The 225,815-nt window shown below is 41.0% G+C and overlaps 2 protein-coding genes and 2 long non-coding RNA genes across 6 annotated transcripts; 3 read left to right on the forward strand and 1 right to left on the reverse strand.

The window, feature by feature from the left end:
* The first annotated feature begins 27,183 nt into the window (after positions 1–27,183).
* Positions 27,184–131,128, forward strand: PREP (prolyl endopeptidase). The gene is made up of 15 exons (XM_048079192.2): positions 27,184–27,400; positions 28,476–28,550; positions 35,361–35,494; positions 37,173–37,303; positions 40,083–40,292; positions 41,462–41,583; positions 50,672–50,777; positions 76,398–76,589; positions 87,204–87,401; positions 93,240–93,343; positions 113,466–113,602; positions 119,488–119,582; positions 121,936–122,067; positions 126,797–126,953; positions 129,272–131,128. Exons 1-15 carry the CDS (start codon positions 27,206–27,208, stop codon positions 129,564–129,566), a joined length of 2,283 nt encoding a protein of 760 aa, XP_047935149.2. The 5' UTR covers positions 27,184–27,205; the 3' UTR covers positions 129,567–131,128.
* Positions 50,788–76,371, forward strand: LOC136790468 (uncharacterized). The gene is made up of 3 exons (XR_010830433.1): positions 50,788–61,977; positions 63,356–63,521; positions 65,223–76,371. It is a non-coding gene; the product is annotated as an uncharacterized lncRNA (long non-coding RNA).
* LOC106032620 (uncharacterized) lies at positions 101,035–104,342 on the reverse strand. Its single transcript, XR_001204954.3, has 3 exons — positions 104,242–104,342; positions 103,229–103,323; positions 101,035–101,192 (listed from the first exon to the last, which is right to left on the reverse strand). It is a non-coding gene; the product is annotated as an uncharacterized lncRNA (long non-coding RNA).
* Positions 131,129–157,062: 25,934 nt separating the features above from the next.
* On the forward strand, positions 157,063–212,133 carry BVES (blood vessel epicardial substance). 3 transcript variants are annotated; one of them, XM_066994471.1, is made up of 11 exons: positions 157,063–157,318; positions 165,957–166,310; positions 166,538–166,701; positions 187,337–187,570; positions 189,647–189,771; positions 196,626–196,813; positions 197,755–197,863; positions 199,841–200,008; positions 204,003–204,144; positions 209,233–209,336; positions 211,818–212,133. In XM_066994471.1, exons 3-10 carry the CDS (start codon positions 166,611–166,613, stop codon positions 209,298–209,300), a joined length of 1,125 nt encoding a protein of 374 aa, XP_066850572.1. In that variant the 5' UTR covers positions 157,063–157,318; positions 165,957–166,310; positions 166,538–166,610; the 3' UTR covers positions 209,301–209,336; positions 211,818–212,133. The 3 variants fall into 3 exon arrangements, with proteins under 3 accessions (XP_066850572.1, XP_066850573.1, XP_066850574.1); XM_066994472.1 differs by lacking the exons at positions 209,233–209,336; positions 211,818–212,133 and adding an exon at positions 207,514–208,978 and having other exon boundaries at positions 157,065–157,318; XM_066994473.1 differs by lacking the exons at positions 157,063–157,318; positions 165,957–166,310; positions 166,538–166,701; positions 209,233–209,336 and having other exon boundaries at positions 187,339–187,570.
* The last annotated feature ends 13,682 nt before the right edge of the window (positions 212,134–225,815 follow it).

Below are 225,815 nucleotides of genomic sequence, written 5' to 3' on the forward strand. Positions count from 1 at the left end.
TGAGGCTGCAAGGGTGGGGTGAGGCAGAGAGAGGTCCTGGATGAAAAATGGGGCAGAGGAGACAAACAAAAACAGAGAGACAATGAAAACAGGAGCGGAGGGAAGAAAACAGTTAAAAACAAATGAAGCATGGCCTATCGTTATCCTCTGTAGGGCACCTTGCTCTATGGGATTGATTGTGCTTGAAAGCCAAACGCAATTGTATTTATGTTTGTAAAACTCAGGGCCTTAGGGCAAGTTAGGGGGTAGGAGAGGGGAAGAAAAGAGGGGAAAGAACATGGAATAATGGGCTTTCCACACCTCAACAGATCTTTTTTTAGTGTATGTAAACAAACTAGAGATGGGGTAAGGAAAATGAAAACATAAAAATGGGGAGAGTCATGATTTATTGAGTTGGGAGCTTGGTTTTGGGGATGGGATTTAATTAGGAGGAGATTAGTTACACAGCAAGGCAGGGAAGGGAGAGGAATTACAGGAGGAGCTCTGGTGGCAAGGGAAAGAAGGGGAGCAGAAAAGGAGGGAAAGGAAAATTAGGGAGAGCATCAGCTGAAAGGAGCTGTGGCGAGTCTCCTGCAAACTGCGCTCTCGTGTACAAGTGTTGTCTGGCTGGGGGGCATCATAAGGGACTCTCCTGAATGATCCTAGCTCCCAGTGGCTCTCCTTCCCCCTCCACCGGGACCCAGGCTCTCCACCCTCGTCACCCCCATCCCACTCCCACTGCCCAGGCACGGTGGGAGGCTCTCCTGTGCTGCGGGTGCCCCGGGGACAGCGCGGCTCCGCACCACCCTCCTAGCCAGCCTGCCTTTCAAGAGTACACCGAGTTCTTGGCTATGAAAGAAGGGCCTGGAGGTGTTGTGTGTGCTGCGGGACACGTGCATCGTGCTCGATCACTTTTCCGCAGAAGGAGTGCCATCAGCAGCTGAGCGGGTGGTGTGAGGTAACGAAACACTGAAAGAGCGTACACTTTTTTGGCGCGCGGAGAGCACTGCTCTTGCATCACTGACAGCGTTTGGCTCTGCTGAGAAGGGAGGATCAGGCACCTCGCTGCTCTGTAGCCTCGCCTGCAGCTTGCACTTTTCCTCGGCATGTTACCGCCCTGACTGACATCGAGTCATCACCACCTTCCCTCGCCTCGCAGGAGGGGCAGGTTACTCCTTTTGTGCTCTCCTTACCAGATAGTCTGAGGCTTTCTGGTGGGATGCTAATGAGAACTGACAGCAAATGGGTGCAGGAACAGAACAAATGTTAATGGGATAATATCCTACTTTCGTTATCTCCGCCTGCCTTCTATATTCACTTACCTTCAGAGATAATTCCTGGCATTTAATTTAATGAGCTTTTGTGTAGGCTTGCTAGCAGAATGCTTTCGATTGTATTTTTGAAGCAGAAAAGCACGCTTATCAGGCAGGATTTTTCAGTCTCTTGCAGCTGCAATTAAAATGTTCACAGAAAAAAAAAAAAAAGAATAAGTATGCGGTAAGTTGTTGATGACATGCTTGTGGTCTGCATTGTTCTCTGGATCCAAAAAAACCCACCACTCTCACCTCACAAGATAAAACCTGACAGACAGGAGGATCTGCACAGGATGCCTTCCGCAACTTCTCCAGAGCAGAGGTCTGGAGGATTTATATATTTTTTTATTTATTTAGTGTTTTGAATGATAGTTGTTAAAATACATTCACTTACCAGAAACTTTTGGGAAGGCAGACAAAAATGACACTGCAGAGAAACTCTCCCTTTTCTTTGTTTTGCTTGATTAATGGGTATTGGCATGATATATCTGTTGGGCTTTCCATTTCTGACATTGCTGTTTCTTCAACAAAGGAAGAGCAGCTTTTTTTTTTTTTTTCTGTTAATCACTAACCTTTAAGTAGACGTCTGAGAGCCTGGCTAATGTGTATCACTGAAAATGAAACAACAACTGTTGTACAGATATATAATTCGATAGAAAAATTCATGAGCCAGCATTGAGGCAGATGGACTTAGCAGCGTCTCTTCATTATTGTTATGGTAGCCTGAAACCTGGCATTGCCATTCAGTGTGCAGCACAGACACCCAGTGTGACACAGTCCCTGCTGAAAAACCTTTGCATTTGAAATGTGTCATTCAAAGGATGAGGAGAAAGGAAGCAATGCTAGCACAGGCGGGAAGCTGAGACATCCAAGGATACTGTGTGGGTCTGTGTCAGCACAAAAGCCAGGACAAGCCCTCTGAGTTCCCGATCAGTGCAGCTGGCTTAAGGTTGCATCTCCTTTTTTTTCATTAATTACTGTCCTGTTAATGATTTAGGCATATGACAATACTAAATACCGTGACATCTTCAAGGTAGACCTGAGAAGGTCTATCTGATGATGCTTCCTCCAGCCCATGACACCTCCTGGAGCTATTTTTTGACCAAAGGCATTGCCTCAGACAGCCGAGGGACACAAAAGTTGTCGCTGCTCTGCTCCTCAAGCGAGCAGACGTCACTTAGTGCTGCCCTCTCTGCCCACTTCCTATTTCTCATAGAAATCACCAAGCATCATATCTAACCTCTCAGGATGTGTCTGTGGCATCATTCCAGGCAAGTAAACAACACTGGACAGTTTGGGAATACCAGACCAGGAAGGGTTTAGAAGCACCATCGTGGGCTGTCTCCTTCATTGTGTTAGCAACTGAACCACCCAGTGCTTGTTTCCTCCAAATAGCAGCCCTGTAATTGTTTCCTCTTGTCTAGTTCATTTTTAGAACTGCTTTAATTTTGCCTATTGTTGACCCTGCTAGTTTAGTCTATAAAGCTTTACAAACACATGGAAAAAAATAACAGCACCTAACTTCCTGCCTTCCGTAGCCTCAAGAGTAACTCTCAGGCTAATGCACATAAGGAACTGTGAAAGATATATTTTAAGCTGTGATACCACCAAAGCGGCAATTTAGGTTAGTCTGGCCAGGATTTAAGATATGAAAGGGCAGCTCATCCTGTATGTTGCTCACTCACATTGCGTGCACTGTGGGACAGCAAGTCTGGGCTTACGAGCTGTAGAGTGAGATGCTGCCCAAGAACCGGATTGTTAAAGCATTTTATCACAGATGTCTTTGGTTTTATTTCAGAGGTCTGGTTTTCCCCAAGACAAAAACTCCAGGCTTTTGGTAAAATTTAGGATTTTTGGTAAAATTCTTAGGAGGTTATATTACTTAATATTTGGATCTAAGCTCTCCGATAATTTTCCTTAATATGTATTCTTATCTGCCTGTTTGGGAAGAGTGTAGCATCTCCACCCCAAACCATTTCAAAAGAATTTCATCTTATTTCCCAACAAGCTTCACCTTAGTCTATTTTAACAGTCTACTAGCTACTGTTAGTTTTAACAGTGTACTAACTTAATGTTGCTTTCTAGTAGCTGGCCTGTGCTGGAAGAAAAGCTCATTTTTTTCCAAGAGGATAACAGAGCTTTTCCTTCACTTGAACTGGCAGCAATTTCTGTCTTTGACTCCTATAGACTTTGGACAGTGTCCTGGTTACTGAAGATCTGATAGTCTCTCTCTAAAGTGCTGTGGCCATACATGTCCACACCTGGACTCATCCATACCTGGACTACTCCATACCCAGACTCCCCTCCAGTGACATCCCAATGACCTTCAGCACTTGATGGCATGTGTTGTTCACTGCAGAGCAAGGATGAACTGAAGCAGCTGGCTCACACCAACGCTAAGCATCTATTGCTTAAGCAGAGCAGCGTTGTGACCAAGGTCCCCAAAGGAATTTTGCTCTTGTGATAACCTGCACCACATGGCTCCTCCTGGCTGTGGAGGGGGACTTCACAGTGCTGGGTGAGGTACCTACACCCCCAGGTGGCTGAATGGAGAGAGGTGAGCACACAAGAAGGAATTCACAGCACCAAGCACTCAGCATGACAGGACTTCTGAATCAGCCTAAGGAACTGTTGAAGAAAGAGGCATCAGGAATACTTTTCTCTTGCTTGGATTTGGTGGCCCTTGTGAAAGTGGGCTTCAGAGCCTCAAATGCTTTTCTGTACTCAGGCTAGCAATATTATGCTCTGTGTTTCCTTAAACCTGGATGAAGAAGAAAGTGCCTGTGCTCACCCTGGGCATGATGCCGTAGCCCCCTCGTCCAGGAAGCAGGAAATCTGGCTTGTCTCCTCAGCCTCAGAGGGCTTGACTCCACAATTCCCACATGCCAGAAAAGCCCTGTAACTACAAGGAGACTGATTCTTCTGGGAGAGATAAACCTCCACCCTTCCTGCTGGAGATGAGTCAGGGTGAGTTACACACAGGGCAAGCCAAAGGTCCAGAAGGAGAGTAAATAAGAAAGCACCTGATGTCGTGCTCTCTTGAGGAGGGCATGCAGCAAGGGAGATGGGGAATTCCCCTCTGCCAGAGGGACCTGCAGCAGGGAGCCTCGGGTAGTGGCAGCTCACCGAGAGCCTTCTGCATTCACAGAACCGACTCCAAGGCTGAAGCGTTTCGGTTGCAAATACTGTAGTGGATTTTGTTTTCTTTTTCCAAGTAAAATCTGTTTTCAGTTAGCTTTACATAAAAAGCCTGGAATAAGCTGTGTATTTTGGGGGTTATTATACTTAAAGTAGCAACCATATAATGTACAGACAGAAAGAGAGAGATGATATATGATATATTTATATACTCAGCCCTTTTGTTGACAAAGCAATTTTATCATCAAGAAGAACTGTCATGACTCGTAACCTTAATGACTTTCCCTTGTATACAGTAGAGTGACAAGAAATACATACAAAACCTTGCCTTTGGTTTTCTATACATATTTCTCTTTTTATCTCTTCATGTTTTGTTTCTTTCCTGAAACCAGAAAGCAAGCTGAAGTCTTCAGTTCTTTTCAATAGCATTTTCCTAATTCCAGTTTCATTTCACAGAGTCACAGACTGGGTGAGGTTGGAAAGGACCTCTGAAGATCACCTAGTCCAACCACCCTGCCAGGCAGGATCACCCAGAGCACATTGCGCAGAATGGCATCCAGGCAGGTTTTGAATATCTCCAGAGAAGGAGATATTCCAGAGACTTCACAAGGTCTCTGGGCAACCTGTGCCAGTGCTCTATCACCCTCACAGTAAAGTGTCCCCTCATATTCAGCTGGAACCCCCTGTGCTTCAGTTTGTGCCCGTTGCCTCTCATCGTCTCGCTGGGCACAACTGAAAAGAGACCGGCTCAATCCTCTCGACACCCTCCCCTCAGGTATTTCTACACATTGATGATATCTTCCCTCAGTCTTCTCTTTTCCAGGCTAAACAGGCCCAGCTCTCTCAGCCTGTCCTCATACGACAGGTGCTCCAGTCCCCTAATCGTCTTAGTAACCCTCCTCTGGACTCGCTCCAGTAGCTCCATGTCCCTCTTGTACTGGGGAGCCCAGAGCTGGACACAGTTTCTATTTTTATATTTAAAAAGTAACATGATAAATGGCTATGAATGCATAAAAAGAGTCTAGGTCAACTTAAGGTGTTCTCTGTGAGCAAAGGCATGGATGCAGTTGAGGGACCCGTGTCTCTCCCACCTAATGCACCTCCTGCCAGAAGCACGGTTCAGTTGCAGTGGGAAGGATGCCTAGCACTAGCTGGCAATAGGAACAGAGAAAAAATTGTGTCACAGCTTCAGTTAGGAAATGCAGCAAGATTCATTCATACCTATATATGCTAGCTAGCACTCTTTGGTTTGCTGCAGCTACAAGCTCTACAGTATTTTCAAAACACAGTTCCAAAAATATCCTTTTAGAAGACAAAAGGACACTTCTTCATGTGTGCCAGTGGTATCATTGCCAAGCTCTGATTCAACAGTAATGTATGCACATTTCTGAGAACTGGAGACTTATTTATTTCTATTTCAGGGTGCTGCATTAATTTATCATAAAGTATGAATCATATGACACCAGCATTTACTTGAAGTGCAAGACTAAGTCTAATAGTTCCCAAATGCATTCAGTTTTCTTCTTGTCTTTGTTCAGTGTTTATCTCACAAAAATACTTCTTAATACTACTGTATACTTCTTCCAAGTATTTATACATGAATGAAACATTGCACACAATATACTAATGAATTCTGAGTCAACTCTGAACACAGATTTTGCTGTTGTCAACAAAGCACTAGCAACAATAGCGGAGCATCAAAACAATGAAATAAAAATCTGGAAGCTTTCAAGTATTTTGAAACCAAGTTTGTGAGGCCTCATATTAAAATCAGGACATACGGTTTCTCTGCTCACCAGGCATGCTTTTACCTTCATTGTAACAACACGGCTCTTAAGAAAAAGAGGCCTCTCGAGCTCTTCAGAAAGAGAACTGATAGTAGGTGGAAATTTCAGCCCTTTGAAAAGCTGTAAGCCTGAACTGGACTGCAGTTCTTTAGGCGCTCCTCAGAGTCCAGTGCTTTGTCTATTACCCTGAGTAATGTGAGTGATACACTATGTAGAGTGGAGTGACAGAGTTTGCTAATATTCCCATTTGTAGAAAGCAAGAGGAAACCTAATCCTAAAAGAATCCTGACAGTGCTGGCTGCCAGACATTTTAATTTTCAAGGAAGGGAGAGCTACTGGGTGTTAACTTGCACATGCCTGCATGCTGCTGCTTGGAGAGTAATGCACGAGAGAAAATCCATTTATCAAGACTCTGGTTGCATGTTAGTTTGCCCTAAAAGTAAATACATGACAGCTTCTGCCTGCTCTCTGTGCAAGCTTCTGCGATTACAGTACTGTTTACCCATCTGCACATGGCTCAGCATGTTCCACGGCCTTTGCTATGATATTAAAGCTGGTGCCGTGTCACTTGAACGCCCTTCAGTGCATTAAATGACACAATGAAATGAAGCAGAAAGACTGATGTGACATTTCTCAGTAGGAAGTGTTTATCTCTGTTCCATCAGTGTTTAATTGCCTTGCAAACCACTCAGGACTCTACAAACATTACGTGAAGAGATCTTTAGCAGACAAGTAACACTTTACACCAAGTGTCTTTAAGTACATTTGTTCGTAGTGTAAATGTTCAATAAATAACAAAACTTACGTATGCACACTGAATAGTAGCAATTCTATTTAACTTTGAGTTCCCCTATCTATACAATCAAAGGAAATTTCCGCTTAGCATTCTAAAAATATTTATGGTGTTACACAGTGAAATCTCTGCTTGTCCCTATTAATTTGTCTTACGCAACTCCATCCTGTGCTTTGCAGTCTTACAGCTTGATCATCAGAAGTTGGTAATTGCTATGAATGCATTGAGCTGCATGGTTAGTGTCTATCATATGCTGTTTGTTTTCTCAACCATTCCCCAAGAGGAGAGGCGTGCAGTGAAAATGCTTTGGGTTTGGTACAAAGTTCTGGCCTTTTTTAAAATTCTTTTTTGCCTTCCATTTGTTTTTTCAATATACACATTACTATGTAGGAATCTAAGACTATCCCACAGACTGGGATACTGAGAACAGGCCTAAAAGGATGCCGAGCACATGTATTCCACATGTCTCCATGTACCACAAGCCATATATTTCTGGCATGCCACAGAAAAAAGATTTGTGAAGATTCTTGCGGAACTGTGTAGTGCCACAAGAAGGGAGCAAGTGAAATCAAGATCGATGACATTGTCCTCTGTATATTTGCCATTTGTCTTGCTCACATGATCATGGAAAATGATTTATTTTCCCTGTTGTAGAGAAGTCCCCACTGCCTCCAAAACACCCATTGGCCTTGGCAACATGGTGTGAGGGAGAAGTGTACCTGATCTCAAATCTGGTGATTGCTTTATGTACTAAAGTTGGAGCCCCAGCACATCCTGCAAGACATCCTTGGCCTTACTGTGGTCAGTGTTTATTGCTGCAGGGGGAAGCAAGAAGAAATGATTTTGAGAACAAAGTGAACTAGGAGCAAAGTTTAAATCAAGGAAGACAGAAAAAATCTTTGGTCTCTGCAGGTGGCCAGCAGAAATATGAAATCTTACATTAATATGACATAACTCATCAACAAAAGAGATCACATCTACTTTCAGTAATGATCAAGAGGTCCAAAAATGAAGCAGCCAAATACTGATGTCTTAAACATTAATCTGTATTCTGGGTTTGTTTTATCTTTTCCTATAATCCCATCCATAAAGTTATCTTTAAAATACTTTTGGATTCTTTCCCCCACAATTCAGTAGAAAGGCCATTTCAGAACCCACTGTCTCAAAGGTTGGAAAATGTTTTCCTAATTCCTGTTCTAAACACAAGTGATTACTGTAGGGCAGGCCAGGTCCAAGAAATGGGCCCCCATGTGCTGGGCCCTTGGAAATGAGGTTGATGGAATTTATGGTAACCCTCAAATTCCCCAGGAGTTCATTCTTGAGTCTGACTATTTGTCTTCTGCAAAGATTGTTATCCTTATTACACACAGCTTTACTACAGCAGAAGAAAGTTTTTGCTGAGGAGCATGAGGAGCTCTTGGGTTATGCACATAATGCTTTGCAGAAGCTGGAAAAGAAAAAGATTTCAGTACCTTCAGATAATCTATGTACAGTAGTGTCCTACACCTTTTGCAGTTTCTTCTGTGCTGAAGGCCTGTGAACATCATGTTGCTGTAGCCTAGCTAAAGGACATAAATAAGCAACGACGCATCTTCATGTACTAGGGTGAGATGGAAATTCTTCACTAGCTACAGATGACAGAAAAGCAGCTGCATTGTCATTTAGGATGAACAGGACTTCAACAATATTTCTATATCACAGGTTGAATTAAAGACAAGAAAACTATTCACTTTGGCCACAGGACCATCAAATTACTTTCCACTGCCCACTCACACAATTTCTGTCATGGCTTTATTTCAGATCTGTGAATCTTTGCTCATAATTTGATCTGTCCAATAAAAGGGTTATTCTGGCAGTAACAGTGCAGTAAAAGAAAGACAGAAGAGATGTAAAGACTAGGACTCTCTCCAGGGAGATGGTGGTTTCATTCATTGATCTGAAACCCTACCAGTTCTCTCAGTGGAGACAACAATGTCATGGTCATCATTTTAAAATACCAAACACGGGGTCTGGAAATGCAGGCATATCCTTATAAGCACACCTACTCATTGGAACTAGGAAATAATCCTTAATATTAAAGAATGTTTTTTTTTCCTGATCTAAAATATTAGTTTCAAGTAGATGAGCCTGTAAATTGCATATAACTCCTCCATATTTACAAATGGGGGGTTTATCTAATGGTATTCATCTACGGTATGGTCAGATGTCTTCAGTGCTAAGAAGCAAACTATGCATTTGATAAGGGCAAGGGATACTCATTCTCTGAGAGAGAGATCGGCAATTTCCTTTCAGAGGTCCCACAGTGGAACTTTCCTTCACAAGTCAGGAAGGACTGTAAGTCCTGTAAGTCTTGAGCTAGATTTGTCTTGGGTGCTAGGAGCTTCAAATGTAAGTTAAAGAACAAGCTGTGCAAATGAAGTGCTGATTGATAGGTACCATGCTGTTTGAGAAGGCGACTTGCATAGGTATGGTATTTTTTACAAAGGCATAAAATATGTTCAGACTCCTCCCTAAATGCTCTGTCCTGAAGTAGACTGCAGATGCTCAGAGTTGAAGAAGATACTTGAATAAGATTTGGTATCTTCTGTAGAGTAGATATAAGGATACTCCTAAAGTGTAACATAACTCCGGCGTAGATTTTTGAGAGTTTATTGTGATTCATCTGTCTGTACAAGCCAACGTGTCTTTTTGGATCTGTAAACAGCGTTGTGGTAAAGTGCATGACAGTTTTTAAAAGCAATCTATGTCAGTCCTGCAAATATTTTCCAGTTATGCTACTACAAATACTTTCCTTTTGAATTGTCTCTACTGTCTTCTTTATTTAAAATAATCGTAACTAAATTTCCCTCGACTACCTGATTAAATATTTTCAGCAGGAACTGAGGAACAGTTAATGACAAAATCTGCAGAATTATGTGCACTGCTCATCACATTTCTGTTACATTAATAATTTTACCTGTTTTACTTGCTTTCTTTCATGTGAACTATTCTTTGGGTAGGCTTATGTTTTGGATGCGACAGATTTTTCCCTCTGTTCGCACTGCATTGCAGGAAAATGATTTAGCAAAGCATGGGAGGAAAGAGGTGAGCAGGACACCTCAAACTGTTCTGGATGGAGATGTGAGGGTGCACACAACACCTTCCCCTGCTGCGTGCACAGCCGAAACAAGGAACCCAACGCTCAGCCCTGGCCAGAGCTCCAGCACTGGGGACAGTGCCCTGGTTTTGGAAGGGAATTTGAACTCAGCTTTATGTGCTAAAAGCGTGGAGCAAATTGCTTTTCTACCTTAGAATTTAGTTCCAGGTTAGTGAAGACTCTCCATATGGTACATATTTTCTAGTACCTTCTACACCACTTAGCAGTATGTTAGAGCAGTAATGTGTGAGCTCCTGTTCTATCAGCTGTGTGGGTCCTTCTGAAATAATGTGCACTGCAAACATAAACAGTTACTTTTTATTACTTAAAACACCCCTTTCAACTTTCATTGTCACCAAGACAAAATGGCTTCAAACAAAAAGTCCCTCTAAAACAAACAAACAAATGAAGGGTCACGAATCCTCAAAAATAACAATGCTGCAGGTCTATTTTGGTAATGCTCTTGGCAGAGCAATATGGAAGCTTCTCTTAAATGAACTGCTTCCAAGTTTCAAGGGAACTGGTCATAAATAGATTGTTCAGGAAATTCACAAAGTTTGGGTATGATAATGAGAAAGTAGTTGATTAAAGTTCAAATGTGCTGTCTGACTAGGTAACTTGCCCCCCAGACAGGACACCGGTGTTCCTCTTTTTTTAACCCTTTGTTTGTTTGTTTGTTTTTTTTTTGTTTTTCTAAATTAAATCTCCATCCTTTTCTTAAAGAAGGGTTTTATCTCTGGAGCCAGAGATAGCCTTTGAGCCAGGCGAGGAGAGGACACGCCACAATAAAGGACATAGAGGTCTTTGTGATGGCAACAGGAAAAGCTCAAGAAGGAAAAGAGAGTGGTGCTGAAGGACGTGTGCCAGAGAGGGACCGGGGAGCAGTGGAGGGAGGGGATGCAGGGGCCAGGCAGGGAAGAAGCTGAAGAAGCCCTGGAAGCCCCTGTTATTTCAAGAGATGGCACAGATAGGCAGAGAGCAGGCTGCAGAGCGCGGCCGCTGACCTTTGGGGAGCTTCATGTTACAGCAGCCCTCGGCGGCAGCCCCGACAGAGCTGGTCCATCCCCAGCGGTACCCCGAGACACCCCACACTGCACCGCAGCCACTCGTCCGTCTGCCACGGGCGGTGCTCGCTTTCCACAATTTCTTATTTTTAACCCCCGTGAACCTCCCCACTGCTCAGGCAGGCTGCCTTCATTCGGCACACAGCTGGGAAAAGTTTGACATCGCAGGATTTCGGGAGGAAAGGAGATTTTGATTTCTCCACCAAAACACGCGGTTTATCTTTAATCCCTGTGAAAGAAATCCAAGAGGAACTCTGAAGCACTTCCAACTTTCCTCTTTTTGAGGGGAAAATACACATAAGAGTGATTCCATCATCAGGAAATAATTTTTAAAGAAACAGAAGTTATGTAGGAAGACTTTCTTTTCCTTTTCAAAACATTTGTTTCTACTGAAGAAAATAATCCTACAGACTTAATATTATTCTCTTTGCAAGAATAGGCAAAAGTAGACACTTCTCTGTCATTTCTCTGTTTAAAAATTTACCTAAGTAAAAAAGATTGACTTTCTTCTGGCCATCTCTCCCTCTACATGTATCTGTAAAAATTTTCAGATTAGTCATAGAAAGAAAATGGCACATTCAGACTTGTGTTATTAATAGTAAAAAAAATGTACATTAGCCAGGATGTTTCCTTCCAAAGTATCCTAAAACATTTTAGATAAATACTCTAAGGGGTTCCATGATATATTACTGACATTCAGTCATTCGTCTGCTGAAACTCAGCACCTTGTCAGCAGCAACACTACCTGGTTATTTAAGACAGGAAGTGAAATATATTTCACTTAATTGCAGGAACGATACGTGTGGCTAGAGTAATACTTTGATTTGGTATTTGGTCACGTCACACATTTAATAGCAGTGTTATTGTGACAAGTGCCATGCAATTCTCCGCAACCCAAGTGGTCAACATCATTTTTTCTGAATGACGGCATCCTCAAGAGCCAAGTACTGCCCGAAACATCACCTGGGACTCAGAAGGGCTACGCTAACCTGCCAAAGTGTTTCAAACACCATTCTCTACACAACATGTTTCCTGGATGTTTTTTGCTCAAAGCAGGGTCCTTCTTAAAAGTAGTAGTTTTGAGAGCTGAAGAAGAGCTAGCATATAGGGCGTGGAAGCTTCCTTTAGGGAATTAAGATATGCTGCTCACTCTTAGTTTGCTATTCTGCACTATGGATGCTGACAAAACAAAAAGAATATAGAAAAACAGGGCAAGTTCTGCAAGATTTCAGCACAATCTTTGCTGCAATGAGGATAGATCCTCAAAGCAACTTTCACTGAAATCCATTCTGTTTTCCAGAAAAATTTCACAGAGTTTTCTTCCTTTAAAAGTGAGATAAGTAGCAAGGTAAGTCATGCAAGGGGAATCATTCAAACTTGTACACAACTGATCATTTCCACTGAATACTCCCACACGCACTGCAGAAGGTACCACATCAAGAAGGTTCAGCACAACTTCTTGTGTCCTAACAAAAAAAGGATGTTGTGTTTGTTGTTTGCAAGTTTTCTGTATCTTTTGGCCATCCCCTAGTCCTGGAACTGTTTTCTGAGTTATTTGAAGAAGCACGGCCTCTTAGTTACCTCCCCCAGCCTGTTTTGTGAGAGTAAGACAAGTTAATTGTGCCTGACGATATGGATGGCCCTTTCAAGTCATGTAAAATGATACTGCTTTGCTTATCGCAGGTAGATAACCATTAATATTACGTGTGCCATCTATGGGAAGAGAAAGGGTCTTGTTTGTTTTGAATGTTTTCAAAGGTAGGAAACAAAGGGTTCTGTGGGGACACCAGCGGGCTGCAGACAGTGCAGCCATACAAACTGAAATTAGAAGACAGGAATCTGTAGTAAAAATGGGTGAAAGACAGAAACCTGGCCGTTTCGTTACAAAAAGGCTAAGCTATTTCATTGAGGGGTGCAGCGATACAGAAATAGAATAGCATTGTATTTAGCTCAGGTAGAGCTCCAGGCCAGAGCTCCCTCAATGGTCAGTCACTAATTTTACTGAATAAAATCCTCAGGTTTGACTCATTTTTGACTTGGTACACCCATAATAAAATTCCTTAACATAACTGGTATCTCTCAGAATCTGCACCAGAATCATTTTGTCCAAGTAAGAGCCAAAGAAATGAGGGTGTAGAGATGGAGCCTTTGCGTCATTGTAATATTAGTAATTAAAATTTATTTATTTATTTATTTATTATAACATACAACACCTATTGCACCCTGAGGAATCACACCTTTTAAGTCAGTGGAAAATGTCTCGTCAGTTCTAACTGGCTTTGGCTCAAGCTCAAGAAGGTTTTCAAAAGACATCCCCAGTGTCTGAGGGCTTCAAACAGTCCCACTTTCAGAAATGGCATCCAACAATTTCTGGTGCTATTTTAAAATCCTATAATGTGCGCCGCATCATAATAACATGTAACATGATAACAAATATCAAATTTAGATTTCTTCTGACAGATTTTGAGCTATCTGTAGAGAAAGAATGTGAAGTATAGAATTGCTGGGCAGGCAAGGAGCTGATTGAGGGGAGGGATCTCTCAACAGAGCTCAGTGGGACCACGGTCCTTCAGAGAAGAATGAAGATCCCAGATCCCTGGTGCCGAGGTCGTTTGGAATAATTATGGGTTCACTTGCTAAGAGTCAGATTGTCTCTTTGACCTCTAAACTTTCTGATCTTTAGGAACCTCCTCAAAACAGGCAAAAATCAAACAAGAACTCTGCCTTTCCGAGCGAGTCCTCAGGAAAACAAAAAGACATGATTTCTTTGAAATTATTCAAAACGGTTTCTTTTTTGAAGCCTTTCAAAAAGGCAGCTGTTGCCTTTGTTGAGTGAAAAGGTAACATATCTCTTATATCTTGCAGAGAAGAACTGCATTTTAAGATTGCTCTAAAGCAAAATTACCTTTGAATCATTTTGCTTTAAAAAATATATATATATATTCTTTTTCATCAATAATAGAAAAATCTCCACTTCATGGTGCCTGGAATACTTCTGTAGTATTATAACAAAGAGACATAAAAAATGATGAAGGTGGAAACATGTTTCATTAATGTTTCAAATGAAAAAGTAAAATTAAGCTCTTGATAATGAATAGCATGTGCATAGCTGATTTGCAGAAGGTTGCAAAAAAACTATCCAAAAGAATTTTCAGAGCAATAGAATTCAGTATTGATCCTGCAGTGTTGTGTTTGAGTAATAGCCTGTTTTAATGGCTACATGACTTTAGTTCACTTGCAGAGTAAGACTTCAAAAAAAAAGTTTAAAAAAGCTTTAAAAACAGGAAGCTTTCAACTTGAAAGAAAATTATACCATTATATGCATATATTTTTTGTGTGTTTTGCAGAACAAATGGTTCTTCTGATTTTCTTTGGACATACCTGATACTGCCATAAAAGTTCTCTTTAAAACATTGCATGAAAACTTCTTTCTTTTCAAAAAAAAAAAATCTTACTGTTATAAGAATTTCTCCAACAGCACACATTCTTCTGCTAATAAAAAAATAAAACAAAAAAATATTAAATTAGCAACTACAGAGAAATTAACAGTTTCCCCACTACCCTGAAAAAATACCTCTTAAAAATGAGAAGTGCCCAAAGCATCATGAAATCCCCTTGTGCCCTTGCTTCTGCTATTGATTTTATGTAGAGGGCATGTAAGACTTCAAAGATACTCGTGCATCTAGACCCCCTGAGATCATGACACTTCTTAGGCACTTAAACGCCCTGTGATATTTAAGCTTTACACTGCAACGTTAGGTTGCAGTGGGCAATTCTTAGGCAGAAAGACATGCTCTTCCAAATTCCTTTTCAATACTATTAGGAATACTTGCTCACTTTAGTTTTCAAAAGTAAAAATCCCATTCAATACAGTTTTCATGTAAGGTTTCATTTTATCTACATGAAAATCCACAGATATTTTGCTGAATCCTCTAGGAAAGGCCCTATTTACTTACTATAACCTACACGCAAAATAATTTGCTAGAAACCACCATGAGCATAAATTTTAGAGCGCTCATAAAACATTATGCACGGGACAAGTGAGGCCATATTACACAGAAAAATGGACTCTGTCCATGGAGTTATCAGTTAGGTTAGTGGTTAATATGTAATCTTCAATCTACAAGCCCTGAAAAATGAACTCTCCGCACTCCATATCACCTCAAAAAATGTGTGGGTATAGTCACTTTCCATGATCTCATAACTTTATCACTGATTTTGTTAACTTCACAGTATTAAGCTGAACAAAAACTCTACTTCCATCTATTTTTCTGCCACACAGAAACTTTTCATGCTAAAAAGCTACTTCAGTAGTTCTCCTGCTAAATGCAGTTTTATTATAGCATTTTTACTTATATAAAACACTGAAACTATTATAATTTTTTTATATTGTATGATCTAAAAATGTAACATAGAAATTTATGAGTATCTGGAAGATGTATTTTACTTAGGTCATTCAAGAGTCTAATATACCATCTCATAAAAATCCTTATGTTTTTTTAAAAAATTGATAAAACAAGGTGCCACTACTTTTAAAACGTGATAGTGTTTTTGTCAATAACTTTTTTAAAAGCTATACTTTACTTTGCTAGCCAAATGTGATTTAAATACAGAAATTCTTGTATGGCATTCTCTTCTCACAAACCATGGGATAGATACATGTAGTGCAGAATTATGCAGACACCTTTATAACTATGTTGTCTGCTGCTACTGCACGCTAAAAGTAGAAGTCTCAGAGAAATACCATTTGTGTTAGGTAGGAATGGATTTGGCTACACTATTTTCCTTTAGTATGATCCATACCCAGAGGAAATTGTTACTCAAATAGAAATGGGAGCACATACTTCAAGCTTCAGGGGGACATTGTGTTCCCTAATAAACCCTAAATAAAGACCTTTTCCCTAAATAAAGACCCAACAAAACCTGCCTAAGAAGCTAAGGAAGTGACTGAACTTTTATTGAACCTCAAAGTTTTGGCTTATCTCTTGGGCAATGGCTGGGCTGGTTCTTATTTATATCCCTATTTAAAACAAGCAGATTAATTCTTGGGTTTGCTTTCAAATTCAGTCACACATGGAATGTCTTAATTGTTTGTTAAAGGAACAGCAGGTTGTGGTCAGGGTCAAATGCCCTTGTGCTCAACAGATTTTAACTTTGCATAGTACTAACTCTTGAGACTATGATAAGCAAGCAAAGCAAACCCAGAGGAAGATCTTCATGCTGTGTATGAGGGAAGCGCTGAGTGTGCAGGTATGCAAGGGCAGGGAAAAGGGAGGAGGGAGCCTGAGCCCATGGAGTGGGCATTTTTTACCATACTAGGTGGTGTGGTATGTACTGGTACGTGGGCTGTCAGTGCATGCACTTGTGTGAATATGGGATTCTGTAAGATTAGCAGCAAGATATTGCAAGATGCAGAGTTGACCTGAATCTTGACAGAAGGGTTTAGGGCTGGAAACCTGGTTCCGCGTTCACTCCTGCTAGAAGCTCATCACCTGCTTTGTGGTGGAGCTGCAGGCTGGACCACAGACCTGCTGAATGTCCTCCTGCAGTGCCATTCCAGAATTGCCTGTTTCCCTCGAATGGGTGGGCTCCTCTCTGGGGAAGGATCATGAGATTTGCAAAAACCAGTGACTGAGGAACTGACGCAGGTATTGCAGAATGGCTGTTCTCACCCAAAGTAGATTTGACCCAGGTGTGGAAAACCACAGCCAATTGTTTCTGTTCACGTATGGTGGGGATGTCCTTCAGATGTACATGAGGAAAGGCGAGGGCCTGGTGGAGTGACAGAGCCATGAGGCACCGCAGGAGAGCTGCCCATAGGCATGAGCCCAGTGGTTGGACCAGCGCAGCTGGGAGAGCCATGGGCTGGCTGCCTGGGTGCTAAGGCAGAGCCCCAGGGTGCTGGGGGATGAAGGCTCCCCTCACCACTTCCTCACTGGCCTTCCAAACCCGATCCTGGCTGTGCAGGAATGGATTATGAGTGGGCCTGGAGCTGTTGGATGGCATTGGGGAAGATGTACAGAATTCCCTTTTCACATGACCTAGGAAGCGTCAGACACAGGTGCAGCACTCCCTGTGATCACTGAGTCCCTCTCCCAGCTGGCAAGCAAATGCTCCCAAAAAGGAGAAGTTAGCAGGAGTAAATAAAGGAGCTCAACCTCCCCCCACCACAGTGGGCTGAGGGAAGTGGATGGCTCAGCAGGGAAACTGCCTGCTCCAGCCTGGTGCCTGGCCCAGTGTCTCACTTGCGCATCAGGCAGCCTCCAGGGAAGAGAAAAAGGTTATTTTAACTCAGTCAGGTGTGGTTTCAGCTCTGTACTCTTCTGCAAGGAGAAGTGGGGGGGCTGTCCGGTGTTTGGGACTTAAGGACTGCTTCTGTTTGTTTTCTCATGGAGAAGATGGATTGCCAACTTTTCCACTCCTTGGAATGAAGGGGCTGGCTTCGTTTATTTTCAGCACCCTCCAGGAAATGAGGCTGTTACATTTATTATCCTGAAGCTGGAAGGCCAGATCAGTTTCTTAAGTAGGTGTAGGGGCACAGTTACTAAATTTACTATGCTTTTTCCAAAGGCTGAGCCTTGGAGCAAGTCTGCTATTCCCACTAATTACCTGGTGCCTCCACGTGTCTTTGGCCAAACCTGCCGCCTCAGATTGTGACCTGCCAGCATGAGAAAGCCCTTACAAAGGCAGCAACCTTCAGTTATTTCTGGTAAGAAAGGAAATCCTATGAGCTGTGTAGAAATGTGCCAATTGCCATGTGCCTGTGGCTGGGTCTGTATGATACCGGGCACAGTGGTGTATCAGTCTGGGGCAGTGAGGGCCAGCTTACAGCAATGTGCCAGTCTCCTGCAAGACAAAAAGAAAATCCAGGTAGCATTACACAAGAGAAAGGTACATTTCTTTCTCCGATCTCTTTAGTGCTTACAAGATTTAGATAACATGCTTATCATGAAGCAAATGGAGATATTTTGCAAGTTTTACTTGGTGTGGTAACCACTATTACCCTTTATACCTTTGTAAATACCCTGACGTCCGCAAGAGTAAGGGCATAAATAAAGCTAACAAACACAGCCGAGCTCCAAATACCTCCTGGCTTTTCACATACATACCTAATTAAATGATGAGGATGAACTTTTGTGAGGGTCTACTAAAATACAGTTATTTTAGTAAATATCTAAACAAAATAGTCACATTGCCAGAAAAAATTACCATCATATTTTTGATTACTGAAGTACGTTTTGGTAGGAGGGAATGAATAATATTAAAAGATTTAATTAGCGAATTCAGAGAGAGGCTATTTACAGCACTAACATCAATGACGTTACATCTAACATTATTAGGGATCAAAAAAAGCCTACTACAACACTAACATCTAACATAATTAGAGATCAAAGAAATTCTACTAGGCAAACAAGACCCTTCTTGCAGTAGAAGATGTGGTCTCCCAGTCCTTAGTTCTTGCATTACTCTCCTTTCAGTTACTTTCCCAAGTACTTTTATTTCATCTAGAACACTCAACCATTGGTAATTAAACAATTTTTGTAAGGAACCAAATGACCTGCAGCAGTCGACTGTTCTGCAATGACTGCTGAATATTGACTTCAGGGTACCACAGGGTACCTATGGAAGTGCAATGGGAAGCAGGACATGTCACTGTTGTTTAGCACATAAACTAGTTTTTTTTTTCCCAAGATGCATAAAGGGTCCTTCTGGGTAATTTCAGCAGAGCTTTGGAATAGTAGGTCTGCCCTATAACCAAAGGTTATACATTCACCTTGTCCTGTGTCTTTTGATGACTCAGGCATGTGCAGGATTTAGAATAGGACTCCTGCCAGAATTTGATGAATTATATGAACTAGATGTTTGTGAGGATTTTTTTTTGTGCAATTTTCTTCCGTCAAAATGTGTCATACATATTTCTTCAATTTCCTTGACTTGCTCTATGTTTTCTGGCAGTACTTGGGAACCTGTTCCAGTCAGTAAAGGGGATGCCTCCTCCGCCTAGAGTGAAGGCAAAAGAAGAACATCTAATAAAAATGTTCAGAGAAGGAATTTATTTTCACAAACTTGGTCTCAGTTTCTTATTCCTCTCACTTTCTGTCAGAATTCCAAGCCCTATAAACATAAAAAATTAAAAAGATATGAAGGCTTGAAAAATCATGAAAATTTCCAAGTGAAAAGAAAGAAAAGTTATACTTATTTGAATATCTACTGAGTCTTTGGAAGTCCTGTTCCTTTGAAATCACTGCACACTTTACCATGAGTAGGAAATAAAATATATTCAAGGCATTTGTTTTCAATAATGTTGTTTTAACCTGAGAAACTTAAAATTCATCTCCTAAAGTGACCATTTTCTCAGTAAACAACAAAGGGTTTCTGTACCAGCTCTGCACTAGATCAGAATCTATGTATTAAAAAGTTTTGGTGGTAGGATTTAAAATCACATAGTTATTAAAAGCTTTTATTATCAATAAATCTCACACTAAAATAGGTGAATAATGTGTCCTCCTTCTGTTGAGGGCACCTCCTCTCTGGGTAAGCTCATCTGTAAACACAAGCCCGACCGCTCATGCTGGTGACTCAAATCCACTCTTATGCTCCCTTCTGTCCAAGCCCAGATCTCAGCCTGCTTCTCTCTGAATGTCTAGCCATCGGCTCAAGCTTAGTATGGCTAACCAGAGCTCTTAATCTTTCTTTTAAGCTTTCTTTGCTGCTGCTTTTTGCAGTCGCTGTGGCTAACGTCACCGTCCCGTCTGCTGCTTAGTCCTTGAATTTGTCAGCACCCTTAGACTAGATCTTTATCTGCCTCAGCTTCTCATATCAAGGCTCCGTGTAAATCTTGATACGTAAGACTTCAAAGCTATGACCTCCCTCATACTTCCACACAGCTAAAATTATCAGTCCGTGTTTCATGCTTTTGCATGTCTGTTCCCACAAGACGGTCCTCCCTAGTTTTGACAGAGTGCTTTCCCACTCTTTCCTCTTTACTCACAATTGTAAACAGATTTCCTCTCTCCTTGCTTCATCATACCATCTTCCCCATTACCAAGCACAACATAATTTTCCTCCGTGCAGATTCCAGCCCTACTGTCATCTCTGATAACCCAGAGATGTGCCAGCAGTCATCACACCTTTTACACCATTACTTTTTCTACACTCTCCTTCCAGTCTGGGAGGAGCAATCTGTGAAAAAAAAAAAATACACAGTGCACGGTGAAGCCCTGGTCCATGTCTGAATTGCATAGACACTGCAATACGAGAAATACAGAGATTTCACATGCAGCTATACAAATGTTGGAATGTGTTCTTCAGATACAGAACTAGGTTTAATTCATACTCCTTTAAAAGAGGTGATACTAAAATCACCTCTAAATGTAAAAAGAATAAAAATAAAATTGGATCCTTAACAAATATAAGTAGTTAGTGTCTACCAAAATGTAGTGCCTTTCTTAGAAGGCACTTCTGGAACTAAAATTACATCTTTCTTTTAATTTTTGTCTCCATTATTGAGTTGTAGTTACAGTATTTTAAATCAATTGTTATATGGGGTGGCCAGAGCACTACAGTAAGTGATAACCTAGTACGTTGTCCAATGTCGTTTGCATTTCCAGTTCAGTGGTCACTAAATTGCAGACAGTCTTATTTCCTTCTTTTTCCCACATATTGAGAGGTTCTTCTCAAAGGCATGTTCAAGTCTTGTTTGGAATCACATTTCTGGTGCTCTAAATTTTATTTTTTCTTCAGGGATCTATAGTTTCTATAGCATTATAACCCAAACCAAATGTTTTCTGAGGCACAACGGAAAGCTCTTTTTCTAAGGTATTTGAACACATGTATTCAAAATGTATTAAGCATGGATAGATGATGAGTTCAGAAGAAGATATTTCTAAATGTGAGTCTTTTAGAAGGAGCTAAAACTCTTTTTTCTTCCAAGAAAAATATATCAGCTTTCCTATGTTTAGTGTATTTCAAATTCTGTCAACAAGTCATAAGCTGTTAACAGGAAGCTGCCTTCTGTTTTGCTTGCTGCCAAGATTAGGGGTGACATTCCTACCCTCTTGAAATTAATGACAAAACTTCCTTTAGACTTCAGTGGGGAGAACGTTTCATCCAGAGCAAGAAAATGATACTTTCTCATATTTTCAGAACTGGAAGGAATAAAAAGCCTCCTTCCAATTCATATTTATATCTCTCTCTCTATTTTTTTCAGATACTGCCATGTAACAATTATTTATACTGTCTTTCTTAACAATATGGAAGTTATCTGAGTTGGCTTTAAGACCTGAAAACAGGAATTAGCTTATAATTTTTTTTACAGCATAAAACACCAAAAATAAAAGACAGAAAGACAAAAAAAAAAAAAGTACCTTTTATTAATATGGATTTGCTATCTTCCCACACAAAAGAATGAATATAATTTCATTAGACAGAAAATGATGCTTATAAAGGTAGAGTTCATTTTGCAGAATTGTGTTTGGTGGGAGGAAGGGAGGGAGGGAGGGAGGGAGGAAAGGTTGATCGGTGAAATCTGTGGGGTGAAAAAAGTAGGTAGAAAAACTTCTGTTGACTGTGTGGAGCTTTATGTCACAGTCTTTCTCGTCTGTTAAATGGTGTGTAGCAACAAAAGGTCAAACCCTTCTAACTTTTCTGAAAAAGCCTTCTTCAGAAGAACAGCAAAACACATGAACCTTGGAGTCCCAGCTGAATTGTAAAAGATTAGGATGCACTTCCAGAAATGCTGAAGGAAGTATATACAATCTAAGTGTCAGGAATACACCATGATCTGGTGGATAAGTAGATAGTTACCTAACCTTACAAACTCTGGAGGACTCCCTGATGACTATAAAAAGACCCAGAGACACCAAATTCAGTAAAAGTCGAATATTCAGTATCTACTCAGGGATACAAGAGTAGATTTTCCTATGTTGTCTCTGATGTTTGGTAAATCCTTCTTTTAATGGCCAATTGTTATCAGATAACAATTGGGGAATAAAAACAAAGGGCCAATTAAGAAAAATTTGGTCATTGACCTCTTTTAGGATTAGAATTTTGTTCATTCTTCACTTCACAAGGAAGGTCACTGTGGAAGGAAAAGGTAAGCCTAAAACACTAACTCTTACCTGTCTGAAAAGATTCCTGCAGTTTAAGAAAATATATTTTAATTGAAGGTAGTTATTCTAAGATGATATTTATGTTGATACTCATACGCCAGTTTAGATATGATTTATCACACTATAATCGTGATAGATTTGCCCGAGACACTTTGAAATAGCTTCTCTGTAATTGCTATTCCACACTAACTCCCCATGTGAATATCCCTACATTACTTAACTGACTTCATAGCACCAGAGCGTAAGCATACCAGCCCAGAACACCAGGGTAAAGTAGAGTACGATTCTGTAGCATGCCACTGACTTTAATGCATCCATCCTGTCCCTTAGTGTGCAGAGCAGTAAACGACAATGAAATAGTGCTTTGCTTGACTGCACTTTCAAATGTTGACCAGTCCTACATCATGTAGTAGTTTCTGTAACTTAGATAGTAAAAACATATTCTGTGTTACGTAAGGTACTTTATAAATGAGCTCAAAAAATAAGGAAACCTTCAATTAACCGTAAATGATACTGAATTTTCATATTTAAAGTGTACAGTAGGGGAACAATATTTAGAAATCAATGATTCACTGGAAATCAACAGGACTTAGTCCCTTGAATCAGTGCTTTCAAAATAGAAAACCAGCAGGGCCGACGCTTTTAGAATCACATTCCTCTGAAACTTGAATTATTTGTACACCTCAGCACCTTCCTCTTAATGAAAGACTGAGGTTCTGCTGACACCTGTTGATAAATGTATGAACAGCAGAACTGGTGCCTTACAATTAAGTAAATGACATCTTAAAAACTAAGAAAACGAGAGCAAAGATACAAGCCTGGCTTTTTGCTATAGCAAAAAAATTTCAAGTCATTGTCAAGTCATAGTGGTAGAGTGAGGTTGGGGAAAAGAATGAAAAGGAAAGGTGAAAAGAAAATTTGCCTTTTTTTTTTTTTTAAAAAAAAGATCTTTCCTGACAAGGATAATGAGGTCACTTCCTACTGAGTCAATACACAACTTGCAGTGAGTCATTGTGGATCTGCTGACTAAGGTGAAAGAAATTTACTAATGACTGGATGATCAGCAGAAGTGTCATTAATATCAGCAGAGACGAGAATGTGTTTCTCAAATGATCAAATTCATGCTAACATGGGAGTGTGATAAGATGATAAAGACTACTGAGAGATTTTCAAACTTTTTTTTTTTTTAAAGAACAGGAAGAGAATTTTTGCTTACTCAGCAGCGTATCCTCAAAACTCAGCAAATATCATATCTGAATTCTGCTTGGTTTTTTTAGGCCCAAGAAAAGGTAAAATTTTACTAAAATTTTTACCTGCTGCTGCAACACTAAACAATTAAACTATACTTTGGAGTTATGATACAATCCCAACATTAATCCCTTTTAACTTTGTGTTAAACAAACATACGGAAAAAGGGAGAAGATTGCTACATCTTTTGTAATAAGTACCTCTGTTAACAGAGTGCACACTGCACTCCCTTTCATTTGTACAGGGAGTACAAGCTCACTGGTGAGAAAAACATGTCTGGGACAGTGTCTTAGACACTGTGTAACCTGTAATAACTGCTTTTCTGATAAGAAAAGTTCAGACAGTGTAGATTTTCTCCTTCAGCTATTGTTCACATGCAATCTCTTCCCCCACCCCCCACACCCCAAGAAACAAAAGAGAAATCTACATTAAAGAAAAAATTCACTCTCTGCCTGTCCCTGGTGCTCACCTTTGAAAGAAAATTACTGCTTGTAAAATACAGGCCCAACGATCTTATCTCGGACAACCATGTACTTGGGTTTCTTTGTACATTCCCGCCTTCTCTGTATCCAGGATGAATTGGAAGGTATTATAATGGATAATTACTGTGATTACTGGATGCTCGCCAGCCCATGCAGTAATTACTGTGCACTGGTTTGAGAGGGTTGCTCAAGTCTGAAAAATATGGGCACTCCTCTGGGTCAGCTGTACGGTGTCATGCAGTCAGCCTGCCCTCTCCTGGCAGGTCAGATTTCTTCATGTGCCTAAGGTACATTTGTCCAAAACTTCAGTACGTGTCTGCTGGGCTACTATTACTGCATGATGCTGATCTACAGATACGTTGTGGGAATGTCTGGGCTGCTTGGATGTATGGCTGCTCAGTCAGAGCTACCTGCAAGTCTGACCAAGCTGCTAAACATCCAGAAATCCCGGACATTTCCTGTGAAATACATTCATTCTGGACAACATTTTAAGGCTGAAAAAGAAGACATTTTCTGCAAGAAAACTGAAATCGGAAAATATGAATCAGATGCTAGGCCTTTGCTAGGTACGAAGTGAATTTTCAGTTGAGACAACTCAAAATTCTCAGCTACTCAAAAATTTTGAGCCTACACAAAACTCTCTTGGCTGAACAGCTGGGCCTGGAGGGCAGTGGTCAGTGGTGCAAAGTCTAGCTGGAGGCCAGTAACAACCAGGGGTCAGTACTGGTTCAAGCCCTCTTTAACATCTTTATTAATGATCTGGATGATGGGGTAGAGTACACCCTCAGTAAATTTGTGGGTGACACGAAACTGAGGGGAATGGCTGACTCACCAGAGGCTATGCAACCACCCAGAGGGACCCTGGCAGGCTGGAGAAATGGGCTGACAGGAACCTCATGGAGTTCAGCAAGGAGAAGTGCTGCATGTGGAGAGGAACAACCCTGGGCACCAGGACATGCTGGGGACCAGCCAGCTGGAAAGCAGCTCGGCAGCTCTTGGTGGACACCAAGCTGAACAAGAGCCAGCGGTGTGCCCTTGCTGCTAGGAAAGCTAATGGTATCCTTGGCTGCGTTAGGCAAATTATCACCAGCAGGTCAATAGGCGTGGTCCTTCTGCTCTACTCAGCATTGGTGAGGCTGCATCTGGATCACTGTGCCCAGTTCTGGGCCCCCAGTGCAAGAGAGACCTGGACATACCAGAGAGAGTCCAAGAGGGCCACAAACATGATCAAAGGACTGGAATACCTTTCCTATGGGGAAAGCCTGAGAGAGCTGGGACTGTCCAGCTTGGAGAAGAGAAAGTTCAGGGAGATCTCATCAATGTGTATCAATGTATACAAATGCCTGAAAGGAGGCTGCAAAGAGGACAGAACCAAGCTCCTTTCAGTTGTGCCCAGTGCCAGGACCAGAGGCAAAGCGAATGAACTGAAACACAAGAGATTCCATGTGAACACCAGCACTTCTTTACTGTGTGGGTGATCAAGCACAGGCACAGGTTGCCCAGAGAGGTTGTGAAGTCTCCCTCCTTGGAGATCTTCAAAAACATCTGGACATGGTCCTGGTCAAGCAGTTCTGGGTGTCCCTGCTTGAGCAAGGCCAGATAGCCTCTGGAGGTCCCTTCCAACCTAAACTGTCCTGTGATTCTGATACACAATACACATACAGGATATTTGTGTAGCACACAGGCAAGCTTTATAGAAGTATTGAGCTAATTCTCTATACGATAGCAATTCATGTGCATATATATTCTGCCTGGGAAGCTCAGCCTTTTCCTTTCAGTATTTATCTGAGCAAGTCACTCAGAAAACTAGCAAATTTTGGCAGCATTGGGATCATCAAGGCATTGCCATTAACCACCTTGCTGGCTGCATGTCATGAGTGGTAGAACAAAAGGTGTAGTTGGCAGCTATGCTACAGCCTTACACAAGAAGAAGATTAATAGAGCAACAAGGTAAAAAGGAAAAATGACCAAAAGAGAAGGGATGAGATACAAGAAGCCATACAGGTGTTGTTTAGGATGTAAATGAAGCTGAGGAACATAGTTATGTCAATTAGTGACAGTGATCATTATTGCGTTGCCTTATTTCATCGAATGTACACAATCCTCCCCCAAAGTATGCCCAATTAGAGATGGCAACTCTTTTCATTAAGAGAAACCAATCAAGACACATTTCTGAGCCAGTAACTATCAATGTTTGATTCAATTTCTGGGATATTTTATGTCATTGTCATTCCAAACTGTGTCTTTACTGGGGACTGTGAACACTCCTTGGGCTGCTCTAGCCTGTAGACACCACTACGTGTAAACATAATTGTCTCCAACTTCACATCACATACCACATGTACACACGAGTTTACCTTGGGGAAGTTCAGTTAAACCCTCCCCACAGTAACAGAGTGATTTTGTGAGGGCTATGAGAGGAAACTTCGAAGCAACAGCAGTTTGGAAGGAAAGCAGCTTAGCCATGCTGCTGGACAAGTAACCAAGAGCCCGTCTGCTGCATGTTTCCACTATTTTTATGACATGAGAGTCCAGTGGGTTGCTTACTTCAAAGGAAAAGGGTTTATAAGCTGTACAATACGAGAAGCCCTATTGTAAAATAAACACCTGGCTGAGGAGCCCCAAAGTCATCCATCCAAAACACCTTCACTGGGTGAGCTTCCACCCAGGCCAGCCGTGCAGGTCAGAGCCTGCCTCTGTGCAGGACCAGAGCTGGGACACCAGAGGGACTGGGACAAACACCAGCTGGCCAGGCTGGTGTGCTGGAGCCATGGGTCTCACAGGGACTCGGTGGCCAGCTAGGACTTTGCTTTTTGAGTGAAACCTCATCTCCGGCAGCTTCCAGGCAGTGTGAGAGAGCAGAGCCTGAGCCTCTCCCCACAGACAGCATCAAGGCGCGCGAGCTGAGGAAAAAAACATCCAAAACCCAAGCATCAAAACGCAATTTTATTTCATTTTTTAACCAAAGCGTTCACTCTGAGGAAGCCGAAAGCCATCGGCGGGGTGCCGAAGCGGGAAGAGCCCCCGCAGAGGGGCAGAGGCTGCGCCAGGGGCGGCGGCTCCCAGCAGGGGGCGCCGAGCTCCCGTGCCCGCCGCCGGCCTCCCCCGGCGGGGGCGGGCCCCGGCCCCATGGCGGCGGCGCGGGGCGGGTCCTATGGCGGCCGCGCTCCGCCTGGGCCGCGCCGCACGCCTGCTGCCGGCCGCTGCCGCCCCGGCCTCCGCCTCAGCCCTGCGGCCGCCTCCGCGCCTCGGTTCCTCCTCCTCGTCGTCCTCCTCTCCCCGCCGCCGCCCGCCGCCCGTCGCCATGCAGGCCTTCCAGTACCCCGAGGTGTACCGCGACGAGACCGCCGTGAGTACGCGGCCTCCCGGCGCCTCGCTGGGCCGCGGGGAGCCGCCCCGGGCGCGGGTGGCGGCCGCTTGGCCGAGGGCAGGGGCAGAGCCGGGGGGCTCCCGGCCGGCGCTCAGCCTCCTGCCGCTCGTGTCGGGCCGGCGGGGCCGAGCCCAGCGCTTCCCGAACCGCCTGGGTGTCCCCGGGAAAGCCAGGCCTCCCCCGGGGGGAGCGGGGCTGCGGCAGAGCCAGGGATCTGTTTTCGGAGGTGAAGTAGACCTCTCTCCGCGTGTCGCGGCCATGACTTGGTGCGCACCGGGGTTACCGTGTCGTCTTGGCTAAAATTGTGCCAGTTTTCGTCTGCTTCCACAAAGCGCCGTGCCTCAGGCACCGGTCCAGGAATTATTTACAGAGCTAACCTCACTTTTAAACCAAAATGTTTGCCGAGATGAGCCAGCAGTGGAAAAGCTTCAGTGTTTCCTGTAGTAGTTGAGCGAAAGGCAGAACTGTGCAACTCCTAACGGCAGGTATCTTGTTTTGTTTTATTTTTTGTACACTGGAGAAAGCAAGCGGATAAAAGACTCAACCTGTATGGTAAAACGTGGTTTTACTTCCATGTGGATGTGCGCACTTTGCTCGAATATTTGCAAGGAACATTAGCAGGAGGAGGCAGTTAATCACCTAAAAACCAGAGACATAACCAGAAATTACATTTTAGGTGGATCCCATAATCAGGTTTTGTGATTGCACTTGAGCATCTGGATTTGGAAGAGGGGTTGTGTTTGTTTGTTTGTTTTTTAAGTCATTCTTCTCATCTAGCTTGTGGAAGGAATTGATGTTTGTGTTCTACATTTCTCTGGTGCCCTGTATTTTTTCTGAGGATAAATCTGCTACCTCATTTCTTCCACCAAAAATGATAAAATTAGCAACTCACCTGACAGCAAGGTGCTGCTTTTCTCATCTTTTGCTTCTTAGCCCTATGTACTTGTGTGAATTTCCAAATACACTTCATTTTGATGCAGCTTGTTCCTCTGATTAGTCGAGTTTGTTTGTATGCATATCTCTTTTTATAAAGCATTGTCTCTTATAAATTCAGGTGTTGGATTACCATGGACATAAAATCAGCGACCCATACTGCTGGCTTGAAGATCCCGACAGCGAGCAGACAAAGGTAACCTTTGTTTGTTCAGGAATGTCCATTTCAACTTAGATCTTTCTTACAGGCTATGTACATGGGTATTCCGTAGTTTTTTAAAACTTCCCATTGTGAATGTAGGTGTAATGTAGTACACCTGATACTTAAAGGTGCCAACAGAGTAGTGCTGTTATTTTGCACCTTTGTGTTATGGTGGGGGAAAGACTGAGACACTTGGTGTAACTTAGGTCAGTGACACAGTTTGGAAAACAGGCCCTACTTGACTTGCACCCATTTTTCTTAGGCAATTCAAATGTTCAAGGTTATATTGGCATATTGAAGAGAAATGCTCTGCTTTTAGAGCACTATACCTCCGTTGTAAGTATGTTTAAAATTGCCATACTGAAACAGGTAAGAAAGGGTAGAAAGAAAACTTTTCCTTTGCCTTTCCTTCTTGGTACAGTGACAAGTGTGTGATTTCCCCCTTAGAATGGCTGATAACTTTGTGACAGCTGTAGTTCCAGAGCTGCAGCTCTGGGTTCTATATGCTGTGCTTGTCTGTGTGAGAAAGAAGATAGAGGGCAGGTTCTTTGTTTAAAAAAAAAATCTTGCAAAGTATCTTTCCATTCACGAGATTCCTTCCAGGTTTTCTCGTATATACGCTTACATGATAACATTTTGATGAGCTAGAGGATGGCTGAATATAATTTACTGTAACAGTTAAGAGTAAAATAAAATGTACACAGATTTAGAAGTAAGAAATAGGAGGCTGTCAGGATTTATAAATATTCACCTGCATTAAAAAGGTTTTGTATTTTTGTGAAAAACTAGGATTTTAGTGAAAAACTCAGCTGTGGACATTAACAAGGGAAATTAGATTGGTAGTAAGTTTGGAGTATTTTCATCTTTTGATTCTGGTATCCTTAAGAAATGGTACACATAGGATAGTTTTATGTGAAATTCAGGGGGATGTATTTGTTGGGAGTTACGGTTCTGTCTTTCTCTTATAGCAACCATATAAATACCCATTCAGGTGGTTTCAGAATCCTGCGGAAGAGAGGGTAGGATTGAGAAAAAGACAGTACATGACTTCTTGAGTCCCCATGTTCAATGCTTTTCCCACATATTGTGAACAGATTGGGGAAGAAAAGTTAAAGGAGGGTGAATCTCCTCCAGAGGCTGTAGCTTATAGCAGACAAAATAAGGAATGGGGAATTGCAACATCTTTGTAAAAAATGGAGCTGCCCAGACACAAGGTGTCATTTTGGTGGAATGAAAATGCTGTTAAATCTTACTTGCCTGTATTCCAGAAAACATACGCCTTGGCAGAATTTTGCAGTGCTGCAATAGCATGATGCAAACAGTGGAGAGAGTTCCTGTTTGTATTCGGGTAGGTCATCTTTTTCCTATGTTCCAGGAGTTAGTGAGCAACAGGGAATTTTGCTTTCCTACTTCTTTCACAGAAGAGGTCAGAAAAAAGTCTTGAAGTGCTAAGCCTTTCATCTGCTTTATCGCTTGCTTTCTCGTGCTGTGCAGCAGAGGTTGCTGACAACCACTCTTTCTTGCTAGCCCTTCTCAGTAGTTTTATCTCCATGTTCTTGAGATTATTCTACAGGACTCGTGAAGAGTAGCCGTTCTGTACCCACCAGATCAAATAATAACCAGACACTGGTATAGGAGCGGGCTTCAGAGAGAATTCGGAGCATACTCTGTAGACTTTTCAAGACTTCAGGTCACTGATCTTGAGACCTGTGTCCTTCCCTACTCCTCTTCCAAGTCCCGCTCTTTCTTTTTGTGCTCCTTAGTATCTGACGCTTCCATCTGTTTTGGGGAGAAGTCAAATGTCTGGTGTCCACCCCCTCCAATAGGCTACCTTTTAATTTGCTACATATTAAACACAGAACTAGAAGAATTCCTGTGGCATTCATGCTTATCTGCAGTGAAAAAGCTCCTATTCAGCTCCTGTTTACAACACGCTTGATTTGTGTATGTATAACAGGGAAAATTCTGGTTTATGCTAAAAGTGAAGGGTGAACTTCAGTTATGTGGTTAGGAATATTTCCTCACACAAAAATAGTGTTTAGTGTGTGCTGTTGAATAGCTGGACAAATATGTTTAGAATTCTACTTTTGAACTCTAGACATTGCAGAAATAGTCATGTCAGGCATTGGTGTGGTCATAGAAAATAAAAGGGTAGGCTCGCTTTTTTTCTGTGTTGACAGGTGTCAGTGAAACATCACTTAAAAGAAATTATTGAAAATCTGTAAAAAGACATCTATACAAGACATTTTTGAAATCTGCAGGTACGTAACCAGGACTGTTTCTCATCAGGTGAGCAGTTCTAGAGCTGATGAAGCCAGTAATCAAGTCACATCCTCAGTCTCTTGAGAAGCTGTTGTTCAAGAAATGCACACTTCCATGTCCATGATCTGTGTGCTTACTGTAGTACTATTTTTATTGTGTGTGCGTGGTGCATGTAGTTATGCACAGTTATAGTAAATAGAAACGGAAGCACCAATCCGAGGAGGAAATTCCTATCTTACTTTGGAGAAAAGAGGGCAGATGGTGGGTTCCTGCTCTACTGTTCATTGACCTTTAAGACAAACTGAGGAAACTTCCCTGGCTCAGTTGCAGTGTTCTGCTACTCTGGTAAAACACTTCTGGTGATGACATAGGCCACAACTGCAAAACCACAATTTGCTAGTGTCTTGGGTTTGGCTTGGTTGGACTTTCCAGCTTCTTGGCTTGTTTTACACTTCGTGGGATATAAGCTCTATTTTAGTGTAGGAAAGTCTTTTGCTGCTGTAGGTCAGTCATATACAGCATCGTACCTCCCTGAAACAGCTGTGTAGACAGGAACGTGTAGCTTGTTTCAGACATGAGGTGTGGACAAGGGATGAAAAAGCAGGGATCGTGTAGCAGACAGTTGACCTGTGGTATTATGAACAGGTGTGTGTTTGGACTGAGACTAGAACTGAAACTCAATGGATTTGTAGTTGTAAGAGAACAGACCTTTATTTACTTTTTTGATAGTTATGCAATTGCATTTTGAATTTTGCTTTAATAAATCCTGAGGTGATGCTAAAAGTAAATGCTAAGGGGCAAGCCACCAGAAATCTGCGTAGTTTTATTTTCATAGAATCATTAAGGTCAGAAAAGACCTCCAAGATGATCTGGTCCAACCATGCCCCTACCACCAATGTCACCCACTAAACCATGTCCCTAAGCACCACATCCAACCTTTCCTTAAACACCCCCAGGGACAGTGACTCCACCACCTCCCTGGACAACCTGTTCCAATGCATAACCACTCATTCTAAGAAGAAATGTCTCCTAATTTCCAACATGAACCTCCACTGGCGCAGCTTGAGGCCCTTCCCTCTTGTCCTAGTTTTGTAATGTTTGATACAATGTATGTGCCCTCTTGTATTCAGAAGTGCACTGAAAAGATACATATGGAGACTTTGGAGGTAACTATTAAACTGTAAATTCTTTACAGATTAATGATAAAGACTGGTAATGTTTTAAATACAATTTCTATCCTAAGAACTCTCCTTGTAAAGTATACTGTGAGTGCCTTTGGCAATTTTCTTCTTGGGTAGATACCATTATTTTGTTGAGAGAATAGCATGGTAGCATGTGGAAAGCTGATGCTTTGTAACAAAGCATGGTTAAAAAAATTGTCACTTGTTGTTCAGATAAAATTTAAAATTTTTAAAAATAACAATTGACGTGCTGAAGTGATAGACGTTCTACTTAAAGCTGAAGTGTTTGGCTCTGCTCCTACTGCCGCACTTTAGAAATTGTCCTTTCAAAGTTATGTTATTTTCTGAGGCGTGCGTAAGCATACGCCTTACACTGACCCTCATTCTGTTCTTCTAGTAGTAAATTCAGTGCTGGGTCAAGGCTGATGATAGTTTATCAGATGTGGATTTCAACAGGTAAAATCTTTTCTCTGGAGGTTCATGAAGGTGTATGGACAGCTGTTGTTAGTCCTATACTGTGGGTGGCATCTGTTTAACTCAGCACGGTTGATACTGAGTTGGTACTTCAAATATATAGTGACTGTTGAATATGAGTGCAACCTCGTGATCAAATGTGTAAGAACATATCCCAAGTTGCACAGGATCTCTTTCAAAAACCTGTAATTCCTACCTCATTTTTTAGGTAGCAATGATATTCCAATTTATAGTCTGGTCATCTTTGGTGCAAAGATGAATCTAAGTGGAAGTGGGGAAAAATGTCTGAAACTGCTGTAAAAGCAAGGTTACTAGTAATTCAGTTGAGTGCAACAGTTGATTTGCAAGCATGTTCTTGTGCAATGAACACTTGCAAGGAAAAGTTTCTCTCCTCCTTGAATACCAGTGATGAAAGCAAATGTGGTGAAAGGGTGGCCATAGTTAAAAGTGAGTAACCCACGGTCCCATTATACCCCCGTGGCAATGCTGCCGTTTTGGTCACGTTATTGATCTAGGAAACAAAGATGTGTGCTGATTTCTGTCCACTAAATACAAGTGTAAAGTGCTTTTGCCTGTCTAATGGATAGTTTTATACATCTTTGTAAAAAGACAGGTTTGCTCTGAGGGTGTCACGGCACTTAGAGTAGGTAGTGTGATATGTGCTGTCTGGATTTTCATGTCTGTGCTCTTTGAAATTCATGTGCTTCCATTTAGAGAAAACGGATTCGGATACATGTAATTCTTGGGTAGATTTGGTTAAGTTATTTTGTTGTCTGATGGAGGTGAGGAACAGTGTTAGAGTGGTACAAGGTGGAGGCTGCACCTGTTCTGAGCAGAGCAATGTTTTGACGTACCACTGGGATGTGCTGTGCTGCCGTGCTGGATGCTAAAGCTGCCTATGCCAATGCCATCCTCAAAGGGAAATCAGACGTAAAAAATCAGCTTTTCCTTAGCAATGTATACTCCTCTTTCCTTCTTCTTTCTCAGGAGATAATTTCCTGACTCTGTCCTCACCAATGCATGGAGTCTAACTCGAGTAAAGGTCCAGAAGTCATAACCGTTAGCCCTCTGTACCTTTCCCTTTTCAGTGTTGTGCTGGTCATTTTTATTTTTTTTTGTCATCCTTGAGCGGTGACTTGCATGTAACCAGCCCACGTGTTCTTAAACTAATGTATTTCAGCACTTTGCCAAGTGTTCTTAGAGCATTACTAATTCTGCACTTGTGTTTAAAGCTTATCGCTTTCTGTATGCTTTGTTGGACATGAACAAATACCTCTCAAGTGGAGAGTGACCATAATTAATGCACTTTCTCCCTTACCTTGTAGCCTGACAAGTCTCTGAAAACAAAGCTTGGCATGCATTGCAGCTGTTGGCCATGTACTGCTGTGGCAGCAAGGTGAATGAGAGAGGGAGTCTGGCATTCTCCTTCCTTCGTGGAGTCACTTTTCACTGTGTGAAATGTCTGTAAAATGCCACTGAAATAATTTTATGTTCTCTTCTTTCCGCTTTTTTACCTGAAGAACTGATAAATGGGTAAACATTGACGGCAGTTGGTAAATGTGTGTCGGGTGCTCTGTAGAGCAGGTGGCATTTCTGAAGAGTTGTGAAATGCAGGTTATAGAAAGTGGTTTGTAGCCCACCGGCTCCTGTAGTTCATACCCTGCTGTGAAATGCAGCTCAGGCATTACCATGCACTGATCTGCTTGCTGCGTGACAGAATCGGGACAGGTAGAAACAACGACCTCATTCAAAGGAACTAGGGAAGAAACCCTCGTAAGCAAGAGGTGGGGTCTGGGATTTCAGGCTGGAGTCCTTGCTACATTGCGGTGACAGAGGGTGGCTTCTGCGTGGTGCTGCAAAATGCCATCATTGCAAAGCCTGGCTGTGACTTAGGGCTCGTGTGCTGTGCCCTGTCCTTTCTACTCCATCTTAACAGAAAAGCCTGTGTGTCTGCTTCTTAACAGCTGTGGTTCACACCCTGTCACCTTGAGATGCTTAGGTATTAATTTTATGTTAATGCACTGTGCTGTAAGTAGGGATGGTGAAACACCTACATAGCACCAGTATTTCCATCTCTGTCATGGGAGTGGTAGCCTCTAACAAGCAGCTGGAGTGGTAATGGGTTTGGCCGCTGTAGTTACATGTTTGCATCTTTGAGGTAGTGTTTTAAAGAAAACAGACCCCTTGAAGTTAGCTTCTTGGACGTTACATATTCTTGTCTTTTGTAACTAAGAACAGATCTGTGGATGGGGTGGGAAAAAAATGCCTCATCTGTACTTGTAAAGGACGGTACTTTGGCCCTTCCAAGAAATACTGGCTGGGACTAATCCTAACTGTTTTGTTAATAGGATGACCAGATGGTGCACATGACATTTTGTATCATTTTCCAGCACTTCACAGTTCCTGAAATGATAGTCATAGATAAGGGCAAAAGGATTCGTTACCAATTTTCTAATTGATCTGCTCTACAGTATTGGAGTATTGTATATTTGTGATGAAGTAAGAGGTGACTTTTCCTAGGTGTTTTCTGTAACTTAGCTTTATCTATACCATTTAGATAAATACGGGGAGAGTTTTTTAAAAAAAAAAAAAAGGCTTTGGTGCCTTCTTTTTAAAGGGGAGTGGCAGGAATCTAGCTTGTCTTTGTCCTGACCACTGCTTACCCTAATGTGTGCAATAGATTATTCAAGATATAAAATCAATCTAGTTAGAACATTGCAGCCTTTAATAATGCAGACAAGTATGTGAGGCTGTTCAGGTGTGACTCTACACACCCTATGTGGGGGAAAGATGTTGGCAATGCATTGCATCAAAAAAAGTGTTTCCTGTGGGAAAAGTAAATTTCTGCTTGAACTCATGTATTCTGGGGGGGATTTTTTTCTTACAGGCATTTGTGGAGGCTCAGAACAAGCTCACGGTACCCTTTCTTGAGCAGTGTCCCGTCAGAGGACTATTCAAAGAACGAATGACTGAACTCTACGATTATCCTAAGTACAGTTGCCACTTCAAGAAAGGAAAGAGGTATGTGAGGAATGTCTTTGTAGATGATGATGAATATGGAGCAAGTCAAAAGCAACTACAAGATAAATTGGAAATCATATTTGCATTTATTCCTTTATTGTTGGGACCTAGGAAAAATGTGTTCAAGCCAGTATTAATATGTTGCATGATGCAGAGCATAAGATGCTTGATTGTCTCTAGTTCCCAGTCATATTATCGTCTGTGCTTTTGTCATCTTTTTGTAACAGGAATAATGAGTTTATCAAAACTACATTGTAGAACAAGTAAAAGTAAAACTCTGAGGAGTTCCTTTCCAGCTCCCTCAGGTAGAGGCACTTCATCCTAGAAAAAGCACAAGTCTGTCAGGTGCATGTTGTTCTAAGTATTTTCTAAAACATGTTGGTCCTACTTTGAGCAGCTGGTCGGACTTTTATTTAGTCGCAACCAGTGAAAAGCACTAGGAATTCCTTTTTTCAAAACAGCTCCTAAAATCTTAAATTGAATATACACCAATTTTCTGCTGAAGAACAGTCGCTAAAGGACAGTGTCTGAAGAGATGTTCTGTAGAATCTGCAAAAAGGAAGAGTGTTCTGCTGTCACGGTCGTATTGTTTGACCTTTGCTTCTCAGCTTATTGCTTAGCATTGCAGAGATAAAATTGACTAGAAAATGCATGGTCAAATGGAAGATGACATATTTTTCTTTTGTTGCTTTGAATATTTCTGTTTTCTTGCTCACTGAACATACGTTTAGTGTTTGAACATGTTCAATGTGCAGATTGTTAGCTAGGCCTTTGCAAGTGTAGTTCCCCATTCTGGGTTTACCAGGTTCCCATGCCTGTGTCCAAGTACTAGACATTCTTAGGGAAGGGGTAAACTTATGTTCAGGCTTGAACATTACGCCGTAGCTTTCCCTGCTCCCCTGGGTGAAGCTGCTATTTGGTTTAAGTCGCAGGTTTGTGTGGTAGAACTCGGACAAGTCCTTTGAAGGAAGGAAACTGTAGTACCTATGAATTACATAAAATACAGTTAATAATTTTTGTCTTCTCTAGTGTCTTCTAATATGAACAGTATCTCTCACTGAAGAGAACTATGTAACTCTGTTCCTACAGCTGTTTCAAAATGCACACGGTGTTATGGACCTTGGGAAATACAGATGAAACAATTTCAGTTCTGTTTCATTTGAACATTTGTCTACCGCCCAGTGCAGCTTGAAAGCAGATAAGTGAATGACAAAGCATAGATCATAGGAGGTGGGAACCTTTGCCAACACTTGTAACAGAAACGCTAAGACTGCCAGAGCTTTTTAGCAGACAGTTACTTGAAATTTATAGAATGTTTTGCTTTGTTTGAAATGCACTGTAGTAAATGCAGTTTTTATTGCTAAAAGATATTCTGTGTGCATTCTACAGTCTCCTTTGTATAATCTTTACATCTTGTTGAGCTGAGATTCCTCTGATCTTCACAGAAATTAGTGTCTGGGCCTCCTCTGTGCCAGGGGTGGAGCAAGGCACCTACAGAGGATGATTGACTCCCTGATTGCCAAAAGGAAGCCATGGTTCTTGCTCTACTGCAAAGCTTGTTTTTCTATATATTTTTATCTGCCTTTTATTTCTTGACAATCTTACACAAATTTGTCTTGCTAGCCTAATTGAAGATCTGAGTTCTTCATACTGATTTTACCCTCTTTTGTTCTTTTAGGTATTTTCACTTTTACAATACTGGACTACAGAATCAGCGTGTTTTATATGTACAAGACTCCTTGGATGCTGATGCCAAAGTTTTTCTTGATCCAAATAAGCTTTCTGATGATGGCACTGTGGCTTTACGAGGTTGGTGAAACAGCAGTTCCTGCTGAACAAATCCGGATTTTATCTTTCCGGCAGAAGTTGGAAATGGTTTACAGCTCTTCATGTGTAGAAGTATGGCTAGAGTAGTGTGTTTGCATGAAAGCAGTCACAGTAGCCATATGTGGATTTGTATAGCCTTTCAGAAGAACACTTCTCACTTCTAAATCTACATTTTTTTCACAAAATACTGCAAAAATGAACAAAGTTTTTTTTTTTTTTGCTCACAATTCTGGAATGTATTTCACTGAAATATGAACTGATTTTGATGCTGTCCATAGCTAAGAAAGAAAAGCTGATGCATTTGTATCAGCTAATTCTCTTAACATTTTAAAGCCAGCAAGTTGATGTAAGATGCTTTGAAGGAGCACAGCATTAACTTGTGTGGGAATCACGAAATGACTTGTGTTCACTAGGGTATTAACTCATGTTATCTGTCCATTTTCCCACTTGCCATTGGCTTTTTTAAGTTCAAGAGCCTTGCTTCTACAAAGTCGTTGAACTCGGTACAAGATCAATTAATAAAAACTATGCAGAGGACAGAATTAGGGGATGCTTCTTTAAGAATGATACAGTTGAAAAGAATCAATATGGTTTTCTTAAGTCCTGCCTTAAAATGTGAATATTACAGCTCATGTACGTATAATTGTGCCGTATTTCTAAATGCATTTGGAAAGAGACGTATATTTGAAAGAGACTGCTTTTTAGAGGGAAATAACCACAGAACAAGAGGTGAAAGCCCTGGCATTGATAAATAATTGACTTAAAGACAAGGACAGGAATAACTGACCAGCTCTCAAAATGGAAATCTCCAGTGGAGTTCTGTCAGGGACCGTGCTAGGACTTAAACTGTTTGGTATGTTCATATATATAGAGGAAAGAGTGAACAGAGAGCTGGCAGAGTTCGCTAATATAAAATTAGCCCAGGTAAAGGCTGAAGAATGACTGAAGAATGAAGAGCTGCAGGAAGACCTTAGTGATAGTAAGTGAGCAATAAATTAGCAATTAAAAGTCCACGTAGATAAACTAAGTGATGCACAGGGGACAAAGAATCCTGACGTCATTTGGAAAGGATGGATGGGATTGTGTGCTGACCATGACTATTTCGGAAGAATTCTTATGTTGTAATCACTAGATAGTTCTATGAAAATGTCACCGTAGTTCTCCGTAGTGGCCAAAAAAACCCACAGAAAATGTCAGAAGTGATTAAGAAGGAAATGGAGAACAGAACAGAAAATGCCATAATATTAGTAACCCAGGGGTTATACAGTAGCATTTGAATATTCAATACAGTTCTGGGCCCCTCAGCTCAAAAGGGGCTCTGAAATCTAGTTCAGAGGAGGGCAATAGGAACAATCACAGGTGTGGAGCAATGATCAGGAACAGCTGAATGTGCCCAGACCCATCAGTTTGGGGAAGAGAGAACTTAGTAGGGTATGGTAGCAGTCTACAAAATCCTGTACAACACGAAGAAGCATGGAGAAGGTGAAAAGGGTGTCATTATTCATCATTTTTTCTATTACAAGAATGAGGGGATATGAAGTGAAGGCAGTGGGAGTCAAGACCGACTGACTCAAGAAGGTGGTTGTTCATGCTGGAAGTAGCAGATTTAGACAGCAACGTTGGATGTCGTTGATGCAGACAGCTTACTGTGAGTTTAAAGGGAAGCTGGAGAAGTTCAAGGAGGAGATGATGATAATTAACAGCCTACTTCATGGAAAAGAAGTCTTTTAAGCTAAAAATGGGCAGAGCCTGGAAGAACACTTATGGGAAATATTATATGTGCTTGCCTTCTTGCTCTTGCAGGCACTTCCTTGTAGTTACTTCTAAAGACAGCTAGACAGAATCTTGTTATAAATCAGAACAGCCATTCTTATGTTCTTGGAGGGGAGAACATGTTAGGGTGCTACAGTGGTGTCTCCCAAATGTAAAATTTCTGCAATTTTCTGTTTGTTCGTTTTTTCCGGTTGTAACTTGCAGGTGTTGATAGGTCTGCAATAATTCAGCCTCTTCACTTGAGTTGATTTGCAGAAGTGAATTTGATCCTTGGCAACTATGATGGAAACTTTTCTGAATTTTTTTCAGAATCATTTTTTCTTCACACTTCAGAGAGAACTACATATATCTCAGATCTTACCTGAGAATAGCAGCAATGAACCCATTTGCTTGCTGGTGGGGAATTTTTCCAGTTACTCCAGTTTTCGTGGTTTTGCAGTGTTTAGTTCTCAGTTATTCCAATGTTGAAGTGGTAGCTGCTTTATATCAGGTTGTATTGTTTGCATTTCAATTCATGTTGACTTTGGTGCTGTTACTGTCTTACAGACCACAAAATGAGATTCTGCCTATGTGCATTTTCAGTCTCCACCCCTTACCCCAACCTCAGGGAAGCAGAAGAGTTATTACTCAAATTATCTATCAGATGTCAGACATAAGTGATGTTACTGAACCTATTTTCTGTGTGTGTGTGTCTAAACATGGATCTATGAATTATATGAGAAGTCCCCAGGGACAGGAAAAGTGCTGCACATCCCAAATGATAACATACATAGCTACTTCCTCTGTCTTTTAGCAAATACATCTCTCCTCTCAGTGTTGAGTAAACACAGTTCTTTTACCTGCTTTCACAGTTTCTCTCTCCTTTTGTTGGGATTTGACTATCGTGTAGTAAGTAGTAAAAAGCTGTGTGGCAAAATAAACGCTGTATTGAAAATACTGATTCGTTGTACTGGTTCTTACCGCATCTTGTTTGGTTCCACTTTCCTAGGCTACGCGTTCAGTGAAGACGGCGAATACTTCGCATACGGCCTCAGTTCCAGTGGTTCTGACTGGGTTACTATCAAGTTTATGAAGGTGGAAGGTCCTGAGGAACTTCCAGATACGCTGGAGAGAGTTAAATTCAGTTGCATGGCGTGGACCCATGATGGAAAAGGAATGTTCTATAACTGCTATCCAAAACAAGATGGGAAGAGTGATGGTAAGTATGGCTGCACTAATTGTATGCTATGAGGAAACAAAAGGACCTTTTCAGTAAACTCGTGCAACAAATAGTTAGCTATACTACTTCATACAATTAGATATCAGATTGTCTTGTATGACCAAAACCTATATTTAATTAGTGTCCCTTCCTTTCATAAGGACACTCTTGTCTGCCAGGCCCTGTCTTTCTTTTGAAAGTTTGCTGGTCCTTTTCTTTTTCTCTGCACTGATTTTTCTTTGCTTTCATACAGGGTGTTGTTGGCTGGAATATGATGTCTCGTGACAGTTTATTTAGTTTACTTAGTTTACTGCCCCTTATGCATTTTTATGGACATAGGTGAAGTTGACTAGGTGAAGAACAAACTGGGGCATAAGGTTTTTATTCTATCAGGTTAATTCGTCTGCATTTCACTGCCCAGTTTAAGCTAGCAAAACTTGAGGAGTAGCACAAGAAAGGAATTTAGCAGCTGTTACTGTAAGGCAGTACTACTGAAAAGTTTCTTCTGGAGCTATGTTCTTTATTAAACCTTAGAGAGAGCACCTAAATTTTGTCTGTATTTATATTTGCAGCCTATAACTTTGCCAAACTTGCAGGTTAAGTACACACCATGTGTTTTCTTTACTTTTAAGCATGTTTGTAGTTCAGAAGCTGAAGTGTTGCATTGGAAAATGCTGCAAGAACAATATTAAAAGGAAGAGACAAATAGTACTTCCTGCAGCTCTTTAGAATGCTTTTTATTTTCAGCAGATGGAAATAAGAAAGTTTCTAGGATTAGTAGTAGATCTCCCCTTAATTGCTCAAGGTGAGTTGGGAGCAAACACATCATTGAATGAGGTGGCAGAGACTGTTGTTTTTCTTTGCTTGTTTAGTATTTCTAGAAAGTAAAGCTTGAAATGATGAATCCTGACATTTGATGAAAGTATCTGCAATAAAAGGAAAGGGTAACTTCAAACCGTGTGGCAGACCTGTTCAGTCTTATTTTATTGTATATAACATTGCTTGTTTGAAGGGGAGTGGTTTGTAGACTTGACTTGTTCCTAGTTCTTTCTGCTGAATGGTTCCCTTTTTTTTAAATGTAGAGGGTTATTGAAGGTCCTGAGGGTTTTATTTGGGTGTTGTTGGATTTCTTTGACAAATAATTGGTTTAAATATCTACATTTCACTAGGCACTGAGACCTCCACTAATCTGCACCAAAAGCTGCATTATCATGTATTAGGAACTAACCAGTCAGAAGATATCCTATGTGCTGAATTCCCTGATGAACCAAAATGGATGGGTGGAGCTGAGGTATGGTAAACACTGTGAAACTTATCATTAAGTCTGGCTTTTCAGGTTCTAACAGCTGGTAGCAGCTGCAGAGTGGAAAACGGTTTGTTAAAAGAAAGCTTTTTATTAGTGTTGCAGAGCTGAGCATTGAACTGAGAATTATTGACTAAGAATTGCTGAAAGTAAGACTGGTTTGCTTTAAATCAGTCCTCAAGTCTGTAATGACACCATCATGTACTTTTTTTCAATAATTCTTTGAGGATATTCAGTCTGATGTAAATTCCAGGATACACAAGGATCATTTGATAGAAAATCTGTCACTTTTCTGTTTCTCAGTGTCAGCGTCAAGCCCCAGCCTTCATTTCTTGCACAAAAAGCTTATTCCAATAAGCACCATGTCTGGATATTCCCTGCCACATATTTATTTTGCTTTTGTTTTCTTGGTGTCTTTCCTGAAAACAAGTACGTCTCTTCTGCTTGAAGAGTAGAGACATATAGATTAAACTTTCTGTTAATACCATGTGCACTGCTGGAGAGTTTTAATTTTCCCCTTCAACAAACTTTATCAGCACAAATATGCTGTGGACAGTGTTACTGGAGATGGAAAGAGTGACTGCTGAAAATGCCGCCTTAAGTTTATTTTATTGAGCTACATCTACATTGTTCAAAGTCCCAGTTACCCATAGTTGTAGGTAGCCATGCTCTTTTCTTCCTTACTTGAATGCTTCAAAAGACCGTAAGTTTTGTCATTGGTGTGTTTTATTGTTTGTATTAGAATTACACAGTCACTTAAGCACTGTTGAAGTGCTGTTGGAACATAGAGATCATTCTGTTAATCAGGGAACTTACGTTTTTACCAGTGGATAACATCCTGTTGCAATTCTTTGTACTTTTCTGGCTACCATGCTTAATCTGTAGGTTTTGCTTCTATGGAAGGTCTCGTTTGGTCTAACACTTTTGACAGAATATGGAAGGCACGTACTCAGTTCCAGGAACTACTTTTCCCTAAGAGTACCTCCTTTTAAAGATTTGATCATCAATTTATCCTCGCCATTCAATATATCAACATGTGAAAATGTTGGGGGGATCTTTTCTGTGGGCTGCCAGCAAACAAAGCTTCTCTCAAAGAATTTGAGCTCTGAGATTCAAAATGAGATGGCGAATGTGCATGTGACAGGTTCTTCACCAAGTGATCACATTGAACTTTATCTATACAAATCAATTTTTTTCACAGAACCTACAGATAAACAGAACCTTTTTACATAATGTCATCTGTTCATGAAGTCTGTCATCATGTTCATTACCATCTGACCTGAATATCAGTATAAATGTGCAAATGGGGCTTTGAAACTTTTTTACTGTTCTAAAGTTAGTCTGTTTTGTTGAGTTAAACTAGCAATAGGATGGAATTTGGAAATCATTATCCTTATTTTTCCCTAGTTCCATAAATAAATGGGTTTCTTTCTGTTGGTGACAGATGTCTTGTAGTGATGTATCCACTGATTCACACAAGTGATGCATCAAGTGATTATTATTGCTTTGCAGTGTCGTGAGCAAAACTACACATGTTGTTGTGATGCAAATCCCTTTTCCTTGGGGGAGTGGTATTGCAGTCTTGATTCATTAGCATATACTGCTTATTAAGGTAGTGAAAGTTTGCAGGCTCAGATATAATTTCCGTGTAATTTAATGCTATCTTCTGTATTCGGTGTAGAGGTACTCTTCTTACAGGTGAGGTCTTGTTTAGCAAAACCATCTTGGAGATAACAGCGCAGTAACAGAGCCTTTTCTCACCTGAGTTGAACAAACAGTGTTGGAGCATTTCAAGATCAGAAATACGGAACTGAATATTAGGAGGACCATGGAAGAGAACTCATAGCACAGTGCTTGTAGTGGGTAGCAAAAGGTTTTCCAGGCCAGGCTGTGGAGAAGTAGCCATCCTGCATCTTCTGACTCTTCTGTTGTGAGCAAAAAGCTTAAGGCAAGCTTAAACATAAAAAGTTTATTTTTCTATGATACCAAATGCTTGAGTAATATTTTAGATAAATGAGAATATACACCCCACAGACATTTGAGCATTTAATATACGTGATAGGAAGAGTGTACTGGTAGTAGTAGTTCTTGCTGTAGAATATGAGCGTAATAGAATCTATTGCAGGTGCTAGTTCTGAAATCACTGGGATTGAAACATCCCCCTGAATATTGGGAAAAGGGGGAAGGTGGTGAATAGAGAACACGCATCACTATTGTGCATTCTTATTTAATAAATGAATGTAGCTGCTTATAACTTCTCTTAATCTGTAGGAGGCGTAATCTTCTGGAGATACTGATATTTAAGAAGAAATGCTATTTTAAGGTGTGGTAAAGCAGAGATCCGCCTCAGTAAATAACCATGAGCTTGTCTTACTTATCTAAGCGATGGTACTATATCAAACAGCTGATTTTCTAGGGTTGTGCTGTGAGCACTAGCTGTTAAATGTGGCTCTGTCTTCCTGATATTAATGAAAGATGGTTTTTTAATGGTCAGGAGAAAACAAATATTCTGCAATTAAAGTATACCACTGTGATTGCAAAATGTGGTTTCATCTTTGTGGAATAGGTCAAAAAATCTCCTTTTCATACCATTCAAACAAGTTTTCTGGTCAATTTTTTTAAAGCGTGTCCTTGAGAAAGTGGAAGACCACAAAATAATAGGGAAAAATTAAAGTAGCTTTAGTAAAAATCAAATGATACAGCTTATTGGTGCTACCCTAAATGTAAATGTTATTACCTGGTACTACATATGCTGCCAGAGATTTTAGAATGCAGCTTTGCACAGCTCAGCATTTTGTGAAAGTCTGCTTACTTGCATTCCTGTCAGATTAAAATAAAAACATTTGTTTATTACAGGGTCTTGCTGGCCAAATAGGCAGAGACAGTTGGATTTTCTTCTGTTTTACATAAGCTCCAGGGAAGACAGTTGGATTATGGTGTGGGTGGTTTAAGTATCAACTCACTCAACCTTTCTTTATAGCAGGGATAGAACTTGAAGTTTTGTACTCAGGTTTTGAGCAGAAATTGCAGGTATTGCAACCATAAGGTAGAAGGAGAAAAATACCTTACTTGCTAGCAAAAAGTACCTGGCAAGGAGATCCTTCAGAGACTGCAAAAGTTCTAATGTTGCCATTGTACTAGGAAAAATAAGTAATCTTGGGTGCACTGTAGGGAGTTGGTGTGGCGTATGCTTCAATGGAGAGAAGAAGCTAGGTGACTGATTAGGACAGAAGAGGGTCGAGTAAAACTTTGTGAGCTTACTGTATTTGCAGGGCAACATGCAAGAACCTTCAGCTTCTTAACTTGTTACTCATTCAGCACCCGCGCAAAGTATGCTTGATTTTTAAACAAAGTCTGTGGTGCTGAAAATGGTGTTGGGATAGAAAGACAGATGCATTTCCATCTCCTCACTCGAATGGATTGCCTTTGAGAAAAATCTGTTTATTGCTAGTCGTACTTTATATCTAGGTCAGTTTTGAAGATGCGATCAAATCTTTTCATTAATTGAGAAGACATTTAACTTTTCTGGTACAGATTTTAGGATGGTGGAGGAGTTGGGAAGAAGCAGGGGTGGAGCTCGAGTAACATCCCAGTAGATGGCAGTCTGGTATGAAGATTTTCAAAACCTTTGCAATGTCATCGGTACTCTGAAAGTAGAGGAGCTTCCCAGGCTTCTATCTCTGTGGCGTGTTCTTGTTTCTTCTCCAGACTCATATATCATAACTGTCTTTCACAGCCAGACTGTTATTCTCAAAGTTAAACAGTAAATTATATAAGAGCCTTTCACAGTTGGTGGTGTTAAAAGTCGCTGCTGTAGAGGCAGGAATGTAAACAGGAGTGAAAGGAGAGGGCTGGGGAACCCTCCTGTCCTAATTCTGCCAGCAGTAAAACAAGTACAGTTTGTTGTCTGACACACACTGTGTGCAATCCATAACCTGATGAAAATATATATTTTTTTTAAGGTTCAGAGCTGTCAGTTTACATCAGTGGTGCCCAGCCAGGGAGGTGAACTTGCAAATGAAATTCTCATGTGTGCTAGGGCATGTTTTCACTGCAAGAATGTGAAAGTGCAGCATCCACAGGGGAAGAATGAACAGGAAGGGGTCAAAACATTGTCAGTTTGCTCAAGTGAAACAGCCAGGCAAACTTTCTGGCTGCAAACAGGGATGGTAATCTCTTACAGAGCCAAGTTCCTGATGCTATGGGGCTTTCATTGCACTCAAAAGCAAGTTAATGACCACAGAAAAAATCAGATTCAATGTTAGTCTGTTACCTCAGAAGACTACTAATCTTACTCTGTACTAGATTTAAGAAGGAGAATGTCTGTAAATACCCATGTGCCTGTTGCTGTGTTCCCTTTGGAACGAGGCTGTCTTGTGTAGGAAATAGAAGGAAAAAGGAAATTGAGTTAATGCTCAAAGCAATTTTTCTAGGCTGGGGAATGGATGGGGAGAGCACATCGACATGTTTATATATAATAAGGCCATGTGCTGCCTAGAGTATATCCAGCTAGTTCCTTGGTGTAGAAAGTGGGATTCTCTTAGACCTGATCTTGAAATCAACCATTGCTGTGATCACCCACTATCATTTCTTCTGAAATGTAGTTGATTAAACCAGTGTGATACAAATAGAAAACAAAACAAGCATTAGCAGCCTTCTCAGGGGGCTTGGATTGTGCAGACAGTCAGAAGAGGCTGCTTGGTAAAAGGAAGTTCTCCCAGTTCTCATCTCAAAAAATGATACAGCATAAAATGTGATAGGAGCTATGTGTTTTGGAACCACTGAAAAGAAAACTGTTCTGAAATTGTATGTTCCTTTAATTAAAAACAAACGAGCTGTCCTGGTTTCAGTTGGGATAGAGTTAATTTTCTTCCTAGTAGCTGCTACGGTGCTGTGTTTTGGATTTAGGATGAGAATAACGCTGATACCAGAGGGATGTTTCAGTCACTGCAGAGCAGTGCTCGCACAGAGCCAAGGCCTCTCCTGCTCCTGGTGCTGCCCGGCCAGCGAGGGGCTGGGGGTGCCCCAGGGGCCAGGAGGGGACACAGCCAGGACAGCTGGCCCAGGCTGCCCAAAGGGATGTCCCACACCCTGTGGTGCCGTGCTCAGCGACAGCAGCTGGGGTTCAGCCACTGATCGGGGATGGGATGGGCATCGGTCAGCAGGTGGTAAGCAATTCCATCGTGCATCACTTGTTTTGTATATTATTTTTTTTATTAAGTTCCCTTCCTTTTCTGAGATGAACTGTCTTTATCTTAACCTGTGATTATTTTATTCTCTTCCCCATCCCAATTTTCCACCTTGATAATAAAAAGGGCAAAAGTGGTAAAAACTTATAATTGATTAGCTTAAAATGGCCTTAATATAATAATATGCATTTGAAGGGATTGTATTCGTGAACTAAAAATAGAAGGCTCTTCCCTACCCTAAATCTTGCAGTGGTGACTACCCAGGTAGTACTCAAAACTAGCATTAATATTCACTGGGGTTGCTGTCAAGCCACTTTATTTGGAAGCAAAGCACTTTAATGTCTCTCCTATTGACTTTTTAGTTGAGCAGCAATACATAAAGCCAGGAAGTCTGAAAACCTTACAGCCTTCTGTTCGTTCTTGTTTATTTGTTTAATTATGTATGGCTTTCTGGTCTGAAATGTGTTGCTGTTAGACAAAATAGAATCACAGAATATCCAAGTTGGAAGGGACCCACAAAGATCATCGAGTCCAGTTCCTGGATCCCCAAACAACCAGCCCCCCTTCCCCAAAAGGCTTTGAAAAGCATTGAGCAGACTCAGGAGCTCAGCTCCAGTTGAAAGGCTACAGGACTACTTCTGGCGTATTTTGCCAGGACCTAAGTGTCACCTTAAGATGTTTATTTGCTTTATGACCTCCTTACCTTTTATCAGCAGGTGTTGTCTGAAATGATAGAAATTATGAGTGAGAGAAATGTGAACTGAGTGTTGTGAATCTCTCAGAGAAATTCTTGAGATATGTTTCTCTTTCAGCTTGGATGTGGGAAGACGGAAGAACTTGCTTCTGATTCAAACTGTCAATTCTGACATTACAGCTGTCTCTCTTATGTTGAACCATGAATGTATTTTAAGATTTGAGTGAAATGCTGGTATGGGATTTCAATTCGTAAGTTTGTGGGCCAAGAGCAAGGATTGCAGTTGACCTCATGATGATGTATCTGTGTAAGGATAACCAAATGATAGTTGGGAAATCCTATTTCCTTTGTCACTTTGAAAGCAAGACTCTTGTCTGTTTACAGTATAGAGAAGTCAGGGGCATTCAGGCCGTGATTACACATTCATCAGTACTACCATCTGAGCTGCCTTCAAAGCAATCTCTGCCCCTATTACTCATGTTTCCAGTTGCTCGGTGCGCTGTTAGCTCAGCCATTTGAGCAGCTGCACAGTGAACTGACGGAGATACTACTCTGGCAGAGGGGCTTTCCCTTTCATTCTTTTTTTCCTTTTTTTCTGGATTTTCCTTTTTTCCTTCCCCCTGGGTTTTTCTTTCTTTGCAAGGGGCAGTGAGGACTGTTTTTGGACATGGTATTTTAACAGCTGTATCAGTTCCCTAGTCTAGTTTGCTACCCAAATGGTAGATGCCTGCACTGGTGTGACTAGGGAAATGAACTTGTATGTATACAAGCAACCGTAGCAGAAAGAAGAGCTAGAGGTGGAGACTGCATAAGCTGGTACTGCTGCCCAAATTTGCTCATCAAGCTGTAATTTTGGAATGCCAGTGTCTAAATTTGTGCTATAATACTGAACACTTGAGCATGCTGCAGTCAACAGTGTCTCGTCCTGTTTCTGTCACATTCCTTTGGATTACAGAACTCACTGATGTAAGAACAGCTTCAGTGATAGGGACAGACCCAATTGGCATCCCACCAGCAATATGCTTTGGGAATTCCTGCCTCAAATTAAACATAAACTGCTATCAACTCTTCACTTGTCCAGCTGGGAATGTGGAAGGAAAAACTCATTAGATGTGCTCAAATTTGCCGTCGTCAGAGGTTCTGAATTGCCCTCGCTACAACAACATCAGAAATATTTGCAAATAAGTTTTCTTTCATGGGTAAAGTGAGCAATCTTCTGTTAACTCACAGCATCAAAGAACAGATTTGTGTGGGTTCTGGCTATGACTGAAAGACTTTTGTTCATCATAATGTTGAGCTAAACTGAAATTTATATTTGTGTACGGCACTTGCTTTTTCTTAGCACGTTTTATGACTTAGTGAGGAAAAGAAAGAAACTTGGTGCTTTTACAAGTATGAACAGTTGTTTAAGCAGCATATTGCAGTAACTAGTTTAATTAAAACTGTTAATTTTTGTCTAAAAACACTAAAGATGCTTCTCTCAAAAGAGGTCACCTGATCTTGGTTTTCATTTCTGGATATAATCCATCTTGGAAAGGAGGAGGCAAAATGTCTAAATTTTGCAGACTGCCCCGCTGAACCTGTCGTAGCTGTTTTTCTTGGTCCAGTAGGATTCTTAGGTGTTCAGTTCTGTTAATCTTGTAAACTTTCAGACGTGTGGACATCTTTAGTGGTGTAATACATTGTTGAAAATACATTGTTGAAAAATGCTTGTCAGAAAGATAACTTGGAAACACTCATTTGTTGGGTTTTGTTTTGTTGGTGTTTTTTTTCTAGTCAGCTTTGTTATACTGAGATTTGATGCTGTATTTTAAGTTCCTTTGTGTCCTTCAAAACCATGGATGTGTTTGAGGAGCAGTATAGTTACAGGCTAATTCTTCTGAAATTTGTTTTGCATAACTAAGTCTACAAATACAATGCACAACTAAAGTTAGGAATGTTAACCCAAGTAAGTCTAAGAAGTTATTGCAATCTATGAGTAAAAATTTTTGAAGATGCTTAGGGCCAAATGGAAAGCTTCCAGAATTTGGACTCATAGTTTGTGACTAAAGATTTGATTTTTCCATTACACGCTGTTATGTAAGAATGTGGACAGGAACCAACATTCTACGTCAGCTGTTAATAACACAGCTAAACCTGGTAATTTTGGAATGCACTCAAAACAACCCTGCAAGGAGAGGGAAACTTTAAATTGATGACTTCCTGTTACTTCCTGCCTTCCATTCATGAACTCGCACTTTCAAAAGATTTGCAAGGAAGCAGCGTATGTTTGCAAAGCTTGAGTAGGAAGAAGGCTTCATTGATGAGTTTATGTACCAACAGACTCCATTTTGGAAGTTTTGTCATGTGTATGTGTTTCTCCAAAGGCAAAAACCAGAAGCTTCATCTGAAAATTCATGATGTGTTTGTAGTTTGATATTACTGGAACAGCATTGAATTTCTATGTAAACTTAATGAAAAGGACAAAAATTAAAATTTTGTAAGCATTGTTTAATTTGCCACAGTAAGTGCATATATGCTTAAAATTAGCATCTTGGATTACTTCTAGGACGTTGTGTACTGCTTTGTGACGCAAAACACACCTAACTAATTGTCACTTGAAAAACTGAGGGGACAAATTCTGCTGTGAATGAAGTGACTGTCATTCAGACAGTCGCTGAGAGACAAAGCTGCTAGCCTCTATGCACGTCCAAGGAAGGCAGAGACTTTAACAGGTACCTTGGAAGCTCATTGTAATGAGGCAAACTAAAAATCCAAAGCTATCCTCTACCCACCTGGTTAAATCCTTCTGTTCTGTGTGGCACTATGAATAATAGTATTAAGTTAGGGGAGTGTACAGCTTTTTCTAGTAAAAATAAATTGATATAGCAAGAATATTTGTTTCACACATAGACTCCTTTTGTTCAAATACTTTTAATAATAAACTTTTTTTTTTAATTAAAGCTGGGAATAAACAGATAAAGCTGTTTGATTTTGATCTCCTGAAATGTCAGCAGATTATACTGATGTTGTTGGTTGATATAAATGGTGAATGAGGGTTCTTGGTGAGTTCTCATATTCCATATACATCTGTTAATTCAGCTAAACGTAGCATCAATTCATTTTTTTTGCTAGGGTTTTAAGGACTAACTTTTCAAATTAGATTTTTTTTTTCCAGAGGATGAATTGGCTTTGATTTTTCTATAATTTATAGGTATCAGATGATGGCCGATATGTCCTGCTGTCCATTCGAGAAGGGTGTGATCCAGTGAACAGGCTGTGGTACTGTGACCTACAGAGAGAGTCTCAGGGTATATCAGGTATGTGTTTTCTTGCTTTGCAGCTTTTTCTTCATTTTAAGACAGTTTTAAATATTTACATTTGAACATATATATTGAAATATGTATTGCTTAATCTCTTTTTTTCTAAGAGTATGAGAAGATAGCAGTTTTAGAACTTGCTTTTCTTTATTATGTAACAGTAGATGGAAAAATCCATTCGTAGTTTTGTAGTTTGTTTAAAAGGTCACAAGGGAAAATTGAAATAATATAGGCAGTGTTAGGCTTTTTTTGGGTTTTTCTACGCCAGTAGTATTTTATTTTTTTTCACGTTTCAAAAATGCTTGTCTCTTAAAGAACTGCTCAGCCCTTTAAAATAAAACAAAACCTACCCCCCCCCCCCAAAAAAAAAAAATTCTATGCTTTTTTTTTGTTTGCACAGTACCAGGACATGAACAAAATACTATGTTTTATTACTAAAAACTTTGCTTTGTAGTACTGTTATTCTTACAGTGGAAATATCTACTAAGGATTCAAACACATTTATGAACTATCGTTTGCTTGCTTGGATAGTTGACTACCTTTTGGCATTTGTGTATTTGTTGTATTAGCTTCAATACTGTGGGCAGAAAGTAAGGTGCTGTGGTTGATGGTTGGCATAGTTAATTTTTCTAATGGTTGGTGTTTTTTGTACTCTCAAATCATTGCATTGTTGAAATCTCTTCCTTAATATGTTTTACGCAGAGGGAAACAACTTAGTTCTTTTTGATTCTTTGCTGCTTCTATTTTCAAAAACTTCAGGGACAATAAATAATGCAGTAGCTCCTTGTTTAATATTGGATCTTAAGAAACTTGTTCTCTTGGCCATAAACAGAATATTCAAGGCTTATGAGAGTGATTAGAACTGATAGCAGCTCTGCAGTAGGGGGTGTATTTTTTTCTCCCTGTCAGTGCCTTTATTATACTACATGGTTGCATGGTCTTCTCTCAATTAGTTGATCAACAAGACTTAGTACAGTAGTTTGAATTTTGGTGAGTTAAGTGTTAGTGATGATAATTTATACTTTTAAATTATTTTCCAGGGAGATTGTTTGTTTGTTTGTTTATAGGCATGTAACTCTACCCTTTCAAAATATTTCTTAATTACTTCTAAATTTGTCTTAGGCAACTTGAGTAGTTGTTTAATGCCATTTTCTACATTCAAGAGGACAGACCTAATGTAAATTATCACAGATGCTTTCCTTGGAACATTATTACAACTGAGTAGGTAAAACCGTTTAGTATAGTGAAGGGGTTTTGTAAATGATAAATTGTATTGTCATTCAAGATGACATCTTCCAGCTAGAGATAGAATGCATAAAAAGTGTAGCTCTCCTCCTCTATTCACCCTCTCATTTATAGATACACTGGATAACCTTGAAGACAAAACCAGGGGAATCAAGTCTTTAAAAATCTCTGTACTTTAAAAAATATTACATTATCCTTCTATCTTTTAGAATAGAATTTATTTATTATGAGAAGAATTCATACCTTTGGTTACATCTAAGATACTTCTTATGGTTTTCCTTTCTCAGAACTATTGACAGTTTAATCTGTGCCTTTTTACTTGTCCTGTTTACGACAGTCTGTTTGTTCAAAAATGCATTCTAGTGTTCAGAATAACTCCTCTTAAATGATGGTACTTGAGATTGAGAAAAAATTTGTTTCTCAGACATTTCTCTTCCTTCCTTGCTCTTTTAATCCAGGTTGTCCAAGGATGCAGTCATTCTTTCTATTTTTTTCTTTATGCTTTAGATTTTTCAAGTATTATACTTCCTTAGACTTATTCAGAGGGTGTTGAACACAAAAGGCAGTGAAGTCTTTAGAAGGTAACAAGTTGTGGGGTTTTTTTGGTTTTTTTTTTTTTTTTTGGTGAGGAAATAAAAGCAAATGCTAATCAGAAGGTAATGGATGAGATTTGAATTCTTATGAAGCCTGTAACAAAACCCTAGTTACAGAATGACACATTTTAAGAGATTGTTTTTAAAGCTATTCTGTAGCAAATATTGGTTATAAATACCATTTCAATTATATTACCATGAATTTCTTTTTAAAATGCTTTTTCTCAAGGTCAACATACCACTGCATAATTTGAAATGCACCTGTGTAAAGTCATGAGTTAAAGAATTTTCTGTCGCTTAGAATTGCACAAAAATACACAGACCTGATTCTGATCTGTGATTTATTACCTGAAAAACCTATTTCCGAATGTCAGGTTAACTGACTTAGGCACACCTTTCTTGCTTTTGATTGCTAGCAGTGCAGTCTTTCCTTTTGACAGGAGGTAATCAAATTTCTTAGTCGTTTAAAGAGTTTTCTTTAAAAAGGTGTTTTCATAGTCAAGAAATATGACCACTGAAGATTGAATTTCTTTTCCCTCTGATGTACTGAGAGCCTTGTGGAGTTAATTGTAGTTCTGTTACTATTTCTTTGAGACAATGGTTGCAATGAAAAAGGCAACTTGTTTGGCCCACTTGCTCACAAATAGTTGTGAAGAAGTCACGAAGTTCAGTGTTGCGACCTCAGTGCTGAGTGTCAAAAATGCCAGGTTGTTGGCTGTTGGAAAATTGCAGGGGTGTCTGTGAAATTAGATTAATTGTGGTTCAAGACCAGTAGTTTATTCCCAAGGCAAGGAAATTTATCTTTTTACTGGGAGATAAATTCCATATTTCGTGATTCAAGAAAAATGTGGTAGTTTGTTTTGTTTTGTTTTTTTAAATAGTGCAGTTGTTTATTTGTATGAATATTTTTGATGGTTCAAAAGCAAAGAAGATGAATTCTGAAACCCCAAAATAAATATTGTTATTAACACTTTCTGCCTCTGGAAAGTTAGAAAGAATGTCTTGGTGGATGGGAGCTGCGAAAGTGTCTGTCATGTTAAGAATTAAAATAGTCAAAACCTAGAGGGAGAGGAGAGAGCTCCCATATCTGTAGGTTAGAGGTAAATTCTTAGAGAGAGGGTTGAAAATGGCAGGGTCTATTAAAAGAGTGTGTACATACATGTGAGCATGCACGTTCCCTTAACAGCCTTCTCTTCTTTTATACCTGTTGCAAAGTCTGTATTAGAATATTCTGTATAATGTCTTTTTCAGTAGGAAGGATGTGAGGACAAGATAACATACAACCTAAAAGTTGCATCAGACCTAGGTTTGGTGTGTTCTTATTGAAAAATTGGTAGTTTATTATCTAATATGCATCAGATCTTTTAATTACTGAATCTTTTTGTGGTGATGGTAGTAATATCTGTTAGTCTCTTTCGCTGATGTTATTGAAACCACAAATGGCTAACTTCTTGCCTGCTTATGTTTATATGCTGCGGCATGTTTCACAGCTTTTCAGTTGTCATATTTAGTGTCACATTTCAGCATTCATCTGTTACTCTACCTGTGGCTATCTTGATTTCTAGACAGAGTTAATGTCTAAGGGTAACAGGAGTAGTATTTTTTTTGTTGTTGTTTTAACTTGGGTTGTCTTACACCTCAGTCATCAAGATTAAAACTTGCTTCAGTGGTACTGAACAAATACTCCAGAGATTTCACAACATCAGGATCTGCTGTAGCCTTGAATAAGTCAGTAGGAGTATGATAAATTGAAAAAGGTAATTTCTTGAAAACAATCCAGTCTTACCCAAAAAGAACCATGTTGCTTTATTCGGTGAAGGCTGCACAAAGAAATTTCTCATAGCAATAACACGTCGTCAACACCATTCCCTGAATTAAATGAGATTTTTTTTTTCCTTCTCCTGAGCCTGAATGGTTATTAGTTGCGTAGTGTGTATAGTGATGGAATTTATTAGTATTCTTTATTTCATACTTTATCCAGTAGTGTGATTCATTAACACAGTGGAAAAAGCAATAATTAGTGTCTTCCGAGGGTGTACTCAAGTGATCTACTTTTCCAGATTATAGTGTTTTGAAAGCTTGAAATTGTAATTTAACCTTGTCCAGTTGTAAAGCCTTTTCATTTTTGATTTATACGGGATGAAAATACAGGCTGAAAAACCTCACTTCAGGGAGAAATGAGAGAACAGAAGAAAATATAATTGGCCTCTTCAAAAAAAATCATGGTGCATTTTCATAGTGCACCTCTTAATCGGTAACAATCTCCAAAACTGACAAAAATCCAGTTTCCAAGGCAGCTGGGCTCTAATTATCCTAATAACACTTCTAAATGCAATTAACAGATTATCTAGATAAAATTTTACAATGAAGCAGTACAGTTAATTATTTCTGTCCTCACAGGTTCAAGAATGAACTGAAGGCAGCTAAAAGGCAGTTCCCATCTGTCAGTGTATAATCTGTACTTTTTTTGTTGTATTTCCTGAAAAGGAGAAGACAAGTCTGAGATATTTTGGCACCCCTTAGCGATGGTCCCAGTCAATATACCCTCTACTACCTTTTGCTCTTGCTGAAACAGAGACCTTGCACAGAATTTGCAACCAAAACAGGGGAGGCAGCAATGCGTCCACAGGTTTTGTGTGTTCTTCTCAGTACTACCCTCCTGTTGGAAGTCCTGAGCCCTTCAGATCTTCTGGCTGATTGAAGCACGTGTTGAGGCTTCCCACTGCTCCATCTTAGGGACGGGATAGTCTGCCTGTGTAACGAGCTACGTTTATGCTCTTAACACAAAACTAACTTGTCCCGTTACGCTGAAGCCAGGAGGCCCAGGCCAGCTCTCCTCCACATGCCAGAGCTCTCTTCACTCCCAGGCATTGTGACTGTGGCCAAGTTGTCTACTGGGAATGGTTTTGGCAAACACCGTCCCCCATATTGTGACCACATATTGTCTGATAATTGGCACAGACCAAAAATGTGACAAGGGGTCATGCTAACAGTTAAACAGCACAGAAGTCGTGAAGCAGTGCCTCAAGCCTGTGTCCCAGCTCCCTCAGGTACTCATGTGTATATATATCCCGGTTGATTTGACACAGCAGCCTGTTTTGTGTTGATTTCTTCTACAGCTGGGGTTGTGAATTACCTGGCATTGAGTATAGACTTTTATCTAGGTGGCATGTTTCCAGATGAGCAATTCAAGAGCTGAGGAGATGGCAGCATTGGATGATAGAAGTGAGGAAAAAAAGCAATACAGTTGCAGTCTGCCTGAATGAAAGTTACATGCCTTTAAGGGGCAATTGTCACAAAACAGGGATGGTAAATGATGGTAATGACTGTAATATATCACTTCTACCAAAAAGCTTATAGAAACCTCTCTGTTTCCTTAAGAGATGATCTCCATCTTCTTTCTCTATACGCATGTCTGTTATATTTGTCTAAGCGCTAATTTGTCAGGTACAGAATTGTTTAGGCTGGATGGGACCTCTTGAGATTACCTTGCCCAATTTTGCCTGCTCTAATAGGGTCAGCTAGAACAGGTTTTCTAAGACAGTGTCCAACTGGGTTTTGAATATCTCAACAGATGAAGATTCCACAACATTTCTGGGCAACCTGTTCCAGTGTTTGATCACCCCATAGAAAGTGTTTTCTTGTATTCAGATTTAGTTTCCTGTATTTAATCTGTGCCCATTGCCTCTTGTCCTGTCAGTGTGTGCTACTGAGAAAAGTCGGTCTCCCTCTTCTTTAGTCTCTCCTATGAGGTATTTATACACATTGATAAGACACATCTCCTACCATCTCCAAGCCTTCTCTTGTCCAGACTGGAAAGTCAGAGCTGCTTCAGCCTCTTGTCATGTATGAGATGCTTAATCATATTTGTTGTCCTGTGCTGCGCTGCCTCCAATAAGTCCATATCCATCTTCTACTGGGGAGCCCAGAAGTGGAAACAGGTACTCAGGATGTGGCCTCACCAGTGCTGAGTAGAAAGGAGGCTTTACCTCCTGTGACTTGCTGGCAATGTTCTTCTTGATGCTGTTGGCCTTCTTTGATGCTAGGTGGCACACTGGTGGCTCACGCTCAGGTTGCTGTCCAGCAGGACTCCAAGGTACTTTTCTGCAGAGCTGCTTTCCAGCCAGCTGGACCTTGGTGTGTATTGGTGCACGGGGTTATTCTTTCCCTTGTTGAATCACGGGAGATTCCTTACAGCTCAATTCACCAACCTGTCCTGGTCCCTATGAATGACACCATAACCATCTGGTTTATTAGCCACTCCCTCCAGTTTTGTATCTTCCGCAAACCTTGAGCATGCTCTCCCAGCATTCAGATCATCAGTGAAGGTGTTAAAGAATATCAGCTCCAGTATTAACTGCTGGGAAACACCGCTAGTGACTTGTCTTCAACCAGACAGCAGCCAAAGCTGTCTCAGAGTTCCACATCCACAACTAATTCTTCCTTGTTTGTAAGTATTGGGTCAAGCAGAGCACCTTTCTTTCTTTGTCTTCATCACCTGTCTCAGATCATCAAGACACTCTAGAAATCTCTTAGATTGCTTGAACCCTGCTGTATTGTCCTTCCAGCAGTTATCACAATGGTTAAGGTTCCCCATAAGAAAAAGTAAAGATAAGGCTTCTCCCAGTTGTCTTCAGACCGCCTCTTCTTATTCTTCCTGATCAGGAAGGTCTGTAGTAGATACCCACTACAGTAGCCCCCATGTTGGTCTGGCTCCTGATATATCCCAAGCCCACCACAACTCCATGATCCTAGTGAGCTTCATAGCCCTGTAATGGCACACAGACTTACAACTCCTCGCGTTTGTTCCCCATGTTGTGTACATTAATGTAAAGGCATTTCAGAGAGGCACCCAACCAAGCCGATTCCCCAGTGCAGGTTTGAGGACCTCCCAATGAGGCTGTTCAGCAGGCACTTCCTTCTTCATGTGCTTACACTTGGAGTGATTCCACTTAAGTTCTGCTGTGTTGATTACTGCATCCCTTCTGTTCCTGTCACCCAGGCCCTTGACTTGCCTACCCAACCACAGCTTTTGTACTTTCCCGTGATTTCTAGTTTAAAGCTCTCCTTATTAGGTTGGCCAGCCAGTTGCAAGGATACTTTTTGCCCTGCTTAGTCAGGTGGATAACAGAATAGTAGCACAGAGTGAGATAATGCAGAATAGCTGCTATATCCTTAGTTTCTCTAATGGATCTTTGTGTATGGATATTTTCTATTCCTTAACTTATTTTTTTTATGGAAATAAGAGGTACTTAATCCCACTTTGCATTTTGAACCATTGGCTCCTACATTCAATCTACTTGTGATGAATAGGTCCAAACGGTGCAACCTTCGCAATAATGCATGGGAGGTCAAGTAGCCAGGGAGAAGCAAGAACCTGTTGCCTGAGGGGCTGCAATATAAACTAGATCTTGTTATACCTTGATGATTCACTCAGATGAGTAACATTATGGATGCCTGAGGTATGGAGAAAGCTTCAGAAGACATTTTTGCCTTAGTAGATTGAGACACTTTAAGTTCAGGTTTTATCCCCTATGGATTACCTGAGACACAAAAATCAATGAAGTTTGTCCTTCAGTTGTGACATTAATAACAGTGCTCTTCTATGTGAATTCTCTGATGAATAGTAAGATGGCATCTTGCTTATGCTGAATCTTAATACAAATTGAGTTAAAATGTCAACAAATGACTTCCTACAAGTCTGTACACCAAGTTTCAGAATATGTGACTTAGATTAAAAATTTCTTTCACTACCACAAAATAATGAGAGGAAAAGAATGAAAAGATATTGGAAAATTGCAGTGGCTCCTGTCCCTGATGAGGGGATGATTGATCTCATGACTGAAATACTGCATGGCCTTGATGGACTTCTGTATAGATTTGTTTTCTACAGAACTTGCATACTTTCCTGGAGGATGCCACTTGCAATTTTAATATAAGTCCTCAGCTAGAAAGTAGGTACAGAAGGGCTTCCAGTCTATTTGTTTATTTGAATTATTGTCATCTTCATCAGGGCTATGTCATCACTGGTTTTATTGTGACCTGAGATGGTACAGTTCCAGAACTGATCCATGGACTGGAAGGAGCAATAAGAAACAGCTGTGTTTCTAGGGGAGCTCCTTAAGTTATTTTCTGACTGTTCCTAGAGATGACAACTAAGTCAGAAATCAATTCATAGTGTTTTACAACTGTATTCTCAGAGTCGAAATGCAGTTTAACTGTTATAACTGGAGAAATGTACCAGGATACTGTTGTGAAGGAAGATTAGACAATGTGATATATTATTTAAAGGACATATACGGTGAACAAATATAAGGTAGTGGTTGGTTTTAAATTTGTATGTCCTTTTTCTTGAACTGGCTAATAAATGGGCCTAAGTTGTTTTAAGTCTCTTTTGATTTCAGGTGTTCATTAAGCTAGTTGCATTATTATTATTAATGCCAGTTGCATTAGCTGGTTGCATTATTCACTGCAGTGAGATCCCATTTGGCTAGGATGGGTAATGAACTTTGTTACGTTATGCTGCACTGAAAAAATGCAGTCACTGCTGAATTCTGCGTAAGAGGTTAATGTGAGAGTCAATTTCAAAGCCTAGATGTCTTAGAGGAGGGGATGGACAAAGTTGACTTGTGTAGGCCATTTGTTGAGGCTCCTTCATTCCTGCCCTCTCCCTGTAGCTATTAGGCAGAAAGAGGCCCTATGAAATCCAAGTTCTCAGGATAATTACGGGTAGCCTCTAGATGGACCTAGACTTCTGTGCTGAATGCAAAGGGTACCCATGTGTACCAGTGAGGCTGTTATCTCCCATGCACATCAAATTAAAGGGAGGGAAAGAAATGGGCGAGACCACAAAACTAAAGACCACTCTCAGAAATTAAAAGGCAAAAATTCCTCCTGTGGTATTTGAAAAAAGTACACAGCAGAAGTGAGGGAGAAAGTGAGGCAATTAAGATGCAGCTGTTCACAAAGATCGCAGAGAACTAGTTGCAGGACTATTTAAATGAGCATTAGTTATTTCAGAAATTGTACAGACAGGCAAAGAGGGAACGAGGGATATTGAAAAATGAAAGAAAATGTCAGGATATTACAGGTATTAACTCTGTCGCAGCCAAAATCAAGACAGCCCCAGATCTACCGGATGACACATCTGATATAGGTGCCTCCTACGTGTTGTAAGGAGAAAGTGCTTTGACAGTGTAACTCCAATTTAGTGACCTTAAAGAAGAGATGAAATAGCATCAAATTAGAAATAGGAGGGGCTTTGGTTGCTTCAATCAAAATACCTTTACATCCTGTAGAAGCTTGCTGTGGAAAGACATGTGCCAGTAGTCTGACTTTGCAACTGGAAGCTGAGCAAATGAACGCTTTTCTTTTTTAACGCCATGGCCATGCTAAGGTAAAATCAATTAAAATAGGTATTGGATTGTGGAAGGTGATTGACTGAAGAAAGCTTCTGTCATGTATGCCAGAGATAGTACTCTGGTTTTGTAACGAGGAAAGAACAGCTGATAATTTAAAAGAAAGGATCTAAAACATGGATTATACCTTAAAATTGAAGGGTCATGACTAGGTTTCTGGTATTATAAATGGTTTTATAGGAATTCTATGCTTGGGTTATCTTTTTTTCTTCTCCTTCCTTGTTCTGTTAGAGGCCTTTGACATCCCTGTCCCCTACAGTGTTTGGACATGTACTTTAAGATCTGACAGAGACAAAATTCTCTTAACTTACACGAATGTCCTTCATCCTGTTTAATTTCCTTGAGATGCATCATAATTTAAATACTGTTTTGAGCTGCAGGTCAAAATACTAAGTACATGTGAGTATACGTAAGGACTAAAGCTACCCTTCCATTGTAGAAGCTCACGTGCTGATTGTAGTGGTCATGTCTCTCCACAGCAGCATAATGGCTGTGGCAGCAAGGCGGAAAGATACATGGGGGCAGATCTTACTACCCGTGTCTAGACAGGGCAAAACAAATGTGGGGCTTCCCTTAACTACAGAGGGATGAGGTTAACAAACTAATACCATTTATTGTTGTCCCAGGTATTTTGTAGTTATAATACATGTTGATAGCCCTTCTCGTACAGCATAGCAATGTTGTGATGTCTAGTATGATGTTCTTCTATTTAGTGCAAGATGTTTGTGTTGCCGTGAAGTGGTTCATAGCTTGGATCCCTGTGATATTGTGCTGTGAAGCTTAAAGTTTAAAGCAATTGCTGTTTCTTATTCTCATTTTAAAAGGGCCTTCAAAAAAAGTGTGTGTGTGGGGGGGGGGGTCATGCAGTATGACAGTACTACTTGGAGGTTGGTAGGTGGCAGACTTCGTACACGTGTATGAAACTTGGTTATCTCTGTCATGTTTAGCTAGTGTCTTCCACTATTAATCTTTTTCTGTTGGTTTTAGCTGTGCTAGTCTTAATTCAGTGCACAGATACAGGAGTTACATTCTTTGAATATTTCAAGTCTGATATCAACTAATTTCACGTAGTTCTGAATTTATATTTTAAAGTTTAGAAAGCTACATTGCAGCAGTAAATAAACTATTATGAAGGGATGTTAAAATTACTGTTGGATAGTTAAGGTGTTTCATTCTTGGTATTTGTGTTTCTGACTTAGCATATGTTAGAAATGTGCGATTAAAAAACACGTGAGCTATCTATTTAGAAAGCTCAGAATAAAGTTTTTAGTCTGAAAGACAAAAAGAAAAAATAATAAATGATTGTCCTTTGAACAATACAGTATCCAGTTGAATTATTTGGCTTACGTTTGCAGGAGAGATTGAAGAAGTGGGTAAAAAAAATACATCTTGGGAAAAGAAAAAAGAAATAGAAATGCAAAATGATGAAACAGTTGTTTTTCATTTCCACATATGAAACAACTTCCCAGAGAACTCAAGATGATTGTGAATTCAAGGATGAGTCAGCTACTGTGGGAATTACTGTGCAACACAATATAACCCATAGCAGGCTTACAGGAGTTCAGATATTTCTTTCCCCAGCAGGTGGAAGGAATGTGTAGTATTCCCTTTTTACCTTTGTTTACATATAGCATGTTTTTATAACAAGAAAAGGATTTCATTTTTAACTGCAGATTGAATTAATTTGTTTCTGGCTGTTTTGAAAAGATGAGTACAACAGGAAAAGCATATCCAATTGAAAAGTAAAGCTGTAAAACCTTTTTTGCTTCCTTAAATTACGAACTCTTTTCCTGTTTATGGTTAATTACATGCTCATCCTGTTTTTCATTGGATATCTAGACAATACAAATAAGTGAATCATCAGCTTTTCCATATTAGAGGCTGAAATGAAAGATCAAGATCGTCCCGCGAGAATCAGCAGGAATGGAACAATTGAATAAAAAGGTCACCCCTTTTTTGTTAACAATCTATTAGTAGTAGGAACAATGGCTTACTTTCCAAAGCAGCAGAACAGTATTCTAGCTGTTCCTTTGTCTCTTATTCCTGACAGTGATTTTGTTTTATTCTTTTTCAGCTCCTTTAAGCTTTTATTTACTCCACTCATCTCTTTTCCTAAGGGAATCCAGTGGGCAGTGACAATTTTAGTACTTTGTTGTCTCAAGGTACCTGACATAGCTCATTTATCTTTAGCTGTCTTTAGTTACAATAATTTCCATTTTTTTTCCTATGGAGTGTGATGCTTTCACTTGCAAGAGTGGGCATCATCTTAGGTAATCTTGCTAGTGAAGAAGAATTACAAATATGGAACATACAGTATATTTCCATGTTTTGTCCTGTTTTGAATAGATGTGTCCTTTACTACCGCTCTTCCTTATTATGAAATGAACCTCTTCCTTATTATGAAATAAGTTTTTAATGGTTTATAGAGGTTCAAAATGGCTGGTGTGACCATGTAGTTTAAGCATCTCACTAACTTCTGTGTTAGTTTTGGTTTAGAAGTTAGAATATACCTTCTCAGTGTGCAGTCCTGGTTTTAAAAATGAGCTCTGTACAGGTGTTCTTGCCAGATAAGTGTTTTGCTTTGAGCTAAATTTCTCTTGCCTATCCTTTGTACCTTGAAGGAGCTGACTTTGTTAGTAGTATAATCATGTAAAATTGAATCAATCTGTTTTTCTTTTAATGGGTATGGCATTGTTTGTATTTGTGCTGTTTCTTCAGGCTAGAAGAATTCTCTGTTAAATGCATTCCAAAATACAGCATGGTGGAGATAAACAGTCATATTATGTAAAAACCAAATATACTTGCAGTGAGTTACCAAATTTAAGAACAGGACTTTTGATTTGTGAACTTTGTCCTGTCTCTTTGCTAGTCTTAAATAGTTCTCAAATACCATTAACACAGATGCATGTTATATCTTTCCTGTTAAATATATATATGTGTGTGTATATATATATATATATATATATATATCTTTAAGTCTGGAGAGGGGGATCTTGCTCAAACTACTGAGCAATGAATTCTTTTGGATCATGCTTTTTCTGTAGAACACAGTCTTTTTTTTTAATCTCAGGTAAATTATCCATCATGGTTTGCCAGGACTAATGCTTATGTAGCAGGATAGCTACCTCCTTGGGAATACCAAGTGGGATTCACTTGGCATATGGTAATACAAGCTGGTCTGTACAACATCCAAAGCTAGTTTGTGAATTAGTTGTAGATAAGAATTAAACAACATATGTCTTAAGTGTTTCTTTGATCACTGTGTGGGGGGACTAGTGATGGAAATTGGACTAATACAGTGCTGGAATTACTTTTTTTTCAGGGAACTTATCGGAAGATCTATCTAAAATTGAAGTGAGTGTGGTCTGAGTTTGCAGGTGGATTACAGAAGAGGTTTTGGAAAAGAAATTGACAAAACAGCAATCCACTTACCAGAACAGATAGATAAGGCTACAGGAACTCACCCATGAGTTCTAGAAGAACTCGAGGTAAAATAGCCCAACTATTGAGGTACCGTGCAGGGTAGCAAATGAAAGGTAGGAAAGGGATGCAAAATCTGTAAAAGACTTTCAGGAAGTCTGATGTCTGTACAAGATAAACTGGTAGAAAGTATAGGAATAGAGTTATAGGCACCTGAATAAGTAAGAGTCTGCCTGGGTTTTGTAAAGGAAAACCTTGTCTTATAAACCAGTTGGTGTTCTTTGAAGGGAACAGCAGGCTTTTGAATGTAGGTGATGTGAATTTGTACAGTTACGTTGGATTTCCAAAAGGCTTACAATCATGTACCTCAACAAAAACTTATTCCTCACAGGATGGGCATAGTATGGAGAACACATACTGTTGTCTTCGCTGTGACTGCAGATGTTTTTTGAGAAGAGATTCTGTATTCACTCCATACTTTGTCTTCAGCTTAGCCTCTTAACTTAGATGCTATATGCATTTTAATCAAGTCAAAATCTGAAAACTGTATTTTAAGTATATTTTAAGTACTATGGGGAAAATGTTACTTGTGGAAATCACCTGCTGTATGTTTCAGTACAGCATTCTAGATGTCAGCCAGTCCAACTAAACCACGTTGATGTAGAGGGAACTTCTGGCTTAACTGTCTCACAAGTCATCTCTTTATGAAACATGGTTTGCCCAATACTTGCCACTTCATTATTGCTGTAGTAATCTTGAGTTAATGCATTTCATTAACCTCCAGCACAGTATGAGTTGTGGCTTCTCTTTGTAGGTACTCCGTTTAATTTACAAGTGAGGAGATAATGATATCATTAAAGACTCTGTGCAAGCATGACATTGTATTAGTTTTGCTGCTGTGAGGGTAGTTGTCTTGCGTATCCATTGATTCTTTATTTCAGTGGATGTGGACCTGTGGAAGTCAACTTGCTCTCTTGGTTAAGAAATGATCTTGACTCTGAGTAGAGATCACATCTAACAAACAAGAAAGGGCTACTTCTAAATGTTTAAGAAACACAATATATTTCATTTGCTTATTTCTGCATTTGAAAATTTAAGTGTCATCTAGCCCTTTCCCCTTTTTTGCATGGGAGTACTTATGATACTTTGTCAACAGCCATGGGTTAATTGAATTTGCAGTGCAATCTTCTATAATAATCCTTGTCGATGTGTTTTCCCTAGAAGATAACCTATAAAACAGTCCTTCTGTTTCCTTCTACTAACATTAAAGGAAGCATCTTTCCTGCTTCTCAGGTTAGGTAAAATGTTCTTCACGCTTCCCTTCCCTCCTTCACAATCCCTCGTACTGTATACAGGCTGAGTCATCTTGCTCTTCAAATATTCAGTTTGTTTGCTAGGGTTTTTAACTGGGCCATTGTGATCTATTTGTGCCACGAACGCTCCTTTTTAGAATAGAAAATCACCGTGTAAGTAACTTCTGACAAATGCAGTGCTACTTTTTAATGAGAGTTTTGATTTAGGCTGCATAGACAAGAGGTTTGGGGGAATATTGTTTTCCCTCTTCCCCTTCTACCACGTGTACGTCACAAATCCCACCAAGTTAACCCTGTTTGTGGCTTAGTTTTTACCACAGAACTCTTAATGTTAGGAATGTCCAGGCTTATTAACCAGAGTTTCATGCTTACAGCCAATTTAACCAAATGCACCTTAAAAAAAAAGATGTATATTATTTAATTCTAATGTGTTTTGCAAATTTTTCATTCTTCAAGACTAGATACTTGTGCTCTTAATTCACAATACTATGAGAAGTCAGACACCAGTGGAAGACAGCTGGGCTATTATTTAAGCTTGTGGAGGAACTTTCTAGCCGTACTCAACCTGAAGGAGGTATGCCTCTTTGGGTGCTTATGGGATTGGGTTTAGAAAGATCAGGGAAAATTAAAGTGTCAGAAGTCTTGCTGGTTTTCCACTGCTGTTTGTCAGCCACTGAACAGACTAATGAAGTTTTATTTTGTTTTATGAGATTTCAGTAGCAGAGGTGCGGCAGTTGCGCCTTTTATCAGGAAGGCTAGCACTGTGGGTTCATGTCCCAAAGGTTATCCCTCATTCAAGACTCCACATTTCTTTACTTGTCTTGCCAAACTGTACATAGATTTCTCAAGCACAGACTTCTGTAACACTTTTTAAAATGATTTAATGGTGAATATTTATTTTAAAAACCACAATTGCCCAGTAGCTGAGAACTGTAATGCACAATTTTTAATAGCTGTTTTATCAAACTTGTCTTCTACAATGCTGGCAACATTCTGGAGTTTGTATATTGAACCAGTCAAACAAAAAAACTTTTCTCATTCGTCACCTTGCTTAATTGTTGTTCTCAGTATGCCTACATCATATTAGCCAAACAGCTGAATACGTAGCAATCAAGCACTTAGATATTAGCAAACCTTGTTGTACACCTTACAAAAAAAGTAACATTTTTTTTTCTCCTGACATATCTCTTATTGTTTCTGTGTCTGGTAATAATTTTTTTCCCTTCTAGAAAATGTTTTTTGATTAAGTTGTCAGCCTTGATTATTTATTCTTTTGAATGTATGGCTTGGTGAAGGTAGAAGGGGATTTAGCACAAATCTGTAGGCGTGCAAAGAGAAGCAAATGAAAGCTCTTTAATCATCCTTGGCTAAAAACTTAAACCAATGTGACATGGCCAATTGGTCTTTTCGAAGTTCTTAATACTGACCTTTTTCTTTATTTTGTATTGTGGCAGTTAGGAAGCCTAATAAAGAAACGGGATCCTCTGGTTATAGCACCATAGAGCTGATTTACGAGTTACTGCCTCAGAGCTCTGGATGGATCTTTCTTTTTCCTGGGGGGAGCTAAAGCATGAGAACAGGGTGAGAAAGGAAGGACGTGGTGGTGAGAGGTCTTATGCTTGGGTAATGGGAACTGGAGATTTGGGGCTGCTTGGAGTCTGGTTGTTTGTCTGGTGGGAACAGAGAGAGGTAGGAGGAGGACATGGGAACAGGAAGAGAAGCTAGTCTAAAATATTTGAAAACTACTGGCTTGGAAGAGGCAGGAAAAATTGAGCAAAAGCTGAAGTTCAGAGTTTGCTAGTTGCTTAGTTGTCAGATGAAATTGCCTTGTACTAGGCTGGTAGGGACAGGTTGCAAGAAGGAATTTTAAGAGCAGGGTTATCAGCTATAAGAATTTTTATTTTGTTCTTTTGTTTGGAAGGACGTTCTATTTTTCCTAGGCACACTGAAGAAAGTGTATATGTGCTTTGAGGACAGGTAGAAAAACAAAGGTGATGTTTCTCAACTTCGTGTTGAAAATCCATTTATCTGACCTTTTGTATTTTAGCTCAGCCTTGCAGTTTATAAGGTCGTCTTTAAAATAAACAAATAAAAAGGAATGAACAGTGCTATCTATATACAGTAACATCAAAAGGATGACTCAGTATGTGATTGCTGTGTAGCCTGAAAATGTGGATCAAAACCTTTGTAAGGAAAATGAACAAGAGAAAAGACAGGAGACAGTAGTCATCAGCCAGAAAGCTGAGCATGGTGGTGGGGAGCATATTCGTTTTTGAAAGTCTTCTCTGTGATTCAAGTAACTTAAGAAAAAACATATATTCTAAAATCAATATTGAAACTAGGCCACTACATCCTCGTTCCCTAGCAAACAGAGAGTAAAGAAACAATTGAGTCTTGGAAAATATGTGGAAGCCTCATGTTGTGTTAAGGGTACGTGGCTGAGGGAGGCCCTCCTGTTGAGTCACAAGGTTCAGAAAGGATCTCCCTGCTTTTCAAACCCCTTCTCAGAGGGGAGCCTAGGTGCGGCTGGATCCAGACTTGCTCAATGGTTTATGTCTAAAGGGTTATGTATACAGCCTCTTATTAGAGTCAGTATCTGCCTTTTTCAGAGCCTTGCCAAGGGCTTTCACTGAGACAGTTTGGCAAAGCTGAAAAGATGGGTAGCTTATTAAGGCAACAGATTCAGAATTGTCATTGATTCTCTTACTGCAAGGATTGAGCTTGAGTTAATAGCTCAGTGCTTTAGTCATCAGTATTTTCCCAGGTAACATCAGACAGAGTTGGAGACAAGCTTCTTGCCAAAGAGGTGTCCTGCTTGGGAAGGAGAGAGGTCCAGGCCCATCGACCTGTCCAATAGTTGGAGTTCTCATCCACAGAACAGGTTTCTGAATACCAGATCTACACTTTTGGCAAGGTGGGGCTGAGACGCTAATTGTGTGCTGACTGGCTCTCAGCAAGGCTTGCTGTGTGGTTTGGTCAAGAAGAAAAAAGGAGGAAGGGGTGAGGCCAACATTTGGTCCAGAGACAGGTCGCTTTCTCAGCTTTACTCAAACAACATCGGGCTGTGAAGCTTCAGCCTGACTGGGCATAACATTTATAAGTAGTACTCACAGTGAGGTTATTTTTTAGACTATGTATTTGTGCATTAGAGAAGGCGAGGTGTGAGAGAGGTCACATTTGGTTCTGTTTTTCTGTTCTGTTCTGCTGCATGAAGGCATAAGCTATAACTCTCAAAACAAAGCATATATATTCTCTCCTGTCCTTTGAGTAATCATCCAAATGGAAGTAAAATAGAAGCCTTGAAACTGATGGAGAAATCTCTGCTCATAAAAGTTTTCTTTCTTCTGGGCTAGTATTTGATATATCTTGACACGTCTGAACTTTTTAACTCAGAGGAATAATGCGTTGTATTTTGATGATGAGTGAGTAGCCATCATCCACTGCATGAGTGATACCGAGAGCCCTCTCAGTACAAACACAACAAAGTTGCATTGCTTTCAGGAACCCTTAATACCTCCTCTCCCTCAGATGTTCCTAAGTGAAGTCTGGTCCCAAGAGGTTGAGATGTTAACTTCAAAAATAGTCTAAGAGTCTGAGTTTCTTGGACTCTCTCTTACCTTTGGAGACCGGAATGACACAATTAAAGGCTTGTGGCAGTGAAGAAGAAAGAGGAAAAAAAAAAAAAAACACCAACCCTGAGTTCTTTTCTGTAGCTGCCTAGCTCTGAGTGAGAGCTTAAAAGCAAGCCAGGTATTGCATGATTCAAAATACAGTTACATTTTCATGTCCAAGTGAAGGGCTGCATGCTGTCATTCATTTTCCAGGATGCGTTGTGGTCATACCACCATGGAGCAGTCATTTCCAGTTTGAACCACAGTATGTACCATGAGATTATCTATCATGGGTGGAACAAAACGTATTAATACTGTGAAAAATGCTGGAGTAAATGACCGGTTTTCAAAATCTCTTCTCCTAGAGGGTACTTGAAATTTAGAAGCCTCTGAATATATGTATTTTCAGGGTCTGAAAAGTGTCTTAAAAGCCTGATGGATCTGATTTGCTGGTATTCTGCAATGAAAACGTGCTTCTGCGTGAAAACTCAGATACTTCTTATATAGTGACTGCATCCTAAACCTTGCTGGCTTTGTGCAGTTAAGTTGTTGGCTGGTATAAGTGGCTATGGTGAAAATTAAAAGATAAACTTCATCTGCTAGTCAACATGATTACTTTTCCAAGCAACATATTCACTAGCACCATTTTTTTTGTTTTGTTTTGGTTTTTGTTCCTATGTTAGACACCAGAAAAAGATGATGGCTATATAAATTATCATCCTAAACATCATGTGTTTTTTGTCTTCACAGATATCTTCTCTGGCTTGAAATTTTATAGTAGGGATAAATCTTTTCATACTATTTTTAAAGTAAATTCAGCTTTCTTTGGCACCCACAGTAACAAGCTCAGAAATTGAGGTAACAAGGACATTTTTTACATTGAAAACATTAGAAACAATATGGTGTTTGTCTTAAAAGCTTGTGTGGTACATTACTGAATTAGTTAATCATCAGATGTTCTCCACTAGATGCATTTTTTCTCTGTACTTGGTAAATAGGAATAGCTAGCTACACACAAGCATGATCTGCCATCCTCTTATGTCTTATAGTTGATTGGTTGTGTTTGTTTAATTATTCTGTTTGCTTTTTGTAAGAAAGCTACTGGTAGAGCGAAGCCTGAGGTCTCAGAACCACAGTGTAGAGCTAGGGAGCTGGCTTATCATTTCAGAGTGTTTCTGAAGAAGTCTCCAGCAGATGGAAAGTACAAATCAAGTGAAGATGCACAGCTGATCCCAGCTGCTGACATAAGAAGTAGGAAGCAAGAGATTAACATCAGTGTGATGGCTTGGGTTTTGCAGATGAAGTAAAACCATTTCAGTTGAGGTACTCTAGCTGATAGAAATACGCTATTCAGTAAGCTTCTTGGGTATGTTTGCCCTTTTGGAATAGAGCCTCTGAGACAGGCCGGAGGGATAGGCACAAAATACATCTGTGTATAGCCACGATCTGATCTGCTCTGCTCTTGTTGCACATAGGAAGGTGCTGTTGTCTGTATTTGAAAGCTGTGTACAGTAGCTATCCAAAAGCAAAACCAGATTGTTTTAACTTGGTCTAAAAGATTACAGCAACCTAACACTGGATTTGCTGTTACATCCTAAATATCCAGCTGCGATCAGCATGTGATACAGTATGCTCTATGATATAATGAGAAATGTAGGAAGAAAACGTTCAATAAGTACTCATGGTAAATTAGGGCCATGTTACATGCAGTAGTTCAACATTACATATTGCAGTGTCCAGATTTTGAAATTCAAAGTGTTAAGGCCATGAATTTAATGTTCTCTTGTGTCCTCCTAGGATGTGGTACTATATAGATGTGTATGTTGATTAATCTGTCAGTAGCAAAGTATTGAATTAAAACAGCGTGTTTCTCCCTCTTGTGCCTCCAAGTCTGGTAGTACTGAATACATTGATCATTCAAGTTTAGGAAGTAGATGTGTTATAATTTTTATGTAAAGCATACTTATAAACCGCGTGCTCTAAAGTTACAGTACAGCATGTAGATGCTCATGGTGGATCTTACTATGTGTATGTGTGTGTACTTTCAGTCTGGCAATGACATATATATGTATTTAAGGCTTTTCTGTGAACAGTTTAGATTTAGAGGCATTTTTGCTTTGTTTTGAATTTTTCTTCTGTTTAAAAGTCTTCCTGTTGAAATGATCAAACAAATTTTGATCTTTAGGATGAAAAGTGAAATGCATTCCAAACAACTGGTGAATGTTATCAAAATTATTTCAGTTTAAAAATTCAGACCTCTAGCTATGTTGGAGGCTCTGTTTTAAAGGCTGAAGGTAACTGTCTGCGTTTGTTTGGTGGTTGTTGTTTTTGTTGTTTTCAGATCTTTTTAACTTTACAGTTATCGTTCAGAGACAAGCATATTACATGCTTATCCTCCAGTGTCTCCCTGAAAAATCAATTAAGAATGAAATATAAGAGTTGAAAAATCATGATCTTTCCTTGAGTAGAAGTTTGCCTACATAATGCATATGCCATAATGAAATTTGGCATAACTCTTTCAGATAAAATGCCTATCCCTTCATTCTGAACCAAAGCTCATGGTTCACCTGGTTCCCTGATCATTCATTCTCAGCACTTCCCTGTTTCCAGAAAAACTGTCCATCTTACAAAAAATATAACTGACATTATGTGGGATGGAGTATAATTTAATGGAAATTAGCATTTATATCTTTACCTGATAACTTTGACTGCTAGCGTACATGAAAAGAGCTGAATGAGAGGGATTTTTATAACATCAGATGAAGAATTACCATTATCTGATCAGTAAACCCTGTCTCTACAGCCAGCACAGTCAAGAGGTTATTTGCTGCAAATGGATTGTTTGGCCTTTCCATGAACCAGGAAATACAGAAGGAATTATTGAGAACATTTGCTAACTGATGAACAGTGACTCTCAAGCTCTCTGTCTTTCTCAAAGAGGGTTGACAGCAGGCTCTCTGTGATCATTCTTGCTATTATAATCACAGTTTGTTCAAATTAGTTTTTCCTTCCACTGTAGTTTTCATCAGTCAGCCACAAAACTGCTTCATCATACAGAGAGCCCTTAGCAGACCACTGAATGTTTTGCTGTGTTCGGAAGCCTGCTGAGGATTGAATCTGTGCTGCCTACTGATATCATTTCCCTTTTGTGTTCATTGATCTGAAAATTTTGCTTAAAAATCCTGCCTGTACACTCTAGGTTGTTATTGTTCTAAATATTGCTGAAGAGGGCTCAGCTATGTAGGATTATGACTTTCTGAAATGTGGCACATCTTTTACTGACCATCAACTAAAGATCATAAATCCTGTGTCCCCCCCTGCTTCCTATTGTGATGCAGTTACTTATGATGGATAGCAGTCTGGTAAAGTAGGTATGCAAAAGCATCTATAGCTCTTCAGCGATGTGTTTTACTGGAAGGACTGGCAGAGAAAAGGATTAGGTTATAGCAACAGTATACAGAGAACTATCGAGAGCTTCAGCCTTATGCTTTTTCCATACGTAATAAATCTGTCTCCGCTGCATGCTCATGTAGATTAAGGTCTCGAGTCTTCAATGGCTTTTTGGTGTTAAGGATAAGGGAGCCTGGACTACAAATGCCACTTCTCAACAGCTCTCCTCAAAGGCTTGTTCTCAGAAGGTTGCTAATTAAAACTGCAAATCTTTATCAAAACCTTGGTTTTTAGTTACAGGTTTTGATAAAAGTTGCTTTTGGAGGGCTTTTTAAACTCATAGATGTGCTATTCTTTCTCTTGCTTAAAGGCTGTTTGTTCTGGTTTGAATCTGAAACTAGGGTCTTTCATCTGCCTCTAGACCAGGGTGCCTTGTCTTAGAGAAACTATGTAGTTCATCTCCCTGTTTCCTTAGCTTTATGCCCTTCAGTAAGGCATATGCTTTTTTGGCTACAGCTGCATGTTCGTTGATACCGTCTCTGACTTTCTCAGGTCCCTTGGGAATGGATACATGTGACTTCGTGCTGCAACAAGTGACTTGGGAGGCTTTGTTTCCCATCTCTTCTGGTGTAGTCATCTTTGTTCTTCTTCCAGCAATAGTTATAGTGTGGGTCCTCCATGATCAATCACGCTTTCCTATATCTGCACGGCATGCAAAACTGCTTTTCTGGTTACCTCTGATCACTGGAACATCCCCTTCTTCTGATGGTGCTTAGGATAACAGCTGTCAGCCCTGCTTGTTCAGCTCCTGTAGGAGCGTGCTCTGTTATAAACTGTGGATAGCGAATATGCTGTAAGGAAGTGTGTGCTGCTTAAGGTCTGCAGTACAAATTTGGCCATGCCTTTGAGTGTTTGACCAGTTACTGCAGAATCATCCTGAATTCAAGCCAGGTAAAAGCTGCATGCAGATGCTTTCCATAGTCACACCTGTAAACAGTCACACGTGTAAACAAAAGACACACAAAAAAACAGAAGAGTTGTGCTTAATTTGCTTGCACTGAGTTTAAATCAGAAATGCATGTCTCCCTGTCCAGGCAGACCTGTAGATTTATTCCTGACAATAACAAAAAATCTTTGCCAAGGTATGCTTCACACTTCAAGGTATGTTCATTCAAACAAACTCGCCTCCTGGTGTAGCATCCTGTCTTCAATAACAATGTACTTTGTCTGTTCCCCTGGGTGCTTTGGGTACTGGAAAGAGCAGTTTGAGACAGAGCCAGACTAAGCAGTTGCTGCCCTGGAAGAGAGATGTCCCATCTATCTCCACATGCACGGGCATTACCTACCGCTGTCCCCTCCATTCAAGTCAATCAGCATCTTCTGTCTCACCCTATGAGCGGGTGATTGCATTTGCTAATCTGTCAGGGGAAAAAAACCATCTCCTGTAGAACAGAAAAATTAATTTTCTTCTAGGGTAACTAATTTAATGAGCTTTACTATTCACTCAGGCAAATGCCAAACCAAGCGTGAAAGTGGAGACATGCTGATGGAGGAGGAGGGCAAAATGGGAAGGGGCAGTGTTCTGCAGTCAAGCTTATCTTATGGCTCATTGGTAATGAAAAATGTTTGTGATCTTCTGCCTCTTTGCTGCTGCCTTTGTGCATACTGGCTGCCTTGTAAATACTAGTGCTCCTCTGCTCTAACAGTGAGCTGGTTCAGGCAAGGAAAGAGAAAAACTTTATTTTGTAGCACAGGTGTTTTTGGTCATTTAATTACTTGAGCCAGCTTGCTACTAGGGCAGATGAGTGAAACAGGTGTAGGCTAAAAACAGCAGTAGGGTGAAGGACAGCTCCTCTCAGGTACTGAAGAGATGCTAGATAAACTCAGCTGCGTGGTCGGGCTGCTCACCATGGTGCGGTGCCATGCTGCAGACTGTGCGGCTACAGCTGCCCCCTCCCTTGTGCTGGCATTGGTGAGATCTGGGCATCAGCAGTCAGGAGGAGCTCAGCCACCTTATAAATGTTCCCCCACCCCAAGTCATTTTTCAGTCATGTTAGTGCTCAGTAAACTGCCTGTGCTGGTCAGCAAGCTGTTATTCCTAGCTCAAAGGAGAGCAAGACAGAGCAATCCAAGGCAATCCTAGGATGTGCATTTCAGTTGTAAGCCACATCTGGATCAGCTGCAGCCAGCCATAAAGATACACTTCTATGGCTGACATATCTCAGTGCAAAGGGCTTATTCCTCTCACTGAGAAAGTACAAGAAGTAATAATCTGTACAGTAGCCAATGTACTGGATGTAACTTTCCCTTTCCGCTTCTTGTAGTTGCCTCGTTACTGGCTCTTAACTCAGAGCAGACATTGATGTAATTAACCACTTCAGTGAGACAATGGTTTAGAGGTAATTCATCTGCAGTATTTGTCTTCTAAGGACTATATAACATCCACTTTAACAAGATGAATGCTCTTGATTTTTGTAATAACATTTTAGTGTCTCCCTGTAGAATATCAGCCCTCTCGCTGTGTGCTGACTGTTCATTTGGGAGTGGATGAATGAGTTGCAAGGCAGCGATGTAAATCGCTAATGTAACAGTGTTGTCCTTTTTCTCTATGGAATATAATTTTTGTTGTGACTGTGCAGACTACAGCTACTGTGTGTATTTACCATAAAAAATGATTTTTTTCAACAGTCTTGGGATTCCTTTTTATGAAGTTTTGTTCTTCCTTAGTAGAATGGTTCCATTCTGTCAGATACTAAAATACAAATGTACCAATATTTTAAGAGTGTTACTCTGCCATTAACTTTTTATTTACAAAAACACTTGTGCATTGATTTGAGATCTTTGAACAGTTTTGCAGGTGTACATCAGACTTGGATGTAGTCTGGATTTTCTGTTTCATGGGCATCAAAGCACACATTTTCTGTGGAACTTGAGGGACTTAGTAGTATTTTTCTTTAGCATGAAATCTCTTGAGAAGAATGAAGCTTTGGACCTCAGTGAAAAATCTAAATTTCACATGAAATTGGTCCACTCAGACAGAATGCTACGTTGACAGGATTATCTGAAAAGTTTGTATTGCAGTAGTATTAAAAAGTAGAATCTAATTGGCTAATTCCTTAGTTTACATGAAGAGGCAGGGAAGTTTTCCTTAAACTGAAACAGCAATTAAGAGACCTGAACTTTGTGAATGTACTAGACCTTATTGCATTTAATGGGTTTAAAATGCCATCTCACTCCTTCCTCAATTATTCCTTAGAGCAGTTATAGCTCAGCTATGATCTAATTCTATTTTCTTGCTCAGCTTTTAATATTATAAAATAAGTCGTGTTCTTTTATGGAAGCACACATTATATTGTGGACTTGCAACAGCAGGCTTATGCACAGTTTGTTTCGACTTAAAAGCAAGGACCCAACCTTTAGCTTTAGGGATGAGGCAGGGAGTGGGCAACTGTCTTCAGATATTAAGGCTTCCGTTTCTATCATCAGTAAGGGTGATTTTTTTTTTTTGGCATAGCTAATACACAGTTTTTATGATAGTACATTTGGCTGATAGCTTGAGTTGTAGCTGTAACAAGTATATTACATACCTGATCTAGCCTTGCTTCTTTTTCTTTCTGCTACCCTCTAAACCTATTTCAAAACAATGAAATGTGAATAAATAGTGTAGTCTTTCACTCCTAACTCTAGGTTTAGTCAATACTAAGACTGTGACAGAGAGCAAATAAGTTGAAGCAATTCATATTTGAGAGGTGTGCAAGTCTATTAATGGGTGTGATATTCTAGAAGGTTGATAGGGAAAAATGCAATATCATTCTTGACAAACCTGCAAGTTAACATTTTAGCTAACTGTGTGTAGTCGTTCTTGGTGGTGGTAACAGCTTCTGTAGAATAACATTCCAGAAATGTCATCTCTGAATCGACAGGGAAGGGCTTTATATTTAAATTTATTATACTCAACTCAATTATCATCATTTCTATTCTGTGGGAAATTCTGTGCTTTCAGGGAAGATGGAAAACTTTATGCTTCAAGAAAAAATAACTTTTTTTTTTCAAACAAAACAAAGAACTTCTTTTATGGTTAAGTACTATTAAAAAAAAAAAAGCTATTTATTAGAATCAAGCTTGAAAGCTTATTGCAGAGTTCTTTGGCTCAGCCGTAACTCTCAATTCCAAGAAATCCATGTAAGTGGGGGCTGGTGAGGTCTGTTGCCAAGACCCTCATGCACTCAGCATTGTTGGCTCCAGGGCAGACAGTGTGGTAGAAGTGTCTGCACAGTGAATATCTGAGCTTTCCAGCAGCCCCTTAAGAAAGCCGATGAAAAGTCGGGCATGGTTCTGTCAGTATTGTGCATGAGTTTAACTAGAAATTCCTCAAAACCAATATGTTAACATGTCCATGATCTGGCATTTTTCCTCTGCAGCCTATTAAACTGACCAGTTCTTCATAAGGTCCTAATATTTAGTATATATTCAGCCCTTCCCAGAGCTGTACCCCTTCTGGTCAGTGCTCTTGCTGGAGAAAGAGCCTACAGCAATTGTTGGGAAGACTTTGCTCTCAGGTGTTAAAAAATAAAATAAATATCTTTGTTTCTGGAGGTGAAGAATTTGCTCTGTGTGTTTGATCTTGCAGGAATTCTTCATTGGGTGAAGCTGATAGATAACTTCGAGGCTGAGTATGAGTATGTCACCAATGAAGGAACAGTTTTCACCTTCAAGACAAATCGTCATTCTCCAAATTATCGGTTAATCAACATTGACTTCAGTGACCCAGAGGAATCCAAATGGAAAGTTCTCATCCCTGAACATGAAAGAGATGTTCTAGGTAAGAGTTTATGTCAAGTAAGACTCTTTAGTTTTTTTCAAACTAATTCAGTCATTAGTCTCTTGAATGATCTTGTACAGACCTTGTTACTTTTTTTATTGTGTTTAAACTTCATTTAGGATTTGATATGTTTGCTTGCAATTAAGGCTTGCCCGAGACATGAGAGATCCAAATTCTGTTTCTTACTCTCTAACATCCTGTGTGGCCGTAGTGAAGTCACTTCATCTGTCCTTGTGTTTGTAGGAAATGAGGGGAAAGTATTTTCCTGCTTTGTGTCAATGTAGCAAATGTTTACTAGACAGCCAGGAATTACAGCAAGGGGTGCTTTGTAATCAGAAAGAAGGAAAACAGCAAGCCTAGAAGCGTAGCACATTGAACAGAACTGGTCAGAAACAGGTTTATCTATTGTTCCTAAAATAAGAGGAATAGGCACCACTTGAAAAAAGCCTTAGGAAAGTCAAAGTGCATGGAATTTTCTGAGTGTAAAAGCAAGTTCAAAACATTCAAAACATAAAAGTTAGATTTTGATAACAATAAAGGATGTGTTGTGATAAATTTTCTGAAATAAGTTTCAGCATTAGGGTGTTTCTTAATCTCCTCATTTTGGGGAAAATTATATTAAAACTTAGTACTTGAATTAGTTTCAGATAATACAGAAAAACCTCCCTTGAGCTATTTTTTTTAACAAATGCTTTGTGTACATTTATGTAGTCTATTCTCCAGACAGTGCAAGATATAACTATGATTTATCTGAGTAGCATAATTACAGCTATGCAGAAAGACTCAGCGTTTATTTTTTATTAATCCTTCTTTATACAGCTCCACTCATTCATTGTCTGTTACTTCTCCAGTGAAGAGCTGTTTTTTAGAATGAGCAGAATTCTCTGTGTATATGATTGATAAGTGTATATGCAGTAACTTCTGTCTTTTCTCACTAAGACAAATCTATTTGGCTACTATTTCAAATTCCTCTGAAGATCTTTCCAGGACCTCTAAAAATAATCTCATTTTCTGCAATGCGTCCTCTGATTTCTGCCACAGACTAGGCAGGCTGCATCTCCAGTATGATATAAATGGAGACTAAAGCTATTATAACACAATGTTTGGTCGGTTCTTCAGATGACCAAAAGCTGTCTGGCCAGCCCCTGTCCCATCTGTCTCATATAACAGATTTGGGAGGGAAAATGAGGCACCTGTAGAGCACGTCCTACTCTACTCTGTGCTCTGGCGGCCTCACCTCAAGTACTGAGTGCATTTTGGGGTGCCACAATATAAAGAGGATATAAAAACTATTGGAGTGCATCCAGAGGAGAGTAACAAAGATGGTGAAGGGTCTAGAGAGCAAGATGTATGGGGAGCGGCCGAGGTCCCTTTGTTTGTTCAGCCCAGAGCAGAGGAAGCTGAGGGGAGGCCTCATGGCGGCCTGCAGCTCCCTCACGAGGGGAGCGGAGGGGCAGGCGCTGAGCTCTGCTCTCTGGGGACAGCGACAGGACCCGAGGGAACGGCATGGAGCTGGGACAGGGGAGGGTCAGGCTGGGTGTGAGGGAAAGGTTCTGCACCCAGAGGGTGGTCGGGCACTGGGACAGGCTCCCCAGGGCAGTGGTCACGGCTCCGAGCCTGATGGAGTTCAAGAAGTGTTTGAACAACACTCTCAGACACATGGTCTGATTTTTGGGTGGTCCTTTGTGGAGCCAGGGGTTTGGACTCAATGATCCTCATGGGTCCCTTCCAACTCTGGATATTCTGTGATTCTATTCTACATCCAGAACTGTAGTGATGTTGCAAACAGCTGGGGTTTTGAGTGCAGCCAAATTTTTGCTAAACACAAAAGTAGCAAGCAGAACTTAATGGAAAACAAATCTTCTTCTTAAGATTGTGAACTCTTTGAATCAGGAACAATCTGGATTTTAAATTAAGTACCTTTGAAGCTGTAGGCAGATCATAAAGAATAAGTAAAAGCGAAAAATTACTTCCAAGTCTAGTTTTTGATTGCATACAAATTTGCTGGCAGTCCATGAAGCCATTTTTAGGTTTATACAGCAATTTATAAAAAGGGACAAAGTTGAAGAATTGACTTGGGGATGGCACTTCCAAATAAAATGGGAAAGAAATGTGATAGGCATGAAATGTTTACTGGGTATGGATTTAACTGAGATGTGGTCTAGGCAGCCTAGGAGCATTAAGCAGTGGCTATATAGGCACTAGCTATATGTTCCTTCCTAGAAACATATCTTTTCTTAACCACAATGTGATATCTAGCTTAACTCCATTTTGTTTTCATTCTAAAGACCAAGTCATATTGAGTTCACATTTGTGCACATATATGTATGTATGTGTATAGAATGTATGCGACACTCCTCAAATGGATTATACGTGGCAGTCTTGACTGTATAAACATAACAAGTGCTGCTGTTAGAGAATCAAAAGTTCGGATAAATGGATTTACTGAGGGCACTGGCCTTCAGACTATAAACACAACAGTCATTCAGCTCTTACATACTTGAAGGCAAACATAATCTGTCACATGAAAACATCCCAGTGACTTTCAGGAGTCTATTATGTTATCATCAGGCTTCTACTGTATTTGAATTTGGAGCCAGAGTAGGCAATCATATGCATGTGTTTCTCTTCAGCATTTTGGGGTGGCGCATAAAGGAGTTGTGTTAAATGAGCAAATGAAAACATCTTTATAAGAAGATGAGTTATAAGTAAATCTCAGAGTTAGTGCTACAGTAAACTTGATCTGTTTACTTGCTTTTTTGTGGGTCACAGTTGCAAATCAATGTTGTATTCTCTGCTCCAAGGTAAGGGAGTTCTATCATTTTCAGGAGTTTATCGCCTGAATAAATTAGAACACACAAAAACCAACAACAAAAAAAAAAGGGCGTTCACACTCAAAGTCAACAAGCAAACCAGTCTCTGTCATTTTGTTTTAATCTTTCTAAGATTTAGTTTGGAAAGACATAATTATAGCAGAAGGCAGTTAATAATTCATTGTCTTGAAAGCCTTGCAGTCAAGGGAATTTGATTTTGTGTGATCCAGAGATGACTGTAATGAAAATCCTTCTGCAAAAGCTAGGACAGCAGTGATTCAAAGGGTAAATGTGTTGCTGCTTGTCCAGTTTTCCGTATGTGGGGACGATTGTTTACCCAGATATACCTAGCTGTATTAGAATTTCATTCTAAATGTTACAGTCAGTGATCCTCTAGGTCACAAACATATCTTTGTACTTTTACTGGAAAATATAGTTACTCTGCTCAAAGCCTCCTATTCTAGCATGATCTTCATTTCTATGTGTTAACGGATTCAGTTTCAGAAAAGCTGCACCATGCACATACAGAAATCAATTTTATTTATGATTAATAAATTAGGAACTATGAGTGATAAAACTCTTATAGTTTCCATTAATGGTGAAAATAAATTCCACAAAGTGTTAAAATGCATTCTTAGGGAACATGCTATAGCTAATGTGATTTAACCAATAAATAAATATACTTGCTTACGAGGCAGTGTGAAGGTCGTTTGGTTTCATCAACATATTCTTCTAAATATATATATTTTTTATATTGACTTTGACAGTTTTGTTTTCAGGACTGTTTAGAAATGAGCTAATTTGGGAAATACAGGGAGGGGGAAACACTTTCCTACAATGAGGCTGATCATACACCTCATTTTACAACTCTCAGCAGGGACTTCACACAGAGTTGAGGTAAATTTAGTTCTCTACTCTGAGAGCTGAGGGGAAGAAATAAATGATACCTATTTTAAATGAAATTTAAAGAAGAGCCTGAGGACATCTTGGTGTACAATGAGACTCATTTTCCCCCCACCTTTGGAGTTTGTTTATAAAGTGTTTTAATTTTCAGGGAGTCTAAAATTGAACCGTAGGTGAGGTTCGTGTCTAATGTTGAGCTAGTGGTTTAAATGACCACAGAGCTGCAAACTGGGTGTGCTCAATTAGTTAAAAGGCAGCTATCAAGCCGTGACTGCACCGTGATCATTACGAGCACTTGGACCCTGATCCTCAGGTACAGGACAAACCTGTGGTCTTCAGAAAGTTTAATAGTTTTTTTTGAGAGCGAGATGATCACCTCAAAAGTTCCCGGTACCTGTGGAGCAGGGCATCTTGAAAGTAGCAATAACGTGCAGCTTTATCCAATTATATCTGGATATTTATGTAGCTGTGACAGTTAAAAATACAGTAGATCTCCTGAGGAGGGAGGGCTAAGAAATACTAAGTATTCTGGAATGTGTCATAGATCAGGTAGGTGACCTCAACCAATTCCTTGAATCTCAGCCATTTAACAAACATGGGTAAAGCTAGCAATGTTCCTGTACCTTGCAGACATCTGCATACCTAAAACACAGTGCATGAGAGATGCTTCCCTTCTATTGCGGTTTAACCCCAGCAGGCAGCTCGGCTCCACACAGCCACTTACTCACTATCCCTGGGTGAGATGGGGGAGAGAATCAAAAAGGTAGAAAGCACAAGACCTCATGGATCAAGACCAAGACAGCTCGCTAGGCATGGCAAAAGACACGCATGAGCACAGCAGAACAAGGAATCCACTCACTGCTTCCCATCAGCAGGCAGGGGTTCAGCCACCTCCAGGAGAGCAGGGCTCACCCCGGGGCACGGCTCCTTGGGAAGACAAACGCCATCACCCCAACGTCCCCCCTGCCTCCTCCTTTCCCCCAGCTGCTGTCGCTGAGCACGGCACCACAGGGTGTGGGACATCCCTTTGGGCAGCCTGGGCCAGCTGTCCTGGCCGTGTCCCCTCCCAGCTCCTGGGGCACCCCCAGCCCCTCGCTGGCCGGGCAGCACCAGGAGCAGGAGAGGCCTTGGCTCTGTGCGAGCACCGCTCTGCAGTGACTGAAACATCCCCGTGTTATCACTCCTATTTTCATCACAAATACGAAGTACAGCATTGTGCACAACAGGCAGTCTTTCAGATTATATTTCATTCTTCTGGGTATAGGTTGTACTGGGAAATGATGAACAAACACCCAGAATCATCATACGTATTTGGAGACAACTATCTTTTGGTGCTGTAGCAAAACCAGGAGAGAAAGTCTGAACTGAGTTGTCACAAAATCGCTAATCCTGAATGACAAGGATGTGTATAGGTGTGAGCAATCCCTTGTGTTTATCTCTGTTGGGAGACTTGTGCATTCCATTACCCTGTGTAGTCTTTTAAAATACCTGTATTCCGCATTGGGGATTTTTGTGTTCAAAGTAAAGCAAATGAAGGCTTGCATGGATGTTCTGAGGAACAGGTGTGAGAACTTATGTCTTAGGGCCCTGAGGAAGTACACTGGGGAAGACAGCTAGCACAGAGGTATGGCAGAGAGGAAGAAATCTGCTGCAGTGCCAAGGACCAGATTGATAAGCTTCTACTGTGAAATGTGTTTTGTGTTTTGTTTTTAAATTTTTTTAAAAATGTGGGTTAGCTCCCATGTTTCCTAGCAACAAAAACTACCCTCTAAGATCTGGCCAAGCTAGATACAGTCCCTCAGTCACTATGGGATGTGGGGAGAGGATGAAGTCCAGGTGTGTGTCCCACTGAGAGTTTTATTCTGCTCCTCTGCTAGGGCTTTTGTGGCTCCATTTAACTCAGTTTACCGTAGAAAAACCTCTATCAGTCACAGATGACTAAAGCCTGCCAGTTACTTGAAGAAGCTTTCAGAAGACCTTGTAGCTTCAGAAGAGCTGGGCCTTCCTGCTCTTTCTTGTTTATGTCTCGTACCAAGAGAAGGTGGAGTATAAAATCCTTGTTGTGTTGAAGTTGGTTGGAGCCTTGCCCTTAACTTAAACATGGTGGGCTGAGGGTGGTGTCTCAGAGAAAAGGCATATGCTCTGAGGGCTCATGAGCTTTTACTCACATGTTTCAGAATGATTCATGCTTTATTCTGTAAATTGCTAATGCTTTACTTTCAAGTCTGCCTGTAGATAGGCTTGAGTGGTGGTTATGGGTCACTTTGAGATCAACATGCATACCTGTTAATCTGCAGGGCGCTGAAACTTACGGTTGCCATCTGTGATGCTGAAAGAAACCCAAAATGGCCTTGCAGGTCTATTTTTCAGCTAAAGCTTTGGCAGCCCATTCAAATGTGTTCTTATTTATTAAGTGGGTGCATAAGCGTATTGTACAGAAACTAACTCAACTGTTTCTTCTTATGACTACATAGTTCTGTCCTGGCATATCTTCCACCATCAACATTTCAACCTACGTCTGTCAAAACATGTTTGTACACTGGGACACTTAGCATGCTGTAGCTACTGCTGCAGAAATGAAAGGTCAGAACTGGTATAAGTAATTAAGGTTAGTGGCACAGAGGGCTCAACGTTTCAGTGAGGATTCAGTGTTTTTTTCCTAAAACTATTTCATAAGTTTTTAATATGCATGGCATTAGTTTGGCTCTCGCAGTGTTGTTGTGAAAGGTGCCAAAGTAAGCTAGCTTTTGGAAGGTATCAGCGTATGGATTTTGAAAAGGTTTGAAAACTAGACCACTTCTATTAAAGAGATATGGTTGAGCTCAAAGCATTAACAAACAGCTTCTCTAGCCCAAATTTAGCAGTTGAAGAATTTTGTTCAACAATGTAGTCATCAAGGTGGACATCGTCATCTTCTAAGAGAACTGGGCAGTGCCAATGATAATCCTTTACACTTGCTTTTAGCACTGACTAGTGCTTCCAAATGTGTCCATCCATCTCTGATGCTGAAGCCAAAAGGGTCAGGTTGGAAAAGGCAACCATCCACATGTTTGTTATTTAGTAAAATAAATCCCTTGCCTGATGTGGATTGTAGGTATGCTGGAGAACAATTAATGAATTTAGGTGTACCTGAGCTTGAAAAAAAAAAAAATGTGAGAACAACCAATCTGCCCATTGGTATTAACTGAAAATAAACTGGCCCTATGTGTAGGAGAGTTTTCAGATGGTAAACCTATAAAAAAAATCCTGTGAGTCTGTAGAGAAATTGCTCAGTAAGCAATTCACAGTGTCCAGGATCAGGGTAGGCAATATAGTTGGGTGAATTGCATCCTAAAGGTGCTTATTTCTGCCCATTGTCTGTAAAGGGAGCCTACAGCAATGATGTCAGCCTTAACTTCTAGACATGCGAAGCTGCATGCACACAATCGTAAAAGCTTCAAGAAAGTGCAGAGGCATGCAGGATGCTTTTCTCAGAGCATGAGCAAAACCGGAGAGGCTGACTAGCAAAACAAACTCAAGGGTAGTTGCAGTTCTCAGTGCTGATCATGGGAGTAACAGACTCAGCTTGCAGTCAGAAATAGCTCTTGTTAATAATTTAGCGTTGTTTTTGCTTGCTATGTATATAAATGTTGGTTCTTAAGGTGTCTTCTTTTCTTCTGCTCTTTTGTCTGCTTCGATTGTTTTGTTATGTTTTGATTTACACATTTCTATGTAGATCCCCTTACGGGAAGTTTTGGAGTCAGTTAGCAAGGCACCAAACCAGTCCTAACACAGATATGCCAAAGAAGCTGTATTCCTGAATCTCAGAGACAAAAAACATCTCCCACTGTATTCTCATCTGTTGTTTTCACCTTGCTGAAAGCATTCAATTTGTAAATGAAAGGGGTGGTGATGAAGTTAATATTGCTGCTTCCTAGGCAAGTTCCATAGCAGAAATCCTCAGGTAAGCCAGGAGCCTTACCCCTGAGCAACTGAATCGTTTTTAAGAGTAATATCTCATGTACTTCAGCTTAATGCAGCTTAATGAAAACATCCACTAAATTGCAATGCTTTGTTAAAAAATTAGCGAGGGATTAAGGTTCATCACAATTTAATTTTAAAATAAAGACTGCCTGAAAGGTATTTTTTGCTGAATCAGAGCTACATGTTATGTACATTTGAGGTAGATCTGACAGTATCTCAATCCATTTTGTGAAACTTTATCAGGAAATTTCCAGTGTAAAACTGGACATTTTAGTCACAGACGTTACTGATAATACTAACAAATTCACAAGACCAGATTCTTACTGCATGATGTTACTATAGGGATGTTATTTTTTTAATTCAGATTTTTATTAATAAACCAGTTATACATGTGACTGTTGGCAGATTTGTGCAACGACAACGTAATGAATATTTGAAATGACTGCATATTCTCCTTGTGTGTACAGCTAGGAATGGTTCTATATTTCAAAACCTGTAATTGGATATAACAAAGTTATGAAGTTTATTCTCTTCTCCAGTCTCACTTAAGAGGTTGAAGTCACTCCAGAGCAAAAATTACACAGCAATAAAATTTATAGACAATCTTATGTTGTGCTGTATCTTATTATTTCAGGTCATGGCTTCATGGCTGAAATTTCAATTAGTGTTGTACTCTGGGGCTTTGGCTCAAAAATTTACAGATTTAGGCTACAAACTCATGAGGGAGTTGGAAAGCCTGGAAAAAAAAAAAAAGTAATTTCATTGGTGGTCTTTGCGGAGTAGTGTTTGTCACAAATTCATATGGCTAGAAAGTCAGAGTAGTTAAATTTTTCTGGTTCTTCAGGAACAAGCTGAGAGGAAAGCAGACTCCCTGGACCTATTAGGATTTGAAGGTCTTCGAACTCTGGGGGATCATGGTGGACCTGAACTGTATATAAAAGCAGAGACAGTTCAAGATGCTGTGCTTTGCGGAGCAATGAGTTTTGACCTACAATTCAGAAAGAGCTTGTTATCCTTGAAGTAAAGAGCACAGGATATGTCTTTGAACTTTGTTCTGAAACCTGAATGCTCGAAGATGCTTTTAATAAGGCTGTGGTCAGTACAACTCAAACCACTTGGTTTTATAAGGCTTTGAGAAAAATGGAAAGAACTGTTAAAATGTGAATAATATAAAATAGTATAAGACAGAAGATGAGTCATTTTTTTCTTGCTTCTGTTTTATTTTGTGTCTTTTCCTCCTGTGTTGGTATTTTAAACTCCCCACCTCACAGTGCTACTTTGACACTGCAGTGTGCTCCAGTCAGTCCTGCCTCATTTTTTTGCTTATTTGAGTCCATCTTTTTTGGTTTTGATTCCAGTAGATAAGACGTTGTCTAATGCTGGTACCCTGTCTATGATTTGGTTTTCCGGTTGCAGTTTTCAGGGCAAAAGTAGCATATACGTGGTTGGAAGAAGGCAATAACCACAGCCTCACTTTGTGCTACAAACAAACAAAAGTCCCTCCTTCTATCCTTTTTTGTTCTTGACTTTTACCCTTATTTGTATTTTGCCTTATTTGTATTTGATTTGCAAATTAATGAGAAGAATTTGAAATACTTTATTACAAAGTAGGGTAACCAGTTTCTTAAATGACAGAAAGGCTAGGAGGGAGGAAGAGGTTTCAATCTCTCTCCTGTGTGCGTGAGTAAATAGATAGTGTCGTGCCATATTAAGGATCCAAATCCAGTGGTTCAGGAGACGGGAAAGATGATGTGACAAGGTATAGTCTAGGAGAACTGAAGACCTTAAGAAGTCATACACTTAACAGGATAGAAAGATGGGGACTGAAGTGAAATGATGAGGAGAATTGCAGGGAGTCTTATAGAAACTGCCTGGCCAAACTTTTGTTTTTAACCCTAGCTTGGATTTTCCAAAGTAGAATTTAAAAAATTGGCATTCCATGAAAAAGTTCCCATTTCTATGGTTTGGGTTTTTTTCTGTAATTCTTTTGGGGAAAAAATCAGTACGCGAAAAGTTTGGTGAAGCAGCAGCTCTCGTTCCTGCACAGCTGCGCATCTGAGGTCCGCAGCTCTGCAGGGGCTCGGGACTGTCAGGAGAGGCATAAAGGAAAGGAAGTTCTGCAGTGCCATTTGTTCCTGGGTCTGTATGCCAGGCTGAGGTCACTGTGCTGTGTCCTGTCCCTCCTACTATATAGTCTCAAAACTGCGGTTTAAAAACGTGGATTTCTTGAATAAGCAGGTGGTGGTTTGGTGTTCTGTTCTATTTTGGGGGGGGGGGGGGGGGGGGGGGGGGGAGGGTCATTGTTTGGTTTGGTTTTTGAAAATGGCATGTTTGAGAACATCACAGGGCTCAGAACAGCCCTTTCCTTATACTGAGTAAAGCTTGGTTACAAGAATAGTCTCCTGAATACTGGCGGTAAAACCAGGATGAATGGTAGCCTCTAGGTTCTATACTTACGGTGAAGTACAGAATAACATGTCTCTCTTTTGTTATTAGTTTAGCTTAAGTCTACATCATGATGATTTGAATTCTGCCAGCAATACTTATGGAAATACGTGAAAATTAAAACAATTTTTTGGTGGTCATTTTGTTTGGTCTTTCTTTCATTGAAATGTATGATATTTAAGAACAATACTGATGCATAAACTAAAAATGCAGAAAACTCTGGGTTAAACCATTTTTTATGTCTGCATAAATGTAAATCTACATGGTTAGTGCATGTCCAAAGGATGTCAGCTTTTATGTTTGGATTCATTTTTTTGGTTTCAAAAGGCGTTTAAGGCTTTAAGAGTTAAATTTGGTCAATGTCAGAAGGGTTGGTGCTTTTTTTTTTTAAGGTATGCTAAACAATTTGAGTCAGCTCTTACCTGATCTTTCTTTTGTGCAATTTATCTGTATTTATTATGTCTTTGTTTTTCTTTTCCACACTGTGCAGAATGGGTTGCCTGTGTGAGGTCCAACTTCCTGGTTTTGTGCTATCTGCATGATGTGAAGAATGTCCTGCAACTTCATGATCTAGCTACTGGTGCACATCTCAAGACTTTCCCACTAGAGGTTGGCAGTATTGTGGGATATAGTGGTCAAAAGAAGGATAGTGAAATATTTTATCAGTTTACTTCCTTTTTATCTCCAGGTAAGATTTTTTTTCCTCTTATGTATTGTTCCTTTTCCTGGGGATTTGCTTTCTGTTGTTTAGTATGTATTAGGTACATCTAAGATGCAGATAAAATTGCTTTCCCTCACCCTATGGGCAACCTGAGCACTTCAGCACGTACCAGTGGAGAAGTCCATGATCTGTGAAGCCTAAATAATGTGCCAGCTAACATTTGAGATCTGTATTCAGAAACTACAAAAGACTGTCTTGTGCTAGAGATGAAGTTCTAGCATTCTCATTGCTTCATACAGCAAAATAAAAGTTTACAAATGGTGTTGCAGCGTGTGCTTAGTGTGACTGCTGCCACAGAAGCACTTCTCACCTGAAAAAGCAAGTTAATTGTGCAGACAGTGAATCCTTTTTAAAGCTATCCTGTGTCCCAAACCAAAGGTTCCTCTTTCTTCTTCCAGAAAATACATGTTAAATTGAACAACAGCTTTAGTTGGATCTAAGGAAACTTACAAATTTCCCAGTCTTGTCTATATCCTTGTTTCTACTACTTGTTCTTCTTCTACTTGTTTAAGCTCCCACTAGCTTTAAGGATGGCAATTTGGGTTGCATCTTACTTACGAAAATGAACAACGAACTGGAAAGGACTTTTTCTAAAAACAATATTGAGGCATATTTCTCACTGTATTTCGTAATTCATGTTTTCAGAGATTCTCACGTGATTACTATCATTTAGAGAGAAAAATGAGGGTGTAAAGAGGTCAAAGCAAAACTAATTAAAAGCTTAGAGTCTTCAAAATAGCATAATATAATATAGCTAGATAGGTATTGTTTTGTTGAGGTTAATACATGAATTCTAATTACAGAGAGGGAAGAAGGAGAACTAAAGTCCGTTGCAAATAGGAATATATCCTGAAGGCCATCTTCATTAAGATAGCATAGGCCTGTGTTGAGAGTTTTCCTTATCAAAGTGGTATTCGTTCCCCTACTGTTACATTCCATTTTTCCAAAGTGGTATCATTCTGCTCACTGAGTATAGAAATAGGTAGGTTTGGCATGACTGTAATGACAGGTTTGACCTCAGTACAGAGCAAAGCACAAAATGTGGTAGTGTTAGTTGCAAGATGGAATCAACTTTAGATCTCTTGCACCATCTGTATTTAGAATCCAGTAGTTTTGTTTGTGACTCTGGCATGTTTATAGATGTGCAAAACTTATATATAACCAAGCCTTTGATTGCTTGACATTATGAAGAAATGCAAACAAATCAAGAACTTTCTTGGAAGGTAGAATGAGAACTAATATTAGCTTGTGGGAATTCAAATAAAAATTTTGAATTTTAACTCATACTTTCATTATGAACTTGAAATAAATCAGGAGATAATATAGTGCAGGAATTAGAATTAACTTACAATAGTGAAAACTAAAATAAAGTTTTCTTGCAATGTTCCTTGTATTGTGTTTAACAATAACAGTAAAAAAACACTTTATCTTCTAAGAGCAGTATTGATTGTGTACCGTTCAGGAAAGCCACGTTACCGAGTGGTGTTTATTCCCATCAGAGAAGTACTTCTATTGCTGCAGTCAGATACAAATGACTTGAAGGAAAAAAGGCCAGTATCCCTGGTGTACTACTTTGAACTTTAAAAGGGTCATCTTCAGAGCAAACACGGGGATTTAATGCTGGGATTCCCAGTCATGTAATGATGTCACTGCATTAACAAGAGATACAAAGCTAAACCCCCTGCATGCTAGGTTATTTTGGAATCTGCTTGGACTTTTTGAACGATCTCTTACTTTAAACCTGACATACATTCTTAACAGTAACAGTCGGGTAAACTAGATGGTAAAGCTTCATAGCAATGCTCACTTGCTGCTGCTTTTATAATCCCATACTGATAAGTTATTTTGAAATCCATCCTTTGTAGTTTTTAAAAGAACCTAAATGTTGTTGTACAATTTCTATGGTTTGATAAAAGACTAAGGTGAGTGTCTCATAATGACTTTTGAGTATTTCAGTTTTCAGGTTTGAAGGTAATGCATCAGATGATTCATTTGACATAGGGAATACTTCACATAAGATCAGAGAGCATATGTCACTTTTAATTAAGACACCAGGACAGTTATGATTGTTGCCTCAGAAGTATGTTTTCTAAAGAAAAGAAGATGCCTTGATCTTTTATGGAATCTGTTTTGTAAAAGATTTCAAGAGAAAAACAGCTTATTTTTTTCCTTTTTCTCTTCAACTCGACATGGAGAAAGAACTGGGAAACTTTTCTAGTTTTCATAAATTAATGTCAGTATTAATGACAAAACATTGAGTTAATATCTGTTTTTTGCCAAAGTACCTGGGTGCCCACCCATTGGAATGGGTACACATCAGAGCTATAAGCTATGAAAAGGCATTTCTCTGGAGTAGAGGCAAAGCCAAAGTCTGTTAACACTTGGAAAGTTTTCAAGTCTAATTTTTCCAGCTAAAACTGGTTGTTTCCTACAGGTGGAGAAGAAACAGGTCACATCTACCGCATCTTAGGACTGCTTAATAGATGTATTTTAGAATATGCTGAATGACAGTCATATTTGTCACTTCATTTTCAGAAGGACCAAAACCATGAAGAAAGTACATTGTGCATTGAAAGACACTGCAACACTGCTGTGTCATGTAGAGTATTGCATAAAAATGGCATAGATGGTAGTATAAAACTGTAATTAAGGGGATGATACTCACAAAAGCTTTAGCCTGGAAAGGCTTGTGAAGTATTGCTTAATTATTGCTTGAATTGGGATTTAATGTGATCTTCATCACAATTTTGAAGAACATTAGTAAAAGTCACAAAAATTCTTCCTCTGATAGCTTTGTGATGCCATTTATGCATAGCATCCTTACTAGCTGTCATTACAACACCTTAGTTTTGGGGTGCTGTAAGAATCCCCTTTGTACAATCCTATGAGACAAGAGCTGCCCAAAGCATTTCATAGTATGTGTGTAGCACACTTAATAAATATTGCTGGATTATGAAAAATGAAAGGACTTCCTACACAGTTGTCAAGTTGAAGTCAGTATATGATAAGAAAAATGTATTTACTTCTGGGTTTTGTTTTGTTTGGTGGGTTTTGATTTTTTTTTCTTTTCTGCTATGTCTCCCAAACATTCAATAGTTAATAAAGGACAGGATTCACATAGGGAGAGGAGAATCTTTAGCCAGAATCTCTAGCCTCTTCCAGAGTTATCAGTAATCATGAATGATAAGATGATCAAAAATGTTCTTATAACATCTGTTGTATAGTTTTGCTGTCTTAATAGTTAGAGCACAGCCGCATTACAAAATGGCTGTACGCTAGTTTTGATAGATTTGGTGGTTTTTCTAGAAAGGATTGTGTCAAATTATCAAAATTGTGTATCTAGCAAAGCAGAAAAGAGACGTGGTGATTTTCCTATTGTCTCATTGTTTGTACAACCAGAAATAAGATGTTTCCAATTCCTTTAAAAAAAAAAAAACAAACTTTTGAACAGCACTCAGATCATTGCAATCAGTTGGAGAGGAGCTTGAGGACACTCTTACTCTTGCTTTTACACCTAACTTCATCCCAACTTGATGGTTTAGATAGTTCACTTATTCACATCCCACTCTGTGGGCCAGAAGTTGCTGGTCTTACAAGCCTGTGCCATTCATCTTAGTAGTCTCTGCAGCTGCTAAACATGTGGAGGGGAAGAGCCCCAAGATCTGTTTTAGCTCCTGGCTTGCCAGCCAGCAATGGCTGCTCTGACTGATCGATTAGGCAGATTTTTTTCTCCTTTTCTCCAAGTGCTTAGCACGTACAGAAAATTCACCATGAAATAGCTTTGCTTTGTGTAGCAGAGGGACCTGGAATCTTGAAGAAAGAGGAAGGGAACAAATGGAGGTAAAATGTATGGCAATAAGGAAAGGGTGAGGAAAGCAGACCAGGGAGGTAATTTTTAGGTAAATGTGTGGAGATACGTACGGATAGATAGATATAATTTTTTTTAATTGCCTAAAACCTTTATCAGTAGAATAATCAGATGAAAGTTATAGGACTGGTCCTTGGTTAACCTAAATCTTCCTACATTTCTGCTAGAATGCGGTATTATTTGCACTTGCATAAAGTTAACGTTTTTTCCTAATGAAAAACAAATAAATCTGACATACTGATGCTTAATACTTATAGTGAAATATTTGAAATAATGAATAAAGGACTTCTAAAACTTTAGATTTTGACACCATAAAAATCATCTTTGCCACTCCCTGAAAACTATTGTTAGCTATTCTGCCTCCTCTGGGCAGCAGTAAAACAACTGCCCCGCCTGTGACCAGCTTGTGTGTTTTCCGTTTTCACATCACTTTCTGGATCCTTATGTGTAAGGGAAATGCTGCTTTAATGCCTATTTGTATCTGTCACCCCGCATTAGTTAAGTTTGCTAGGCACTTTGTGACACATGCGATGAAGGAAAAGTATTCCTAGCAGATTAGAGTGGTCCTCCTTTTATTCCCCTGTTAATTGACCATTATGGAAAAAGGCTTTATCAGTTATTAGAAGTATTGCTTTTTGTCTGTGTTTCTTTGCCAATCTGTATCTTTGATTTTCCACAGTCCATAAAAATGATTTAATGAGGCAATTAACTTGTATCAGATGTGTCCTCACTATTTCATTTTTCAATATAATTTTTATAGCCATAACCTCTGTAATACTTTCAGGAAAACAGAAGTAATTATCTAAAAGATACACAATATAGCATTATTTCAATCAAGTCTTGTCCACCTTGGTTAATTTTATTACAGTGAGAATTTCTATAGAGGGCTTGTTGCCTTCAACTTTTAGTGTTCTTTTCCTTAATACACATTTAAAATTCTGCAGAGACCATCTGGTTTTAAAGCAGAAAAACCAGAATAATTAACATTGCGGGTAGTTTTATATATCATATGTATCTGCACTGTATGCATGAATCGTAGGATTTTGTAGTATGTTAACTAGTGTGCAAACACGACGTTAGCCTGAGCCCCTTTCCTAAAGGTCTTACCCTGTATGGCACATGTTCAAGTGTTACCAGGATTGATTGACAGAATAGGTGACTTGGTCTAAATACAAAATTATTCTTGGCCAATTACACATCTGTGTAGTGTCTAGACTGCTACAGTCTCTGTGATTCTGCCTCTGTTGCAGTCTGAAAAAGTACCTTAAAGCCTAGAAGTTTTATACTGCTCATAGAGAGAAATTTTCTCATGTGCACAATCATTTGGAAATCATAGGTGCAGCTCAAGCAAGCCAAATTGCCTTCAAGCTTTCAGGATCAGGATGTAACATAAATTGTTGTAGACCCAAATTCTGTTCAGTCTCATAGGTAACCTCTGCTACTCTGCCACAATTTCAAGGGGATACCCAGCTCTTTCCATTATCTAGGGTTCTGTTTGAATTGTAATTTAAAAACACCGTATTATAGAGAGAAAAATGTTGATTTGAATAAAATTCTTGGTGTATTTATTCTCAGGCTGTTGGCTATGGAGGAGATGTGTTAAAGTGGACTTCGTAATTCTTTCTTCCAATTTTATCATTTTCAAGAAAGGTTATGTAACTTCATTAAAACATTTTTTTTTGTCTGTTTAACCCACTTTGAATACTGACTTTGGGCAGCCAGAATTATTCTGTCTTTATGGAAAGCCTTTGCAGCCCTCTTAGATGAAGTGCATATATGTATATGTTAATGTATTTCAACTGAAAGAACGTATCAGGAGCTACTGTTTTTCACACTGCTGAGTTACCTTTGCTTTCATTACTCCATCACAGTGCCTCAACCAGCATCTTTTTAATGATGCCCGTACACTGAGCTGACAAAGCTGCACTCTGTTATAGGTATTATTTATCACTGTGATCTGACCAAAGAGGAACTGGAGCCAAGAGTTTTCCGGGAGGTGACTGTGAAAGGATTTGATCCTTCGGTTTACCAGACAATTCAGGTAATAAATGTGAAACCTTCTGTCTTCTTTTAATCACTTACATGAGAGTTTAACAAAATTGTGCTTGGCTGAGGGGTGAGAGTGCTTTCATTACCTGCTGGGTTGCAGGTCTGTGTGGGAAGCGTAGTGCTCTGAAGGCATTGCATTACGTTTTGTTAGAGATTGGAAGATGATCCTACAAGTAACCAAGCAGGCGTCTACTGATAAAAGGCATTGTGTTCTATAATTTTCTTTTTTTTGTGTATGTTATGTTATTCTTTGATATTTGTTTTAACATCAAGCTACTTCTTTTCCATATGTTTCTTTCTTTCAGCAGGGCAACTTGCCATGGCTCCAATAAGGGTATAATAGGGCAAGATTTAAGAGACAGTGAAGAAATAGAGGAAAGATGGAATAATCAGTCTTCTTTCCAGCACTTCCACAGTATGCCAGGGCCCACAGTGGGAAGTAGCAATAATAGATAAAGCTCTCTCTCCTCCCACCATTCTTATATGAAAATAGTGATGTATTTTGCCACAGATTTCTATTGTGGACCTCTAAGACCTCAAGAAGACAGTGGGAGGAAAGAAGGAAATGCATTTGTTCATTCAGAACTAGCATCAAATATGTGAAGTCTGCCAGAGAAGTATGAAATGTCTTAACCATGATGATTTGGGACAAAAGCAGGAAAATATCTAGTGATGTGATCAGAAAAATCACTTTCATTCACATTATATAAGAATTCCCTACTCTGTCCACCTTTCCAAGAAGTGACGTAGTGTATTATGTTTGTTAATGTATCAGTGCAGTTACACTTGAAACATTTCACTTTGATTTCCATAAAAACAGGATTAGACCCTTTGCCTGAAGTGCTGGCGCAACTAGAACAAGGAACAAAAGATAAGAGTAATTTAAAATACATGCATACGTGTATGTAAATAACATTCCCAATGTAAAACACCATGAAGCAATTACTGTACAGGTCTAACATCTTTTGATATTAGAAGTTTAAATGATTTTGGACAGGGATCTTTTCATTCTATCTGTACGCTGCCTGCTACCAAAGGGGACTGGGACCATGGGATGTTGCTGCAGTACTTAGTAAGTAGTAGGTTAGAACTGCATAATTCTGTTTTACATGTTTCCTACTATTGTAATGATTCATTGGGACTCCAGGAATAAAGAGTTAAAAGGCAAACGTAGTTGTCCTCTGTGGAATTGTTTCATGGCAAACATGCTTGCTGCCTATTGGAAGCGGAAGGTTGCATGGGTGCTTTATAAAACTATCAAAGGATCAAATTTCTTAAAAGACTCTGCGTTGATAAAACAAAGGCCTCTGGATTTAAAAGTTTGCAGAGTAGCGTCAAAAAGATGTATGTGGATAGTCTACAAACCATTTCTCCATGGGGAGAGATGAGTGATATCTTTCCTAGCAAGGTCTAATGCCATTCAGTAAATTTCACAGCAATCTAGAGAATAAAATCTTTGCTAATGAAGTATTTGGCGTCAACAAAGATTGGCAGATAGCAATAACAAGGACAACAGGTTACTGATTTATAATGATGTAAACTTTTATTAAATGATCCCATTATGACAATCTGTCACTCAGTGTATATAGCCAAGTGAAGGTAAGATATCTGGACACCAGAGAGAGATTTATTGCACTTCACAATCTGAAATCACGTGCGTTGTGTCAGTTGGTTACCCAGAGGTCTCTTTACAATCCCTGGAAGGCCATCAGCTACATCTATAATAATAAGCAGCATGGCATAACACGAGCAGATCTGTAGAGTAAAACGGCTTGTGCTGACGATCCAGTGCCCTTTTTTGTGAGTTTTACTTAGAACTAGCTGTAGACCTGTGTTGTGAACTGATTGAAGCGCTCCTGGTTGGTGTACTCATGCAGTGTATCTGCTATTTGAGTTTCATCCAGAAGGAATCCAGTCTGCATGCACTGAAACCTCTCTACTGTGTGAACCAAAACACAAGAAGAGTGGTGGGGAGACTTACTTAAAACCACACTTGTGTTGAACTGAAATGTTATGGTAGGTTCACAAAATAGTCTCTAAAGGCTCAGAGTGCTATCTCAGTTGAGTAACATAGAGACTTCATTGGAGGCGCCTGTTTCTCACGTATAAGACTTAGCTAAGTTTAAGGCTTATAAAGTTAAGTGAAATCACTCCTATGAAACCATCAAGCTATGGATGAGATGTAACAGGCCGAGGAAAATGCAGAGCTCTTTGTAGACATGTACTTTGAGCTCATAACAAATATTGTGGCTAAAAAGATTATATAAAATGTACATTTTAATTAGAAAGTGATCTTGCCACTAAGCACAGCTTTGGTAAGCCCCCAATAAGATACTCTACCCTAGATCTTAAGAAAGATATGGAGCTTCTAGAGAGCGCTCATATAAATTTGTTAAAGAATTAGAATATAGTCATTACATTATGAGGTGTAGCATATTTAATTCCTGCAACTTATAGAAGAACTTTTGGAGGGTGGTTTAGTTTCTTTATATGTAAGATTTTGCAACTGAGTCAGAATGGAATAGAGGATTTTGGTTTCTATGGACAAAGGTATAAGAACCAATGCCTGAAAGCGGAATTTAAATATACCTAGTGTGGAAAAAGGTGAAATTACCTAGTATAGATAGTATAGTTAATATATATATATATATATATATATCTTATAGATGTATTGAGTATGTATCTTACAGATGTGTAGAGATAGTATAGTTAAGCAACAGTGTGACACCGTGGCTTGAAATTTTGAAAGGAGATTTGGTATTTTTCTTAATTTCTTATTTCTAATTTTGCCCCTGCTACATATACAGGACAGATTCTGTAAAAGCAGAATGATAGTAGTGTGTGTGCCTAAGGCTATTGTAAACAACCCCATCTGTTTGTCCGTGCATCTGCAGACAGAAATAAGAGTTTTGCAGATGACAGTTTGCTGAAAATGTACTCACAGAGTGTGTTTCACTCAAATTCATGATAGAGACTTCCACAGAATAACTTGAGGGCGTAGTGAGCTGAAAAAGAGAAAGAAAAGAGCATTCTCTTTAGGGAAGAACTTGGTACAATTATAATACTGCCGTCAAACTCAAGGATAATAATGGAACACAAATACCCTTATAATTATAAAAAAAAAAAAAAAAAGGATTTAGAAGGGGTTGCAATAAACTAGAAATAATGCATTTTTTCTAGCAAATCGCATTTAATATAATAAATGTCTGGAAAAATAAAATCTCATTTTACATTTAAATCGATTACATGCTAAATTAGGGTAAAGCGGAGTAGTAATACACCTTATTTCAAGGAGGAAGCATTCTGTGCTATGCCCTTGGAAACCTTCACTCTGGGAATCACTGGCAGAGGTTCACTGCTAAGTTGTGAAGAGGTGAAGTCAATATTACTGTTTCTGGTTTTCTCCTTATTCCTTCTCAGTGCCACCTCTAAGTAAATGTGACCTGTGCAGTTACGCTGGGATCTGTGTTCATAAAGAGCACTCTTGGATCACCACCTTTTCTGTTTTACCTTTTATCAACAAATAATTTCAAGGTGGCAATGTCTTGGAAATTAGTTTCCCGTATCATTTGAATCCATGGGGAACTTTCAGATGAGCCATGGAGGAGGCTGTTTGTCAAGGCCAAGGCTGGAACTACCTGGTACTACATCATAGTAACCCAGCCTGATAGTTTTGCATGCTTTGGCCAGACTCCAGTCCTCATCCCATTTGTGGGGTCCTAGGTGGCTTGGTGGTCTTTCTGCTAAATTGGTGTTGGAGGAAGGAAAGAGAGGTGGTAGCTCATCAAAGCAATTCATAAATAACACTCAGCCTTGCATAGCCATTTGAAAACTCAGGCAACAGTTCAGGGAATTGTGAAAGAAATTCAAAATTAAGAATAAAAGAAAAATTATGAGGATAGACAAAGATTGTTAATTACAGAAGAATAAACAACACTGTGGTATGTATTTCAGAATATTAATTTCCATCTGAATTATTAAAGTAGTAAAGGAAAATGTTGGCTCTGTTCAGATCTATGCCCTTAATGAAAGGCAGGTCCCCTGCAAAGGTTCTTCCTTTATTCTCATATACCTGAAGAAATATCCATTAAGCTTAGCAATCTCCCTGGTTTCGTTTGTGTAGCATATATGAAATTTTAATGAGTTGTTGTTCTTTAGCAGTCTTTGAACATGACTGAGTTAAGAAGACTTGAACTGAAGTTGTAAGGTGTCATAGTGGTGGAGGTGTCATTGTAAAGTGGAGGGTGACTTTTTACACAGGCAGATGGAGACAGGACAAGGGAGAATGGCTTTAAACTAAAAAAAGGAGAGATTTAAATTAGGTATTTGGAATACATTCCTTTCTCAGAGGATGGCATGGCACTGGCACAGGCTGCCCAGAGAAGTTGTGGATGCCCCATCCCTGGAGGTGCTCAAGGCCAGGCTGGATGGGGCTTTGGGCAACCTGGGCTGGTGGGAGGTGTCCCTGCCCATGGCAGGGGGGTGGAGCTGGATGGGCTTTAAGGTCCCTTCCAACCCAAACCATTCTGTGATTCTGTGTGTATGAAATCTGAATTATGGCAGTTGGAAAATGCCACAGTGCCTTTTTTTTTTTCTCTCTTTTGGATCATTTTAAAGCATTTCATGGACTCCTTGCAGTCTTTGAAAGTATGGACCAGCAGTAAAGGTTAGTAGAGTATGTAAATTTATGGCAGAGCAGCTGCTTTGTAGTACCTGAGGTTATGTTATTACTCTTTGGCAGCCCAAAGTAAGAACAAATTAGCCAACTCATCTTGCACCGAAGGAAGAGCTGTTTCACCGTACCTGACATTTACACCAGGGTATGAGCGTGCCCACAGGTTGTTGGCTCTGTGGGACACACTGCACGCACTTAGTGTAACTTACCTTGAAAGACTCGTGTGTGACCTTCGTTAAGGATCAGGCTGTGTGAAATGCTTATCACGCATCAAAACTGTATCCTGAGTGTGTTTGTTAAATGACATACTAAGTAGTGTTAATAACCTTTTTTTTACCAGATGCTTCGCAAAATTTGTCTTTGCATCCCTGAATGCTTTCATCCGTCACCGTGACAGACTTTTTCAGGAAGTGGCTGAAATCCATGGGTGGGTTTTACGGGAGAGGAGAAACACTTCTGCAGGAACTTAGAAATGGCAGTTGGCATTAGCTGTTCACTGCATAAATAACTGCTGCTTTAAATGAAAGGCCTTTATTTTATTTTTACAAACAAAGCACTTATGTGCCTCTCCGTATTAACACCTCGCTGTGACACCTAGGCATGGATAAGCAGCGCTCTGTCCTGGCTCAGAACTCACCTACTTTTAGGCTGATATGTGTGATTGTCAGTGTTGAAACTGCAACAATTGAAATGTTGTTTGGCTCCTTTTGCCATTCTTTGAATACCTTCCAGTACTATCCTTAAAATAGTTTGAGATGAACCAAAAATAGTTGATGCTATTGACAGATGCACTTTGGATTAGGTCTTGCAGAAGAACTGTGAAATTTGTAGTACTACTTAGTTTGGTTTGAAAGCAGTTGGTGGTTGGGACAAGTCTTAAAAAGGATATTTGTTTTCTTGTGGCTGGGATGAATCATTTCCTCTTCTGCAAAAATTATTTCTACAGGTGATTTTCATAAAAAGTTTGTTCTGTTGTTCCTCCTTTCACCCCCATCTTCAACCCCTTGAAGCGCTGATCTCAAGTTATGAGTCACTGGTAGGGAAAATTAACCTCCAGTCATTCTAATTCCTGGTGGAACTTGACACCGTACAGTTTGGCACAGTTGTTAATCTCTGTTTCAGGAAAATAAAACACCGGGAAGATGAGTCAGGCTTGAGGTTGATTGGCAGAGCTGTGGGAGAAACTTGTGCACGGCACCTGCCCACGCTATTCCTGGATCTTGCCCTCGCTGTTAGTGTCATTCCATGAGCATTAAATGCACTCATTGAAATAAAGAGTAAGAGAAGAGATGGCAGGAGAAGAAAGCAGTGTCCTATGAAAGCTGTAGTAAGCTCAACCTGCTTAGCGATACAAGTGCTGACATTATTACTGCTTTTTCAATGTTGATAAAGAGATGGTTTTAATATTGTTTCTGTCTCTTGTCTAGTAGGTATGAAGAGATCACTGGAGTTTGGAAAGAAATTCGGTAGCTCTGTTGCCTGTGTTAAGTAAAAAACATTCCCCTAGCAGAGAAGGGCATGTACTTTTTACACTGAATCTAATGCAGAGACAATTCTTCCCTTTGCTTTAGGGAAAAAAGTTGTTTTGGCATCCTTTTCCATCCCCTCCCAAGAACTGATTGATTTTTGAGGAGCTGGACGTTTTTGTTTTTAACAATATTTGGAATTTGCCTCCTGCTCTGATCTCATGGGATGGGGTGGGGGAATAGAGTTAATACTTGGGGGAAACAAGTTGCTTATTGTTGCTTGTTTGGATTTTATTTCCTTGTGGTTTCATGTTGCAGTGGGGAAGAAAATGAAGTAATACTGTGGTGGAGGACGGAATGTGAAGAAGCATATCGGTTTTAATGCTTGCTGCAGTGTAGCAGACACCTGCCATCTTCCCGGGAGAAAAGGAGCTTTTAGAAGCTCCACTTTCTATCAGGATTCCCAGGAAGAAGGCTGAAGTCTTCAGCTCTGAGCTCTGCCAGTGTTTTGGTAATAGCTGTGGTTTTGGCACCAAGGCAACAGCCTTACTCTGGAGGGCATCAACAAAATCACAGTGACAACTGTGGCAGTATTGGCAGTATGCCTGTGTGAATTTAGCTTCTTACACCCTTGGCATGTGATTGTTACAAACAACACTTTAATCTGCCATTACCTTTTCTAATTACAGGTCAGTGAAGAAACACTACCTGAGAACAGTCTTCTAGCTTTTAGGCTCTGTATTTCTTTACAGCCAAGAGATTGTATATTAAAAATGATTCATAGTTGCAGCTGTAGTGCACTCCATTTAAGGTGAAAATTATCAGTATGAAGGATATTTTGTCTAGAAGAGCATCAAGTGAAGGATTTCCCATAATGACCTTGCGTGCTCTTGAACTTTGAAGTCCTCATGCCTGAGTAGAGGAGTAGCAGTTCACTCTACACCCAGTATATTTAAGCAGCCCCATCCAATGCACTTCAGATAATTCACACCAGTAATTCTGGTGAAGCATGATATTCCCTAAGTGTCTGGAGGTGGAGGAGTAGGAACCAGGGATCCCTATTCCAAGTAAGAGGATCAAGTCATAGGAGACTGCATTGCTTTCTTTGTAAATCCAGTTCAAATCCTGATTTAAAGTCTAAATGTCCAAGATCGCTCTATCCCCTTCTTACATACCACAGAGGATTGCTGCACAGTTTAGGATGTTGGGAGCTTTTGTTCAGCAGAATGCAGAACAATAGAAATGTGGTTTGGGATGGAGGACTACAGAACTGTTCTTAGGAAGAGTTAGCACTATACCAGACCGTGGTGGGGGGGGGAATAATACTAAAATACCATTCTCCTTCATTTGGATCATCTTATAGGCTTTGTGATTCACTATTTCCAAACTTTTTAATATGAGATGGTTTCTTTTTCTGCTAAATGTGCAGGGAATTGAAGACCTTCTTTAAAATGTTAGTCTGTAGAACCTTCATATTCAAAGCATTATAAAAGTGTTAATTTGTTTTAAATATACAAGAGAAGTGATTACTCAGTAGCTTAACTAAAATTCGTTTTAAAACATTCTTCTTATGCTTTATTCAGTAGAACTTTTGGTTGAACTTGCAGTGGTTTGTTTTCAGCTTTTCTAATGAGTAGAGATGTTAGCTGGCTTGCTTGATCCTGAGCTGCATGCTGTGCTCCGTTTCTTTCTCAGAATTTCTTAAAACACAAGGTGGAATAACATGGATTAAAACAGAGCTATAATCATTGAATCTAGTGTACATAATCACTTTTTAAATACAGGAGCTTTAAACAAATGTAAGGGAACTTAAAGGATTGTTTTACAGCCTCCCGTGTCTTAAATTACTGCATCATTGCTGGTAAATAATAACAGTTTAGATTTCTCCAGTAAATGGCTAAATGCATTTCACCATCAAGAAAAAAAAGATTGAAAACATTGTTTACTTGAGCACCTTAAAAGAACATGTCTGTTTAAGCCCTCACGTAGGTAGGTTCTTTGCCAATATAGGGAAATTAAAATGAGAATGCTGCTGCAGGGAAAATGCTTATTTCTTGTCGTCTTTGTAAACAAATCACTGAAGATTTTTCCCTTCGCTTTTTTTCCAGCTTTCATATTCACTGATGTGATTGATCTCACCTCCAGTAATTAACCATGAACACATTACTATTTTAATTAACTTCCTTACAAGATAAGAAAGAATTCTCTTTAATGATTCTCAGTGGGTATATTCTCTCAGCTTTTATTCTCCCCTTTGTATAAGCCTATCAGTGTTATTTCTCAAAGGTAGTGAGTATTATTAACTTCATTTTACAGGAGCAGAAGCGTTCAGAATGAGACTTGACCGTGGTTACATACTGATGAGGTGTTGCACTAGGGATATGTTTGGGTACAGTGTGCTATTCTAATGGCAGTGGTTCACTGCTACTCTTTTTGCTGATCCTGAGCTGGCCTTTCAGATCTGGTTAGAAAACTTAAATTTTTAGTCTTAAACAACAGTTCAGAGAACTTTTAACACCAATTAAAAACAACAACAAAAAACAACTCCCAATATCTCCAACCGAATTATATCATGACAAAAAACAGTCTTTTGATCGCTATAGTATTTGTGTGTTGTATATAGTACAGATTGAAGAGTCATGTTCCATACGTGGTGGAGGGTCGAACACATGGGATACTTCCACAAAAAAACTGCACCCAAACCTTGTTTGTTGTTCTTGTTTGGATGCAAGTAGTCATAAAAATGGAAAATTTTACCACACTAGGGATTGCATGTATAGTCCTCCTCTGAAAGAAAGTAGTGGTAACTGCCAGTTTTCTTTCTCTATCCCTTTCTTGGGGCTAAATTTTGGACATTGCTGACATGCCAGCATTGTTCATAACAACAGTGCTCCTCTACAAGTACGGGATCTCTTTTTTTTTTTTTTAATCCATCCTGCCCACCCAGTACTTTGCCTTACTGCTCCTACCCAGTAGGGTGTTAAATGGTGATGATAGTGCTACACTGAAGACAGATCTCTCTGGGACTACAATTACTGGTTTTATTCACTTAGCTGGCAGAAGGTCATTAAATGATTGCAGTTGTCAGTCCTCACTAATGTGGGCAAGCATTCAAGCCATTGATCTAGCAGGGAAATACACTGAGTTCCATTACTAGGCCACTGAGGCAGCCAGACTCTTTAGAGGGCTGCTGGCAAGTTAAATACCTTTTTTTTTTTTTTAAGTGTTGTGCTAGTAGTGTCATGTAGGTCTGTTGAATAGTCATTGGGTTTCCAAAGAAGAGGACTCATATTTAATAAGTTGTATGGACAGGTATTTCTCTGTTTTCTGCCACAGGATGATTTTGAAACTGGAGCAGATTTGCTGAACAATGGTAATTGTAGTTGTTTACTTGTTGGGGAACCCATGATACTTGTGAATAAAATATTGAGCACTCCATTTTTATAGGTGTCTATGCAACTGCAAAATAAGTATAGGGATGTTTTATAACATTACGATTTTCATTTAATTATTTAAAAGACTCTCTGGAATGTAACTAATACAAATTTTCAATGCTGTTGGTGGATTTTTGAACTTCTATTCTCACCAGCTCTTCCTGAAGATATTATTATATCATGGCTTTGTGAAAGGCAGAAGGTAGACACTTATTCTCTTTCAATCCCCTTGTTTTCTCCACTTCTCTTCTAGTTCTGAAGGCTCGCTTCTTGAAATCATATAAAATGTTAGTAAAAATTACCTCAAAAAATCATTGAATCCATTGAGGTCCAAGAGTTAAGATACTGGCTTTTCCTGCAAGAGCCAGCTGTTACTGCCTGGCAGGTGATATTGCAGCTGTGAAGAGAAAAACCTGTGGCAGAGCTGCTGTAATAACTGATGGACATTAAAACTGGGAAAGAGAAGAAACTGCAGTGCCTGAATGTGTTGTGGCACGTGGTAGCAACATGGTCATATACCCATGTACTGGAGCTAGCCATTGTGGTTTCCAAGTGTGCTGGGATCTGTTGCAGGTCATTTCTGCCTGCACCACTACAGACTGGCTTTTATCTACTTTGTGGATAAAATCCTTCAGCTTCCCTAGACAATCTGTCCCAGCGTCTCACTGTATTTATTGTTTAAAAAAAAAAAGCTTCTGTTACAGGGGAGTGAGGTGTCCACCAGTAGGTCTCACCTAAATTCCTTTACTACACTTGCAATGCATTGCTGTGCATCCCTCTCAGACAGGGAAGACAGGCAATTTTCTTCCTAGTTACAGCAAACTTCTGTATATTTAGAGACCGTTACCGTGTGTCCCTTCTTTTTTTTCTTTAAACTGGAGAAAAGTGCAGTCTGTTCAGTTTTTCTAGTGGATTGTCCTCTGCGCCTCCTATCACTCTTAACGCTCTTCTTCCTTTTCCCTAGAATCTCTTTAAATGGCCAGCACATGATGTGCCATGTTTTAAATTGAACCACCATACTGTAGCTGAGGCTTTGTAAATGTTAAATACAGCAGAAAGGATTGCTTCATATGTCATATTGCATGTGAGACTTCTGCCTATTTGTGCCAGTAGAGGGTTTTCTCTCTTGTCTCAAAAATCATTGTTTGCTCAGGTTCAGTTTGGCATGTTTGAATATTTCCAAGACGCTTCTCTGAATTATTTTTTCAGTCAGTAGTTCCCCACCCTATAGGTGATTGCACCTGTCTGAGTATAATGTGTTGAATTTCTGGCCTTATTGGATTGTATTTTACTTTTTCATGTAGTTTTGTCTTACGTTTATTTCTCTATCCAAAAAGCACTCCCTTGTCCCCTCTTTGGTGCAGTCTTGGTGCTTTCTGTTAGTAGTGAAGCTTCCCTGCAGTTCCGTATTCCGTTCAGATACCTCACAGTGCATGAATCTCTTTCTGAATGATGTCCCTGCAGGCTACCGAGGAACTGGGGTGTTTTCAGAACAGAAATGGCTCTGGCAGAGCTAGGAGGTTTGTGTTTCAGGGCTGCAGGCCTCTAAATACACAAAAGTTAGTAGCTAGTTTATGCAATCATATATTAAGCTTGACATGATACAACTGATGAAAAGACATTTAACATAGTAGAGCAGCCTACAGAGAACAAACCAGGACGTTATTGCTTCTTTATCAACTTGTTTTATTGTAGCACTTTGGAGGTTTAGTCATGGACCATGTTTAGCAGCATCCTGAAGAGCTATACAAACGTACGCCATAGCAGGGCCCTTACCAACCACAGCTTGAAAGCAAGGCAGAGCAATAAATTGTGTCTGGAAGATTAATATGCTAACTACGTATTAACTACATTGAGGTGGCAAAAATTATAATTAGCGATATCTAAAAGTAATGAAAAGTGCCCATAAACTTTATATATGTATTACAGCAGCCTGATAGAGTTCTACTTGTGCTCTTCACCTAGGCCCGAAGCTGCGTGGTGGATTAAGGTGATTGTTGTTGTTAATTAACATTCATCACCATGGTAGAAGATGGATGGATAGAGTTGAGTGGTGAATATTAATAGTAAATAACAATTTCAAATGTTGGAGAGATCTTAAATAGACGTGCTTCAAATAGTGTAACTAAGTTGTTCATAACCTGGGAGTCCTCTAGAAAGTAAATAAAGCTTTGTGACTACTGCTTAAAGCAGACTTGGCAATTGAAAGGAAAAAGGGAAGCAAATACTAACATATTTGTAAACTGAAGTGATGACTCTTGCTTCTACTGTGAATGTGATTACCTTAGTAAAGGATGCAATTTAAGTAAGATGGCCACACAATAGTTATGAGTAGTTCAGTTTGTGCTGAAAAAACAATTCTTACTAAATAGAAGTGAGAGGTATTTGGAGAACCTCTTCAGGGTTTATCTTCTGTCAGTGTTTTTTTTGGCAGAGATCAAAATGGCACAATCAAGCCTCTTAATATTATGTTGGTGTTGCTAGACTCTCAACAATATAGTCTTCATTTTTTTACTAAGCACAGAAATTTGTGCTTGTAGGTAAGGCAGAGCTAAAAAAGCTTCTTTGTCAATACTGTGTGTTTTTTTCTTCAGTCTGGAGAGGTCTGGTGGTTGGTTTTCTTTTTCGTTAAATTGTCATTTTGCTAGTGAAAAGATGGGACAAAATTAAAGTGCTTTGATAAGTATCTGAGGCAGTTGTCAGCTTCTGTATGTGGAGCACTCTTATTGCGTGGGATTGTTCAGGAGACTCCTCTCTTACCCGTCCTCAGTGTAAGATCAGAAACATTAAAAATCTTTAGATGACAATATCTTGGCATATTCTGAAAGAATGCTTTTCCCAAAGAAAAGGAAGGAAGCTAGCACTTTGCTTTCCACCCAGAAACAGTTCAGTCACTAGTTATATGAGTTTTTTTTCTTTGGGTATTTGTCTGCTTATGATCTGGTGCGAATTCATCAGTGCACGATTTTATTAAGGGTAATCTAGTTTGCATCTTCATTTAGCAGTTGATTTGATTTTATCAACACTGCCCGGAGGTACCAATAGAGTATCATCTTTCCGTAGATTAATTATTTCTGCTCTGTCCTTGAGACATGTTCCAGAATTTATGGGATAAGGGAAGCCTCCTAGAAGCATCATCGTTTTTCATAACAACTAGTTTTCAAACTGTGCAGATGAATGATATCTGCTTGCTTTTCAGACAGTTTATCAATTACTTTTGAAAGTACTAATGCACAGTGATCACTGGTAGTGCCTGAAAATAGATAACCTACAGAAAAGATTCAAAATATATAATGGTACAATACCTGAAATCAGATAATCTTTTACGAATAGGAATATCCGTAACACTTTCTCCTTCCATTTGTTGGTGTCTGGAAGTTGCATCATAAAGTGAAATTTTTGCAGGGTTGTGTTATACTCATTTAGTGTATTTTTTCCCGGTTGTTACAGCAATATCACAAACTCATTCCCATCATTCTTTTCTGCTTCCTGCTACTCACTGGGTGATTTTTTTCTTCATCATAGAACGAGTATTGTAAATCTGAAAACAATAGATGAGCCTGAAGTGTCCTATCTCCACAAGTGAAGAGGCAGGCACCAAGACACAACTGTTAAAATCAACAGGATCTGACCCTTAGAATTATTTTCTTCTAAACAGGCTCCCTAGGTATTTTCTAGGACTTTAATTTGACCGTTTTCGAGTGTTGGTGTTTTTTCATTCTGCTGCCCTTTTGTTTGATTTAAGCATGTAGGCGTGCGAATGGGGAACTTTAAATTCAAGCTTAAATCTCAGATACTAAATTTTTAGTTATACTTTGAGAAATGTCATGTAGAAATGTTTCACTGTACTTTTAAGTGACCTGTTTTTCTGTAAGTTCTTGAGGATTCTGTAACATGCATTGTCCAGTGTAGGTAATCCCTGTTTGTTTTCGAACCAAAGAGTAGAAATGAAGAGTATGACCTATTTTTTCAGTACTGCACTAACCACATGCAGAGCTTCTGTAGGTGTGTAGTGATTTAGAGTGCCTGTGTTTTTGGGTAGCCAGTGACATCTCTAAACAGGATATTATTTTCTAAGGAAGAAAGAGCAGATCACTGAAACTGTCCAGCTGTTGGAAGTCATAAATCAAGCTTCTTGGCAGTTTAAGTGAGGGTCCTCTGGGGGGCTTCGACACAAGCTGGGTACTTGACATCACCAGTGTCAAGACTGAATTTGTTCTGTGCGAGAACTTCTGGAAACAAGTTTATGGGCTAAATTTGAATACTTTGAATACTCTAGATGCCCTTGCATTAGGAAGAAGAAACAACAAGGCTTGGGTTATCTTTTTGAAGCCTGCAAGAGATCAACAGCAGAGCTGTATTGAGAGAACCAAGCAAGTTCTGAACAAAATAGAATCAGGAAAAGCTGAATTAGCTGGTTACTATTTGAGTGAATGTACCTCTTTCTCAGCACATCCAATTAGATGTGTGTTTCTATCACGGTATAAAACCATAAATCAGAATAGTTATTGTGGAATAGCCTACATAACGTAAGTTCTCTCCCTTGCTTACCCCAGGGTAAGTTGCCTCTACACTTGAAGAATAAAAGTATTTATCATTACAACCTGAATTTCCAGCATGGTACAGACAAATGATGTTTGCTTTCAAATGCATACACGGTGTTACAGTGAATTGTCTCCTGTCAGAGCAGATTTCTCAGTGAAGTAAATCTTGATTTAATGAAAGAAGTTGCACTAGCCAGCAGCTTGTTACTTACACATTTTAGTGTTACTTCCATTGAGACATCCTTTTACTTACTTCATGCTGTACTACTTCACACAGTAATACATTTCTTGAATACCTAAGTACAGAGATAATGCAGGAAAGAAACCCTAACTTTTGTAGGCCTTTGAGATGTTTTTCTGTTTAACATGACTGCAGTATACATTTAACTCAGAAGGTAAAGTATATCGACCTGATATGTCTCTCCACTGTACACTCAGGTTTTTTTACAGCAAATTGAGAAAGAAAAGGAATAGCTATATTCCAGTGGCAGATGCTAATTGTTCTGTTGTACGGAGCTCTGCGATCACTTTGAAAGGAGCAAAGATTAACGTTGAAAGAGAAGCCAACAAGTTGGTCAGGTTGCAGAAGTGGAGTAGAGGGGATTCCTTGGATCCAATTCACCACTAAGGGTTTATGTAATAGGAATGCTGCCTCTTAACTAATCAAGAAAAATGTGATTTAAAAACATTTTCTGCCATGCCTGCCCTGCAGGATTTCTGAACTTTTGACTGCATTTTTCTCTTGCCTTTCCCACCGCCACCCTGTGAGCTACCTCCCTGCAGTCATTTGCAGCTAGGCAGCTGAACTTAGCAAGAAGGCATTTCTTCGAAAAGACCATCTCCTGGCACTTCGCCTCTGTCAGCATGAGGCTGCTTTTTGTCCCAGCAGGTGGGCAGTGAAACAATTTCTCCTAAAAGGTTTCTTGATTATTTTCATAGTGCTTTTGCAAATGTCTTTAGCGAGTGCTCTTCTTCCTGGGTTGTACCTGCATTAATTCTGGCTGTACTGAGTTACTTTGGCCTTTGTCCAGTTCTGTATTAAGCAAGTTTTGCAACCTGCACAGAATTGCTTCAAAGCTAATTTAAGGGACTTAAAGAAGATTGATGAGGATTCCCCTCTGAAGAAGGGAAGCCTCAAATGCTGTGGATTTGCTGTGTAGTGGTAATAGCTCCCTGTTAATTCTCCTGGCTTCTAGCTCATCCTGTGTATGTGAGAACACAAAATGGTGGCTAGCAATAGCTTCTCGTACAGATTGCCACTGGCTGGCTGCCAGAACTGCCCATTGGGCCACTGGACTTCAAGCGTGGGTCCAGACTGGGGTGCAGACTGGTTCTGTGGGAATCTGAGATTTCTGCCCCGACATCTCAAGCGAGGAGAGGATTTTCGCCCTGCCTGCTGGTGCTGATGTTTTCAGACTTGGTGATGTGAAGGCAGGGTCTTTGTGACTTGCCTCCCTGAAGTGCTGAGTAGCAGCTGCTAGGGTTTGTCAGTGGGAGGTGTTGCTACACAGCATCGGTCAGCCTTGGGTGCTGCATACCTGAATACAGGTTCAAACACCCGGATGCCGCCATCTGTGTAGTCCTGTGCTTCCCTAGCACTGCATGCATCTTCGTGGTGGCCACAAGTGGAGTCACAGCAGCCCTCTGAAAGGGCAGACATTCCTATCTAGCAGCACAAAACAGCTAAATTTCACAAGACTGCTACATGCTGTATTTGTTTCAAAAGAAAAGAAATTATCTCAGTAGAACTGTAGTAGAAGACATGGGAACAAAAGTCGTTTTGAAGGCATTGTCTTGTTATTCCCATATTTAAGTTACTGAACACACGATTTTAATGATGACTGTTCACTCGTGATTTGTATGCCGCCTTAGTTTTTGTAAAATTCTTTGGCATTTTAGCACAATGAATGTCAGTGCTGTGACAAATCTTACCTGGTTTGGATCAAGCACACGCAGACATGGAAAGAATTATATCTGTGGTATGTGGCAACTAATCTTGAAAGAGAGATTGAGAGAGACGTTTTTAGAATCACTAGTGTCTTTCTAAGAATGATTAGCCTACTGTGATTTAAAGGGTGTTTGCAAATCCCAGAAGTCAAAGTTTCTTTTCATATGTAAAATTCATGTATATGCAAGGAATAATTCTTTCCGAAAAGCCGAACTAATCACTTCTTAATTGGATTTTAATTCTCTTCACTATTAATGAGCCAGAAAAATTAAAATGTTTCTAGACATTCAGATATTGTTTGCAGCTTAAAAATATACACATTAGACCTATTTAGATAAGATTTTTTTAATTATTTTGCGTTTCACAGCAATATTTCAAAACCTGTTTTGAATCTTACCTTTCTAAGGTTAATTTAAAATCTGTACAACTGTAGGGGGCAGGTTTTTTGCTTAGGATGATTTTCAGTTTTATAAAAGTAAAGGGGTTTCAGATGTACATGCCCTTTTTTCCTTGAACAACTGTGATTACATTCATCCTTCCATCTCTCTATTTTGTAAATGGACAAAAGATTTTTAAAAGTGAGAAAAAGTGAAACCAAATATTTGCAAATTGCTGACTATTTTTAAAAGTGGAAGTTTGTATTTAATTTCAGCAGCTTAAAGTACTTTTAGCCATGTGATGCAGTGTGAGTATTTGCACAGATTCATTTTGTTTGTTGTGATGATCATATCACTTCCTTTTGTATAAAAAGATATTGATTTCATATTTACTCACAGGAGAAGCACCTAGTGGATGGCTGCCAAAATTATTTTTAATTCAGTATGTAAGTCTCGATATCTAGCTGTATTATCTTAATAGAAAAATAAAAGGAAAACCTTTGTTTTCAACCTCTCTCTTTCAAACCCTGTTAACTTTTCAAAAGCTAAACTACTGTGTGAAGGAGAGGACGCTTGTCAATGCAGAGGCAGAAATGGACAAACTTAGCATCTTTCTGAATTTAGGTCTGTGACTATGATGCTAGGTTGTGGTTTTCCTATTTCCTAAGTAAAGATCACATAACAAATTCTGAATTTTTAAAACAAGCAATAGTTAGGAGGGCAAAGACCTTCATAGAAGTAAAGGTACAGAACATTTTTTATCCTACTTAACCAGTAAGTAAAGTTACAAATCGTATCACACAGCTGTTAACTGCATTTACTTGTAGACCTTACTCTGCAGAGTTAAACTTCCAGTGTCTTTGTTAGATGGAAATTGTGCATATGTTGTTTTCAAATGCTAAAGCTTGTTTATTGAAATATATATATATATATATATATATGTATTTATGTAAGAAAGAAGAATGACAAGGATTTTTGTTTGTAGTTTAATCCTCAACTACTCTGTAGTAATGTAGCTGTGCAAGCAGCGTTGCTTTCTCTCTGGATCGTACTAATAAGAATAAGGACTCTAAATTAAAGCTTCTGGTTCCAGTGGCTGAATTGAGAGTGATTCTTTCTAGCACTGAGACCCCTCTGCCGTGTGACAGATAGGGACATTGCTTTGCTTTCTATCTGTGCTAATAGCTGTAGTGAAATGAGAGTCTTTATTTGAAAATATGTGAGCAATGAGTAATATAATGTGGCTAGCACAAGTGGATCACTCCTAACTGTGATAAAGCAGAAAACACTAGTACCCTTTTATGAGCATTTACTCTTGTAAAAGCTGTCATCTTCTAAAATTAGGCATGAAATGTCATCATGGGAAATTCTTTAGGGCTTGCCCTTTCCAGTTTACCTTAATCTTTGAGATAGAAGCACGTCCCTTTATTGGCTACATGAATAAACCATTGGACTTGCTTCAGAGATAACACCTAATTTAAAGGTGAGATTGAATCAGTTGTTGAAAATAGTCTATTTGGAGAAGCTTAAATAGCTTCGTATATCTCGGTGTCTCACTGAATTGATTTTCTCCCCCTCCCATTTGTTCATCTTGGCGGGAGAGGTAATCATTATTTTAGCGAAGACAGGAATGAAAACTCTTAAATTGCAAATGTCACCTTGACGTGCATCTTTTTTGTTGAGTTTTCATTTAATGGTGTGTTATTTAACCTTAACTGATGATGATGAAAGCCCTACTGAAGTCAGTTTTCAGAGTTGTTTAAAGAAAAAAAAAAAAGTCTCTTGGTCAGAGAGAAACAAGAAAATTAGTGGTGTCCTTTAATCATCAGGCAATGACTGGCCAACAACATTGAGTGTTACTGGAAACACAGAAGGGCCAGGTGCTCACTTTGTGTAAATTGCCGGCAAGAACTGGAGCTGATGGATAGCATTTCAGAGAGGAGTCTCTCCGGAATGCCTCATCTCTGCCTCAACAGTTCTCTTGTCCATCAGCTGTTTTATTTGGTTGTAGTGTTCAGTTTGTTTGTGGCGTCTAGCTAAATACTTAAAATATGTTCTCTTGTAGTGAGTTCTGATAACCACTTTAGGTAAGATATGTTTGTGGCAGTAGCTGGAAATCTGTGTGAAAATGCCTTCAGTGTTTTGTTCTGAATGTTTCCATCTAATGAGAACTAAAATACTGAATTTTACCTAGAATAGTCCTACATGATTTGGTGAAGCCTTCAGACATAGAAATAGTTTCATTTGAAATTTCTCACGTTTCCTTAGCCATGATCAAATTAAAATCAAATGTGCTTTTTTTTGGCCATGCTATGTGGATTTCCGTGTTTCACATTACAGGCAGTGCTCAGAATAAACGTGTTGCACAGGATCATATTACTGTTGGGTTTCATTAGTTATAAAAATAGATCCCGTTGATCATGTATGCTTTATAAAATACGATAGGTCTGTTTCCTTTAAAAGCACAGAGGTTGTAAATATGCAGTGAAGTACGAATGTAATCCTCTGTTACTTCTTCTATGTTCTAGTTAGACTAGAAGCTGCAAATACTGATACCAAAATGAAAGCAATGAGAAGTAGTCAACCAGAACTTGAGGATGAGCAGTAAGCTCCATTCACACCCACATTTTGTTGACTGTCAAAATGAGATGTGCTGGATCCTAAATTAGAACATGCACGCGGATACATGCATCAAAACAACCAGACATGGGAATTATGCTAAGCAATTGCAGTGGATATTTCTGTACATGGAATTGAGCTTTTATCTTACTACAGTGCTGTGACAGTAGTAGAAAGGCATATGTGAAAGCATATGCTGTGTGTGGATGCTTGGTATTTGGGGAGTTGGTTTCCTGAAAACCAGCAGATAGCTGTGTTGTCTCACTGTATGGTTTTGGGGGTTCTGCAGTGCTAGCAGTCCTGGTTCTAACTGCTGGGAAAATACACCAAATATACTGCAAAAGTATCTGCCATTGGTTGTGTTACCACCGTGATGAGGTGAAGTGGTTGTTGAGACAGCTTGGAAAGACTGGCTGGTGCTTGATCCATGTTTGCTGGATCGCCTTCTGCTTGTGAATAAATTTGTATTTTTACAAGCAAAGACCACTGCATCAACTGCAATAAAATAATTCTCTGTGATTTTAGCAGTACAAGAACAAGTGTTCAGGGAGTTTTTACATATTTGTCTGGGAGTCACATAGCTCTTTGTTATCCAAAGCAGTGTAACGTTTAGTTGGGTCTCACTAAGTCACTACCCTACCGTGAGTTGTTTCTTCTCTGTACACTATTCTCTAGTGTCAGAAATTTAGAATTGTTTAAAATGAAATAAATTTAGAAATTAAAATTTTAGATTAAAAATCTGGCTTTAACTCTGTTCATTCTCCTTGCCAGCTCAGTCAGGGTATAGGATGTATAAAAATGATACAGCCATACCCTTTGCATTGTCTCACTTTGATGTTTTCCAGAGCTGTTAAACAACCAAGCTGGTGATGGCCATTACTTAACATGACCAGGTTGAGTATAATACGTGAGGGAAAAGGCTGTAGCAATTGGTGCAGATTGCTGAGGAAGTTTTACAGCAAGGAAGGGATAACCTCTACTTCTCGTTTACAGCAGTTACATAGAGTTACAACAATAACAGCGTTTCACATTTCTTCTTGTCTTGTCTTAGGTTTTCTACCCTAGCAAAGATGGTACTAAGATCCCAATGTTTATTATTCACAAGAAAGGAATTAAATTGGATGGTTCTCATCCTGCCTTCTTGTATGGATACGGAGGGTTCAACATATCAATTACACCAAGCTACAGGTAAGCGGGATAATTTATGCCTTCTTCCAAAGTATCTGATGTTAATAACTGTCAGGACTGAGAGCTGGATGGATTATGGATCTGATAGAGTTAAGGATTTCAGGTCCTTGAAAAGTAGGATGGGGCCACAAGGACTGTACATCAGTGTTCAGGCAGCGTTTATCTGCTCTGCTAGTTCTGAATTCAAGGGTCACAGAAGAAATTTGTGTCAGACTAGAGAAGTGCCATGCTTTTCAGAGGTTTACAGCAAGCACCCTACTCGTTCAGTTATAGCTTAACTTCTTCCTCCTTTGTCACTAACAGAAAAGCATGTGGACATAATGAATTAAACACGTTTTTGAGCATTCTGCTGAACTAATAACATAGGAATTTTCCTTTTTATCCTTTTTATCAATTTATACAATTACTTGTGACTAAATATTAAAGAAAATATGTATTTAATGTAAATTATGAAAATAGTTGTGGTTTCATATTATACTTATGATGAAATTGTCAGAAGCAAAATCATACGGTGTTCCTTTATAATCAGGAAAGAGAAAAGATGATTCTGTCTCGAGGTTTGTATGATGCAGGCTCTGCATATGCAAAGCAATGCATTGTAAACCAAAAATGCTGTTTGCAAAACAGGATTTGTAGCCCTCAAAAGCCATAAGCTTTATTGAATAGATCATCTCTTTAAAGAAAATGCTTATTTCCTCAGCAAGGTAATTTGAATAGACTTAGCAAAAGTGGCACTGATTGTCTTAGAGCTTTTAATACATAACAAGTGCTCCTAGGTAAGAGGCAACAAGAAATGCAAAGGACTGAATGGAGAGCAGTTTTTCAGACAGTAGAAGAGCAGCTCACTAACGCAAAAGTAATGTATTATTAAACTGTCCTATTAAATTTGTGTGCTACCAGTCTTGCTTTAGAGTCAGCACATTTCAATAAATCCTTTGTACTGCTTGCTCTTTCAGGTCACTGTGACTGTATTTCTAAATAGCATTTACAAATTCTGGTCCTCTATAGCAAATACCTTGTCTAAGAATGGACCTCACATCTTGCAGTGTGTGATTGTTTGAAAGTTTTTTATATGCCTTGTAAAACTACATTTTTAATTTCCTGTAGTTCTTGTGAGACACAATTATATAACCAGAATAGGTTTTAAATTCCTTTTTAGATTAGACTCGAGCATTGATTTATTACAGTTTATTGTAGATGCTGAAAACTGTGATAAAACCTACCATGTTTTCTTTTCTAAAGTAAACATAATGTATTTATTGATTTGGGTTAAAATTTCACATACTGCAGAGCAGACATGAGTTGGTTGCTGGCAAAAGCAGGAAAAAGTATCTCACAGTATGTTGTTCTGTCTCCCTTCCATTAGCCCTGATGCTTGCTGGAACCTTTGCTCGTTTCCCTCACAAGGATGGCAGAAAACTGCTAACAAAAAGAATGGGTGGTTTTCTGCCATTTTGGCAAGTTAAGAGTTGACTCACAGGAGTCCAGCAAACATGAGCAGGCAGCAGGAAGGTGTAGCTGACAGAAGAGAGGAGGAAGGGAGAGGAGGGAGCAGTGACCTAGATCTTCCTGAGCCCCATGAAACTGTACTCTTGTTATACCGTTGGTTTAAATAAGAATATGAACCTGCAACGGTCCCTTAAAAGTAAACACACAGTGAACTATCAGTCACCTCCAGATCAACATCCATTATTCCAGTAACAGTGTAAAGAAAACACAGATGTGCTGCACCTCCCTCCTCATTCTCTCCCCATACCAGCAACACATCCCTTCTCAACCTTTCTCTTTCTAAAAGAAAAATAAGAAAAGCCAAAGCCTTGGAATGCATCTTTATCTTTAGTAAACTCAGAATTGCATACTTGATGAGGAAGCATGTTCCAAAAGTAAGCAGACAAGATCAGGGAAAGAAATTGTAATAGAGAACCTATGCCAGAAAGGTAAGACTTCTTTCTAGCTTCCCATTTACTTGGGGGATTCAAGTAACATGTGACTATGTCCATGTCACTATATACTGCAGTATTCAGGAGTAGTTCCCAGCTTGAAGTGCTGCTCCCACCACAGCCCTGCACCAGTCTTTTTTTGTAGATGAACTCAGGCACGAGTGCTAGAAAAGAGCCACAGTACAGTCAAGGCTGAGGCCTGCCACAGAATCAGCCTACTTGTCAGACACCACCAACAATAAAACACTGTGTTTCTGGGTAAATATTCCTGATTTTTATTTGAACTTAAGGCTCTTGTAACTTTTCACAAAACGTGCCCATTAACAGGAGCCTGCTCTTGAGCTTGAGAAACTAATTTTTGCTCTATTCAGAAACAGATATTGCTTTTCACTTATTCTTTAACACACACACTTCTTTTTTTTCCCCCTGAAAATAAGAGAAACAAATCAACAAGTTAGAGGATCCAAAAATAACTACGAGGCTGAAGTCATTAAGTCAGTTACAGCAGTGTTTTATTTTTGAATACAAGCATGCATCTTTTATGTTCCTTTGGACTGAAGAGCTGTATTTGGTAGCATTTCTAATATGGTGCACACTAGAGCACTATCATTAATTATACAGCTTGCGTGGCAAGTGAAAGTTAAAATTGATGGAATCAGCATCTGTGGCTTCGCAGAGCAGCTGTGGAAATGGTGTTGCAAACCCACCAATAATGCCACAGGTTCTGCTAATTACACTGCAGGAATCAACGCGTTTCGCTGTGTTGTTCTGTATGTACCTCTGTAGGTGCAGTAGAAGCAATTTCTAATGTATCCAGAAATACATCTGATTGTGAAGCAGACTGAAATTTTATTTCACTGCTACAGGGCCAGATTTGAGCAAGCCTATAAGAAAAGAGTGCAGGGGAAGTCCGTAAGCCCACAAAAAGGTCAAGCAACACAGCATAGACCAGTGCAGAGTGCAAGATTACTCCTCTGTTACCACTCCCTTCAGCTTCACAAAAGCCAAGAAAGCAACAAAGTCAAGTGACACAGGATATTTTTCCCTACCACCATCAGCCTGCATTCCTCCAAAGAAGAAAGCTGCAGTGATCAGCTGTAATACCCAACAGTACACCATTAGTTCTGGGAAAGCGTTCTTGTTCCTTGAAGCACAGCTCCTCATGTTGTTCTGTACTGCAAAAAGTACTTTTTTCTTTTTTTTTTTGTTTTGTTATACTTCTTAAAAAAGAGTAACAGGGATAGGAGAGAGCTCTCCAGGGAAAGTACTGCCCTCTCCTCCCTCCGCTGACCTTGTCAATCTTTCCTTCACTTTTTCTTTACCCTGCTTCCAGGAGAAGACAAACAGGGCTGATGAGAAAAAGGCTACAGAGACTGTTAAGAAGGTCAGGGAGCCATGTAATGAGGCATTTTCTGGACATCCAGGGCTACTGGGCAGTTAGCTATGACTCAAGCAGCAAGTTGACTTGAAATTGAATCTGGAAGCAAAAACCTACCTGGAATAACGCAGGAGGCAATAGCAGGGTTTGGTTGAAAATTTATTTTTGTGCCAATTGCTTCGGATTTTCACTTAAAAGTTAGTGAGTCCTGATTATATGCTAATAAAACCTGATTCCTTGAATTTAAAGACTGCTTTGAGAAAGCTTGTTATAAGCTTTAGGCACATCTACCTCAAAGTGTTGGTCAAGTTAAGACTCCCGACTCACTTTACCACTAACTATACCCAAGTGGGTATTAATTGGTTTTTGCAGTGACGTTAGTAGATATGTAAGTTGTGGGGTATGGCAGTAATATTATCAGAAGTGCCTAAATCACAGTAGTATTGCTGAGATTGAACACAGGTGTACTAAGCCTTACTTTGGCAATATAATGATTGTTCCCAGACCCTGGAATTCATCCCACTGAGGATCTGTGTGATAGAAAGAGCATTTGCTCGGGGAAATGGGAACTACCTTCCTATAATAACAGTGACTGACTGCATTAGGAACTCTTCTGAAATTAAGTATCTTATGAGATCACAAGTCACTGAGGCCCCTCTGCAAATTACCTTCAAATTAGCATCTACGTTAGAGGAGTCTCTGTGGACAGGATGCACTCAAGAATTTGGTTTTGCGTTGCTCAGATTCTTTGTTGGTTAAATATGCTGATTCCTCAGATAAGCACAGTCTCTTTCAGCAAATGGGAAAGATGGACTCTGTTCTGGCATGTTTTGTTTCTTAAATATTCTTAGGCAATATATTTGCGTAACAAATTCATACCTTACCTTCAATTCCTGTTCTTTTACCTTTGATTATTAGAAGATCAAGTAAGTTGGACCAAAATTTCTATTGATTCTGTTTGGGACAGAGACAAGGAAAAGTAGTGCAGAATATTCTGGGAGGTTTTGTGACTTTAACATAGCAAAAATTAAGAAGCCATCATCTAATGGGTTAGGCTACTATCAGGTTACTCTGTGTCCACATTAGCAATGTATCAACTTGTAGAAATCAGGCATCCTGGAGTTTGACAGAATAATGGTCTCTGACCTGTGCACAATTGCTTGAAGAATATAAATCTTACATCTGATCAGCATGTCCTAGTGATCTAAAGAAAAATATGATTCACAGTGATGGACTTAAGAATTGATCTTTACAGAAGCAGAGAGAATTCATGCCTCCTGAGCCATCTGATGGCCACAGATAAGCAGCCCAGGCTGAAAATTTTTCCTTTGGGTTATGGAAGTACAAAAATCTCTTACCAGTCATCCTTTTGCTTTTCTCTTTGTTTTCTTAATCAGTGGTATATACTGTCAAGACAAATGCCAGTACATAGGTAATTGCTTTGGGAGGTATGAAACGTACTTATTTTGATACTACATCCATGTGTGAGACACTGTAAGACTACTGTCTTTCAGGACATTTCTGATAAGCAGTAGGGGGACTTAAAAATAAGAAGGCCCAACCCTTGCTCTTGTCGTTGAATAGGATTAATTTTTGCAGGCAATGGTTTCTTGCAAGAGCAAAGATTTCAAGAAGATAAGAAATTTTAACCTACTAGGAAAAAAAATTGTTGGGATTAAGTTTGAATATATTACTGTTCCCTTTGGCATATGCATGGTTTGCCATCTGGAGCTTTTGCTATGTTAAGCTACTGCCTCAACAGATCAGAGATCTATTTTTCTTCTTAATTGTTAAATATAATCTGAGTTACTTCAATCCCTTTTAAAAATATAGTAATAACTTCGGTACTTTTGCAATTTAACATTTTTCTAAAAATTCATGCTAGGTTAGCTTTCAGACAGGTTTGAAAGATATCAGGGAAGGCAGAACTTGTAATTTCAGTTTTTACTATTTGTTATGCATTTAACAATGCAAGTAGAAAATAATGAGGGAAGGGGATTGACCAGAACTTGACTGCAGACCCTGCAGAACTTTTCTTTGCAAACACAATTTTATAAAGGTCAAAGAAAAAGTGTTAAGCAGAAGCTGAAAATACCAGCCCATAAGCAAAGGTCACGTGCTGATCATAAGTCTTAATTCTTTGCTTTCTTCATTTGGGCTAAACCCTGAAAAAGCGAAGGGCCCTCCACAGAGGAGCAGTTAGAAAGCCATGGGGATCCAGTGGTACTGTACAGCTTTTGTCCCCACACTGAAGGCTTCAAAGATGATCAAAAAATGGTGACGTGTCTTGGAGGGTTGTCTTCTAGGCAGAATCACTGGCTGCTCTCCTCCAAAGTGCAGAACTAAGGGAGCAGTGCAGGTTCCTTTTGAGAGACTGCAGAGTGTTTCATTTCCACAGAAAACCATTGAAGAAAGCCTGGCTACTGAGGTTTGCTGTCAGGGCAGGACTTTGCTCATGATTTCATCATTGATCTTGGGAGAGATCTTTTCCTAAAAGTATTTTTATAAAAGTGTTAGGAATGTAAGCGGTTGGAAATCTGAAAATAATCCTTTGTTTGCTTTTTCAGTGTGTCCAGACTTATTTTTGTGCGACACCTAGGAGGTGTTCTAGCAGTGGCAAACATCAGGGGCGGTGGTGAATATGGAGAGACCTGGCACAAAGGTAAATCAGTCCAAGCAGAGGAACAAAACTGCAGGCTTAGCCGTGAAGATGACAACGTTCTTTCTTTCCCTCTTCCATACTCATATCACCTTTTGGCTTGTAGTTATTCCATAGAAAAGTGGTTTTTTTTCTTATTCAAATATATATATATGTACATTTTTTTTCTTATTCATATGACGTAGCTTGTCCAGTGTTATCTGATATTTCCAGTGAATTTTTGAAACCTGCTTTAAAATAGTTTTGTAAAAAAACAATATATTCCAAGAAAATTCTTACATTTTTTTTTAAATAAGATGACCTTCCTAGACTCACAGCATCTGGAAATCTAGCTATTTATCTGAACTATCTTCCAAAAATGTCTGTGTTGCAAGAGATCTGCCTCACTTTCACATACCTTTTATGTTATGTGTAGTTGCACGTAACCCCACAGTTCTAGATCCCCAAGGCAACACCAACTGACTGCTTAGTCTTTCTTGGTATCACAGAAAGGAGTTAGCCATTTGCAGAACCTTACAGAAGGTGTGAACTGTGGTGTTCAAAATGCATCTATTCCAGCTTTGTATGTTAGAAAACAGACGTCAACAGATTGGTTTTGCACAATTTATGAATAGGCCAGGTTTCATTTTTTATTTAGAGAATGAGATTTTCATACAAACTTCAGTCAGCTCCACAAGTGCAGTGGCATATCACACACTCTGTACTCTTAGGAGGTCCAGCTTCTTGTAGACAGGCATTCTTAAAGCTGCCTTCAATGCTGCAGGGAAGCCAGGTCACTCACTACAGAACTACGTCAATCTCTTTCCCTTTTTCTTAGTACCTTTGATGTATTACTCCATATTTTTGCAGTACAGTCCTTGTTTAAATCCTTTGATTGCCTTTGTCAGCTTGTCTGATTGTTGACAATTTTCTGCATCCCTTCACTAGAGGAAAAAGCTGAAGAAAGTCGCACTCAGCTGCATAACGTACACAGTCATTATTCAGTGATGATGCCTTACTAATATCCCAAGAATTTGATGGATAAGTTGCTGGAGATGATGTCAGTTAGGCAAATGGACCAAAGCAGTGATATTTATGATGCAACAGTTTGCATTGGGAGTAATCCGTAATAACTTTGCATCAAACAAAATGGTATTCCCAGATCATTACATCTGTCTATTTTCATTTCATCTGTGGTAACTTTTTGTCTGGGTCATTTCCTCACAATTGAGTTAAAGATGTAATGGTTTTATAAATAGAAGCTATATAAGCTTGCAGATGCAGGATATTATTGCTAAAGGTGAAGTATCCTTCATTAATTTTAATTTGCCGATTGATTTGTAATAGGTTTTAATAAAATTTATCTTAATATGATAATGCTTTTTTTAGTCCACCTATTTCCTGCTTAGTTTTGACCCAAGTCTTTTATTGCAGTTGCGAAATTAGATATGCATCTGTTCTTTGTTAACTCTAAAAGCAATTACAGAAGACTGTTTAACTGTATAGACAGGTTTCTGACCTGACACCAGATCAGAACTTTAAGCAGAGTAGTAAGATTTATTTCTCCTTTGTTGCCACACTTTTGAAGAATTTTTTCATTGTCCCAACATGTCTCTCTTCTATAGTCTTGTTAATGTGAGAATGATGTTTGTTTTAAAAAAATAAGTTACTGACTCCAATCCTACAAGGAGATCTATATGACTAAAAAGCTAGAGTTTTCTTACCTGGCTTTTTGCAACAGAGAAATGAAGCATCCAGGGTAAGCTGAGTGTGTGGGATCATTGGATAGACAGTGGAGACAGTGACACCTCCAGATGATAGCTCATTCCACTTATTTTAGAGTGAAGTCCTTATTTGACCACAGCCATATATCATCTGATTTGAAAGCATAATAGAAAAAAAGGTAAATTGCCAGCCACATATTCTACACCCAGGAAATTAGAAGTCCTTATTTTATATAGGAGCGAATTTGAAGTTTTATTCCCTTAAGAAAGTGCCATTGTGTTTAATGCTGTTAAAGTCCCATTAAATCAAACCTCAAGTGGATTGTATGTGGTCATTTTGTTTATATTTTGCAACACAAAGCTTTTAGCTTTAATTTTTCTGGTTTGGAATGTTACCTGGCACTCATTCCACGGTATAGGTATGTATTATTCAGAGTTTCTGAAAGCATTAGAGTTATCGACAGAACCATTTTATACTCTGTGTTGAAAGAATCTTTCATTTTTGCTGTCTTTCTGACCTGTATCAATTATTAAAATGTTCATGAAACTGGAACTGTTCCCAGGTATTTTTGCACACATGTTTTTCTGAATAGATGGTATTAAATGGATTTTATGGAATTGGAATCAACTGATTTGTTTTATTTGTGTGCTAGGTGGTATCTTGGCCAACAAACAAAATTGCTTTGATGACTTTCAGTGTGCTGCCAAATACCTCATCAAAGAAGGCTACACATCTCCAAAGAAGTTGACTATTAATGGAGGCTCAAATGGGGGCCTATTAGTTGGTAAGAACTGCTTGTATGTTTCCTGGGTTTGGTGCTTTCCTGGGGTTTATCAAAGTAAGCAGACTAAAATGTATCAGATCCTCTTCTTCAAGGATTGCCAGAATGTCAGTGCAATAATATATACCAAGCATTAAATTCCACTTCAGTTCCACTTCATTTGACATTCCCAAAGAACATTGGAATTCTGCAGTCTAACAAATGCTGACTGTTAAAAGCCATGCTTACTATTACTTTCTTATGTGCTAGAGCAAACCCTATGGTAAAATCAGAGAGTAAGAATGCTTTAAAAAAAAGGTTAGTTATTTTAATTTATTTCTTAAGGCTAATTAGTATGAATCAATAGCAGAACAAACAGAAAACCTGTTATATAGCATCAGGAAACTTTGTATGTTGCGTAAACCAGAATCCCATGTTCTGCAGTCCTTCATCAGTTTCTCATTCAGTCTTTCTGTAGTCATGCATTCAGATTCTTAGAGGGAAAATGAAAACATGACAGTTCTGCATTTAAGGTCTCTGTATAGAAACACGTTGAGTGCTTGACTGTACTTTAATTGTGTAGAGTTAAAACAGGACCACAAATAAAACCATGCAAAATGAAATGCAAAATGCAAGTACAGTTACTTGAAAAAGTCATGGTCTTTTGACAGCCTATGTAAACGTAATACCATTGTTACAAAGGCATCTTGTTCACACACAATATACTACCGTGTTCTTAAATTCAAGGAAATTAATAGCCTTCTCAGAAAAGCTTTCACAAAAATCCCATAGTCTAAGTAGTATTTAAAGAGCTACAGAATTTATTTCTGATTATATCCCAGTGTCTAAAAGTGGTAGAAGAAAAAGAAATGATTTTATTCAGTCTTGAAAGGAGAAGGAAGTGCAAAGGAATAATGTTGAGGTTTGTTTGGATTTCTTTAAACAACATGAAATACATATGACAGTATGACAGAGATGAGCTACTCATGAGAAGGAAAAAAAGCATATTTCAAGTTCATAAACATCTGGTTTATAGAAAAAGAGCAGATTTAGTAGGACCACCCTTTGCATGCTCTGTTTTTTATACTCCTCCCTATTTATCTGCTGCTGAATACCGGCTCTATTGATTTTTGTTTGTTTTTGAGTAAGCTAGTATCCTCTCTAAGAAACAAGATTTGGAGTTACACAAGTTTTTGGTCCAAGCCATGTTGGCTATTCCTGCTTTCTTATTTAAAAAAAAATCAATTGTTTTAAAAACAAATAACATCTAAAGTATACATGTAAAGTTGTATTTTTGCTTTCTGCATATATCCTCCTAAGTTACAGATGGCAAGAGGTGTTTGTGCATTGTAAGTAAGAACATCGATAGAAATGGATGAAAATAAAAAAGGAAAAATGGTTTGCACACCACTGGGAGTGCAAGCACTGCACAAGTCCATTTTATGTGAGCACAAATATTTATCTGAACATTCAGTTATGCTGTATAACATGTTGGAAGTTTAAAATGGTATTTTCAGAAGCTTACTTGGACTTCAGTTTCACTCAGGATGGGATTCATCCTACCCAGCTTTAGCCATCAAAAAATCTGTGTTTCTGCCTGAACAAGTCAGCTGGGCTCCTTGTTTTGGTTAGGGGAAGCAAGTGACATCTGCAGAGTGCACAGCATGCCACTGTGAGACAGGTGCTGTGAGTCTAAACCCCTCTGCTGTGAAAAGCCTAGTGTTAGAAACGTTCAGTTGCAATTGCAGGCTGATTACAATCCAGCCGGGTTTTCTTGCTCTTACTGAGCCAGATAGGGATTTTTCTTGACTGGGTAAAATTAGGTGAATTTAGGAAATACTTGTAAGAGTTTTTTCATCAAAGCAAACCTAAATTTTGCAATAGTTGTTCCTGCAACACTAGAGAACATAACAGATATTTTAGGTGCAAGGACACAGTGCTAGGTTTTCTTAGTTTTCATTTATTGAGGAAAAAACTGACAAGGAAGAGTACTGTTATTCTTCCAAACTACTGTTTCCTTTTTAGGCTTAACTAACAGGAGGTGCCTCTGAGGAGTGCAGGGCTCTGAGCTCTTGCCTCATTCAGCTGCAAAACAAGACTTCCTTGTCCTGCAGAGTGTCATCCCAAAGCTTAGCAGAGTAGCACAGCTGTGAGCTGAAAACCTCCTTCATGCAAATGCAGTGTTCGACCTCTTGTGTTTGCTTGGACAAACAGTTCCGAGGTTCTGAAATCTTATTTTAGTACCAAATCTTAAAGCTCAATGTGTAGAGGGGTAAAACTCATGAGTAAATTCTTGTCCGAGGTAACAGTTCATCAATGCATGTAATTATGGCTAATTAAAGGGGTGCAGTGGGAACTGATGAGTCTCCATAAGTGTTTTCTTACTGAAGTAACAATTCAGAGAGCTAAGAGCAGCAGTTTTGATACAGTCCCAAGCAATACATGGTGCTTCAAGAGATTCTGCAATGAAGGGTACTAAAATTCAATCTTACGATAGGTATTTTGGCTTTTTTTTTCCTACCAGAACAGCATTTCTGTTCAAAAAAGGAAATAACATTAAAAGGAGGGGTTTGATCAAAAGATACAGATAAAAGGATGACGACCTTTTAGGCAGCAGCTGTTTAAGACACCATACGTACCTTATGGAGACGGCACAGAAGGGACCCAGGAAGAGTCATGTGGTTATACGTCAGAGATGACCAGAAGTAAAATAACATCTTCCAGAAAGCAGAAATCACATGGAAATGAAGAAAATAGGATAGAGGTAAACTGACAGGGACTGATGGAGCACAGGAGATTGATGAGCAAATTGCTAACAACAAAAAGATTGGCAATAAAAAATGTCTGTGCACATCAAAGCAAGAGGCTGGCCAGAGAATCTGTGGGGTCATGAGGTATAAAAGAAGCACTAAAGAAAGATAATGGCGGAGCAGAACAACTAAATGCTCCATTTATGTTGATGTTCCCTCCTGGGGAGCATGGGGAGTTCCCTGCACCGGAGTCTGTCTTTGTGGGGAATACTCTGGGGAGCTGACTCAAGCTGAAGCGTCAGCAGAAGAGGTTTTGGAATAAATCAATCAACTGAAAAGCAGTGTCTTGCCAGGACCAGATGGTGCACACACAAGATCTGAAGTGAACTCCAGTGTGAAATTGCAGACTACCAAGTCTGAATATCTGAGGAACAGAAGGGGATGAGTGTAATGCCAATTTTTAAAGTGGCAGTCCACAAACTGCAGATCGGTAAATCTGACTTCTGTAACAGGCAAGCTAATTGAAACCAATAAATAATAGTTGACACGCCTAGGGAAGAATTTTTCAGTCTGAAGTTGCAGCTTGCAAATATTAAAGCTACATGAAGGAGTCAGGGAGCATGTGGTGCTTGTAACAGTGGTCTATAGTTATTCTTGGATTTTCAGAAGCTTTTGACAAAATCCCTTGCACAAGGCTACGCAAGAAAGTTCTTGCCGAGCTGGGAGGAAGGTCATGTTATAGCAATAGCCTGCTTAGCAGAAAGCAAAGAAATAGGAGTCAATCCATTTTCACAATGGACAAAAATGAGAAGATAAAGAATTTGGGAACAACTGTGCCTAGATGTGGATGCACGGTCATTAGCTCTGAATTAAGGAAGGAATTCTGAGATCCATTGTAGTTTGGTGGAAATCTCAGTGATATTATTTCTTACGCTGCAAATAAGTAGGGGAATATGTAAAATCCTCAGGCGATAGATCTAAATCAGGCAACAGAAGTTGGATTGAAGAACTCGTTGCTACAGGTTATCACAACACTAGATACATAAGCATTCAGAAAGGAAAAAGTTGTATTTATGGAGGATATTTGTTTTGATGCCTGCAGATAATCTCTAACTGAGGGTAAACCTAACCAACCAGTTGCAAAAGCTGGTAATGTACAGGAAGTCTCTCAGTATTTGCTTTATTTCTTACAGCTTTTCCCAAAGCATCTGCCAGTTGCCACTCTTGTAAATTGAACGCTGAGTTAGATGGAGAAATACTCTGCTTATTTTTATAATATGAGGCAAGCATTATTCTTAAAGAAATTACCCATTCCAGTAGCAGGAAGATGGAAATCATTAAAAAAAAAACTAATTTGCTTTATTAAAATGAGGTTGTTCCTCTGATTTTTAATAGTTTGCTTTTATTAGAACTCTTTTCATATGGATTTACATAGTAATTATAGAGGAAAACTTTCATCAGTAAATGGAGTTTTTTTCTCCTTAATGTCCTTTTCTTTATTGACACTATTATTAGAAGTTTAGAAAGTGAATGGTTTACTAAACTTCAATTTCAGTAATCTGAAAGCTCACATATTTAAAAAGTACGTGTCGTCTTTGGAAGGCAGTTTTCTAAGAACAGTATGTTTGGAGGAGGGAAGTAGCTCTTAAGCTTTTTTGAAAATGCCATCTTTGGGAGGTATTTATCCATTTGTATATTTGCTTTCTGTTTTGCTTAAAAGACTATTTGATTTCTTAGACACCGGCAGGCTTCTCTGTGTAATTGGTTTTATATTGTATTCAAGTTCTTCGGCTTCAGATGCTGTATGGGAACCTATATTTCTTCTCTTGTTTTGACTTAACAGTTCTATGTTGTGTTTTTTTTCTTTTGAAAAGAAACTCCACATTTATAAAAGACAGCTATGCAGAAGTTGGTCTGACATGAACTTGTTGGCAGTGGACCTTTCACTGCTGAGCCTAATTCTTTAAGATAAGAATACTAACAGAGTTGTTTTCCTGTCAAAGCTGCCTGTGCTAATCAGCGCCCCGACCTCTTTGGTTGTGTTATTGCCCAAGTGGGAGTGATGGATATGCTCAAGTTCCACAAGTACACCATTGGCCACGCTTGGACTACTGACTATGGTTGCTCTGACTGTAAAGAGCAGTTTGAATGGCTGTGCAAGTAAGTGTCTTTTAAATATTTCTGTGGTTGTTAAAATGCAAACTTGCTCAACAGTTTCAGGTCGTCATGATTAATAGCTATTTGAAGAATTATTTCATCCTTGCAAAGAATTATTTCCTCCTTTCCCACACTGGATTTAGGGAGTTCAGAATTGCCTCATAAGTCAGCTTTGCTTGAACAACTGTCTTCAAAACCCTGTTGATTCAACTGGTCATAGTTTCAAAGACCATATTCTACTATCAGCTTTAATGATTTATAAGATACTCTTTCTGAATAATGACTACTTTAGGCTGTAACAACAGAATTTACTCAAGTGACCCACTACATAAATTGTATTTTTTATGATGGGGGATAGACTATCACCATTATGAATTATATTATACAATGTGGATAGGGTTTATTTGTAGTAATTGAATGGCAGTAGACCACAACATAGGATATTAATTCAGTTCTCAGCCTCTTGCTGAGAAGGTCTGGAAAGATTATTTAGAAGAAAAAAAATCAAAGAAACACTGTGTGTGAACAGAAATGGTCTAAGTATTTGTATGGCAAATAATGACCGAGAGTGCCATCATTTTAAAATATTCTTCTGGCATCTCATCTCCTGTTATTGTATTTGTATACCTTTAGTAATGAAGATTGACATTACAGCAAAATACCTCAGACATACTAAACAATTTGGCTTGTCTGAAATGTAATAGTGTTTAGATACATTTTTTTAGTTTAGAAAAAAAAGCCATATCCAAATGCTAGAGTCAGTCATTGTAATTAGTTTGCTTCAAGGCCTCCTGCTGTTCAGTTTAAGGTTTCTGTGGCAAACACGTTTTTGTAAATATAGTGCACAAAACAATTAACAAATCTCATAATTCATCTTATTAGTAGCTTTCAAAACGAGATTATTTAAAATGATCCAGATAATCTTGATGATTTTGAACAATAAAATTTGCCAGAACATGTGTGAATTCAGATACTCTGAAAAGGTAAAGTGGAAGCAAAGTTTTTAAATTCAGTCTGTGATTAGGAGAAACGCATACATAGGAAGCGGTCATTCTGTACTTATATTCATTATACTTAACTCACAAAATTTAAATGCATAATTTTAAAAACATCTTCCACGACAATACATTAAATACTGATTTCTTGATGGAAAAACTTCAGCAGCTTTGTTTCGTGTTCAACTGTCAAAGTATCAAAGTATCAAGATAAGTAGTGTTGCATAGATATTGTCGTTACAGATACTGAAAAAATATTTAAGGCAAATAGATTGCTATGTGCTGACCATTATTTAGCTTTTTTTTTTTTCAAAACAAATCATCTACAAATTCACTGATTTCTTCATTTCCACTTAAAAAATAAAACTAGGAATCTGTTGGGTTAGACATTCAAGTGTTGTCGTGTGTTCTTAAAAATAATTTGGGTTTACTGTACAAATACTCATCCACATGTGAAATTAATTAAAAAGTAAAGCAAAATTCTTTGTATTTCCTGTGATGAAATAGGAAAAAAAAAGAAAACTACGACCCTACTCTTGATTTAAGAAATGTAATGTTCTTTCTAGCTGTAGCTTTGTCTAAATGAAGTGTGAAATGGTTAGGTGGAATACTATGTGACTTACTATTACATTTAATTTCTAAAATCTGAGAGTATCTTGAGTATCTTGTGTTGAGATATGCAGATATATTTTTAATGTTATGCTGCAGTAGTTTTAAAAAAAAAAAAAAAAGTAAATTCTGCAATGAAAACAAGTTTTTGTAAGTCAGATTATTCCTTGGTCAAAAAATAGGAATCAGTCTTCCTTTGAAAGCAGGAAAGCCTACAGTTTCCTTTCAGTTTCCTGCATGGTATTCCCTTATGCATGTTCAAAAGTAGTGTAAATATTAGAGGAAGCAAATTTCATAAGCCTACAGCACTTGTGGCTTATTATCAGAATCTGTTTCCAAATTTGCATGGAAAAAAGCTATTCACATGCAGACCTGGACTACATATGTGCTGGGGAAAAGTGTTGATTTTCCCTGCAGGATGGATCCTGCAATGAACTTTACAGCTTTTGCTGAAGTTTCCCTGTAATCCATTCCTGATTTTTTTATATTTCTATAAGATGTATGCATATGCCTCTCTGAAATTAAACAACGTACTTCACATTTGAGAGCCAGAGATCTATGACGTATTGTTTGCCCGTGGTATAATTCTGACCTTTACAACTGAGAATTGTAGCATTATGAGTGCTATCAAATGCCACTGTGACTATTTCAATAGGAGAGGACTGTCTTGTTGGGCCTTGAGGAAAAAATATGTAAACATTTGTGTGCTTTCCTCAGGTACTCTCCGCTTCACAATGTCAAACTACCAGAAGATGACGGCATCCAGTATCCCTCTACGCTGCTCCTCACAGCAGACCACGATGATCGTGTGGTCCCTTTACATTCGCTGAAGTTCATTGCTACTCTGCAATACATTGTGGGCCGAAGCCGTAAACAAACCAATCCACTTCTCATCCACGTTGACACCAAAGCTGGGCATGGAGCAGGAAAGCCAACTGCTAAAGTTATAGAAGAAGTGTCAGATATGTTTGCTTTTATAGCACGATGCCTAAGTCTTGATTGGATTGAATAGGCAAAATGTTTATTACTGTCTCCTTTAGAAAAAAAGGGCTTTAACACCATTTAAGACCAACCAGACTACTACTTGGTGTAGTACTTACATTTAAGAACTGCAGTTTAATATTTTATTGATCCAACCTGCTATGGAATTTTGATCTTCTGTGCTTCCCTTTTTTTAGTGTTTCTTTGAATTTCTTTTCTACTGCGTTTCAGAGTACGTTTTAAGTAGCATGTTCAGATAAATAGCTGAGCTACTGTCAGTGCTATTGTGAGCATCTAGATTCCATAGTTAGTGCTAGTTGAGCTGATTTCATGTAAACAATTTTAATGTATTTTGCACCAATAAGCATATCCAGGTCAACTGTAATTAAATGTAAGTACTGTCCACATACAAGAACTCTGAGCATACTTTATTTACACGGTAACTTATTTAAGAATGGAAATTGAAAGTGTTCTTTAATAATCATGAAATACTGAAGAGATGGTAATCTGGGTAATTAATTACCCAAATATTATTAAAAACCTTATATTTCATGCTGTTTGTAACTGTGTTACAGTCTATGATATCAGTGTTGCTAATTTTTTTTTCTTTCTAAAAAGACTTCAAACTATCACTGATTTTCTCTTCCGTCATTTATTTCCACATAGAAGAGAAAAACTTGAAGAATTCTTAGATTCTCATTCTAAGCTCAGTCCAGGTACGCATATACACTTCACAGTGTTCCCTGTCTGCTGTTAGCTCTTTAACTATTTCTTAACAGTAGACCAGACACTCATTTGTTCAGATTGTTCAAATTTAAGTTTTCCAGATGCATCTGACAGAATATTCTCTAAGGAGCCAAAATCTGAAGATACATATATAATCTAGTCCTGGCTGCAGAACAACAAAAGCACGTAGGCAGACTCCTTAGTGGTTTGACACACATAGTATTTGAGCTGCCATTTCCTGACTTTGATTTAGGCTGTGGAGCGATTAAGCAGATGTGAGTAGATGTTCCCTGCTAGCTGTCTAAATTCTGACGTGCCGCAGCAAATTAGGTTTTGATCTGGGGGAGCAAAAAGGTATTCTACCAATTATTAGTCTTGTTGTCCCTCCAGAAAATATTGCCGCTTTCCAGTTTTGGATGAACTAATATACTCTTCCAGAATCATGCTTGTTGACATATTTGTGCTTGGACCCTAAGGCAGGTATTTTAACTCTGGGCTTAAGAGTTTTATCTCTAAACAAATAATGTCTCAGCCCATGAAGAAGAGGGAGTGGTGTTTAAAAGTGGAGTAGGCTGCCATTTATTCGCCCCAGATTCACGCTGTTTCTCTCACACTCTCAGGATTCTCCTGATTCCCTCTGCAGCCCAGGAAGGATCATACCTCCAAGGCCTTTATAATACATAATTTGATTTTATGGCGGGGGGGGGGGGGGGGGGGGGGGGGGGGAAGTCTGCTTTGCTATGAAATACCATACTGCAAAACCCTGTATGTCATCTGGGGCCTGTTTGTGGGTATTACACTTTTGCCAGATACATTATGGACTGATGTATTCTGATCACAGCACTGTATTAAACAATCAGACAAACAGTCAGGGGTCAAGGATTTTTCTTTCCCTCCAGGTTGTGAAAACAGGCTTCAAGTTCAGCTCAGCGCCTCTTCCCCACCCTTTTCCCATAGGCATGGGAACTATTTTCTAAGATCATTGTGGAATTTTTAACAGCTGCAGTGTAATGGCAGGAACAAAGGACATGAGCAGTGCCATCTCTGATGGTAACACCCAAGGGTTGCAGCATCTGGCCTCTTACTGAATGTTACAGTATCATTAAGAGGACGGAACTTTCTCTCCAAGGCAAGAGCTTTGCAGGACATCCTGGGTGTGTAGAAAAGCACATTCCTTGGACATAGAAACTGAGCTGAATTGTGGTGGTGCCTTGAATTGCAATGCCTTGGGCACAGCTACCTCAATCATCTCTTCAGGTCTTTGTTTTACTCCAGCTGCTCAAACACAAAACTTCTGGCACAGGATAGAAATCGTTCCTTTTCCTCCCGAAGCTTTCTGCTGAAGCTTAGTTCCCTGAATGGCTCAGTATCAGGACAGATGACCAGTAATGGGGACGGTGGAAAAATCGTTTCTCTTTGAGTGACAATCAATAGTATTGAAAGTGGATTTAGCTTGCTGGAGACACCACTCAAAAAATAAATGTTCAAGAGTACCCCCTGTAGAATGCTGCTATCTCTATTAGCAAGGCACTTTGTTTCTATAATAAGGTCTTAATTTCAATATTTTAACTGATCTTAATCAGGTATGCCAAGTACAGGATTCAGGTGCCAAAAAGTGATGTTGCAGAGGTGTCCTATTGGCTGCATTGCTTCTTTCAGTGCAGAAAGGATTACGGCCCCAAATGGAATCCATAATTAACTCTGAACAAGTAATACGCTTGTAATACAGCAGGATTTAAGCCTTTAAGATCTGGATTAAATAGACCTGGAACCAAACCACTTCTGGGGCATAAAACGATAATGAAATCTCAGTTAATCTGCTTTCAAGGGTATCTTCTTCTCTATACAGTGGAAATGCTATTTCATGGAGGGGCTCTGTATTCTGTGTCTTTTATTTCCAGTGTATGAAGCAAAATTCACTGGATGGGTGCAGTGCATGGTAACCTCATCATAACTAAGTACATTTTCAAAATCTCATTTCTTAGAAAAACAGATACCAACATTTTGTTCCAAGATCAAAACTAGAAAAATCTTTAAAGTCCTATAAGAGGCTTATATTACATAAACCAAAATCTGATTTTAAGTGGAAATAAATGAACTTTTTATATGCCATTCCCTTCTGCTATTCTTCACAGCTAATGTAAAGATACTGTAGTCATCTTTGCCCCCACGAGAATACATTTGCATCAGTGTTAATATATGTGAAAAGGGTTGGAAGTTTTTTAAAAGTTTAAAGTCTTCATATTCTTCACAGGAAAAGAAAATTGATTTCCTTAATATTTGAGTTGATTTAAGTTTTGGTATCTGGAAAAAAAAAATAATCCTGAATTTAGGTAGGTGCTGCACCCTCCACAGCCCTATAACCACCAACGGTTAAGGGCAGAAGAAGGGCAGCTGTCCTGTGGACATATAAGAATAAGGGACGCTCAAGATAGAATTTGGAGACAGCTGTTCCTGGCACCCAGAACTTCTCCTGTTTCACCAGGATTTTCTTGACTTGGCTCTACTTTGCCGTCTGTCTGTGGGAAGGCAGAAATATGAGCAGCAGTACTTTGGATTTGATAGGGCAAGCAACAGCTTTCAAACATCTATGTTTGAAAGGTTAAGTCAGGTCATTTATTTATTTTTAGCCTGAGGTAGCCCCTCAGGGTTGCCTAAAGATCTGCTTATAGACTTCCTGACAGCCTCTCCTGTGAAAGGGGTTTTCCAAGCTGAGTAGGATTTAGGGGGGAGGGCCAAGGGAGGCACTTGGAAGCCTGGCTAATTAACAACCACCCAATTTTCTGCCAAGCTCTCCTACTTTGAAAGTCTTTAGTAGACAGCTTTTGTGCAATTGCCTCTTTGTGCAGACCTCTCAGGGTTTGGACAGTCCATGCTGTTTGAACAACCAGGTTTGGCAACTTTTTTTCATTTCTCCATGTGTTCTTTTAATTATTTCTGCCTTACTATTATTGCTTGCCAGGAAAAGAAAAAGGATTCCTCTGATTTATTTTTTTTTTACCCTTGAAGGAAGAGGAGGTGGGATGGCCTTCCAGTACTTGTGTCTGTGAAGATAACCAAGGTGTGTTCTCAGATAACATTATTCCTGAATAATTCCACTCCATTTCTGAATAATCTCATGTCTTCAGTTTATCCATGGCAGAGAGATCTCAGTGATGGAGTCCCTGAGTGGAAGCTAGACGGACTACTGGCATCTGCAGAAATAAACTGAAATTCTGGACTAGGAGACGAACTGATTTGGCCATTTCTCCTTGTTTCTCATAGAAAGACTAACTGAAAATTTAACATTTAAAACCAAAGCTAAGTGGTAACGTGTCAGTAAGAATCTGTGCTCCGTAGACAGCCCTCTACATTGACAGCAGGAGTAACAGAGTCAAGGAACAAACATGGTACCCGCATCCTTACCCATAGCAAGGTAAGTTTAGTGCTGAAGGTCTGAATAGCAAGAGCCAATCATTTCATGGTGATTTCCACTAAAAATTTTGAGCTTCCACAGCAAATGCAACATGAGTGCTGGAGTCAGTGGATCAGTGTCTGCAAATGTGACATTTCTAGCCCGGTGCATGCTGTTCAGAAGATAACCATTTGTGCGTTACTACTTTCAATGTGTATCAGGCCATCTATGTACAAGAAGGAAGAAGACATTCTTCTTGAACCGCTTCAAACACGTGTGGGATGGTGTTGCAAGCTATTTTAAATAGCATGCATATTAGGTAGGCATCTGATAGTGCTAACTGGAACATTAAAGTAGACATTTGTCTATAAGCTAAGCAATACACTACTAGGCCCAAAATATTATCTATAATTCTCATTTTAGCATCACTGTCAAAATATAGCGGAAATAATCTGATGAAAAGCAATAGAAAGGTCGTAATCTTTTAATATCCATATTGTTTTGACCCTTTTGGTGCTTCAGGAGATTAGATAGACATTAACTTTATGGGTTCTAAAATAAACATCCTGGTTTGCAGTGTTCCCCCAGAAAGGGAGGGGAGGGGAATTTCCTGATTTTAGGAAACAGGGCTGTAGAAGAAATGTAAGATCACATACCACGAAGCTACAGAGCAGCAATAGGTTGAGCTGTACAAAATACCTTAATTCATCAGGGGCACCTGGACTCATAGGTGGTAATTCTGTTTAGTTCTTAACACCATCATTTTCACACTGCTTTTCTTTCCCTGTGAAGAGGTGTACTTAACCTCTAACATTTCCTCAGTAGAAGAACAGATGAACGTTAAGATATATTGCATTTCAGTGATGCTATCAAATATATTCTCTTCTTCTGTGGGACTTTAAAAGCAGAAGACAAGAGCAGTAGCTAAAAAATTGATGTTTGCTTTTCTGTCTAGCAGTCATTGAACAATTGTGAGCATACTAAATAACAGAGGAATTTATTCATTAGTTACACTCCAGTTAATGCAATTCTTTACAACTGACATAAGACTGGAGACCTAAAATCACTCGTAGGGACCCAAGCTTCACCTCATGTATTGTTTACCTTTCATCTTGCATTTCACTACATAGGCATGGGTATTAGGAAAACCTCACATTACTGCAAAAAAGTGGAATAAACCTTCATGATCACTGCCTGCAAATTGCAGCACTTGGGAAACTTCTGTTGTTGATTGTAAACAAACCTCCAGCTATATTTTGAAATTAAAGGGATGACTTTTCCTAATCAGAGATACTCGGACCTTCTTGAACTTCCAGTAAGTGACGATCCACGTCTGATCTTCGCAATACCATCCATCGCTCAAAACGCTTAAAAGCAAAATAAGCGTTCTTGAAATTCCCTGTATTTGCAATGTCGTTACCCTCCAGCACTAGCTTGCAGAGCGTTGGCTGCCAAGGACAAACTGGAAAACATCCTCCTCTCACAGATGACAGTCACTCGCAACAACAACCCAGTCATTAAACAGTTTGCTGCCGTGGGCCAGCTGCCCATTCTTCCTGCCTGGTAGAGCCGTCCAAAGCCTTCGCACTTGCCAGAGGAAGTAGATTGAGGGGGAGGGGTATCAGAGCTGCAAAATTGCTTCCAGCTAATGAATTGGAAAACCTGTTGAGACCATTTCATTAGAGGTTTTGAACAGCATTTGTTGTTTTTGATGCTGGTTCCCTTTGGTGAGAATCAGGCAGCCAGTCCTGCCAAGTGGGGCCAGCAATGTTGGGTCAGAGGAAGAATGACTGTGATGGTACACATCACCTGGAGAGGCACTCTGGAAAAGATGCTTTCTGTGCACTAGGGTTTAACAACAAAGTGTACTGATTTCTGCTGAACTTGTCTAATCAGGTTCTTTTCAAGGGAATAGCCTTAACATTAACCGCAGAGGGGTGTTGTAGCCTGTTCAGCCCCTCAGAGCGGCCATACCCCTGGCACAGGGCAAGAGTTACTGCAGCAAGACCTGTCAGAAACATGGGGAACAATCACCAGCCAAATCTAAAAGTGGGATGAGAAAAGTGGGACTGGGATGAGAACTGCATATCTTTGTTTTCAGACCTATGGAGCTCATACTTCTGGAGCTGAAGGAAAAGCTCTTCCCTCGGCAGTCAGAGGCTGGCCTTGGGACGTGTTGTCTGTAGCTCATCCCAAGCTCCCACACCAGCCATCATGCTGGTGCTTAGCTGCAGTCGCTGAACCGTGAACGTTCTCTATTGGGCTGTTATTCTGGGAGCTGAGTACAAGTGACTTGAGGGGGGATGTGCTAGAGTGAATCATTTCACTGCTCAGCCTCTTAACCCTGCTCTGCGGCCTGGATGCAGAGGCTGGGTTGTCATGGGGCGGCCTGCACTAGCACTGAGGGCAGGTTTTGGTCAGGACCCACCTCACCCTTCCTGTGGGAGGGAGGCCCCAGAAGAGCTCACTGGCTCCAGAGAAGCCATTTTTCCCGCGTCTCAAAAACCTTACAGCTCTAAGTGCTGCAAATGGCTAGACACAAGCAGCTCAGCTCTGCGCTTGCCCTACCTGGTAGCTGCTCAACTGTGCCAGGCGGTGTGGACACCCCTCAGTGACCATGACTCCTTCAGGGCAGCCTGGCTTCCCTTCATGGCAGCGAGCAGAGGCCTAGCTGTCCGAAAGGAGGCACGTCGCCACTGGAGCCCCTGCTGTCCTGCGTGCTGCCATCTTCCACAGTTTGTGCCCAGCATGGGTGCAGAAAGGCAGTGGAGAACACAGGCTCACATTCAACATGGAGTTGGCACCCAAGGGCTGGTTAGCCCAAGGCATCTCCACTTGACTTTCAAATCCTTTGGAAGCTTTTAGTGAAGCCTCTGCCCGGGCTCAGTTGACCCAGCTGAGACAACGCTGTACCTCATGTGGTGAGGTGTGAGGTATTTGCTCTGCCTTAGTGCTTGGGTGATGTGATTCCGTAGACATTTTCAGAGCACATTTACCAAACAATCCAGCAGGGCAGAGCCCCTGCGAAACACGGCTTTCCCCTCCCTTCTTTCGCAAGCACAGCAGTGGCCCCTGGTGAGGGCTGTCCCCAGCCGGAGATGAGGAGGGGGCTAAGTGGTGCTGGAGCCCCCTCCCTGGTGGCAGGGACAGCAGCCATGTCCAGCACCAGCACCCAAAACTGTGTCTCTGTTTTATCCCATGATGTAAATACAAAACATCGATATGGGCTAAGGCAAACTCCAGGGATCTCTCATTTCCAGGTGGATAACCAATGCAGAGTTGGGGTCACTAAGGCCAGAGGAAACTGCTTTGTTGAGGACAGGGAAGGAGGGGGATCTGCTACACACGTAGCTCTGCTCAGCCAGCCGGGCAGACGAAGGTTGTGTTTTGTAGCTCCTGCCTTGAGCCCATCTTTACCTGATGTGGCCTGTCATGAAACGTTCTGTACCCCTTTAAATAAATAAATCCCACTTCCTCAAGACAGCTTTCAGCACTGCAGACATCTGGTCAGATTCAAACAGCTGGTGATAAATCATCTTGCTGGAAAAATAAAAAAATCTTCCTCTCATGTGTCCCCAAATGTGATGTTCTTCCAGCTGACGCCAGCCCCGAGGCAGAAGTCGGGTGGTAATCATTTTTGCTTGGCTGCTGCTGTAAAATTCAGGGGGTCTCGCAGGGCCAGGGGCACCCAGATGCACAGGAGTGTGGTGGCACCATGTGGGCAAAGCTCTGGGTGGGCGAAACGCCGTGTGAGGCTCGCGCCGTCCCCCAAACGCACCACCCTGGGAGGAGGACTCCTGGGAGGAAGGCTGCCAGCACCACGGCCCCCTCTGCCAGGGCTGGCAGGAGAGCTGCTGCTGCCGGCAGCGTGTTTCATGCTCTGTGCCTGTGCCAGAGCAGTGCCAATGCTTGACGGTGGTCTCAGCTTCATCGGAAACTCGGGAAATGTGTTTGGAGCATGAGGTCTCTTGGACCACCTGCCCGTCCTCAGCAGAAGGCCTGAGTGCTGCCAAATTGCAGGGGCAACCTTTTTCTTCCTTTAAGTATAAACACCTCCTGCACTCAAAGCTATTTTTTTTCCAAGTGTACTCATCTCATTTGTGGGTTTTCTCCACTATTCAGAATGGCAACAGATGTCTAGAGAAGCTAATCGCTCACATGTTCAAGCCCTAGAAGGCTGTGCAAGCCTTTTGGGAGCTCATGTCATCCTTCTCTCTAGCATGAATTTTGTTGGAAATGCCACTTCAGCCTAGAAGCCAGCTTCCCGGGAGGCTGGTTGTGCAGCAGGGAGGTGAGCAAACGGGCCATTTTGAGAACAGGTCTTCAGGAAAAGGTCCTGCCTCCCTGGTGGGGAGCCCCGACCTCCCTGCGCCTTGCAAGCACCTCCTGAGGGCAGGAAGGGTTGCTGTCAGCTCCTCTGCCTGAGTGGTCCTGCTGTGCTGTATGGTGTGAGGCCACAGAGAGACAGCATCACAACATGGCTGAGGTGGGCAGGGACCTCTGGAGGCCATCTGGTCCAACCCCTGCTCAAGCAGGGACACCCAGAGCTGCTTGCCCAGGACCGTGTGGTGGCTTTTGAGGATCTCCAAGGGGGGAGACCTCACAGCTTCTCTGGGCAACCCGTGGTTGTGCTCCATCACCGCACAGTAAGGCTAGCAGGAGACAAGGCGAGTAGAGCCTGACTCTGCCATTGAATAAACAGAGCCTGGTGTTCAGTGCAAAGCAGAAGTCCATCTCTTTGGATACACAGCCCAGCTCAGTCCAGGGCTTGCATGCAATTGAGAGCTCTGGAGCTTCCTGGCCTGCCCAGAAGTCATCACGGGGGAGAAGCAGTGAATTGACAGGGCTTTCTGAATTAGAGGTTCAGGCTTAAATACCTAGTGCCTGCCTCACAGCTTCAGGTTCATAAATCCTCCTGTTGACTCTGAGCCTGTATCTGACAGCAGCCTCGTCCTCCTCCTCATTCTCCCATCCCCTTCTCTCTGCTCTGTATTATACATTGCAGGAATACCTTGTTTTCCTTACCTCCTCTGAACTCCACAAGGTGCTCTCATCATTCCTAATTACACTATGCATGCTCATTTTTCATTCTCCACCCTCCTGTCTTACCTTGTCTACTCCTTGAATTATATAGAGCTTCAGCTTGCAGGAGTTACTAAAAAGCTTACGGCAAAAGCAAACATGCTGTAGGATATCTCTCTCACGCACACAGACCTTTCCTTGGGGTTTTGCTTAATTTTCTCTCTGCTTTGTTCCTGATCACTCATTAGAAATTCAGAGATCCCTCGAGCCAGTTTCCAAAGACTGGCTGTTCCCATTGGGTAACATATGGCTCCCACATACGTGGTCCTCCAAAGAGCTGTGCTTCACTTAAATCTCATTTCTGGGACGCAACAAGGACTTCAGGCAGCGCGCTTGTTTTCCATGAATGACTGGCTCTCGCCCATCGGGAACGTTTGGTACCAGCCTTACAGTCCCCCTTCAGCCCTCTGGTTTTCATCCCTGCTTTCACCTCACCGTCACCATCTGCTGCTAATTCCAGCAGTCGTGTTTTGCAGAAACACTTTCTGAGCTGCCCTGGCTCTGGCAGACCTTCTCCCCAGGTGTTTCTGTGAGCGCTGCCTGTCCCTGGTTAGCAAACCCTTGGCAGCACCGCTCTGAGCTGTGCCCTTTCTCACCAGCTCCTCTCACCGGGGTGTGCTGCGCCCTCCTCCCTCATCTCACCAGGGCAAGCTGCCCCGACAGGCTGCAGCCTCCTCTTGTGCATCGCCTCCTTCCTCTCACTCCTTGGAGCTGCCAACAAAAGCACTTTGCATGACTCGCTTCTCCGGCTGGCAGGCGTGCAGCTCGCTGGGCTTCAGCTCCAGCAGTGGTTTCGCCTCCACAGCAGATCCTTGTCACTGTAATTGTTTTGGATGAGCAGGCCCCGGAGACAGTTTGGTCTTCTCCTATGAACGCCACGCAGTCTTCATTATCCCATCCTTTGTGTTGTCATAGAGAATATGTTTGTCTGGTTTTATGTTTCCCTGTTCTCATTTCAAGTAATCAAATCCACACAGGTCTAAATGAAATAAAACCCAGCAGAACAAAAGCACGCCGCTGTCCCTCCACCACAGGTTTTCAGTACTGGAAACCAAAAACTATCCACAGTCCTCACCCAAAACACAACAATCAGCACCAGTCTTCCCTTTCAGGCAATGGACGTCTAGATCAAACCCCAAAAAAGCAGGGAAAAATCATACAAATACCACTAGGGATGACAGAGCAGGGTCTGAGCCCTGGGGAGGAGGCCAGGGGGACGGTGACTAGTCCTGAGGGCTTTCCCAAAAAAGCAGCTCCCCCAGCCCTGCACAGGGAGGGCCCAGAGTTGGAAGCCTGGCAGCTGGCTCCCTGCTGCTCGTCCTCACTGGGCTTTCTCTAGAAACAAAAAGACATTAAAAGAAGCTAAAGAGGCAGAAATTTTATAAACAGTATGCAGTGTATGCGTAATCTGCAGCCCTCCCTGCCACAGAGATGTTATTGGGTTTGAGTGCAGAATTAAAAAAAAAATAGACATATTACATGCTAATAAAAATATACAATAATTTGTGACAGCTGAAACTTAAGGAAAAATCTGCAGATTTTGTAGGAAAAGCCCAGGAGGCAAGGCACAGTGCATGGATCCGTGGAAGTAACACGTACCAAAGGGAATTCCCTGAGCAGTTCGATTATTTCGATTTAGTGTTGAAAAAGAAAAATGCAGGAGTTTTCTCAAGTCTCCACGAGGCATTGTGAGGATGGAGAGATGGTGTGAGAAAAGTGAGGAGGTTATAAAAACGAGGGAAATGTTTTGCTTGATTTTGAAAGCCCTTTTTTACCCTTGTAATCTCTCCTGGATAAAAGGGCCATAGCAGAACACAACTGAAGCCGCTTAACATTTAAGATTATAAAGAGCAAGCCTCACTTTTGCATGAAATGTTATGTCCCTTCACCAATCAGACTTTTCAGCCAAAGGACCTGCACTTCTACGCTCAGTCCTTGTGTTTCTTCATCACCTGCGGTGACCTGAGAAGCTTTGCAGGCACTTGGGAAGATTAAGAAAATCAGTGTTGTGAAAGGCAGGAACAGGTGAAACGCTCAGAGATGTTTTCATGCACAGGGCTATGTAAATCCCTGTACATTACTCTTACCTTACCACCTGCATTTATGCAGGGTCTGTCAAGAAGTTTCCTGAGCTCTTTGTTTTCTGAACAACACAAAGCTAAGCTGCTGATGCCAGCTCTTGTTACTAGAAATACCTTTAAACACCTACACATCTTGTGCTCTACTTGCACTTAATTGTAAGCTCATTTGACAGTTGACGTCTAACTAACGTGATTTCATCCCTTTACTTTTCTTCTCTCTTCTAACTTAACTGACTGCACTACATATACGAGCACTGATGCCAATGCAGTATTGGTCTGTGCCTTTTAACTTCCATTTTCCATCCCTGCTAGACTTGTGCAAAATGTGTTTTCAACTTTTCTAGAAAAAATCAGAAGTAATGAGTTCAGTGTCTTTTTTTTTTTCTCTCACTGAAATACATGCCCTAAAATTCATTTTGAGTTGAAGAAAATGCCTCATTCATAACGGAAAAAATAAATAAATAAATAAATAAAATCATTTCTATCCCAAAAGAGAAGCAATTTGAAAAATGAAATGATTTGTCTTTGCCAACATTTTGTGAGATTCTTTTCCAACAATTCGCTGAATTTGTCATGAACACATCACTGTGTGGTCCTATTTCCTCCTATTGTTGCCCTCCACAGTCCTTCATGCACTGAACAATCCTACATTACCAGAACACTTCCAAGCTTTTTCTAAAGCATGTGTGAGAGTGTGAGAGGTTTTTGGTACGTTTCCACCTTCACTTTTATAAAGCTTCCTCAAAGAGCAGGTCTGCTTCTTTTTCTCTGAGTTTTCCTATAACACCGCTGCTAAAAAAAAAAAAAAAACACAACCCTTCAACAGGAGCTACAGCACAATATCATTTATCAGTGTCACACACAAAATTCTTGCCAGTATCTCAGAGTAGCACTTGGGGGAATATTTCTTAGCCTCCATTCATAACCAGTGACCTCTTGCTTATTATTTTTGCTGCAGTGACAGTTTTGCTGGATCAAGAGACTTACCCATGTGTCCTCTGCTGAATTTCCAGCAGTTTAATTTCAGTCTTCCTAAATTCATATTTGTCTGCAAGTTTCTGCCCCATTGTGACTCTCCTCTTCAAATGCTTCTACCCAGTGGATGAAAACTGGCTTTGACCCCTCTCCAGCTATTTTGTGCAATGGGTCTCTATCGCAAGAGCAACCCGCTTTCTTCCTCTCTCCCTTCTGCATGTTTTGATTTCCTTTTCCCCCGTGGTCACAGACACACGCGGCAGGTAAAGCTCTGATCTTCAAGGAAGAGTCTTTAAGGAATGGTGAGAAACTGGGGGATTGCTTGAAGCCTTTTGGCCAAGGCATGCTCCACCATCCCATTTTTAGTACATTCTTGCTCGCTTACCATGGTGTTACAATGAATCTCATGGACACATCCACGGAGGGAAATGGAAAATGTCTTGTAGATTGCCAGCAGGAGAAAAAATGCTAACATTAACGGCTCTGTTGATAATGTCTTTTGCAGATTTGTCCAAACTTAGTTGGTGTTATTTTCATGAATAGTAAAGTATTAGTTATTGCATCCTGTCAAAAGCACAAAATTCCATTTCTTTAGAAGTGTGCTAAAACCTAAAATAGAAAAAGAAAAATTGTCCTTCATAATTCCCGACAGGAATCCATTATATTGAAAGGGAAGAGTGATCTCGTATTTTGCATCCCCCAAAAATGATGCCTTAAAGGCTGCAATGCCAGTTACATGAAGAATATTTTTTCCACACCAGTGAAGTTACTCTCAGACAAAATTTACATTACCTCCCTCCGAGTTTTTCATTCACATCGTACAGGAGTGTGTTCTCTGGAAGACACACAATGACTTTCCTATCACATCAGAATCAATCAAAATACCACAATATAAGAAAGTACATATTTTTTCTCAAAATCTTTAAACCTAATAAGTTCTGAACTGAATTTTGTGGATTATAATAAACAGATAATTCTTAGCTGTCTAATAAACTACATGGTACTGCTTCAGCACATAGTTTTGTACCCCTGGGGCATTGCAGCAAAGAGAGCTGGATGAATCCCTGACAGCTGAAGATGAAAAGATAAAATCCTGCCCTGATATAAATTCTCCTAACTTCATGAAATTCAAGCAAGCTACAATGATTTACACTTCTCCAGAGTGTTTTAAGTGCAATTTATTTCATAAATTGTATGGAGAAGAAAAACAAACAAACATAGAGTTACGGATAAACAAACTAGAGAGTGAAGGCTACCTGAAGTCTACCAGGGGGCCCTGTTCAGATGTAATTCAGCAAGGAAATGTGTGCATTTTATAGCTCTATGTCACACAGAAAAAAATAAAGGCACATTTTTAGAAGACCTTAAGGAAAGTAACCTGCTGTCTCCCACACTGCCCTGTGTCAGCAAGCCCATGGGTGGCTGCTGATGTGTCAGCAGGGAGCAGGTGGTTGCCCATCCGTGGGTGTCTGGCCAGCTTTGGTGCCTGGGCAGAGTGTGAAGAACCCAAATTTGGGTTGTTCAGCCTGGAGAAGAGACGGCTCTAGGGACACCTTATAGCGGCCTTCCAGTACCTAAAGGGAGCCTACAGGAAACCTGTGGAGGGACTCTTTGTCAGGGATTGTAGCGATAGGACAAGGGGGAATGGTTTTAAGCTAAAAGATGGGAGATTTAGATTAGATATTTGGAAGAAATTCTTTACTGTGGGAGTGATGAGGCCCTGGCACAGGCTGCCCAGAGAAGCTGTGGATGCCCCATCCCTGGAGGTGCTCAAGGCCAGGCTGGATGGGGCTTTGGGCAAGCTGGGCTGGTGGGAGATGTCCCTGCCCATGGCAGGGGGTTGGAGATGGATGGGCTTTAAGGCTCCTTCCAACCCAAACCATTCTGTGTTTCTGCGAACCCACAGGATTGACCCGAGCCTGAGAAGGTGCTGAAAAGTCACAGGTCTCATTGGTTTGCTATTTGAAGTTGCTGCCCTATATGGTTATTCTGGTACTGCTCCATACAATAGTGACCTACAAGAAGGCTTTTTGTCTGTTCTCTAAAAGATTATTTCACAGAGGAATGGTGGGTCTATTTAACAAATAGTGTAAAGAGCATCTGGTCTATACTGACAAAAAACTACCCAACAACAAGCTGATCATAAACAATTCTGTCTGTACCTCATATTCCGTATTTTTTAATTCCTTCTCTGATTTAATTTCATTTCACTGTGGTTTCAAGGAAATAAGATCTTTTGCTTGAAGACTTCATCTGCTCTTGCTTGTCATAACTTAGAAGCTAATAATCCTCTTCATGACATCAGACACACTCACTGAAAGCCATTATGCCAAGGACAGCGTACGATATTCTCAGGAATGTGGGGTAAGAACAACTGATGAGAAATGGCAACAGATGCAAATTAACTGCTGAAGACAAAGAATTCTATTGTACCCTTCCACAAGAAAACCCAGGGGGGAAGGAAAACAGATCAGCAACGCTGTCTGTGCCCTGGGGATCCTTTCTAAAATCCCTCACCCGTCGTTAACAGCCACGGATTGATCAGACCGGAGCCGATCTTCACAAAGGAAGGGTACTGGGCCAACACACGTCAGCTAAAACACAGTGGTAAGCACAGCCTAGCGCTTAGTGTAACCAACTCCTGGTTAGCCTTAGGTTGCTTTTAGTACTAAGTGAAAGCATGGCTTTACTCCAAATCGTAGTGTTATCTATTTTCCTATGCAGTTTGAAATGGTGTTCAGTTTTTGTTTGTTTGTTTGTTTGTTTTTTAATGAATAATTGTGTTCTACTTGACCATTTTTAAAGGATAGATAATGCCATAAGGTGAGCTGGGTAGGAGTGATAAAAATGATTGCGACATTTTGACAGTCCCTTGGGATATTTTCATAGCCCCTAACTCTATCCGGTCTCATGTTTAATGTGGGCTTTTTGGCCAAAGGAGTCCCATGTTTATTAAAGAACCCAATGCTGTTAGTAACATTGCATTGTACTACAGTCAAGTGGTGAAAGGAGTGCAGTGTTGCACTTTTTCAATATGCCTCTCATGATTTCATAAACTTCTGTGGAGCCCCTCTGCTCAGCTGTTTCTTTTGCAGACTAATTCCCTCTCTTGTTCCTCATGCAGAAGCAGTTTCATACCTTTGATCATCCTTGTTGCCCTTTTCTGATGCTTTTTCAGCCTTTCTGCAGCCCATTTTTTTTATATATGAAATTAGAATTGTTTTTCTCCAACCTTCATATTTGTCTGCATCAAATTTCATCTGTCATTTTATTGCCCACTCAAGCTTGTTCTGCAGCTTTGCACCATTATCTTTACTATCCTAAACAAATGACTAACTTCATATCGTAAGCAAACCTCACTCCTCACCCCTCTTTATCATCACATATGACTGTGTTGAATAGCACGAATCCCAGGACAGATTTTCTTGCAGAACTCTTACAATCTCTCCTCACCATGAAGAATGACCATTTGCTCACGCCCTCTCATTCCTTTCTTTTCATAAATTATTATCCTTGCAAGAACCTTCCCTCTTGCCACATGGCCACTTTGCTTCCTTAAAAGCTTTGGTGAAGGACCTTGTTGAAAGCCGCCTGGAAATTTGAGTAGGCAGCACAGGATTTTTATCTTATTTGATTGCTGTTGACATTTTCAAGGACCTGAAGGACTGAGAAGGTGATACTCATCTGTAAAAGCTATAACGATTATTCCCTAGCAAACAGGATTGCCGTTACTCCAGCCAGGAAAACTTTCCCAGGGAAATGACAATGCAGGGAATCCAACACCAACAAAATGAATATTTCTCATTTGACATATAAACCAGAGCTCTTTTCTGGGGAAACTGCTGAGGCCAAGAAGGCAGCATTTTTCAGACGAATGTTGGGCAACTACATTCAGAGCTCTCCTGGCTTGTTTTCCACTGATACAGGAAGGGATATTGAAACTCATAAATCAGGACTTAAATGATTGCCTCGATATAAAAGATCAGGAAGAAAACTAATGAAGCTTAGTAGATGATCCCCTTATTTTTCTGAATACTCCTTCATTTGGACCTGATCTGACAAAAAGAAGCATAACACTTAAAGGGTATGTTAGGAGGAGAATCAGTCATCAGGCACGGGGCTGCAGGCTACCAAGATGGCCAAGAGAACTGCTGTCCTGTTGAACACCAAGCTACAGCACCATAGGCAGACCTCAGCATTTTCTGAAGTTTTCCAAAGCTCATGCAATTAATTCTCTTTGGTCCAGAAAACAAACTGACAGCATCTTTTTTTTTTCTTTCTTTCTTTTTTTTTTTTCTTTTTTCTTTTTTCTTTTTTTTTTTCTTTTTTTTTTTCTTTTTTCTTTTTTCTTTTTTCTTTTTTTTTTTCTTTTTTCTTTTTTCTTTTTTCTTTTTTCTTTTTTCTTTTTTCTTTTTTCTTTTTTCTTTTTTCTTTTTTCTTTTTTCTTTTTTCTTTTTTTCTTCCAGTGGCAGACAGGGCACTTCTAAGCTATAGAAGTGATGAATATTCAGAATGGATTTTTTTACAAAAAGCACTGGAGAAATAGCTGGACTTGTAAAGATCAGCATTTCACTTGCTTTGACTGCAAATGAGAATAAAGATTAAGACTTAAGTTATCAGTGAAGCTTTTCAGCAATTTATTGATCTTCATTTTAAACGCTGACAGGTACATTATAATATAAACGGAGACCTCAAAAATCTTAATTTAAATGACAAAATATCCTATTTATAAGCCTCATTAAACCTGTACCGCTCTAAGCCCTGTCTAATGCTTATGTTTGGTACGTTTCTCATATTGGTTTGTTCCCCTTTCCTTCTCTTCTTTTCCCAGCTATTTGCAGTAGGATGAGATTCTCACACTATTCAAGTTGGATCTTGTGATATTTAATATATTGCAGACTCTCTACTGCACTTCTTAGTGATAAGCATAAAAGCTGATTGGCAGATTGGGAAATATTTTGGTGCTCTGCAGACAGAACACTCTTCTGTTGTTTTCTGTCGTTTTTTTATTATTATTATTTATTTATTTTTGGTTCCTTTACTCCACAGACTATGTGGTAAAAGGTAGTATGTTAAATGATGTTTTCACTTTTTTTTTGTGTGTGTGTGTAATATTTTCTATCCAGTGCAAGTAATAACAAAAGGTAAAATATTAACCCTATATTTTCCATCTTGCTTCTCTTCTCTAAAGTATCCAGGTATGATTTCCAGTACATCCACATGCCTCTAGGACTGAGCTAGTGCAGACGGTATTGAGTTAGCTTCACACTGACTAGAGCTATGTCCCCGAGGGAACGGCATGGAGCTGGGACAGGGGAGGTCAGGCTGGGGGTTAGGGAAAGGTTCTGCACCCAGAGGGTGGTCGGGCACTGGGACAGGCTCCCCAGGCAGTGGTCACGGCTCCGAGCCTGATGGAGTTCAAGAAGCATTTGGACTACGCTCTCAGACTCATGGTCTGGTTTTTGCGTGGTCCTGTGTGGATTCGATGTTTTTTGTGTGTCCCTTCCAACTCGGGATATTCTATGATTGCATGAACTCCTGTTATACATCTGTCCACACGTATTTACTTCAGAAAGGTATCTTTCTTAAACAAAACCAACCAAACAAACAAAAGCAAAAGTTATTATTTATTTACTCCACTTTGATTTCTATATGCAGCCCATTCACTGTGGTACCTGATTACATTATCCATGTTCTGACACACTTGACATAATTTTCTGTGTATATAATTAATGCAAAAGCATTAAATATCTAGTAGCATCTATTCTTTATTTGTGTGCAGTGCTACATATATGTAATAGCCTATTGGTGTTATGGCAGGTGATTTACCATAACAAGTAGAATGACCTTCCCAAATTTCTGGTCTTCTATAGCACAGCTCAGTTATCATTTTCTTTAATACTTCTGGGCAGCTTAATTTCTGAGAGTAATACTAATGTGGGATTTTAGCCTGTCTGCAATTAGATTTCTCTGTGTTATTCTTTTGGCTGAATGTGTTTAGCCAAAACATACACTGCAAATTGTAAAGATAATGCCAGAAAAGACTAAAGAAAAAAATATTCTCAGATGCAATAAATAAGTGCAGGCAAATTTGCCTGAAAACAGATTATGAAAGGAGTAATTGAGATACCTTTCCAAAGGCATTAAGCAAATAGGAAAGTTAACTCAATTGAAAGACAATATCCTTATTAAGGGACAACAAGGTAAAAGAATATGTTATAGTGGATGACACTTTCCAGAATAAGCCATTTCTAAAGTCTCCAAAATGAATTTCGATTGTTACTCATTTACTTTTCTATGCTTGGACATGTGTGCCCTATATGAGCACATGTATTCTGAATGCCACCCCCATTTTATTGATTTTCTCTCCCCCAGTGCTTGCTTGGTAATGTATTTTACAGTAACATGTAGAAAAGGTGCCTCGTGCATGCAGATCAGTGAGAACAGCATCACATATCCTCTTTGGGGAAAAGAGCCCTGCACGTCCCGAAGTACTAATACTTGCAAGTCTTTCATATTCCGTTGCATTTGCACCCTCCTGCTGACTTCAATGGCATAGAAATATGGTTTCGTACTCACAACGGAGCTCATTAACCCAGTAATTACTTCTTTGCTGGCTGTTGCACTTGGCCGGTCCGGTCCTGAGCCTGGGCAAACGTCTGGAGGTAGGGAGGAGGGAGCGACCTGTGCAGAGGGTCCAGAAGGCAGAAGCTCCCTGGTGCTCAGGAAGCCCAGCTCGGAAACTTTGGAGGAAAAGACAGCTGTCCCACTGCCGCGCCACACAGCCAGTGCACTTGCTCTTCTTTGCCTAGATCTTTTTCCATCTGCACCTGAATGAATAAGCAAGGCACGAGCGAATTCATGTTTCAATAAGCTGGCCACAGCTACTACCTCAGGCTTGCGAGCCTGGCTAGCCAGAGGCTTCTTAGCCAGAACAGGGAGAAGTGAATTCTGCAGAAACCGTGTGAGCAGCTCGCACAAGAACTGCTCCTCGCAGGGAGCTGGTACAGGATCAGGGCATCACCTGCAGCTGCCCACCCCTGCCCTGCCTTGCAGTAAAGTGTTCTCTTTGCTGGTCTGTTTTTAAAGTGTTTATTTTTGCACATATCCTGTTGCACTTTGAAGAAAAAGAGCACTATCAAATTCAGTCAGCTTTGCTTTGGGCGCTCCTTGCCTTTTCTTTGTCATCCAGAACATTTACAAAATATTCAAATTTAAAAACCCTTACTGTCCTCTTCTGTAGGTTACCAAATGTTTTTCTACAGCTTACGTGCAAGGTATCTCTGAGTATTTCTTTTTACTAAACTTTCCCTTGAATCAAATATTTTTAATACAGAGAGTACATAAAGGATGGATCCTTCATGTCTGGGTGATCTTCACAGTCGATGAATCACTTTTTGGTCTTTCTTTTAACGTTCATTGATTTTAGCTAAACCGCTCATTCTGAAGGCATTGCATGTGACAGCCAGGTGTGGTAGTTTCCTACTTACTTTTACTCCTCCTCATTTCCCATCACTGTAAATAGGCTGCTTCCCATTATGCAAGACAAATCATACTAAACTAATTTTCCAGTACCTCTTTCTTTCCATGTAACTGCACGCTGAGTTAGTAGATTAAAGTAATCTGCTTACTGACACCTGAATAGTTGGGTACATGAGCCGACACCATTAACTGTCTTCTCTAACATGAAGCCCCTTGGTGCCAAGGACAGGTGGCAGTCAACATTTTCTGTGTGTCTTGTGCTAGGAAACCAAGAAGGAATACCTAAACTCGGGATTTGCTTATTTAAATTCAGTGCAAAAACATTTTTCTCTGCTCATTGCCACTTTCATTAAATCGATCCTAAGCTTTCAACAACGATGTGAATGCCATTATGCAAATAAGCAATGGCTTTTCAGACTTGCAGAAACGATGACACCTAAACAAAGATTTCTGAGGCTATTTAATAGTGACAGTTGCTGAACTTCATAAATACCGATTTGTAAGTATTGCGTTTAGTGATAATGTTTTGTTGTTTTATTTTTTTTTCCTGTGAAGCTGGCCACTTTTAAAGCCATATCTCAAAGCTGAAAACTAATGAAATGTTTAATATTCTGGAATAATTCACCTCCATGCATCAGAATGTTGTAAAAAGGCTCCCATCTGATGACGCCTGTAGCTGGCACGGTTCGCTCTGCATTTATCACAGTGCTCCAGATAATATTAGTATTTAATGACTGTGCACTGATAAGCTAAAACTGGATGAATAGAACGTCTTCTATCTCATTCTGCTTAAGGTGACATGAACTTTCATTTATGTCATCGCCACTTGCAGCTGTTCAGATACACTCTAAAAACACTGAAAGGAATACTCCATCAATCCACAAATGAATGAATGACCATAAGAATGAGTCTGTTGTCTTACTGTCTTTGGATTGCTTTAATAAAAGCATTTGTATTCCAGGAAGGAGGCAAGAATATAATTAATCATTGACACAACTGAATAGGCACATTGTCTAAGTGATTCATTAGGAAGCAATTTCAAGAATATTTATTTTGATGATATACATTTTATAATTCATTAGCAACATAATAAAGTGAACACTCAAAAGAATCCATTTCCTATTTTTATACCTTTGAATTAAATATAACTACATCCTTGCTATCTGCAGCTCTCTGCAAAGCTTTGTGCCTGAAGCAAAACGCAAGAAGGATTGTGGTGGATATAGTTAGTGATACTGTGAACTTGCATTTACAAGACTGAAGTCCTTTTTGCATTGCTAACCCCAACTCAAACCAGAAATATGATATGGATGGTGAAATTCAGCCCCACACTGTAGTATTGCTGATAACAATCTTGGTAGATAAATCTAGAGCTAAAAAAATACAACTGCATGCAAGGACAGGTATTTGCAATTATATTTATGTATTTATTTATTCTGCCCTAGTCTAGGTAAGCTTTAATGGGTGCAGAATGTGGTCAGAAGTTGGGAAATGGCAATGCAGTATTCCCCACACCGCTGTGCCACCTTCCCGTGTCTACAGGGAGCTAGAACTACACTGCAGGATTTTCACATGCTTTGTGATTTTTCCCCCTTTGAAGTTTGGTTTGAAAAAGAGGCTTTTTTTATAAAATATTTGAGCAGTGTTTTTTAAACTCCATAAGGCTTTATGGTAAGTCTGTCCACTAGGGCTTACCTTGGTTCTGTACACTGCTAGTGCTTGATGTCATACATTATCCATAGTTTCCAACTGCAATTAATGTAATAAGATGTGGAGGACTTGTTAGTGTTAGGTCAGAGGTTGGACTGGATGATCTTGGAGGTCTCTTCCAACCTAGATGATTCTGTGATACATCTTGAGCAGTGTGCTCAGGTGGCCAAGAAGGCCAACAGCATCCTGGCTTGTATAAGAAGCAGTGTGGCCAGCAGGTCTAGGGAAGTGATTGTGCCCCTGTACTCGGCTCTGGTGAGGCCGCACCTCGAGTACTGTGTTCAGTTTTGGGCCCCTTGCTACAGGAAGGACATGGACGTGCTCGAGAGAGTCCAGAGAAGGGCAACGAAGCTGGTAAGGGGTCTGGAGAACAAGTCTTATGAGGAGCGGCTGAGGGAGCTGGGCTTGTTCAGCCTGGAGAAGAGGAGGCTCAGGGGCGACCTTATCGCTCTCTATAGGTACCTTAAAGGAGGCTGTAGAGAGGTGGGGGTTGGTCTGTTCTCCCACAACAGGACGAGGGGGAATGGGCTAAAGTTGCGCCAGGGGAGGTTTAGGTTGGATGTTAGGAAGAACTTCTTTACTGAAAGGGTTGTTAGGCATTGGAATGGACTGCCCAGGGAGGTGGTTGAGTCACCATCCCTGGAGGTCTTTAAAAGACATTTAGATGTAGAGCTTAGCGATATGGTTTAGTGGAGGACTTGTTAGTGTTAGGTCAGAGGCTGGACTAGGTGATCTTGGAGGTCTCTTCCAACCTAGATGATTCTGTGATTCTGTGATCTTCTGAACACTGAGAATGAGAGCTACAGTAGGTGAAATGAGTTAAATGATAGCGAGTGTGTGTCAGCTGGAATTGGTGTAGCTTTGAGTCAGTCCAGACTTCTTGTAACAACAATATGGACTTCCCCAGCAGGGCAGAATTCTTGCACTGTTGAGTACACTGGTCATCTGGATCTCCCTGAGCAACGATAATAATCTGTTTGAAAGATCTTTACCTGTTCTTAATAACAGTGCTTGTGAAAATAGCTTGATTGGTACGGACTGAGAGAGCAGGATTCTGGGAGGAGATTAAGAGAGCTGGAAGAAGGTGAAAAAGCAAAATGAACAGCAAAAATATATAGGGTTAAAAGTAAGAAGCGTAAGTCTAAGAAGTATTAAAAACATTACATAACTACTGAGATATTTGACATGAAAACTTATGCTGGAAATTATGGGTTTCCTTCCTTTTTCTGACAACATCTAGTAGGAGGCTGATGACAACTCAGAACTTCTGCAAGAGAGAGGATCAGATACTGATAACAGAAACTATCTCCTTGCCTTAAGTCTTTACACATTTGTGATGGAAAGCATCTGCTTTCTTTGCCTAACTATAATACACCCTTAAAATTTTTCACAGTTGATGTCTATCATGGTTATATAATGTTCTGAAGAGCTTTTGGATTTACACTCCTCCTTTTTAACTTTATATTCTCACTTAAGCAGATGCCTTACCGCAGGGATGGAGCGCCCTACAGCTCTGCAGTGACACAGCCACCAGCCCAGTGAGGCACCATATCTGACAGAGCCGTGGGTCAGCCACATCCCTCCCCTCGTACCGGCCTCATGGTGAAAGCACCCGTCCAAGAAGCTGGTGGTCAGGAACAACTGAAATCGAAATCTCTTTTTGCAATGCAAGCATTCGCCTTGCTGTACTTCCCAGCTTCTGAATACCTGGAGATGCTCAGCATCCACAGGGTGTACCTGAGCAAGGCAGAAACTCTCTGGTGGAGTGGTTATAGCACACGGTCCAGCTTTAGTGCTAACTTCCAGAATCGTTTCTGTGCTTGGCATTAAACTGTATTTAGAGTCAGTGTGGAAACGGTCTTGAGAACAAGATTGAAAATGTAGCTCTTTCATCTCCCATGTGAGCGCCCTAAGCGCTGGGCTTTCAACCTGCATGGTTTTGGCACTCCTCTTCTTGGTCCAAAGACATCTCGTTTCTTGTAGAAACATCTGGTTTCTACATTTACAACAGCTGGTATATTTGCAGTGCTCAGACCTCTGAGGATGAGTAAGTCAGGCTCTGACCCTGTCCTTGTCTCTGCCACAATCCGTAGAGGGGGTCCCTCTACAAACCTGAAGCCAAGAAAGAACTCACCGAGTGAATTTAAGCACTCGCAGCAGTCACAAACTGGGATTTGCATGTCAGTACAGCTAAATACTAATACTTCTTCCACCTCTTCTGGGTGCTGGTGTCTGAAAAGAGCTCAGGTTGGGAAGAACCAGTTTCCAGAAGGAGAAGTCCCCTTTCTTCTCCATGGTCATCTGTCTTAAGGGTGTGAACTCACTAAGTCAGGGAATTATATTCCTCACACTCTCATTTATGAAAAGCTGGATGGGTAAGAAGCTTGCCGACTTAACTGCAGCTGGGGACACTCAATTCTGATTCTATTATCTGAAAGTCTTTAAAAGAGAAAAGATAAAAACTGAAATGTTCTATTTAGCATGTTATTTGGCTGATACGTTAAAAATAAATAAATAAATAAATAAAAGCCCTTTGCTTAAATTAAAACTATTTTACCTGTACCTGACGGGCAATGCTGTTAATTGAATGACATTTTGAAAAATGTTTCCAATCTGAATTTTGCTCAGTTCTTGCAGGCTGCATAAGATACGAACTACAGGATTATATTGTATTATGACATGACTTGGCTGATGTCTTGCTTGTAAAAGGCAGTAATAAAAACTAGTTTACTACCCAAATGAAATGCTGTTTCCTCTTGCTTCAGCTGTACCCACAAAAAAAAAGGGAGCACAGGGGGTCTGTAGAAGAATTCAGCTATATAAAAGTCTGCTAAAACCTTTTCAAAGTACATAAAGATTTTAATTCTCATTCCAAAATGACTAAGAGCTCCTACATATTGCCCTCTTGTGACTACCTGGAAAGTACAATATCACATCCATAGAGAAAAGGTAGATCACTTCCTAAAGAGATAATTCATCATGTCACCTGCTACCATATCCCCCTGCTCCATAAGTTATTTTTATTGACCAAGGACAATGCAGGGAAAGAAAAAAAAATGCAGTAGAGATTTATTAAGCATTTTTAAAGTCTAAGAAAGTATAAAAAATCTCCCCTTTAAGCATAGTTATTGATAACTTCTCCTCCTAGAGTACAGCATGATGATAAGAAACGCCATCACTTTACTTCAGAGAAGATGGAGAAGGCAACCATCTGATGCTGCAAGCAAGTCCCTCCTCAAGCAGTTGCTGAGGAAATAGAAGGGGCTGTTTCCTAGACAATGTGACAATAGAGGAGCTTTCTTCTTCCTCCGCCTGGGGGCAATCACCTGCACACCCAGGGAAGGTCAGCTGCCCGCGCTCCTGAGGCACTCCTGGGTCACCCTGCCAGGACGGCAGCAGTAGCTGCGAGCAGCTTTCGGAGAGCGGGCTGTTGAGAAGCAGGCAGCAAAGCAATCTGCAGGTTTTATGGAGCTGTCAGACTTCTTGTGGGATGGATCATGCCCCCAGATAGGTGCATATAAGGTGTCCCCATAAATCTGGCAGTGTGCATAAGAAGGTTGTTTACACCCTGCCAGAAGCTCGTGCTGCCCGGTTTTGCGGCTGAGCATTGGGTCAAACCCAGAGATGTCGGCCAAGACGTGCAGCTTCCTGCCCTGCTCGGCCGGAGCAAACCCCGCGCTTGTGCTGCTCATTCACAGCTGGCTATTGCCGGCTGCACGGCCAGGTGCTGTGGCAGAGCACTGGCCCCTTCCCAGGCCCAGGGCCATGAATCCTCCTGCAGCTCTTCAGGTCTGACGCTGGATTTCTGAGCCTCGCCGCTGGATTTCTGAGCCTCGCCGCTGGCTCTTGCATGAGCTCACCTTTAAGTATGGCCTTTATATCTTGTCATGCTGACACAAAGAATAGTGTTGGTTAAATTTTTTTCTTGCATCTGTTATGTCATTTGACCTTTTACAAATAGCTGTTTTATATAAATACCACGGATTATTTTAAATATATTGAAGAGTGGTCTGATCGCTCGAGTGGCTGATTCAAAGCCTGCAAGCCAGCGCTCGCCTCCCCTCGACATGCAGTGGTTTAGCCATTTTAGTGTTGTCTCACTTCAATCTCTCATCCAGGTCTGATTTTCAAAGAGGAATGCCAACCATTTTTAGAAATGAGACTACACTCTGTGTAGTCACCATGTGGCAGGCTAAAAATTAAGGCTAACAAAATTGCCTTCACCTTAAGAATCTTTACCTAAGTCATTCCCTACGCTAAGGCTTTTCTAAGGCTTATTAAAAAGGATTTCAAAGGCAGGCTGCTTCACTGGATCTAGGTCTTAGTTTTGACCATTTTGCCTTTTTATGCCATGCTTCAAATATATGCTTCTGTAAAGTGCAGCACTAAATACATTCATAACGCAGATTTAGAAGGTCATTTGGAGTCTCAGTCTTACAATGCTAGAGAATATTTGATGTAGAGTTTATTGAATTAAAATTAAAAATATGCTATCAGAACTGTTCCTTGGTGACCTGTATGTCGTGGAGAATTATGATGACTTGACTGTAGCTTGCAACTAATTACAACTCATAAAGTATCTTAGAGATATGCCATCAAAATGTACTCACTTTCTTCCTTCTTTTACGATGAAGATTAGGAGGAACCTATTTTAAATGATCTAATATTGATTTATTAGAATCATGTAATCTTGACAGATAAATAGATCAAATACAAAGCTTCAGCAATTCTTCTTTTATGATATTTATATTTCTCTGTCCCAATGCAGAGTAAACATAGTAGGAAATTTATGCCTAAGGAAACCAGGGATGAATCTGAATAAGAAGTGGTTGGGCACTTTCAGCTCCACCTAAGTACAAAGAGCAAAAAGAGAAAAAATGAGAATCAGCATTGCCTCAGTTTTGCCAGTAAAGACATCTCTCAAAAGATACAGCTAAAATTAGACAAGTTGTAGAATACCATATGCAGAGCACGTCTGAAAGGTAATTATTTGGAGTGTCACTGCAAAAACCTTTACATGTTTAATTAGCTACAAGAACCTTCATATATATTTGATCAGATTTATAAAAAGATTTTTCTCTCTAAAGTAATAGATATAAAAATAAGTGCTGCAACCAGACGATGAAGTTTTGAATATATGTAACTCAGGATAGCATTGGGTTAAACTGTTCTGGCTGTTTGTTTTCTCACGTTTTAGGAGAATTAATTGTCCCAAAAGCTCATGCATCTTCTTCCATGGAAAACACGGATCCAGAAACCTTAAATAAAGAGCTTTCCTGGGAAAGCAAGTTCACCGAGGCGTTAACGAGGGCCCCAAGCCTTCTGCCTGGGGCACAACAGGTTGCTCCATCCCTTTAGTCCTGGGGAGGTTCATGTGGGAGCACGGCTCCGCTGCGTGATGAGCTACCGGGGACCTCAGAGCTGGCCACCAGCAAGCGCACCGGGTCCTCCAGGCTTCTTAGTTAAAAGATACGCATTGCTCCAGCATCAGCTATTGATAAACAGCTTCTGCAACACCAGGAGCCACACACGGGATAGATACGCTGTGATGTTATATATATTGGTAACCGGTAAGTCGGTCTCATTCAGTCAATAAACTCTACCTCCCCTAGACACAAGGTGATCGCCGGAACAAATTTATGGCCAGAGCACTGAGGGGGTTACGTGCTGACACCGCACCAGCGCGTTTAACCATATTCTCGGTGAGGCATAGGCTTGTTTTTCAAGGAAATGACTGAAGACTGTATACAAACAGATGCACAAGTCAGGTAATGAAGCCAACCCTGGGTGCGCAGACCTCCCCGATGCATTCCAGAGCAAAGAGCAGGTGACAGCGAGGCAAACTGCGTTTTTATTTGCAAACCGGCGGCCCCAGGCGCTCTACCCCGAGGCAGCGGCACAGAAGAAGTTGGGGAGATGCCGCCCAGCCGCCGGCTCTGCCCTCCCCGCGGGGACACCGCCACAGCGGCTCCCGCCCGCCCCTCGGAGCCCCTCAGCGGGGACCCCGGGGCCGGAGCCGGGAGCCCCTCAGCGGGGGGACCCCGCAGCCCCCCGGGGCCGCCGGGAGGCGCCTGCGCGCTGCGGCCGCTCGGTGCCGGCCCCGCGCCTGGCGCCGCCCGCAGCCCGCCGGCGGCCGCTGCCTATTTTAGTCACAGCGCCGGGACGGGGCCGCCGCGGGGCCGGGGGACGGGACGGGACCGGCCGGGACGGCGCCTGCCGCCGGGGGCTGCGGGGAGCGACCCCGCTCCGTCCGTCCCGTCTGGCCCGTCCCGAAGCGTCCCGAAGCGGCGGGGAGACTTTGCCGAGGGCGCCCGGCAGGGGGCCCGGGGACAGGTAAGGGGCCGGGCACCGGGCACCGGGCACAGCGGGCGCTGCCCTCGGGCGAGCCGTCGGGGCGGGCGGCAGCCGCGGCGCTGCCGGGGGTCGCGTCCCCGGTCCCCGTCCCCGTCCCCGGTTTCGGAGGAGCGCGGCTCGCCCCAGAACCGCCTCCTGCCGGGGGGGCGGTGTGCGAGCGCAGCCGGCCCCCGAGCGCCTGGGTTCGGCCTGGGTAACGAGGCGAAGAGCTTCGCGTCGCCTCCAAAATGCCGCCTTCGGTGGCACGTTGCCTCGCTCGTCCTCTCCTGAGAGGTCTGCCCGAAATAAGGCTCCTCGTCCTATGTATATAGCAGGTTTGGGGGGTATTTCCTATGAAGCGTGGCTTCTGGTTTCTCTGGGGGTGCGGACGCAGCCTGTTTAGCCAGTGTCCAACTCGGGAACTGTCTGGGCTTCCGCAAAATCAGCTCGGGGGCCAGAGACTCCTTCAGCTTACCCTCGGTTTGCCTCATTGACTGCAGTTGCTTGATTCTGCTCTCTCCCCGTCACCAAACGGCAAGAAGAGATGAACCCTGAAATTAAGATCTGTTTTGTATGCGCAGTTGTTTCTTCACAACGGAACATCTACAGAAGATACAAAACACTTTTTTTTTTTTCCCCCAAGCTATAATATTTTTTTCCAAACATATTTTTCCAAACCGTCATGTTTTACCACAGTTTCTTCAGCTGTTCCGTAAAGCTTTGTGTGCATTTAGGCTGTCAGTCACTTTATGGGCAAACATTTGATGTAGCTGATCTCGTGTAATACTGCATCACGGACCACCTGGCAGTGTTATAAAGATGTCACTGATGAAATCTGGCTTCCAGAAATCGGGCTGCGTGCCACTCTGTTGATTAATAGCAATATGGTTGTGTATGCACAAGTAAAAATGCCTTCACTGACCACGGTGAAGTAAGAAATGGTCTCCATGTCCGCAGAACTGTTGCTGTTCGGGCTTTGCACAAAGTTCTGCGCAGTGCCAGTTAATAAACTAGATAAATTCCAAGCGGGTGTTTTTAAGAAAGTGTCTCGCTTGCAAAATAGCAAGTACGCTGTAATAAGGAGAATAGATGTTAAAACAGAATGAAGTACGATACTGGTTAATTCTGAAGGCAAATTTTGTTGCAGGAAAACCTTTTGTGATTAAAGTTGAGAACAAAGTTTATTAAGGATTCAAGAAAAGGCTTGTTAGCTGAAACTGCATTTAATCATCGCATTAAGTGCGCAGGCTCTTCAGAGATGAGATTTTATTTTACCACAAAAGCGTGTTACACAGCCTCGCAAAAGTGAACTGGGATCGGTGCCGCTGGGTGAGCACGTAGTGCATGTCATTGGGTACGCCTCTGCTGCTCAGACAAAGCCTGCTATTGTGTGGCGAGCACAGCCTCAGTTTGTGATGAGGTTGCTCTATGAGACTGAGAGTATTCGGACTCGCCTAGGTGGAAGAGTGATGAAAGTGGTGCTAAGCCAGTGCTCTGGGCACGCTGCTGTTTTGCGGCGCAGTTTTGCATGTAAAGCCACGTGACGCTTGCCCCAGTAAAGCACAAACTGGACTGGTCACTCAAAACCCTGAGCCCTCCAGTAGAGATAAATAATTTCAGCAGCTCTGCTACCTTGGACCATTTCATTCTGTTTTATTTACAGTGTTTCATGACTCAGCGTGCTGTGTATCTGTTCGAATGCGTGGTTGATGGCACTACTCCGTAATCCTGTTTTACGTCCAGGTGTAGTGTGATGAAGCGAGCCCCTGTGTTTATTTCTTTTTTGGGAAACGAGGTTCGTGTCACGTGGCTGGTTACAGGGGAGTGCATTCCCGGCCAAAGGCACTGCTGCACCGCACAAACTCACTCACACTGAAGTCTGCAGGGTTCAGCCGTAGTTCATTAGCACAGTTTTAAAGCGCTTGTGAAATACGCGTTGTGGTTGTTTCCTCTGTTATTAATTTAAAAGTCGAACCGTAGAAAATCTTAAACTTGTGCTTCACTTGGGTGTATTTATTAGAAAACGCAATAAAACAGAACCACTGAATTATTACTTGTCCAGTGCTGTTCAGCAGCATACAAGTCTTGCACAAATCTGTGCAAGTGCCAACAATCTATAGTTAAAATGTAAAATTTTTCCAACTGCCCTTCCATATTCATGTTTCCTAGGAGCTGAAGAGCTTAGGAAAAAAAAAAAAAGAGAGAAAGGAGGGGAAATTATTTGTCATGAATACCACATGTACTTACTTTTCATCAGTTCTGATTCAGATTGGAAGAAAATCTGTCATTTCTTCCATGTCAGATACCATCTAGAGCAAAAAATAGACAGCATCCTCAGTACTGGCTTTGCAGCCACAGAGGATTGCACTGTATATTTTACAGTGATAAACGAGCAATCGTTCAAGTACTGTAATCTGTGTATAGTAGGCTGGTCTTTAAATATTTAAAGACTAAATAATAGCGGCTTCGCTGTATGCAGTGCTCCTAATGAACCTTAAACTACTCTGTGTTGCTGTGGGTTTTCTCCCTCTCCCTCGCAGCCCTCCCCCCTCGCCCCCCCAGCTTTTTTCCACTTCTAGAAAGGACTAGTGAGGATTTATCTGAGCCAAGCGTAAGCAGCAGCAGGCCTTTCCAGCCGCGCAGAACCAGCTGAATGAACCCCGAGCCCCGCCGAAGGGCCCCTGTGGGAGCGCTCCGCCTCGCAAATGGCGGCCCCGCGGCCCCGCTCAGCCCCACAGCGGCCGGGCCCAGGTGCCGGGGGCCTGCAGCCACCAGCCTCCAGTGCCCGCCTGAGCCCCTGGGTGCCATAGCAAGGTGGCAGCCGAATGATGGCCGCTTTTGGTTGACAGCTGTGACCGCGGGAGCCTAAATTCTGCCAGGCTGGAGCAGGGTTTGGGCCCAGAAAAGCCCCACTTGGCGGCACTGAAACGCTTGGAAGTGCCCCAGCTGCTTGTTTGGGTCCGGCAGGCCAGGCAGGGATGAGACACAGGATGCCTTCCTCAGCCCAAGGCAGTGCAAATCCATCATCCCTGCTCCCACGGGGAGCCCTGAGGGACGCGGGGCGGCTCGCGCGGGTGGGTCGCTCCCTGCCCGTCCTGCTGGAGCTGTGGTGGTGCGCAGAAAAGGGACCGAGACAGGGAGAACCGTGCTGCGGGCGCTCTTCATGCTGTGATGAGGGCGCTCACCTGGAAAGTGGGATCCTGAGGCTTGGATGCCAGCTGCATGTATCATGTTAAAGCATTTAGTGGTAAAAGGTCCCGTTCTTCGGGAAACATCGCCACAGGGAGGGATTCTGGCTCCACGCGGATGAAAGCTTCTGCTAGAGGGTCTACACGAGGAATAATTTCAGAGACCTACCTGTGTTTGGTGCTTTCTGTTGGGTAAAGTAGTTATGTAGTTGGTATCTAAGGTAGGCTTCTAGATTTCACTAGCTAGACCAGCTACACAGCTTTGTAGTCATCATTTGCACATCATTGCAATCATCTAGTCTGACTTTCAGTAGAACAAAAAATGGAATTAGAGTAAATCAGTTCATTTTTTTACTAATAGCATATCCAGATTTATTTTAGGTGTCAGTCAGAATCCTGATTTCTTTAATTTCATAAATTCTTTTCATAGGCAAAGGGAATTTTCAAAGTCATTCCAATGATTAAGTTTTCTACCTATACTTGCATATCCTTGCAATCTGAGTATATCTAGTTTTACAGTGACTGGTTATCTTGGTAGTTTTGTCTTTCGGATCAGGTAGTCCTTTTCTTCCTCATCCTTCTTCCTCCTCATTCTACCTCCTAAATAGATGTTATCAGTTGTGATGAAGTTACGGTAGCCTTCTCCGCATTGCGGAGGCTGCATTTTCTTGGGAAAACAGTGTTTTCCGGTATTATAGTTACTGCTTTCTCTAGGATAGAGACACTCACGAAGTGTAAGGTAAGCTGGGATGTGAGCTTGTGGTGTTAGTTGCTGTCCTGATTGCTGTATGCACGTTTCAGGGGCTGTTTATCACTGAAAGCAGCGTGTTTCTCTGCCCATACTTGCCTGTGGGTGCGCAGCCATGCCTGTCTGTAGGTGCCTGGCTCCTCGGCGCACTGTGACGAGTTAGAGACTGCACTGCAATCCGGAGTTTGGTCATCTCAGTCCCTTTGGGCATCTAACCCTACGTGAGCAACCGCTGAAGGAAAATAGCTGGGGGAAAGCGTGCTACTTAAACAACCATCAAGAGAAATGCGTGGCAGTAGCGGAGCAGAGAGTGGTTTCCAGAAACCTAATGGAACTGGAAGAAAGCGATACGTTAATAGACCTGCTGAACAAAGCGCTGTTGCATTACGTTGGAGGAAGTACTTGCTAAAATTAATGAGCAGCTTCTCTTCATATGCCTAAAAGACGGCCAGATGGGATGAAATGTCCCAGCCTGGGTGGGGTGCTCAGGGCTCAGCCCTCTGGAAGCCGGGGCCATGGGGTGCGCCTCTCCTGGCTCGGGGAGACCCCCAGCTCCTGTCTGTATGGCTGGGGCAGGTGCTGTGACTGCAGATCCAGTCTGCACCGTAGATGGCTAAAATAGTCACGACAAAGCCTGCTAAACGCAGCACAATCTCCCTTTGAACATAGAAATGTATATGCTGGAACATCTTCCCTTTTGGTGGCGAGGCTGTAGCCAGCAATGCGGGTCAGCCGGGCTGGTTGCAGGGTCAGCATGTGCGGCTCCACCTCTGGTCAGCTTGTACAGTGCGCATCCTGAGGGCTTCCTGCCCCAGTACAGAGGGTGAGACAGCAAAGGAGCAGGGCCTTCCAGCTCCGGACAGCTTCACTTTTGACTAAATTAAAAAGACGAAAGAGAAGACTTGCTTGTGGCCTCAGGTGGTTTGGGTCTCCTTGGTTTTTGTTTCAGAAATGATCGTGACCCAAACACAGTAACTAGCACTCAGTGCTTCTCAGAATTGACTTTTGGGTCGTCGATGGCAAATACGGGGTGAAGCACGTGGTTCTCAAGTAAATTGCAATTTACGTAATCGGTATTTCTCTGTGGGAATGCTGCAGTGAATGGGGGAAATGCCCATTTCAGGAGATCATACAATGTGCCTGCAAATTCCAACATAATCATTCTGCTTTGGCTATTTTAATATTCTGTTCATACGAAGTTTTCAGTTGCTGGCTAGCACTTATCTTAGAGAATATACTTGAGCTGCTCCATTTACTGCCTTGAAGCTGCAGCAAACCCCTTAATTTTATCTCTGTCTGAGGACAGCTTAGTCCTTTCAGAAAAGCTGTCAGTTGTTGCAAGTCCTTGCCGTTGAATGTTGCTCCCATCTCCAGTCAGGGCTGATTTTTCTCCACGTTTGAGAAGGAAAGACTTGTGGTGGGGTAAAACACCCAGAAACCTTTCAGCAGTCCCGCCTGTGCTCACGGGGTATGGCTTCTTTCTGGGCTGGGAGATCTCGTCTGGGCATCTCTGGCTCCAGCAGCCCGCAGCCACCACGTCTGTGTTATTCTGAGCGTGGTAGCCACGTAGCTGGGGCAGCAGCAAGGCTTGGGGACACACCTGTGTGTCAGTTTTTTTTTTCCTCTGGAAGGGAAAGAGTAAAAAGTACCAGACGTTTATGTGGGGAAGATGCAGTTCTCCACGTTCTCCCTGCCATGCCTGCAGTAGGTGAACGGATTAATTACAGTGACTGGCCTGAAGCCCTGCAGAGTGTAAATCCTGGACTTACAGGAACTCTTAAAAAAAAAAAAAGCAAATGTGAAAGGCCTTATCTAGCGTTAAATATCAGTCAGAATTTAAAAATAATTCTTTGCTTAGGTCCATCCATACTATTCCCTCTGCTCAGTTAATACTTCCTAAGAAATACTGTCAACAATTTTTGGCTTGCAAATCTTAGGTACTTTCTCGATTCAAATAAGTGAATCCCCTCTTTCTGCCTGTAGTTTACCTGCAGTAAGCATGTCTGCTCTTCGCCATAGCCCTGAGAAAGCAGCTGCATCGAGCAGTCGTCTTCTCCGGTGTTTCCAGAGGGTTTGTTTTTTGCCTGCCTGACTCCAGTAGCTCGGGAGAGTGCTGTGTTGGTGAGGCTGTGCTCTGTGCTAATGTTTGCCCTCCTCGTGTCTGGATGGAGAGAGGTCCTCTGCAGCCTGGGTGGTGCTGTAGCACAGTACTTTACCATGAATGTTCCCGTTGTGCACAACTTCTGAAAGAAAGGGGAATTTTGCATGCAGTGGTTTAGATGTAAATGTCCCGTTCCAAAAATAAACAGTTATAAATACAGGACGTTTTTTCAGGGGCTTTGTTTCTGTGTATGGTGACCCTCTATCTGTGTCCCAGTGGTACGCTGTTCTCCTGGGTGTCTTTTTGACCCATTGTGTCACAAGCAGATGTTTTACAGCAATGCTCTGAGCTGTAGTGCCGGTGGGCTGCGAATGCTGTAAGTGGATTGGAAATTGGGCATAAATTTTGTGAAATTATTGCAATGTCATGCAACTTTTCATGAAAAAAGATGTTGGAAATGGAAGGTAGATTGCAGTACAAATCCGCGTTTATCTTGGTGTCATGTGCGCTGTTCCCATGTAACATCTCAGTCATGATACCATTCAAAACACTGAATTTTATGTAGAAAGTAGGATCTTGATGACAACTGGTTGGAGCAAAATGCTGGCAATGGAAAAGTATTAACAGTAACCTGAAATCACTGTTACCAGTGATGGTATTTCAAAAGAACAAAAACTTGTGCGGCTGACTTTGCCAGTGCAGTGGAAAACCCAAGTGGATTCAGAACTGGAGGCCTGCAAACTGCTTGTCCTGCACTTACTTTACTTTCTTTCCATTCAGAAATCTTACCCCTTGGTCACAGAAGTGCTACCTAAAATTCCCAGCACTCTTACCATGCCTAGGGACCTGCGTTGAGGCCAGTTGGTTCTGAACTCCCATCCTCCAAGGGCTAAATCCTGTACCCAGGGGGAATCCTGTGTCGATTCTGTTGGCAGAAAAGGGTGTTTGGGTAAAGAGATAAGCACCAAAGCTTATAGCTACAAAGTACCTCGTTCTTGGGACGCTGCTTCTTCCACCAAAGTAGGATATAGAGCACCTTGAATTTGGAAAGGTTCCTTTCTCTTTAGCTGTGACATTTTGATGGGTCAGTGAGTTCCCTGTCCTACTCCCAAAGCTGGAGAGGTCTCCTCCTAACCTTTTCTTCTAAACTGCCTCCTGGTTGTTCAGGATGTTGTGACTTTACCCAGCATTAATGTTTTTGAATTACGGAGTTAATGCTGAATTTTGAATAAGCTTAAAGGAAGTAAAGCTGTAGCAGCTAGGAAGTGTAGTATCATAGAATCACAGAATAACCAAGTTGGAAAGGACCCACAAGGATCATCGAGTCCGACTCCTGGTACGGCTTTGCTCTATGAATTTCTTAGATCGGTTCACTGTAAAAGAAAAAAGAAAAGCACTGAAAGCCTTGCTGAACAATACTGGGTGCTTCACTGCAGCAGTAGTACTTCTTTTAACTGTTGATGTCTGTGGCTCTTGAAAAAAAAAAAAAGTAGCTGCCTTTGGTATTCTAGTGAATCCAATAATTTAGATAGCAAGATTATGTTAGCTTCCCTGCGATTCTTCCAGGAAAAGAAACAGACATTGAAGACCTTGGTGGGTTTCAGTTCTGATTACATTACTGAAAGGTTTAGGTTCTGGCTTTGCACTTTCTACTGCTTCTAATCTCACAGTGAAATATTTATTTTTGCTTTAAAAGAGAGACAAAGAAAACTGGGCTTGATTTTATTTATTTGTTTTGCTTTTGTGCTTTTTTTTTCGTGTTTTTCAGTTGTGTGTCTTAGGTTTTATTAAACTCTTAAGAATACATTGTAATATGGTAAAAAGTAGACTTTAACATTTTACAGTGTTGAACAATAAAATTGTAGCCCTTAGCATGAAATTATGTAAAGTAGAACTTTGGACTGTTGTAAAACAGCCCTATAAATGCCTTTTGAGAAGTATTTTGCAGGATGACTTGCTTCACATCCTAATAGCACAATCTGTGTAAAGCTGCCTTTAAATTTCATAGTCTTCCTTATACATGACAGCTTTTTGCTGTCCATCCTTGGAGCAGAAAAGAGCATCCCCCACGATGCTCAGGTTTCCCTTATTGGGATGTTTGGGGACGTAGCTTGCCATCTCCAGGGACGGCTTTGCCGAGCTCATGAACGATAGCAGAAGGGCAAAGAGGGGAAGGGAATGGTTTGACCGAAATCCAGAATGACATGGAGGAAGTGGGCAAGGGACAAAAGTTCATCGTCTCTTCTTCCCAAAGGAGGTAGGGCATTAGATGGGGCTTGCAGGCAGCAGGTTCAGGACCAGAAAATGCAACCATTTTCTCAGCAGTTAGGCTGCGGACAGACTTGTCACGGGATGCCCTGGATGTTATGTACAGGTTTACGTGGATTCAGTGGCAATTTGACAGGCTCCTGCAGTCTTTGTGTGTACAAAAACATGATCTTCACTAGAGTGATTATTAAGGTTTGATCCTGGAATCGTAGGGTTACAGGGGAAATTGAGTGATTGTAATGCAGTCTGCGGTTTTAGACAATAAAAGCTTTGATCAAGTTTAATTGATGAAAATCATTTTATAAGTAATTCGTCTTTTCTTCACTTGTCCAGATCAGATAAAACTACAGATGACACGGCCAAAGTCAAGACAACGCACGAACTGATGAGAAACAACATTGCCTTCTGAGAACATTAGCTTCCTAGTTGCTGGAAATCCTAAGTGCAACTTTACTACCAAAAGAGACCCTGACATTATGTGATCATTGAGCAGAGTTTGCAAGAATGGAAAAGCAAAGGACCCCACTGGCTGTATCACATAAATAACAATTTCAGAGATTCAGCTGAATCGAAAAATTAGTCCAGCCATGGGAGAAAATGCAAGTTTTTGGGAGAGCTTGATATATGCACATCCTACGTGCGCCACCTGGAAGCAAGAGGCAGAGGGATCTATCTACCACCTAGCTAGTATTCTCTTTGTTGTTGGCTTCATGGGTGGAAGTGGATTCTTTGGGCTTCTCTATGTCTTCAGTTTGCTTGGATTGGGCTTTCTCTGCTCTTCTGTTTGGGCTTGGCTGGATGTCTGTGCTGCTGATATATTCTCCTGGAATTTTATACTGTTTGCTATATGCTTCGTACAGTTCATTTATGTTACCTATCAAGTTCGGAGTGTTTCCTTTGACAAAGAATTCCAGGAACTCTACAGTGCTCTCTTCCAGCCTCTGGGAATTTCCTTAACCGTTTATAGGAAGATTGTCTTGTGCTGTGATGCAGAAGTGGTTACCCTGGAGAAGGAGCACTGTTACGCTATGCAAGGCAAAACACCTATTGATAAACTCTCCTTGCTTGTATCAGGCAGGTTGGTATCAGTTTGTTTGGACTTACTTACTGCAAATATCTTCCCCACCCCTTCTTGAAAATGAAAGCAAAAATGCCTCATTTGTGTATTGTTTGTTCATTTTCCAGTACAGTAGATTAAATATTAATGCAAGTAATATAAATATTGATGGGCTAAATACACTTGTCTAGGACAGCACTAGCATAGAAATGCTAAGCATAAAATCTGTAATAGCTTAAAGAAAAGCATCTTAAGTCATCCTTATTCAGAGCCCTGTATCATAGCACTTAACATGTTAGGCAGATAAAGGGACCAAACGTAGTCTTCAGGCTACATTTTGCTGTCTATCACCTAGCCGATGAACAAAGCATCTTTCTTTGTGTTGTTTTTTTTTTTTCTCTGCTAATATCATCTGAAGCAGGACTAAAATGTAGTTATGAAACTGAATATACTGAGGTAAACACAGTTTAATAGAGTGTATTGACTTTGTTATTAGATTGTGCTTGGCTGCTTTCTGGGGGCTGGGAGAAGGGAGGGAATTAGGGAGAGGAGGTCTGATAGCACCCTTCCAGGGCAGTGGGACGTAGCTGGGTCCTATCCAGACTTGCATAGCTGACTCTGCAGTTACTGTGTGCTGTGACCCTTCATTAGACCCTGAGGCACTAAATCCATCTGCTCGTGTCCCTGCTTACCAGAGACCCGCCTAGCAACCTTGCTGATGCTTTCCTGAGGGGAAATACTCGCTGGCATACTGCATGCAGAGTGGTTCCGGGCCACCACGAGGGTAGATGGGATACCCAGCACTGATGGCTGTGGTCTGGGCTTGATGGGACACTTTGTAGGTGCGTTTTGGCAGCCTGCTTGCATGGACAGAAGGAACCTGTGAGCAGCTTGAAATTCAGCTGGTTTAGTACTACTGGCAGTGAGCAATACGGATCGTAAGCAGTTAGCTTTGCTGAAACCCGAGTTTGGAGCATTCTTGGGAGCTGTCTAGAAGGCACCATGTGGAGGTTGCTTTTGGTCATGGTCATAGCGAAGGGGAGGCGTCCAGCCTTCTGCATGCCCAGCTGCTCAGTCACCATGCAGGGAATTCCTGTTAGGCTCCTTCACGCAGTGTAGGGCTGCTGCTTGCGCTTTTGCAAGAAATGCTGATCTTGGTGTAGAGCAGATGTAAAAAGGGGACACCTACAGCTTGCTTCAAGGTTCAAACGAACATTTCCTGCTCCTGGCCTTCAAACTTAAATATGGCTTTAGAAAAAAGTTCAAAGCAAAGTTTTCTTTAGCATCTGCAGAAGGCCACGCAGAGATGCTATATGTCCATCCTGGCTCCTGGCTCCAGAGACAGTTGTTATGTGGCAATTTAATTCCTCTTCAACACAGAGCCCTGCATAACACGTGGCACGGGGAACTCCCACACCACATTCCCTGCCTTTGCCACTTTGTTCCCTCCAAAATGCGTGTTTGCCATACCTGTGGCTTTCAAGCGGAAGAGGCAACTGGTGCTATGAGCATTGATCTTTCACCTCGCAAGCGCACGCTAGCCTTTTCATGACCAAGCTTGCTTGTTGCTACACAGACCTGCCCAGAGAGGATAGCATGACCTGAAAAAGTTTGAATTTCAGCCGCACAATTGCCTTGTATTCTCACTCCACTAGTCTGATCCAGCTGGGTTCAAAAAATATGATGGGGGTAGTGTTGGCCAGTGGTTGGTTGTTCATGCTATCAAACCTACATTTGAACTCCTCACCTAGTAGAAATAACACACTGTTGTTGCAGTCATTGCTGCTGTACACATAGTACTAACAAATTAACACATCTTATCTCGGTAGGATCAGAGTGACAGTTGATGGGGAGTTTCTGCATTATATTTTTCCTCTTCAATTTCTGGATTCTCCTGAATGGGATTCACTGAGGCCCACAGAAGAGGGAATTTTCCAGGTAAAAGTGGAGGGGTTTTTTTGAGTACTAGAAAAAATGCTCAAGTACTAATTGGTTTGGAAATAACTTCCTTTACTTGTGGGTGTTGTTTGTGAAATCAAACATCTGGCACTCCGCTGTTTTGGGGAGGGATGTCCTCTACCCATTGAACTGGTCATGCTGTTTGTAGCCTCTTTCTGTTTGCAGCTCGTTGTTATGACAAACGAGCTTTTCCTAAAAGCTAATCCGAGAGGTAGACTCTTGTTTGCTGTGCTAGAATAGCTAAAATACCTAAAATACCTGAGAAACCACGCACATCCACAGGAGATGCTTCACCCACACCCACAGGAGGTGAAATTCAGAGCATGCCGGCAGGGAGCCTAGTGCCTGCAGTACAGTGAGGGGCACGGCGTCCATCCAGGCTGCCACCCTGTAACCTGTGAGCCACTGCACTGCTGTCCCTTGGCAGGCTTCGGGGTGACAAGCTGGCCCCTTCTGGTGCCGGGCCAGTGGCATTTGTAGAGAGCTTTCTTTAGACCTGCCTCGCCAGCGTCAGCTGCTGAGAGCAGAGTAGGGGTGCACGGAGCCAAAGCAGGGCATGCCAGCGTCCCGCTCCCCGCTTCGGCTGCTGTGCCCGATCGTCCTCCTCACCACAGCCAGCGAGGCCTGGTCGGGGGCATCCCCTCCCCGTCACCCCTCTCGCTTGCCTTTTGCAGCCTCGCACAGCTCTCTAGCTGGATTAAACCGGCTTTAGCTGCAGGAGATGCAACGAAACATCAGAATTAGCTAATTTTAATTTTCTGTTCTATAGGTAACGCTTACAGCAGAGACAGATTGTCGATATGTGGCCTGGAGGAGAAAGAAGCTGTACTTGCTGTTTGCTAAGCACCGTTTCATCTCACGCCTCTTCTCAATTTTAATCGGGAGCGACATTGCCGAAAAACTGTATGCTCTGAACGACAGGGTGCACGTGGGGAAGGGGTTTAGGTACGACATTCGCTTGCCAAACTTCTACCACGTTTCGCTCCCTGAGACGCCCCCGGTGCCACCTCCGCGCCGCCTGCAGAGGAGGTCCCCCGGGCGGCTGCGGCCGGGGGTCCCAAACTGCAACTCCTCCAGGAAGCAATAGCGGGGAGGAATGTGCTCCCCTGATCATTCCCAAAGCCCCCCCGAGCACAAAGAGGGGACGTGGCGGAGCGGGAGGATGAAGCAGAATGAGACGTAGTGACGCCAAAACTGACTGAGAAGTGCCATTTACTTTAGCCGAAGTAGCTTGAATTCTCCCTGTAGAGCCAGCTGGTTGGCTTGTGCATTCTGACTACTTGTGCAATATGTTTAGTTTCTGTGGGTTCTTCTGTTAGCCTTCTTACTTTGGGAGGAAAACAAATCACGATAGGCTGAAGTTTTATTGTAATTGTGGTGGCCTCTGTGTTGTGTTAAAAACAAAGCAAAACGAAAAACCCAACACAGTATCTGTGTTTATACTTTCTCAAAATTACTTGCCAGTAATGAAATGCACAGTTCTACCTTAATGCAAACAAGTAAGCTGTCTTCAAAGCACAGCAACCTGCTTGTAACATTCGATTTATGCCATGTGAACCTTGTCTCAATTAACATGAAGAATATTACAGGAAGAGACTAATTGTATTGTTCTTCTTTTTGAAGAAGTGATTTTGAAATGCACAGCAAGATTCTTAAAGCAAACAAACAAGAGAAAACAACAAATCCTGTCCCACGAGTGATTGCTTTCTCTCAGGCTGTCCTGAAAGGACATTGTGTGAAAACAAACGTCAGTGTAATTGCTGGCACTGGAGAAGTAACGCAGCTACAATTGCTGCAAATACATGCTAGGGAAATGATTGTGCAGTGTTTCTAACAGAACGTAATGCTACAGAACCTGGACTTCCAAGGTGTAAGTGCCATTCACAACATGTACAATAAATATTGTTAATCAATCAACTGCCAAACCATTGGAGTTTGTTTTACAATATCCTTTTTAGCCAGGTTTGTCAGGTAGAAATTAATTAAGAAACAGCTGCAGCTACAAATACCATCTTTAGCTGAAGCATTCCTGTTTAGCTTCCAGAGTCACTTCTCTGTGCCTATGAAATTCTTGATTTAAAAAGTATTCTCTCTGAAAATCGGTTTTAATAACATAAGGGAGCACCAGCTCAAGCTTCGGTGGGAGAAAGCTGATTTTGAACCTTGAGGTCACTGTGCCTTTGGGGGGAAGTGTTTGAATGTCTTTTCTAACTCACCTTCCAGATGCATGCCAGTAATCAGAAAATAAGAAGCATTACTATTTTATGAGACCATATTGCTGCTTGATAGATCTTGAGATAGATCACATTTTTAATATTTAAAATCCAAAATTGCTGGACTGTTTGGTAGGACAACTGCTGTATGCTTGTGTTTGTGCAGGTGCATATATGAGTTCAGATCTTGAGTGCTGGTGCTGGAGGGCTTAAAACAATGCTAAAACCTCATTCTCGAAAGGTAATCAGGCAGTGGACATTTAACAACGCTATTAGAAGTGATCTGAACAGCCCTGTTTGAATGGCCTTCGGTGTAGAACAGTGTTGTCTAAGCTTTGCCTTTATCTTTATATCCCTTTCTCGGAGACATCAGTAATCTGCCAGACATTAGTATAGCATGTAACGCGGTAATCCCTAAATCCTGCTAATAACCCTTCCACATTATGTATTCCGTGTTTGTTACCGACTGTGTGAAGTCCCTGACTTTGTCTTGGTCAAGAGAGAATTGGTAAAATGTGAAAGGAGAAGTCACTGACAGTTATTGAAGACTGGCTCAGGAAATACCTAAGGCACAAAGTACCAGAGCCTCGGAGAGGGTGTTAGGGGTCAGAGCTGTGCACCCCGGCCTGACACTTCTCCTCAGGTGGCACAGAAGGGACAGGCCAGCAGGCTGTGTGACCCTGTGGTGTGGCTCAGGAGCAGTATTCTCACATCACTTCAGCACTGCAGTTAGCATCGTGGCCTACCTGTCGGCGGAGCTCACCACCTGCAGTGGGTGAGGAGCGCATCCCTTCCCACGGATGTGGCCACCCAAGCTCTGCGCTGCACGTCCAACCTCTGCTTCACCCAGCTGAGCTCTTGCTGGTGACCATGCCACACGCTGAGGAGCTTTTACGGTCCTTTTAAATAGGTGATTCAAAGATAGACCCCCCCCCCCCCCAATCTCTCCTTCTGATAAAATGGCAAGAACTTATAAATTTATTTTGCTATAAAACGTGTTGGACCAAGATGAAGTTTATACTTGCCATTTTATGTGTTACCAGTCTACAAGCATAAAAAGGTTATAGTCTAAAAACATAAAAACTGGTATTCTAGACTAAGGCATAGTATAAAGCACTAATTAATGCTCTTCTCAGTATTCTTGAATATATAGGCTTGTCCCATGTATGTATTGTCCCATGTATATATTGGAAAACTTGCCTTAACTGAAATAGGGCCAGTATTTAATAAGCTACTGTGATCACCGTCCCCTTCAAAATAAGACCAAGGAATCATGCCCACCCAATTTCTATATCAATTGTATGTATTACATTTAAGCTATAGCTTACTGCATAGAGAGGAACCTGTTCTGCAGTGATGGGTGCTTCATTACATCCTTAGGTAATTTTTTCCTTCCTCATGACTAGCGTGTGCCTTAGTTTCAGCCTTATTTCCAGCCACAGTTTGCTCTTTGTGATGCTTTTCTCTGGTTGAATCAGTTAGTGTCAGAAATCTCTACTAGGACATGACTGAGTCAATATCTGAACATACTCTTAAGTAATCTTGTTTAGCTTTTGATACTATGCTTTTTGGGTTTTGAGTCACTTTTTAAAAATCATTTCCAGTTTTTCAGCATCTGTTTGAGTCACGACTGGCAGAACATTTCAGCTGTAGAATTCAGGGCACATATCTACAATAAAATATGTGCACACAAAGGACGGGAAGTGAGACACCAAGCCCTCTCCACCCCTGTTTTTTTTTCTATTTTATTTTGACAGTGCTCCTAAAATGTACTACAGAGAATACACTCTGGTATGTGATTCATAAAACAGTATTTTGGGAGATCTATATAATTTACCTCAGTAAAGAAGTACTCAGAATGATGTCTGTGAAATAATACAATCTTTTATGATGTCATATGAACCCACTTGTAGGTTTGTAAACATTTGGAGCAAGATGAAGCTTCGACTCGAACATCATCCCAGTTATGTCCATGTTATTACTCAGGAATAGCTGTCAGTGAGGTGATCAGGCTCCCTAATAATCGGTTTAAGTGAAAGGATAATTGCATCAGTGTGGCCTTGCGAACTGAGGACACTATCGTGAATCCTTTTCCGATCAGCAGATCTCCCAGTACTCATATTTTATGTTTTGAACAGTTCCATGTTCTTCTATAGGGTTATGTCTAGATTTGAATGTTTTTATAGGTAAGAGTGTCAGAATCTGCTGCACGTGGTTGTTTACTCATTTGTCTGCATCAGTTCATCCTCCAGAGTTTTTAGGATTGTGAACGTTGTGCTTGAATTGCCCTTCCAGCCTGCAGAAGGGTTCAAATTTCATATTACTGCACAAGCCAAAAAATACATGGCCCAGGACAGTCCGAAGAGCCAAAAAAAGTTATCCAGGAGAGGCTTTTATAAAGTTAGGATCATGGCAAATCAATTTATTGGATGCAGCAATATATTGTGAGATCTTCAAAGCGAGTCCTCCCTATCTGGGGGCGCCCCGGTGGCTGGTTGCCTGCAGTCCTTTGGCAGAACAATGCACATCTGATAAATGCCTTAAATAAGCATAGGATTGGCCTTGCGGTTATTTTGTTAGATACTACTTGCTTAACAAGCAGAAGTGTAAGTACAGGTAACAGAATTTCAGCGATGTTTTTACTCCAGCATGCAACTCTGCTCAGAACTACAGAATACCAGAGGGGATGTATCCTTCCGTACTGTTATAACTAATAATGCTAGGCAAGGCAAATTGTAAATGCTTAATGAAAAAGATGATTTGATGTGGTTGCCTGTTCTAATAGAGACTGGACATGGTGGCTGAGGAGGTCCATCCCAGTCCTACATTTTTAAGAATTAATTGCCCGGCAACAAACCAGCAAATGTGGCAGAGGGATCAAAGGGAACTCTGTAATGGAATGGAAATAATTGTGTCAAACTATACACATACATATGACCTCCTCTAGGATAACGCTGGGAAAGCTGGATACATGCTTGGATGATGTATAGTTTCACCACACCTCAAAAAAAGGCAGATGCTTGCAGTAATTAAGTAATATGTTGATGATAACTTCCAGCAAAAAAAAAGCACTCTATGGTATTTAAATATTGTAAATGATAAATATAATATGCATTTGGGCTCAATATACATGAAAAATTAAAATACAGTGTTGTACTGCTCACATAAACAGGTCTTGCAAACCATCTGTTAAAAATTAAATGAATCCATAAGCTATTTAGATAAAACTATTTAAACAGAAGAAATGGAAATAAATATATATTTGCTGAATTCACATTAACAGATAAAATATTTTTCTTCCTCTCTATTCCTCTTAATATTTGAGTGCATATTCTTCTGCCCCGAAGTATTACAGCATTACAGATTTTTCTACAGTAGAACAAAGTAAATACTTTATTAAGCTGATTTGTTAATCTCTCTTGAAAATACTTGTTGTGCTTACATTAATATGCATAAAAATATAATAGGTTCGGGTTTTCCAAGGGAAAGCAGCCATTTCATTTTTTTCACTGTTTGTCCAAATCACATTAACTTTTCTGTCTGGTAGATTTTTGTGGCTCTGCAGTTTCTGCTTAATCTCCTGGGGCAGAGGGCAGAGGCAGTACGAGCTGCAGCGTGCCTTCTGGTGAAGTTGTCAGAATTGGTTATAAAAAAGAGAAAGACGGCTGAGTAGCGCTTGAATGCTCTGGTATTAGTAATCTGGATTACGGGTTTGAACACATCATGTGTTAAAAGAGTAGAGTGAGCAAATAGTTTGTAATAATCCAGATTATTAATGCCAGAAATTCATACATATAGATGTGCTGAAGGACTGCTTGCTCTCTCACTGCACTATTCTAACGTTTGCAGTCTGCATCGCGTGCTCTGTGTGAGTCAAGGGAGTTAATTGAACTTAGCCTGGAAATGATGCCACCTCATCGTGGTGAATCAAGCCGTGTAGGTGGAGCTCCGTAAGCACCAGTGTGTAGGAGCAGCATCAGGAGCACATCATGTGAGGCACCCGGCCGCTGCTGGAGGCTCTGCGAGCAGCTGGAACTGCAGGGAACGCCGGCACTGGGACGGATTTGTAGGATTTGGAGCCACCTCCAAGGCCAGGGCTGGCAAAGCCCTTCTGCTGAGCAGCATTGCAGGTGGTTCTGCCAGCAGAGGGTTTTGACCCAAATCGTCGTTTGGCAAGCCACAAACATTGTCATGGACTGGGGAGAAGGTGGGGTGTTCCCAAAAGCCTGTCGGAGCAGGATCTTACAGCAGCTGTTCTGCTGTGGGTTCCCAGACAGTTTTATTCAGTTGTCTCTTCCACCACACTGTTGGTATATTGTGGGGATAGCACTATTTCCCCACATCAGTGGGGTCTTTGCAGAAAAGAAGACTAAGAAATCACTGGTGTCATGTGAATAAACAACTGCAATAAAATAATGGTGGTAGATAACTATTTGTACTGGGTCTGGTTGGGATGGAGTTGACTTTCCCTGCAGCAGCCCATGCATGCTGTGCTCTGCACTTGTAGCTGGAGCAGCGTTGGTATCACACCAGTGTTGTGTCTATTGCTGAGCAGTGCTGGCACAGCACCAGGACTGTCTCCAAACCCCCAGAGCCAGCAGGCTGGGGGTGGGGGAGAGGTGGGGAGGGGACATCACCAGGGCAGCTGACCTAAAGGGACCAAAGGGATGTCCCATGCCATGTGGTGTCACACTCAGCAATAAAAGTTGGGAAAGGGGCAGGAGAGAGGGGGCTCTCGTCATGAAGATGTCTGTCCTCCCAGACAACCACTATGGGTATCGAGGCCCTGCTTCCCAGGATGTGGCTGAATGTCTCTTCGTTGAGCCTTTTTCTTTCCTGTCATACCTTCTCCTCCCTTACCACTCTCCCTTTGAGGTGGATTTGAACTTGTCTAAAGCCAGGGGGATGTGGTAGTTTTCCAGGAGTAAGGTGTAACGGCCCCGTAGGCTGAGAAGGCCAGAAGTCCCGTTTCATGGCTCAGTGCTCTGACTGCGCTTGGCTGTGTAGGAGCGGGCAGCACCACCATCTTCTCCAGCAACCGCCTTTTATACGGGGGCGTTGGAGCAGGCCGCTCTGTGAAGGGATGTGTGCGGGCACCTACCTTTGGGAAGGGATTTGGGCTTTGTGACCCTAAGTGGACGGAGACCTGCCTGGTGCCTGGGCTCTCAGGGCTGAGATGGACATCACGCATGCTGAGCATTTCCCACCTGAGGGTTTTAGTGAACCACAGGATGCACACGGGAACATCCAGATAACCTGACTGTGGGTTTGGGCTGGTGGGGCCCAGCTGTAGGACATGGCCGCGTGGTGGGGTACTGGCAGGTACGTTATGGGGTGGGGTGAAAACCCAGCAGGTACTCCCTGTATCTGCTCATGCATGTTCTCGTGCACTGTGGTAAACGGGAAATAACGTCCCCTAAAAAAAGTGAGGTGGTCCAGTTCACCTGCTATGGTACACGAGTATGGGTATCAGCAGTTGGTGCGACGTAGCTGTTGTGCTGGAAATCTGTACCGTGCTTGGTTCGTCACCTTCATGTTAAAACCTCTGCAATTTTTAGTGAATCCAGTGGTAGCAGATGCTCTATTTTACTACAAGATTTAGCTTAGAAAAAAAATATATTTTGAATACTGATTTTGAATATGACGCAAAACTGTCCTGTTTTCCTTGATAGAAAGGTAGGGCTCTCTCAGATGACTTTTTAAGCAGCTCTCCCAAGTGAAGTGAATGGGACTTCTTAAACACCAGTCATTCAGCCCCATGCTCTGAATTTTACCAGGTCTACGTTTTCTTGTTTGGTTATGGCTTTTCAAAACATGCAGTGTCCTTTAAATATATGTGTTCATGTGTTAAAGAATTAACGAGTAATTATTAGTAGGAAAAAACCACCACAATATATATGGATATTTTAAAGAAATATGGAATATAAAACATTTTTTATATTTTTTGTGTTAAAAATTACTACTTTTACCATAGACATTGCAATTTCAGTTCTGAAACTGCTTTACATGGTGATATGCGTATTTAAGCTAATATTACATGCAAAAGCAATAATCACATATGTCTATTATGTTTGTTTATTGCAGTATGTATCCCTGTTTTTAACCCTATATAATAGGGTTTTGTTTGTTGCTTTTTTTCTTTACAGAACAAAAAATATAATAAACATTAATCAGAAGACTGGTCTTATTTATTCATTGAAATTAGAGTGCTTTTTTTTTTTAATTCTTTTTGCCTTTATTCTCAAGGATCGATCAAACAGTAGCAAGAAGCAGTTGCAGTGTGATACACCGTGGCACACTTTTTGGTAGTCATTTACAAGATGCAGAACTGAGGTCCAGCATCTGGACCTACTACAAAGCAGCAGAGCCGAAGAGTTCAGTAAATGCAGACCAGGCCCTCCTCAGCAGCTGCTCAACGCTGACTGAAATGGCAGAGGAAGCAGCTAACTCGGTCAAGAAGTTGGGTGTTTATTATCTTTTTGAGGTTTATGCTCAAAACAGGATGCATTTCGAAGACTCTTGTTTAGGACTGCTAGTCTGAACAAGTGCATCAAATGCTCCTGCTTGATATTTGAGCTACAGCAACCTGTTTCTGTGCAGTTGGACCAAACCTGTGCATTCCAGGTTTGCTTCGTGCTTTTGATCTTTTGTTCCTAGTATTTATTTTAGCTTACTTTCTTCCCAAGTATCAGTGATTATGCATTTTGTCCCCACTCTTGCTCTCATCTCATCATGTCTTTTTGTAAAGATAAATTTAACCTAAAAAAAACTATCTCATGCTCATTCTCAGTTCTTCTGAGCTAATCTATTTACTTTTTCTTCCCCCTCAGAGCATGGAATATTTTCACTCTCAAATCCTACATGCTTTCTCTGTCATTTGTTTAAATAAAGCAGTAGACTCATCTTCTGTCTCCCCTCACTTCCTCTTTTTCCTTCTTTCTTGAGTACTTGTTAACTTCTTTAATATTTCTCTTTCCTTTTCCTTTTTACTTTCCTGAGTTCTGTCTATCCTTCTGGACATGTTAAGCACTTCTCATCTAATTTTTTTGTCTTGAAATAAATTTGTAAATACTTACCAATAATGATGATTAAAAAGATCCTAGAAAACCAGTTTTTAACGATGCGTAGATATGAAGTCCTGGAAATTCAAGCCTAGCCTTCATTTCTCAAAACCAGCCACTGGCACAGCTAAAAAGGACTAATATTGCAACAAAACATTAATTGCAATTGTGCCAACACCAAAAAGCATGCGCACAGTTATGCCCCGCCAGCGTTTGCAATTCCTTTGGTTTATCCGGGCAGCCAGACAGGATAACACATTCCCACACACCTCCGCTGTGATCTGTGGCAAAGACGGATGTACTTGAGGATTTGCAGAGACACCTCTGCATTGTCACGTCCCTGAGGACTGGGTGCCCGGCTCAGGCACTGCTGCATTGCTTCATGGATGCCTCGTGGTAAATAGCAGCAGCAGCTTGCCTCCCGGACATGCGACATGCTTGGACCCAGCACTCCCAGTATTCCCAGTATCCCTCTATTTCCAGAACCAGGCAGACCCCTTCGGGATGGACCCCCCGCCCTTCCCCGCTGCCTTAGCAGCGACAGGTGCACCGTGATACATGATAAGTTTTTATAGCAGGTCTCCTTTTATTTTTTTGGTCGTCGTGTGATTCAGGCAGCCAAAGCGTAGCATAGCAGGCTCTGCAATCATCAGGCTGAGAAAATGCACTTCTGAGCAGACCGTAGGCTTGTCTATATTCACAGAAATTGTTCCCTGAGCAACTTAAATACAACTTAAACTGTCAGCATCACACATAATTGAGGAACAGAGATAACTGCTAAACGTGACTGAATAAATTGTTTACAGTGCATAGTTTGGATAACGTCAAGAGCAAACAGTTTCACTCTGCCCTTGTACCTCATGACCATGTACCCTTTGGATAAACATCGATGACAACCTGTGCATCTGCTAAAACTTGGATACTTTGGCAGATTGTTTTAGAAGACACTTGGCTCCCGGCTGATAAGTTTGCACAACCAATTACTGTACTGTCAGTCAGACACTTGAAAGCCCAAGGCTCACAGAAAGAAAGCCCTTGTTGTGGAAGGAGGAGACATGCTCCCTGCAGACGTGCCATGGGAAACACGGCCAGACTACGCTGGGATGCATCAGAAAGTGACTGTCAGAGGGGATGGGATAAAGATGCGCCAGAATGCGTATGCTCCTCCTACATATTATATAAGAAGCCCTCCAGAATATTGAAGAGTTGAGAGAGTATTTATCATTCAAAACCCCTTCAATATAAACTTGCCTGTAATAAAATGTAATTCTCAAGGATGCTTTCAGAGAAAACCCAAATCAATAATTTTTCTGTGAAAACGTGTGCAATATTTCAGTCACATGGCACATAATTTCAGCATGTGTAATGGGATTTGTCTCACTGAAATGCGGTAATTCTGAACTACACATCTAGGCTTCCTCCAGCCACCACACACGGCCAGTGTATTTCACCCCCCTTCAGACGGTTGTCAAACATACACATACAAGATTAATTATTTCCTGAGTGAGCCCCCCTGCATGGTCTGTAGAGGGAATTTTTTCCATGTAAACACCAGGCAGCCCTTCTGTGCTGTGCGGTGATGGAGCACAGGCACAGGTTGCCCACAGAGGCTGTGGGGTTTCCCCCTTGGAGATTCGCAACAGCCACCACATGGTCCTGGGCAAGCAGCTCTGGGTGTCCCTGCTTGAGCAGGGGGGCTGGACCAGATGGCCTCCAGAGGTCCCTGCCCACCTCAGCCCTTCTGTGACTCTGTGATTTAAAAGATTAGTTTAGAGCAGACATCTTCGAGTTTGCAGATGCTGCGGACGCTTCCTGAAACTATAAATGGAAACGTTTCATAGATCTTGCCATTGTCTCAAAATAGCTGTGTCAGCTTGGCACATCTGGGATCCAGAACTACAGCAGCTAGGTATACAAAGCATTTGTTCTCTTTAGTGAAAAAACTTTGCCTAAAAAAGGCTGTGGAATCGGAGGCGCTCATTCAGAAGAGGCAGAGCACTTGCGATCTCAGAAGCTGCTACTCAACGGTCTGCGTAGTAAAAAACCTCGCTGCACTGAGCCGAGGCACAGGAGTGGGAATTTCGTCTCCCACCTCTGCTCCTGGCCTCACGCAGGACCTCTGCCGAGCTGCGCTGCCCTGTGTATAAGCACATTTTGGTCTCCTTACAATGCATAAGAAACAGCCAAGCCCCAAGGTTCACTTACACTGTCGCAGATCACAAAGCAGAGCAATGGAGATAAGGCACAAAAGAGGGTAACTTGCAACCCCCCGTGTGACATTGTCTGCTGTGGGCCATTACTGTGGAAGATAACTAAACCGGAGAAAGTACATAAGCTATCAAGACTTTAACAGCAAAAGAGAGAAACACAACAGAAGGAAAGTCTGCATCACTGAACAGCTGTAATGCCAACGCTTAGACCTGTCTCTACTAACACAATGCATCAATCCAACACACATCTAAAAATCGATCTGGCTGTGGGAAGTCAACCCCTCATACATGTGGAGCACATAGTTTTTATGTCTGGCCTCTGTCAGGTTAATTTATATTTGCAGACTTTGATGAAGATGTGATTTATTGACATAGACGGGGGGTTAAAACAACTCTTTATGCCTTCACAGTGGTTTAACAGTTGACCGCTGAAGAGCTTTAAAGCACATTCTCCTATGGCACGTGAGACCTTGGCTTGAGAATAAACTTGGAAGAACTCATTCTACTCAAAGAATGTTATCTACATTATCTCTGTAACCGTACAGACACTCATATAGAGATCTGTATGTAACTATACACATACCCATATAGAGATCCACTATATAGATATCCCTGAACAGACACTGTTCATCACCGTTACCCCCCAAAACCCTGTCAGGAAGTGAGAGAAGCCTGAAGTCTCTATAAAAGGCACAACCAGCGCAGCAAGCTGTGCTTCTCCAACGCGTATCACCCAGTAACGTGACAGAAAATGCTTACACGTCGGTCTAGCTTTGTAGGGCAGCTCTCTGACAGGCTGCTCGGGGCTGTTTTGGGAGCTGCTCGGCCACATTCCAGCCAGCGTAGCTGAGTACCATCGGTCTCCAACACGCGCTCGATGCTATCTCTTGTGACCGTTCCTGTGGCCACGCTCTCCCGAGCTGCTCTTCCTGTCCTTTTTCCAGCTCACTTTCTCTGCATATCTCAGGAAACAGCGAATACATATCGCTAAGAATGGCCAGTCCCAAGGAAGCGCGGTCCCAAAGAAAGTCCTTTGTAACAAACTTGTATTTTGGAAAACCAGGTCTTACACCGGGCAGCAGGCTTCATAAAAACCCTGTTAACGTGGCACACCTCAGTGGAAAGATCCAGGTGCGTTGTCCCAGATGAAATAGTTACAAGCACGGCACAGGCAGAGCGTACCAGGCCTCGTGTTGGTGTGTGTGTGTGTAGACAGTAACTTTGCCGCTTGCTCATCGGAAGACAGTGAAGACCCTCATCTTGGTCACTTCGTCAGGTCCCCGTGGGGACGGGCTGGGATGCCCATGGCCAGCACCCTGAAAACGAAGACCTCGCCCCGCCACAGCGGCGGTGCAGGAGGACGGACACGCCGTCTGTCTGTCTGTCTGTCCGTCGACAGAGCGTGCCGTGCCCTGCCTTGGTGCCTGCGGCACGCCTCGGTGCCTGGGACACCCGCCGGCGACACGGCGGCCGCGGCAGGTGCCAAGCTCGCCCCGGGCTCGCCATGTAGGGGAATCGCCGCCGGCCGCGCGTGTCGGGGGGAACCGGGCGCTGCTAATTTTAACCGCCCCACAGCCAGGCGCGCCGCCGGAGCCGCGGGCCGGCCCCACAGCCAGCGGCGGCACCTCGCCGCCTTCCTCCCTGCCGCTGCGGGCGGCGGAGCCGGGCGCCGCTCGCTGCCGCCGCGTCCCTCAGCGCCCCCCGCGGCGGGACCCCGGGGCCGGAGCCGGGAGCCCCTCAGCGGGGGGACCCCGCAGCCCCCCGGGGCCGCCGGGAGGCGCCTGCGCGCTGCGGCCGCTCGGTGCCGGCCCCGCGCCTGGCGCCGCCCGCAGCCCGCCGGCGGCCGCTGCCTATTTTAGTCACAGCGCCGGGACGGGGCCGCCGCGGGGCCGGGGGACGGGACGGGACCGGCCGGGACGGCGCCTGCCGCCGGGGGCTGCGGGGAGCGACCCCGCTCCGTCCGTCCCGTCTGGCCCGTCCCGAACCGTCCCGAAGCGGCGGGGAGACTTTGCCGAGGGCGCCCGGCAGGGGGCCCGGGGACAGGTAAGGGGCCGGGCACCGGGCACCGGGCACCGGGCACCGGGCACCGGGCACCGGGATCGGGTCGGGGTCGGGGTCGGGTTCGGGAGAGGCTCCTCGCCCGCCTGCCCTGGGCACAGCGTGTCCCCCCGCCGGTCGGGTCGCTCGGTGGCTTGTTAGTACTGAAATTGACTTAACCCGCCCCCCCCGTAGTGCTTATAAATGAAAAACAAAACAAATATATTTTATATATATATTTTTTAATATATATTATTATTCTTCCATCACAGTCCGGTCTGTCCGTGCAGCCCCATTTGGGGCTCACTGAGCGCTGCCGAGCTTTGCTGGTGTGGTGGCATGTTCGCTGGGGCCACCGTCCTGGAGATGTCCCTTTTTGGGGCGAAAGGGACGGGTTGCTTGATTATTATTATTATTATTATTATTATTATTATTATTATTATTATTATTAATGCTGGTTTGGATGCTGTGGGTTGAAGCAACGCTTCGTAGGCACGGGTATAGAAAGCAGGGCTGCAGGGCGACAGCTGCGGTTGCACCCCTCGGCGGGGTCTTTGTGCGCGTCCCTGTGCGGCGCAGTCAGAACAGGGTGAGAGCAAACGCAGCCAACGCGTTTCCAGCTCCATCGTACGTCCCCGATGTTACTGCCCGGAGCCCACGTAAGAGTGGTTGTCACCGGACGGATATTTTTGTTGACTAAGCGGGACGAAAAGACCGCTAAATTTTGTGTAGAGTGAGGCTAACACATTTTTGTCATCACTGACACGTTTAATAGAAATGAACTCGCCCCAAAGAGCGTATTGAAATACATCTTTTCCTATACCACTTTCCCATTCACTCCTACTTCATTATAAAAAGGAAAGTGGTAACTTAAACTGTAATTAACTTAATTGTGCTAGCAGTAATAGTTGTCTTCAGCTCACGAAGGCAAAGAAATCGTTATTGATTGTTGAGACTCTATGCAGTTTTGTGCTATGAGACCATAGAAAAGTAGTTAAAGAGCTGCAGGTATAAAAAAATTGTTGAGCTTGGCTATTTCTTTAGACTCACAAAGCCCATCTACGTAAATGAGCTTGCAATGACTGCAAACGTGTCCAAGCATACTTGCAGAAAGCTCTAAGAAGCTGACTTGAATAATGCTGAGCAGTAAAGCTGTGGGATACAAATATTCTCAAGAAAGTGAGTGATGATGAGAGCTGGATGCTCTATGCTGTCCCATGTCAGCTTGGCAAGCCTGCTCTCGTAGTGCAACACAGTGCTTAAAACTTTTCTGTTAGGTTTACAATTTGTGAATGTTGTGCACGTATCCATAAAGCCCCCCTTTTTCAAAGGCATCTGTGTCTGATGGTCTGGGGACTAAATACTTTTGAGAATGGCTTTCAAAAGTTTGGTCTCGTATAAAGATGTCCTGAGTACAGGAAAATCCTAGAGTAAACTCAATTCAGGTGTTCATTTATGTTCTGAGAATTTGGATTTTTAGACCTAAAAGCACAATGTCTTACACACCTTACCTGTCTATTGAGTACATACACACAAGAAGTTAATCGGCTTTCTTGCTAACTGTACTAGCTTCTGTGGATTTAATACTACGCTGTCACTGCATGTTTTCAATATTCCTCTTTTTTTTTTTTTTTTTCTGGACAATCAGATTGCTTGAGTCTTCAGTCAGCTGAATTTTCAAACTCTTACTTTAGTAAATCAAAATCCATGTGAAGGAAAATTTACAAGGTATTTAAAATATTCTTTTAATTATTTGTTGTATGGTACATCAAGCTTACGTTTCACTTGATGCTATTTCCACTATTCTTCCAAATGATTTGACTGTGTTTGTATTCTTAACTTCAATATTAATACATACGCCACTTTAAAATCTTACGCTGTATTCTTAGCAGAAATAATGCTGCATGAAAGTTTTAAAGGTGTGATTCTGTATTTCCAATGTGAAGTTTTGGTACTCTGAGGTACATCTGTTGAACAGCAGATTTTTTGCTAATAATTCAATATTACTTGACAACAGTAGAAGTTAAGGCTAAAGAATTGGATCTAAAAGCTACTTCTTCTGGATATTTGACTTCCTGGTGTTATCTGTGGATAGCATTTTAGGGTGTAGCTGTGCGTGCCTGATTTTTGTTGATTCTCAAACAAGCTCACTAATTGAAATTCCTCCGTAAGAGCCAGTGTCACAGTCTGTCCTCGTGTCGTCCTGCAGATAGAATAAGTCTATTTCTGCCAGCTTTAAAATACCATCTCGAAGTTCTGCAGCTTTCCGACATTCTCCAGTGTGGCAGGGGTGCTGCGATGTTGCTGAGTAGTAAGTTAACATCAAATGTAATCATATGAAGACTTCAAGGTGTTAAAGCTTATAAAAATGGATTTGTGCAGATTTAGTGTCCGAGGTTATAATTTATGCATCTAAGCAGGTGGCACAGATTTTGGAAAGTACCAACCATCCTGTTGTTGCAACTACGGATGCTACATTGTCAAAGCTGTTAAATGATAGGTCAATATGTGTTGGAGAAACGCCTTCCCTTATGCCAATTCTTGGCCAGCAGGATCAGCACCCGTGGTTTATGGGGAGTATGGGGTTGGCTGGACTGGGAGAAGAGTGATTGCCACGTGCCGTACAGTTGGCAGGCCTGGCTGGGTTTCCAGTCTTCGAATGTGTGACGCTTTACGGCCAAGTCTTAGAAGAGTAAGGTATCCTCTGTTCTCGTGCACGCACTGGAAAATTTGGCTGGGAAAAAAGCAAGCATCTGGAAAGCTTTGTGGATTCGTAATCAGATGCAGCTGAAATTCCTCGCTGCAGCCCATTTTGATCTTGAGTCAAGTCGATGGAGTTGTGGCTAGTTCTGCGTATATGTATGTGAATTTGGTTGTCTTTACCCATTCTGTTACCAAATGAGGGCGTATTAGGGGGCACGTTCACTGACAGATTACTGGGCAGCTGGAAGACTGAGTATACGTGGAAGCTCAACTGCTAGCTTTCTGCAGAAGAAGTGGCGATCCTGCTGTAGGGAGGTTATGTTGTTTTGAAAATGGGGGCGACGGGAGCACAGCCATGAGACGTGTATAGGATGAGCACAAACGTCGTAGCCCAGAGGCAGCAGCTGCCTTCTGCTTATCAGCACGTGAAAATTGCAGTCGTGCGCGCTCCTCCTGGTGCGCACTCGCACTGGTTGCGTGAACGGTTTGGGTACGACAGCGGAGCAGCTCTCGTTGCTAAACTTCATGTGCAGGAGCTGAAGAGGAGTAAGAGCAGGTGTGGATGGTGCGTGTTTAATAACCGGACTGCGAATTTGCTCGGGCATCCAGGGTATGGGTAGCAATTTGGTGTAAAATTTGTTTATGCCTTTGCGAATGACTAATGTAGGAATCAAAGGAGGAAAATGAGCTCTTAAGAAAAGAAATAAGAGAAATAAGGTTTTTTGGTTAAAAATTAGATTATTTTTCTTTGAAAACCATTTTGTTCCAGGGACCGTGTACACTATGTCCTTGCTAGTGTTTGATCCTGCAAAATGTCTCTGCGTACTCTGAAGCGTGCCTTATCTGTGACAGGCTCTGGGCTTCTGAGAGGAGTTGCAAGAAGGTTGAGTTTTCCTCCCTGATTTCTTTCTTCCCACTGCTTTCAAAAGGGATTTAAAGGACTGTTTAATTTCAGAAATTGTCCAGCTTGCATCAGCCCTGTACACAAGTCGGCTGGGGGGAAATAATAAAAGGAGTGGATGGAGCTAAGGCAGCACAACCACTCTCAAGTGTCAGAAAGATGCCGAGTGTGTTCCAGTCGGCAGGAAGCGTGGGCTGCATTAACCGTGTCCTGGAAGCCTGCTCAACAGCTGAGTTACATGGCAGTTAGCAAGCACACGAGGTGGGGACAGGCACCGTCTCTCAGAATTTATTTGAATGCAAATCCCACCATGTTAGATATTACGGAGTCTGTTTGCTCAGTGATACAGGCATGTGTTTCGTTAGTGAGAATCAAGCACAGCTCCGTATCATCTCTCCCGCTGCAGCAGCAGGGGATCACACGTACTTTGCTGGAAGCAGGGTTTCCTCTTGCTTCCAGCAGCCTATCTAGAGGTGGTGGTATTATTCCAGCTGGAAACTGGTCTGTGTTCAGAAGACCGCCTGGACTACTTGTAACACCGAGTTCCTTACAGGGACTGGCTTCTAAGATATTAAAGGTAGTGTCTTGAATCCTTCCGCTTTCTCTTTGCAGTTTAATAGGGCGTTTTTTGCTTTGTTTGGGGAAGATGTTTGCCCGCAGAAATCTTATTTTAATTGGTGCAAAAAGAAAATACGCTGTATTTATCCTTGCTATTAAAACAAAGCCTGTGTATTTTCAGATTGGGAATCAGAGTTTTTTAACTGTCTCATTTTCTCCAGGATTTCCACAAACAATCAGAGGTCTTGCAAGCTTGCTTACGCTAGGTAGACCAAGTGCTTTCCCTGAAAGACTCGCAACTTTGTCGTAGCTTAGCACTCTGTCTGTCTCCGCTTCTGACTTGGTAGCATCTGATCAACTGGGAGGAGAAACAATAATATTTATTTACCGTTCTCAAAAGAGATTTGCTGGGTGGTGGTGGTTTTTTGCTTGTTTCCTTTTTGCTTTTGTGGCTGTTTTTTTTTAATCAACCAGACAGCATTGTTCCTCCTTGAGGACCTTCCACTCCTTATTTAGAAGAACAGCTTTGTGTGTCCTAAAGGAGGCTTACGCTACAAAAGCCTTTTTTTTTTTTTTTTTTACTTTCAGTTCTTACGTAGATTGTTAAATTCTCGTAATTATTTACTTTGCCTAAGACCAAGGGCTCATTCAATAAGTGGGAAACCAAAATATGGTTTCTATTTGTGTAGAACTAGGAGGAATACTCTGGATGTTTTACTGAGCAATCAAAGTTATAGTAGCTAGCGTTCAAACATTGTTGTTTGCTGTTTGCATACAGTCCAAATTTTGAAATATAGAATTCTTCAAGCCTAACATGTAGGCGAAAAAGAGATAGTAAAGTATTACTGAACGAGGTCTAGCTTGTCCTCTTAAAACATTTGAAATTTTTTGCCTGAATGATAATGAAAAATATGTTCTAGAAAGAAAGAAAAAAAACCTTAAAATCCATGCCTGTGTCTAATGCATTTTGGTTTAACTCGTGGTCTTTTTTTTCTTCTCTCTGTCTCTTTGCAGGGGTCTTCAAGATGAACACTACAGCAATTAGCCCACTCACTGTTACTCCACTAGGTTTTATTCCAGACCTAAAAAACGCCACCCTTGTGCCTTTCAATGAGACTGCATGTGAAAACTGGAAAGAGATTCATCATCTTGTTTTCCATGTGGCAAATATTTGTTTTGCGGTTGGACTAGTTATTCCAACTACTCTGAATTTTCATATGATTTTTCTGCGAGGCCTGCTCACCATAGGTAGGTGACTTGTTCGGGAGATTTGCAACCTGCCTGTGGCAGAAACAGTGAACATGACAGGGGGATCTCTGGGTCTCTTCAGATCACAGGGAAATTCCAGCACGTATTCACGGTCACTGTGCTTTGCTGAAGGCATTTTTGGTGTAAGTGGGGGTCCATTCTGACCCAGGCAGACGTTTTCTAATAAGGTTATGTGTTAGGCTCTTAAAATCTCCGAGAGATGCAACTTAAAACTTCAAAACTATGTAGATGTTGATTTAAAAACAAGTGGACCCCATTCACATTAAACCTCACTGGCTGCTTAAAATTCATTGAATTCCAAATCATAGTTAAGTCCTTGGATCCTTAAAAACTTAATTTTAGGTTTAGGGTAAATACTGGGACCATGCATTGGCTGGTACACTGGCTTAGTACCTCTGTAATAGGTAAGGTTTTCCTTGAAAAGCCTAATTTAGGCACACGTGTTCTTTAAATGGGGGTTCAAATACGTGGCATTTGCTGTTGTTGCACTACTGTTATTTTCATTACCAATTTAGAAATGCGAGCTGTCAATATAGGATGAAGTCAGTTCTCTTGAAGTCAGTCTTCTTTCCTCCACCACTGTAGGCATCTTACAGTACCAAAATTTGGCTTCGAAGGAAAAACTGAGTTTGGCATGCTTGAGACTAAACAATTACACTGTAAGAAAGATAAACCCAGGTGTTTCACAACACAGGGCATGCTTAAGTATTTTCTAAATGAGAATGTTTCTTTGTATAATAGCAGGGATCAATTTTATGATAAAACTTCGATGGTCGAGTTTACCCTTTCATTTTGCCTTTTTTATAGCTATTATAGGATAATTTATCAAAACAGACTGCAGTAATGACCAAGGGTCTCAGTATTGTAAAACCTTTTGTCTGTGTAGCTCTCACTTTAAAAACAATGGGACTACTGCACAATCTGAGCATGCCACTTTGGACTGTAGGTCTTCTTGCGTTTTGAGCAAATAGGGAATCAGAATTCGTCAAACTGAAGTGGAATCTGGAAGCAAATTTACTCTGTGGGCAGCAGAAGGTCTGGTTCTTAACAAATCTCTGTCTTTTGCTTTGATGACCACACAGTGTTTACTCCTCTTCAGTACCTCCACGTCTAGTGTCCTCCTATTCATCTTAGTCTAATTTAGCAGCAGATCAAGAGTGATCATATGTTGATTTTTCTGATCCATATGTAAGTGCTGCCTCGCCTGTCAGACACAGACAGAATATTGAGTTCATATTCAGCATTGTCTTCAGGGAGAAAAGAGGAAAGGGAAAACCTATCTGTGACATCTACAGCCACTTTTATCAGACGTGGCTGAATTTGGCCAGTTGGCTCACATTTATCTGAGAGGGACTCACTGATGCATAACCTATCATCTGATAAGTACTGTCTTTGTAGGCTAAAAATAGTATCCCTAATCATACAGCATAATTTATCTTGTAAAGCAGTTGTCACTATTCAAAGTAAAGTAACTAAAAAGAGGAAGCATTTGAAATTTTCTCTTTGAAGAGAATTCTGGTTCCTGCTGTGAAGTTGTCAAAATGCAGTCGTGACATGCTTCCTTTAAATTTTCCAAAATATCCATGTGTAACTTCAGGAGGTTTTTGTGCAACTACTGCTCACTAGTTAGATATGATTGTCACTGATATGGACAACGAGTATTTGTTTCTATGCTGCTGTTTGTCTAATTGACGCGATACAAGTAATCAAGTTTTGTGAGCTACCATTTCTACAGCATTTTAGTAACAGACCATCATGGGCTGCACCTTCCTGCTTTCCCCAGTCCTGACCTGAATTCTTGTTGCTCCAGTATAGTAGTCCTGTGCAACAGGACTGCAGTCGGCTGTCAGCCTGTTCCCAGTGCCTGTTGGTAGCATTGCAGTGATTAGCTTCTGCTACCTTTGCATGCATTGATCCACAGAGTCTAAGTGTAATAAAGCTTGAAGAATATATTTCTTCTGAGTGTAGTTGCACACAGTGGACAAAATCTTGATGGCTTTGTAAGAATGTGTTTATTGGTCAGTGAAAGTTAACTTTCTTTTTTAATTTTTGCAGGATGTGCATTGTTCATCATTTGGGCTACACTCTACCGTTGTGCCTTGGACATAATGATCTGGAATTCTGTGTTTTTGGTTGTCAACCTTTTACATTTCATATACCTAGTGTATAAGAGAAGACCGGTATGCATAACAGCTAAATTGCATGAGCACTCTAGTAAGATGCAAGAAAAAGGACGTTCCAACCATGCTTGCTGGACAAACCTATCAATACATTCCACAGGGGTTATTTTGAACTAAGCCAGCTACTTCAGTAAGGATGCAGACCATGAGTATGCTCTTAGTTCAGTTAGATTCAGTACATAAATATTTTCCTGAAATCCATATTCTTGAAAAGTGATTTGACTTTAGAAGTTACTGGTTTTGTCTCTTGTTTTGGTAGTAAGGAAGGGGTTATGTAATTTCTTTGAAGAGAGACTGGATTGGGTTCTGTATGTGTTTCTGCCTTTTTCTCATTTTCCCCACCCTCCCACTCATAAATGCATGTGCATAGTCATTTAATTTTTTCTATCTCAGAGAATAATCTTCACAGTTAGAGAGTAAGTTCCTCTTTTGTTTGTATTTAGAAAACTTTTCATTCCATTAATATGTCATCATCAAGATAGACGATGAAACTGCACTATATTTGTGCTACTTAGCCATCACCATGCTGTCCAATGCACCACACAAAGTAACACTAACTGAGAGAGAAAGGACTGTAAATCGTGCCTGTAACTTTGCTTTCCGTTTCTGTACACCTTTCCCACTGGCTGTGGAACTAAAACAGAATCAAGGTGCTCAAGACTCAAATAGACTGTACACCATACAAATGTGGTGCAAGACCACATCTGTTCTTACACAGAATAAACCAGAATTCTTGGCAGAGAACACTGGAGGAAACATAGATAGACTTTTGTGTACATCTTCAAAAAATGCTGTGCAAGTTAAGGATTTCAATAAATACAGCAAGTTGGCAGTGGAAGAGGAATTAAAGAAAATGACAAAAAATGAGAGACGGTAGAAAGGCTGAAATCTTTATCAGTGCAGCTAAAAACAACTGCAGAACAAACTCTGACAGTCCACAGGTACTTGCAGACTAAGGCAACCACAGCATTTAAAAAGAAGCTAAAGGTTAAATTATGTTTTGGACAGTGAAAGTTCTTACAGTTGTGTTAACAAGTGGCAGATAATAAGTAGTTGAAATCAGCTGTATTTAAAATGGTTTCCTGCATGTATATGCTAACTACACATCGCACCATGATCCAAATGTGGTTTTCCACCAATTCCATGACCAAGAAAAGTGACATGGTGGAATTTTAAGTTTGCTCTTTCCTGTTTGGACATGTAAAACCTCTCTGGCATGTATATGTATGTATATCATAGGAAATCATCTAACCCTGACCTCTGTAGATGTGCACACTTGTCTTTCAAAATACTTCTTGTAGTGGTGAAGCTTGCAGCACTTAGTTGAGATAGATGCCTGTACAGTTGCATACTTCAGATCTCAACCAGATCTAGGGAACAGAACTAGGGAGCTTGCAGGAAGTCTTCCCTCTGAAGACTTTCTAGCTACTCCTTCTGCTGGGACTGGAATTGCTACGGGAAGAGCATTCTTAAAACAAATGTCAGTTCTGTTGACTTTAAGAATGAACGATCACATCTTGACATTCTCTATAATCTTGGACAGAGAACAAATTAAAATCTTGAAGCCACCACCACTGATGCCTTTACTAAATCTTTCTTTCCCTCAATCTTATTCAATATTAAACTGCTTTCTAAAGACAGAAATGTTCAGGCAACAAAAATGTTAAAATTTAGTAGGAATATCAAATACTTTTAACTGGGAAGTGCGCTACACAGGCATCAGCTGTGTTCTTACGTAGTCTGTCACATGCTGATACTGAAATAATACATAGTTCAGGACATAAGCACTTCCAGAAATGAAAGGCCTCTGAGAGGAAGCTTATTACACATGAGTCTAACAATTAAGAGCACTTTCAAAGAGTACAAATAATTTGTTGTGGTTTCTACTTCTGAGACAATAGGTTTACCTTATGAAAGAGGAATGAAGAACTGGAGTCATCTTGTCTCACTTTGATAGAGTCATAGAATGGCTCAGGCTGGAAGGGGCCTTAAAGATCATCTAATTCCAACCCCCCTGCCATAGGCAGGGATGCCACCCACTAGATCAGGTTGCTCAGGGCCTCATCCAACCTGGCCTTGAACACCTCCAGGAACAGGGCATCCACAAGCTCTCTGGGCAACTCGTTCCAGTGCCTCACCACCCTGTGAGTGAAGAATTTCCTCCTAACCTCTAATCTAAATCTCCCCTCTTTTAGTTTAAAACTATTCCCCTTTGTCCTGTCATTGACTGAACAAAAAATTGCTCCCCATCTTTTTTATAAGCCCCCTTCAGGTATTGAAAAGCTGCAATAAGGTCACCCCAGAGTCTTCTCCAGGCTGAACATCCCCAGCTCTCTCAGCCTTTCTTCATAGGAGGGGTGCTCCAGCCCTCTGATCATCTTTGTTGCCCTCCTCTGGACCCGCTCTAACAGCCCCACATCCTTCTTGTGCTGGGGGCCCCAGACCTGGATGCAGGACTCCAAGTGGGGCCTCAGAAGGGCTGAGCAGAGGGGGACAATCCCCTCCCTCGGCTTGCTGGCCACTCCTCTGTTGATGCAGCCCAGGATGCAGTTGGCCTTCTGGGCTGCAAGCACGCACTGCTGGCTCATGTCAAGCTTTTTGTCCGCCACAACCCCCAAGTCTTTCTCTGCAAGACTGCTCTCAATGAGTTCTCCCATTCTATGCTCATGTCTGGGATTGCCCCAACCCAGGTGCAGCACCTTGCACTTGGACTTGTTGAGCCTCATTAGGGTCACATGGGCCCACTTCTCCAGCTTGTCCAGGTCCCTCTGGATGGCATCCCTTCCTTCTATCGCATCAACCACACCACTCAGCTTGGTGTCATCTGCAAACTTGCTGAGGGTGCACTCGATCCCACTGTCTATGTTGTTGAAAAAGATATCAAACAGTCCCAGTCCCAGGGTTATACATCTAGTTTAAGCTAGTTTGTCCAGTGTAATTCAATCCACCTGCCTAATACCTGTTGAAGATGTGATATTGGCATCCCTCTCCAGTGACTAGAGAACAAGCATGCACAACCATTACTAACTACCAACCTACCTTTATATACTCACAGTTAGGTGAGACGCATTTCATTGCTGCTTTCTAGCAGTATGAGGAAAAAAATCACTTCATGCTAATCTAAATTGTACCACAATGGAGAACTGGAGTCTGTAGTCTGGTTTTCAGAAGATTTGTATTCCTGCCGCTGCAGGTGTGGTCTGGGTCCTCAGCACCTCTGAAAACTGGGCTCTAAATTCTCAGTAAATTGTGTGAATTTAAACAATATTGGAATATATATGGAAGCATGGTAGAATCCCAAGCAATATATAAATTGCCTTTTTACAGGCTATGAACAGCAAGATTACTTGAAGAAATGATGCCTGGTAGTCACATATGTCTTTTTAGCTCTCGTACAGATTCTGTTTACTATGAACTTTCAGGCTGTTTTTTTAGTGTTTTTCTGTAAAAAGCTAGAGAATGAAAAAAAAAAAAGTTAGAAACTGATTTTGAATTAGATTTTCTGTCTGCATCTATTATATTGCCCATCTCAAAATCAATTTTATTTAGTCATCCTCACAAATTACATTTTTAAGGAAATAAAAGAATGGAAGATAATTACAAGTTAGCCATATTACAAAATGAATAATTGATATTTTCAGTTGTTAAATATTTATTTTATTAAACGTGGCATGCAAAATAACAGTGATTTTTTTTTTTTTCTGACTGAAAGATTATTTCTTTAGTTTTGACTCCTTAGAGCTTTACAGATTTGGCTTTTCCAGTCTGAGTGGAAGCTGAAAGAGTCTAATCAGTGTCTCTACAGAGCTCTGACTTGGAGCTTTGGCAGGATCCCAAAATATTTCAACCATTGCTGAACAAAACATTACACCTACCCATATGGCTCATTTGGAATATGACCCACAAGCATGACTGGAGAAAGAGTCAACTGTGCTTGCAGAGGGTGAATAGTCTGTTACAAGGAAGGCTATCCGAAGTGTATCTACAGTGTCCAACCTGATAGGTCTCTAGGAAAGTAGTTACAGCTGTTTTCTTTCCTAAGTATTAAACACACAAGGGAGATCATGAAATCTGAATTGTGTGCTAGTTAAGGGAGTGCATTAGCACTGTAGGGCCAAATTAGCTCCTCATGTCTTTATTGTTTTGAATTCAGGAGTCTTGGGAGCTACCTGTATGTTTATCTGAGAAAGGAATTTCTCTCTCTTTGACTTGCAGTGCTCATGGATAGAAAGAGATACAAATTAAATTGGTGTGGGTCCTAAAAATGAGTGAGTTCCTGGAGAAGCTGTGGGCCAAACAAATTGCCCAACTTCACATGTATATGGAAAATATTTTGAAATCAAACAGTTCAGGGCAATCCCCAACACAAGAGACATAGACACACTGGAGGGAGCCCAACAAAGGGCCACGATGATGAAGGTCCTAGAGCATCTCTCCTAGGAGGAGAGGCTGAGAGAGCTGGGACTGTTCAGCCTGGAGAAGAGGAAGTTCAAGTGGGATCGTGTCAATGTGTATGAATACCTGAAGGGAGGTTGCAAACATGCAAAGAAGAGCCAAGGGAGGTTGCAAACATGCAAAAAAGATCCAAGCTCTTTTCAGTGGTGCCCAGTGATGGAACAACAAGCAACAGGCACATACTGAAACAGAGGGAGCACTATCTGAACATCAGGAAACGCTTTTTGCTGTGCAGATGATGGAGCACTGGCACAGGTTGCCCAGAGAGGTGGTGGAATCTCCGTCCTTGGCAATACTCAGAAGCTGTCTGCACAAGGTACTGGGCAACTTTACTCTACGTGGCCCTGCTTGAGCAGAGGATTGGACAAGATGACCTCCAAAGGTCCCTTTCAAGCTCGACTATTCTGTGATTCCGTGACTTTATTGATCATCTTGTCTGAACATTTATATTCCAGCCCTCGTCTTCTCAGTCCTGTGGCAGAGATGATATTGTAGGAGAAGGGAGACATGTAACAAAATCCTGCCAAAGTAATGTAATAGAAAGATCCATTTAAATGTTTTGAGGAGACAGTTAGTCACATTTGATTGAAGTATATGTACGGACAGATCAAAAAAGTAAAGAAACAAAACCTAAAAATTGTAATATACTTGTGGGTGGCAAATGTACACAAAGTTAACGATAGGTTCAGCTATGTATAAGCAAAAGAAAGTTCTCAGGAGCTCTCAGAAGAATTTTTCGTATTAAGCCCTTGGAAATAGGTATTAGTGTCTGTTTTGCAAGGCTATGTAGAAGTCTCGGTAGTTTATAAGCTTGCTTTTGCTTTCCACATTTTGAGGCTGTTTGGGTGAAAAGTGAAGACTGCAGGTTTGGGATGGTATTTTGTTGAGCTTTTATGGAAAAATAAAGGCTGCAAAGACCATCCTGAGAAGTCATGAAATGATAACGTCAAGGTCACATAAGCAGCCTTATCTTTTGCTGTGCAGAAATTTAATAAGTAGCTGTATCCTGTTTCTGTGGGAGGAACCCACCATCTCTACTTGTCAGTTCCAAAGTGATTCCCGTGGACTTCATATGTGGGATGGATGGCATCCAGTGATAGAGCTTGTGGGTGATATAATTCAAATATGGTTCCATAAATCTGAAAAGTTTCTGCTTCAGCTCAGTTTGTTCTAGATTTAAATAAAAAACATATAGACCTTAATGAATTTTCCAAAAACTTCTGTTATGCTTGATTCACTATTCAGCACTCATATGTAATTCTATGAAGAACAGCTCAGGGACGATTATTGGTACGGAATACATACATTTTGTAGGGGTAAAAGACTATTATTTTTGCCCTAAAATAGTCTTCTGGGGAGGAAATAGTATATACTTGACAGTTGGAAGCCCTCATGGGCCTCAGTCAGCCCAGGGCCTCCCATGATCATTTTGGGCCCCTTCCACCTCCAGCCACAGGGTGCTCAGAAGCTTCTCAGTTGGCGCTGTTGGCTACCATCAGCTGAAAAGTGACTCCTGGACTCCTGTGGTGCTTTATTCTATCTTTCCTTTTTTCTAATATTAAAAAAAAATAAATCTAGAAAAACATATAAACTTGGAATATTCTCATTTGTTGAAGTGGTGACTCATTTTCTTCTTTATCTACCTTTTTTCTTTGTTGCTTTTCCTTTTTTTCTTTCCTATGCATATATTATCTTTTCGTGATCTGATGCTCATTCTTCTAATTTGTTTGTTCAAGCTGCCTCTGCTTTAGGGGAGGCCAGGACATTGTCTCATTCCCTGCTGCCTTCATTCAGGAAAGATCTCCAGGCTTGGGATTTCAGCCAGCTTCCTTTCCCTCATTGCTGCTGCCTGAGTTTGGGTGGGCTCCTAGATGTGGGATGTTCAGCTGGCATTGCTTTTTTCCTCCCTCATCACACGTGGTTTCAATATGATGGGTTTGTTTTTCAGGACTCATAGTCCTGCTTTTCTACTGCAAGTCAGCCAAGAAGCTAAGGGATGAGAGGTTCCCAGGAGAGTCTGAGAGATGGCCAGAATGTGTTGTGGATATGGTGTGAAAAATGCAGGGCAACCTCATGTTTTTCTGTGTAATTCTCATCCAAGTTCTATTCCCTGTTAGGTGAAAAGAAGTCTCAAAAGACTCCTTGTGTCTGATTTACCATGCCACTTGTATAGAACATCATACTAAATCACCACGCTGCCAGCCTGGCTGGTTTTAGCTAAGGTTTTGGTCACCTTGCCATAGGCAGCATTGTGGATAGATGTCACACATTTACTACTTCTTTTCTTGACTAAACACATGAAAGACAAAGATATTACTCAGATTTAATAGCTAAAGCATGCATGCAGTCTTTTTTAACTAGTCTGTCCCGTATTGATGTTTTTTATGTTTGCATTCTAGATCAAGATAGAGAAGGAGCTCAGTAGCCTCTACAAGAGAATGTTTGAACCACTCCATGTGCCTCCAGAGCTGTTCCAGAGATTAACTGGGCAATTTTGCAACATTCAAACTTTAAAGACAGGTCAAGCTTATGCTGCAGAGGATAAAACATCAGTTGATGATAGGCTGAGCATCCTGCTGAAGGGGAAGTAGGTGCTATAAAGCTTGGGAACTGTCTTATGTATTGTGTGGTGGTTGAATTCATTAAAAAGTTGTTTGGTTGCTTGCTAGTTTTGTAAATGTTACCGTTTCTTGCATGCTATGGTCTATAGCCACATAGCCTCTAGCCATAGGCGATTTTCTGATACTATTTTCAAATGACGGCGATGTGTCCTACTGCAAATATATTGTGCCTCCATGTGTGTGTACAGCCATATTGATTTTAATGGAGATTATATTCATAAAATACCAGAGAAAGTGTCTTCCAGAACAAGCAAGAAGTTTGTTCCGGTTTTGGATATCTAAGTCTTACCCTCGGTGCATTCTCTGGGTTAATGTTAAAAAATATTGTGCAGGAGGGAGGGGAAGAGTAACCCTCCAGCTGACTGTAAACCAAGAGGCCTATTGAAATTGGGTCATTGCACATGTAGAGAAAGGGGCAAGTGCAGTGCCCAGACCTGGCTGACAGAACCAGATGAGAAAGGGTAAAATAAATCCCCATGGCAAGGCTGTAATCTTGAAGTTCTTACTAAGTTCTGGCCAATATTTTAACCAGTCTTTGTAGATGGCAACAGTGACATCAGGTTTCATGGTTTTCTTTGACTCTGACATCATTAGCTGCTCATCACTGTGAAGCTTGTTATCTAAAGGAAGCCTGATTCTGCTGTGACTGTAGGGTCATTACCCTTCAGACCTTTTTCCTTTTGAATAGCAGTGTTTTGAGGCTACACACCACATCAGGCAACCAGAACTGGAATCAGTGGAGGTTCAGGCAGAAAACAGGTTGGTTCTTTGGCTGAAACTCCAGAAGAAATAGATATTTTACCCTGTTACTTTATGCATTACCATTGTCAATAATCATATTCAAATTATATCGAATAAATCGACCTCCATGATTTTAAAGTGATGTTTCATACATTTTTATTTCCAGAATGAAGGTCTCTTATCGAGGGCATTTTCTGCATAATATTTACCCCTGTGCCTTTATAGATTCACCTGAATTTCGATCAACTCAGATGAACCGGGGTGAGAAATTCCAGGTACACTTTGGTTTAAAGTCATACACTGCCTTTCTAGTACTGGTGTTTAGTGATGGCCCATATCAAGAGAAACTTTTTAAAATGAAATGCTGCAAAACAGTATTATGATGGTGTTTACTGAATAGTCTGTCCTTTGATTTTCTGTTCTCTCTTTTTACTGTTCACAAGTTTATTTTGTATTAAAACATTATTCAGGAGAAATTATTTAAGAGAGAGCTTTAGTGGAGAAAAAGATGATGCAAGCAGTCTCTTCACTAGTTCAAAACAACAGAAAAGGAAAATTAATTACGGTAAAGTTTGGTGTTACTAAAATGAAAGATTTTTAAAATGCAGGAACTAATAGTTTGAAATTGGTATTTATCTAAAGGTGTTAAATGCTTCTATCATCTTGAACGTTGTTAAAGCAGCATTAACTGAAGGTGATCATGCTGCTTAGAATTAAAATATTCATATGGGAGCAATAAGGATATATATCTTTAGTGGTTTAATTCTGCTAGTACGTTAATGAATATATTATAGCTTGTAGTAAAAACTACTATCACTAGAGAAGGGTTTTTTTTCACATAGTATTGAAATCACTGTTATGCTGCCTCTTACTTGATATTCTTTAACAGTGTCTGTGTAGTAATTACTGGACTATGGCTGGACTGGATACATCCCTGCTGATACCATGGCAGAAAGGGAGGGAGGAAGAGTAATGCGGAATGTAAAGTCAGTGATTGATGTAACATGTTCCAATCAAATACTAGGCTTAATGCCAAAGAGAGATACTTGTCAAGATGTATTCATTTCACAGCAGCAAGGCATCCTGCAGGGCTGCGGACCTCTTGGTACAATCTATTTCTCTCAAATGGCTAGATATGAATCAGTTCCGCCAAAGCGAAAAAGCTCACGCCTCAAGTTGTGCCTGCCTGAAAAATTATTGCAGTCTAGTGCAGTACACATCCTTCACTCGTGAGATTTGCTTGCTGTTTGCCATTTCGGCGTGCTGCAATATAAATGTTCTCGGGAGTGCCATCGAAGCAGGATGTGAATTTCGTCTTAGGGACTCCATCTGCTGGCAACGCTGACGAGTTCTTTACAAGCTTGTATTTCTCTGCCTGTTTACTTTGCTGTTAACAGACAGTAAAGTTAAAACCTGAGTATATCTGACAGTTTTCCTTAGACTTCATATTTTCTCTTAGGCTTTATATATTTTTATTTGTTTTTAGGAGGCAAAGTTAGTCTGTGATAGTACAGGGCACCTCTTTTCTTCCTAGATGACTGACTTCATCTTGTAAAACATGCTGCAGCATCACAGGGCTGATTTCTGTGTGCCACTGCCCTCCACTGGCACAGCTGGACAAATCTGTTGTGTTGTTTATAAATGCTATTGCCTGCCTAGAGAGGGTGTAAACTAGGCTGCAGCTGTCAACAGCAGAATTGTCAATAACTAAGCAAAGAGGTCCCTGGTTCACATCCTAGAAGGTAGTGCTTGTGAGATCAAGAGGTCTGACAAGGAAGAGAGAGAGATTAAACTTTTTTCTTTTTTTTTTTTAAATCTCCTTTTAAAAACTCTTTCATGGAAACTTTTGGATTACACCAATTCTTCCTGCTTGATCACAGTGACATCAACTAAAACCAAGCAATATGTAGGTCTGTTGGGATGTGAGTAGTGTCACCAGCACAGGACTGAGTTTGTATGTAAATCTCTTGTAGCATAAATACTTAAAGTTTTGGAACTTAGCAGAGATTTCCCCTTCATATTATTTCCCACCAGACTTTCAGCAAATCAAACTGGCCATGCTTGTATGTTAAAAATATGATGATAATAAACATGTGAGCTGTTTTAAATTTGTAAATATCATGGGATATTCTAAGGGACCACAAAAAGTTTTATGGATTTAAGAGTCATTTTAAATGGAGGCACAAATAAAATGGTAGCACTTACTTGCAGAGCAAAAGAGAAGGGCTAATTCTGAGTATGTGTTTTCTCAGGTCACCATTGTCGCAGATGATAATTGCAAGTTCCTGTGCTGGTCCAGAGAAAGGCTGACTTATTTTCTGGAATCTGAACCATTTCTTTATGAGATCTTTAAGTATCTTATTGGCAAAGATATTACAAATAAACTGTATTCATTGAATGACCCAACCTTAAATGACAAGGTAAGCAAATGAAGTTTCATTTGGGAATTTTCCTGCCTCACACAAATGTATTGTTACTTCAACTTTAAATCATCTTAAAGCACCTTTTTCTATCTGCTGCTATCAGCTGCTGAATTCATACTCATATTGCCTTTTAGTGCCAAAGTATGAGTCAGTGCAACATTTTTGTCAGCATCAATACTAGTTGATGTTAGCACGGTAATGTGCAAGAAAGATGAATAACTGAGATTCCAAACTGATTGGCTACTGCCAACTAGCAGACATGGTGAGCAGTAGCTAAAAAGGTGCTTCTTCTTGGATATCGTTTCTAACTAATAAATGTGTACCTTTGTACAAAGAAGCTTCAGGGTATTTTAGAAGAATTCACTTGTGATCAGATTGCTGGATAACACTGATTGCCAAAAAGAATAATTTCAACATGTGTTTGAGTGTTGCAAATATGAGAAAAAAAGGCAGTGTTGAATTGATACAATAGTATTAGTGGAAGAAGGCATGAAATCCATATAAATACCTTTGCTAAGAGGTCTGAAAATCATTCTACTTGACATTTTCAGCTGTAATTACATTCTTTGTGTGTAGAGGGAGCATGTTTTAGGTGTCATGGTAAGTGGTCTGGATGTAGTCATGGATATATTGATTATCTTGTTTTACTTTCATTTTGTCTCCTTCCTTAGTTACAGGGCTTTTCAAGATTTGGAAGGTATGCCACTCAGCTGCTAGTAGCGATTTTTTTATTATTTATGTAGTGGCTCTAGGGTTCTCATGTAATTTATTTGAAGAACTTTCGCCATAATTTGTGAAAAGCTTAGGATATTTATAATACAGTATTTTCATATTCTGTCTTTGTTGACTTAACTCACACTAACTCAGAGCAAAAATCGTTTTTGTCAGATTGCCCATAAATACATTCAGGTTAAATAGTTAATTCTGCAAAGTCGTGAATTTACTGCCACTGCTACCATGCAAATTACATAGCATGCTTCACCTGTAAGGTATTTATGGTTAATTAGACATAGTAAGTTTTCTCAATTTTCTACTGGTTATAAGGAGAGGAAAAAAAAAGAATTGTCATAGAAACAATTTTATAGCAGTAAAACACTGCTTATTCTGCCCTCTGGTCAATGACATAGGGGATTACAGTGGTCAGTGACACTGAGGATTACCCTGTCTTGAAATCAGATCCTCAAAACTATTTCAGATCACTGTTTTCATTGATCATCTGAGGTTGTGAGTCTTACTAGTGCAATAAACTAAAAGTGATCTAGCAGGAATGTACCATCTATGAAGTATATCTTACAAAATATGTGGTTAAAGCTTTTCTTTCTTTTTTTTTTAAAAAAAAAAAAAGAGGGCAAGAATTACAGAGGACAGAGATGTACTGTATTAAAAAACAAACAAACAAACAAAAAACACCTGTATAGACAGTAAGTCATTTCTTGAGTATGGCATCAGGAAGGAACATGTAGCAGCATGCCTTCTTTGTGTGCTAAGAATTGCATTCAGCAGGCATCTCAGGGGGACAGTTGTTTTCTACATTCCTTTTAATTTTTTTTATTTTTTTTTCCTTCTTTTTTTCCTCTTCTTTTAGTTTTTTCTTGACTTTTTCCTCTTTTCTGCTTTCTTCCTATTTTATTTTCTTATTTTCTCTCTTCTTATCTTCCTTCTTTCTTTCATTCCCTTCTTCTCTTTTTTTACATGTGGGTGACTCTAGGCACATTAGGGTATTTTTATTGTGCATAGTGTACAAACTCATCTGCAACACACTTGTGCTGCTGACTTCTGGCACGGTAGAACTTCAGCACTAGTATCAGTATTTCCTGATAACACCACATGGAATACTCATTGTAAGGTCTTAATTGGTTATTTTTAAGTAAAAAGTCCTTATCATACCTTCAAAATGTTAAAAACAACAACAGGAAGGTGGTTAGACTTTAACAGAGTCCAGCTACCAAAATCTGGCAGAAGAGAATTGCTGAATTAAATATGTTAAAAAATTGATTTGCTGGGACATTGCAACTTCACCTCACAAGGAGTTCATGCTATCCTCCAAGAAGTCTGAAACAGATGCAGTCTGAATATCTGAATATATTCATTGCCAGAAGAAATCCCTTCTCTTTCTCTGTCTCTTATTTTACTTTTTCCTCTTTATCCTTTTTTTTTCTTCATACTGTCTTAGCTTAGGTCATTTTTATCCCATTCTCTGTGTCCTTCCTATCCATTTGATTTCCTTCACCCTTTGACTAATACAACATTTGCACATTTTATGAAAACAGTAGTGCAAGGATTTGTCATCAGCATATTCCTTTCAGGTTTCCTTGTGGGAACAGCTCCTGCCTCCTCCCTTTTAATCCTTCTGCTGCGTTGCAGCCATGGGTATTGCTGTCATCAAATGGCAGTCCTTGCTGTTTGAAATGTTTATTTTGGTATGCAGAGCTTGGAAAATCCAATGGATACACAACCTGTTGAGCCTGTTGAGCTAGATGAGATCAAGGCTGAAAGGACTTTCTAGCTCTGTATTTACCCTGTCTGTATTTACTACTGTATGCTAAATAGAGCTATTTGGTAAATATAGTAGAGCTACTAGTAAACTATAAAGGTATAGCTTTATAATATACAGACGTGTCAGTATGAACAGAAAAGGTCAATTTAACTTTGTTACAGCTAATAACACTTTTGAGTTATATATACACCGAGTATATATTTCACTCAAAAGTCATTTAAAATGTTAACGTCATATACAGATATTTGGCTTCACAATTTTATGTATATTTCTTAATTAAATATTTTCATTTTCACTGGTGTTTGTACCAAGTCCTTATTTTTAGTGAAGGTAGTCATTTGAATTCAAAATCATTGTAACTTTTGCATCTCAACGGCTTTGGAAAATATATGTTATAAACAACAAGAGTGAGCATTTGGAAAATTTGTAGTACCTTTTTATTCTTCCTCAAATGAATTTCCTGTTGCACAAGCCCTTCCTACGTAATGCGGGACAGGATCGCTCTGTCAAGTAAAACAACCTTCATTTCCTCATTGCCAGAACCCTATGCATATGTCACTTCTCACAGGCTTAATTGCCAAATGTACATATTCCTGGTGTCCTTAGTACTTTTCAGCTGGTAACAATCTCAACAGAAAATTTTGTAGTAGACTTCTGTGTACAGGGGACATACAGGAGAGCAGCCAAAACAAATCCAGTGTAGATTATTCATTATCAAGATGATAGTAGCTAAGAAGAGTGTCTATTTGTTGTATGTTTGAAAACAGGAAAAATACCTTTTTAATTGTAAGGAACTTTATGACTTCTGCATAAGGAGATTTTCACTACTGTTGGGAAAATAGTTGTTCCTCTCTACATGAAATAGAGTGGTAATTCCTGACTGTTAAAGTTCAGTAAAATGGAGTTATTCATTATGCATATGTCATTGATTACCACCTTTCACGTACACCTGCAATATCTTTCTGATTTTCAGTAATATTTAATAAGATAAAATGTATTGTTTCAAGTAAATATGATAGTACAAAGACATCTCAGAAAAAGTCCTCCTAGCAAATAGAAGACCCTAAAATCATTGGACAGAGAATATTGTACATATGATGCATTTGATTTGTCTTCAGTATAATCAAGAACCAGTTCTTAGCAAGGAGGACCACGCTGTCATGAAGCTTGTATGTGATTACAAAGCATCATACCTGAGTAATGGATTACCATATAATAAAAATAAATCTGTCTGTAGGAAAATACCTGCAAATTCCAGTACAACACAGAAGTAAAATTTAATAATTCATGCTTGTTGATGTTCTAATTCCAATATATTACTGGCATCTTATATTTGCATTTAAATCAATTTACACTGCATAGAATCTTCTGCTCTTTCTTGATTCATAAATAGTCACAGCTGAGACCAGAGTGTCAACTACAGAGCAAATCGTCTCCATTTTTATTTTGAATTTACTTGATTACTCTTTTTAAATAATACATTTTTTTTTTTAGGCCTCAAAAAAGATTGATCGTCAGCCTAGTCTTTGCTCACAGCTATCTGTGATGCAGATGAGAAACAGTATGGCCAGTACCAGCGACAGTGAGGATGGCTTGCAGATGTTTCTTCGTGGGACTTCCTCTGCATCCTCTCTACGTGAGTGCTCAGAATAGTTCATGCCAGTTTTGGACACAATTTGGTTGATCACTAAAGATGATTGTTAAACTCCTATTGTTATCAATAGGAGCAATGTGTAGCTTTTGGGTTGCTGCTGTAAATTAACCAAGTGTAAGGACCTAACAGTAGAATCTTAAAGATTCACTTTAAGGATTTCTATGCTAAGTGAAGCTACTTTAAGTAGGCACTAGAAAAAGCTGCATATGTTGTAATAATTTGTGATATAATGTGAATATGTAGACATAATATGGAATGTTTATAGCAAAGGGGCAAAACGGCGTGAATGCACAGTGCCTGCCACAGTAGTATCTCCTTTGGTCTGTGACTGGTGCTTGTAAAAATTAAAAAAACAAAGCAAAACATTTCCCCTCATCAGCTAGGTGCTCTGCATTTCCTCCTAAGGTAGTTTGCATTGGGAGGGTGTAGAGAGATATGGTGCATAACTAATCTTTTGATGCCACCTGAAAAATCTCCAAATATCCTGTCAGAATTTCCTTCCATGTGCTTTGTATGACAGGAGTAGTACAGAACAGATTAAGCGAGTGAAGCCATGTCTGACCTTTTGCTTCCACTCTTGGAATTTACTCCTTTATAGAAGCCTTTTAAACCATACTGTATAGGCTTTCTGTTGTTTACTTTCAATTTCCCTGAGTCTATACTTCAACAGTAGTCTGAACTCTGAAACCCACTTTTGAACAACAGCAACAGAAAATAGAAGATGCTCAATTGTCTCCTTTGGCATAAGCTGTTAGTTTAACAATTTAAAAGGGTCACATAGAATTATTTATTTTGATTTGGGAAATACTATTCTTTGGTAGTTAGAATTTAAATCTATGAGGAAAAAAAACACGGCCAGTTATTTATTGTGGTTAAACATACTGCTAAGGTGAAGAAGTGATTTAAAGTATTTGCACTCTATTTAATTATCTGTGTTCCATTGTGTTCCTCACAGTTCTCATCCACGGACTCCTTCAGGCTGGGAGGGCCTGTCTGTTTTCACTCCTTAATGTTCCATCTCCTGAGAGATGGAAGCAAAAGCCCTGATAATATTTCACCCTGCTAGAATTCTAGGGTGACAGCTGGGACATAGTTGTTAAAGGCTGGTGACATTTTCAGTGCTATTTTCTTAATTTCTCCTCTGTTTCGTGAAAGGACATTTATAATCACAGTACAGTTGAGGTTGCAAGGGACCTCTGGAGATCTTCTAGTCCAACCCCATGCTCAAAGCGAGATCAGCTACAGCAGGTTGCTCAGGGCCATGTCCAGTCAAGCTTTGAATATTTCCAAGGTTGAAGATTCCACACCTTCTCTGTGCAAACCCCTCCAGTGCCTTACCACTCTCACAGTGAAAAAATTCTCCCTTACTGCAACTCATGAGTGTTGTCCCTTGTTCTTTAATGCATGCCTCTGAGCAGAGTCCGGCTCTGTCTTCTTTATAGCCTTCTATTAGGTAGCTGAAAACAACAGTAAGATCTTCCTGTGAGTCTTCTGTTCATAAGGCTGAACACACCCAGTTCTCACAGCTTCTCCATGTACACCATGTGCTCCAGCTCCTGACCACCTTGGTTGTTCTCCACTGCACTCATTCCGATATGTCCATGTCTTTCTTGTACTGGGGAGCCCAAACCAGATCCTGCCTCACAATTACCAGATAGAGGAGAATAGCCACTGTCTTTGATCTGCTGGCTATGCTTTTGCTACTATGGTCCAATATATGGATGGTCTTATTCATTGCAGGGGCACGCTGCTGACTCATACTCAATTTGGTGTCCACCAGGGCTCCCAGGTCTGTTTCTGAAAAGTTGTTTTCCAACCAGTCATTGCCTAGCCTGTACTGCTGTATAGGCTTATTGTGTCCCAGGTGCAGGAATTTGACCCTGTGGAACTTCATGTCATTTCTGTCAGGTTTTTTTCCCCAGCCTCTGAAGGCCCATTCTGACTGGCAGCTCTACCCTGTGGCCTATCAGCAGTTTCCTTCATTACTTGACCGTTGTCTATGAATTTGGCAAGAGTGCACTTTGTCCTATCTTCCAGGTCATTAATAAAGATGTACTGAACATTATAGGCCTCAAGGGACCCTGCTAGTAACCAGCTGCCAGCTGTATTTTGTACTGCTGTTCACCACCCTGTGAACTCAGCAATCCAGCCAGTTTACACCTACACTGTAGTCCACATATCCAGTCCATTTCCCACCAGTTTGGCTGGAGGAATTTAATGGCAGGCTGTTCAGAGCCTTGCTACAGTCCAGGTAAACAATATTTACTCCACTCCCTTTGTTCACAGGGCCAGTCATCTCTCCACATAACATGGTCGGGCTTATTAGGCACAGTCTGACCATGGTAAATCCATGCTGGCTATTCCCAGTAATCCTCCTGTCCTTCATGTGCTCGCACACAGCTTCCAGGAAGATAGGCTCCGTAATCTTTCTGGGGATTGAGGTGAGGCTGATGGAACAGTAGTTTCCCCAGATCCTCCTCCTTGCCCTTCTTGAAAACAAGCATGGCATTTGCCTCTCCCCTGACTGCCATCGCCTTGCAAAGACAACAGAGAAGGGTCTTGCAACTGCTTCAGCCAACCCTCAGCACCCTTGGATGCAGCCCAGGTGGTTCCACAGTATGCCCTGTTGGCTTTGGTGGTCCCTAACTCAGTCCACCTTTCCTGTAAGTAAAGGATCACTCTCCCAGTCTCTGCCGCTAGAGTTACTGATCTGGGAGGCCTGGGGACAAACTTTACCCATAAAAACTGAGGCAAAAAAGGTATGGAGTATCTCAGCCTTTTCCATCTGCTTTCTGCCTAGGTCCTGTGCCTCACTGAGCCACGGCCTCACAGTTTCCCTGGTCTTCCTTTTGTTGCCTGTGTATTTGTAGTAGCCCTTCTTGTTGCCCTTTACCAGATCCAAGTCCAGCTGAGCTTTGGCTTTCCCAATTCCATCCCTGCATGCATGGGCCATGTTTCTGTATTCCTCCCAAGCAGCTCATCCCTGCTTTCACTATGTGTATGTGTTTGAGTTCTGTCAGGACTTCTCTGTTCATCTATGCCAGCCTTCTGCCACGCTTGCTCGACTTTCTGCACATTGGATTGGACTGTTCTTGCGCTTAGAGGGAGGTGTCCTTGAAGACCAACCAGCTGTCCTAGGGTCCCTCTGCCCTTGTGGGCGATGACCCTGGGGTTCCTGCCAAGTAGATCCCTGAGCAAGCCGCAGTCCACGGTCCTCAAGCCCAGGGTTGTAACTCTTCTATTTGTCTTGCACGCTTCTCTCAGTACTTAAATTCCATCAGTCCCTTGGACACTACAGCCAAGGTTACCATCAGCCTTCGCCTCCCTGATGAGTTCTTCCTTGTTCGTCAGTGACAGGTCCAGCAGAGCACCTCCCCTAGCCGGCTCATCGACTGCTCGTGTGAAGAAATTGTCCTCTACAGTCTCCAGAAACTTCCTGGACTGCTTGAACCTGTTACCACCAGCTACGGGGGTGGTTAGAGCTCCCCATGAGCACCCAGGCCTGCCATCATGAGGCTTCATCCAGCTGTCTAAAGAAGGCTTCCAACTACTTGCTCTTCTTGATCAGGCAGCCTGTAGCAGATACCTGCTGTGAAGTCTCCCATGTTGGTCTGTTCTCTGATCTTTACCCATAAGCTCTCAACTGGCTTTTCACCTGTTCCAAGGCAAAGCTCCATGCATTGAAGCCACTCCTCTGCAGAGAGGGCACTTGTACAAATTGGCACACTCATAAGCCTGAAAGAAATTGTAAAACTGTATTTGTGCAATTAGCTAAAATTAAAATTCTCTCCCAGGCCTAGCATCAGAACACTAACACCAGTATTTCAGCTTTGGGAGAAAGTAATCTAAATGCTTGACATTTCCAGCTGTAATTACATTAATCCCTAAGATGCGTCCATTTTTAGCATATACTTGTTAAAAACACTCTTTTCTGCTGTACGTTTCCTGGTTTATGTACCGTGTTTTCTGGTGTATGGTGTGTACTTTCCCCAGGAGAGAGGAGAGGGATGTTTAAATGTCTTTTATGTTCCGACAACAACGGTTGGTGTAGTTGGTAGTGCCACCATGCCATTGGCAGCAGTAGGTGTGGTGGCAGCCTCTGGAGTCCAGTATTCCTCTTTCGCAGAGGTGGGGAGGTTGCCCATAGAGCAGTGTGTAAGACACTTCAAGAAATGCTATCATTTATTTCTTCTTTGCATTTTGATTAATATGAAATTTCTGACTTCTGTAGTTGATAAAAGGTGATCTGTCTAACTAAACTATAACACTTCAGTCTGTCTTTTTGCCAAAATAACTTGCCAACTTGTTTTTCCTGTGTAATGCCATTGCCAATGATGGTTTTTCTACCAAGGTGAGCTCTGTCTAAAGATTTGTATTGAATTTGGATTGTGGCCGTGTATACACTTTTTCTCGGATCACAGGGGAAAAAAAAAAAAGCTGCCATTTACCTTCCCACTGTTTCGTTTTCAAGAACCTTCTGGATGCTGTCAGTGCAGCATAGCTAGTCTTTTGTGCGTTTTTTTAAGTTTCAGTATGAGGTATGAGGCATACTGTCCAGAGCTGTGTTCCCCTGGATCCTCTTAGTCATGCATTAGTTTATTACGAACAAACAAAATCAAACAGAAGATGTAGTGAAGAGTATATGGAAATGACGCCTATATTTTTTTTTAGAAGAAGAAATGAGAAACTTACCTGTGCAGGAATTCTAGAGGACTTCTGACTTGTCATTGTTAGGTGATCAGTTGTGTGGACAAAAGCTTCCCAATACAGATATGATATTTGTCTGCCACAATAAAAACAAATCTTATTCTCCTAATTTCCATGTTCTTGAAATAATGAGCATTTATTATTTTTTAATGCAAACTTTTGCATTATGCATTTAGCTGTTCTACACCTTATCAGCTTTAACTCATTTTCTAAAGAAACTGATAAAAGGCTATTTTCAAAGTGTTTTGCTGTGAAAGTGTGAAAAGTTTGAATTAGTAGGCCCCAAACTACAATTGCTAACAAAACTGTGTTTTGAATTGAATTAACTAAGAAACACAACTAACTGTTTGCTTTTATATTAAGGAAATAACCAACAAGAGTTCTGTAATGCTTACGGAGTGGGTCGTTTGCAGCATGATGCTTTGTGTTGATAACATCACATTAACTCAGCAAGCATCCTCAAAAAGGTATAAAGTGGAATTTGTATGTTGTGGTACATGTGCTTGATGTACATTATCCATTCATATGTAGTTTACTAGTAGATGAATTTTTTGTATCTCTTTTTCCAAAATATGAGATAAGCAGAAATAGTTCAACGCAATCAGAACTTTAAGTCCTTTAAAAAACATTTCAATATTAATTTCTGTTCAATAATTCTATTGCTTGATAGTCATACTTACTAATGATACAGGTCTTTTCCATGGTACTTGGTTTAGATCACTCAGATTTGCTATGAATCTGAATTTGTGAACTTCTGAGCTAAGCAGGAATGTAGAAAGGCTTTGTTTTGGTAATGCTTTTATCAGCATTATCTCACTGTGTGTGCTGGCTATGTTACACCCAGCCTGTGGGTAATAGCAAGATTGGGTTTCATAGGAAATACCATTTTAATAGGCATTTTAGTTTAGGACCTAAAGAAAGTACAAGAGCAGTGTATGGAAGGCCTGCGTTCAAGATCTGGTTCAGTCTCAAACATCTGTTCAATGCTGGGTGGAGGCATGAATAGAAAAGTTTTTTGTATTTGGAGGAAACAAGGGCATGGCTTTGAACCGAACAACTTAACAGTATTAAACCTAATATTGGATCCTGTTCAGCAGTTATGGATTCTTATTTCAGATTTCTGCAGAGAAGAGTAAGCACTTTTAAACAAAAGAAAACCATTCTGAAAACAAAGTATTCTAACGTAGAAATCAAAAAAAAATGTAAAAAAGCTGAAACTGTAATCCAACATTTTCAGATGTCCTTTCACCTTTCAGTGTAATTTGTTGATGTCTCCCAACAAAGTCAGTTTTATATCTAAACCTTGGATTTTGATGATTAAAAGTAGTCATCGCTCATAGAGGTTGTAAAAGCCCACGTGTGGAAAGAAGTGCTTAACATTTCCAGTGTTTAAAAATGCGTCTGAGTATCCCTTTATCACAACAGTTACATTTTTTTTGAATGCTAGAATAAAATACTAATACATCTTTAACACAAAAAGTTCTAAACAGCTAATTCCAAACCATGTTTGTGTGAATGTGACTTAAAAGTGCAGTAATGTAACACCTGCTGGTCTTGCCTGTAGCAAGTGTTTTGTTCTCTGTGTGTAAAATACGCAGCAGAATCACAGAATCATACAGTCATAGAATGGCCTGGGTTGGAAGGGACCTTAAAGATCATCTAGTTCCAATCCCCTGCCATAGGAAGGGACGCCACCCACTAGATCAGGTTTGCCAGGGCCCCATCCAGCCTGGTCTTGAACACCTCCAGGGATGGGGCATCCATAGCTTCTCTGGGCAACCTGTTCCAGTGCCTCACTACCCTCTGAGCAAAGAATTTCCTCCTAATATCCAATCTCCTCAGAAAGGAGTCCTTCTTCATAAGAAGGCTTCCTTAGCAGAGCACTTACTGTGTGTCTGATAAACTTCATTTAAAGAAGTAGTAAGAATAGTCCTGAAACAGTATGTGATGGCTACCAGTTTTTTTTTCAAGAAAACTTGACTTTTTAGATTGTATACAGATGACCTGTCAGACAGAACCACTACCTCTTGCTCTTTTCTTCTGAAGTGGGGTGTTTCAGAGATTTCCCTACTCTTTTTGGTCATCATATGCTAGCTGTTTACAACCTTGTACCTTTGTGGTTAACTCTTCAGAGAGGAAGAACTGTGCAACTCCAGATATCATTTCTGAGTGAACGATGGGAAATAAACCCGTTAGACTAATGTTAAAGGAGTTCTATGGTGAAACGCTCAAGCTGAAAGGTTAACTAAAACAGATGTAGTTTGCAGTGGCGACTTGCACAAAAGCTCCATTTAATGTCTTGCCAACAATGGCTTTTGTGCATGCTCTGCTCTGGCAGGCTTTACGAGTTGCTGCTTTCCTAGCAGATTGTCTTAGAGCAATGAAATCTCTGTCAGTCAAACGCCTTCATCTGCTAATCTATCTTGTTCTCTTTATGATTCTTTATAGGGATATTGTATTTTAAGTTTTACATTATAATATTTTTAAGACTGTTGTGACTATGATCATGCACACATTTCAGGTTTTCCCAGTAAATGTAAGAGTTGTTTCCCAGTGACGGCAAGTATGCAGATGTACATATCTTCTGTTCATTAGGTAACCAGTCATAGTGTCATTTTGGAGAATAACTCGTGGGTGAGTCTAACAAAACAGAAAACAGTTGTCAAGGCCACAGTAGTGTGCTTCTCATGCAGTCTCTGGATTTGCACTGAAGTTGGGGAGAAATGTGTGTCTGAAGTGGTTGTAGAATTTGAACCCTGAAGGTATTACTGGTGCATGTCAGGATTTCCTGATGCCTGTAGCCAAATAATAAAGAAACTTTCAGAAATAAAATCCTCTTATGAGGGAATTAGTAATGGATCGTCAGATTCTGTACTCTGTCACAAATGGGTATAAATAGCAGGTATGTATTGTGAAATTAATCAAAAATTTCTTTGGAACTATGGCAGGCCCAGGCCGGACATCTCCCTACCTGAGAACTTCGGCAAAGATGAAGCCAATAGAAGAAAGCGTTGAAGATGATGTCTTTGAAGCACCGTCGGCTGATAAGCTTGAAGTCCAGCGGCTGCCTTAAACAGATCTGACTTCGGATGTGCAAGAGCTTGTACAAAGCTCCAGAGCAAGAGGAAGAAGCTTAAATGGGAAGGAGTCTGGAAGCTAAAAACATCTTCCCACAATTGAATTTACCACAGCATACGTCAGTGGCTTCTAGACAGAAGTGCCACACTTTTATTTTACTTTTAAATAAAAATAAAAACAAACTCATATGGGTTTTATTTTTGTTTTCTGGACATGGGTATTTGCTTTGTTTTTACTTTGGCTCTTGCTGTTACTAATTTAGAATACAGTGGCTGACTAGCCTGAAATTTCTAGAGACTAACTTGGTGCAGAATATCTGAAGATTTATTTCTGTAAGGTTCTTAGAAGCTTGTATTTTAGTGCTTTTCAGTGGGAGATTTTAAAGTTATGTTTCCAAAGCTGTGTTGTTTTTACCTAATATCATTGTTGTGAGTCTCCTGTGAAACAATACACATACTATTCTGCTTATATTGGCAGATATTTGCCTCTAATTCTGGCATTTCCTAACCTGACTGCTTGACTCCACAGCTGTAATAGTGACTTTTTTTTTTTTTGGCCAAATACTTAAATTTAATGTTAAATGTAATGTTTCCAACCTTAACTTTTTCTCCTTTAGGTAAATGTATTAATACTGAAGTCTCAGTCGGGCAACCACTTTTTTTTTTCACGGAAGAAAGTCTAACAAAGTCTAAAGAAGTCAGATCAGCCCATCTGTGCCAAACATGCCTCTCTTTTATAAAGCTGTGTTGGTTCTAGTGCCTCTCCAGGAAGGGACTTGTTGATTTGCTTTTTTAAGATGGGCAAAAATATACGCTTTTCCTTAGTCTTATCTGCAGGATGATTGATTTGTTCTGGATTAATCTTTGCACACAACAATAGATGAGGTATAGATGAGGGTTGGTGCAGGAAATTCAGCTCCAACTGTCCAAGTGAGCCTACTGCAAGTGAAGGGAAATGCTGTGTTATAGTGGGAGGCGTTGGGAAGTCTTTGTCATAGGCACTTGTAGCAGCCCTGTCTGTGATAAGTGGGGATACATAGATGGTAGCTGTCTTTCTGTGCTTTGCAGTTCGTTGTTTAACAAGTAGTATATTTTAACTAAACAGAATATAGGTAGTATTTCATTTAGCATATTGCACAAAAATCCACTAGATACAATAATAGAAGTTCAGCATAAGTCCGCAAGCAGTCCGAGGTGTTAAGAGTCTGTTTCTGCTCTGTTTTCTGTCACTCCATTTTAATTCTAAAATTTATCCCGGCAAAGCATCCTTGAATCATCCTGCATCTGAGTTATGTAACCCATTTGTTGCCTTTCCAAAAGCTCATGCAGCATCAAAATGCACACTTACATGACTGGAAGTTTGACCTGCATTGTCAGTGTTCTTGTTTCTGTGAGTTTAAATCCAGTGTTTAACATTACATCAATGTGTATTGTCGCTTGCTCAGTTTTACGTCATTAAAAATGTCCCACTGAGGCGAGACATGGTTACTACTTTGTGTAAACAGATGTAAAATATCTTTACAGTATAGTAAGTCAAGTGTACCATGTTTTTAGTGGCTGACTGTTAAATACTGGCAATGAAATGAATTATACCATGACCAAAAATACAATAGACAAGAAAACTGAATATAGTAGAAAGAAATATGAAGTATTCTCTATACAATAAAGTGCATAGTAAAGGAGAAATGCTTATCCTCATAACTCCAGCAGATGCTGGAGGTCTGTTTGAGTTTTGTGATGTCCCATTTCTTTTAATACAAACAATAACAATTATATAACAATTCTGTGGGATTAATTATGGCGTGAGCGGGTTAGTTAGGCTGGGACCCCTGCATGTCGTCTGATCCAGCCTCCTGCCCAAAGAAGGCTCAGCTTCAACATGGGTGGAAACGGTGGAATGAGGGAGACAAAACTATTGACAGGTGCTGTTACAGGAACCTGGCTGCTTGCGAGTATCGCATGTCTAAAACGCTTACGTTCCTTTGGATTACAACACAGCCAGACTTCGTCAATAAAACAATTCCATATATATTTGCAGGTTTTACTTACAATTAAAAAAGCTGTGATTAAAAAGCTGCATCAGTAACAAAATGGTGAGAGCTTCACAGGTTGGTAGGGGTATGCTTCTTCACTCCGTGCACAAGCTTCAAGCTCTGCATAAGAAGGGATGCTTTACTCCCATTCCAGATAAAATGATCCCAATGGATAGCGCACACCAGTTGGAAGAAGGATGTTGCCACATGATTTTTAGTGGTTAGGAATAGAAAAAAGATCACATAACAAGGTCATTCGATCATGGTGAAAATATGCAAAGAACAAACAAACAAAAACCAACCGCATCTTTCTGGATTAAAACCGGTAGATCTACACACAAGAAGCAAGTGCAGCATCAGTTGAAGGTCAGAAAGAGTGTGGCTCTATCTCTGAGGTTGCCTCTTAGATACAGGGAGGGCAAGAGAGAAAACAGGAACTATTTTACTTCATAGGGAGGAGATGCAGGGAGCCGTGTCCTTGTCCCGGTGTAATTTTCTCTAAATTCTACCAGTTTTCAAACTCCTTTAAGGAGGAAAATTAAGCTACTGGAATAGACCTCATATAGCTTAATAAGCGAATAACCAGGAAACCCAGAGTGGCTGATGTAAAAAATAATTACTTCTTCTCCTCTTCTTCCCTCTGCAGCACACTCATTTCTTATGTATTGTTACAAATTCAATGCCGGGAGAGATTGCATCTCCAGAGCAGAATTTGTTTTAAGGATCAGAGAGGCTCTGCAGGAGCAGGGCTCTGTACACGGGCTGTGCATCCCAGCCAGTTGTAGGCTGATGGGGGTAGGAACCAGGCCATCTCTGTGCCTACAAAGCATCACACATGCTAATGACACTACAGCAATAACGCTGCAAAAAAATGGCAAATAACAGTGTTAGACTACAGGAAGCAATACATTATATACATAAAAATATATGGCTGGATTTTTAAAATTCCCGTTGAAGGGGTAAAATGAATAGCAAATGCTTACTTGATGTACACAACTTGCAAAGTCTATTTACCTTTCTTCCTGTTGTTTCAAATGGAGTTGTTTCCGAGGCAACAGAGAGGTTAAAGTAGGCTATAGCCTGCTTTTCTGTATTTAATGAGGCACCACTTTCCATTGCTGCTGCAGAAGGTAAGTAAACGCATCCTGTAATAATTCAGATTTAAAGGGGTGTTTGTGTGCATGGGCAGAGGACAGGCTGTAAACCCATTGCTGGCTCATTCCAAGGTGTGACTGGTAAATCAAACATAAAACAACGTGTACTTTTAAATCATAACATCATGTTGGGTTGGTCAGAACTTTCACTGTGCAGCAGATGTGAATTATATGGGCGAATAGTTCATTTTACTAACCAGAATGCCTGTGGGGAAAGAAAAAAAAAAAAAAAAAGTACTTCATCACAATGTATTTTTATACTTTTTCAAGAATTCTTTGATTTTGGTGCTTGTAGTAAAACATATATTAAATGTCGTGTTCCTCAGGGGCACAAAACTAAGAAGTGCTCATTGGCTGTATCAATAACTATCTTAGGGAACCATTTCGGAGCCCGTCCTGCTCTCACCAGCCAAGCGCTCTGTGTCTCGTGCCGAAATCGTGTGGCGTGAACTTCACGAGGAGTTGACCCAGCAGCTCCTCAGCTGTGACTCGTACACGTAAGAGCATGCATACTCCTACCCCGGGAGGTAAATCTGCATTGAAGGAGTTGTCTACAGATCGGAAAAGATAACTTGGGCATTTTCAGGGGATTCAGAAAGTAGATGGGCGGGTGAAAGCGTGCTCCAGCTGCAGAGCTGGGGGGCCCGAAGCGCCTGGTGAGCAGTAACGAAGGGTGCTACGTGCTGCCCACGTTGCATTGCTGCAGCTTGGGAAACAGCCCCCAGGGTCTAGTCCGTGACTGATGCTTGCAGTAAATAGTATGCTTAGAACTGATCAAAATGATTAGTGATCAAAAGTGTTTCAATAATATGTAAGTAGTTCAGATAACCCTGTTGTTTTGTTTGTTTTATGGTAGACTTTATAAATAAGTATATATTTATAAATATATTTAATCTTTAAAAAAATAAAGTGATGAACTGGTATGCAAATACTACATACCTTATTTTTTTTTCCTATAGTTTTTCTATTTAAGAAATAAGCACAATTCAATTATAATCTCCTTGTGGAAAATGGGCTAGTTCATTTGATGTATGCATTAGAAAGCAAAAATATTACAACATAAGCACTTCAGTAAATACATTGAAGAGTGGGAATGCTTGAGGCATTGGCAAGGGCTCAGCTCTTCAGTAAATTTCTAGCATCTAGGTAGAGCCTACTGCAAAGGTAAAGTCTCGTATCTTCATATGTGGAAGGCAGCAATTTCATAAGCAGTGTTGGGCTTGACGTAGATTAGATTGGGCTTGGTACAGATAGATTGATGAATCATTTTGATGGAGTTTTGGGAAGTGAAATCATAGCGACACGTTTTAATGTTGTTACTGGAATAACAGCAACAGTTACTTTAATTATTGTTTCAGAAATGTGGTCATAGGAAGTACCTCTGAATAAAATGTTTTTCTGTCTCTTGTGCAATGCTGGTCACAGCTGCTTCTGATTAAAGGGGAATGGGTTCTCAGTACTTATGGGATTAATAAAAGAAGACAAACCATCTTAATTAATTAGTCCTGACATTTAAGCTTCCTGAGAGCATGATGATGATGATATGAGGGTCATTAGAGATTACAGAGAGACAATACCAAAGCAAAAGTTGCAGGATTTTTCAGTATCGATTGGAAACCTATCTGTACGCTTCTAAAAAGGAGAGCACTGCAGACTGACTGCCTCAACAAAGTGGCAAAAGTTGATGGGCTCTTGTTTAACAGAACAGATTACTTCAGATGATAAAGTCGTTTAGAATAAGGCATTTTCAGCAAGCTTAAGCGTTAGCTGAATTTTAAGTTCACAAGAACATTTATTTAGCACTTAATGAATATAAAATATGTGTGTTACAAATCTAAGTCACAGCCCTGGCATGAGTATGTGTTTGGTAAATAACTCTGGAAGCCTGAGAACACCTGTTTTCTTTTTCAGAAACCTCTTTAAGGCCCACAAGCCATAACTTGAGTAGAAATTAGGGCTTTGCACAGGGATGGACGTAAGCTGGGTTACAGTCTCCAGCCACCTACTTCAGCAATCAGATGCCTCAAATGAACACTGTTCAGCCCTTGCAATTTACCGTACTTGCGTTCCTCCTTAACTTTCTCCTTGGGGATTAATATCTGTTACGGCCACATCCTGGTTTCCTGTGCAAAGTGCTTTTGGGATAGCAATTCCCCATCATCCTTTGTAGCAAAGGCAGATCAAAAGCAATGCCTCTTGAAATGCATCCACTTGTATGCTATTGCATCAATACTGTTTCGTTCACCGGTACTCAGTGCTTTATTCTGCTCCAGAAAACTGAGGACTTTAATAATAGTATAGACATTGCCTGCCAAAAATGCTGTGAAGTATTATGAATCTTTTACACTCTTAAATGTGGAAGAAAGCATACTCTCCTTCATTTAAAAAAAAAAAATCCTAATCACACCACCCTCTGCAATTTGTGCTTTTTCTTATTGTTCAGCATACGTGGACTTCCCTCTGTATGAGGTGAAACTCACAAGCAGCAGGCAAAATGATTTACAATGAAGGGAAGAAGCAAAAATGATAGTATATTAAATGCTCTAACAGAATGAAAACACATTTCTGTTCTTATTCCATTCATGTGGAGGTGACTTATGGTGACAGATCTGTCTAGATAGAAATAAAATAAAACCCAGGCAGCTATCTGATTGCATTTGTCCAGACTGGGAAGGCTCATAAACTGCAGGATCTCAGGTAAATGGGAAAAGGCTGAGAAACATTTATAATATGTGTTGCTAAACACAAACTAAACTTTTTTTTTTTTTTTTTTAAACCTGATGACCTCCAATTGTTCCATGCAGGGGTACTCAGGAAAGCTGCAGGTGATGCTGTTCTTCATCTAGGCTGCTGGTTTGGGCCTAGAAAGGACATGCATCATACCTGCTCCTCACTAGATGGGACACCACGGTGGCATTGTCCTCATTTCTAAAGGCTTTGCAATGGGCGTGGGGGCGTAATAAATGCAGTCACTTCCAAGGGACTGAGATGGGAACTTGTTCCTTCCTTCTGCTCAGAGATAGGGCTCTGAAGAGCTCTTGTTAGGCATTAGTGAAATGTCTTAAAAACACAGCATTATCACTCTGTTCATATTTCCCCATCATGCCTCCACCACCGTTTCCCTTTCCTGGAGCACACAACCATTGGCCTGTGCCAAAGCACAGCTGGGAGCAAGCTGGGAGCTGGGTGGGGAGAATGGGTTTTTGTTCTTTTTTTTCCCCTCAGCACAGGGATTGCGCTAGGACCAGCAGCAAAGGGCAAGCCCAGGTGGAGATGGGCCACTCATTTGGCTGGGTGTGGGGAGAGAAGAGTGAATGGAGACAGCAAAAGCAAGTCAATAGGTGGGTGTGTCTTCTCAGAGTTGAGCTGGGTCATCTCCTGTGGCTTCCCTGTATGCTTGGGGAAACCCTCTGAGGTTGTGTGGATGCACTTAAACTGTGGCCACTGCTGTGGTGCATGTCTGTGTGCTCTTATCTGCAGGCTGTGGAGATGCAGGTGAGCCCAAGTGCAGCATAAAGGGTCTGCGTAGCCCCTGAGGCTTTTTTATTCATGTAGTCCTGTCCTTAGAAATAAGGCTGGAAATGTTTAGGTTGGAAATTAGGAGACATTTCTTCCCAGAAAGAGCAGTCAGGCATTGGAATGTGTTGCTCAGGAAGGTGGTGGAGTCACCATCCCTGGGGGTGTTCAAGGAAAGGTTGGATGTGGTGCTTAGGGACATGGTTTAGTGGGTGATAGTGGTGGGAGGGGGATGGTTGGACCAGATGATCTCGGAAGTCTTTCCAACCTTAATGATTCTATGATTCTGTAAGGCCAGACTTACTCCTATGTTCCAGCTGGTGTTTCATTTTTGCAAGTGTGAGGATGAATTGCAATGATTCAGTTTTGTCTATAATGAAAAGCTCTGTTGTGAGGACTGTAAAATTGAGTTCCTCTTCTGGAAACCGTCTGAAGAACCTAAGCTCATACACGTGTTGTTGGGGTGCCTGGCTGGCTGTCTCTTTCCTGCTCCCTTCCCTCTGTCCTTCTTTGGACCAAATCTGGCAGTAGGGAGAGTTATCAAAGGAAACTTTATTATGCTTATTTGTAGATTTTGATATATTCATTTGTAGACTATATAATTAGCAACAACAGCTCTGATCAGAGTCTCTGAAAATCTCACATGGACATCAGCTAGCATTATATTTGAAAGAGAGCCATCTAATAAATTTCTGCTTCTGTTGACATTGAACATAAAACCTTTTTCTTTTCACGCACAGGGTGTGTTGTAAAATGCCCTACAGAATGTGGAAGAAATACATAACATTACCTAAATGTCAAAGGGAAAAATCATATCACTCAAGTAGGAAAAAAAAAAAAAAAAAAAAGGTGGAGTTCTTTAACAAGTTATACCCCCCCCTAATTTGTCTTAGGTTTTCTTTAATTGCAATAAATCTAGTACTATGAGCTCTTCTTGAGGAGTCAGGGAAGTAAAAGACCAAGAAATGGTATTTTTAATGTATGTTTCATGATGCACTTAGGATTTTCTCAAGCCTCCTTAGCCAATATCTGCTCCATCAGCTGCCTTCTCCTACAAATAGGAGGTCTGAGTCTTTGCGGGTGAGAAGCAAACAGACAAATAGAGTAACTTTTTAAAGCAGCATTGTCTGTAAGCAAATTTCGTTATAACAAGATGAGTTGACTTTCTTTTTATTTTTGTCTTAGCAACTGAGAACCCTGTTTTCTCATTTTGTTTCGTACATCTTTTTCCTCACAGAACAGACATACTTAGTTAATCTCCTAGAGGATTCATGGATATGTGGTTGGTTTTTTGGTCGTATTTTTTCTATCTGTATTTCTATCCATCTAAATAGGTCAGTCGGAGCTAATTACAGTTTGTCTGTAAATCGCTTACGGTATATTAATTTCAGATCAGTTTATTTTTTTGCATTGACTGTCTTAATGTGTGGACACTGCTAAATTTTAGTTTTTATCTCTACTCACCATGAACATCTCTAAAGATACATTGCTTTGCGAATGTTGCCTTGAAGATGGAAGCAGCGAGGGGACCGAATTAGTGACTCTGCCACATGTACCTTGTCAGGCTCGGGAAGGTGGAGCTGGGAGGCAGCATCTCACCTTAGAGATTGTGTTCAGGTCTGTTCCTAAACTGCTTCCAGACTGCACTCCTCCAGCACAAAGGCATTTCTTCCAGTGCGGTCTGATGGCATGACTAAAGCTGAGCTCTGTTTGACAGAAACTAGCTGTGTATGCAGGCTCCTTGAAATTTGTGCTGCTTTGCGCAGCAGAGGAGGAATGTGAAAACTTCTCACGTCAGAAGATGGAAATGCAGATAAACAGCAGCCTCTGCTGGGGACAAAATTCGCATGCTTTTTGCAGATGCTGTCAATACGACTGGGGACACCACAAACACCAGCTAATTAGAAAGGCATTGATTTGGGAAAGGCTGTGGAAGCGCATGCAGCCTTCAGGCTTGGTGATGAGCCAGATGAACTCAGAGTGTGCCTCATGGAGCCCAAAGTAAGTGATGGAGGGAACATTTCTTTAGGTTTGGGTAAGTATCAAGTGTAGTTACGACTACAGACTTTTGTGGGAAGAGGAGGAACTACAAAAACAAGCAGAATCACATTGACATTGGTATATCGGTAGCTATCCCGGCAACTACTTCACCGCATGGCTGTTCCCATTAAAGATGCACGTAGCTACAAGTGCACCACGGGTGACAACACTGCTCACATCTCACATCTCTCTTCCTGATTCCTGTCTTCCTCTTAGAGACGCCTTCTCCATCTCTGAGTTAAATGCAATACAGCGCGCTGAAGAAAGACACAGGAAAATCAATTGTGCAGTCAGCAACTTAATCACGTCCTGGAGGGAACGATCACTGAGCTATTTGTGTCCTGGAGCAGTTGGTCTGAGCACTGCTCTCCTCCAGCATCGCATCCATCACAGCACACGGTGCATTTAGAAGCAGTGAAAAGTGCTGACTGCTGAAAGTAATGGAAATCCCCAGCAGAGTTGAGCTGAAAAAGAATATGATGCATGTAAACAGTACAGGAAATATTTTAACAGCTTTTGAAGTGTAGGGAGAAATGATTTCTCTTTTCCAAAGAGGGAAATGTTTCTGGAGAATTTCCACTGTCATCTGGCACTCTCCAGCTCTAAGCTAAATGTCAGTTTTGAAAATCAAGCCCTCTACCTGCTTTCTTACACTCTTTGTTTTCCTTACCAGCTCTGCAGACCAAATATTGTGTATGTTAACTCTAACACACCGATTTTTCAAGCCCAGCTCTGGGTTGTGCTGTGGAGAGAAAAAGATGGCATCTACTGAGCTGTTACTAAAGGCACTTTGGTGTCTGCAGCATGGCTTTTGGGGAATGCCCTGTTCATATGAGGACTGATGGGTGGGAGTCCTGGGCTTGCGTACAGCTAACCTGTGTAAAACTGCTGCAGAAGGAAGCAGCTTCTAGTGGTCTTTTTTCTTTTTCTTCGGCTTTGGACTTGGTGCTAGTCTTTGGACTGTTTGCTAGTCCCTTTGAGTCAGCCTTCTTTGTAACAGGAGGCTGCTGAAAGAGAGGCAAACACACTTGCTTCTTTCAGGCCATCCTTATAGCTGGCATCCTTTTTGCATTTATCACTTGCACCAGAAGCTGTCACCTTCTGGTGTGATACCTTCAGCTAGAAAACTGCTCCAGCTGGCTCCTCGGCAGTGATGCCAGAACAGTAAACTTCCTCAAATGTTTGCTTATACGACGTTTTGAGGCACACACTCTCAAACAAACTTCTTTCAGCAAGTTGCCTGTTGTCGATATGTATTCAGCAGCTGCTCCAGCACAGTTTTCATATTTTTTTCATATTTTTCTTCCAGTGCTGCCAAGGAATCCTTAGGCGCATTGGGGCCTCTGTAAACACACTGTGCCCTGCTTGGCACTGCTGAAATCCACCCCATGAATTGTGTGCGCTCTCCTAACCCTGCAGTGCCTCCACTTATCCCTTTTAGCTTCGTGCCACCTGCATTTTCTGCATTTCCACCAGAGATAATGCTGGCTGTGTTGGTGTACAGGTAAACTGGGGGGAGCGAAAGCCAAGGGCTCACCCTACCGGGACATGAGCCGTGGGTCGGCCGTGCCCCAGGGAGCGCAGGTCAGAGAGCAGCGGCTGTGCCCTTCTGGCACAATGAGGCTGTGTCATCAGGGTAGCTGGGAAAGCTCCTCGAACCCTCTCCTCGCACAGATCTGTGCCTTGGGGCATACGGGCTTTTCTCGTTTCAGCCGTCAAGGAGAACCGCAGCAGAGGTTTTGGCATGTCAGGCGCCAGCTCCTTCTGTCTGGCAGGAGGAGCCGAGTGCATTAAGGAGATGGATAACTTGCCGGTGCCCGGCGGACAAAATCTGACTTTGGCCCCTGGGAATCAATCGTAAGACCAGCTCGCAGGCTGGGGAGGGGTGGTTAAAAATAGTTGCAAAACAACAGCCTACTTGTGTATAACCCGTATGATCCCACTTCTACTTGAGCTAAAAATCATGAGATTTCCACATACTGTGGTTCCGCTTCTTTTTAGGGAGCATTCCTTGTGTGAGCAACGCGTGCCCCCTCAGGCTGTTCTCCTGCACTATGTGATGCTTGTAGCAGTGACCCTGCGGTGGTGTGTCTTCAGGTTGCTTCTGAATGGGCTGCGTGATGCACGTGGGCATCCCTTGCTCAGGGGATCCTGCTGTTGGGACGCACACCTCCGAAATGGGCATCCCCACACAGGGTGGTAAACACCATGTAAAATGAATTCAGCAGAGATTCACAAAATCCTGGCCGAGGTATGTGCGTGCCGGGGCTGGACTGTGTGGCACCCTGGGTCTCCAAAAGGGCATCGGCAGCTGCCAGAGCTGATGCTTGGGGGCAGTGTAGGTGGTGGGGGCAGAGGTGAGCATCGCCTGGAAATGGCGATGAGCAGCCAGGACATTGGTGTTAATTATGCATTAAATGAAAAACAGTTGAAGATATGGAGGAGGCAGATGAGTGGATCTGAAAATTCACACAGCAGATGCCTTGCTGTGCAATCTGGAGGAATGAGGCAATGCACAATAATTCAGGGGTACATTAGATGTCCTCCAGCGACCCTGAACAACACAGGTGGTGTCCGCAGGATGAAATGCAGGAGCACGTCTCCTGGCTTCTGGGCTCCTGGCTCCGGTACTGGCAGTGCAGCTCCACGAGCCTGTTTTTTTCGGAAGGTTGGGCGCTTTCTGGAGGCTGCCGAAGTTGCCCTGAAGTTGCAGTGAAGAGCTTTTAAGCCTTTTTAGGGATGCAGCGTCTTGTCATCCGCGCTGACCTGTGACCCGGCTGCCAGGGCCGTGCTGCGAGCTGGTGAATGGAGACAGGGCTGGGACGGGGTCGTTACAGCAGGAGAACAAAGACAGACCTCTTTCTTCCTTTCATCTCAAACAGAGGAGCTAATTCGGGGAACCCTTCCGACAGAAGCTCGCAGTGACCCCAATCCTTCCCACATTGACTCAACGGGGGCAAAACCAAGCTCAGAGCAACCGAGCGCACCCAACCCGTATCGGGCAGCTTGGGTGGAGGCTTCGGAGGCGCTGGGTGAGGAGGGTGGGCAGGTGGGTGCTGGTGGCAGGGCTCAGGACCCTGCGAGGGCCCCCATGTCCTGCCGGCACCTCTCTGCAGGCAGAGGAAACCAGCCGGAGGAGGCTCCCGGCCTTCTTCTGTCCTCCCACCGGGCCTTCTTCTCGTATCCCGTCACTTCACTTTCTAGCCCGCTCGTGGTGGTGGTGGTGTGCCAGGAAATGGGTGATCTTGTTTTTGTTTTGAACGAGCCCGGTGTGTCCCTGTGTGGCTCACAGGGTTGCTTCTGGTAACCGCTGGTGGCTGTCAGCTGAATAACGTGTGCCCCGTGTTACACAGGGGCTCAGGGCCTGTGCTGATCAGCGTATTTCCACCCATCACCTTCCCTGTAGGTGTTGTGCCCCCCGTCTGCCTGGACATCTGCCCTCTGTGTAAAAAGGGGCAGGTAGGCTTTTTTCTGTGCATTAGATTTAGGACTTCAATGAAGTGCTGGAGATGACAGCGAGCCACTCTCTTTAAACAAGTCTGTACTGACCAACTGTAAGGCTCGCAGTATCCAAACTCCAATATTTTGCTTTTGAGGGTGTCTCAAGAGCACAGCAAAGAGGGATAAGGAGGCAGGTTAGCTGGCATTAGTGAACTGCTAGAATCAAGAGTGGGTGCAGCTTCCAAAATCCCGGTTCTGGAGATAGCTGGAAATCAGTCCTAATGCCTGCTCCGTGGAAAGCACTGTCAGTACGTCTGATCTGAGGAATTTTTGGTGCTTGTAGAGAAAAATGTTTGTTTAAGCCTCAGAGACAGGTCGGTCTGCTGCCCTTCCCAGCCCCAGAAGTTTACCTGCTGCCTGAGCGCCCACCTTTATCTACATACATCCACCTTTAAACATACATCAAAGGTGCAGAGTAACACCCAGCCACACAAAGTGTCCTGGGGAACAGCTGCAGTGTGTGCTCGAAGGTAGGCACGATGTGAAAAGCCTTCAAGCACCCAAGGAAGTGGTTGGAAGTGGTACAGGGAAGTGGAGAAGGAAATTGCACGTGGGGGAGAGAATAGAACTAGACGCTTGTTCCTGTAGTTCTTTTGCTTTGATTTCTCTCTGCTGTGACACAAACAGATCCCAGGGCTCGGGAACTGCTGGGGTGGCTCTACTTACAGACAGAGGATCTCTGTAGCAGGAGCCTGCGCTCCTCTCTGCACAGCATTTTGTGAGGCAACATTTTGGAAACTATCAATCAGGCTCGAAACTCCCCAGAAGTTATGGCTCAGCAGGCTCAACTGTGACTTATTGTCACGGCTGTCAGCATAGGTTAAGGAGACAAGAAAGAAATGTGGGCTGGATTGAAGGGAACTTGCTGCACTTGAAGCCTCCGCCCTTGCTGTGCTGCCTTGGGGAAGAAAGAGCATATCCGCTTTGTTTCGCAGGCGGTTTCCAAAACTACTCCCAAATTCAACTTATTTTCCTACTCCAGTAATTTTTGGCCAGTATTTCTCAGTGTCTATTTTCTAGAATATCAAAGATTGCTAGTGTGTCAGTGCAACCATCTGCCATATAAATTTGTGTAGTAAGTCCAGAATGACTGAAAAATGTGAATTCAGCATAATACTGCCAGTACAGATTTACTTTGTAGTGGCCAAGATGAGTCGATCAATTCTTTTCCAGCAACCAGCCATCTTTAGGCAGTCTTGAAGTCAAAGGAAAGAAATTGCTGTCCATGTTGATCAGCCCTGTGCCTTGGTGGGGATTGTTCTGCTGGTTCATAGCTTCACTACTGAAAATGTCCATGTTTACGGACCAGGCTTTTTGCTTTTGTCCTCCGTGGCTAGTAGGACTGTATTCAGCTTGGCCAGGTACTGCTTTGGGTAACCCAGCCTTTGAATCATATTTTGGTTGTTTTTAAAGCCAGGGCTGAGGAGGACAGTAGAAAGTTTCTGAAAATTATGATAAGGGTGAAGGCAACACCATTTTTTATTTTTTATTTAAATAAGATATTGGGTCTTTTTATCATTTATGGAAAAAAAAAAAAAACACAAAAAAAAAAATCAGTATTTGCATTTTCTTAGTGGTGCGGGCTTTCTACCCTGGTGGGAAAAGACAGCTAGCTGGAAGTTGAG

The sequence above is a fragment of the Anser cygnoides genome, chromosome 3 (assembly GCF_040182565.1).
Source record: "Anser cygnoides isolate HZ-2024a breed goose chromosome 3, Taihu_goose_T2T_genome, whole genome shotgun sequence".
Classification (NCBI taxonomy): domain Eukaryota; kingdom Metazoa; phylum Chordata; class Aves; order Anseriformes; family Anatidae; genus Anser; species Anser cygnoides.

Coding starts and splice junctions, on each gene's coding strand:
- BVES (XM_066994471.1), top strand. CDS start 166,611: ATGCAGAAGTGGTTACCCTGGAGAAGGAGCACTGTTACGCTATGCAAG. Junction 200,009..204,002: donor ACCCAACCTTAAATGACAAG/GTAAGCAAATGA, acceptor TTTTTTTTTTAG/GCCTCAAAAAAGATTGATCG. Junction 204,145..209,232: donor TTCCTCTGCATCCTCTCTAC/GTGAGTGCTCAG, acceptor TTTTATATTAAG/GAAATAACCAACAAGAGTTC.
- PREP (XM_048079192.2), top strand. CDS start 27,206: ATGGCGGCCGCGCTCCGCCTGGGCCGCGCCGCACGCCTGCTGCCGGCC. Junction 27,401..28,475: donor TGTACCGCGACGAGACCGCC/GTGAGTACGCGG, acceptor TTATAAATTCAG/GTGTTGGATTACCATGGACA. Junction 41,584..50,671: donor AATGGATGGGTGGAGCTGAG/GTATGGTAAACA, acceptor TATAATTTATAG/GTATCAGATGATGGCCGATA.